Source organism: Pseudorca crassidens, chromosome 2, assembly GCF_039906515.1.
Source record: "Pseudorca crassidens isolate mPseCra1 chromosome 2, mPseCra1.hap1, whole genome shotgun sequence".
Classification (NCBI taxonomy): domain Eukaryota; kingdom Metazoa; phylum Chordata; class Mammalia; order Artiodactyla; family Delphinidae; genus Pseudorca; species Pseudorca crassidens.
The window spans coordinates 126,206,925-126,495,282 of record NC_090297.1 but is presented as its reverse complement, the minus strand read 5'-3'; the positions used below and the strand labels follow the sequence as shown (position 1 = coordinate 126,495,282).

Genomic DNA, 288,358 nt, shown 5'->3' with positions numbered 1-288,358 from the left:
TTCCGTTGATGTATCTTTCTGTTTTTGTGCCAGTACCATACTGTCTTGATTACTGTAGCTTTATAGTATAGTCTGAAGTCAGGGCGCCTGCTTCCTCCAGCTCCGTTTTTCCTTCTCAATATTGCTTTGGCTATTCCTGTTCTTTTGTGTTTCCATACAAATTGTGAAATTTTATGTTCTAGTTCTGTGAAAAATGCCAGTGGTAGTTTGATAGGGATTGCATTGAATCTGTAGATTGCTTTGGGTAGTAGAGTCATTTTCACAATGTTGATTCTTCCAATCCAAGAACATGGGATATCTCTCCATCTATTTGTATCATCTTTAATTTCTTTCATCAGTGTCTTATAATTTTCTGTATACAGGTCCTTTGTCTCCTTAGGTAAGTTTATTCCTAGATATTTTATTCTTTTTGTTGCAATGGTAAATGGGAGTGTTTTCTTGATTTCACTTTCAGATTTTTCATCATTAGTGTATAAGAATGCCAGAGATTTCTGTGCATTAACTTTGTATCCTGCTACTTTACCAAATTCATTGATTAGCTCTAGTAGTTTTCTGGTAGCACCTTTAGGATTCTGTATGTATAGTATCATGTCATCTGCAAACAGTGACAGCTTCTTCTTTTCTGATTTGGATTCCTTTTATTTCCTTTTCTTCTCTGATTGCTGTGGCTAAAACTTCCAAAACTATGTTGAATAAGAGTGGTGAGAGTGGGCAACCTTGTCTTGTTCCTGATCTTAGTGGAAGTGCTTTCAGGTTTTCACGATTGAGGACGATGTTGGCCGTGGGTTTGTCATATATGGCCTTTATTATGTTGAGGAAAGTTCCCTCTATGCCTACTTTCTGCAGGGTTTTTATCATAAATGGGTGTTGAATTTTGTTGAAAGCTTTCTCTGCAACTATTTTGCTGATCATATGGTTTTTCTCCTTCAGTTTGTTAATATGGTGTATCACGTTGATTGATTTGTGTATGTTGAAGAATCCTTGCATTCCTGGAATAAACCCCACTTGATCATGGTGTATGATCCTTTAATGTGCTGTTGGATTCTGTTTGCTAGTATTTTGTTGAGGATTTTTGCATCTATGTTGATCAGTGATATTGGCCTGTAGTTTTCTTTCTTTGTGACATCGTTGTCTGGTTTTGGTATCAGGGTGATGGTGGCCTCGTAGAATGAGTCCCCACTATTATTGTCTCACTCTCAATTTCTCCCTTTATGGCTGTTTGTACTTGCCTTATATATTGAGGTGGTCCATGTTGGGTGCATAAATATTTATAATTGTTATATCTTCTTCTTGGATTGATCTGTTGACCATTATGTAGTGTCCTTTATTTCTTATAACAGTATTTTAAAGTCTGTTTTTTCTGATATGAGTATTGCTACTCCAGCTTTCTTTTGATTTCCATTTACAAGGAGTACCTTCTTCCATCCCCTCACTTTCAGTCTGTACGTGTCCCTATGTCTGAGGTGGGTCTTTGTAGACAGCATATATACAGGTCTTGTTGTTGTATCCACTCAGCCAGTCTATGTCTTTTGGTTCATGCATTTAATCCATTTATATTTAAGGTAATTATTGATATGTATGTTACTATTACCATTTTCTTAATTGTTTTCAGTTTGCTCTTGTAGGCCTTTTTCTTCTCTTGTGTTTCCCACCAGAGAAGTTCCTTTAGTATTTGTTGGAAAGCTGGTCTGGTGATGCTGAATTCTTTTAGCTTTTGCTTGTCTGTAAAGCTTTTGATTTCTACATCAAGTCTGAATGAGACCCTTTCTGGGTATAGTATTCTTGGTTGTAAGTTCTTCCCTTTCATCACTTTAAATATATTGTGCCACCCCCTTCTTGCTTGCAGAGTTTCTGCTGAGAAATCAGCCATTAACCTTATGGGAGTTCCCTTGTATGTTATTTGTCATTTTTCCCTTTTTGCTTTTAATATTTTTTCTTTGTCTTTACTTTTTGTCTCTTTGATTACTCTTGTCTCCATATGTTCCTCCTTGGTTTTATCCTGCCTGGGACTCTCTGCACTTCCTGTACTTGATTGACTGTTTTCATTCCCATGTTAGGGAAATTTTCAGCTATTATCTCTTCAAATATTTTCTCAGGTCCTTTCTCTCTCTCTTATTCTGGGACCCCTATAATGCAAATGTTGGTGCATTTAATCTTGTCTCAGATGTTTCTTAAACTGTCTTCATTTCTTTTCATTCTTTTTTTCTTTATCCTGTTCCACAGTAGCAATTTCCACCGTCTGTTTTCCAGGTCACTTATCTGTTCTTCTGCCTCAGTTATTCTGCTATTGATTCCTTCTAGTGTATTTTTTATTTTAATTATTGTATTGCTCATCTCCGTTTGTTTGTTCTTTAATTAAACCTTTCTTGTATCTTCTCAATCTTTGCCTCAGTTCTTTTTGCTGAGATCCTAGGTCATCTTCACTATCATTATTCTGAATTATTTTTCGGGACGGTTGCCTGTTTCCTCTTCATTTAGCTGTTTTTCTAGGGTTTTATCTTGTTCCTTCATCTGGGACATAATCCTTTGTCTTTTCTTTTTGTCTAGCTTTCTGTGATTGTGGTTTTCATTCTGCAGGTTGCAGGATTGTAGTTCTTCTTGCTTCTGCTCTCTGCCCTCTGGTGGATGAGACTATCCAAGAGGATCATGCAAGCTTCCTGGTGGGAGGGACTGGTGGTCAGTAGAACTGGGTCTTGCTGTGGTTGGCAGGGCTGTGCTCAGGAAAACTTTAATCTGCTTGTCTGCTGATGGGTGGGGTTGTTTTCCCTCCCTGTTTGTTGTTTTGTCTGAGGCTACCCAGCATTGGAGCCTACAGACTATATGGTAGGGCCAGTGTTGGCCTCTGGGAGGGCTCACACAAATAGGTACTTCCCAGAACTGCTGCTGCCAGTGCCCTTGTCGCCATGGAGAGCCACAGCTGGCCCCCACCTCTGTAGGAGACCCTCCAACACTAGCAGGTATGTTTGGTTCAGTCTCCTATCTGGTCACTGCTCCTTTGCTTGGGTCCTGGCGTGCACAAGATTTTGTGTGTGTCCTCTAAGAGTGGAGTCTCTGTTTCCCCCAGTCCTGTGGAAGTCCTGCAATCAAATCCCACTGGCCTTCAAAGTCAGATTCCCTGGGGATTCTTAGTCCCATTGCTGGACCCTCAGACTGGGAAGCCTGACATGGGGCTCAGAACCTGCACTCCAGTGGGAGGAGTTCTGTGGTATAATTTTTCTCGTTTGTGGGCTGCCCACCCAGCAGGTATGGCATTTGATTTTATCATGATCACGCCCCTCCAAACATCTCATTGCAGCTTCTCCTTTGTCTTTGGATGTGGGGTATCTTTTTTGGTGGGTTCCAGCATCTTCCTGTTGATGGTTGTTCAGCTGTTACTTGTGATTTTGGTGCTCTCACAAGAGGTGCTGAGCACAAGTCCCTTCTACTCCACCATCTTGAACCAATCTCTGGATCAGTGTTTCTTATTGATTTTCTGTGTGGATGATATGTTCACTGATGTAAGTGAGGTGTTAAAGTCTACTACTATTAATGTCAGTTTCTTCCTTTTTCAATATTTTCTCCCATGTGGGTGCATATATATTTACAATCGTTATGTCTTCTGGTTGTATTGATCTCTTTATCATTATATAATGCTCTTTGTCTCTTGTTACAGTCTTTGTTTTAAAGTCTATTTTGTCTAATATAAGTATTGCTATCTCAGCTTGCTCTTCACTTCCATTTTCATAAAATACTTTTTTCATCCTCTCACTTTCAGTGTAGATGTGTGTCTTTAGATCTGAAGTGAGTCTTTTGAAGGCAGAATATATATGGGTCTTATTTTTGTATCCATTCAGGTACTCTAATTCTTTTGATTGGAACACTTAGCCCACCTTCTAATCTGAATGATAACCTTTCCGGGTAGAGTATTCTTGGTTTCAGGGTTTTTTCTTTTATCACTTTGAGTATATTGTTTCCTTCTGTTCTGCCTGAAAAGTTTCTGCTGAAGAGTTATCTTATAGTCTTATGGGATTTCCTTGTGTGTAACTAGTTGCTTTTCTCTTACTGCTTTTAAGATTTTCTCTTCCTTTTGAAATTTTGCCTTTTAATTATAATGTTTCTTGGTGTGGACCTCTTTGGGTTGATCTTGTAAGGGACTCTCTGTAATTCCTAGACCTAGGTGTGTGTTTCCTTCCCCAGTTAAGAAAAGTTTTTAGCTATTTTTCTTTAAATAAGTTCTCTGTCACTTTCTCTCTCTCTTCTTTTTATGGAACCCCTATAATGCAAACATTAGTATACTTGATGTTGTCCCAGAGGTCTCTTAAACTATTCTAATTTTTTAAAATTATTTTTTCTGTTCAGCTTGGATGATTTTCACTACTCTCTCTTCCACTTTGCTGATCCATTTGTCTATATCATCTAAGCTACTGTTGATTCCTTCTAGTGTACTTTTTATTTCAGTTATTGTATTCTTCATCTCTGTTTGGTTTGTCTTTATATTTTCTAACTCTCTGTTGAAATTATCACCATGTTCATTCATTCTTCTCCCAGTTCAGTGAGCATCTTTATGTTTATTACTTTGAACGCTTTATCAGGTAGATTGCTTATCTACAGTTCATTTAGCTGTATTCCCACTAGGCTGACTAGAAAATCTCATGATTAAGGGACATTGCATAAGGCATTTGGAAGGGACCAGTCTCAGTACTGATGGATAATTAGCCTTGGATTGAGTACTTCTCTAGTCCAGTCTAACAAATATGAAAAGCAATACCCCAAAAGATCAAAAAAAGTTATGTAACTTAACTGCATTCCAGAATAAACTTCAAGACTAGTTATAGGAAAACAAGTTTTTCCAGCCCCCAACAAGTTAAAAACCACAATATCTGGAATCTCATAATAATAATAAAACTCTCAGGCATGTAGAGAAGCAAGAAATAAGTTTAAAGAGAAATTTAAATCAACCAAAAGTGACATAGAAGAGACACAGATATTGAAATTTCAAAAAAGTCATTAAAACAGTTATTATAGATGCATTTCATATATCCAAACTGTTAAGTAGATATATGGAATATATAATATTAAAAAAAAGTCAAACTTCTGAAATGAAAACTATACTACCTGAGATGAAAAATACACTGAATGGGAATAATGGCAGATTAGACATCACAGAAGAAAAATTAGTCAGTTTGATTACAAAATAATAGAAACTCTCCAAAATGAAACACAAACAGAAAAAAAAAAAAAAGATCATCAGCACATTGTGGGACAACTTTTACATGGCCTTTTATATGTATAATTGGAGCCCTAAGAAGAGAAAGGTCACAGGAAAAGTACTTAAAGATATAATGGCCAAAGTGTTGCCAAATTTGAAAAATACTATAAATCCCCAGATCTTAGAAGCTCAAAAAAACTCTAGCACAATAGTCTTGATTAAAAGTACACCAATGCACGTTATAATCCATTTGCTCATAATTGGTGATCAAAAGGAAAACCTAAAAGCACCTGAAAAACAAAGACACATTACAAATATAGAAACAAAGATAAGGATGGCTACAGATTTATTGTCAGAAACAGTGTATGTGGGAAGGCTTTGGAGCAATTTCTCTAAAGTACTAAGAGAAAAAATATTGTCAATATAGAATTGTATACCTAGTTAAATCATCCTTCAAAAACAAAGAGGATTTCTTTAAAAAAAAGAAAGAGATGGAATACTACTCAGCCATAAAAAAGAATAAAATAATGCCATTTGCAGCAACATGGATGCAACTAGAGATTATCATACTAAGTGAAGTAAGCCAGAAAGAGAAAGACAAATACCATATGATATCACTTACATGTGGAATCTAAAATATGACAGAAATGAGCCTATCTATGAAACAGAAACAGAATCAGGGACATAGAGAATAGACTGGTGGTTGCCAAGGGGAAGGGTGTGGGAGAGGGATGGATTGGGAGTTTGGGAATAGCAGATGCAAGCTGGTATATATAGAATGGATAAACAACAAGGTCATACTATATAGCACAGGGAACTATATTCAATATCCTCTGATAAACTATAATGGAAAACAATATGAAAAAGAATATATATATGTATAACTGAATCACTTTGCTGTACAGCAGTAATTAACACAACATTATAAATCAACTATACTTCAATAAAAAATTTTGAAAAGAAAGATATTCTCAGACATATAAAACCTGAGAGAATGCATCAGCAGAAGACCCACACTAAAGAAATGTTAGAGGAGTTCCATCAGGCAGAAGGGAAATGGTTGACTGTGATAAGTTAAAGATGTATACTCTAAACCTTAAAGCAACTACTAAAATAAGAAAGCAAAGAGTTATAGCTAACAAGTCAGCAAAAGAGATGAAATGGAATCTATAAAAAGTCCAAAAGAAGAGAAAAAAATAGAACACAGAATAGACAAATAGAAAATAAATAGTAAGATAATTCAGTAAAACACTTAGCTTTAAATTCTTTGTGTTTTACCTCTACCACCGAGCTTTCAAAGGAATCTCCAGCTCCCAAAATGTCTCCCTCCCTTCCAAATCCTCTTTCTGCACATTTTTCAAGTTTGTTCCTTTTGACTCCCAATAATCCAGTGCTTTGACTCATGGAATCTTCTGATCTGCCTTCAGTATTTCCAAAGTGGGTCCCTTTCCTTGGGTGGATCTTAGTTGATGTAAACTGTGTTCCATCACTGCAAAGACCCTACTACATTGTATTCTCTTCTGTTTAGTCCCTAACTGACTCTCAGCTCTATTGTGAGTTCTGGAACCAACTTTACTAATCTTGAGTATTCATTTCTCCACTTACATGTTAATTGGACTTTGCATTTTCTCTGTTTCCTTATTATGTGGTTGGCATAGGCCATGGGTGATTTTATTTTCTATCTTTAAAATTTCCATTGTTCTCAGTAGAATGTATGAATAGATTCCACTGTAAGCAGCCACCAATATCTACAGGAATTCTTCCTGTCTTCTTCCTCACTTTATATTCATTCTTCAGAGATATATAAGGTAGCTTTCAACTTCACTGCAGCTTTCTTTCCAAGATCAGCAGGGAGCGCCCTTGTGTAGATGTTAGTGGATATGTCTCAATCTTTACCTTACTTGATATGTTGGTACATTTTGGTTACTCTCCACTTCTTAAAATACTTTCTTTTGTTTATTACATTCTTTGATACAACACTCTCCTGGTTTTTATTCTGTCATCTTGTCTGCTTCTTGGTGTTGTAAATTCTTTTTCTTCTATCTGCCTTTGTTTGACCCAGGGTTCTTTCTTAATTCCTAATCTCGTCTCACTCTAAACATGTTCCCTTCCTTGCATAGCTTCACTTTTCAGCTCTATGCTAATGATTTTCAAATAGTTGCCTAAGCCAAAATCTCTTACCCAAATCTCAAACTACATGTTTAACCACCTGTTGAACATTTCTATTTTATGTTTCGAGGACACCTCAAACTCATCCTGTCCCAAATTAAATGAATTACTATCTAAGCCTTCACCCTTCCCAATCCTACTCATCCTCTTAAGCACTGCTATCAATGATTTATCACCAACCATAAAATTCCCCAAGCTCAAAACTTTGTGATCACTCCTGCCTCTTCCCCTCTCTCTTCTGTAATGTCCTAATGATTCTATCTCTTTGTTATCTGTTGACTGTGTCCATTTATTACAACTACTATTCCCATTACCTTAGTTCAAGTCTTTATCATCTCTCACCTGGATTATATCACAGCCTTCTATCTACCTGCCAACAATAATTTTCCCCTTCCAATCTATTACTTATACAATAGTCAGTAGATTTTCTAAACTGTAACTTAATCATGTCACTCAACTGCTTAAAATTTTAACGGCTCAACATGCCTCAGGATAAGGTCTAAACTTAACAAGCCTTACAAAGTTAGTAGTTTAGCCCGTCTCTAATTCAGCCTCTTATCTCACTACTCTTCTACCTTACACTCTACGTTCTAGTCATACTAAACCTTGTGTAATTTTTATGAACAATTCTAGGACTTTGCTTATGCTTCTCCTCATCTTTCACATAGTTAACTCCCCATGACCTTTTAGGTCTCATCTTAGATATTCTTTCCTATTTGAAGCCCTTCCTGACCCCCTACTGCCTCAAGAATGAATTAGGAACACTTCTCTTTGATTCCATTATACCTGTTACTTATCCCTCTTGTAGATCTTTTCATACTCTAGTTGTAATTTTTTGAATGCAGGTCTGTATCTTCTGTTAGATGATGAGTTATTTGAGAGAAGTGACATTTTCGTCAACTTATCAGTAGTATCTGACCCAGAACCTAGCATATAAAAAACACTCAATGATTAACTGTTAAATACACACATACATACATACATACATATACAAATGAATGACTCACACTTAAATGTTTATTCCCAGTTATTAAGCTAGCTATTGCTACTTCCCTTTGTACATTAAAAAGTATGAACATTATTCTCAGGTGAGTATGACTTATAAATCTCACAGTGTCAATAAATTTAAAGTTATTTTTATTATTTTTCAATGAAAGATTTTCAAGTCCCTTGAAGTAGCAGGTACATATTATTTCCAAATGAAAGTGAAACGTGGCTAAGTTTACTGTGGAGATAATAATAAGTAATACTTTTGAGAACTCACTCTGTGTCAATCAGTGTTCTTAGCACTTTACATGTAATAAGTTATTGACTCCCCACAATAACCCAATGAGATTGCAACTATCCCATTTCATAGATGGTAATCTGATTTAGCAAGTTCCCCAAAGTTGCACAGCTGGTAAGCAGAGCTGGGATTTGAACCCAGGCACTCTAGCTAAAAATACTTTTGGTTTGAGAGCTTTTGTATATGAATGTTCTTGCCACCCTTCGGTTTATCTTCTAAACTTTGCTATGTTTATATATGTAAATATGGAATCTATTCCACTTAGACTCCACAAAACCAACTCAGAATTAACTTTATCTTTTGAAACCAAGCACATAAATGCTAATGTCTCATCTTACTTTGAGGTAGAGTAATTCCTCCACGTGTTCATTCTTTTTCATAAATTTGAGCAAGCATGCATATAGCATTGAATTTCCTTCCTAAGTCTCAGGACTTACTCTGTAATTTGCAGGGACCAGTGCAAAATGAGAATGCGGGGCCCCTGTTAAAAAATTGTTAAGAATTTCAAGGTGTCGACAGCAGAGCATTAAACCAAGCATGAACCCCTTCTAAGCACAGGGCCCTTTGCAACTGCGCAGGAAGAACACCCATGAAGTCAGCCTTGCTAATTCTCCTTCCTCAGAGGCAATAGACAACCAATACCTTGTCTACAGTTGACAATCACTTGACAGGCAGGCTACTTCACTTTTCTGTATATAAGACTAAAAATTCTATTCTTAACTTTAAAACAACACATTTAAGTTGTTTAAAATAGCAATCCTCACTACCATTATCATAGCACAGAACTTGGGGATCTAGCACATATAAGGTATCTATGTGTTTTACTCAACAAAACACCTACTTCACAACTCTGTGCGATAGAAATGTGTTCCTATTTTACAGATGAATAAACAGACCAAGAGAGATAAAGTAACTTGTTTAAGGTCACCTAGGTAGTAAATTTGAGGGGCTACTATTTAAGCCCAGAGCCACCTGCCTCCAAAACCCACAGGTTTTTCATTATACCATGTTACTTCTTTTGTGACAATGAAGTAAAAACACAACTAATCATGGACTAAGAAGTTGAATTGTGACGTACTTAGCTTTTGCCCTAAGCAAATAAAACCTTAATCTTGCTTTCTCTGTGTGTCTCCACTGTTGATCCCAGATTCTTCAATCATAGGCATGTGTGCACAAGACAATATATGATTTTTTAAAAGAACAAGGCTGTCTTCTGAGGCTTGGCGAGATCCCTACTGAGAGTGCTGTCATGGTCACTCTCAAATATCAGAGGTAGATACAGTCTATTAGAAATTACGAGGTCAGCTGTTGTTTTATATCATTAGACTTCTGAAACCAACTGGGAAAAATCTACTTCTGCCAAGAGGGAAGTCTCCAGGCTCTGCAGCAAATATCAATTCCAATTTGGTTGAAATTGTGCAGCGTTATTTTTTTCTGTGTTTCTCAAGGTTCCAGAAATGATTCTCTGCACATTGGTTGGAGCTTAACCTGAAATATGTCATATTCCCCATCTAGATTGAAGAAGATGTGCATGTACTCATTCCTGCCCTCTTAAGTAGAGGTAGGGCACACAGCTCCATCTAGATGGAAGAAGATGTGCATTTATGCATGCCGTCTAAACCAGAACTGAGACATAAAGCTTGGGACTTTGAGCTGAGAACAGTGCATAACTTGCAGACTCAGTCATCTTGCCTTAGATAATGGGGGAAAAAAAGAATTATAATTTGTTATTCTCTCTTGTGAACAGTTATATTGTTCACTAAAGGTTACTAGCCACCTAGAAATTCATAAGTGGCTCTCCTTGGCAAAACTTGATTTTGACAGCAATCTGATGATTTCATAGCATTTTAGAATAATGAAGTGTTAATATTGGAAAGGACCTAGGAGGTCACATAATCTAAATACCTCATTTTCAGATGAGGACATTGATGTTCAGAGATGTTTTAAGGTGGCTGAAGTCATGAAGCTAGCATATGAGCTGGTATTGGAAATCAAAGCTTCTGATCCCAGTTTAGTTCTCTTTCCATTACTGCACAGCTGCCTTGTCTTACTTAGTTGACATGTCAGACTCCATTTAGTCTTACTCTGTCAGCAGTTTCCAGTTCAGCAGGGAAGTTCTTTGAAATTGGAACACTTAAATGAATCAAGTTTTATTGAGCATATACTTATTTTTCCTTTTTTAAATATTCAACACAGCATTCGGCATGGTCCTTTGTAAGTAGGAGGCTTTCAATCATTCTAACATTCATATATTCAGTCAACAAATATTTATTGAGCATAAAAAAACATAATAGGTGCTTATGAGTATGGAATTCATGCTCATTTCTACTGAGATAAATAAGGTATGAGCCCTGCCCTAAAGGAGCTTACAGGACAGTGGGACAGATACATAAGCAATTAATAATTCTTTGATTAATAATTACATGAATATACATATATTCAATAATAAAGATACAAAAAGGAAAGAAAGATTAACTTTGGTAAAAGGCTTTATTTGAGTAGGTGGCATATGGAATCAAAGAGAATCAGATGTGAGGAATAGCATGAAGCGTGAAGAGTCATGTGGTATTCTGAAATCCTGGAGGAGATTAGACTGCAAAAAAGATGAGCAGGCTACGGAGGCAGAAAGGCAAACTTACATCAGATCTTGGAGGCTATTGAATACCAGGCAAAGGAATGTAGATGTTATCATGTAAACAGTGAGAGTATTAAGGTGATATTAAAAAACCGAGATGATCCAATCTGTATGTTCAGGGATAGTATAAAACGTTTACAAGAAAAGTATAAGAAGAGAGATAATTAGTAAATAATTATAAATTTATCCCTATCCAGTGTAAAAGAGATAATCCTACCAGTTGTGTTTGACTATGTTGCTTTCCTACTTAGGATCCTAAAATAGTTCTCTATTATTAATCCTTTAAAATCTAAAATCTTCAGCGCTTCACCAAATTTCTGCCCCATACCATGTAGTCATGAATAAAAACAAATGTAACAAAGTGTTCATGATTGTACATTGGTGCATTATTTACAAAGCACTTCCTGATATATTGTCCCATTTGATCCTCACAATTGTCCTCTAAAGTAGGCAGGAAGAGGTTAAAATCTTCATTTTATAGATGATGAAATAAAGGCTCAGAAAGATTAAGATCAATTTATTGGGGGCCTCTTAAGCATGTTATTCTACTCCTCAACTTCTCTAAGCTCACACATCTAGTAAATGACAATGACCTCTCAGGTCCTTGACTTCTCTTTTCCAATGATTGTATCCTCCATGACCTCAGCCACACCCTCCCATGATCATTCCCTGGACTTTGTCACAACCAATAACTGCAATATCTCCAATTTTTTTCATTCTTATTCTATTTTTCCCACTCACTCCCTTTGTCAATCTAATCCCAAGAATCAATCTTTCAACCTCACCACAATTATTAACCGTACCACTTTCTCACTGGATCTCTCTCCTTTGATGTTCTTTTTCCCTTTCCTTACACAGTTAAATTGATAGCCAATCATTCAAATCACACCATTGTTTATACTCTCAATAACCTTGCCCTTTCTCACTTTGTCAGAACTACAGCCTATAAACCCAACTATCCCATCTATTCCATGCCTCCCTCTATTCCATGCCTGTACTCATGTAGCTGAACATAGCTGCAAAAAATCTTAACTCTATAACCACAGACCTCACATTGGGCTTAATGATGTCAGTAAATCAAGGTATCCACACCTAGTTTATTTACTTTCCTACTGTCCTAGATGAATATTTAACACCTTTTCTTTTCTCCTCAAATATTCAACATCTCCTCCCTCATCCCAACTTTCAGCTGATGACCTTGCTCCCTGCTTTACTGAGAAAACTGAAGCAACAGAAGAGAATTTTTAGATTCCCATCATCACATCAACTTTCCTATAAGCATATGCAGACATATACTCTGCCTTAATGCTTATTATTAAGTATTAATAATAAACCTGTTTTCGCCTCCTACATAAGGCCATGTTATCTACTTACACAGACAGAATCCCTTCTCATCTGTTAAGGACATTGCTCCAGTTCTCCCTCTTACCTCCTACAACATCAATTTTTCCCTTTGTACTGGAAAACTCCAATCAGCATACAAATATCTTCTTATTTTGTCCATCTTAAGGCCAAAAACAAAAATATTGCTTCACCTATCAACACTAGCCCCTTTGCTGCCCTCTGCAGCAAGGAGTTGTCTATAATTGTTGTTTCTGATTCCTCTTGTTTCTTAAAGTCATTTCAGTCAAGCTATTACCTCCACCGTGATCAAAACTACGCTTGACATGGTCACTAATAGCTTCCCCATTGCTAAACCCAAATGGTCAATTCTCAGACTTTATCTTACTTGAACCATTAGCAATATTTGAGACTATTGATAACTTCTCCTTGACATATCTTCTTTTGGCTTTCACAACATCAACTTTCTTATGTGTTCTCCTGTTATTGCTCTTTCTCAGCTGCCTTTTGTTGGTTTCTCCTGGTTTCCTTACCTCTCAGTGTTGTAGTGTTCCCTGTCCCAAACTAAACTCTTGATTTTCTTTGCTGTTCTCCCTAAACCTGTTTCTCCCATAGCCTTACATATCTCTGTTAATGGCAATTCCATCCTTCCATTTGTGCAGGCCAAACTTTTGAGTCATTCTCAAAAATGCCTCTTCTCTCTTTTGACTCTTCTCTTCTTCTCACATCATACATCCAACCTATCAGTAATTCTATTTGTCTTTATCTTCAAAATCTATCCAGAATCTAACCACTACTTAGCACGTCTTCTGCTACCATCCTGCTCGGAGCTACCATGATCTCTAGGCTGGATTATTATAGTAGCCCCATGAGAGATTTTCCTATTTCTATTTTTACCCCTCATTAATCTATTCAAGTGGCTTGCACCTGAGGGCAATTTTGTGCCGCCACAAGGGACATTTGGTAATATCTGAAGACCATTTCTGATGGTCACAACTGGGGAGGTGGTGTCACTGGCATCTAGTGGGTAGAAGTCAAAGATGCTCTAAATACTGTAAATGCACAGGACAGCACCCACAACAAATAAATCATCTGACTTGAAATGTTAGTAGTGCTGAGGTTGAGAAATCCTTGTTTATCTTCATCACAACTGCTAGAGTAATCCTTTTTAAAAACAAAGTTAAATCTGGGCAATCCTCTGTTAAAAACCCTACAAAGTTTCTCCATGTCACTTATACTAAAACCAAACTTTCTACCATGACCTATGGGGCTTGTATGATCTGGCTCCCCATTAGCTCCCTGATATCATCTTCTAACAGCCTATATAATGCTTATTCTGTTCCAGAGGCAAGCACCACATTAGCATTACAACCTGCTTCCTCCCCTGGCATTTCTGACACTCTTTACTCTGATTTCTATTTCCTGTAGCAATTATTACCTTTTAATATATTATGAAATTTATATTATTATATACACTGTTTACTGTCTGTCTCTGGAACATAAGCTCCATCAAGGAACCAAGCATCAGAAGCAAAAAGAACTACAGTCCTGCAACCTGTGGAACAAAAACCACATTCACAGAAAGACAGACAAGATGAAAAGGCAGAGGGCTCTGTACCAGATGAAGGAACAAGATAAAACCACAGAAAAACAACTAAATGAAGTGGAGATAGGCAACCTTCCAGAAAAAGAAATCAGAATAATGATAATGAAGATGACCCAGGAACTCAGAAAGAGGATGGAGGAAAAGATTAAGAAGATGCAAGAAATGTTTTAAAAAGACCTAGAAGAATTAAAGAACAAACAAACAGAGATGAACAATACAATAACTGAAATGAAAAATACACTAGAAGAAAAAAATAGCAGAATAACTGAGGCAGAACAGAGAAGTGACATAGAAGATGGAATGGTGGAATTCAATGCTGCAGAACAGAATAAAGAATGAAAACAAATGAAGACAGCCTAAGAGACCTCTGAGACAACATTTAACACAACAACATTCCCATTATAGGGGTCCCAGAAGGAGAAGAGAGAGAGAAAGGACCAGAGAAAATATTTGAAGAGATTATAGTCGAAAACTTCCCTAACATGTGAAAGGAAATAGCCACCCAAGTCCAGGAAGCACAGAGAGTCCCATACAGGTTAAACCCAAGGATAAACATGCTAAGATACATAGTAATCAAATTGGCAAATATTAAAGACAAAGAAAAATTATTGAAATCAACAAGGGAAAAACAACATATAACATACAAGGTAACTCCCATAAGGTTAACAGCTGATTTCTCAGCAGAAACTCTACAAGCCAGAAAGGAGTGGTATGACATGTTTAAAGTGACGAAAGGGAAGAACCTACAACCATGATTACTCTATCTGGCAAGGATCTCATTCGGATTCGAAGGAGAAATCAAAATCCTTTCAGACAAGCAAAAGTTAAAAGAATTCATCTCCACCAAACCAGCTCTACAGCAAATGCTAAAGGAACTTCTCTAAGTGGGAAACACAAAAAAAGGAAAGGACCTACAAAAACAAACCCAAAACAAGTAAGAATATGATAATAGGAACATACATATCGATAATTACCTTAAACGTGAAAGGATAAAATGCTCCAACCAAAAGACACAGGCTTGCTGAATGGATACAAAAACAAGACCCATCTATATGCTGTCTACAAGAGACCCACTTCAGACCTAGGGACACATACAGACTGAAAGTGAGGGGATGGAAAAAGATATTCCATGCAAATGGAAATCAAAAGAAAGCTGAAGTAGCAATACTCATATCAGATAAAATAGACTTTAAAATAAAGAATGTACAAGAGACAAGGAAGGACACTACATAATGATCAAGGGATCAATCCAAGAAGAAGAAATAACAATTAAAAATATATATGCACCCAACATAAGAGCACATCAATACATAAAGCAACTGCTAACAGCTATAAAAGAGGAAATCAACAGTAACACAATAATAGTGGGGGATTTTAATACCTCACTTACACCAATGGACCAATCATCCAAACAGAAACTTAATAAGGAAACACAAGTTTTAAATGAAACAATAGTCCAGATAGATTTGATATTTATAGGATATTCATCCAAAAACAGCAGATTATACTTTCTTCTCAAGTGCGCACGGAACATTCTCCAGGATAGATCACATCTTGGGTCACAAATCAAGCCTCGGTAAATTTAAGAAAACTGAAATCATATCAAGCATCTTTTCTGACCACAATGATATGAGATCAGAAATAATTACAGGGAAAAAAAACTTAAAAAAAAACCATAAAGGCTAAACAATACATTACTAAATAACCAAGAGATCACTGAAGAAATCAAAGAGGAAATCAAAAAATACCTAGAAACAAATGACAATGAAAACACAATGATCCAAAACCTGTGGGATGCAGCAAAAGCAGTTCTAAGAGGGAAGTTTATAGCAATACAAGCCTACCTCAAGATACAAGAAACATCTGAAATAAACAATCTAACCTTACACCTATAGGGACTAGAGAAAGAACAACAAACAAAACCCAAAGTTAGCAGAAGGAAAGAAATCATGAAGATCAGAACATAAATAAATGAAATAGAAACCAAAAAAGCAATAGCAAAGATCAATAAAGCTAAAAGCTGGTTATTTGAGAAGATAAACAAGATTGATAAACGATTAGCCAGACTCATCAAGAGGGAGAGGACTCAAATCAATAAAATTAGAAATGAAAAAGAAGTTACAACAGACACTGCAGAAATACAAAGCATCCTAAGAGACTACTACAAGCAACTCTATGTCAATAAAATAGACCACCTGGAAGAAATGGTCAAATTGTTAGAAAGGTATAACCTTCCAAGACTGAACCAGGAAGAAATAGAAAATATGAACAGACCAATGACAAGTAATGAAATTGAAACTGTGATTAAAATCTTCCAAAAAACAAAACTCCAGGACCAGATGGCTTCACAGATGAATTCTTTCAAACATTTAGAGAAGAGTTAACAGCCATCCTTCTCAAACTCTTCCAAAAAATTGCAGAAGGACCACTCCCAAATTCATTCTATGAGGCCACCATCACCCTGAATGCAAAACCAGACAATGATACTACAAAAAAAAAAAGAAAATTACAGACCAATATCACTGATGAATATAGATGCAAAAATCATCCACAAAATACTAGCAAACAGAATCCAACAACACATTAAAAGGATCATACACCATGATCAAGTGGGATTTATCCCAGGGATGCAAGGATTCTTCAATATATGCAAATCACTCAATGTGATACACCGTATTAACATATTGAAGAATAAAAACCATATGATCATCTCAGTAGATGCAGAAAAAGCTTTTGACAAAATTCAACACCAATTTTTGATAAAAATTCTCCAGAAAGTGGGCATAGAGGGAAACTACCTCAACAAAATAAGGGTCATATACGACAAAACCACAGCAAACCTCATTCTCAATGGTGAAAAATTGAAAGCATTTGCTCTAAGATCAGGAAAAAGACAAGGATGTCCACTCTCACCACTATTATTCAACAAAGTTTTGGAAGTCCTAGCCACAGCAATCAGAGAAGAAAAACAAATAAAAGGAATACAAATTGGAAAAGAAGAAGTAAAACTGTCACTGTTTTCAGATGACATTATACTATACATAGAGAATCCTAAAGATGCCACCAGAAAACTACTAGAGCTAATCCATGAATTTGGTCAAGTTGCAGGATACAAAATTAATGCACAGAAATCTCTGGCATTCCTATACACTAATGATGAAAAATCTGAAAGAGAATTTAAGGAAACAGTCTCATTTACCATTGCAACAAAAAGAATAAAATACCTAGGAATAAACCTACCTAGGGAGACAAAAGACCTATATGCAGAAAACCATAAGACACTGATGAAAGAAATTAAGGATGATGCAAAGAAATGGAGAGATATACCATGTTCTTTGATTGGAAGAATTAATATTGTGAAAATGACTATACTACCCAAAGCAATCTACAGATTCAATGCAATCCCTATTAATTACCAATGGCATTTTTTACAGAACTAGAACAAAAAATCTTAAAATTGGTATGGAGACACAAAAGACCCTGAATTGCCAAAGCAGTCTTGAGGGAAAAAAACGGAGCTGGAGGAATCAGACACCCTGACTTCAGACTATACTACAAAGCTACAGTAATCAAGACAATATGGTACTGGCATAAAAACAGAAATATAGATCAATGGAACAGGATAGAAAGCCCAGAGATAAACCCTCGCACCTATGGTCCACTAATCTATGACAAAGGAACCAAGGATATACAATGGAGAAAAGGCAGTCTCTTCAATAAGTGGTGCTGGGAAAACTGGACAGCTACATGTAAAAGAATGAAATTAGAACACTCCCTACACAAAAATAAACTCAAAATGGCTGAGAGACCTAAATGTAAGACCAGACACTATAAAACTCTTTGAGGAAAACATAGGAACAACACTCTGACATAAATCACAGCAAGATCTCTTTTGATCTACCTCCTAGAGTAATGGAAATAAGATCAAAAATAAACAAATGGGACCTAATGAAACTTAAAAAGGTTTTGCACAGCAAAGGAAACCATAAACAAGACCAAAAGACAACCCTCAGAATGGGAGAAAATATTTGCAAACGAATCAACGGACAAAGGATTAATCTCCAAAATATATAAACAGCTCATGCATCTCAATATTAGAAAAAAACAAACAATCCAATCCAAAAGTGGGCAGAAGACCTAAACAGACATTTCTCCAAAGAAGACATACAGATGGCCAAGAAGCACATGAAAAACTGCTCAACATCACTAATTGTTAGAGAAATGCAAAACAAAACTACAGTGAGGTAACACCTCACACCAGTTAGAATGGGCTTCATCAGAAAATCTACAAACAGCAAATGCTGGAGAGGGTGTGGAGAAAAGGGAACCCTCTTGCACTGTTGGTGGGAATGTAAATTGATACAGCCACTATGGAGAACAGGATGGAGGTTCCTTAAAAAACTAAAAATAGAATTACCATACATATGACCCAGCAATCCCACTACTTGGCATATACCCAGAGAAAAACCATAATTCAAAAAGACACATACACCGCAATGTTCATTGTAGCACTGTTTACAATAGCAGGTAATGGAAGCAACCTAAATGCCCATCAACAGACGAATGGATAAAGATGTGGTACATATATACAATGGAATATTACTCAGCCATAAAAAGGAACGAAATTGGGTCATTTGTAGAGACGTGGATGAATCTAGAGACTGTCATACAGAGTGAAGTAATTCAGAAAGTGAAAAACAAATATCGTATATTAACGCATATATGTGGAACCTAGAAAAATGGTACAGATGAACCAGTTTGCAGGGCAGAAATTGACACACAGATGTAGAGAACAAACGTATGGACACCAAGGGGGGAAAGTGGAGGGTGGGGGGTTGGGTGGGTGGTGGTGTGATTAATTGGGAGATTGGGGTTGCCATATATACACTAATATGTATAAAATGGATAACTAATAAGAACCTGCTGTATAAAAAATAAATAAAATAAAATTCAAAGAAAAAGAAAAATGGTACCCAAGCATCTAGAAGCATGCTTGCATACAGGAAGCACTGAATAAATATTCTTTGGCTGAAAGAAGAAAGTTGCTTTGAAGAAAAGAAGCTCAATAAGAAAAAGCTGGTTATGCTGGCATAAGTATTCAGATCAAGTCATTCTCACAACAAATTTAAAAGGAAGACATTCTTAACCGTATTCTCCAGGTGGATAAGAAGTTTAAGTGACTTGCCCAACGTCACACAATAAGTAGAAGAGCCAGGATTCAAACCCAGGTCTACCTGACTCCAAAGCCTCTGCTCTTTAAATAGTGTTAAACTGAACCTCAGTAATCAATATGAGATTAACATAACCTGGAGGAGGCGAATCTTATGTGACTTTATTATTCAATAAGCTGAGCAAAATAAAGGTGGCAAAATAAAAGAACAGATAAATAAACAAGGTTGGCAAAATTCTTATCTGAAAGAATAGAAGTAATGAGAGTAGAAGAGAGAATAACAAGAAAAGTCTAGTAATTTCAGAGGATCACAGAGCTGGTGGGAACTTAGGGGTTGTACAGCCTTCATTTAACAGATGAGGATGCTGAAGTCCACGGGGCAGGATGATTTAATCTAGTTCAAAAATAGTTCTGCTATGACAGAGTCAGGATGGAAATTTGGACATCCTATTCTAATCTAGTGCCCCATTTTTTAAAATCATATCTGTCTCATCTTTTTGTAGAAAATAGAGCTACTCTTCAAAAATAAAAATAGCCACTGTGATAAGACACAGTAAAAATTTGAACAATTTGATTTAACTCGAGTGAAGGAAGTGACTACTCAAAACAACAAACATTTTTAACAGATTGTTTTCTAATTCAGATGATAACAAAAATTAAGTCTAAAAAATGTTGTTAAATACTGATGCTTCAGTTGTGTATTTTAAATAGCACACTACTGTTAACGTGCATTGTTAATATGCAAATACATAAACAACATATTTTTAATATATAACTATTCTTTCTAAAGTAACTAAAAACTGTTTTCTCTCTTAAATTCCAATACATTTCCACAGGCTATAATCCACCCCTCTAATCTAGCAGATAGACATTTATGTATGTATGTACATGTATTATGTATGTGTAAGTCCCTTCCCTCTTAGCATGACAGGAATCTGTACTTATTTCCCAGATTATGGCACTATCCTACCCACATGCATTTATAGCTATCAGAGCTGTGTAGAGGATGGGCAGGCTCCCCAAGCCTCAGCACGAAGCAGCTTTCCTGGAACACCAGATTCTCTAGCATTAGGGATTCCATTCTGGCTGAGTGACAGCCATGATAGCTACAAAACAGAAGTAAGGCGGTAAGAACTGGATTCCACAGGACCTTCCCCTGGAGTCAAGGCTGCTGGGTTAAGCTGTAACAAACTACTAAGAAATATTAGTCTTTCTTCAATTAATTTTCTATATAGTAAATCAGAAATTGCTTTCTTCTGCTTAAATTAAAATGCTAATGTACTGTAAAAGGTCACCCTTATTCTACAGCTATAAGGAATGTTTCATGACCCCAAAAGTAATTCTACCAGAATATTTGCTTCCCTGGAATTGGACTTCTGGCCACTTATATACCACATGAATATCTTCAGACTCATTTGGAATTATATAGTGATGTAGTTGTATCACAATTATATAGTGATGTAACTTTCCTGTATTTTGCGCCTACTTGCTCATGGGAGACCTCTGGCTTCCGTTCTCTCCCAATTATGTCTAAGAATCTCCAATCAGTGTTGGATAGGCTCACAAGTCAGTCTCTCCACTACAGCCACTGTCACACAGCTGCTGGGTTTTTCCTGCCTAACTCCTTTCCTTCCCCCTGGCTCCTCCCCTATCAGTGGATGTCTTCTCACAAAGCCATGGATGGGACAGTTCTCCTTAGCTGCTCCCCCGGCTATCCATGGTGCTGTCACCTCATGCTCCTCAATCTGTGCGTCTTCAGGGTTTCAGGGCTGGTGTGTTCTAAGTAAGCATGAGTAGAACATCTTTCTCCTCTGAGTCTAGCTAGCATATGAAAGTCTACTATCCTAAAAGCTGGCACCAGATTTTCTCTTACAGAAAGAATTTTCTTTGTTTAAGAAAGTACTCTAATAAGCAACCTGGAGTCCAAGGTAACACTTTACAGTCATGGGGGTTGATGGGACAGAAGCCTGGAAACAAAGTGGCTAACTTCTGCATGAGACTGTTTCATTCTGGAGAAAAATAATATTGACATGATTGATATTTGGGGTCAGATAATTCTTTGTTGTGTGGGAATGTTCTATACATTGTAAGATGTGTAGCACAATCTCTGACCTCTACACTCTAGATGCCAGTAGCATTCCACCAATTGTGACAACAAACAGTGTCTCCAGACTTCGCCAAATGTCTCCTGGTGGCAAAATCATTCCCAGTTAAGAACAACTGTCCTAGAGGAAGTTAAAAGAAAGATAAATTACTATTAAAATATAATTTGGGAAAGGCTAAGGAAGTACCAACAAACAATTGTCCTTATTGCCATTCTAGAACTTTATTTGTAAGAAATGAGCACATGTAATAACAGTATATGTTCTCTGAAAAATATAGCTCTTGCTTAGTTTTCCAGAATCCTCACCTTCTACTGCACCATATATATCCTACAGGGCTAATTTGCCTGGAACCATCTTCCCACCATTGTTCTTATTCATCTTTAGGATTCTACTCAAAGGTCTATTCTCTGTATCAATATCATTCTTTCATCAACTCCAACAGTAATCAAATGCCTACTCCTTATCCACTCCAACCTAGTCACTCCATTCTAGGTTTTCCAAAAAACTTTTATACTGGCTCTTTTGGCACTCATTTCTCTATTTCTAAATTATCTTGCATAGGTCTTCCTTCACAAGTAGACAGTAGGGTCTTCCAGAGCAGGATATTTTTCTAACTCATCTTGTGTCCCTGATAACAGTAATAAGAGCAATAATTCTTAATATGAGTACAACACTTCACAATTTTCAAAGAACTTTCATAGACCCTGTCTCACTTTATTCTCACCACTTGGTTAAGTATATATATTTAGAAGTTGAGGTCCAAAGGCCTTGAAGGAGACTCACTTTATAGCATAAAACTAATAAACTGTGGCTTTGCATCTAAAACATAGAATTTTTACTCTTAAAAAGGGAATTTGTTAAGAAATTGTTATAATAATAAGATTTTAAAGTCCATAAATTTAATGATTACAAAGTCATTGGAGATGTTCAAGAATATATTTGCTTTCTGTAGCATAGATGGTAATAAGCCAGTTTTGAAAGTTCATAGTATGTCTTCACAGAGAAGCATTAGAAGGAGAAAGTTAACTTGACAATTTTAATAGTAAAGTGGAGAAAGATAAAAGATTAGGTTGATGGAGTTGCAGGTCAAGGGAATATTTTCAAGTCATAAATCTATTAACATATTGATATGTATTAGGAGAGATTAAAGGGACAGGCTGAAAAAATTATATAAGCACAATGCAAGGTGTATCTTCCTGAAGAGGTGATATGACAGAAGATCAAAAGAAAGAATAGGAAGCATATACAAAGAGAAAGTTTTAATACTTTTTTAAAAATTGCATTTATGAAAAAATACTGAAGATACGGGTTTCAAAATGGAAAATACAATAGCAGATGTTTTACAGATGCATCTTATATTCATTCAACAGATATCGATGAAGTATCTGCTATATACTGGGCAGTGTTCACCCATGAACTTATCTTCCTGGCAATGACTCTTTGAAGTAGTTATTTTGATCTTCACTTTTTCAATTAGGAAACTAAGTCTAGTAAGTGTATAATATTCTGAAGGTCACACAGTTAACCCTGGAACAGGCTGGTGTCTCAGAGAAACTCTCTCCACTATACTAGCCTGCCTTTCAGAGATGAAAGACACTGCCCTGTCCTCAAGGGATTTACCATCTCCTGGGTGAGAAAGACAAGTAAAGTAGGTGATTATCACACACCCAGTGCTGTGAGGCTCCTACCCATGTGGGGACTATCAGAGAAGTTTTCATAAAATAAAATAGTTTAAAATACTTCTTTGAAATATTTAGGAAGCAATTTCTGATATTCAGCAAATTTCCTATTTTTAATTGCATCTGTTTTGTGAAATTCTCACAATGCCTTGGAGAAAGAGGCTGCTGGGGGGAAAACTGGTTGTAGCCATTTTGTCTTCTCAGTGCAGTTCTTTCCGGAGCCACCATGTGGTATCGTTGTGCAGTTAAAACAACTGCTGCCTTTAGCAATCTGGCCTTTCCCTGGACTAGTTCTAATCGAAAGAGTATGTTTCCTGAATCTTATCTGTCAGTTCTGTAATAAGCATTTATATTCTCCCCGTGATGTAGGACTTCTCAAATATCTATGTTCTGAAATTCCTCTAGAAGCTGAGGGAAATGGGTGGCCAAATGTGTTTGTTCAGAAAAACCTGCCAGGCACATTTGCTCATGTCATTGCTTCTAGGAGGAGCGGCAATTCTATATTTGTTGGCTGCCACCTTTTATCACAGCACCACACGGAATAGCAGTGCTTGGCCCCCATTGTGAGCGACCCCCATGGCCTGTGCACAGATAGCACCACTTGGACATACTGGATAGAACTAGTTCTTTGACACTCTGCAGCTCTTCCATCATGAGAGCCACATAAAAGCACATGAAAAATTAGGTCTCACTTTATAACTCCCTAAGGGAGAACTATGGCTGGGGGAGGACAGTACAGTAGAAGGAGCACACTGAGCTTTGGAATTTGCATCAGAAGTCATGGAATCTCTTTGGAAACTTCTGGAAAATTCCAAGCCTTGAATTTCCCATCTGTGCTTAAAAGATTATCCGTCCTACCCATCACAATCACTATCATTACTGTTTATTACGCTTCATTTGACTTTTTTTTTTTTGCTGCTGTATCTAGACACCCTCAAGGACCAATGCTCAGACACCATCTAAGCTTGTTTTTGAAGAGACAAAAACCTCAAATCAAATAGAAAGGTGCACTTAAGGCAACGAATAATAACCCTGAATACTTTTATATTACTTGGGAATTTTCAAAGTGCTTTCTCATACATTATTTTATTCACCCTCACAGCAGCTCTCTAAGGCAGGTATTACTAACTACAAATCAGGAAACTGAACTTCTGAGAGGTTCAGTGATTTTCCTCAAATCCCCAAATGACAGAGGCAAGGTAAAAGTCGGGCTTCTGATTCTTAATATGTTGCGTTTCCACTGTACCTCGTCTATCCACGCTAAGAGGCAGAATATAACAAACAAATGCATGCTCAATTATTAGAGTTTGGGATAAAAGACAAGGACAAGGGCATAACAAAGGGCAGGGAATTGGGGAAACAGAGGACTTCCATGACATGAGCGTGATTTTAAAAATCAAAACGTAGTACGTGCTCTGAATCCTTTAGGCAGAATTTTTATAAAATAGCTTGGTAGGCGGCAGGAAAGCTGTTTCTGTGGCTTAAAAAAAACCCTCTCATCAGCTAATGTTTGTCATGATGTCTTTCATTTGAAAATGTGCTCTGCACATGCGACTGCCTAATAAATGCTAGCTGCTAATGACAATGAGGACTGATGAACTGAAATCACTTTGGCACCGAACTTGTCAGCTTTCACGTGAGTAGCACATGATGAAGAATGCTGCATCCCATTAATAGCTTGCTGAGCATTTGTATCTGTAATAGTAACTTTTTGAACCCACTGTGGTGGGAGTACAAGGGCTGATAACACAAGGCCCTATATACACAATGCCAATCATTCCAATGAAAATGGAAAAGTTCAGTCAATCGTCTGGGGATTTATCCGTATGACACCTAACATCTGGATGACTGAATGTTTCCAGTCTTCACCAGGATGGTGCCATGTAGATGCTCAAGTCTACTCTTAGAGACCAGTAATGCTCCAAGATAAACAAACTTTCACATAGCATGGCACATTTGGGGGCCACAAGAGTATATTTCATTCATTCATTCTCTCAGTAAATATGTTTGTAAGAGAGAGTACTGTGTGTCACTAGTTCCTCTTTTGGTACAGAGACCAAACATGGACAAAGCACTCACAGGCCAGTGGAGGAAGATAGTGATTACAATGCAAGATAATAAAGGCCATCATAGAGGCACAAATAAAATGTCAAGGGACCACAAAGCAGAAATGAACTATCCGTGCCTAATGGTGTTTGCAGAGCTTCAAAGATGAGGTGGCATATGAACAAGTTCTTATGATACTCAACAGAGTGGGTGTGGGTATTGTAGGTGAAAAAGAAAGGCAGAGTGGTATGTATAAAGACAAAGAGATACTTAAAAACACTTTTTAGGGAAAAGGAGAAATTAGGCAGTGGGTAGCACATAGGGTATATTGGCTGTACCTTCCTGAGGTTCTGTGTATTGCAGGACCAGGCTTCAGCCCTCCTCAACTACAAACCTTCCATGAAACAAGAAGACCATGAGCAAGAAGATATGCTCACCCAGAGCCCATGCCCACCCCGTATAACCCTCCTTCCCACCCCTGCCCTTTGTAGACCCCACTCTGGTTTCCTGGAATCCAGAATTCCTTGCCCAAATGGCCCCAAACCTGCTTGAGGGCCTGCACAGACTTTTTCCCAAATTCGTCTTCGCAAGGCAGATCATGCTACTGATGTGAACTCACCTACACTGAAGTGAGGACAACAGGCAGGTATCTGGGGGGAGGTGTGGATGAGCCTAGGTGTATGAGCTAGAGGCCACATGGTATGTATGAGGCCCCTCACATTGTGGGCTGGAAATGGGATACAGTAACAGAAGGGGAGTAGGCTGCAAGCCTGAGGCTAGGAGCCAGCTATTCCCACCCCACCAAGCTCAAGAGTGAAACTCCCAGGAGTCCAGGAAACCTAAATTAGAACCTAGCCTTCCAGATTGCCATAAAGATAGGATAATCAGTGCAGGATACTATGACAGGTATTATTTAACAGTTTACTACTTCGGCTTATAAATTTTAAACATCTGAATACATGGTATGTGAGCCTTCATTAATACTTTTGACCTGGGTTTTTTTAAGTTTTAGGGACAGATCTGTATTTGGGGAAACAGGTTAGAGAAGAAGCTGGAAAGAAAGGTTGGGACTAGACTGTAGAGGATTTTACATGACAGTTTAGCATAGACATTTCTAAAACTAGATATTTGAGATGATAAGTGGCTCAAATCTTTCCCTTTCACATCTTCTCCAACTGTTCCTACTTTGAGATATCTTTCTTTTCTAAACTACTATTACAGTTATACACAATATTCAACTTAGCTCTTCATTATGGAGTAGCTAATTGATTAATGAATATCATCTTAACTCCCCAACCTGACTACAAGCTCTACTATAAGGTAACAAATATCTTGCTTCTTTTAAAAATCTTCCATGGATGTCTTGCATAATTTTAGGGTGAATAACTACTTAATGATTGATTGCAAAAAGTTGTTAATGAAAAACATTATGAATGAAATTAATGAAATTTCAATGTCACATTTGAGCTATGTTCTGATGCCAATCCTTTTTTATTCCTCTCTCCCTTTGGGACTGACTATATAAATTGCAGCACGTGGTACAAACTGAAAATGTGGGTCTTCTTGTTTAAATATTATTCAGAGGAGACTTCTCTGGTGGCACAGTAGTTAAGAATCTGCCTGCTAATGCAGGGGGACACGGGTTTCAGCCCTGGTCTGGGAAGATCCCCCTTGCCGCGGAAAAACTAAGCCCGTGCGCCACAACTACCAAGCCTGTGCTCTACAGCCCGCGAGCCACAACTACTGAGCCCACGTGCTGCAACTACTGAGCCTGTGCCTAGGACCCATGCTGTGCAACAAGAGAAGCCACCGCAGTGAGAAGCCCTCACACTGCAATGAAGAGTAGCCCCCGTTAGCCACAACTAGAGAAAGCCCACGTGCAGCAACGAAGGCCCAAAACAGCCAAAAATAAATAAATAAATAAATATTTTTTAAAAAATTATTAAGAATTTTAGGAGGGTGACAGCAGAGTATTAAACCAAACATGAGACCCTTCTGAGCGTGGGGTCCTGTGTGACTTCACAGGCCTGTTTCCATTTACTCATTTAAGACAAAATGCCTTTCCTTAGGCTTTGTTAGTAAACTTAGTGAAAATGGTCTGTAGAACTCTTTCCCAAATTGCGGTCCAGTGGTAGGCAGTATGATTTGAAATGGTACACAGATGGACATTTGTTTACCATAACAGTTATGTACCAATGTGTTATGATATATGTAATAGTTATGCAAATGTGTTTTAGGGAAATAACATTTGCACATCAATCAATAATTTCATGTTTATTATTGTTTGGGACAAGACTAAGTTAAAAATGGACCAAATTAAAGAAAAATATTAAAGAAATGAGTACGGATGGTATGCAGATGTTGTAGAAAGTATAATATAGTACTTAAATGATTGAAGTTGGAAACAGTGGAAAAACTGGTTGATTAAGGTGTCCTAATGACCTTAAATATTTGGGTAGCATTCTTGGGTCACATTTTTTTTCTTTATTTTTAAACGTTATTACAGAATACAGAGTTCCCTGTGCTCTACAGTAGGTCCCTATTGGTTATCTATTTTAAATATAGCAGTGTGTACCTGTCAGTCTCTTGGGTCACATTTGATCTTTGATATTTTTGTTCTGGCTGATTCCTTTTTTTGTGTTTTTCCCATTAGACTTTTTCTAGTATTGAAAAAGGAAGGACACTGAATCTGGAGCCTTGCTGGAGGCAGTCAGCAGAAATCCCCAGTATCTCAAAATCCATCAGCCGTTCACCACACCCATTCCTGATCCTATTTTGCAGGTAGGGAAAATTATTAGGAGCAGAATACTTGGAACTAGCCACAAAGCTCTTTCTACCAATTTCCCAGTCAGTCTTGCAGTCCAGTTTTGGGTCTTCCCAATTTTATAGGGAGCACGCAAATTTTGGCAAGATTATTTGAGATAATTGCCTGAATTTATCTGAAGTGCGTAAAAGGGTACAAAGTGAAATTCTTAATCTTATTTGAGCTCATCAACGACCCAGTAAAGTGTTAGTATTTCCATATTGCCAGTGGCTTGCCCAAGGCTGTCTAGTGGACAAGTCTCTGAAAGACGGTTTTTAATCTAGCTCTTCTAATTCCCAAGTTCAAAACATTCTCACCACTCTTTGCTAAGGCACTGAATACTGGAATTCGGTATTCTATTCACGAATGATGTTTCCTCCTAGGTTCACCAAGGACTAGTGCTTCAAATTCCCGGCTAGTATTAATCTTAGGATTTGGGAACAAGAAATTAGAATTCCTGGGAATTCTTGAGACTTGGCAAAGTCATAAGTTATTCTTAAAACACTTTCAGTACTCTGTACGCTCTTTACTTCTTATTATGGATATCTAAAACACATTTGTTTATAAATACATTAATTATTAATTATGACTTTATTAATCTTCATTATTAATAAATCATAGATATTAAGTTTAACAGTACTAAAATAAACTACAGTCTATAACAAATATGCAAACACTGGAAAACACCAGAAAATATTATCGGGTGGGATTTAAATAATGTAACATTTACATCTTCTAACAAGGTTAATGGCAGTATACAAAATCACATGTCAACGTTATCAATTTAAGGACTTATTTTGTTTCTAAAACCTGTTATTTCCAGAAACACTACTCATAGCAGTTGTATAAAATATTCCATGTGATTAAACTTACTATATTTATTTTATTTACAAGAAAGACTCACTCTTAGCAGCACACAGGGCCACGGTAACAGCTACAAGGGGGACTGATTAGACTGTGATCTCTCCTACGTGTTACTGTCCTGGTACCCAAAATGCTGACCTTCAATTCCACTCTGCATGTCACAATCTCCTGAGATTCCTTTGATTCAGCAACTTCTCTATGTTGTTTATTCAGTGTAATTCTCTCAGGAGATAATATTTTTCTTCCAATTTCCCAGATTGTGCTTGGGATACAGAATTTAGAAAAGAATATAAAGGTAAAAGAGAGGCTGGAAAGAAACATCCACTTGGAAACACTACCTAGGACACAGGGATCGGGATCATGAGCATTAGGGTGGAAGAGTTAGGTCAAATTATTTGTGTTGCGAGAAAGAGAAGGGCAAAAATGAAGTAAGATTTATAACAGAACTTCCTCCTTTTTGAAATAAAGAGCCTTTTAAACCTTAAATTAGGTACTGAGTGTTCTTCATGGATTTAAAATCCACTATCTTCCCAGAAAGAACTATTATTTAGGAGTTAATTGCTAGTTGCTTGTTTAGTCTTTCTGTGGCTGTCAGATTATTGCTGAGTGGGGGCCTCGTAAACAAGAAGCTCCTAGCTTGTCCTCTCCAGACCAAATGGACATGTGTTTCCCATTTAAACATTTCATTGCCCCAACTAAAAACAAATCAGCTGTGCCTTTGGGATGTTAAGGGGAGAAAATTGGGATTTATTCCTGGACAAGCCTGAGAAAAACATTAACCTAATGGATGAAATATGTTTGTACTAAAGACTTCTTAAAAGTGTTGAATTGGACTTTCCCAACTTGATCTCCTCCTCCTTGAAAGGAAAGAAAAGTCCATCAGTATTATCCTAGCTTTGTCATTAAATGAGGAGTAATGGATAAACCTTGCTTTGGCTTAGATAAGCATCAAAAGGAATAGTCACTGCCTCTAGAGATTATTCACACACCTTTGACAATGTGGTCTAGAAGTCCTTCTATCTTGGCCTTATACAGTAATAGAAACCCACTTCCTGTTTTCTAAAGCCAAATTCCTTCTTCAATTCAATTTTTCCCAAGAAGGCACTCACTGATTTCTCAATGCTCAGTGTGGTCAGCAAGAAAATTGGTTCTGGAAAAAATATTTGACTTTCTGCGTTGAAAATAACGGTCTCCTTAAGACTGCAAGCCTACTGTGGAGAAATTTTGGCTTATTCTGTGTTTTGTACCCTGATGGAGCACGGGAAATAGGAAAATAGATTATTTTCCTTGGCAAACCTGGGGCGTGTTTGGTTTAGCAACTGAACAATTTTTAGAGTTCAAGCTAGACAGTGCAACATGAAGCAACTCTCAAAACTGTGTGTTAAGTTCTCAAGCATAACTAGGAAAATTCATCAACACTAATGATCTTATTCTGAATCTATGTGATAGGACTGCCCAGCAAGCAAAATATGTGAGGGTTGTTTTTTCTCCTTTTTGAGTCTAACTTTGCCACAAAAGGTTTGGAAACTCAAACAAACGAGAGCTGGCATACTCCACAGTGTACCCAAAGAACAGCTAGCTAACCAGAAGCTGGCATCTTACTCATATTTGTGCCATGCCACTCAGGCATTGAAAATACATCATAATACTATTAAAAAGTGTATTTTAATATTATCATCATATAGATACCTAATTCAAAATTGGAATGAAATGTAGAAGTCACTTTTCCATTACCCAAATTGGTAAGCCTCCATCTGGAGAGAGTACAATATATAATTCTTGATTTAGGCTTTTGATCCTAGAACCAACCTGACTGTGTCTCAGCAGAGAAAATTTTAGCATTAAGGATCAGTCTGTGGTTTTACCTAAGTTACTGTCAGGGCTTCATATTCATAGTTTGATGTTCATCTTTGAATTTTGATTTTTTAAAGTAACACCTTAAGTTTTCCTTATCGTCCTTCTGTGAGTTACAAAATGATTTACATTCATGTGAAATGGAAGCACACTATCTCATATTGGAAAATCATGTTCAGTTTGTATTTGGTACCAACATTATTATCTTCCAACAGTAGATTGTGTTTAAGTTTCAGGAAAGTTTCATGTGAATGTATAGATATATTATTCACCAAGGGAAGTACAAATATAATCAAAAATAATAATTAAGGGGCTTCCCTGGTGGCGCAGTGGTTGAGAGTCTGCCTGCCGATGCAGGGGATACGGGTTCGTGCCCCGGTCCGGGAAGATCCCACATGCCGCAGAGCGGCTGGGCCCGTGAGCCATGGCCACTGAGCCTGCGCGTCCGGAGCCTGTGCTCCACAATGGGAGAGGCCACAACGGTGAGAGGCCCGTGTACTGCAAATAATAATGATAATAATAATTAAGATCATATGATAGTTGTCATTGCTTGTTTGCAGACCCTAGTTCTTTATGGCTTCAGAGCAATTCTGAATACATAATATTCTCTGAAGTCACAATGGGAATTTTTTTTTTGGTATGGATGCCCAATTAATTGAATTAAGTAACACATACCAAAAGTTTGTTCATTGCTCTGCAGCTCAAGCCATTGATTAACAACTGTTCTTAGATCCCCCTTCCTGCAACTTAAACTTTTCATCACACAGTCATTCAAGGAGCTTCTACTGCTGCATGATTTATTGATATCTCCAACATTTTCTTAGAGTTCTACAATCATACTATTTTTTAATCTTTTTTGAAGCATAATTTACATACAAATACATAGTTTATGACTATGGTTTGATGAGTTTTAACAAATGTGTGCCGTCATGGAGCCATCACCCCAGTCAGGGTAAAGGACTGTTCCATCCCTCAGGAAGATCCCTTGTAACCTTTGCAATCAGTCCTCCCAAACCCAGCCCTAGGCAACCCACTGAATTTCTATTCCTATAGATTAGATTTGTCTTTTCTAGAGTGTCATTTAATGAATTCATACATATATACTTTGTCTCCATCTTCTTTTACTCAACGTAATGTTTTTGGTATTCATCCATGTTGTTGCATGAATCAATAGTTTGTTTCTTGTCATCACTGAGTAGTACTTAATTTTATAAATATACCACACATATGTTTGTTCATCCATTTATTGTGAGCATTTAAGTTATTTCCATTTGGGGCTACTATGAACAAAACAGTTATAAACATTTGTGTATAGGTCTTTACATATATTTCTTTTCTCCTGGATAAATATCTAGGAGTGGAATTTTTTGGTCTTATGGTAATTATATTTTCATCTTGATAAGAAACTGACAAACTGTTCTCTAAAGTGATTATATCATTTTTCACTTCCACCAGCAAAATGTGTAAGATTTCCAGTTGCTCCACATCCTCACGAACAGTTGATATTGACAATCTCTTTAATTTCAGCCATTCTAAGGGGTGTGTAGTGGAAATCAGACTAAAGAAAGACATTGCTTTAGGTAGGGTTTTTTTTCTTGAAATTAGGAGCCTACTAATCCATTATCTAATATTGAAATGAATCCATCTTGAAATTAATCCTGTGACTCAAGTGTATTAGCTATTCTTTCAAGGCTTAGGTCATTTGAAATTTTGATCAGCATAACATTTTTCTTGCCTTTATACTAGCAATTGTTTAATATATTGAGCAAAGGTGAACCCACAACAAATTTCTGAAGTGTGCTAATGAAAAAAACACAATCTTTGGATACAATTATTCAGCCAGTCAAAAATTATATCCAACTGTACTATATCATTATCTATCTCTTATTTCTTTATATTTTTTCTGTTGAAAAATGAGAAACTTACTCAAAAATTCTCTGGGACATTTTCAACTTTCTAGCTACCAGTCTGAGGATAAAGTCATTAGGTGAAAGGTATAGAAGCCCTGCCATAATAAGTTTCCTAATTTTTAAAAGGCTTCCAGAAATGAAGATGAACAAGTACTTTGGAATATCCCAAACTACCAGTCTACAAATCCTGCCTATTTAAAGAAGCATAAAGTACATGATTACATCCTGTCCTCTTGTGGCCATACTCTCTCTTTTTATCTTTTTCTCAAAAAGCATTCACTCAGTAGTTTTCTGGGAAGCAAAGTCAAACAGGACTTAATAAGTCTTATTAGGGGGCTTAAACTGACAAAATATCAAACACAGACATTGCTCTAGGAAATCAAGCTGGATTCATTTTTCTAAAGGATCCTTAAGGAAGTTAGCGATGTCAGGATACACAGCACATTTTCCAGGACAGATGGAAGGGCAAATTTCTACACCCTAGCATCCTGCAGTTATGGATTATAATGTCTAAGTGAATGAGGGTAATATCACTGTTCAGGAAACCCAGCATTCTGTCTTATACAGGCCAGAGGAAGTCTGAGCGTAGGCTAGTCGGAATATATGCCTGAGATCATCAAACTTATTGTTATATAATATATAATATTATTACTGACAGCAGTTCAATATAGTACATTCAAGCATCTCCCTCAACCCCTGTAGGCCAACATGAGTTTAGTCCAGGTATGTCCCTGAACTCAGTACAGTGGGATCAGTACAAGGATCAATTGCTCTGATGTCTCCAGGAGCCCAACTAACAGGACCTTTGACTGGTTGTAGGGCTTATCCCCTATACCCATATAGGTATAATGCCTGTTATCTCCCTTCCTTAAAATGTTGAAATATCTTCCTGAGCCTACTCTTCTGGAATACTGTCTGCTGTCTATGAATTTCAAAAATGGCCTATAATGTTTTCCCCATTATATTTCTTTTGCTAATGATATAGCATTTAATTAATATACAATAAAAAGGTAGTTTAGATGAGTTCTTTGATATTTAAAATCTATCTTATATTATCAATATGTATAAAGATGAAGCTTGTTCTTGTTCAACTCTTCTATAAGCTTTCTAATTTTCAGTCTTTATCATTTACTGAGAGAAGTATGTTAAAATTTCCAATTGGTATCGTGAATTTCTAAATTACTTTTTGTAATTCTGTCAATGTATAGATTATAAATTTTAAGGCTGTGTCATTAAGTGTTGTTAAGTGTTATTTTACATTGTTAAAGTTTCATGTTGTTCTTTTACCATGATGTGATGATTCTCCCTATCCCTAATAGTGCTCTTGGCCTCAAAGTCTGTATTATCTGTCATTAATATGTATACACCAGGTTTCTTTGGCCTAGTATTCAACTGATTTATATTTTCTTCAAAATTCCATCCTTGTGTTTTGTGCATCTCTTGTCAACAGCATATTTGCAGTATATTTTTAATCCCACCTGACCATCAGCAATTTATATTGTGTTGGGGTGAGGGAAGGAGTTTCATTCTTTCCCTAGAAGGGCAGGGGCTGAGTTAGGTACCTAGCGACAGAGACAGCAGGGGCACTTGGGAGAAAGCTCCAGACTTCATTTTTTTGAAGCTTGAAGAAGGACAATTTTGTAATCATTCTTAGGCATCCACGGTGACTGCTGTTTTCCTCACTGACACAAAAATAGTTAACTTCAAGAAAACTCTTTGAAAACTCACCTGGAAACAAGAATGGAAAGTTTGGGGGTCAGGAGGAATAGGGAGTGCTGTCCAGGATGAGACAAGTTGTTCACAGCTAACCGGCATCAAACACTCCAGTCCTGACAAAAAGGGGCATTGCACAGACAAGCAGCAGTAGGGAAAGGGGATGGAAGCAAAATACTTTGGGGACTTTGTCTTCACTCAAAAATTAGCTCTGTGCACTACTACTTTGGAGCTGCACTATTTTGTGTTACAAAAGACAAAAAAGAAATTCATCAGAACTCTCCTCACTCACTGTTCTGTAGAATTTCCAAAGGGGTGGGGAAAAGAGGCTTCTAAACTTTCCTTTTTCTTTTTCTTTTTTTTTTTTTGAGGCTTCTAAACTTTTAGTTTCATTTTTGTATCCAAAGGAGGTGGGGGAAGCCCACTTCAATTTTAAGAGTAGCTAGACAACAGGAGAAACGTCTTGCATATACTTCTGGGAAAAGTAGGGCAGTCACACACATTCTGTACACTCCCTCCTTTCCTCTCCATGTTTTTCCTTCTCTCATTGGTTACCACACTTCTCTCATCTTTGAATTCCTTCTGCTATGTTGCCACACAGAGAGTCTGGGCCTCCTAGCCTACAAATCATGACTCTCTCCATTGAATCTGAGCTGTCCCTTGGAAGTATGGAAGAAAAAGGAAATCTATAATGTGATTCAAGTAGTATGTTAATCCTTCATGTGTGTTGCCTTGTTTAATCCCTCCACCAACCAATGGTGTAGATATCACTTTACAAACAAAGAGAAAAGGCTTATAGGGGATAAATAACTTTCCAAGATTACACTGAAAATAAGTTAGTAGAGACTGGAAACAAGGTTCATGCTTTTCCCATTACATCATGTTATCCCCTAAAATTCCCCTCTGTAGAGTTCCCATCAATGTTTGCTATTCTGCAACAGGATTCCCATACCCCACACACATACTTCTCCACTGCCCCCATCACATACATCAAAACTATGCCCTATGCTTTCAACACCATGCAGGAGTTATAATGGCTAATAATAACTTCAAGGTATGGGTTACTTCATACAGCCCAGATAATGGGAGACTCCTGGAAACCCAAACAATAAAGGCAGAAATTTAGGTTTACAGTAAAAAACCAAGGAAAATATTTTTGATATAAATCTTTAAGGGGCATTGCCTCTTCCATGCTTAGAAGCTTGATTGGGTGAGATAAGTTCTATGTAGGATTTTTTTAAAAGTCTTCTTTAAAATGTATTATAGCATCTTTCCTCCCCTCTTGGCTAGAGCAAAGTCTAGGATTACACAAACACACCCACCACAATCTTGCATGTCCCCCTGCTGAGGTTGTAAGATATACATGCCCATTATTTTTTCCCACATTTAACAAATTTTGAAATATTATAAGCACAGAAAACTACAGAGATCAGTATCTTGAACATACTGTGCTTGCCACCCAGCTTTTGTCAAACTTTAATATTTGTCATATTTGCATCTCATATTTTTTTCAACATCTTTGTTGGAGTATAATTGCTCTACAATGGTGCATTAGCTTCTGCTGTATTACAAAGTGAATCAGCCACACGTATACACATATCCCATATCCCCTCCCTCTTGCGTCTCCCTCTCACCCTCCCTAACCCACCCATCTAGGTGGTCACAAAGCACAGAGCTGAGAGCACACACAGCATGCCTCAGGCTATTGCAACGTCACACCGGCCTCTGCTGCCACAGGCTCGCTCTGCATTCGGTATTCCACCTGGCCCCCCGGCCTGAGTGAGCCAGAGCCCCCAAATCAGCTGCTCCTTTAACCCTGTCATGTCTGGGCGAAGAACAGAAGCCCTCAGGCAACCTACACACAGAGGCAGGGCCAAATCCAAAGCTGAACCCCAGGAGCTGTGCAAACAAGGAAGAGAAAGGGAAATTTCTCCCAGCAGCCTAAGGAGCCGCGGATTGAATCTCCACAATAAACGCTGCATCAGTGGAATACCTGAATAGACAACAAATCATCCCAAAATTGAGGAAGTGGACTTTGAGAGCAATGAAATATACATATTTTTTTCTTTTTTCTTTTTTGTGAGTGTGTATGTGTATGCTTCTTTGTGTGATTTTGTCTGTATAGTTTTGTTTTAACCATTTGTCCTTGGGTTCTGTCTGTCCGTTTCTTTTGTTGTTTTTTGTTTGTTTGTTTGTTTTAGTATAGTTTTTAGCACTTGTTATCATTCATGGATTGGTTTTTTGGTTTGGTTGCTCTCTTCCTTTTTCTTTTTTCTATTTCTAATTTTTTTTCTTTTCAATAATTACATTTTATTATTTTATTTTAATAACTTTATTTTATTTATTTTATTTATTTATTTTTCTCCTTTTCTTCTGAACCATGTGGCTGATAGGGTCTTGGTGCTCCGGCCAGGTGTCAGTCCTGTGTCTTTGAGGTGGGAAAGCTGAGTTCAGGACATTGATTTACCAGAGACCTCAGAGCTCCACGTAGTGTCAAATGGCAAAAGCACTCCTAGAGATCTCCATCTAAACGTCAAGACCCAGCTCCACTCAATGACCAGCAAGCAACAGTGATGGACACCCTATGCCAAACAACTAGCAAGACAGGAACACAACCACACCCATTAGCAGAGAGGCTGCCTGAAATCATATTAAGGTCACAGACACCCCAAAACACACCACCAGACACTGTCCTGCCCACCAGAAAGACAAGTTCCAGCCTCATCCACCAGAACACAGGCACCAGTCCCCTCCACCAGGAAGCCTATGCCACCCACAGAACCAACCTTAGCCACTAGAGGCAGACACAAAAAACAACAGGAACTAAGAACCTGCAGCCTGCTAAAAGGAGACCCCAAACACAGTAAGTTAAGCAAAATGAGACGACAGAGAAACACACAGCAGATGAAGGAGCAAGGTAAAAACCCACCAGACCAAACAAATGAAGAGGAAATAGGCAGTCTACCTGGAAAAGAATTCAGAGTAATGACAGTAAAGATGATCCAAAATCTTGGAAATAGAATGGAGAAAACACAAGAAACGTTTAAAAGGACCTAGAAGAACTAAACTGCAAACAAACAATGATGAACAACACAATAAATGAAATTAAAAATTCTCTAGAAGGAATCAATAGCACAATAACTGAGGCAGAAGAACGGATAAGTGACGTGGAAGATAAAATACTGGAAATAACTACCACAGAGCAGAAAAAAGAATGAAAAGAATTGAGGACAGTCTCAGAGACCTCTGGGACAACATTAAAGGCACCAACATTCGAATTAGAGGGGTCCCAAAAGAAGAATAGAAAAAGAAAGGGACTGAGAAAATATTTGAAGAGATTATACTTGAAAACTTACCTATTACGGAAAAGGAAATAATCAAGTCCAGAAAGCACAGAGAGTCCCATACAGGATAAATCCAAGGAGAAACACGCCAAGACACATATTAATCAAACTATCAAAAATTAAATTCAAAGAAAAATATTAAAAGCAGCAAGGGAAAAGCAACAAAAAACATACAAGGGAATCCCCGTAAGGTTAACAGCTAATCTTTCAGCAGAAACTCTGCAAGACAGAAGGGAATGGCAGGACATATTTAAAGTGATGAAAGGGAAAAACCTAAAACCAAGATTACTATACCCAGCAAGGATCCCATTCATATTAGACGGAGAAATTATTATCTTTACAGACAAGCGAAAGCTAACAGAATTCAGCACCACAAAGCCAGCTTTAGAAAAAATGCTAAAAAATTTCTATAGGTGGGAAACACGAGAAGAAAAAGACTCACAAAACAAACCCATAACAATTAAGAAAACGGTAATAGGAACATACATATTGATAATTACCTTAAATGTAAATGGATTAAATGCTCCAACCAAAAGACATAGACTGGCTGAATGGATACAAAAACAAGTCCCATATATATGTTGTCTACAAGACCCCACTTCAGAGCTAGGGACACATACAGACTGAAAGTGAGGGGATAGAAAAAAATATTCCATGCAAATGGAAATCAAAAGAAAGCTGGAGTAGCAATTCTCATATGAGACAAAATAGACTTTAAAATAAAGAATATTACAAGAGACAAACCAGGACACTACATAATGATCAAGGGATCAATCCCAAAAGAAGATATAACAATTCTAAATATTTATGCACCCAACATAGGAGCACCTCAGTAAATAAAGTACATGCTAACGGCTATAAAAGGGGAAACTGACAGTAACAAAATCATAGTAGGGGACTTTAAAACACCACTTTCACCAATGGACAGATCATCCAAACAGAACATTAATAAGGAAACACAAGGTTAAATGACACATTAAACAAGATGACTTAATTGATAGTTAAAGGACATTCCATCCAAAAACAACAGAATACACTTTCTTCTCAAGTGCTCATGGAACATTCTCCAGGATAGATCATATCGTGGTTAAAAAACCAAGCCTTGGTAAATTTAAGAAAATTGAAATTGTATCAAATATTTTTTTCTGACCACAACGCTAGACTACATATCAATTGCAGGAAAGTAATCTGTAAAAATACAAACACATGGAAGCTAAACAACACACTATTTAATAACCAAACATCACTGAGGAAATCAAAGAGGAAATCAAAAAATACCTAGAAACAAAAGACAATGAAAACACGACGACCCAAAACCTATGGGACACAGCAAAAGCAGTTCTAAGAGGGAAGTTTATAGCAATACAATCCTACCTCAAGAAACAAGAAACACCTCAAATAAATAACAGAATGTTACACCTAAAGCAATTACAGAAAGAAGAACAAAAAAAAAACCCAAAGTAAGAAGAAGGAAAAAAAATGATAAAGATCAGAGCAGAAATAAATGGAAAAAAGAATGAAGGAAACAAGAGCAAAGATCAATAAAAGTAAAAGCTGGTTCTTTGAGAAGATAAACAAAATTGATAAAACATTAGCCAGACTCATGAGAAAAAAAGGGAGAAGACTCAAATCAATAGAATTAGAGGTGAAAAAAGAGAAATAACAACTGACCCTGCAGAAACACAAAGGATCAGAGAACTACTACAAGCAACCATATGCCAATATTATGGAAAGCCTGGAAGAAATGGACAAATTCTTAGAAAAGCACAACTTTCGGAGACTGAATCAGGAAGAAATAGAAAATAATAAACAGACCAAAAACAAGCACTGAAATTGAATCTGTGTTTAAAAATTTTCCAACAAACAAAAGCCCGGGACTATATGGCTTCACAGGCGAATTGTAAAAAACATTAAGAGAAGAGTTAACACCTACCCTTCTCAAACTGTTCCAAAATATAGCAGAGGGAGGAACATTCCCAATCTCATTCTACGAGGACACCATCACCCGATACCAAAACCAGACAAGGATGTCACAAAGAGAGAAAACTAGAGGTCAATATCACTGATGAACATATGCAAAAATCCTCAACAAAATACTAGCAAACAGAATCCAACAGCGCATTAAAAGGATCATACACCATGATCAAATGGGGTTTATCCCAGGAATGCAAGGATTCTTCAATATATATAAATCAATCAATGTGATACACCATATTAACAAATTGAAGAATAAAAAACAAATGATCATCTAAAAAAGATGCAGAAAAAGCCTTCAACAAAATTCAACACCCATTTATGATAAAAACCCTAGAGAAAGTAGGCATAGAGGGAACTTACCTCAACATAATAAAGGCCATATATTACAAACCCATAGCCAACATCGTTCTCAATGGTGAAAAACTGAAATCATTTCCACTAAGTTCAGGAACAAGACAAGGTTGCCTACTCTCACCACTATTATTCAACATAATTTTGGAAGTTTTAAGCACAGCAATCAGAGAAGAAAACGAAATAAAAGGAATCTAAATCAGAAAAGAAGAAGTTAAGCTATCACTGTTTGCAGATGACTTGATACTATACATAGAGAATCCTAAAGACACTACCAGAAAACTACTAGAGTTAATCAGTGAATTTAGTAAAGTGGCTGGATACAAAATTAATGCACAGAAATCTCTGGCATTCCTATACACTAATGATGAAAAATCTGAAAGAGAAATTGAGGAAACACTCCCATTTACCAATGCAACAAAGAGAATAAAACACCTAGGAATAAAACTACATAAGGAAACAAAAGACCTGTATGCAGAAAATTATAAGACACTGATGAAAGAAATTAAAGACGATACAAACAGATGGAGAGATATACTATGTTCTTGGATTGCAAGAATCAACATTATGAAAATGACTATACTACCCAAAGCAATCTACAGATTCAATGCAATCCCTATCAAACTACCAATGGCATTTTCACAGAAGTAGGACAAAAGTTTTCACAATTTGTGTAGAAACACAAAAGACCCCAAATGGCCAAAGCAATCTTGAGAAAGAAAAACGGAGCTGGAGGAATCGGGATCCATGACTTCATACAATGCTACAAAGCTACAGTAATCAAGACAGTATGGTACAGGCACAAAAACAGAAATATAGATCAATGGAACAGAATAGATAAACCCAGGGATAAACCCACACACATATGGTCACCTTATTTTTGACAAAGGAGGCAAGAATATACAATGGAGAAAAGACAGCCTCTTCAATAAGTGGTACGGGGAAAACTGGACAGCTAAACATCAAAGAATGAAATTAGAACACTGTACACAAAAATAAACTCAAAATGGATTAAAGACCTAAATGTAAGGCCAGACACTATAAAACTCTTAAAGGAAAACATAGGCAGAACACTCTATGACATAAATCACAGCAACATCCTTTTTGACCCACCTCCTAGAAAAAGGGAAATAAAAACAAAGATAAACAAATGGGACCTAATGAAACTTAAAAGCTTTTGCACAGCGAAGGAAGCCATAAACAAGAGTAAAAGACAGCCCTCAGAATGGGAGAAAATATTTGCTGATGAAGCAACTGACAAAGGATTAATCTCCAAAATATACAAGCAGCTCATGCAGCTCAATATCAAAAAAACAAACAGCCCAAACCAAAAACAGGCAGAAGACCTAAATAGACATTTCTCCGAAGAAGATATACAGATTGTCAACAAACACATGAAAGGATGATCAACTTCACAAATCATTAGAGAAATGCAAATCAAAACTACAATGAGCTATCACCACACACCAGACACAATGGCCATGATCAAAAAATCTACAAACAATAAATGCTGGAGAGGGTGTGGAGGAAAGGGAACCCTCTTGCACTGTTGGTGGGAATGTAAATTGATACAACCACTATGGAGAACAGTATGGAGGTTACTTAAAAACTAAAAATAGAACTACTATAGGACCCAGCAATCCAACTATTGGGCATATACACTGAGAAAACCATAATTCAAAAAGAGTCATGTACCACAATGTTCATTGCAGCTCTGTTTACAATAGCCAGGACATGGAAGCAACCTAAGTGTCCATCGACAGATGAATGGACAAAGAAGATATGGCACATATATACAATTATATACAAATTACTCAGCCATAAAAAGAAAAGAAATTGAATTATTTGTAGTGAGTTGGGTGGACATAGAGTCTGTCATACAGAGTGAAGTCAGAAAGAGAAAAACAAATACTATATGCTAACATATACATATGGAATTAAAAAAAAAAAAGCTTACGAAGAGCCTAAGGTCAGGACAGGAATAAAGTTGGAGATGTAGAGAATGGACTTGAGGACTGGGGTTAGGGGGGCAAGGGTAAGCTGGGATGAAGTGAGAGAGTGGCCTGGACTTATATATGCTACCAGATGTAAAATATATAGCTAGTGGGAAGCAGCCGCATAGCACAGGGAAATCAGCTTGGTGTTTTGTGACCACCTAGAGAGGCGGGATAGGGAGGGTGGGAGGGAGACACAAGAGGAAGGAGACATGGGGATATACCTTTATTCATAGCTGATTCACTTTGTTATAAAGCAGAAACTAACACACCACTGTAAAGTAATTATACTTCAATAAAGATGTTAAAAAAAAAAATCAGCCAGCTGATCTCCCTGTGCTATGCAGCTGCTTCCCACCTGCGATCCATTCTATATTTGGTAGTGTATATATGTCCATGCGACTCTCTCACCTCATCCCAGCCCAACCCTCTCCCTCCCTGTGTCCTCAAGTCCACTCTCCACCTGTGCATCTTTATTCCTGTCTTGCCCCTAGGTTCTTCAGAACCTTTTTGTTTTTTTTTTTAGATACCATATACATGGGTTAGCACACAATATTTGTTTTTGTTTTTCTCACTTCACTCTGTATGACACATGCTAGGTCCATCCGCCTCACTACAAATAACTCAATTTCGTTTCTTTCTATGGCTGAGTAATATTCCATTGTATATATGTGCCACATCTTCTTTACCCATTCATCTGTTGATGGACACTTAGGTTACTTCCATGTCCTGCCTATTGTAAATAGTGCTGCAATGAGCATTGTGGTATATGTCTTTTTTTTTTTTTTTTTTTTTTTGCTGTACCCGGGCCTCTCACTGTTGTGGCCTCTCCCGTTGCGGAGCACAGGCTCCGGACGCGCAGGCTCAGCGGCCATGGCTCACGGGCACAGCCGCTCTGCGGCATGTGGGCTCTTCCCGGACTGGGGCACAAACCCGTGTCCCCTGCATCGGCAGGCGGACTCTCAACCACTGCGCCACCAGGGAAGCCCCATGTCTCTTTTTGAATTATGGTTTTCTCAGGATATATGCCCAGTTGTGGGATTGCTGGGTCCTATGGTAGTTTTATTTTTAGTTTTTAAGTAACCTCCATACTGTTCTCCATAGTGGCTGTATCAATTTACATTCCCACCAACAGTGCAAGAGTGTTCCCTTTTCTCCACACCCTCTCCAGCATTTATTGTTTGTAGATTTTTTGATGATGGCCATTGTGACTGGTGTGAGTTGATACCTCATTTTAGTTTTGATTTGCATTTCTCTAATGATTAGTTATGTGGAGCATCCTTTCATGTGTTTGTTGGCAATCTGTATGTCTCCTTTGGAGAAATGTCTATTTAGGTCTTCTGCCCATTTTTGGATTGGAATGTTTGTTATTTTTATATTGAGCTCCATGTGTTTGTATATTTTGGAGATGAATCCTTTGTCTTTTTTTTCATTTGCAAATATTTTCTCCCATTTTGAGGGTTGTCTTTTAGTCTCTTTATGGTTTCCTTTGCTGTGCAAAAGCTTTTAAGCTTCATTAGGTACCATTGGTTTATTTTTGTTTTTATTTCCCTTTCTCTAGGAGGTGGGTCAAAGAGTATCTTGCTGTGATTTATGTCATAGAGTGTTCTGCTTATGTTTTCCTCTAAGAGTTTTATAGTGTCTGGCCTTACATTTAGGTCTTTCACCCATTTTGAGTTTATTTTTGGGTATGATGTTAGGGAGTGTTCTAATTTCATTCTTTTACATGTAGCTGTCCAGTTTTCCCAGCACCACTTACTGAAGAGGCTGACTTTTCTCCATTGTATATTCTTGCCTCCTTTTTCAAAAATAAGGTGACCATATGTGTGTGGGTTTATCCCTGTGCTTTCTTCCTTGTTCCATTGATCTATATTTCTGTACCATACTTCTTGATTACTGTAGCTTTGTAGTATAGTCTGAAGTCAGGGAGCCTGATTCCTCCAGCTCTGTTTTTCTTCTCACGATTGCTTTGGCCATTCGAGGTCTGTTGTGTTTCTATATATATTGTTAAATTTTTGCTTCTAGTTCTGTGAAAAATGCCATTGGTAGTTTGATAGGGATTGCATTGAAACTGTAGATTGCTTTGGGTAGTATAGTCATTTTCACAATGTTGATTCTTCCAATCAAGGAACATGGTATATCTCTCCATCTGTTTGTATCATCTTTAATTTCTTTCATCAGTGTCTTATAGTTTTCTGCATGCAGGTGTTTTGTCTCCTTAGGTAGGTTTATTCCTTGGTATTTTATTCTTTTTGTTGCAACGGTACATATGAGTGTGTCCTGAATTTCTCTTTCAGATTTTTCATCATTAGTGTATAGGAATGCCAGAGATTTCTGTGCATTAATTTTGTATCCTGCTACTTTACCAAATTCATTGATTAGCTCTAGTAGTTTTCTGATGGCATCTTTAGGATTCTCTATGTATAGTATCATGTCATCTGCAAACAGTGATAGCTTAACTTCTTCTTTTCTGATTTGGATTCCTTTTATTTCTTTTTCTTCTCTGATTGCTGTGGCTAAAACTTCCAAAACTATGTTGAATAATAGTAATGAGAGTGGGCAACCTTGTCTTGTTCCTGATCTCAGTGGGAATGGTTTCAGTTTTTTGCCATTGAGAATGATGTTGGCTGTGGGTTTTTCATATATGGTCTTTATCATGTTGAGGTAAGTTCCCTCTATGCCTACTTTCTCTAGGGTTTTTATAATAAATGGGTGTTGAATTTTGTCAAAATTTTTTCTGCATCTATTGAGATGATCATATGGTTTTTATCCTTCAATTTGTTAATTTGGTGTATCACATTGATTGAATTGCATATATTCAAGAATCCATGTATTCCTGGGATAAACCCCACTTGATCATGGTGTATGATCCTTTTAATGTGCTGTTGGATTCTGTTTGCTAGTATTTTGTTGAGGATTTTTGTGTCAATGTTCATCGGTGATAGTGACCTCTAGGTTTTTTTTGTGACATCTTTTTCTGGTTTTAGTATCAGGGTGCTGGTGTCCTCGTAGAATGAAATTGGGAGTGTTCCTCCCTCTGCTATATTTTGGAAGAGTTTGAGAAGGATAGGTGTTAATTCTTCTCTAAATGTTTGATAGAATTCACCTGCGAAGGTATCTGGTCCTGGGCTTTCGTTTCTTGGAAGACTTTTAATCACAATTTCCATTTCAGTGCCTGTGATTTGTCTGGTTATATTTTCTATTTCTTCAGTTCAGTCTCGGTAAGTTGTGCTTTTCTAAGAATTTTTCCATTTCCTCCAGGGTGTCCATTTTATTGGCATATAGTTGCTTGTAGTAATCTCTCATGATCCTTTGTATTTCTTCAGTGTCAGTTGTTACTTCTCCTTTTACATTTCTATTTCTATTGATTTGAATCTTCTCCCTTTATTTCTTGATGAGTCTGGCTAAAGGTTTATCAATTTTGTTTATCTTCCCAAAGAACTAGCTTTTAATTTTCTTGATCTTTGCTATCATTTCCTTCTTTTCTTTTTCATTGATTTCTGATCTGATCTTCATGATTTCTTCTGTTCTACTAACTTTGGGGTTTTTTTGTTCTTCCTTCCCTAATTGCTTAGGTGTAAGTTTAGGTTGTTCATTTGAGATTTTTCTTGTTTCTTGAGGTAGGATTTTATTGCTATAAACTTCCGTCTTAGAATGGATTTTGCTGCATCCCATAGGTTTTGGGTCATCATGTTTTCATTGTCATTTGTCTCTAGGTATTTTTTGATTGCCTCTTTGATTTCTTCAGTAATCTCTTTGTTATTAATAGTGTATTGTTTAGCCTCCATGTGTTTGTATTTTTTACAGATTTTTTCCTGTAATTGATATCTAGTCTTATAGCGTTGTGGTCAGAAAAGATACTTGATACTATTTCAACTTTCTTAAATTTACCAAGGCTTGATTTGTGACCCAAGATATGATCTATCCTGGAGAATGTTCCATGAACACTTGAGAAGAAAGTGTATTCTGTTGTTTTGGATGGAATATTCTATAAATATCAATTAAGTCCGTCTTGTTTAATGTGTCAATTAAAGCTTATGTTTCCTTATGTATTTTCATTTTGGATGATCTGTCCATTGCTGAAAGTGGAAAGTCCCCTACTATAATTGTGTTACTGTTGATTTCCCCTTTTTTGGCTGTTAGCATTTGCCTTATATATTGAGGTGCTCCTGTTTTGGGTGCCTATATGTTTACAATTGTTATATCTTCTTCTTGGATTGATCCCTTGATCATTATGTAGTGTCCTTCTTTGTTTCTTGTAATAGTCTTTGTGTTAAGGTCTATTTTGTCCAATATGAGAATTGCTGCTCCAGCTTTCTTTTGATTTCCTTTTGCATGGAATATCTGTTTTCATCCCCTCACTTTCAGTCTGTATATGTCCCTAGGTCTGAAGTTGGTCTCTCGTAGACAGCATATATACGGTCTTGTTTTTGTCGACATTCAGCCAGGCTATGTGTTGTGGTTGGAGCATTTAATCTATTTACATTTAATGTAATTTTCTATATGTACGTTCCTATTACCATTTTCTTAATTTTTGGGTTTGTTATTGTAGGTCTTTTCCTTGTCTTGTGTTTCCTGCCTAGAGAAGTTCCTTTAGCATTTGTTGTAAACCCGGTTTGGTGGTGCTGAATTCTCTTAGCTTTCGCTTGTCTGTGAAAATTGTAATTTCTCCGTCGAATCTGAATGAGATCATTGCTGGGTAGGGTAATCTTGGTTGTAGGTTTTTCCCTTTCATCACTTTAAATATGTCCTACCACTCCCTTCTGGCTTGCAGAGTTTATGCTGAAAGATCAACTGTTAACCTTATGGGAATTCCCTTGTATGTTATTTGTTGTTTTTCCCTTGCTGCTTTTAATGTTTTTTCTTTTTATTTAATTTTTGATAGTTTGATTAATATGTGTCTTGGTGTGTTTCTCCTCAGATATATCCTGTATGGGACTTTCTCTGCTTCCTGAACTTGAATGACTATTTCTTTTCCCATATTAAATAAGTTTTCAAGTATAATCTCTTCAAATATTTTCTCAGTCCCTTTCTTTTTCTCTTCTTCTTCTGGGACCTCTGTAATTTGAATGTTGGTGTGTTTAATGTTGTCCCAGAGGTTTCTGAGGCTGTCCTCAATTCTTTTCATTCTTTTTTCTTTATTCTGGTCTGTGGTAGTGATTTCCATTATTTTATCTTCTAGGTCACTTATCCATTCTTCTGCCTCAGTTATTCTGCTATTGATTCCTTCTAGAGAATTTTTAATTTCATTTATTGTGTTGTTCATCATTGTTTGTTTGCACTTTAGTTCTTCTAGGTCCTTGTTAAACATATCTTTTATTTTCTCTATTCTATTTCCAGGATTTGGGATTATCTTTGCTATCATTACTCTGAATTCTTTTTCAGGTAGACTACCTATTTCCTCTTCATTTGTTTGGTCTGGTGAGTTTTTCCTTGTTCCTTCATCTGCTGTGTATTTCTCTGTCTTCTCATTTTGCTTAACTTACTGTGTTTGGTGTCTCCTTTTTGCAGGCTGCTAGTTCATGGCTCCCATTGTTTTTCGTGTCTGCCCCCAGTGGGTAAGTTTGATTCAGTGGGTTTTGTAGGCTTCCTGGTCAAGGTTACTGGTGCCTGTGTTCTGGTGGATGAGGCTGGATCTTGTCTTTCTGGTGGGCAGGACCACTTCTTGTGGTGTGTTTTGGGGTGTCTATGAACTTAGTATGATTTTAGGCAGCCTCTCTGCTAATGGGTGGGTTTGTGTTCCTGTCGTGCTAGTTATTTGGCATGGGATGTCCAGCACTGGAGCTTGCTGGTCATTGAGTGGAGCTGGGTCTTAGCGTTGAGACAGAGATCTCTGGGAGAGCTCTCTCCCATTGATATTATGTGGGGCTTGGAGGTCTGTGGTGGATAATGTCCTTATTTCAGCTCTCCCACCTCAGAGGCTCAGGCCTGACAGCCAGCCAGAGCACCAAGACCCTGACAGCCACATGGCTGGAGAAGGTGGGCTATGAGTTGGGTGTCAGCCCTTGCCCTGTTGTAGCTCTGTCCCAGATGTCTCCAAACGTCACCCAGATACATTGGGTTATTCTACCATTCCTCAGAACTTGTACATGCCAGTCTAGGATTTGCAGATGTCCTCCTGATACTCTTCATTGAAATACCTTGCATTCTTGGTGGTGAGAGATATGCTAATAGTGTTGGTTCTCTTCAGTTCAGAGACTGGGACAGTCTGAGCCTTCATGTGGCCAAGACAGGAGCAGCAGGCCAACGATCCCAAAGTGATAACATGTCAGATTCCAAGAAGGCTTTCTGCAGTGCCTGAACAGTATTCCCAAGCAGCCGCTCTCCTCAGCTACAACACTCTGACCGGGGAACTCAGTGGGACCCTCAAACGAGATTTTCTGTCGGCCCTAGAGCCTGAATGCCAACCCAGGCAAGAAGGTGAGCAGAGCGTCTCCCGGCCCCATCTCACCAGAAGAGCAGACACCTTCATATTTTTTAAGAAATGAAGTAGTTCTGATTTACTTGAAGCACTCAGTGTGCCCCTTCCAATCCTATGCCTTACCTCCTTACTCAGAAATTGCCTTTTCTGAAATAGTATTCTGAAATTGTTTTTCATTTCATCTTTTTATTTATTTATATGTATGTGTATTTTTACCACATGCATCTGTGTTTATAAACAATATATGATTTTAGTGTGCATTTTTAAACTTTATATAAAGTATCATATATCCTTCTGCAACTTTTATTTTTTCTTCTCACAGTTATGTTTCTGAGAGGTCCCCAAGTAGATATGTGGTAGCCATTTCTCATTTATTCATTTTTTATTTCTGAATAATATTCCATTGTCTGAATATATCACAGTTTTGTTTATTCTCTCTTTGATGGACATTTTATTTGTTTCCAATATTTTATTATTGCAAACCGTGCTATAATGGACATTTCTGTTCACATCTTTCTGTGCACATGTGTGAGTTTCTCTAGCTGTCCAGGATCGCTAGCCTTATTTTACCTCTGAGTAACTGAGTGACACTAAGCAAATAAATATGTGACTCTAAGAAATAGTTTTCAGATGTCTTCAATTTGTAGATGACCTGGCTATCTTACTTTCAAGAATGCTGCCTTTTTATAACTAGAATAACATTTTGAGATATTTTCCAGGAACTCCAGAGTGTCCGGCACTAATTTATTGAAAGTGATATTTAGTGTACTCATTTACTACAATATTCAATTAATTAGGTATTATCCAAAGGGCACAAGATGCTATAAAACTATATATTATAATATTCAAATATGCAGTATGGGAGAATAAGAATGTGTGCTCATGGAAAACAGTAAGTCAGTGAGTTACAAGGATCTTGAAATGCATGTGATATTGAAGGAAGGAAGAATGGAAAGGGAGGAGAAAGGGGGAAGAGGTATTAGGTTGGGCTGAGTTGCAGTTAACAAATAAACCTTGTCATGTAATAGATTGACAGAACAAAACTTTATTTCCCCACCATATAACACTCCAGAATGTTTCCAGGTCAGCGAGAGTTGCAGCGTTGCTTCCTGAAGTCACTTTTCCAAGTTCCAGGTTGACTGTTGCTTTACCATCCTTAAAATGTGGTTCCCCATGTTGATCAGAGGCTGTCATATCAGGCAGCCAGAGGGAGGAAGAGCAAAGGAAAGCATAGATGGGAGCTATGAGCCAGGACTGAAGTTGTCAAATACCACTTCTCTCATTCCATTGTCTGAAAATTAGTCACAAGACCACACCTTACTGCAAGGGATGCTGGGGCATGAGACCTACCCATGTGCACAGAAAGAAGAGTAAATGGCTTTGTTGAAATGCTAGCTGTCTCTTCTACAAGAATGAGGAAAGGAATTGGTATGATTTTAACTGAAGTATTTGCAGCAAACATTTGCCAACATTAGTGAGAAGAAAGAGTTAATACCAATTGAGATGGAAAGCAATTTACAGTCAAAAATGTTTCTCTCTCCTTCCTTGCTCGGGACAACCTGTCTGTGTTATCTTTATCTGCCTACATTTCATTTCCTTCTCTTTCATCTGGTAACAGCAGGTCCCCAATACTCAATCCACATAGTTTTGGGGAGGATGCCCCTAGCAAAAGAGAATAGAGCTTCGTATTAGTCAGAGCCCTCCCCCACCCCACCCCCGAAAAAGCTCAGATGGAGGTAATGGCTGACATGCAGGTATTTTATTTGGAAAATGATCCCAGGTAGCAGGATTGAGGAGCTTAGGGAATAAAAAGGAAAAAAGGGAAACCAACACAAGGATCCATTATCAAGGTGGCCACCACTGCTATGGGGACTGATGTCCAATAATTGTATGCCTGAAAATGAAAGTGGGGAGCATTTGTACATTGGCTTAGTTTATGTTCTGTCTACGAGACTCTGGAAATATGCTGGGGACTGAGTGTTTCAGTAGTGACTAGAGGTAGAAGTGAGGACAAGAGGAGTTGCCCTGATGCTCAAGTGGTGCCTGAAAAAGGCAGACACCCCTGGTCTGGAGGCTCAGTACACCTCCACCCCCAGGGCACAATGATTGGGTCATGAGTGTGCGTAAATCAAGCCAGGACACTAAAGTCCTCTCCCAGGACATTTATAACAGGAGCTGGTTTCTCAGATCTTTCTGCTAAAGCTGAAGGGATGTAAGTCTGCCTCTGCCAGCAGTCAGTTTCCTTACTCCATGGAGAAAATTTGCCTCCAGAGATGAGAGACAGAGGGTTCTGGTGATGTCAAGTCTCTTCTGGTAGCTGAGCTTCTCAGAGCTACCCTGATTCTCATGGCTCCTCTTTTCTTCCTCTGGCCTACCTCCCATCCATCTAATAAACACCCTAATTAAACTGCCTCAACCTCATTTCAGTTGGGTTTCTGCCACTTGCAACAGAAATGTACCTAACAATATAGAAATGGGTAAGTGAAAGAGGAGTGTCATTTATTAGAGGCCCTCAAATCTAGAACTACATGACCTGAGGTATTCTGTACAACCAGGAGGATCTCAACCCATTGCCAGATCTCCAAGACTCCCGAGGGTCAGACCATAGCAAACTCTGTGAACTGTAACAGAAATGTCCCCTTTTTAAGCAAAGTCAGGAAGTTTGAAACACAGTGGAAAGTACATGGGCTTAAGAGGAGCTAAAGCGATAACTGAAATCTCCCTTCTCGGCCCTTTCTCAAAGCTCTCTGCTGTTTTCTCTCCCCATAGACCTGATGTAAGGTATCAAACCCCAACCCATGTAAATCACAATAAATTGGGATGTTGGTTGATAGGGGGCAGATTAGCTCTGTTCAGAACTCTCCTGTGACCCTGTCCCAAGGAAGATTTGAAAGAAGACTTCAAACTGAAGTCCTACAGATGCATAGAACTCTGAGTCCTATTTCTAAGAGAAAAAAAAAAGTGGGGTCAGGATGGGTTCAGATTCAAAATTTATGACGCAAAAAGCTTTCTGGCACTGATTTCTAGTTAATGGAGTCTCCAGAAATTAAATCAAAAGGCAGCCAAGCCAGGTCTCTCATCCATGGGGGTGCTAGAGCCATACCCAGGCAAGAGTACAAATGAAGGTCCGCATAGTTACGTCCACACGCTTATATTATAAATCAGGCTAACAAACCGCTAAACAATTATGCTCCACTCTCCTCCATTAATGAATCCCTCCATAATGACCAGAAAAGCCAGGTTCACATCCAGAATTCTCAGACTGTTTGCTTTGTAATTTCTTTCAGAGCATGGCAGTGTAGGGAAGGGCCAGGACCTAGCCCCCAGCCTGTGGCCTACCCACTTCCCTTCTCACCTCAGCCCCATCCCACAGCAAAAGTAGACATGCGCACACAGGTGGCAACTGCAGCACACATATCCTAGGACAACATACAAACCCCATCTCCCAAAAACAGTGGTCCTAGGAAAAGAGGCCTATGGAAACCCTGAAAGCAGGTTCCAGGTCATTCTGACAGGAAATTCCAAATCCCAAGTGCCCGAAGGATGGTCTACAATGAATGGTGCAGATTCCAGGTGGGCACATCCATCTGGCCCCCTAGACTATTTGCACAGTCAGAGGAGTGCTAGTGAGACCCAACGCAGGGTGTGTGGACTTTGCCAGGTCTAAGGGTATGGGCCTCATTACAGTGTCTGGGATCCCAAGGGCTACTCTGGCTCCAGCTGTGTTTTTCTGGGTTCAGTGGGCAACCCTAGTGTCCTTTAAGTAAAGCTCTTTGTAATTTGAACTAGTGCGATAGGTTTCTGCCACCTGCCACTGAAAGGATCCTTATTAATACACTTTCAATGCCAAAAGTCTCAAGCAAGTGGTCTATAGCCACTGCTTCCATTTTTTAAAGCACTTCTTCTTACCGTAACTTGTCAAAATGTACCTTCTTCTTTCAGCACTCTAGTACACTGTACTCTAGAAAATCACTAATCCAATGGCCTTTTCCCCACCCCCAGTTAGCTGGTCTGCTCTACAGCATTTGAGTATATTAAGCATTCCCTTCTTTTTGAAAACTTCTCTTTCCTTAACTCTGGGATAACAAACAAGCTGACCTCTCTCCTATTTCTCAAAAAGCTCCTTGTAAATTGCTTTCAGTAACTCTCTCCCTAATTGGAGATGTTCTTCAAAGTCCTGTCTTTCTCCCTGGGCTAAACTACTTCCAAAAGCCACTTATTAAAATATTTATTTGAGTCACGACACTTTCTCTTCTCGAAGAACTTATTCACACTTGTACCTCAAGGTGTCACCTCCTTAAAGATGAATCCCAAACGTCTATCATCCTTGACCTTGGTTCCAAGCCTTACTTCTTCACTTACTGGACACTTATATTTCAGTTTTTTGTTTTGTATTTTTGTCCATGCCACTCAGCATGTGGGATCTTAGTTCCCTGAGTAGGGACCAAACCCATGCCCGCTGCAGTGAAAGCGTGGAGTCTTAACCACCGGACTGCCAGGGAAGTCCCTACATTTCAGTTTTCAAATGGTACAATAATATAATACATCTAAAACTGCAATTATCTTCTCCTGTAATTGGGTCTCTCCCATTTTTGTTGCTTTTTGTCAGTTTTGTCAGTGATTCATCCCCCTAGTCCCCAGGTTTCAAATCAGGGTTGTCTTTGATTTGTCCATTCTCTTTCTCCCATCATAAAGTCCTATTGATTCTTTCCTTGCAAGATATTTCCTATCCATCCTTTGTTTTTTGTTCCCCTTCTCTCTGTTCTGCTTCCGGTTTCTGTTCAGCGCTAGTTTACCTTTATTCTTTTACCACAACAATCCTGCTAAAGAAGTACTTTTTGCATGGCATTTTTTTTTCCTGCTTTATAATTTTCAATGAATCTCTATGGCCTGAGGAAAAGTCCACAGTCCTTTGTCTGACACATAATACCTTGCAAGATGAAGACTCAGCTTCAATCTTCAGTGTTTTCTTCTACTCCACTTGAAAATAAACTCTCCATCCCATCTAGGCCCATCTTTTTTTTTTTTTTAACATCTTTATTGGGGTATAATTGCTTTACAATGGTGTGTTAGTTTCTGCTTTATAACAAAGTGAATCAGTTATACATATACATATGTTCCCATAGCTCTTCCCTCTTGCGTCTCCCTCCCACCCTTCCTATCCCACCCCTCCAGGCGGTCACAAGGCCCATCTTGCCGTGCCCTCCTGAAACAAATTCCTCATTCCCGTATCCCTACCTTCATCCTTTCTTACGCATGCCATTCCCCCTACCTGAAAGCCATCACTTTCCCTTCTCCTGACCAAATCCTTGCTGATGAAACTCAAGCCCCAGTTCCTCCGTGAAACCCTCTCCCATTCCAGTTCACAGTGTTTTCTTGCTTCCTCTTCTGAACTCCCATCTGCTCTATTTCTTTGACACATTAATTTATTGTCTTGAACTACTGCATAAATTTGTTCATGCTGTAGTTGCCTTTTAAATCATATTTTAATTTGTATGAAAAAACTCGATTCCTATTTAGTTTTTCTATATCACGCCTCCACCAGTTACCACACACAATGCTATAACAATAGGTGCTTAAGAAATGTTACTTTGTTACTTCTTTTTTCTAAAAGAAAAGGCTGTGCTTTATATAAAATCTGTTTTGTCTAATGATATCTGTTATTGTGGATACTAAAGATGTGGATGAAAAATAGCAAAACTCTCCTAAAAGATCCGCTTGATACTTATCCATTATACTAAAAAAAAGTCCCCTCTTTCTCCCACCATTTGTCTTTGTTTGTGAGAACAATAGATTATTTCCCTTTTTTAGAAAATATTATTACACTCTGATAAAAGTTCTCTTGTTCATAAATCCCTCTTACCTTCACTCTTTTCTGAGTGCAATCTTAGATCTTAGCAGATGTGTTTTTGAAGGTCAAAGAGAAAAGAACCAGCAGACTCAGCAGACATAGTAGTATCCTTCTTTCTTTTTATTGAAAAGGAATCATTTCTATTCTAGCGCAAACAATGTATATTTTACATCATAAAGCAAGATATAATTTACATATTACATTTCTTATGAGATCTTTATACCCTAAATGTCATTCCCTTTTTTATCCGGTCACTTCTTCCTGCTTGATTTAAACTGCCAAGTACCCTACAAATCAGCGCCTTATTTTGGTGGTGGCGGGGACTGGGGACACAGACAGATAGTTTGTATGTATTCATCTGTTATCTGGGTATAGATGATAAGGAACAGGGATATGCCTTTGAATTTTGTGTCCCTGAGGCCCTCTGTTGACACCTGGTTTAGGAGCCAGAAGGCTACTCCTCCAAATCACATATCAAACTTCTATTTTTTTAATCAATAACGAATGAACAAAATTGAGTGCTTGTACCCTGTGTACATGTCTCCATCAGATGCTTACATAATAGGTGTCTGTGGTATTGATTCACTAGCAATAAAAGCTCCTGTGGCAGACAGCATTGGTTACTCTATGATATTCCTGGACAGCACTTGCCCAGGTGTTGGGTAAAATTGCCTAATTTCATCCAGCACTGGGGTTATGGGTTCAGGCTTTTCTCTTCACCACTGGAAATGAATGTCAGGATGCAAGTTTCAAATGACCTTGTTTTACATGATCCTCTATCTCTTTACTCCCTCTTCTAAGATTTCCCCCTTTTTAGCAAAATCTTTTCACCTATGATGTCTCTTCCCTGCACTATATAACCCAAATCCTTTTTTAGCTGTTCTCCCCAAACTCCAAAAGTTCACCAATTTCTTGGACTGCACTCATTTCACAAAGAACGTTTTAATCTGTTAGGATACACTGTTCCTTTGAAACTTGATAATCTGCAGCAACTAGTGGGATAAAAGAATTAGTTGAAGAATACTTTAGGAAGCAAGTAATGTGTGTTGTTCAGCCAGCCTACATAAACCATTCAGTAAGAAATGTTTTAATAGTATGTTAAGAGAGAATCAGCTGATGAAAGCAAAATGCATAAGATGGGCTTCCTTCTTAATAAAAGAAGTTCAAAATCAACATAGGAAATACATTTTCAGATTGGTGGCTGTTTGACTGAAAAAATACCACCATTAGCTTAATCTGATATGCCAGGGAAAATAAAAAATCTGTACTAAAAGTGCATCTTAAATCCCAAATCCTTGCCTGTCACTCAGAGTTGGCATATTTGGCCAAAATCAATCTAAACCTTTTCAAATTACTGATAAAAATTATTAGAAATCCAAGTTGGTCAGGATGAAAACGTAAGTCAAAGATATGTCTGTTCTGTGTGTCTTAAATTATTCTTTGGTCAAATGATGTGATTTTTTGAGAGGTCTGCAAATATAAACCTATTTCTCATTTCCAAATACAAGGTTATAAGTATTTACAGCAAGGTAGCATTTCCTTGCTAGAAAACAAGGCTTCTGGGTACAGCAGCCTTCTATTAACATGGTATACTTTTATATTCCCTTTCCTCCCATGGCTACAAAGCGCTGGACGTACAGAGAATACAGGAAAGAATGAAAAAGCAAATGATTAGAGCCTCACAACACCCCTGTGAGGTAGGTAAGTACTGTTAAACCCATTTTACAAAAAAGGTAAACCAAGGCACAGCATGGTAACATGGTTTGGTCAAGTTTACCTGACAAGTTACAAAAGCACGGGTGGAAACAAAGAGAAAGAAACAAAGAAAAGGTCAGTCCTGGCTCCCAGCCCTAGACACGAAACTTTATTTCAATATATTAGAAGATAAAAATAGCCCACAATTGCCTTTTAAATTTTTAGAATTTAGATAAACCTTTAAGTATTCCACTTAAAGGCGTATCTTTCAGATTTCTGTTGAGTGGAAAAAGGACAGATGACGAAACGGCTTTCCCTCTTCTAAGTGTAATTCGCGTGATAGATCAGAATGTATCAGCATTCCACCAGAGTTCAGGGGCCAAACTCAAGGACATTTTCATAGCCTCAAATAGCTTCTAATTTATTTAAAACCCTAATGTGAAAATTAGACCTGTTTTCAAACAGCGGCCCTATCAATTGCTCTGTGGCCGTAATGAGAATTTTGTGTAGAGAAAGAAAGGAAATGAGATCCCTAATAAAAAGTCTTATCACCGTAGAAATAAAGACACTGGTGATGATGTGAAATTTGCTCTTTGTAGTGTTTGAGAAACTGCAAACTCAAGCTTGCAAGAATATTTTATATATATATAATATATAAATATATACAGTATATATATAAGTGTGCATCTGACTACCCTTAAGGCACCAAAGAGATATAGGCCATGCCTTTCACAACTTAGTCTTTGTTTTCCTAGAGAAATGTCTCTCCCTCTCTCAAGTGAAAAATGTATCTTCTATCAAATAGCCTATGACAGCAAATCATTCAAGAAACAACAAATATCTTTAACTTAGGATGGCTGATTGATTGGATAGGGGTGAGGGGTGGTAGTGATGGTAATATTATCCTCTATAGTTTAGAACTTAAATCTAGAGCTTAGATCTAGAACTTAGAGCTTAGAATTAGCCAGACATAGCCAATCACACTGGATCAGACAGGCCAGTGACCAGATGTTGTATACAATTGCTTTTTCTTTCCAGTAGCTGACGGAACAAGCTTACCATGACCAACAGAGATGGAGACAATGAGAAAGGGAATTATGTCTGGCACAGATTCTTCAGAAAGACTTTGGCTTTTCAGAAGTTCCTAGAGCTTCTGTACAGAGAACTAGGAAGAAGGATAGTGTAAGACACTGAGGTTCAAACAGGTCAATGAGGAGACTATAGGCAATTATTCTGAATATATATACATATATGGTTTCTTTGGCTGCTGTAGATTCTTTTAAAACCCATACAATCATGGGGGTGGGTGGGCTGAACTTAACTGAAGAAGCTCAGAGTATATCAAGCAAAGCATATGAATAGAAGGAAAAACAAAATTAACACACACAGAAACAAGTGGTGGTGGTATCCCAGAGGGAGGAGGAACATTTGTTAACTAATTTTCATTTTGCTCCTCTCCTGCTTTTCTCTGCCATGGTCCCAATAGTTTATTTCTGTGTTTGTTTGTTTGTTTTTATTTTTTTCCAGCAGATGTAGAAATGACAGAGCAGGATAGGTGTCTTATGGTTTTTGATTTCTTCTTAGGCCTGTTTAATTATTTTTTTCCTCAGTTGACTGTTGGCACCTGGTTCCTCTGTAAACTATATTCCTTGGCCTTCAGTCTCAGGTTGGCAATGCTGTTGGCCATGTTGATGCCCTGTGCAGGGCTACTGTTGGCACATGTGGCAGAATAAGTAGCCATGGCGCTGTAGGGACAAAGGAGAGAGCAGGGAGAATAACAGGCATTAGTTTCATAAAGCTGCAAGTCTGTGCCCCAGATGGGTACAAGTCTCAGGATGGGGGCAGGTAGGGGCAGGTGGGTTGGACTACATGACCTCTGAGGTCCCTTACAGCCCCAGATTCCATTAGTCTAAGGCCCTTGGAAAAGGGTGGCAGTGTTTTGAAGGGCAGGGAAAAGCAGTGGAGCGTGGAACAAGACGAGGGGGAAAGTATTTTCTGTGTTGGATACAGTGAGTAATGATTTATTTCTGGGGTGAGAGAAGAAAGCTGCTTATGGTGGATAACAGGTGTTTCATCAGTTGACCAGTTAAAACAGTGTTTAATCTTGTCCTGCCTACATCACCAGCTTGTGGGAGTGAGGAGGAAGAGAAGGAGGCATTTGAAAAGAAACTACGGGGCATTTTTCATTCCTCATTCTAGGTAGCTGACATTAATCCTAACATATTTTAGATAATCACTGAATACCATATTAAATAGTGTACTTGGGGAACCAGTTAAATAATCTAAGATGACTTCTCTGCCTTTGTTGATCCACTGGTTGATAGTACCAAGCACTGCCAAATCAGGAGGTTTCCACTCCAATTGGCCTTGATTTTATAACTTATTCAAAAGTTGAGCAGCTTACACTGTCTTTTGGGTCAGTTATTTTGGAAATGTTTAAATCTCTTAGATAAACTAGCAAATGCTCCAGTTTCAGTATTCCTGACCTCAGAGGTAACTGTTTCTGACTGTTCTTATTGCTGAGAAAAACCCAAAGTTGTTTTTCATTGTCAGAGACTGTAATTAAGACCTAGGAATACCACTGGGCAGAAATTTGTAATTGGTGGTTTTCTGTTAATTGTATCCATGAATTTCTTTTACAGGAAAAATAAAGGTTTCTTAGACTTGGATGCAAATTATCCATTACTTGATACTAAACAGCTATAAGGGAACTCATTTTAATTCAATGAAAATGTTCCTAGTTGTTTCTAAGATTAACAAAATACCTTTCAACTGAGGGCTGAAATGAGATAGACTTATAAATGGAATGACATGTGCTCTTCTGGTGCCTGCATTCCTATGCAATTTTGTCAGCCACACAGGAGTCTGTGGTTCTGGGGATCAAGTGACAGACCAGAAAGAAAGAACTAAAGCTACTCTACAAATAGAGAGACTGTATCATTAATACTTATTTGGGACACCACATAGTCAAGATTTACAGTCAAGACTTAGAGTCAAGACCCACAATAGCCTATATCAGCTCAGTTACTAGCAATTAACCCAGGAAAATTGGGTTAAAAAGTATAATTAGGTCTTTCCAGAAATATAATCCTTAATTTAAGACCCTTATAACACTGGTATGTGTATGAGTGTGAGTGTCTATGGTTGTGTCCTATGGCAGGGGGAAGACTCAGAAGCGTTCCAAAATAACCCTACACTCTTCTGTTTCATTGTTGTGTGTTTCACTCTTACTCATCTCTGGGTGCACGATCTTAACTGTCTACACAAAGTTAGATTTATCTATAGCACCCTGTACTTTTCCTTTTAGGACTTATTTTAATTCCTCATACTATAAGCCCCATAGATGAGATACCACATCTGCCTTGTTCACCACCGTGTCCCCAGATAGAACTACCACCATATCTAGCACATATTTGGCATTCAAGAAAGTATTTAATGAATAGATAAGTAACTGACAAATATCTAGATATTGTATGATTAAACTGATTACTGCTCAATATCAGTGATCTCTGTCATCCTGCTGTGAGTAATGATTTCTAAAAATATTTTACCAACATGCTTTTATTTTAAGGAACCAGTCCTTCCCGTTAATTTTGCTATCTTAATCGAATGTGCCAAATCAAAAGGGACATGACAAAGGCAAGACTGATGATTGCATATTCTTAATCCACCATAAATAGCTTTTAACAGTAAAAAGTGAACAAATATTGGTGCAGGTTAGACTTATAGAATAGACTATTACTTCTACTACTGTCTACCAAAAGACAAAGACAGAAAGAGCCCCAATTCATGTAGGTTTCAATTAGGAGTGAGATAAATAGTCAGAACAACCTGTTAAAATGGGACAAGTTTTTTTCTTTGTTACAATATACCAAGAAGTCTCATTTGTTTTCAAAACCCATATACATATTATCATTTAAGTTCTGTATGAATTACATGCTTCCATTCAAGACCCTACCAGAAATATATGCAAATCCATAAATCCCATACTCAAGAAATTTCTAGGATATACTGAAATCTAAGATTTCAAAGAAATAAAAGATCTAAGTAGCTGAGAAAAAAGATAATTGGATTTGGAAAATGTACCTAAGTTATAGATTATGACATCAACCAAATCAGCCTTTCTCAGCCAGATTTCTGTGAGAGAATTAAGTCCTAAAGATGGTACATAGTATGATTTTAAATGCATAGGAAAGAAGCTGAGATTTTGAGTTATCTGTATTATTTAAGTACTGAGAATAAAATTAAATGGCTTCTGAAAACAGGAGGCTAAAACTTCATGAGAGAGCAGAAAGAAAACAAAAATTCTCTGATGGCAAACTGTAGATTGTCATAGAGTATTGTGCTTTTACGTATTTGGCCCAATTTCTCGGGGGATATGTTTTGCCTCCTTTGAGATCCTGGACAAGCAAAGTCCTATTTAATAGAGATTCTCTCTTTTTGTGATGATCAAAGGTGTGGCCACTTTCCTTAGCAGACAAAGGGAATTAGAACCATGGAGAATTAGTTTACTGAAGATGCTGTTACTGTTTTCTAGAAATGTCTACTGTATTTGCGATTTCAGTTTTATCTATTATATAACCATTTTGCTGCAGTTACTTCATAATTCGCTAGTATCATCTGGTTTTCTAGTCTGAAGACTTAGTATGGTAACACATATCTTGGAAACACTGAGATTTTCTAACGCAGGCCAGATGTTAATATCCCAGATGAGATGAATGTTGATCCACTTCCCATCTCAAAACCAAATTAATGGAATTAGAGTTATATTTTACACAGGAGATTGGATTTTCACTGAGACATTTTTCCTTAAATAGCAACCTGTGTTTGCAGAGTTGAGAACACCACCCTTGTCTAATTGTACTGTGGTGCTGTTAAAGGACACCACTGTGTTAGTGAGACCATGACAATGACTTATATGTAGCTCTCAAGTTAGAGGGATGTGAGAATAAAAAAGCAGTTGATATTAATGAATGAGTTTTGCAATATCCTATACACTTGATAAGTGATAAGCTTTTCACTCTATAAACGTTTAGGAAAGCTATAAACTTTCAAAAATCGGTCTAACTTATTTCAGCATCGCATAGCCATAAGAAATAGGATAAAAGAACAGAGACCATCTTAATTCACAGCCTCTAAACAAACATTTAGAGTACATAACTTCATAGGTAGAGGCTAAAGTGATATTGTGTGCACACACTAAAGAAAACGAGTATGTTTTCCCTCCAGTAGTTTGACATGAATCTAGTTTCTCAACTTAAACTAAAACTACCATTTAGGCAAGTAGGGACCAGTCCTTTGACATACCAGTAATAAGCAAGACGTGTTACAGGTCAGAAAAGACAAAATTAATCCAAGAGCAGCTTAGTCATGCTTTAAAAAGGCATTAGAAGTATGATGGAGAGGACCCACTTCCAAAAGTGACAACAGATGCAAGAGAGCCTTGAGTGGCTGTCAATCTGGAAGATTGTTCATGACCACCTGTTTTCCATGTCACCAAAACTTCTAAAGCTCTGTGTTAGGAAAAGAACGAGAACCCTGAAATGTTTTCTCACAAGACAGAAACCAGTGAGGTTAATAAGCTGTTTTCAACCAAATTAATGGGGCCATTCGCACCATGTAAAATGACCTCTCCTTCCTAAACAGGATTAAGCTTCCTGGGCTAAAAAGATGAGGTTGAAACTAGGTAATTTATTAAGCACATGATAACACCAAGAGCCTGCTTTCCAACACGTAGAGATCCTGCCCATTGGTCTTGCCTTCTGCCTATTCCTCTAACAGGATGCAGACATGAGATGAGTACTAAGACTGGGCTTATAGGGTTTGGCCAAAGCAATATTTCTATTTAGTTTTGAAGAATGTAAAATTCTCTGTGTCTGTGACCAAGAAACAACATTGCCGTGTACAGGGCATTGAGGAATTAGAGATGAAAAAGAAATACTTGTATCCTATCTGTTGATTCAGCAAATCTGCTCTGGGACTTGCTCAGAGCTGACACATTTAAGTAAGCTTGAAATTTTTCCCTCTCCTTATTTGGAGATTCCTAACAGTTGGAGCCCAGCCACAGACAGCAGAATGCTAACCACCAGCAGGGTTAGAGTTCTGTTTTCACTGGGGACAAATCATTTTTGATAATTTCAACCTACCTTGAGAGGTTGTCGTGAGGGATAGTGTGTTAAAATGACTGCCAAACACCAAGGAAGTATGGAAAATACTATACATGGTATGGTTTTAAAGCCAGGAAACTTATGACCGTCTCCCCCTCTGCTTTCTAATCACCTGGAGTGTAAATCCCACAAATCACGAAACAATTGAGGAGAGCTGGGGGAAAAATACTACCTGACTCAGTTTTCAACTCTAACTTTGTTTTCTATTTGGCCCTTTTGGAAAAATGATGACAAGCTATGGAAAATTTCACCCCAAAGACAGATCTGTCAGCCCAAGAAGTCTATGTGTCTTCCTGAGATCCTAAGGCTTCCCAGCTTGGGATTTTTCGAAAGGCTGTAGAGCTTGAGGTTTTCATGACTCTGTCAGTGACGTGTAGAGGTTGGAGATCATCTCTTTGGTTTGTTCTTTTGTCAATGCAAGAACAGCAGAGGTATACTCGCTTCATCTAAGAAAATTCAATATGAGTTTTCCTAGGGAAAATTTACTTTTAAAGAGAGACCCGATAAATCCTTTTGGAAATGATCTTTTCGTGATTTAAATAATCATTTCCAACTTCTGTTTTTAAAACTCAGAAGTTGATTTTTTTAAATGTACATTTAGCTCTTAAAGTGGACACATTTGGGCCATATTTCATTACTAAGCCTTCAGTTTGCACTGCATGTTCAGTGATGCTTCCACCATTTTAAACTTTTCTTTCTAGAAATGTTTTATATATGAAGACTTGCATCTTTCTGTTGTCTCAATGATTTTTGTTTCTCTTTTTGAAATGCACATTGCTTAACGTAGGTTCCAAATGCCCCTGTGTGATATATAAGAGGGAAACTATTACTAGCTCAAGCTTAGATACAAGGTTACGTAGATTCACGACCCAACTGGCCTGAAGAACAACAAGAGCCAGGACAAGAACATAGTTCTTCTGACCTCTGTCCCATCTCCTCTAAAACCTCACTGTTCAAAGTATGTACCAAGTGTCAACAGCATGGGCATCACATGGGAGCAAGTTAGAGGTACATTTCCCAGGTCCTGCCCCAGACTTACTGAATCTCATTCTGCATCGTACCGTGATTCCAGGTGATTCATACGCCCAGTAATCTTTGCAGAGCCGTGCTCTAGGCTATCAGACTACCCTTAACTCTATGGATGTCTTTTCTTGCAGTTTTGGTTTCCAATGGTGTTCCCCACTTGAGGACCTCACTGCTTTCATTTCTAGGACTGGTAAGCCCCACTTTCTTGAATATACTTAATTCCCATTTAAACCCTACCCCCAGCAGCCGCCCTCTTCCCCCTCTGACAAGTTACCTTTTCAGTGTCTTCCGTTAGAATCCGTTATGAAGCCCCTCGTGTAAACAACATCTTGGGAGGGACGAGGATCTATTTTTGAAAGTGTGAAAGGGAGAAATGAGCCAAATGCGTTCAGCAGATGTCAGGCAGCACCGTGACCACGATCAAATGAGGGGAGGAGGAGAAGGTGGGGGGAGGGAAATTGTGGATAAGGATCGCTGGCCTCTCTTTCACTTGTCATTAGTTTTCTTTGAAGCCCAGCCCTCCCTCTGGAAATGGCACTCCAGACCAACACTGCAGAGCTAGGCCATTCTTTATCTATCTTTCATAGGAAGGGACGTCTCGCAGAAAGGTTTCTTAACTACTTCATCTAAAACAACAGTCAAAAGTCCAGGACTTGGTAAATCACTGCCACCCGAAAGGCAAAGCAGTACAAGCTAATGAGTCTTGAATAACTCTAGCGCTTGTGTGTGCTTTCATTTGCATAAGGAAACAGTTCTTAGCTAAGCAGTGAGCACGTGTGCCAAAGACAAGCTTCTTTCAACTGTCTAGGCGTAGATAAAGAAGACACCTCCCAGGACAGTAGTGTCCTGTTAAGGAATGCTTTGTTCCTTCTGGTGACTCAGTTTCCTACCTGATATCATCACCTCTAACACCCTCGAGGGAATGAAGGAGGTCATGACATGCTATAAATAGAGTGAACCATAAGTCTCAGTTTGCCAGGGACAATCCCAGTTTATGCCTGTTGTCCTAGTGTCATTATGAATAGCACTCCCCTTTTACTTGAAAAGTGTCCCAGTTTGGATGATAAATTATACAGCCACCACTCTAGATATAAAAGACACCCAGAAAAAAATATGTTGGCTGTTTCCCATCCCATAATTCTGACCATACGCATGCTCTCTGCTTTGAGTCTTGCTTTCCTCCTGTCTTCCACAGTTTGCTGTGGAAGTGAGCAAACTGTCCTCTTTGGCAAAACTGTCTGCTCCGCTGTCCCTGGGTTGCATGACCAAGCTGCCTCACTCATCCCAGGGGTTACCCACACACCCCAGAAGGTGGACCTCAGTCGCAGGCATGCTTCACAGATCTGAGACAAACCCTGAATCAAACAGGCATGTTTACGTAGTTTCCTAGTCTTATACTATTTACTATTTTCAGTATCGTGTAAGATTTAATTTGAATGAAAATATGGTTATGTGGCCTAATACTTTGGACAGAAACAGGGATCATGAGCCCTCGCTCTAATTCTGCTTGCTGAAGGCTTAAACTTGGGCAGGTGTTGGGTCTGTTCTTTGGAACCAGATCAAGGACAGAGCTGCCACACAGGTGCGTCCAAGGATTAACCAAGAGAAATGCCTTTTAATGAATGTCACATGTGAGATAACTAATTTGACATAATAGTACCAACAGAAATAGCAAGTTAATTTTCCATAACACAAAAGGTCTATCATTTCCTCTGCTTTTCATCACTTGGTTTTCTTTTATATTTCCTTAACAAGACTTATATTTCCTACCAAGCTTCAAAATGTGAAATCATAATGTATTTTGGTTCTAAACATAGCAGAAAAATCTCTAAGAAACAAAATAGCTTTGTGCCACTTTTAGAAACTAATCAAAATATAAACACTTCAGTCAACATTGGGTCAAAAAACATTACTATTGCTTAAATTACTGCTTAAACCATCATTTTTCTACTTAAATCTGGAGATTAATTAATTCTTCATACAGAATATGAACAATCAGATTCTATGAAATTTTTAATTATTTTTTACAAACTCTGTGTCTAAGAGAGAAATGATATAAAAGTATACCATGAATTGAGTAAGAAGTACTAGGTTATATGATTTTTAAGTGAAAGGAGCAGAATACAAAATAGTATTTATACTAAGTCTATACTATATGAAATACTGAACTCTAATTGCAAAAATAAACACTAATTATCTCAAGATGGTGGAATTATGAGTGTTTTTTTAAAGTGTATCTAGTATTTCTACATACTCATTCAAAATAAAATAGAACACTTCCCCAAATAGCACACATAAATTGCATAATAATTTCAATTAGATGCCCATATACATAGTATGTATAATGCAGGCACAGGATTTGAACTTCTGCTGAGGTCCAGGTGATCTAGCCATTAATTCAGGGAAGATTTCATCCCCACTCATGCAGTGTACTGCCCTCCGCCTCTCACTGGTAAGGACCACGTGACAGCCATCTGGGTTATTACAGCTGGTATGAAAACTTCCTCACTAGGATCCAGGAAGAAAAAGGAGCTGAACTCCCTGGTTGTGACCAAATTCAAACCAGAGACCTTGAAACATCAAGCTCTGATCCACATCCATTTCCCAAGCCATTTAATGAGTCTATGAACTATCAATATTTATCTGAAAAACAAAGCAGTCTTCCACTTTTTTAAAATATTAAAGAATATATGATTTCACGATGGTCTTCAAAATATGTTTTTAGTAAATCCTATGGGAGAGGAGTCTAAATTTTAAATAGGACACACAGATAGGACTCATCTTTTGAAATCAGCAAAGCATACTATGTCTGAGAGCAATAGAAATTTCCAGTTTCCTATGCATAGAATCTCCATGTACTAAGACCAAAGCAATTCAGGCTAATTTCACAATGGGGAATTTAAAAGAAATTTTCAAATCCATTTATGCTGTTTCTTTCAAGGAACTGATTTGGAACAGAGAGAATATTTAGTTGAGGTTTTTTGCTTTGATTAGAGTGATCAACTTTTGAAAGTATTTGCATTTCACTAATGTTGCGTTTCACATCAGTAGCTCAGCATCAACTGGGAGATAATCTTATAATTAGTTTAAAACCTCTCTTTAAACTTTTAATTAACCTTAGCAATAAAAAGGTAAACAGAAGCATAATAAATGAATTTGTAAATACTTCCTCCTCCACTGCAATCAGCCAGAGAACACATAGCCTTGATCTGGTTTCTAAGAATACTCAAGTTTAGGTTCAAATAAAGACACTTTAGACTGATGACAATGCATTAGGCACATGTGTCTCAGCTTCCCTCTGGCGTTAATCTGTATCTTCTGGACAGCATAATAAATGGAGGTTAAAAGCCTTTCCAAGCCATTGAAATAATACTCTGTTATTTGCTTTCTTAATATTTTTCACCTTTTAAATATAAAAATTTAGTGTAAATTATACATTGTTTTTATATATTTTTAAAAAACACACACACACAAACTAACCCCTCAAAGAACTTCAGATAAGTAGACAAGAATTAGCAATAGATTAGGAAGGCATCTTGGATCATACGACATCCCCACCTACTAACAAAGAACTATGGCCATGAAAGTTATCTGAATGATCTTGGGTTTTTTCCCCTTCTCTCTCTCTCTGTCTTTCTCTGTCTCTCTCCTTCTTTTTTCCCTTCCTTACTTCTTTTCTTTTCATTCAAAATCAGTTTTATTGTGAAGTTTGCCTTTGGTCCTACACTTAAGAGCCTTACATGTTAAATTCCTACTTGCATATAATCAAACCAATCTATCAGATTTGGAAATGGAGTGAAGTTTTGTTTCAGAATGATTACAAGAGGGACTCTGGGCATAGCTTAATGATCTTTTCTTTGAGATTCTTCCCCATCTTTGAAACCTTTGCAAGAGTTCCTGAGTCCAAGAGGAGATTGCTGATGGCCTGCCCCTCTCTCTTCTGCCCCAAACCCTGCTCCTGGGGCAACTAGTAATCTCCTGTGAAAATCTGGGGATGTCAGCAAGTTGAATGTCTCTGAAGAGGTTAACCCAGTAAGAAATGTCAGCCAGCTGCACAAGCAGCTTTAAACGTGACCAACCGCTGAGAAACGTGTGGAAGCGGAGCAAGGGAGAGTGGGCCAGTCATTCACCTGTACGGAGAGGCCGTCCCCCAGGAGAGATAATCAGTGGGTCTTGGGGCAGGACGAGGTACGATGGGCTGCTCCACAGCAGTCACATCTCCTGAGTAGGATTTGAGGAGGGAAGCGTTTTTATTGGCCAGCATGGCTCTCTCATTCCTGCGGAATTTGGCTCTTCGGTTCTGAAACCACACCTGGAAGATTGTCGGGAGGAGAGAAGAGCATGAGGAGGGAGAGAAAAAAACAAAGAAGAGGTTCCATGAATAAAGTCCTGGTTGATTTTTACCATGCAATACCTTCCCATGGAAGACCTAGGCTAAGTATGGAATTCTTCCCAGAACAACAGAAAACATGCCATAATCCTTCCCTGGTGGGCCATGTTCCAGGGCTCTTAAGCACAAAGACTATTAGAACAGGACCATGAGGTACTTCCAATAATCAAGCCACCGGAGATGCGGTCCATGACTAACCCACGTGACAGCAAAATATGGATTATATTCCTTGTTGTAATTGTAATTAAAAAAGAAAAATCTCATTAGACTTCTGCACAGATACAATGGCATCTTAAAAGTTTTTTCAAAAACAGAAAAATCTCGTTAGATTTCTGCACAGATACAATGGCATTTTAAAAGTTTTTTCAAAGTTCTTCAAAAGGCAAAAACTTCAACTGCTTTCATAATACTTATTGGATATGGAAGGAAAACTCTCCATCTTCCCAAAAGTAGACCCTGCGACAAGGATTTAAGAAGCAAATAGTTTATCTGGGAGGTGCAAGGAATATCAATAAGAGAGGGAGGAAGTAACAGAAGAAAAGCAACCTCTAACTGTGCTACTGAACCAGCTTCCTCTGTGGGAGCTCAGTCCTTAAGGGGCTCTAAGGACTGATGCAGGGCACACACCTCCCACTGGAGGGGTGAGAGAACTGTGGATTTGTACACTGGCTCCTGTCAGTCATTGATCATAAACGTTCCAACACTTCTGGCGTGTCTCCCGAAGTTCTAGAAAGAAACTTGTGAAACAGAAATGCAGATACTGAAAATCGGAAGTTGGCTGGAGTATATTTAATTGTAGGGTTCCAAGGAAATGGGCAGTACTGATATCATCGACTACAGCTAATAATAAACCTACCACTTATTAAGTGCTATTAGGGCCAGGAACTTATATAAGCACATTACCTACATTATTTCTAGTTATCATGACAATTCCACAATTAGGTGTTATTATTTCTATTTCAGAGTTGAGGAAACCGTTTCAATGAGATTAAGTAATCTGTTAAAGTTCTCACAAGTAATAAATGGCTGAGTTTTTGAGCTTAAGAACATCTGACTCATGATACTACAACTCTTCCAGACTGCCGTGGTATTTTATTCATTCATTTACTCATTCAAGAAGTCTTTATGGCGACTGTGTTCTAGACCCTGGCCTAAATACCGGGAATGGAGAGGTGAGACTTATTCTCTGCTCATAAGCAGCTCACAATCTATTAAAAGAAGATAGACATGTAAATTTGAAAAATTACAAGAATTTTAAGTGCAATTATGGAAACGCATGACCAGGTGTGGGAGAAAGAAATCCTATGGTGAGGAGTGGGACAATTTCACAGTTCTAGTTGGTAACATTCACATAAAATACCATGTGATTGGTGCCCCATGGAAGACCAGGGTGCAAATCAGTAGAGGCAGAATCTTTTCTGGCTTCACCTCTTTTGTTTCTAATGTGTCCTTCATATTGCTATTAGAGTTATCGTTTTAAATGCAAATATAATTGTATCAGGGCTTCGCTTTAGCTTTATATCATCCTCTGACTCTCCATCACCCACAGATTAAAATCAAAATGTATTACCATAGAACAAAGACTGTTCAAGAATTAGCACACTGTCCACCAAGTCAGCCACATCCTGTATCACTTGAATCTCATGCACTGGCCCTTCATCATTTCCAATCCTACCTGGGCTTAAGGCTCCCAAATATATTTGGTTATTTTCCCACCTATGTGTATTCACACTGAATGTTCTCTCTGCCTGTGATATTCTTCCCTTTTGTCCACATGCCAAGGACATGTTTTTTAAGATTTAACTTTAATATCACCTTCTTTGTGAAATGTTGTAGTAGAAAGAACATAACTTTAAAGTCTAACAGAGTTGGATAAAAACACTGGCTCCATGACTTTAAAGGTTTGTCCTTGGATAGTTATTTAATTTCTCTGATTCCTTGTCCCCCAATCAAATGAAGATAATTATACCTACTCACAGGTTGTTGTGAGACTTGGCTCAGAATGGCTGCTTAATGTTCATGTATTCTCTTTTTCCCCAGGAAGATTTAATCATTCCCTCCTCTGGTCTATCACTCATTCTTGAACATTCCTGTAGTGTAGGAATCATCTTACTCTATGATAATAGTATGATATGCACATCTGTCTTCTCTGCCCCCAGTCTGTAACAACTTTAAGGAGAGAGGCCAGTGTATTATTTATGCCCTGCAAACCAAAACCAGTTCCAAGCGAATAACAGATGCTCGATAAATATTTGAGGGAAAAAAGTGAATTTTGCAAAGATGATAAGATATGGCTTCCATCCAAGAGGGCTTCACAGTCTAGTTGGGGAAGTTGGCCCACATACAACTCAATATAATACATGTCATGTTGCGATAAAAGCCATAAATATAAAGAAGGCCAGAGTCAGAGGGAGTGGTTCACACTGGCAAAAGGTAAGACTTCACGGAGGAAGAATAAAGTCACGGAGGGAGAATTCTGTCCTGCTCACGTGGGAAATGTTCACAGCTCTAAAAGACATTAGAACGTAGTAGGATGGAAAAGGTGGAAGATAAAATAGTTTCAGCATATAAGAACGTCATTTGCTCATTGTTGTGATGGGGCCAAAATAGCTCTCAACCCAAAATCATTCTTTCACATTTTTTTAAAAATTTCCAGCATTGCCGTGTCCAGGTTTCCTTATTTAAAATTCAGATCGCCATGGCAAAAATGGTACTTTCAGGAATTGTGGGTTATTGGCCTAAAATTATTTATTAGGCCACTGCAGGCCAAGCCTGGGGTATAAAACATATGGGGTTTTTGAAGGAGAGGAAGAGATTTAAGAGTAGAAACAGAGAACGTGTTTGGAGAACTGTGGTGAGCAGCATGGGGGAAGAGGATGTTGGAAGGCAGACCTCCGAGTTCCGCTTTGGACTGCAGGACGGAGAGAGCAGAACTGAGTTTGTGCCCGTGGACCACTCTCATCTGAGCCCTGAGAGACTGCCACGCAGTAACATACGCATCCTCACGTATGCCTTCTCCTCACCTATCCTCGGGGGCACCACAGTGCCCAGGCAACTTTCCCCTTTTGTCAATGACATTTTTTTTTCTCCTGGGGAACACTTCTAGGTGAAGTCCCTGTTTCCCATGGGGAAAACTCTTGCACACTCTCTTCAGGTTGAAGGGACCTCTAGGACCCTCTCCCTCAACTCAACGAATGTCTCTCATAGCATAGGGTACTAGATACAGTTCCTACCCTCCACACTCTTTGAGTCTAGCTCTAGTCCCCATCAAGAGGGTTATTATTTGCAGAAAGAAACCCTTTAAGCCCAGACTGAACACAGATATGCAAACAATAACTCATTCGGGAAGACAAGACAGATTTGGCCCACAACCCCTCTTTATCAAAAGAGCAGCCTACTTGGGCTTCCCTGGTGGCGCAGTGGTTGAGGGTCCACCTGCCGATGCAGGGGACACGGGTTCGTGCCCCGGTCCGGGAAGATCCCACATGCCACGGAGCGGCTGGGCCCATGAGCCATGGCCGCTGAGCCTGCGCGTCCGGAGCCTGTGCTCCGCAATGGGAGAGGCCACAACAGTGAGAGGCCCGCGTACCACCAAAAAAAAAAAAAAAAAGAGCAGCCTACCACTGGCAATATGGAAAATAATAAAATCTTGACTCTCAGCAAAGACAGCAAAGCACTGCTTGAAAAAGCATTTAGCCAGAAGACTCTTACTTATTTAAAATTTACTGTAGTGCTTAAAATCATGAACTCTGAATCTGCATATCTGTCTTCAAATCCTAGTTCAGCCACTTCCTAGCTGTGTGACACTGGGGAAACTACTTTAACCTCTGAGTCTCAGTTTCCTCATCTGCAAGATGAATAATGTTATCCACCTCAGTGAATTGTTGCGAGGATTAGACAGATTAGTTCATGTAACTACAAACACTAGTTGGCATGTAAGGGCTCAACTAGTGTTAGTTATGATTATCATCATTATTATTCCTAATCACAGGTGGTATTATTTCTAGATGTCTGGCTTGTAGGTGATGTCTCATGGCATTCATATTAGAAACACATGTGATTCTCTTTCCCCTGTCTTACATGCCCTTATCCTTCTTTACTTCATAGAAACACAAAATCATCTATTTGAATGTGCTGTTAATGCAGTTCCTATGGGCAAGGTCTTTGGTGTGTTCATTTCTCACTCCCATCCATGTCCATAATTGTGTGTATTTATAATACCTTTCCTGAAGATTTAGATATTCCCAAAGTCTGGGGAGGAAAACTGAGATGGAGGACAGAGAGTTCATCTCTCCGGCCACCCTACAACTCAAGTTGAAATCTGGGATGTGGATGAGGGAGGGTGCAGAGTCAAATCCTCCAATGGACAATGTTTATAACATGGATCTGGAAGGGTGAGAAACGTTGGGAGGAATGAGACCTCCAGCAAGGCATTTTCTGCCCTACTGAAAGGCATTCACTTCAATTTTTAAAAATACTCTGCTGCCAAAAGAAACACAATTAGAAACGGATTCTGTTCTCATGCTGTCCATTTATAATTCTTTTTAGCATCGGCTCTGGTCTGAAACCTACAAGTTGTGTTTTTCAACAGTCTTCAGAGATGTGCCTCTAAGGAGGGGAATACTCCGGTTACCTGCACTCTGGCCTCGGTGAGGTTCACCCGGCGGGCGAGGTCTTCTCGCACAAAAGCATCCGGGTAGTGTGTCCGCTCAAAGACACGCTCCAAAGCCTGCAGCTGGCTGCTGTTGAAGGTTGTCCTGTTCCTCCGCTGCTTTCTCTTTTTCTTTTCCTCTGAGTTCAGTTGATCATCTGGAATAGAAGAAATTGATGATAAGGAGCTAAAAAGTCACGTTGGAGGTCCCGGTTTACACTTCTTTACGGTGTACCTACAGTGAGACTGTTTCCTTGGCTCACACGCTTATCAAAGTGCTATAGCCAAATGCCACTTTCAGTGTGCACATGCAGGCGTTGGTGCAATCAGGTTCATATGCCAAGAGCCCGCAGCAGTCCTCATGCTTGGTTGTTGCTTCTAAATCTGGGACCAGACCTGAACTGTCAGAGGGATATTTTTTGTATGCTGAAAAAAAAAATTTTTTTGAAGCCTGTTTTGTCAAAGAGGGCTAAAGGAAAATTTAACTCCTCTCCATATTCTCTGGAGATGGGGGAAGGAGAGTAGATTGCTTTGTACCTCACTTGTCTTAGGCAATATTAGAAGGATCTCTGTTTTACCATGCATTTTCCTGGAAACGGCAAGTAACTCATAACTGTATTCGCTCAAGGCTCCATGCTGTTGCTGAGGCAGGCTTCAGGGGCCTCAGCCTAGATCAGAGCTAGTGCTATAACACCATCAAAAGCTGACACTGACCTGAGACTCACCCTCTAAGAACTCAAGAACAGTCCTGAAACATCTCTGAAACAGTTTCACTCCAAATTTGAGTTCTAAGGCTTTGAGCTCTTGGGAACCTTTGGAGAATCATTTCCCCATGTTTTCACCTGTCAAGATTCCTCCTTGGTTTTCTCTGAGTGCCCCCAAAGGCACCCTGGCAAGCTGATCATCCAGGTTGCCCATGGCAGTCAGAGAGTAGTGTGCTCCTGTCCTGCCACCCTCCTTCAGCCCAGACAGGAATGATGGATGTGTGAAGCTGCGCGGAATACCAGTTGTGCTAACACCACCATCAAGCCCTCACCCTGACGCCCAAGCCACTGCAGAGCCCGTGTAGCACTCAGAGACTTACAGCTCAAGCTGCTCAGGCCCAAGTCACATGCTCAGCCTGATGAACTGAACTCACACTTCCAATCACTTTCCCCACTCAGCTCAAAGAAAAATATGAGTGAGAGTGAGGATGGAGAGAAAGAGGAGCGTGGCTGCTAGCTCCACATTCAACAGAAAGTAGCTCTCAGCCATTTTTTCCAACATGTAAAGTCTCCTGATCCTCTCTGACTATAAACACACAAAATACTCAAAAAATTACTAACATGAATTCTAATGCCCCGAGGAGAGTGACCCACCCCTGAGCTATAGTAGTAGTATTACAAACTGAGGGCATGTTCCAGATTTGGGCGGGGATTCAAAGTGCAGCTTAAATCTAGGAGTTCCTAGCTCAGATCTCTCAGTGCCTAACTAAGGCCTCCAAGACTTTTTGATGAGAGACCCCTTCTTCATGAGTGCTGCTTCATCAGTGGAGGATGAAGCCCTTGGAGCTCAGAAGAGAGACTGCTCATTCCTTCCTGATAGTTAAAGCACCTAGATATAGTAAGTGCTTGTTGAATTTGTGTCCAGGGAAAATGTGAAACTTTTCCTGTCTTTAGAAAATTGTTTCTGTAGGAAAAAAAAAAAAAAGCCGTATGATCTCAACCACATTCCCCCAGCTAAGAAGCTGCTGACACCCATTCTCTCAGCTTTATGGCTGTGTTCAGAGTTGACCACCTCTCTAGTTTCTTCCACTGTGGTACCTCAACAAGGAGCCCTGCTTTGAAGGCAGTTTTGTGACACTCTCAATAAGAAGGTCAGATCAGTGGCATCTTGAGAATGGAGCCAGTTTAATTATCATGATTTCTGGGATCTATCAACGCCTGGAATATTCCATCCAACAACCCTCATTTTACCACTATTTAGCTATTAGCAAAATTAGTTTATAATAATGTCAACACTAGAGTTCAAACACCTAGGATCATACATCTTTCAGCTGTTGCCTTGCGTTTGTATGCTCCTTCCTATTTGAATATTTGAAGGCATTCCTGTTGCTCCCATTCTCTTTCTAAATCTTTTTACAGTTCTATGTCTTGCACTTCAGGTCTCTCTCAGTCATTCAGGCCTTTTGACAGCACCACACCTGTATTTCATGCTCCTATTAAACAGAAGTCTGCAAAAAATATTTAGCTTCCATACCAACCCTAGACTGAGATCAATTAGACCCTAGGCTATTTTAATCATATAAAGGAAATCCCTTGTTAAGCCAATCCCATGATTTGCTTTCTTTCCTCAAAGAAAATGCTTTCTCAGGTATAACCACAAATTATAAATCCTTTACGCTGTTTGGTAAGCCCATTTCTTCTTGTACTGCCAAACTATGATGGAGAACAAGAATTTTTTATGTTTTGTTGTTAGTACTACAACCTGCTCCATAGCCTTTCAGTAGTTCTTTGAAATCTTCCACTCTTCACTCAAATTCCACTGCCTGTCCACCATAAACCACCAACTCCCCTGACATGGGAGCAAGGGAAATGGAGAATTATAGTTTATGACAGAGAATAAATAGCTATGATGACCTGAAATGATTCCAGCAAAAGTTTCCCAGTGAATGTTCTTGTTGTTTTTAACAAATGAAAACACCAGTCCAGATCACGTTGAAGGTGAGAAAAGACACACAAATAACAGGGGTCCAAGGAGTGTATCTGGCAAACGTCCTTCAGAGCACAAGTATAACAGAAAGAGACAGTGAGGGGGCAACAGAGACAGCTTGAGCGGCAGCCCTTCGGCTCGTCTGTCTTTGCTCACTAATCACCAACTATGAGCTCCCTGTTTTCCCCCAAGAACACAGAACAGGATCAGTACAATCTCATCAGCAGCATGAGAGAAAATGTGAACATCGTACGGGTTTCCAAATGTGGGGTATTTGCAACACCTGGGATAAGGACTGTTGTCAGATTCTGAACTCTGGTTGAATACAGGGTAGAGACAGTAGTGTATTTTTATCATTGCCGGAATATCATCTTTCTTATAAAAACAGCTACTGTAAAGGTTGATTTTGAAAGATGCTGTCCAAGGATGCTGACAGCCAATTGGCCATCAGGAAATAGCTAATTCTTTGGAATTCTGAAATGGGTAGGATTCACCAAACTGCAGGATAACCACAGGGTACACGGATACATTTTTATCAAAATCATGTTTCAAATCCAAGGTGTTTACAGATTTTATGGATGATTATGTATGTTATGAATGATTGAGTAAATTGTAAGTATGCAGTTACTTCCATGCTTTCTAAGAAAAATAAGAAAAATGATCTTATTAGCAGGTTAATTTTCACTTGGATTCATGAGTCATAAAATATTGGCACCACATGAAACCAGAGAAATTATCTAATTCAACCCTTTTATTTTACAGATGAGGTAAATGAGGCTTAGAAGAATGAAGTGATTTGCCTCAAATCACAATACAAGCTGTGACTGAGCCAGAGCTAGAAGCCAGGACTTCTTTTTTTTTTAATTTAAGGTATAGTTGATTTATAATGTGTTAGTTTCAGGTGAACGGTGAAGTGATTCAGATATATATTTTATATATATATATATAAAATATATAAAAGAATATATATTTATTCTTTTTCAGATTCTTTTGCCTTATAGGTTATTACAAAATATTGAGTATAGTTCCCTGTGCTATACAGTAGGTCCTTGTTTGTTACCTATTTTATATATAGTAGTGTGGAAGCCAGGACTTCTAATTCCACTCTACTTTTAAGTGCCAATGACAATATACACCCTGTGCAGGAGAGGGGCAATGACTCACCACAGATATAAATAAAAAACCACTACCCCAGGAAAAAATTTTATGGGAAAGGTAGCTTTAACCAAACTAGCTGTATAAAGAGGGTCTCAGGAAGAGAGTCCACGTGTATCACAAGCTGTTATTCCTGCCAGAAGAGCCATTACAAAAATGCAACCATTCTCATCTAGGACAGCAACTTTGATCCAGACGTCCTTGGATTTCACTTTTCAAAGGCCTCTGTAAGTGCTTGCTTCATCAGTTAAGTGTGTGCAGGGTTACGTTAGCACAGGAGTAAACCCTCACCTTCCATCTTCTCCTCACATTCATATTAGTCCTTCCCTTTCTTTCATTTTAGGACACAGTTCAAAATCTCTGTTTCCTATGACACATCTTAATCCTACTTTCTCTATATAACTTTGCTGATAATGCCAGTCCATATTGATTTCTCCATATCTAAATTCCTAAACATATTTTAGTACATAATCAAATACTTTTTTAAAATTATGGTTCATGTCTTTTTATGTAAATGCTTTGTCACCTCGCTGTGCTCAAGTATTCCTATATAAAAGACATAAGGTCTTTTGATACATTAAATGACAATAAAATTTGAAAGAGTTATAGTAGTATTGTGGTACAGAAGTAGTCCCAGAAAATTAGAACCTTGGTGATTTACATAAGGTTTTGGAGGGCTGAATAACTTCTGATTCCAATTATTATTTTTAACAGTGCATAGTAAATAATTAGATTAACATTATCTTTTGTCCCTGGATAATTTTACCTGTGGAGGAAAAAAATCTTTTTACCATGTTTCTTTTTCAAACAGGTTCACCACCAGATTTAGAGAGATGGGAGAAAGCTGGGTGGGTCTGACTCTTCCGTAAATGAAGGAGCTGGTCCTTCTTTTTTATTCCCTACAAGAAAAGCAGATCTAAGATAAATGAATGATTTCAGCAAACAGGAACACGCAGGGGGAAGAGCTGCTAAAGAGAATGGTGTTTCCTATGGAACAGGATGTTAGAATACTTATCAAGCACTTCTTTAGGAAAGAAAGCCGTAAATTTTAGGGAGGAGACCCCTCACGCTTTCAAGTAGAAGTTAAAGAGAACAATAGCTCTGTCCTTGGCTCTAGCTTGAAATTCACTGTGAACTTCACTCGCGGCTGCTGAAGTTGCACTGAAGGGAGGGTGGAGAAGACAGGGAGGAGCGCCATCCTCAAGCGTGAGGAGAACGCAGCACACCGCGGTTCCTCCTCACTAAGGTTTGCACTCACTGTGCAGGCTCCAGTTAACTCCCAAAGGCCCTTACGCTCTCCTGCTCTGTACCTTGTGGGACACTTGAGATTCCAAAATCAGTCAGCCAAATGTAATTTAAAGGTACAGCAAAAACATATTTTAGGAATAAAATCTGAAGAAAAAAATGTGTTTCGTATGCCTGAGTCACATCAATTTGAGAAGAAATCTGATGCAAGAAGATAAAACGCCAGCTTCAGTAGCAGAAACCAACCATCACATCAAAGCTTGTCATCTGCCTTTTGGCTGAAAACATGGCAGGCAAACGGATCTAAAGAGCAGCCGGCTGATCATTTTATGGGCATTGAAGAATGTTTTCAAAGGAACTTATATTGCACAACTACTTACTTTAATGGGATTTGTGTGGTTCAGGCCCTGTAACCTTTGGAAAATTGAAGGGAAGTATAATTGTAAAAGCCACTAAAAACTGTTTAGCTTTTATTGCAAGGCTTATGAAAAGCAGTGAAATACAGCTATGGCATTCATTTGAGTTTCTTTGGTTACACTAAGCTCCAATTGTAATTAGGACAGCATCTTTTCAATAAGTGCTCCGATCAATGGCACATAGGTCCTCACCGGGATGAGTGTAGACTGAGTTTAGCACATCCCACTGACCAAAGCCAAGTTCAGCAGCACATCCGCATCTTCTCTGCAGCATACCTGGTATCCTCCACTGCTGAATCCCAGCAACTGTCAAGAGTGACCAGGTTTCAGCCAATACAAATGCCCAACTGTACAGCTCCTTCCTCACCTTAGGGTCATGGCTGCCAGAACCTGAACTTTGCGTCATGGTCTTTGATGATTTTTTCCCTTACTGTCAACTTGGCATAGACATGGTTTATTTTTGGTCAAGTATGAGTCTTAAACCTTAGAAAATAGCATTAAAACACCTTAAACATTTGGGGGAATATATGTTCTTTGGAGAATAAAATGCTCTAAAAAGTTTGAAATAATGTTATTTTGAATGGTTTTCACCCAAAAGATGGATCAATGGCTCTGTGTAAAGCTACAGTGGTTTCAAGCAGATACAGCTCAAAGTTGAGCTCTCTGAATATAACCAACTGTCATTTGAAATGGAAAATACTGGAGAATATGAGATATCATAATACAGTTTGTACTGCTTTTCACTTCTTCATCTCACATATTTGCTTTCACCTCTGTAGGACCAATACATTTCCATACAGTCAAAAATATCAACACAATCCATATCATCTTATCTACTTTAACCCTCTTAAGACATTTTTCTGAAAGGATTCCTGACCAGAACCTTGAGGATATCCGAGACAAAGCAAGCCTTCCGATGCAGCCCTATATTGGAACCCTAGCTTTCTTCTGGGACTATATTGACAATTTTCCCCATGCTATCATTTTTCCATGTGACTCTGGGTCTATTTTAGACTATAACTTCAGAATACAAAGTTTACATGTGTATTTAATTGAAGCTCTTATCAATGCTCAGTGAATACAAATTAACAGTCAGACATAAAATATTCATATATTGGAATTATTATCATAGGAGTTCAGTTACTGCACAAAATACCTTCTCTTCGATAAAGACATAAAATTCCAGCTTCAGATATGTAACCTACTCCCAATTCTCTACGGATGAATCACTTATTTACTGATTTTTCAATTCATTTCTGGATGTCGAAAATAGTGGAAAATGAGAATGTTTTACTCAGAGCCAACTACACTATAATCAGGAGGGAGTGCAGTGGAGTAGAGAGGAAAGTTCACTGGCTTGGCAATCAGAATGACCTGTGTTCTCCTATAGGCCCTGCTACTTTAGTAGCTGTGTGGCCTTGAGTAAGACACTTCACTTCTCTGAGCCTCAATTTTCAAAACAATAAAATGGAAGTAGACTACCTACTTCCTAGGGTCACTTGAAAATATAATGAACACAGAGCAGGCAGATAGTCTGGCACATAGCAGTTGTTTTGTAAGTGGTGGATTTTAACAGCTACCACTGCTGCTGCAATTTCTCCTTGGAGGTGGATTGTCAAAACCACTGCTGTTCTTCCTTTTTTCTTCTGCTTACTGTTTGTTGGTATCTAACTATTCACTAAGATCTCTATCACAGCATAACTAGGGAGATAGTGAGAAAAAACATTCAAATATGTTGATCTGGCTTAGTTAGGTTTGATGGAGGGCATAGTTGAGATCTAGGGAGCATGAAAAATGAGTAAAAACTTTATAAATTAAAAAAGAACTGAAACATGACAATAGACCCAAAATTGCACATGGAAATCAGTGCAGTTTGGGTCACTTTTCTACTGCTCGTCAATTCCTAGCTTTCTAACAAGGCAATCAATTTTCCTCTCTCAATTAAAATTTTGAAAAGAAACTTTCAGAAAGCAGGCAGATTCTAAGACTCAAAGACAGCAACCTTCTCCTTTAACAAGTAATCTCACTAGAAACAAGTTTAAAAAAAAAAATACAGGAGAAAGGAAGAAGACAACCAAGGGCTAAACCCAGGCTATGAAAATTCAATGATTTCGCAGCCTGTTTGCCTCGGGTTGACTAATTTGGTTGCCACATGTCTAAAAACACAAGAGTTGGGTCATACTACTCCATATTTATTCAGTGACTTTTTTTTTTCTAAATGTCTGAGCATTTTGGTGAATTCCAAAGGGATAAAAAGAAACCAAGGAAAGCGAATTCTGGGAAAAGAGTGAGTTCTGATGGAGATTTTAAAAGCTTTCTAAACTTGCAGTATTCCAGGTGTGTGGTCCCCTTGGAAGTGCCGTGTATTTCAGTAGGATTACAAACAAAGCTCTAGAGGAGTTATAAGCTCCTGTCTTCTTTGGGTAGCATTTTCCCTTTGTAGTAAGACTTGTTGTTATTTTGTAAAAGACACAACATCAGTCTTAACGTTAGCAGTGGAAATTGGTGTCTCCATGGGAGGCAACCGCTATAAGTCATTTTTTTTTTAATGATTCATTTTTCGGGTAATAAATTTTAATGTCCTCAAGAAAAATACGGTAAAAAATACATTTTTTAAAAAAGCAAACAAACAAACATAGCTGGCAGCAGATAGTAATGAAGGAGATGTACATGATTAATGAGTCAGCTCAGCTCTTGAAAGGACAGTAGTGGTGGAACAAGGCTCTTTTACTTGGATAAAAAGACAATTATGAGGCTTGAACACTTGAGAATAGAAGCATGACTAGTCTTTCCTTATGCTTTTTCATCTCAAGTTAAAAGGACAGATGCCTATAGCAGAGAAAGCCACAGAGAACAGAGAATTAGCTTTTCATCACAATAAAGATGGAGCCAAGGATAACTCTGTTAACACTGTATAGAGTAAATGAAGAGGGCTAAAGAGGAGATTAAAGCCCCTCTCAGGTGTTACTCTGGCCTCTGACATCAAACTAATATAAAGACTAAAATATGCCAAAATGGTCAACATAAGAAGCCTGGTATCTTTAAACAATGTTTAAGTGAAAGGAAATTAAAATTCTCTTTCAAGAATTAGAAAAGCCAAAGTGTAAACAGTGGTTTAAAGCTTGACATATTCTGAGAAATGTATCACACTGTAACATCTCTGGATTTCAACTTTCTTATCTGTGAAATGGGGTTGCTTTAAGACATAAACAATACATGTTTTTTAAAAATTATAACAACTAGGTATATACACATTTCCTTCTATTTTGCTTTAAATTCTGTTACGGAGCAGTTGTGGAAATTGGCAATTAGGGTGTTAGATTGGCAATCAGGAGGTTCAGATCCTAATTCAGCAGGATTGCTGACCAAATATGTGATGTTTGGCCTTAGTGTTCTTACTGGAAAAATTATAGGTTGGACTAGGCAACTAAGATCTCTTTCAAATCCAGCACTGTGGGTTTTTCGGATTGTTTTTATATTTTCGGTATCTAGCCCAATAGAAAACTTTTAATAATTGTTTGTTTAAGGCAATGACTGAATCATGTCCTTTGGTTTTTGTTGTTATGTGTTTGGTTTTGCTTTGTTTCGTTCTTGTCTATGTTTTGGAAAACCTTTGGCTAGATGACATATTGGATGAAGACTATTCTGTAATTACTCATGCCTGGAGGAAGCTGAAGTGATTGACCCATTCCTCTATGTCCAGAGTACTCTGCACATATGTCTCCAAACTGAAATTTATGTGAATCTTTATTCTAAAAGAAATTAGTTCACCCATAATCGCAGTCAAGAAAAAAGAGGCAACCTGAGAGGTTTCTAAGAAACAGTTATTCTAACATTTAAATTTACTTAACAGAAATGAGAATAACTGCTATTTCTATTATTACTTCTACTAGCTTTGACAACCTAACTGTGGGTTGGGTGACAGTACACTTGCTGAAAACACTGTCTGTGTCAACCACTTTAGACTAATCCCAAAACTGGTGCCACTAACAATGGTCACGCTTATTCTTGACCTTCACATCCTGTCTCTATCACCTTATTCATTCATTTGAACAAATATTAAGTGTGCATCTACTACACACCAGGCAAGTAGGTGCTCTGAGAAATAGACAAATATTACATGTAGTCCACCTTCAAGGCACTTTATAATCGATTTGGGAAATGAAGCCATGAGCACTTGAAAAGTAAAGTAAAAACAGAGAAAAGAGATTCCAGTAGATGTGGTGGCCATCAGAGCCAGTAATGGGCGAGGGAGGAGGACAGAGACACCAAAGTGGCTGGCAAGTAAGAAGACACAGTCAGCATGAGCCTCCCTCTGTCACATGTGAAGTTCAGCATCCTTTTTTCAGCTGCATTATGACTTGTCATTCCATTCACCCCATTCTGGTTGTTCAGCTGATGATGGTGACAAATCATGCCTTCCTCATGTGTCATTCATACTCTTCTTTGACCTCGTCTGTCTTTGCCTAACCACACATACTAGGCCTTTCCCCTATCCACTGACTATGCTGATGGTACCTTCTCCTCCTCCAAGTCTCAGTCAACCTCCATAGTTAACCTCCTCCTGTCAGCTCTCCATAGGGACCCTCTTTGATCACCAAGCAGAAGTAGCCTTCCTATAACTATTCCCCTTCCAGAATCGGAATGAACCATCGGCTTTGCAACTTATGACAAACTAATAATTATGACAAATAATTATTGCTGTTGATTGGCTCACACACTAGAATATGAGTTGCGTGGGGGCAGGAACCTTTTCTGACTTGTTAACTGTAGTATCCCAGCCTCTAGCATTAGTGCCTGGCATACTTTAGGCTCTTTTCTTTGAATGACTAATGAATATGTTAACTGTGCTTGGTGAAAACGCCTATTCTGTACACCTGGTTGATTCACACTCAGCCAAAAACCTGACAGCCCTTTCAGGGCTGAGTTTCTATAAAGTCTTGGCACAGAGACTTTCCTGTTATGAAAGGTTACTGCAATCTCTACAAGGCACATAAATTCCAGGAGCATGCGTTACCCAGGTCTCTCATGCACTTTCTTTGCACATGACTTTGCATCAGTAATTATCACCCCAGTTAGAAGAGAGCCTTGAGGCAGGTGAATAAGTGTGTAGAACAGAGCCCTATATATCTCAGTAACACTCATGAAATCTTTGACTTTGGTAATGATGACACATTATGGAATTATTGAACATGTTAGTGGTGACTTGATACAGTTATTTCTGTTCCAAAAATATATATTTTTAGCTTTAGGTTGTATTCTCTTCTAGTTAGTTATTTCTGTGTTTTCTGTTCCTTTTCACTGGTAAAGGAGCTTGGGCAAAAGCATGACTAATTCATTTGCCAACATACAAGAACATTACTGTCAACCACACCTAAACCTTAATTATATGGCGATTTCCTCTCCAGGGATATGTGACTTTTAACCGGTAAGAAAGCTGATGCACTAAGGTCATATGAGAGAAAAAAGGTTTTGGGCAAAGCACTCAAAAATCCATGTGGGATAATCTTATTCCACTGAATCATGTCCCCTGCTGTTGAACAGCCCTAAAGAACTCCTTGTGAGTAGGTGATTCTGTTTGCCTAGAGTGGAAACCTATGAGTAATCTATGTGTCACTGTGAGTCATGTCATGGCCACCACTTCCAACTCCGCATCATCTGAAAGTTGGCAAGAAGACTTTATACTGCTCAGCTCATAACAGGAAGAAGCCAGGATGGAGGAAAGACCTAATAACAAGTTTTACTGATTAAAAAGAAGGTAACTAGAAAAGGAGGATAACCAAGGGTAAGAACAATGGCTCTTTAGTCACCACCTAAATCTTTCTCTTCTTTGACACCTGTTCCCAATGTGCATGCATTGCCAATACAGCCATTCTTCCTTCCACATCCTTGCGTCTTTTTACAGATTTTCCCTACCTTTAGATCTTTTTCCAACCTTTAAGTCATTTTCAAGAAAGGACTCTGATAGCAATATGTTGAACCAAGAGGAAGGATAAACCAGGACAAACTAGTGTTTAATTCCACTACAAAACTAGTGCTTAATTCCACTACAAAACCATTCTTCAACTTTCATTTGCTGGCTTTCTTCTTATTTCTTCTCTATTCCTCTGCAATGTTGATAAAATGGCACAGGGTTTGACGATGTGGTTAGCTTACTGGGAAGGCAGCACCTTTAAAATAAAGCATCTTAGGAATAAACTGGAAGATTTTATGAACTCAGGTGACTCACAAAAAAAACATATATGGATTAGGTGTATAGATGGGAGAAGAGATTTTAGAAAATAAGATTTTAGAAACATAATGTTTGCCATAAATTGGTTGAAGGACGTGTGCATACAGTAACTGATCTGGGAAAGTGAGACCATCCTAAGCTGCAGTTTTATACTTTTTTATCTAGCCAAAGAGGGAGTTACCTACAAGGAAATCAACTTCCTTCTTGCTCTTCAGTTGTGTTTTGCAGACCCCTGCTGGGCTCCTTCACTTTGTTCTGTTTGGTTGTTTTCATACTAAGGTTTTCCAGTAGTGGTCATACCTCCCTTGAGAGCATAATTAAACTTCCTTCTTTACTACAGGTCTGTCAGTTTGGAAGTAAAGCTCCTTGGCTAGAGGATTATCATGATTTTCTTTCCTGGAGACTTCTAGTTTTAGCACCAGTCTCAGATCTTCCCAAAAGCCAAAAGGGCACTAACTTTGTTTGCCACTAAGCCTAGGTGGTCACCGAATGACATCAGTATAATTAACTTCTTGACTTGAGAGAGTCTAGTTTTATATCAAACTTTATCTCTAATTAGTCATAGCCCCAGATCAGATTTTCACAATAGTGATTTTATACCTTTCCCCAGAAATCCAATATTTATGTCTTCATAGAATTTTATTATAAAGACAGTTTTATATAATTGGTGGGGGCAGGGGTGGGGGAGGTACTCCAGTGGATTAAAAGTCAGACAACCTGGGTTCTTGACCTGTCTGGTACTAAAAATCATGTGATTTTTTTCCCAGTCATGTAATCTTAAGCATGTAACTTTGCCAAGCTGGGTTTCCATTTCTATTGTTATCAAATGTGGCATGTTATTAGATTTTTTAATATCTTTTCCTGATTTTAAATTATAAATTCTTCTTCAAATACTTGACCAATGAATAAATCTGTGCCCTCAAAGAGGTATATAGTAAAGAATAATATATTTACTTACTAATTATCTCCAATTTTGGAATCTATGACTAACTAGATATTACATAACTCCGCGGATACACATTTTTGCAGTCAAATCTGCAGTGTTCTTGATGTTTTAAATAACATTACTGATGACCTTTGTGGATATCAGGGTTATTTCAGCATTGCGTAGATGCTTATTTTCTTTTAGATAAACTTTAAAGAAAATGTTCAGATTTAGCAAGTATTCAAACAGTTGAGAAGAGAGCAAAGATGAAAAACCATTTTATAAAGTTCTGGAATTTTAAAATAATCTGACATTTAGAGGTGGGGGACATATTTTTTATAAAAAGTCTGTGTGCATGTGCATGTGCGTGGGTGTGTGTGTCTGCGTGAGTGTGTGTGTGACTCAGCTCAGAGAATCCTGGGTTGAACTGCAACAGTGCTATAAACATGAGAACCAGAAGCAGATCCAACTGCCCACAGTGGAAAGGACCAACCTTTGGCATTGTGAAAGATTTTACTTGTTTGGGCTTTCTGTGTAGCCCACTAAAACTGTTAAGACCTATCATCATTACCTAGTCTCATGTCAGCTATATCTGGTAACTCACTTTGACATATTAGTTTCTAGGTAGGAGCTCCCCGACAATGGCTCATGTGATATCAGTGCCAGCTGGACTCAGCTGTAAACAAAAAAAAATCTTAAATAGATATTTCAGATGTTTAAATTTTAAAATTTAAATAAACCAAGGCAGAGTGTGTAAGGTTCCAAGTAAGTCAATTGCCAAGTTGTGCTGGTTGGTACAACCAAGTGCTATATCAATGGGGTCTTAAATTGTTGCATAATGCAGACATAGAGGAGGGGAAGTGACACAAAAGGAGTAGGAGTGCATTAAAGATGAATCACTAAGGATGCTCTTCCATTAAACTGTGAGTGTTTATACATTAACACCATCCCACTAGGACCCAAGTAATACGCAAGCCTTTGGAACCATTTGCAGTATATGTTTCAAAATCCAGACCAAAGCCACTAGGTAGATTTTATGGGTCCCTCTAGAAAAGCAGTTTCTTGTCAGGGCTGGAAAAATAATGTTGCAAAGGATCCAGTAACAACAGAATTTAGGCCTGTTAGTTAGATTCCAAGTTGATGCCTCTTCCAAAAGGAGAGCATTCAGAAAAACAATTTACTTCCCAGGCTGAGAGAAAAACTCTGACATTTAGGATTAAGAAGAGTTTGGTGTATAGTCTATTATACACAGGGTGCAGATCTGTTGGGGCAAATCTGTCTACCGTTTTATTTGTTTCAACAAAGACTATCATGATGGCGAGTTCCTCCAAGATCACCCCTTGTGGGAGCTCAGGACAGGAGACAGGAAGATGTATGTCACTGGCTTTCCCAAGTCTAGCTTGCTTCTCAAGGTGCCTTTAAGAATATAGTACAGCTAAGAAGGCAAGTTTGCATACAGTCCTATACAATGACTCCAGTGACCAATGGCCAATAAATCAATTACATCTTTGTACCCTACTTAACCTTTGGATATGACAAATATTTGGAGTGTGTTTTTTGTGGTCTCAAGCCAAAAGTTAACCACAGCCTAGAGATTTTTAAACCTCAGGAATAGAACTAGAAATCTATGTTCCCCACTTTATTCTCAGTGCAGTTGGAGAGAACAGAATTCCATTAGAGAGAGACAATGTAATTGTATTCATAACTTCTGAGGGTTGAGAGGTTGCATTTTTATGATGCCTTTCTTCCAAAGATCATAAAACACCTCACATATGCTATTTCATTTATATTCCAAATGTGTTTACAGTATAAGAAAAGAGCACTTAAATACAATTTTAAGGAAAAATATATTAATAATTTAATAAATTTAGCAAAACTAAGTAAAGTAACGTTTACTTAATTTAATGTACAAGAGAAACCAATGTTCAGTAACATTCAGAATTAAAAATGGTTAGTGGGTGAGTTCACTGTTTTTATTTCTAATTAAAAATTTTATTTTACTTTTCCCGACTTCTCAAGATCACATGAGTTATTCTCTTTTCTTAACTCTAATTGCACTAAGTGCTTGATTCACACAATTTAGCACATTGTTATACACTGTTACATTGTCTTCTTTGTTTTCTATGTATTTTAGTCTCAATAGCTACTCAAAGGGAGAGACTGGTGTGTATTGGAAATGACACTAACTCAAGACAAGAGCCTTGAGTGCCCGACCTGTGTCTGCCCCTCACTGTCATTCAACAAACTCGCAGCCTTACTATGCTCCAGTTTCTTTACTAACAAATGAAAAAAAATCTTAAAGGATTGTTGTGAGGTTCAGATAAGATTTTTTTCCTAAAAACTACTATGCATACAAATAAGACATTATTATTGTAAACTCTGTGAAGGCAGACACAATATTTTGTAACTGTCTTACCTACTTTCCAGGATCTAATGTGATGTTGTGTTAATATGATTTCCCAAGTAAGTACTTAATTAATATTTCTTAATAACGAACAATTACTGAGTACTTACTATTTTCCAAGAATCACTGTTAAGTACTTTACATGGAATATTTTATATTTCATTACCTTAATAGGTCATGTTATATGCTCATGTTGCAAATGAAGAAGCCAAGGCTGAGAGGGATTGAGCAGCCTGACCAGGGGCACATAGCTGACACTTGACTCTTAGTAGTTTGGCTACAGAGCCCAAGTTCTGAAACTCTTTACTCTGTTTGTCTTTCATAGAACCAGCATTCTTTCCTGAAAGAATGCAGAGGTTATAAAATGTCCTTCCTAAAACTATCAAAAAATGAAAGAACTTTTAAGAAGTGCATAGGAATTGGTGAGCGTATGTTGGATATAATTTTAACTCAGAATTTGAAATAAATAAATACACCAACTTCTTGATATATATATGATTGGGTTGCAATCATATGATTTGTATAAGAGGTGTTTCTTTCAGAGAAACACTTCTGAGCATTTGACTTGGCAAAATGTTAAACACTGAAGTTACAGCCTACAAGATGTTTCTATTCTTCTCCTGATCAACTCGTTACAAATTCTTCCCAGAATCATGGGAGCATAAATCCGATTATGCACAAGGCCAGTGGGAACAAGATAATTGCACAGACCTAGTACCCATCCGTTACACTCAGCATCATCAATCACTGAAGTGCCGCGACCTCAGCTTTCTGGAATCCCCACGTTGTTTGAAATACTCTACTATTGCCATTTATGGAAGAACCATATTATACTGTCTTTGCCTTAAGTGCTATCAAAATAAAATTAAAAATTTAAGTGTTTATCCTTCAGAGGGTGCTCATGAGATAGAACAACGGAAAACATGAGAAAAACCAGCAAAATTCAATATCGTCTGATGTGAACGTAGATAAGCACCTCAATTTAAGGATCCGGTGAGCCCCACTAAGAAATTAAGTTGGGTAGTTCTCTTTTTAGTTCTTTTGTGATGGAAACTACATTTGTTAGCAGAAATGTGCCTCTGCTTTTCCCTCACACGCACCTCACACACAGACCAACTCCACAGGGGGAGTCTGACAAATGAGCGATTCTTGAACAAAGCAAGCAAAGCATTTGGCCTGAGTAGAGATGGAATGATCAGTAGCCCACAAATTAAACTGAGTTCATGCCCAAGGTGTATACGAGCCTTTAAACCATGGAATTAAAATAAAGTTGCAATGATGAATCAGTTCAGGTTTCCTATCTTGTGTTTTCTTTCTTTTCAATGTGACATATGTTTACTGAACACCTAGGGGCTGGTGAGTATGCAAGGTCAATGGCCTTCACCCCCACAAGGAGCTCACAGGTTAGTGAGAAAAACAGATCTATAAATAGGTAACTTCAAAAAAAATGAGCTAAGTAAAATAACAGAGGCATACACTGCAAAGCTGTGGAACAAAGGAGGGATCAACTGCATCTTAACAGATGAAAAAAAAGAGTCACAGGGCTTCCCTGGTGGCGCAGTGGTCGAGAGTCTGCCTGCAGATGCAGGGGACACGGGTTTGTGCCCCGGTCCGGGAGGATCCCACATGCCGCGGAGCGGCTGGGCCCGTGAGCCATGGCGCTGAGCCTGCGTGTCCGGAGCCTGTGCTCCGCAACGGGAGAGGCCACAGCAGTGAGAGGCCCGCGTACCGCAAAAAAAAAGAGTCACAGAAAAGGAGAAACAAATTGCACTGGATTTTCAAGGAAAAAAATTACACTTTGACCGGGGGGGGGATGACTGCTTGTAATGGATGGAGCAAAGTTATAGAAAGCAGTATTACTCATTCCTAATAGAGGATTTTCACTTCATTTATTCCTCATTCCAGCCCCATGAAGGAGCATGTCATTGTCCTAATTTCAGAGTTTCGGAAAAGTAGACATCTCAAGAAGGCAGGGCTGGCAAGTGATATGATCTTGACCTTCCTGTGTTGCTGAAGCTGAGCATTGGGATCTTTGAGAAGAGGAGAAAGATGGAGCTGTAGGGAAAGCAGGGCCAGATGGTGGAGGGCCTCCTAAAACATGCATTTGGACTTCATCCTTTAGCGCAGGGGAGTCAGTAATGAATTTTTCAGCAGGGGAGTGGGTGACAGGAGCAGTTCTGCCTTTCAGATAGCATCCTGCTAATTGCATAGAGTGTGGTTTTGGCTCGGCGTGAGGCAAACATCGACACTTTATATATTCAAAAAGTCAGTACTAATAATGTGGCCCATCCTGCTGCTTTTAATGCTCAGGATGCTTTAGGCATCTCTGATTCTTAAACTTCCACCATAATATCTCTGTCCATCATCTCTCACTATCTCTCTGATATGTACCTGTTTTTAACTTCCCTGCTGATCTTTCTTTCAATCTATTAAGTATATGTGTATCTGAGTTACAAAAGATTCAAAGTACAAATTCAGGACATGAAGAAGTGAAATTTTTTACTGTATGGCAGAGCTTTGAGGACTTTCCAAATGGTCCAAATGTATATCCAAAAAGTCCACGCACCCCTCCACTAGGAACCTGCAGTAACTCAACCCATCAAAGGCTCTATACTACCTGCTATTGCCTCCACCCTCCAACATTCCACCTGAGACCTACTGAACTTCCCAGGCTCCTGAGGAGTCTCACTTTAAGCAACTTGATTTATTAAAGAAAAGAAAGAAAATTTCTAAAAATATAATATCAGATATGACAAAATATTGACCACAGGGTATTTTAAAATTGCTAACTCTATTGGTATATTTTAAGTATAATTATATATATATGAAACCCCCAGAAGTGCATGCATTTGTACTTTGAGGCAAACTGGCACTTCTCATCGTATTTTTGTGTTGCTTTGTGCAATTCAAATCCAAGCAAGCCTGTCTCCTTCTGAGCCCACGGGAACCCTTATTTCTCTTCTCTTTGCCATTCTCCAGCCCTTTTTACTCTAACTTTTCCTTCAGTCTTGGAATGGGCAGACCCCCTCAAGATCCTCACCCCCAACCCCATTGCTCATAGTTCAGTTTTCTGTGAATTGAGAAAGTTGCCTTCTTGCCATTTATCTGGCGGAGCTATGTGCGCACCACGGCTCCAGAATGGGACAGAGAAAGAAGTGAGACACATTCAGAAACTCAAAGAATCCCTCTCTTTTCAAGGAACTAAACATGTAGCCCTCTGAAAGTGTTTTATACAAGAATAAAAATCAGAAGTAAAAAAAAATAAAAATAAACAAGCCTTATTAATGTTTGCTGGAGAAACAGAAAAAGCTTTTTCCACAAGAAAAGTCCTTTCTGTACTGAAATTGGCAGCCAGACGGCCTGAGCATTTATCTCCTGCATAGAAAGTGCTCTGTCAGGCAAGCTGTGATTAACAATAAGCTGAAAAACACGCCCCAGACTTCCACTATATTTTATTTGGCAGAGAGAAATTATTCCTCAGCACAAAGTATTTGCAACTGGCATCAGTTAAACAAGAAATTATAACCTTTAAAAGCCCTATTTATCATTAGCTGCAAAAGTGCAGACTTCACCATCAATTACTCTGACAAAGGATTACAGACCATCAACACTGAACACAGGATAACACCAGCCTTGGCGGCCAGTGGGCCACTCTGAAGGGAGGATTAGAACATTAAACACCAAGAGCCCCTTCCCCAGAGACCCCCCTCGACCCTTCCTCGCCCACCCTCTTCACTTTTAAAGGCTGACTCTCCCATCTCTTGCACTCTCTCCCTTCACCAGCAAGCTTTCAGCAAAAAGATGCAATGGTTGTGAAAGGCCTTACTTAAGAACCTTTGGCCAAATCAAGTCAGCAGCAACTTTGCTCCAATTCTGCTCTGAATGAGCTCTGTTGATAAAAATGGAAATGACAAGATTGGTTTCTGAAAACTAAAGAAATAATATGGTCTTATTCCTCTCAGCTGCTTCATTTAGAGGCTAACTGGTCAGAAAAATAGTGAATTTTAATAAGCAAAAGGCCTCTACTGTGATTCTAAAACACCCTCCCAAACCCTGAATGGTGCCTATGTATTCTCGGAAGAAGCCTTTTTGCATTTCACTGAGGCATTAAACCATCTTTAAATGATTTCATTCCTTAGGAACAGAAAAACAAAGAGATGCTTTGTTTTCCAGACTTTAAAATTAGAAAAAAATTTAGTCTCAAGTGCATATATGTGGTACGACATCTCTTTTTCAAGAAACATATGTGTATATCTTTATTTAGATTTAACTTTCCAGAGAAGTATGAGGTCATTGTCAGTATTACTATCACCTTGTTGCCAGTTAATTTAATTTCAATGGTCCTGGAGTTTCTCTCAGAGGCTTACAGATTAATATTATTATTCCCTCCAATATTTTGCTTTTATTGACTATATTTGTCTCAGTATACAAACATCGGTATTCTATCAGAAGGAAGTAAAATAACAGAATATATGTAAACCACTTATTTTTTGTTTAGTATATAGTGATCAGTAAACGAAGATAATGATGCTGTTGGCAATAATGCTGATAAAGATGAGGAGGGGAAATATGCAGTATTAAGATTTGCATTTATAAAGCCTTTTTAATGTTACGAAAGAACGCTTGTGAACACATATATCCATATATATACGAATGAAAGTTATACATCTGGTATATTCTTAACTGTGTGAAACACTATTCAGCAAAAAAAGACTGGAAGGAGATAAATCAAAGTGTTAAGAGTATTTACCCCTGAGTGATGCAATAATAGATATTTTTCTCATATTGTTTTTTTCTATACTCTTCTTTAATTTTCTATGATGAGCTTGTCTTACATTTATTATGAGAAAAAAACAGAAAAGGTACAGGCAAGGAAAAAAATCAAAACTAAAATATTAGGCTTGCAAGGTGATTGTGAATGTATATACTTTTCACATCCAATATGATAACCTTTTGACTGTTCCCATTTTTACAATAAAGTAACTGAGTCTTAAAGAGATTAAGTGATTTGCCCAATGGAAACCGGGTAGGTACCACAGCCAAAGCTGAGACACGGTTTATTCTACTTCTAGGCCTATGTGCTTTCCCTTTCTCCTTGCTGCCTCCTGCACTGATATGTGTGTGTGTGTGTGTGTGTGTGCGTGCACACTCAGGCACACTTGCACATTCACATTCCATATCTTTCCCAGTTAATGTGGGTTTAAGAAGCGGGTCTATTCATATATGAGGCTCCTAATCGCTCCAGATTAGAGCATGTTCCTTCACATTTGGTCTGCTATGTTCATAAAAACTATCACAGGGCTATCACTTGTGGGTGACCTCCTCCAAAAATCACAGGAGTTTGGATGGCTTTATTTAGCTCTATTAGGTTCAAAGAATGTACCAGGCAGATTCTCAGTCCAAAAATAATCTCCTTTTATTAGTGCTCTAAATTAACTCATGGAGGAGTGAGCCGAGCTAAATTAAAGCTTTCATACAGCGAGGCCCCAGGATTTTTACTGAGTGGTAAACGTTTTCTCTCCCTGTGAGAACTTTACTATTTCCTTCCTCTAAGAGAGGCTGTGCTTAGATGCAAAGAAAGTTGCTCAAAGCAGATCTCAGAGAATTCATTTTATTTGACAAAGACTCTTAGTTTGAGTCCCTGGTGTGGAATATTTAAGATTTTATAGGTTTTCCTAGTTTTTAAAGTAATTTGCATGTAAATAAAGAGATACTAATCTCTAGCACAAATGGCAAAATGTGTTCTTTGCCCTTTTTTAACTGGAAAATTGAATCATAAGAGCAGCTCAATATCAAAAAAACAAACAACCCAATCCAAAAATGGGCAGAAGACTTAAACAGACATTTCTCCAAAGAAGATATACAGACTGTCAACAAACACATGAAAGAATACTCAACATCATTAATCATTAGAGAAATGCAAATCAAAACTACAATGAGGTATCATCTCACACCAGTCAGAATGGCCATCATCAAAAAATCTAGAAACAATAAATGCTGGAGAGGGTGTGGAGAAAAGGGAACACTCTTGCACTGTTGGTGGGAATGTAAATTGATACAGCCACTATGGAGAACAGTATGGAGGTTCCTTAAAAAACTAAAAATAGAACTATCACATGACCCAGAAATCCCACTACTGGGCATAGACCCTGAGAAAACCAGAATTCAAAAAGAGTCATGTACCAAAATGTTCATTGCAGCTGTATTTACAATAGCCAGGACATGGAAGCAACCTAAGTGTCCATCAACAGATGAATGGATAAAGAAGATGTGGCACATATATACAATGGAATATTACTCAGCCATAAAAAGAAATAAAATTGAGTTATTTGTAGTGAGGTGGATGGACCTAGAGTGTGTCATACAGAGTGAAGTGAGAAAAACAAAAACAAATATTGTGTGCTAATCCATGTATATGGTATCTAAAAAGAAAAAAAAAAGGTTCTGAAGAAACTAGGGGCAAGACAGGAATAAAGACACAGACCTCCTAGAGAATGGACTTGAGGATATGGGGAGGGGGAAGGGTAAGCTGGGACAAAGTGAGAGAGTGGCATGGACATATATACACTACCAAACGTAAAACAGATAGCCAGTGGGAAGCAGCCGCACAGCACAGGGAGATCAGCTCGGTGCTTTGTGACCACCTGGAGGGGTGGGATAGGGAGGGTGGGAGGGAGGGAGACCCAAGAGGGAAGAGATATGGGAACATATGTATATGTATAACTGATTCACTTTGTTATAAAGCAGAAACTAACACACCATTGTAAAGCAATTATACTCCAATAAAGATGTTAAAAAAACAAAAAAAGAGCCATTAAGTGAGGTATTTTTACTTATAAAGAACTTCAAGTGGCTTATATCTTAACCACATCCTTTCCGGACTGCCAGCTGTACTTATGCTATCTTTTCATAACCATTGGAATACTATGGCACATTCCTCTCTGAGAACTGCACACTAGGGAACAGGCAAAGTAAGACAAAAAATATGATATTGAGAGCCAAGTTTGCCTCTTTATCTCTAATACAGACAGGTCACCGCTGGCCATGACTAATAATGCATTTAGCACCCTTCCCGCTGAGTTTCCAAATCGCTCTAGAAAAGCATGCCAGGCTGGTCTTACTGTCATGTGGCCCTGGGACTTTTCATGTGTCACTCTCTCCTTTGCTCCTGCCTAGCTGGCACCTTGCATGAGTGACCCGTGCAGATGTGAGGTGTGGATGCTCTCTGTCTCTCTTTTGTGCTGGATTTTGGACACGTACCACTACAGGGAGAGGAAGCTAAAAGCTCAAGCCTTTTATGTTGAAGTCTAGAGGGAAGCACGTCTATATTTTATTTCTCCACACTGAACATCTGGAAGGTCCCAGAAAAATCATCCTAAATCGCTCTAAGCCTATGCTACATTACATCAACTGGGGTTCCAGATAAGGGCCCAGAGAATAGAGCAAAAAAGAGCATATCCAGGAAAAGAAGTGAAAAGAGAAGACGCAGTTAGGATAGCTGGAGGGAAAGGTGTGATTTCATACCTCTTATAGATTTCTTGTTGACTGGAGGTGTGACTTTCTAACAGGAACTAACAGGAAGTGATTTCTTTTTTACCTTGAATATATATGCATTTTATTTAAAAAAAATAAAAGATCAAGTAAACAAATAAAATAGTTTCAGGACCTTAAATACATCTAGTTTTATGTTTTCTTTTTATTATTTATCAGTATCTATTATTCTTATAATATCTAATGCCAATATGAGGCTATAAGTTCACGCATAAAGACTTTAAAAATGATTCCTCACTGAATAGAGCAAAAAAGCACATCCAAAATTATTAGCCACTATTAATCAAATCACTGATTATGTGTTGCAGATTTAATATTTTAAAATAACGAACCAGCACTACTTTAGTGGCTCTCTTTTTTTAAACACAATCCAAATCTAAAAGCTTTGCAGCAAAATTTCTTTGATGTTTGACTCTTGCCAGCATACAAATCCAAAAATGTTGGTGGCAATAGTCTCTACTTTCCTTTTTGAGTTTTTTATTTTTATTTATTTTTTAATTGAAGTATTACAATATTATGTAGTATTGAATATAAGTATTACAATATTATGATAGGAAATGATTTGAACTAATAGGAAATATAATTGACTGGGAGTTGATATGTCCAAGTGAAAAGAACTCAAGCACAGCTGGCAGTATAAAGGCTTCTGATCCTGACTCTGAAGAAGGAAATATTCTCCTCTATCTAACTGTGGCTGAGAATCTCATGCATGTACACATTCCCAGCATGAAAGAATGACCTTTCCACCCAAAGACAAATATTCCTTCACTAAGCGTATGTGAACAGACACATGACACTAGCGTCAAATATATTCCAGAAAGGTTTCGCTAAAAGGTGGCGGTGGGGGGGGGGGGGACAATTGATTGAATATTTAGGTATGTAGTATTTATATAGCATCTTATTTTGAGTGGTTACAACCAGAAGGCAGCTTTGGAAAAGCCACTGGTGGAACCTAATGGGCATTAAACAGGCGCTCCAGTTGCAGACACAGTTCTGCCACCAGCGACCTGATCTTGTGTAAATCACCTCAGATTCCTCATTTTGCAAATAAGAGGTTTGGAAGGATGCCCTCTCCAGACCCTTGTAGCTCTAACCGTCCATGGGGGTAGAGTTATTGCATTTAGCCATTCTAATATCAGATATCTTGTAAATCAGGCCACCAAAGACATCCCAGTGGGTGAACTAGACTCTTCCATTGCAAGTTCTTGCAACTACATGCAGGTTCAGAGAGCCCCGGCCTCTCTCCCAATGCACTGCATTCTTAGACTCTGCCAGTTCCTAATTTACTTCACGAAGAGGCTGAATGACAAATTAGAAGAACTGATGCCCTTAGTCACCACTTAGTTTCCCGCATCTATTGTTATTCTGACAACAACAAAAAATCCTTAGATGTTATCATACTTAAAATTTTTTATCTATAGAAACACTTCAAGCACAGCTGTTATTCATTAGACTCCAGTGGCTTAAAGCATTTGGTTACTACAGGAAAAGGAAAAAAGAAAATCAGTAACGTTTTATTTACAGTCTGCTTTCATTGTGAAATAGTAGAAGTTCCTGAGTTAATAAAAAGATGTGCTTGGTACTAAAAGCCTAAATATGCTTTCTTAAAAGAGTGGTAAATACTGCGGGCACATTTCCCAGTTCTTAAGCACTATTCCAGTTCTCTTATTTTCCCCATAAATATGCTCACACTTTTTAGCCCACGTGACTAGCTTTTGAATAAGAAAATGAAGTTATATAGGGAATATGCCTCTTCTAAATGGGCATATGTATAATACATGCACACAAGCATGTACATGTACAAAATTTTCATATAAATTTTATAAAGATAATTTCCACCCTACAAAGAAAACAGCTGTTCTGTGAGATAGTGCACTCCTTAGCTGTGAAAACCACTAAACAAGCCCTGGATTTTTTTTAATCCAGGAATACCAGAGGAGGAATTCCAGATCCCAGAATAGGTTTGATTCAGTCACTTATAAACTCTCTTTCAACTGTGAGTTCAGAGATTCTGTAAGTTACCGTTTTCTCCTTAATTCATTTTAGAAATTGACCCAACCTCTTTACTGTGTTTCATTTGTTGGCAGGGACTACAACAAACACAAGTGAGAAACTAAAACCTTGTGGTGCTGAAATCTGGATACATTTGCACCTGGGATTTTGGACACATTTGCACCTAGAAACCAAAGTATGTGGTAGTAACATCCTTTGTGGCGGCAACCTTCTTCCAAAAAAACTGCCAAGTGCTATATAAAACTAAAACTCTATGGTATCTATGTGTGGTGAACAATACTATTCCCGCTTCTCACAGGCAGAAAACATGGAAATTAGGAATCAAATGTTTGAAATAAAATGGAATTATTACTCCCAACCATTTTATTTTGTAGACAAAAACTCACCTGCAATTTATACTACGTAGACTTGTTTCTTTGCTACTACTGATACATCTCACTTTCCTCCAATCAGATCAGATTTCTGATTGTCTCATCTCAAAATTTAGTCCAGTTCAAGGTCTGATCTTCTCGTCTTTTTAATTCAATTTCCAAGAAATTCCAGGTAATAAATGGCCCCATCAACCCCATTACCCATCCTCCATCATACCAACTGTACTATCAAACGTCTCATTCCTAAAAGTCCTCCTTTTAAGAGTCTGGCTGAGCAAGTTCTACCTAGCAACACCAATTTTTAAATTATTTACAATGGTAATTGTTGAATTTAGTGGGGGTTAGGGGTAGGGGAAGAGGGAGATCACAGCCCAGCAAGAAAGTTAACTGTTGTTCTTTCCTGGTCCCCTTCGTAAGTAAGGCACTGCTGTCATATCAAATATCCTGTTTCCTGAAAACACGACTCTGAGATTGGTTATGTGCGGGAAGTTACATCATAGCAGAAATCAGTCTTGTTGACCCTAAGTGCACCCATATTCCAGCTTTTGCCCTCTGGCCCCACCTCCTTAATCACATTTGCATGCTGTCTCCACTCTTTATAGTAATATTTAGAACTTTTCTACAGCATATTTTATTGTGCAAGTCATTTATCAATGCTATTTCATCTTTTCTCACTCTCGTTCCTTTGAGGTAGAGCCCCGTGATTAGTAATAATAACAAAACCATGCTATTCGGCTTTTCTATTGCTTCTGTCTCCTGAGAACTCTACACATATTAACAGCACACACTGTTCTCCCAAATAGCTTAGGTCACAGAAGGAGCAGGGAAGAATGCTATGACTAGCCTAAGTGGAATAAATTGAAGGTTGGGTTGGAAATGAATCAAGATGCTGGTGTTAATATGCCCAACTATTTAGGAAAAGTTCCAGGATCACTTAATGATGAAAAGCAATAAGGCTGTCAAAATTTGCCTGGAATACATATAGGATTAAGCAAGCTCCTAAAGTTTCCCAAGGTACCTCAAGGTCAAGGGCTTTCTGCAGAAGGTAAGTCTTTTTGATGATACACAAATTCCAAAAGCCCCAAATGCAGAAAAATGTAAGAGAGGTAGGGGTGAGTGTGTGTTGGGTGGTGGTGGGGAATTAATTAGTTAAAGATTCCTTTAACTTATTTCCATGAAAGTTCTCTACTGAACCCATTTAAATCCTCAATCCTTGTCACAGACTATCATTTTTTATCTTGAAAAACAATGATTCCACAACTAGGACAAATCTAATTCTTAAATAGTAAGAGAATACTAGCAACCTGAAATAAAATCAGCTTTGATTTTTCACCAGATACATGTAATGCATAACTTAATAATAAGGTTATAATGCTCATTATAATGTAGGGTTATAATAATAATGTAAGGTTATCTTTTAACTACATTCTAGAAAGTTAGCTACATTCTAATATATAATTCAACAATGAATCAAGGAAGAATATTCCAACAGTCTTACTAACACCATTTATTGGGATTTTTAAGGCTCTTCTCTTGAGTTAAACCCTTCAAATTAAGAATTTAATCAGAAATATTGAAACTATGGAAGAATAATTAGATTTTTAACCCATAAAGATTGTCAGTTATTAGGAAGAACTTCCTGATCTTGGACAATCATTAATATAAATGCATATTCTTTCCCAGAAATATAAATCCTACTCCAATTTTGGACTTCCAAGATAAAAATAACTCCTGTATCAAATAATTTGTTCCTCTCTTGTAACATCACTTTCCATTTAATATTATATTTATTTTGTGTTTATCTAATCTAGAGCCTAGATTCTAGACCCATCCATCAACTCAAGTTTCTTGAGGGACAAAGAACTTTGTGTTCTCAGAGTGCTTAACACAGTACCATGTACATATGTTGGCGCATTAAATATTTCTTGAATTAATGTTACAATAAGGTAGGTTTAAGTGCTGTAATAAGGCATTGCTTCCCCCACCCCAACAGAAGGTCGAGTGGTCTGCTGAAACCTGCAGCTAGAACTCTGTCAGCCACCAGAGCACAAGGGTTAAAATATTTCCATTTTACATTAAACCCTTGGGGCTGTGCTCCTTTAGTTTATTTATTTTCAATTCTATGTTTGTCACTCACACAAGAATAGGGGAGGAAAAAGAGGGAGAGGAAGGAGAAGGGGGAAGGAGGAAGGAGAGGAGGAGAAAAGGAAGGGTGGGGGAGGGAATGCAGAAGAAAGGGGGGAGAAAAAGAAAAGGGAGAGAAAAAGAAGGAGAGAGGAAGAAAAGATGGGAACTGGGGAAAACAAAATAATTCAATGTACCTGAAATAATAGCAAAAACATGAGAAAGAAAAAAAAGGAAAGAAGGAAAGAAGGGAGGGAGGGAGGGAAGGAGGGAAGGAAAGAGGGAGGAAGGGAAGAAGAAAGAAGGAAAAAAATGAATGTAATTTCTTCTCGAAGTCAGAATTCATTTGAATGGCAACTCTATAAAAACAAGTTGGTTCTCATTACTTGGGTTAAATTTGACCTGATTAAATCCATTGGCAATGTCTAAGACATTACTTTATATTTCATGCCTAAATTGGCTAATAAACATTTTTTAACCCAATCTGAGTCTGCTTGCTGTCACCCAACCCATCTGCTTTATTTCATTTATTCAACAAATGTTTTCTGAGGAACAATTTCCCAGGTCTGTGATGGGCATTGGAAAAATAGTGGCGAACAAAACATGTCTCTCACTTGAACGGATTATCTGACTCTCTCTACAGCCATCTGAAACCCAAACTAGTGCTATTATCCATCCCCAAATTTTGTCAAGCAGGCATCTTTTTCACCACATTATCCTCTCTAAATTCTTTCTGTCTGCCCAGACAAAATCATTAGTACCTTCTCCCTGCAATCAAACCTTTTCTAATGGACTATGTCTGATCAATCCCTGCAGTCCCTGGTTCTGACCCCAATGGCAGTGCTTGCATCAAGCCAACTTACTATTCTCTCTCCAGGCTCTTACATCTTCTGAAATTTCCGACTCTCTGAATAGTTTCTAAATTTTTTTTATTCAAACTCTTCCAAGAATCACACGTCCAGACCTTTCTGACACAAAATCCAGGTGGCCCATATTTAAACCATCCTGACCCCGTAAAAACATTTGAATGTTTAAACCCAATTTATATTACAATTACTCTTATCACAAAAATTCTCATATATAGGAGGAGGTGGCGGGTTTTGCCAACAGTGTATTCTCTCACATTTTCAAATCCAAAAACTAGGTTACTAATGTTAACGACCAAGTTTGCTTTTGGGTATGACTATGATTAACTGCTAAGACCCAACCAACTTTTCTTGCACATACCACACATACTTGAACTGTCTGTGGTGGCAAAATGGACTGTTATGTATAAAGGGAATTCCCTTCCCCCAATCCGTTCTAAGTGATTAACATCTGTTCATCTTTCATTATTCAGCCCAAAGTTCGCATCTTCCATGTAGTTCTTCCTTAGCCATTTATTTGGTTGACAACTTCATCCTTTGTGACTCTTCTTTATCCTGCCTTGATCCTGACTCCATCCTAGAATCCATGACATGTTGCTGATTTAGGATTCGTATGTCTGCCTCTTCTAAACTATGCGGTCCTAGGGGGCAGGGCCCAGACCTTATTATACAACACAATATTTCTAGTGCTTATAACAGTGCGTGCAACACTGTAGGTACTCTGTAAATGTTGAATGAATGTGAGAGATGGGAGGAGGGCAGGTCTTGTATATTATGAAATACTAATCAAAAATGGCTAGCAGAGGACTTCCCTGGTGGCGCAGTGGTTGAGAGTCCGCCTGCCGATGCAGGGGACACGGGTTCGTGCCCCGGTCTGGGAAGATCCCACATACCACAGAGCGGCTGGGCCCGTGAGCCATGGCCGCTGAGCCTGCGCGTCCGGAGCCTGTGCTCCGCAACAGGAGAGGCCACAGCAGTGAGAGGCCCCCGTATCGAAAGAAAAGACTAGCAGAAGCTACAGACCTTCTGGTAGCTCCTGAATTTTCCAAGTGAAATATTGCCTGAAATCTGGTGAGAAAAGTGTTTCATACAGATGATGAATGCCAACCTAGCCTTTCTCAGCCAAAATACAGCCAAATCGTTAAAACGCCTTCCCTTTTTAAATTTATCTGTCTTGTGACATAATCCAGCCTCAGGGCCCCAAGCTCCCCACATCTCACCTCATATCGCCACCTGGTGTCCGAAAGCAAGAAAAATATCTAAGAAATGAAAAGGATTTTTTTTGAGCTGATAAATATCAGGACATTAGAATCATATACTGAAAGTTTAAAAAAATCACATGCTTCTTGGCATAGACTTCTGGTCACAAACATAAAGATTAAGTGCACAAAACTCCCTCAAAGCACAGCCTCTTTCCACTCACATCTTCACACAAGAAAAGAATGCTGTCAATCTTTTCAGTTCCATGGACTACCTTCCCCCCACCACAGATTCCATGTTTTAAAAACCTTACTGGAAAATAAACTATCATTTGTTATTTTCATTAAGTAAACTCAAAATTGTCAGTCTAAGGTGTCGTTTAGCCTGTGATAGCCAGGAATATCATCATTCATTATGTGTTCAATCAGCTCTTTAATAAGTCCCTACTATATTCTAAGAGCTATACAATGTTCCACAGAGTGACAGTAACTTAATATCAATCCAATCAAGAAATCGTAAAGTTTTTTCTTTGTCTGTAGAGAGTAAACATATATTTTCATTAGGTGTTTTGAAATAACTGAAAATTAGTCAAGTTTTCCTATCACTGTCCCTAAGAAGCTGGGGAATCTGAACTTGGGTACCAGTGGATAAGGAAAAAATAGATCCTGATGCATTGAGTACAGCTTCAAATCAATAATTCCTGAAAAAAAGTCTCAAATGTCTACTTTTTATTCAGATTATCTTTCATCTGGTTTTAAATATGTAATTGGTTGTTAAGGCATATTGATGATAATTTTATTGTCACAGAACTAAGAACTGAAAATGCATAGCTAAAGAATATGAATTTTACTTGAACTAGGGTCATCACGAAATCATCAAATGAGTTTCAATAACAAAATCAGCAATTATATAGTGAAGATATAGGAGGCAAAAAATACCTAGATCAGAGATTCCTAGTCAACAGTCCTCAGAACAAAGCTTTCAAGGTTCCAATATAAAACGGGGAGGAAATAAGTACAAAGCAGCGAGTTTCTTCATAAGTTAAGTGCACTCATAAGTTTTATTCTGAGATTATAGTCATTTTATTATTTTGGTGTTATAGTATCCTTTTCTTTATGAAACGATATAGTCAGAAAAGAGTAGGAAGTTTATATAAATGTCCTTATGTGGCTAAATAAGAATGCCCAGAATTTTTTGAATAAAATTTTACAACTAAATAAATTTCTAAAGTCTAGATTATCCAGAGCATGAATCTGAAATTAATTTTGAAGGGCTAAAAGTTGGGAACCCTCAAAACACACCTGGCTTTGTGTTATCTTTAAGAGCAAAATTTAAAAAGCCAATTGCTTTTTCAAATGGATTGGTTAAAAAAAAAAGGCAACGTCTAAGAAAAGTAGAAAAAAACCCAAATACCTCCATTTTTGCAAGTATAGCCCAATTCCACAGATATCTCTTTACACTGTGTAACATTACATCTTTCTGATCCACGTTGTACTCTGAGTGCTAATGTTTCCCTTGAGTGATTTTACACCGCTTCGAGGTCCAAATTCAGCAGGCAGTTCTAGGCTTTATCTCCCAAGATCTCTAGGTGAATAGATTTAATAATAATAATAACAATAATAATTTTTAGAGAGGTACTCCACTGGATTTAGAGGTCACTCAGCAAATAAATAGATATATAGCCTAGATGCTTTGACTTTTAAATCATAGAATAAGCAACATGTTGCTTCTCAAACAAAATATGCTTGATCCTTAGCTTTAAGCAAAATCTATTTCTCTCCCACCCGTTCTCTTTCTCCCTCCTTCTTTTTCCCTCTCTCTCACCACAAAGCTTTCTGGATTGAGTAGAAGTATTTGGTCACTTGCTCTCTGACCCCAGAGTCTCCTGAGACTATATATTCATTTTAAGAATGAGTCCCTTTAGTTACCTAAAGTGTCCTCGGACTAAATTGTTTCCAGATGTTTACAAATATTTCAAGGAAATATTCACACAGTTTTTATGGCTGAGTGATAAAGGACTCCACAGTGTCTGCTCAATTGTAAAATAAGGATCAAGTGCTTATTATAAAATAACTTCCATTCTGCAAGTATTTGCTACATGCCAGGCACAGCGCTAACCACGCTCAATACATTATCTCACTGGATGCTCACAATAGCCCTATATGGGAGGTTTTGTACTCCTCGTTTTGGAGAAGAGGAAGGTGGGGCTCAGAGAGTAACCACAGAACATGAAGTGAGGGAATGGGCTGCCATACTAAGTCCACATTCTTAGCCGGTGGGCCCTGCCTCTCTCTCAGAGCAAAGCTCTTCTCCTGTTGGCTTAGCACAGGATCATACAGAGGAAAGAATTCACAGAAGTTGTGGAGCATCCCTGAACATCCAAATAAATTTCCTTTAAGAGGTGAGAGAGGAAGGTTTGTAGACCAAGAGTCCTCCTTGTTTAATATCCATGAGTACTTCCCACAGACTTGTTCACCAAATATAGCAACAGACTGTAAATGTATGACGCCAACACTTTCTCACTATTTAAAAACCAGGGCTTCCCTGGTTGCACAGTGGTTAAGAATCTGCCTGCCAATGCAGGGGACACGGGTTCGAACCCTGGTCCGGGAAGATCCCACAAGCCGCGGAGCAGCTAAGCCCGTGAGCCACAACTACTGAGCCCACGTGCCACAATTACTGAAGCCCGTGCCCCTAGAGCCCGCGCTCTGCAACTAGAGAAGACACCACAATGAGAAGCCCGCGCACTGCAACGAAGAGTCGCTCCCCCTTCGCCGCAACAAGAGAAAGCCCACGCGCAGCAACGAAGACCCAACACAGCCAGAAACAATAAATAAGATAAAATAAATAAATTTATTAAAAAATAAAAAAATAAAAACCAGCTTTCACGTATGGAGTTTGAAATTTGCCTGTTTAGTGTTTATATTGTTCTTCACTCACAATATTCTGACCTGTAAAAAAAAGAATCCTAAGTGGTCAAGGTGAGCTTTCTAAAAGAAGCTCTTAATATCATAGAAACTATGCTTTTTGTTTAACTTTATGTTACTCTGGAAAGAGCCTAGTATTAATTAAAAAACGCTTAAATGACTTGTATTTGGGGTGGGGATGAGGAAGTGTCCAATCAATTATTGATTGTTCTAACTAATGGAGAGAAGCAAGCCGTGACCATTTACAAGGTACTCAAAGAATGTTAGTTCCACTCCCCAAAACAAAAAGTAGTCCAGAAGCCTTCTGTATTTACCCCTGAAAAATATTATATAGTTTCTTTGTTTTCGTTTACCTAGGAGGTATACATTTCTAACAAGTTTTGCCTAGGTTTAGTTTCCAGATGATTTTGGGTTCTCAACGTGCAGTCTCTGGGATAATGAAATGAAGTACCTCTGGAGTGTGCAAGTTCGAGACAGCAACCATCGACATTAAAAGAATCCACCAAGTGGGAAATCCATATGCAGGCGATTAAGAGGTGACGCTGTTTGCTCTGGAAATGTCTCTCCTGGAATTGAGCGCACAAGCTGCTGCAGCTGCCTGTCTCTTACCGATGTTAAATGTCATCTATTCATGCCACTTCTTCCCCTGTTCTCATCAAATAGCTACCCTCCTAAGGCTAGAATTTGAATGAGTGTCAGAAATTGCTGACCTTGCCAAGTCACATTTTCCTTAGTCCCACTCCCCAAGGCACCACAGAACTCTCAGACTTTTGACCTTGCTGAAAACCATGGGATTATTTGAATGAGTTCTCTTCCCCACTTCTCTCCTTCCCCCCTTTCCAGGGTCTCCAATAGCTCCTTTTAAAGAAAAGCTGGGTTATAAAATGCAGAGCTGCCTGCTTTTGCCCTCTTAGGTTTTCTGGTCCTCTAAAAGCCAGCATGTTTTCCAAGCTGCCATTCTCCACTCACCAGACCATATTTTTTAAAAAGTATCTGGAACACAAACAGCAACTTGTTTTTTGTACCCTTGACTAAAAATCTACCAGGCTCTTTTTTTTTTTTTAAATGTAATGTTGTTTCAAATCATTTTTAAGTGAGTTTAATGCTGGTGAAAGGTGCCTAGATTGACAGCCTGGAGGCGAGGGTCTATATTTTTAACTATAACAGAGTGAAGCAATGTCAGCTACTGCCAAGGAAATTCACAGGCCTCACCCTTCTGCTTGCAAGCGTCCTTGTGGGATTGAACAGGTCCATGTCCATTTGAACTTTGCTTCCTTAGTGTTTATATTGTTCTTAACTCACAATGTTCCAACTTGTAAAAAAATTCTACTACACCCAAGTCCCGTTCAAATGCTGCTTTTTCCAGGAAGCCTTTCCTCATGTATCCCTGCTAGTTTGAAAAATCCACCGTCTGATTCCCTAGCAGTTTGCTACCCTTCTGTTATACTAGAGTTTTATAGTAGTGTTGATCAGACCTCAAACCACATACATCTTTTTTCTTTTAATTTTTATTAGGGTATAGTTCGTTTACAATGTTGTGTTAGTTTCTTCTCATATACATCTTTCCTTCCATGTTGTGCCCCCTTCAAGACTCCATAAAAAAAAAAAAAAAGAAAAATCAAGCATGCATTATCATTCCATTTTACAGATGGGTAATAGAGGCCAAGAGTGGCACACATAGGCAGGACTGAAATCTAGATGTTCTGATTTCAAATTCCATATTCTTCACCTACCAAAACAAATATTTTTTAAACTTCCTAGTCTGGATGAAAGCACTGTAATTCCCATATCATCTTCCCTCTTAACTGTGTCTTGCAGATTGCCTCCATAAATCCTCTGGCTTGGAATCAGCCTTCTGAGAACTGCTGAGTTGTTCCCTAGTCAGCTACTAGTCAGGACTTGAATTACCCTTTGACCAGCCTTCCCAGGTCTGAGCTGACTATGACCAGCCTTGTCAGGCTGCAGGGCTTCCCCACCTCACACTGTCCTCCGTGTCCCCGTGCATCAGGAGATGTGCAGGGCTAGTTCCAGCCACCACTGGTGTAAAATGATTTATCCTGACCCAATTTCCTCTGCTCCTTTTTTCAGATCATTAATAAAGACATTAGTGGAAGCTCAGAAGAAATGAGAAGCCTAATAAAACCTCAAATAAGCCCTGTTGCAAAGCCAATATTTCAGCCTCAGGAAAAATATTGTCTAAATTCCCTGTGTTAAGAAATTAATAAACTGTCTCTGAATTCTAGTCTCAAAGTTAGGGGACTGTCATCTTGTTCCAAGGTTCAGTTTATATGAAGTCCAGTTTTTCTTTCCAACTACTGAACTTTTCTGTGTGGTCTGTTTAATTGATCGCATACTTGTACATTTATGCTGACTATAACATCATTTGCCAAATAACTTGAAAATCAGGAGAAGTGTTAGAAGGTTTAGAATGCTGAGGAAGATGAGATAATGAGGCATTTCTTAACTCTCGTGGTACTATAAGCTGCACAATGCTTAAGTACCGGAGGTTCAAAATATTCTTTGAAAGCAAGAGGAGATATTGAAAACATATTTGTAGTTACCAGGGGGTAAGGGGGGGGAGGATAAATTGGAAGATTAGGATTGACATATACACCCTGCTATATATAAAATAGATAACTAATAAGGACCTACTGTATAGCACAGGGAACTCTGCTCAACACTCTGTAATGGCCTATATGGGAAAAGAATCTAAAAAAGAGTAGATATATGTATAACTGATTCACTTTGCTGTACATCTGAAACTAACACAACATTGTAAATCAACTATACTCCAATAAAAATTTTAAAAAATAAATAAGAGCAAGATGTATCTATTCAAAGTGTCTTCTTTCCAACTAGTGGTTTCTTACATGTTTGAAATTCTTCCTCCAGTTTAGAATCACTTCCAGGTCATAGAAAATTCCATCTGTAAAGAACTGGAAGGAAAGATCTGATCAAGCCCCTGTGAGACAAGATGTCTGCCCCGAGAAACAGGCATGTAGAACAGAAGACAAGAAGGAGTTGCAGTTGCTGTTGAAAGTTTGAGCTGGCACCACCTGGTAGCCTGAGGTACCCTTGAGTGATGGGGAAAAGAGGAGGAAAGGTATGGAGGACTGGTGATCTCAGGATTGGACGTGTTAAAATTACACTGAAGGTGAGCTATGTGAGGGCCAGTAGTAGATTCATCTCACCAATTAGATGATTGGCTTTTTTTTGGCAAAAGCTTATGTCATATGCATCTTTAGTATCCTCCAAAGTGCTTGACATGGTGCAGAACACAATAAATACTTGTTAGCTGGATGACCAGTGGTAGGTAAAATGTTCTGATTTGAGCTCATCTGAACTCTGCGTACTATTTCATTGTTTGGAGAAAAGACCTCACTGGCTTCTGACCTCTGACTGCATTAATGCACACACACTAAAGGGGAGGAACTCCAACCGAGGAAATACAAAGAACGTCTCAAGGCATTTCAGTTATCACGTATCTGAATTGTGGTTGTTAGTAACACTACCTTCTGATGTTTTGTTAAATTACAAAGAGGCTGCTTTTGAACTTAAACTTAAAACAGAATCCTTCCTTTCTGGGAAAATTACAGGCAGTACCTGAATTACAGGCTCAAACTTTTCAAATCACAAACTCGAGGAAAAAATTGCCCACATTTCACACTGCACTGCACCCAACCACTCCCTCTTCTTTGTCAACCGATTCCAGGGAGCTCCCTGAGAAAAGGCTTGCAAGTTCGAGAGAAAACCTGGTTAAGGAAATACAGAAAAGATGAGGCTAAGAAAAGTAAGCACCTGGGGTCAGTCCTCCAGGCGAGGCCTCTTTTATCTACTAAGCCAGCTGGCTCCCATCAGCCTCCTACGCCCCTATAGTAAGCGCAGTCTGGGTGAATGCCACCGATGCTCAGCTCTTCATCCATACAGCTGGTTCAAAACACCATCGCCCCCGACCTGGCCTGTTGCAATAACCTCCTAATTGCTTCTCCTTTCCCCTCTAATATCTATTTTCCATATAGCAGTCATATTGTTCTTTTAAATTCATCAATCAGATTACAAAACTCCCCAGCTTAAATCTCTCCACGGGCTTCCCACTGCCATCACACGTAGAATATAAGCCCAGCTCCTCACTGTGACCGACAAGGTCACTATCACCCGGCCCCTACTTATGTCTATGATCTCATCTGCCAAACTCCTATCATTTGCTATCTTCCAGTCACACTGACCTTCTTTCTGTTCCTTGGACCCATCAAGTTTGTACCTGTTGGGCTTCCCTGGTGGCGCAGTGGTTGAGAGTCCGCCTGCCGATGCAGGGGACGCGGGTTTGTGCCCCGGTCCGGGAAGATCCCACATGCCGCGGAGCGGTTGGGCCCGTGAGCCATGGCCGCTGAGCCTGCGCGTCCGGAGCCTGTGCTCCGCAGCGGGAGAGGCCACAACAGTGAGAGGCCCACGTACCGCCAAAAGAAAACAAAAAACAAAAAAAAAGGAATGAAGGGCTTCCCTGGTGGCGCAGTGGTTGAGAGTCCGCCTGGCGATGCAGGAGACACGGGTTTGTGCCCCGATCCGGGAAGATCCCACATGCCGCGGAGCGGCTGGGCCCGTGAGCCATGGCCGCTGAGCCTGCGCGTCCGGAGCCTGTGCTCTGCAAGCGGAGAGGCCACAACAGTGAGAGGCCCGCGTACAGCAAAAAAAAAAAAAAAAAAAGTAAAAAAAAAAACAGCCCTGCCTGGGTTTCCCTGGTGGCGCAGTGGTTGAGAGTCCGCCTGCCAATGCAGGGGACGCGGGTTTGTGCCCTGGTCCGGGAAGATCCCACATGCAGCGGAGCGGCTGGGCCCTTGAGCCATGGCCGCTGGGCCTGCGCGTCCGGAGCCTGCGCATCCGGAGCCTGTGCTCCGCAATGGGAGACGCCACAACGGTGAGAGGCCCGCGTACCGCAAAAAAAAAAAAAAAAAAAAAAGTTTGTACCTGTCATAGGGCCTTTGCACTTGCTGTTTACTCCCACTGCCTGAGAGGCTCTTTATTCTCATCTCCTCATGGTTAGCTCCTTCCTTTCATTATATCCTTGCTCGTATAATCCTGTTCATTTCCTTTATAGGACTTAGCATCATGTGTAATTGAATCATTTATCTAGTTGTTCGTTTATGTACAGGTTTATCACCTTTCTTTCCCAGGAGAATGTAAGGTTTATGAGAAGAAACAATTTGTCTTTTTCACTGCTTCATCCCCAAAACCTAGAATAGTGACTGGTACACAGCAGGTACTCAAAACATAGTTGTCAAACATGAGGAAATGAGTGAGAGGAACAGAAAAGACAATGGAATGGGAGTCTGTTCCACAATCATGACAGACTTAAACTTAGGCCTCCAACTTTGTTTCATCAGCAAATCTCAGAAGATGGGGCCTTGGGCTGCCCGGGGTTTATTGAGTGTTGGTCCAGATGATGAAAATTCAGTATATCATTTCCCATTAAACTACTGTCTGTGTGTTTATCACTGGGAACTAAGAAAGAAGAGGGGTGAGCAGGAAGGATGATTGAGGCACCAAAACCTCAGTCGCATTCTTAAAGAAACCGGGCAAAGAGACCACACCATAAATGACATGAGAGCACCAGGAGAGAAGGGCTGAATTCATACATTGGTGGTCAGAGGGTAAGTGCTAAAGAAGGCTGCTAGAGATAAAATTCATCCAGTTCTAAACTTTTCCCAGCACTGGTCTATACCAGTAAAGAGGGAAAGACAGCCCTTTCCTCCTTACTATTGAGCCCCTGAGACAATTCCTTCCAGGACACAGCCCTCTGGATGCCTCCATCATCACTACTGTTCATCTATATCATACTTTTACTCGTCTGTTGGAGGCTTCCTGGGACCCTAATCACCACTTATAACATTGCATCTGGAAAAATGAATTTCCAATTCCAAACAACCAAATCAGACTGACTCTTTCAAATAAAACCCTATTCTTTGCTATAAAAAAAATCATTTCCATAGCAGGAAAGAATATAACCAGAAATTTTGGACCTGTCATTTTGTTTCAATATTTTAATCCAGTATTTAATCCAGTATTAGACCTGACACAATTGAAAAGATGTGTACCCCTCGTGAGATAAGGTAAAGAAGATCCATATATACCCTGATTTAATCTTCAATGGACTTGTAAAAACTATACCGATATGCTTTCTATTTGAGAGAATTATAGCTCAGAGGGGCTGGGTGGCATGTTCAAGGTCAGAGCCATGATCAAAATCAAGTCCTTATCTTGAGGAAAGCTCTCTGGCTCTCCTAATCTCTTCTCTGGTACTATCTTCAGCTCACCCTTTCAGTCAAGTTCACTGAGCCCTGTAATTAACCTCAACTTTGCTGCTTGACTGTCATTGAAGTATCCAGTGACACGAGGGGTTTTCTTTGCAAAACTATAATTTTCTAAAGGACTATTTGCATTTTTTAACTTGTAAGCCCAGTGAACAGTCCAGTACCCCAGTTACAGGAGTCCTGTGTTCCACGGACTAAACGTCACAGAAAAGCCATTCAACTCAATCATCTTCTTCCACTTTTCTAGCCACTGGAGGATAAGTGATAGGATAACAGAATATGGGTTACCAGAGGTGTCAAGACAGGTTCTGGTTTTGTCAGGATTAACTTTGAGGCTTTAGGCAAGTTGCTCTGCCCCTTCTGAGTCTCAAAACCCTATTTGTAAAGTGGGCATGACAATATCTACCACTCAGCATTATTGTGAAAATTTAAACAGTATTAAGTAGTATAAATCACCCAGCACAGTACCTGGTCATGATGAGTGCTCAATAAATCCTAATTTCTTTCCCTTAGCTCCCTTCCTCCATTGAAAGATCCAAAGACATTAGATAAGTGGTAGCATCTCTGAGCCGCAGGGCCAAACACAGAGAAATATAGAGACTAATCCAAATTCCCTTTGCTAACTCAAGAACCTTCTTTGTTATATCATTGATACATTTAACATTCTTTTGGGTTAATAGGAATAGAAACACATTTTACAGTTACATCATAGAAGTTAATATCACATAGAGGATTATCTTTCTATGGAAGCATTATGCTTGCTACTTAGAAAACTGTATTTAAACCAGGAAGCCCAGCTGTCTTTGGTAACTGTTCAGCCCAAAGAAAAACTCATTGAGAAGGTGAGTCAGCAGGGCTAACTTTCAGGACAATCACAACCAAGGCCAGCATCTGCAAGACCTGAAATATGGGATGTTATGACACTGGGTGAATTACTTCTTACGTACTTAATTATGCAACAAGATTTGCAGGAGCACAACCACATAGTTCCCCTGAGTATACTGCCAATATGCTCCACAAATGATTAAATATAAAATAAACAACAGCTAACTGTAAATTATGAAGTTGTAATTCCACTAAGGGGGTGCCAGTGATGTCATAAACCACTAGAGCAAAGTTTAGGTCACCAAAGGATCCCAGATGAGCTTAGAGGCCTGTAACTCAGCAGTGGTCTCTGCTGCAGATATGACTCCAGGAAAGCCTTTCCCCTTGTTTTTTGCCCCTTCTCATCTCTGCAAAGGTCCTCCTTTCTTGTTCTCTTCCTCTGAGCTTTCTAAAATCACACTAACCCTGACTTTCTAAATGCAGTTCCTTTTTAACTGAATGGTCTGTCATTTAAGAGGCTATCCACATCTCCTCCACACTCTTTGAACGGCAAGCTATGAATTAGATATACTTCAGTAGAAAAAAGCTAAGCCTGATATTTAGCAGAAAAATCCATTTAGGGCAAAAGCCCTGGAACACACCTTAAAAGGAGATATTTGAGATGTAACTTTAGTATGTGCCAAGCTAATGTATGTGCCCACTAATGGAATAAATTTGTCTCTAAACATGGCAAACTTGGAAAAGTTATGTTGAAATTTCAAAATACAACCTTCCCACAGTCAATGTCTGAAAAAAGGGTAAATTAAAACTTGGCTTTCTCAGACCATGTAGAAGATAAGTACACAAAATTGCATAAATATTAGAAAAACTGTACTTTATCAACCATCAGAAAGGAAGGACTTTGTAAAAAAAAAAAGATACAAAATACTGAACTATAACTTTCTAAATGTGGCATGCTTTCATCTGAAAACTTACTTAAAACTAAAGTGAAATTGCAAATATTAGTATCTGTGTGATAGATTGCCCCTTCTTTAACTTTTTTCTTCTAGAAGAAGAGCTGAGATAACAATCACTGAAAATTTATCATAGGAATTTTACAACCCCCAATAATTGCCTCAAACTGTTTTTCTTTGTTTTATGTGAAGCGTTTAAAACAGTGCCAGGCACCTAGTGAGTGCTTTATGTGTGCTCTTTTTATCTCCCACTTTGTTCATGCATTCATTTATTTAATAAATGCTTTTTATTAAGCCATCTACAACATGAAAAGCACCATGATAAGCACTCTGAAGTTAGAAAATACTTGCCTCTCTGCCCTTGTCTTCAAAACTTTATACACCTGGTTGAAAAGATAAGATTGACACTTAGGGAGAGTTAAATAACAATGGAACACATAAAACACAGTGGATGTCACAAAGAAACATCATTCAACACCAATTACTATGAGAGAAAGTGGTGTACGTCAGTGTTTTCAAACTTTGCGGTATATAAAAATCATCCAGGATATTTAGAATGCACATGATTGGTAGATTCTGATTCACTGGGTGTGGGTGGGGCCTTGGAATCTGCATTTTAAGGTTCTTCTTTCTGATGCATGCGGGTGAGTTAGGGATCACACTTTAAGATACACAGGATTAGATTGCAAGTGCATTAGAGAAAGAATCCGATTACCTGTTATTTCCCTTTATCCTTTTTCTCTAAATCATTAGAAATGAACTGCACATGGGAGAGACATATATAGGAGAAAGAAAGGAAGAATATAAGGACCAAAGCATAATTTTCCTGGATGAGGAAGGACTCCATGCTCCCTAAAGGAAAGCAGTAACCCAGTTATCTACACCCCCAATTAGAGACTACATAACACTGTAAAGCACACAAAGCATTTTTAACAAACACACAAACACTTTTCCATATGTCGGAACTGATATTCCCAACAAAGCTGTGCTCCTAATCTCTGACTAATACCCACTGAGCGTGTTTAAGAGATGATCTGCCTCTCATCTATCATGTGCAGAAGGTACATGGTACCCTGCTTCTCTAGACGGCTAGCACACGTCTTGCAATAAACCGTCTTCAAAGTGCCTCACCCACAGTGACCCATTTTCTCCACATGCACCACAAGCATTAGCCATGCTGTTCTATTACAGAAAAATGCCAGGAAGATTTCATCGTTAATTGCTTGGCAAAAAATAAATAGAGTCCTGGATGCTTCATGATATAGAAATGCAGTCTGTATGTCTTCCAGGTTCATCAGATTTCAAAGCCATACATATGAAAGCAGGTCACATATCAAACTGAGAACAGAATGTTTATCTTACTCAACTGGTTAGGAAATCTAAGTTGGCAAAAGAATGGCAACTTTATATATAATCACATTTAACTTAGTATTATTCATGTACAAAAAAATTAAGTAAACCCCACAGAAATCTCAGAGGAGTGGTATGACAGTGCTATGTTAGAGATATTATACTACAGAGAAAATTTAACGTGATTGGTCTCCTGGAAACTTACTGGCTGTGTCAGGTCTGGGATGAGAAGTCTTGACAGCTGGTAGCCTAAGCATATGTCATATATTCTCCATTCAATTCAGTGTCTAACTTGGGAATGGGTGTTTGTCTGCTTCAGTCACGATAAAGTCTTCAGTGATGGATGAAGCACGTGGAAATATGAAAGGTTGGTCCCATCTCAAAGTTTAAAAAGATGTGCAATACTGTTTCATGCTAAAGAAGGGGAGGGTGGCCTGAAAGAGGTGACCGTAGTCAGGAACATCTAAGCCAGACTCCTGGCTCTGCCAGGAACTTATGGTGTGGTCTTAGGAGTGTCACTAAAAATCCTAAGGCATCAGCTCTGAACTGTTGATCAAAAACGGATGTCTCCCTAGTCACTCGGTAAGTGACATGCTGTAAGACTGTGACTTTGGAGGATGGGAATATTCCTAATTTCAGTGACATTAAATGACCTCCAGCATGGATTGGGAAACCGTATTGAATACATAACTGAGCCTGAACTTGTCGGAGAGGTCGTAGAATTAGAGAACAGGGAAAGGGCAAGCATTCAGGGTCTTTGTTTACATCATCTCATCATTCCAAACAATAAACCTGTGTGATAGATATTAATGTGTCAGGTTTTTAGATGAGAAAATCAAGACCCAGAGACGTGTCTAAAGTCAACCAGTAAGTAAATTGCAGACCCATCATTTAACATGGATTTGTCTAAAAACAAAGTAAAATGCTTTGAACCTCCTAGTGCCCCTAAATCTAAATTAAGTATTCTTGCTTTTGAGAATTGGATATAAATGTATTGAAATACATTCTTGTTTTTTATCTTTATTTGATAACTTAATTTAGAAAAGCCTTCATTTGATTCCTTATGGTATACTAATGTACATAAATTTAGCCCTTTATTTCTCAAATATTTTCACAAATGCAATGTCTTTTTGGCCTGCTACATTCCCATGAGGAAGATGGGCAGTTTATAATGAAGTTATATGCCCAGTTTATAACGAAGAATAAGAACCAGAGGAATTAAAAGAGATTTGTGCAGCACGGCAGTGTGTCATGAAGTGGCATGCTGGGGTCCCTCTTCCTAACTCAGTGTTGTTTCTCTAGATAATAATGTATCTAAAAGAATCTGATTGACATCAAAGGTGGTGGGATACAATGAAAAAAATTAAAATGGGATCAGGAGAGATTCCTGATCAAGATTCAAGTCACTCAACAGTAGCTCACTAAAATTCTCCAAGCCACAGTTTTCTTATCTGTAAAACAAAAATAATTATGCTACCCCTACCTACTTCTTAGAACTGCCTTTATAAAACATAATAGCACTGGCACATGTTCTTAGAGTTTGTGAAGCAGTTTCATATTTTATCTCACTTTATCATTCCTATTATTAATGTTATTAATCCTTTAAGACAAGTAAGGCATCAATTTATACAAGTAATAAGGGAAAAGAATTAAGCAAACCAGCAGCCTGAGTATATTAATTCAGTTTAAACAATTGTACTTTTAAGGCTTTACCCAAGCACAGCTGGAATTTCCTGGCTGTGCAAGGTAGCCCTGAATCTTCAAACACACACACACACAAAAGAAAAATCGAAAACAGTGCAGACAACAGATATTCTCATCACCCTGAGAAAGGAGAATGTTAGGGTAAAGGAAAAAAAGATATAAATTTAAATAACACTTCATATATTCTGAGTAAAAAATGATCACGCACGGAAAAATCTCTTCTTCCCTGAGGGAAGCTAGAACAGACGCGTAACAGTCAAACGTGCAGTGATATTATTTTCTTCTTCTCTTGTCAAAAGGGATTCAGCCTTTGAAATATATGTAGTGAAACTGCAGATTTCAGTTTCGTGATTAATGAACCAAATTACATTTTATTTCTTAAATGTGTTAAGGATTCATCCTGTGTTCTTCCCTCGAACTTGAGGATTAGAGCAGCTGAACAGCACATCTGGTTATAGGCAAAGAGCTCTCTGGGTGGTTCTCCTTCTTTTCTCCTTTAAAACTAGGCAATGTGGGAAACTGCAGAAACTTTTATTAGGGAAGAGTGATTTTTAATCCTCAAAAACGATGATTACTCTCCCTGTTCCCCCTTTTTCATGAGAAAGAGAAAGATTAATTATTAGCTATATCTAATTTATAATTTTAAAATTTTGTTCTGCATGATGTTATATCATTTGTTAATACTTTCCCTAAAGAAAATATTTGCATTCATCAGGCAAATGTTTCAACATCATTTTGCCTGGGAATGATTTTTACATAGACTTCATAATAACAATTTATATTTTCTCTGCAATTATCACTTGAAATAAGGGCTGGGGGACTGCAGACTTTCATATCTGGATAAATGCATTGTCTTTGATTTTTCTAAGTGCTTCTTCTTCTGCCAAAAAACACTACCGTGTCCTGGAATGTGTTGCTATCCAACCTGATCATCATTCTACAGGGTACAGAGAAATATATATCATTTTCCTCCTCTTTTTTCTACAAAAGCATGTATGAGTCTTAAAATATTTAATAAAAGAAAATTCAAGATCCAGGGATCTACAATAATAGAAAAATTTCAGTCCCTTAAGATATTTTCTTCCCAACTTGCTTTGTGGCACTTTTCTTACTAAATCATGTAAAAATGATTTTTTTTGAGCAGTAGCTCTCCAACTGTGGTCTTGGAATGTCCTTTAGGTATTATGCAGGCTTTTCCAATTTCAAAAGGAGACATGTGCTCATGTCTAGGGAAGGTTCCCAGCTAGAACAAGCAGAAAAGAAAAAGAAACTGTTTACTCTGAAGGTCTTTACTGCTGGAAATGTACCCACTGGAACTTGAGAACGCTGGGAAATAACTGTGATGTCACAGCTCTCATCATTCTTGGAGAACTTTTGTTTGTTGTTTGTGCGTTTGTTTAACTTTTCTGACGAGAGCAAGTGGGTTCAACATGTGTGTGTTTTCTTAATTTGGGGGAAACACAGTCTTTGAAAAATTAAGAAAAATCAGCCATCAAGAATGTTGTACATGGGTTTGCCTGGTGGCACAGTGGTTAAGAATCTGCCTACCAATGCAGGGGACACAGGTACGAACCCTGGTCCGGGAAGATCCCAAATGCCGCAGAGCAACTAAGTCCGTGTGCCACAACTACTGAGTTTGCGCTCTAGAGCCCGCGAGCCACAACTACTGAGCCCATGCGTCGCAACTACTGAAGCCCACGCTCCACAAGAGAAGCCACCTCAATGAGAAGCCTGCACACTGCAACGAAGAGTAGCCCCCGCTCGCCTCAACTAGAGAAAGCCCGTGCACAGCAAAGAAGACCCAACGCAGCCAAAAATAAAAATAAATAAATTTATATTAAAAAAGAATATTAATACAAACATTGTGTAAAAAATAAAAAAGAAATACATTAACATCTAACTGTTACCTGTGTCTACCTCAGGGTGGTGAAATTTAGTTGACTTTCCCATTTAAACTTTTTAATGCAAAATAATACATTCTCTAAAATAAGCATGTATTGCACTTTGGTATTACTCATATTTTAAAAATTACTTGCATTAGAGATTGCATAAACAGAAGAATCATACAATACCTCCCTAAAATTATCTATTTGATTTATTTGCTTACTACAACTGTGGAATAAACCCTGCCCAAAAAAAGTCTCTAATCTTAAGAAAATTCTCAAGGTAAATTAACAATTTAAAATATTTAGAAAAGAATTAAGCAGTACTTGTAGAGGAACTGATTATTTCTACAGTAAGCATTGAGAAAAGGGATTTGCTTGGTCTAAAAGAAGCAGACAAAGAAGATGTCACAAGGAGGTGATGGAAGCAGAACCTTGAAAGGTAGCATGGGTAGGTTTGTAAAAAAGAGGCATGGAGCAAGGACATTTCAGATCAGAATCAAAGAAGCAGAAAAGAGACTAGAGCACACGTACTAGCTTAACTGGCATACTAGGGAAAAGCAGGGGAATGGTTCGAATCAGCATTTGTGTGTGAATGAGCAGGTTGCTGGGGCAGAGATAAAAATACAGATTGTAGGGCTTCCCTGGTGGCGCAGTGGTTGAGAGTCCGCCTGCCAACGCAGGGGACACGGGTTCGTGCCCCGGTCCGGGAAGATCCCACATGCCGCAGAGCGGCTGGGCCTGTGAGCCATGGCCGCTGAGCCTGCGCGTCCGGAGCCTGTGCTCCGCAACGGGAGAGGCCACAACAGTGAGAGGCCCACGTACCGAAAAAAAAAAAAAATATATATATATATATATATAGATATAGATATAGTAAAGAGTGATTTTAAAAAAAGAACAGGACAAAAATTTGGTCTTCAGATAGAAAAGAATGAAAAGCAATTGTGAATTCTAAAGAAGAGGAGAGCCATGATTTTTTAAAAAATATATTTGTAAAAAATGCACTAGCATTCACTCATTCATGCAACCAATATTCTTTGAAGATCTATTATATCCACTCTGCCATCATGTACACATAGAGGAGGACAAGCATGGATGCAGACAGACCCATTTAGTTAGGAGGCTGGCTTAGCAGTGCAGGTGAGGTATTGTAAAGATTTAAAAAGGAGATGAATTCAAGGGATTTTAGAAGGTAAAATTGTTGGGATTTGGAGTTGGATTGGACAGAGGCATAAAGGAAGGAGTCAAGGATGAGTCTGAAGTTTCTGAGTGTTGCACCCACATGTTTTGATACAGGAAAATAGAAAAAGTTATGAGAGGATCAGACTGGGAAAAGGAGCTCATTAGTGCCATGTTTAGGTTGTTTTTGAGGTTGAAGCATTTTGTGCTGTTCAAATGGAAATGTCCAATAGGTAGATGCATATATAGATCTGCAGCTCCAAGGGGGGGAGCCTTGAAGCTATATCCTGGGAGTCATTAGTATACAGATGGTTACTAAAATGGTGAGCCTAGAGGAGATCTCCAAGGCAAAGGGTTTAGAGTGGGAAGAGGAGGGGAGGGGGCCTAGTACTTATGCTAGGTTAGAAAGGGGATCCACTAAACTTAGGGAGCTCATTCTATCACTTAATAAGCATTTACTGAGCACAGACAACAGTCTGGCACCTGTTCCAGTGGTATGTGACTGCTGTAATCCAGACCAGTATTTAGGGAAGTAGCACTGGTAGAAAATGGAAAGAAAAGTCACAATGTACATAATCATTTAGTGTCACCTCCCAGTTTGGATTAATGGTGATGTATGTCAATGTCCAGGTATAAAGATTTAGATTCAATGCCTGTTCCCACTAGAACTTTCAACTTCATATATTTATGAGTTACTTGGAAAAGAAGCAGAATAGTAACCAGTTTCCCAAACCTCAATCCCCAAGAAGTCTCTAACTGGCTATTATAAAATGAATCATCAGAGAGGACAAATACATGAAAATACCTAGTACATTACATATTTTGTTCAAAAGCCCTCTCCTTTTCTGAGGATTCTAGAACAGCATTTAAGAGGCTTCTGTGGCCTCTAGCATCAGTTTTCTCCACAGCAGACAGATCTTGGACAGCCAGTTGGGGCACAGGGAATGAATGCAAAGAAGAAAAGGATGGTGGACAAGCTCAGGAGGCCGGGGCACTGACTCCCTATCACTCAACAGACCCAAGCCAATTCTACCGAGACCTTTGCAGACTACCATGAATTTGTGTGGATAAATACAACGGAAACTTGAGAAAACATGTTCTCTGTATATATCTGAAGTGCTGGCTAGGCCTTTCACTTTGCCCATAGTCAAGCTGATTGAACTTAGCATATCCTGGCTCAAAAATTGATTGAGTTGAGCCCCTTGGCCTTTAAGTTGTATATCTCAATCGTCTTTGAATAGATTTGGCCTCCGCATGTATATTCAGAGTACTGGAAGAGTACCCATCTGTTGTTATGCTTATTTATAACTACACCACCTTCCAGCACTGTGAGGTCCTTTAAAATATAATGACATACTGATGATGAGAAATTAAGTGAATGGGGTGAATGTTCTCTCAGACAAACGTTTGAGGGAAAGCAATTTCCCTTCCAGTTCTGGCCTCATGCTTCTGTTTCTAGTGAACGCCCAAGCTCAAGATTATCTTGGAAGGTGTGTATAAACTACCATCGAAGCTACGAAGACAAAATATTCATTCTGTCAGTTTGTTGTTCCCAGCATTGCCTTATCCTGTTGACCCTCCAATGTCAGGGTGAGAAACAGACCAAGAGAGAAGTAGAAGATCCCAAGTTGTACAAGGGTGTATCCTCATCTGTCCTGTAAGTCTCTTGAAACTCTTGCCCAAAAGGGAGGACCAGTGGAGGCCAGGAGTCAGATTCAGGGGTTGGAAATGGTTGTGAGTGCCCAAGCTGCAGGCACATAAAAGACGGCGGGGGCAGCTACCGTTCTTCCTTTGAGGGGAAGAGGCTTACCCTAACCCTAGGGCCTAACTCTAAGGTGGCCAATGTTCTGCCCTATCCAAGGACTTCAGGTACTGAGGGTTTCTGTGGCAGTTTTGCAGCATCTCACTACTACTGCCAGCTCTCCGTCTCTCAGAACTGCCCCTCTTTCTTTAAATACTTGGAGTTCATCTACAGAAATGTCTCACCCACCTCCACAGGGACAAACATTCTCCTTCCCACTGGAACCGAGGCATCAGCCCTAGCACCCACCTATCCAGGGTCATCTAGTCCCACTCTTCTCCTGTCCCTTCCTGCTAACCCTGGAATACTGACCACCCTCGTTTCAAAATAGAGGAAGGCACAAAGCCTACCAGCTGTTACCATGTTTCCGTTAAAACTTATGTGTAGCATATATTTACGCAGGCCCCGCAGTGACTTCACGCTATTGATATTTCCCATCTTTTGCTACTTGTGTAGAGGGGTCTTCCAGCACATCTCTCTCTCCTGCGGGAGTCCAAGGGTTTTTGAAGGCCGGGGTTAAGTTCCAGCCCCGACCTGGGAGGAATGCGCCCCCTTTCGGCGAGAGAGAGCAAGGAGAGGCGCGTCTGGTAAGGCTCGCGAGTGCGTTCCACCTCGCCGAGCGCTGCGCCCCAGTGCCCCTGGAACTGGGAGGAAAAGGGCGGAGGTGGGGTGGCGGTTTTCGCATCTTCGTCCCGGCCGGCAGAGATGGAGAACATTAAAATCTAAGATACTGTGTCTTTATTTTACAAGTTAAAATTCTTCACTGAATTACTGAATTAATTCTCCCTCGCCCCACGTCTTCCGCCCCTCTTCCCCCAAATAGATGAGCGTCGAAGAGAGCCTGTGGTTCTGGCCGGGTGCGACCGCCATTCCTGCAAGAGAGTTTCGGTGAAGTCTCTCCTCATGCGGCAGTTAAGAGCATTTCCAATCGCTTGCAAATAACTCCTTGAAAGCAGACAAAATAGGAACCAGAGGACCTGTCCTTGTTCTTTCTCATAACTCGGGCCTTGGGGATTCAAATTAATACACATTTTTCAAATGCATTCCTCATTTGGAGCTGAGTCTGGGGAAATCAATAATGGCAAAAATGAGGACCAAAGTTCTTGGGAATTAGAGCTCCCTCATTACGTGGTGCAGCAAAGCGACTAGGCTATCCAGTGCCCGAGAACTGCATTCTGGTCCTAACTCAGACCTATATAAATTCCTGTATTTGAGAACTCCGGGAACAGCAGAATCCTTGATTCTAGTTGTACTCAGACTCCTCTGAGAAGTCACTTGTGTTTGTGATTGATTTGTTCTGACGTGTTTTCTTTATTTTCTTTCATAAAATTTCCCTAACCCTCCACCATTTGTGCCTTTGTTCCCCTCCCCTCCCCTAAAGTGGCTTGCCCCTGTAATCGGCTTCCCAGATATTTTTTTCACCAAGAAAAGTGCTTCCAGGACAAGTGAAATGTAGTGATTTTTCTTTTTTGTCTTAAACCTAAAATTGATAGGCCATAATTCTCTGTACGACTACTTCCCTGAGGCTGCCTCACTAAATTAGACAAATGACAATGCCAAGAATCTACTAATATCCAGACCACGGTGGAGGTTCCTTACTCAAAAACGTACGTGTGTTTGGAAAACAAACCCACTGACCCTGAAACACCGATGACTGTCCCTCCTCAGACGTCTCAGCAATGTTTCTCCGCATTTACTGATTTAATAACAAACAACATTTCGAGAAAAGGAGTTCGTGGCAGTTTGTTGATATTATTATTACTTTTTGAGGTGGTTGGTTTTTAACTGAGTGTTGTTAGCCTGCTCACCAAACTATTGGATTTTACAAGAATCCAAATTCTTGTGGATAAATAATAATGCTGTTGACATATGCATCTTCTTTGAATTGTCGAACAGGGAGTTAAAAGTGTACCAAAACTATGAGTGGCATTCGCCCCGCTTCAAATTAAAACCCAGAATTCGACAAAGAGCTTCCAATCGGATTACAATGGCGCGCAATCACAGGTAGTTCTGTAAATGTTTGGACACGAAGTGGCAACAGGGAGTTGGCCCCTTATCCACCCTCAGGGGGACAAAAGAAAAAAAGAAAAAAGGAAGCCTTATATCCTTTTCTACAAATACACTCCCCCGATTCCTAAAAATTGTACTTCTTATGGCTTTTGCTGACTCCATCTCTCCTAAAGGGTAAAAAATAAATATATATTCTCAGAGCCATTGAAAGTCCGCACCGCCAGGAGCGAGAGGAACGCGGGGTTCGCCGCGCACGCACAGGCGCGCACGGATTTGCAACTTCCTCGTACCCGCGTCCCTGGCGCCCCCGCGAAGGAGAGGGGTTCTCCAGGAGGTGGAGGTCTGATTTGACTGTCGGCCCTGCTGAAGGAGGGAGCAGGTAAACAGGATATGGGAGAGGAACTGTAAAAGAAACACATCTTTTAAAAGAAAATTCAAATGGGTCTAGGGATCCTCATCGTTGAAAATCTATAGATGTTATTTAAAACTGAAAAAGGTTCCCGGAGGTGTCTGCTGACCAGAGCGGCTTCAAAATTCGGATCTGAGCTGATCTGAGCCAGTGGAATAGGAAGATCTCCTTGGCTCTGAAATTGCTGGGGTTTTTTCGCAGGGGGCTGGAGGGGGGTGACATCTTGTTGGTTTGGAGATGATTTATTTACTCGTGTTGTAAAATCTAAAATGACGCCCCTGGGAAGACGAAGGAACTGCAGGGACCCGAGTGACCTACTGCTCCCCGTCTGACGCCCCTACGCTCTGACCTGAGCTTGCCCGGGGAAGGTTAAGGTCGCCGAGCAAAAATGCAGGTTTGCGCGACGCCCAAGGTGCGGGAAAGGCGCTCCGGAGTCTTGGGCAGGGCCTCCTCAGTGAAGTGAACGGTGGAGCCAGTGACTCACTGTCTTCTAGACCTGGGGGATCTGGAGCCCCAGGGAGTATTGGCAGCCGGGGCCTCGGACTTTAGAGGCTCCCCTCCCCGAAGCTTCAAACTCCAAGCGCCCTTCGCTCCAAAGCGGGAGGGAGTCACTAGGCGGTCAATTTCTCCGAAACGGTAAGAGGAGGCCATTAAGCCCCTTGCTTCTGCATGTAAGGTAAACAGGATTCTCAACCTCTTTTCTGGACTTGACATTCAACCTTGGGGACTCAGTGACCTCCCTTGATCCTGGATTTCACTGCCTCCTCTAAAGAGAAAAAAATTCCAGGCTACGCTTAAAGCGGTATATTTCGTTCGCTCACTCCCCTGAATTGAGATAACTGAGGCCCAAATTCAGAGTGGCGGCACCGGCTCCAGGGCCCCAGGGTGGTGCCGCATAGGAAAATTTCTTGGCGCTGTAGGTGTTGCAAATATTGAGACTCCAGTGGAATTGATGTTCCGATGTGAATTCCAAGCAGGGAGCGCCCTGGAGAACGGTCCCGCTCTCCTGGGCGTTTCTCTGGCCTAGAAGAGTCGGCAGAGATGGGCCCCCGGGAATGTGGCAGGCGCATTGGGCGGGTGATTCCTTCGCGCCGCGTTTACACCTCTCCCTTTGTGACAAATCGATTTCCCCGCGCCGCTGTTCTGCATTTGCATCCCGCCGTGGCCCGCGGTCCAGCTGCGCCCGGTGCACACTTAGAACAGCCTTGTGAATGTGTGCTAGTGTGCACGCGTGTCTAATTGACTTTCCGTCTACCTTTTTATGACTACATGTGTTTCCAACGAAAGGTCTTATTAGGACAATCTGGTTTCACTAATTTAGAGGTTGGGAACGTGGAAGGCAGGCGCTTTTTTTTTTTTTTTAAGAGTTTGCAGAAGTTCAGATTAAGAAATGACAGCGGGATGCACCGTCCTCCTAGAAGTAGGTCTGCCTATTTTTATGACCTGTTTCTCTTTCCTCTCCCTGACTACCCCTGTTCTACCACCACCCCCTTCTCACTCCACACTCCCCCATTAGCCACTGGATTTCTAACCGTGTTAAAGAACCGTTTCTTTAAACACTTAAGATATTTGAACCGAGAAGTTTGAGAAATTTACTAGGCTGGGAGTATCAGTAAAAGGAGAAAGAAATCCTTCAACAGAGAGGAAAGTGAAGTGAATAAAAAAGGGGGGGACAGAATTGTGGTGTGGAGTGCAGGAGATCAGCGGGAAGCCTTCACTTTGGACAGTACGTGGCTCCTCTTTGCTAAGATGGGTCCAGTTTGTAATTCAGAAAAATTTGCAGTATTAATCATCTAACATTGCAAGTGTAAGTAGAGTCTGTTTTACTTATTTCAGCTGAACAGAAAATTTAGGAAGGACCTGTTTCTATATAGCTCTAACAGGAAAAGGTGTCTTTTAAATGTTCCTCATCTCTGCAAAGGAGATTATGATTTCTCACTCTGGAGCAGACTCCCAGCAGGCTGCTCAAAGCGCCTGACTCTCCGTGCCCTCCTCTGTGTCTTGCAGCTGGCAGCCTAGCTCTAACACCCTGCCTGGAGACTCCTCTCTTCTCTGATTCACAGTCTGACCCTCACTGTCCACAGTGGACTGGAGGCCCAGCAGGGCTCCACTGGTCCTGACTTCTAGGTAGCTCATGACAGGTTCCTTGGCATCTCCTGGTTGGGGCCCAAGACTAAGGACAAAGGTCCTCCTGGACACTTGCTATCACTCAACTTACCAAACCCTCTTATTCTCATCCCAGAGATGGGGAAGGAGGTTGAGGAAACATTGCTTCTAAAAGCAACTACTATTTGTTAGGATAGGCCCTGGTCATCTCCAGAAAGCAAGGCCTCTGGCGTGTGTGTGGGGGGGGGGGGGGTTGGGTGTGTGTGTTTTCCCGGCTACTTTCTCAGCCCCAGGTGTCTGTCCATCAGCTCATTCCCATCACCTCGCTCTGCATTCTGCGACCTCCCTCTGGAACTGTTTGTCTACCATTCTTCCTCAAACACCCTCTCCCCCAGAATCTGTTTCCTTTCTGGGGTCACTCCCCACTAGGCCTCCTTACTACTAGAAACTCTGTGATGTGCTCAAGTATCAAGCAGGCAGGTTCCCACAGGTGTCATCCCTTTCCCTCAGGACAAACGGTCCCCAACTCTGCCTGCTGCCCTTTGCCTGTCCCCAACCATCCCGCGGTTGTCACGTGCTCAACGCAGCCTTAGCTGCGCCAGGCCTGGGTCTTGAAAGAGCCATCCCTGGGCTGCCTCCCCACCACTGTGGCCTCGCCTCAGCTTGGGGGTGCTTCCCAGCTGGCCTCCTCAGCCCAGTCTTGCTCTGTACCCACTAGAAGGCCACCATGAACTCGAACTCCCCTCTCTTTGTGTCCACTTAAAGTCAAACGACAGGAAACGTCAGCATCTCTCCAGCCCTGGCCTGCGTGGGCCCTGGGCTTGCTGCGGCCACTGACCCTGGGCCTGCTTTACACAGCCCTCCGCTTGCTTTTGGGGCAAAGCAGCCCTGGCTGATCTCCCTTGCCGCACCCTGATTTTCTATACAGCAGTTTCTTCACAACGTTCTTTTCTGTTGTGGCTCCAGCCTTCAGTTCTCCGAATAGTGACAAACGTTGTGATTAATAATTAGCCACGGCAAAACAAAAAAACGGCGGAATTTGCAGAATTAGTGAAGCTGGGTAATAGGCACATGGAAATTCGTAATACTATTCGCCCTACTCTTTGTATGTTTAAATATTCCCTAGTAAAGTGTTTTCAAATAATATTATTTTGCAGTGCATTTTCTTGAGCTACAAGTGCCTACGCCTTCGGTGGTTGAGTCATGCTGCCTGGCTGTGCTGGGCCTGAGCAGCTCCCCAGAAAGCTCCCCAGAAACCAGTAACCTCAACAAGGAGGCCTCTGCACCTAGGCATTATCCGGGACTTGGGGACACGGGGTCTTCACTCCTCAGAGTTGCCCAGTTTTTCCCTAGTGTCAGGCAAGGTCAGACTCCCCATCACCCTCTGCCTCTGCGCGTCGTAGGGTGGATCGGCCCCAGTTTGCTTTTGGCTAAAAAACTATAAGGGAGCCCAGGCCTGGACCAAGGATGCAGGGCGAACAGCAGGCAGCCTGCGGTAGAGATGGGCTCTCCCTGCGGCCTGTTTCAGCTTGGCCCTCCCACCATTTTTCACAGGCCTTGCTTCCAGCTGTTTCTAAGTCCCGTTTGCTTTGCTATCTGTTTTCTGAGAATCTGACCTTGGCACTGTTTTTGGAAAAGCACAGAATTCCAGTGGACCCCCTGGTTCCACAGGCTCCAGGTTCCAAGACGAAACAGCAGTCAGCAAATAATGGCATGGAAAGGGATCAGCCTCATTTAAAACCTTCCAGCCAAGTTCTGACTCTAACAACCTTGTTTAGGAAATATCCAACCCCATGTCACCTGTGATGAGCCAGGTGACAGGTCTGTTATAGACTCCAGGACGTATGGATACACTTGGAGTCACGTTTTTTGAGGTACAGCTAATAACGCGAGGTGAGATTTCCTTGGGGGCACGATACCAATCAGGTAGGTTGCGGAAGGGAGATTATACATGGACTTTTCTGGAAATTTTGGGGCCAGTAGGGAGAGCTCCTTCAATGCGACACAGTGCTCCGCGCTTCCCCAGCGCATCTCTCCCGTGCGGGCTCATGCGGGGCGGCAGCTCGGGTTTCACCCCTAAAGGACACTACCTTTGCTTCGCCTGAGTCTTCCCGTGTCATTCAGGCCTTTCATTCTACCGGGAGTCTCAAACCCTTATGCAGGTGTCCGCAACAGCCGGGGACAGAGAGTGGCTCCGGGGACAGAGAGCGGATCCGGCTTTCTAGCCGGGCGCTCCGGCGCCGCCTCTTCGGCACACTCGGCCTTCGGAGCCCGCGCGCGGTGCCCAGCCAGAGCAGCGCGGGTCTAGCTCGATTTACGCGGTGCCCTCTGCCACCTCTGTCCCGTCTGCCCTCCAACTCGCTTACGCCACCCGGAAGAAGCCCTCCGAACTCGACTCAGCATCTTTAACCCAATGCTTTCCCAAACAGGGCGGGCTCCCCGAATTTGCACCGCTCTGGGACCCTTTTCCAGCCCAGCCCCGTCGCCCCGCAAGCGGGAAGATCTGGCAGCGCACTCGTTCGGGACGGAGAGGCAGCGCAGTCGGCTTCGGCGAGAGTCTGCGGCGGGCAGAGTCCCTGACCCCAATCGCAGGGCCTCCCTCCAGCGTCCGCCCTGGCTCCGTCCTCCGCGGAGCGCTCCTTTTCTCATCCTTTTCCCTCTGTCTGTGACCGGCCATTCCTCCGGCCACTGCCACCAACCCCTCCTGGTTCCTGACTTTCTCCCCCTGGCCCCAGGCGGGCTCCAGCCGCCCAGCCCGGACCCCCGCCCTCGACCCGGGACACACACCCCCGCGGGCATGCGCCCCTCACTCACTGTCCTGTTGCGGGGTGTCGCTGCCGCTGGTGAGTCCCGGCGACTCCAGTAGGCTCCGGCCGGCCTCGCCCACGCTCTCGTCCGCCTGCGCCGCCACCATGTCCCCGGCTTCCTCCAGGTCTAGCAGGTGACTAACGGAGAAGTTCTTTTTCGCCTGCAGGCTGTCGAGGTTGCCCGGGCTGTCCAAGCGGCCGCCCAGCGCCGGTTGCCGCTCCAGAACGTGCCCGTAGCTGGAGGTCATGGTCTCCCCCTCCGATCCCACCCACCCCCCTCTTCCCGCTCGAATCAACACCAAACGCTGTGGGCGCGAGGGGGGAGAGGAGAAGAGTGGGGAAGAGAGGGGGGGAGTGGAGAGAGAGAGAGAGAGAGAGAGAGAAAGAGAGAGAGAGAGAAGGAGGGGAAGAACAAAAAAAAAGTGGAAGGAGGGCGGGGGACCCCCTTGTGTAGAGCAGAGCGTTCTGCACCAGCAGCCTTCGACAGCCTCGGTTGCCTTCCTGAGGCCAAGTCCGGCGGGGTCCAAAGAGATAATCCACACCAAAAAATAAAATTAAAAGTCACCCTATGTTCAAGTCAGGAGAAAAAAATCCCTTCCAGCTCTCCAAAAGCGTCCACGCGCACACACTAAAAATAATAATAAGGGGGAGAGAGGAAAGGGGAGGCCAGCAGGGCGGGGGAGTTAGGCAAACAGAAGAACAGAGAAGAAGGGGTGGGAGAGAAGAATCAAAGTGGTTTTTTTTTTTTAAGGTTAAAAAAGTTATTCCCAGGCAAGAGTTCAAGCACCAACAGAAGAAGGCTTGTTCCAGCTTTAAAACATCTTCAAGAAAACGTGTTCCCCCTCTCTGCACTCCTGTGGATTCTCAGGAGTGACTAAAGTTTCAGGAGGAGAGGGTGATGTCTTGCAGATGTATTGGAGAGCAGGATTCTCACTTTACTTTTCGTAAGGAAAAAAAAAAAAAGGGCTCCAAGAGTCCGAAGGAGGGTGGTAGTGGGTTTCCCCGTTCCCTTCTCCCTCTCCCCCTCTTCTTGCTGAGCTCCTTTTTCCTTCTCAGTTGGATCAAGAAGCTCTCTGGCACTTCAAAAGGCACAAACTGGCATGCAGAGGAGGCTTTGTAGGGAATACAAGAAAATTGGAGACCCCTGGGAGGGCAGATCTCGACTTAATAGGAGCCTGTAATTACGTGGCAAAGCCTTTGTGTGGTGCCTGACGTTTTACAGACCCCTTTTCTCCATCACAATCTCCTTCTTCCTCCTTTCCCTCGGACCAAAAAAACAGTCTGATTAAGAAAACCCCCTTTGCCAACTTCTGAGCAAGAGAGAAGGAGAGAGGGAGGGAGCGAGAGAGGGAGAGAGGGAGGAGGGGGAGAAAAGGGAGGGAAAAGAAAGAGCGAGAGCCCCTTCAGATTTTTTAAGTAAAGGTCTAATTATCATTCCCCTGCAATAGTATCACGGGGAGAAAAGACAAACTGAAACCCATAGTCACTTCAAACGGGCTGATTATTTTGCTTCGGCATTAACTCCTCCAGATTTGTTTAAGATCCTGTTGGAAAATCTCATTTGCATGTTTTGATAACAGCTGCGGGGAAACTTGTTGGAAAAAATCCACAACTATCTCAATCAAATTTTCTTCTCCCTCTGCCTTTTTTTTTTTTTTTTTTTTTTACGTTTCCTGCTGTTCTAACAATTTTTGGGTGGTGGGGCTGGAAGAGCGTCTGAGAACAAGGGAGACAGCAAGCATATTAATGCTGCATTTGGCCCTGTAGAGGCAGCCTATTAAATAATGTAATAAAATGACAGGAGTGATCATAATGGAAGGCTCTCCCACGCTTCCTCCGTGGACTGAAGGCAGGTTGGGGCAGATCTAGAAGGCAATGAATCGATTCGAGTCTTTCCGCGCCGCTAGGAATCCCGGGGCCAGGCAGTAGGAAATTTACATATTTATTTAGCTGGAAGAAAGGACTCTAGGAGTTTGTCATAATTGCTCCCCTTCCCCCCACGCTGGCCAATTTCGTAACCTCTTTGGTGCGGCCAAGGTCGCGTCCCCAGGCTACGACGCTAAGCCGAGAGGGTCGCGCTGCCCAGATGCGGAGGAAGCAGGGGCACTCCTAGAGCCAGCTGCGGGCGGAGGCTCCAGCGGAGGTTCAGGGTACAGTCCGGCTGCCCTGGGGGTGGAGGAGGGAGGAAGGACGGAGAGGGGTGGACGAACCCCCATCTAAGTCTACGGATAATGCTTTGTCGTTCTAATGCTGAGCCCTAACTTGACAGAGGACAGAGAGGTGCTGAGCGATTTTTTCATGACCTGTTGGAATTTGGTACAGCTTTAATAGTCTCATTAGAAATGAGTTACTATATGACTAGTAAGTAAAATATTAAGTGTTTATTTGTGGCGTTTTATGTTCGTTAAACACACACACACATACACACATATTCCCTCACTCCCTTGATTACTAAACTTTTTTTTTTTCTTTTTTTTCCCTTTTTCTCCTATAGCCCAGAGGCTCGACTGGAGAGAAAGAAGGGTCCGAGTGTGTGTAAATGGTTTCTGGGCTCCAAACGGCCACAGTTAGCCCAGAACTTCCAGCCCTGATCTAGGAAAAGAACATTTGATGCCATCAAAGGGCTGCAGATTGAAACCAGATGTGCTCGCCTCGGTTCTTTCCATGCATTTAATTAAGGAGCCGGGATGGAGGAGACTTTTTCATCATTAGCCCACCCACTCCCTCCCTCCTCTTTCCATCCCTTCGCCCTCCCCCGCGGCCCGCTCGCACCCGGACCGCGAGCCCCAGAGCCCAGCCAGCGCCGCGTGGTGCGCAGAGCCCGTCGCTCCGTCTCCCCAGTGGTCGGGGCTCTAAGCAGTAAACATCTGTCCGCGTCTGGGCTGGGGCGAGCTGCGCGGCAGGGCTAGCGGGATGCCGGTGGGAGACGGCCGAGCTCCCAGGTGGGCCCGCCGGAGTGGGAGCGCTGCAGGCGGGTGCCTTGCGCGGAGATTTCCAAAACCGTTGGTTGCGCGCGCCTAAGCCGAGCGCACATGTGTCAGTGCCACCGGCTGGAATGGACGTGACTTAATCGCATAGAGAGGTTTTCAGCCGGCGTCCCGCTGCATGAGCTTAGGTGAAAGGGCTGAGGGGCCGGCCGTTTCTCCCTTCTCTCCACGCCCCGCGAGGCACGGCTGGGAATGTCCCCGCAGCCGAGTCAGCCTCTTCGGATCTTCCCAGAAATGGAGCAGGCCCTAGCCTTTCCCTCCTTCTCCACCCTCATTACACAGTTGTATTTTAATGTTTCTTTTCGTCCTTGATACCAACCGAACTGCCTTTTGTGACAAAGGTCTGGATAAGGGACTAGGGGCTTCTGACACCCCCAGGACTTGCCGCTTCCCCTGAAGACACATTGATCTCAGTCATATGAGGGGAGATCGCCCTTCGGAGGAAGTTGCCTTGTCCAGAGTGTGCCGTCAGCCTGGTTGGTGACCGAGAGGTAGCGACAGGGGAGATACGGGCAGTTGGAAACAATCAGATGTCTCCACTTGTGTTCCGCTGTGTTTTCCAAGGGGATCGGGCGCTCCCTTTACATCATCCACTTGTCATACTCATAATAATATCAACCAATTATACCAATACCAACTAAGATGCTAACGGTTTCAACAAAAACACCGGGCACATTTGCTTAGCATTTGTCGACCAAATTACATATACATGCATATATATGTGTGTATATGTACACATATATACATCTATAAATTTCTATGCACAATATTTTCCCAAAATGTCTTCCGGAGTGAGAGTTCAAACACCAGCAGACTGTGTGGGGTTGGCCCAGCTGCCACAGCGCAGCTCTCGGCGCTGCGCTAGAGTCCTGAGGCCCCGGAGTCCCCCTCCAGGGGTGGCATTTGAGGACTACGTGGCAGGAGAAGGGCTGACAGAGTGTCCTCCAAGCCCAGAAGAAGTTGGAACTAGGGGGCAGACTCCCGGGGTGTCCAAGGGAAGGGAGATGCCAGCTTGAGACAGGATCTGGAGACAGGCGGCAGGGCCCCTCTGGCAGTCCCGGCATGCTTAGTTTGGAATCCTGCGGAAAAGGCTCCGGGGACTCTTCACCGCTCCAGAAGGCCATTCCTTCCCAGGGTATCCGTAGTTCTCACCACAGGGAGCTGGGGCGGCGGGGTGAGTTGGGAGGACGCTCTGGGAGGGTCCCCAAGAAAGCATATCCTGGAGGCATAGACCCTGCAGAATTGATATTTTTTTCTTGTTTAGGTCTTTGTGGAGTTTTTTAGTTTTTATTTTTTTCTATTAACAATTGCTAGTGGATTGGATCCACACCCTTATTATGTTTACACAAAACATTTGTAATGTGTTGAGATTCTGGACTGTAATTAAAAACCAGCCGGATAACCCTACAGGGAGATTCATGAGCAAGGAGCGCATTCACCCGGTAAATGGTGAAAGGCGTCGGTTCGTGCTGCCAGCTGGCCAGGCGGGAGAAGGCTGACGCGGAACCCTCGGAGCCAGCGCAGACGCTGTACCTCGGGCACACAGAGGCGGGCCACGGAGCTCCTTCTCAGAGTGCCAAGGGTCTCCACGCCTGGCCTCTCCCTGCGTCCAGGCGCCAGGCCCTGCTCGCCAGAGGGGTGGAGGGAGGGGGAAATTGGTGGATCAAAGTTCTCTCGGCTCAGGTTGCAGGAACCAGGAGGGCCAAGCACCTCTAGAATTAGAGAATGACCATCTGGCAGAAAGATGTCAGGGGAGGAGAAGCTGTGGCCGGGAGTACATGCTCATCTCCCAGGCAAGCGGCAGGCCTGGCCTGGGAACTTAGAAGTCCTCAGAGAATGCTGTGGCCTGTTTAGTTACCTAATCACTACTTTGTTTTCACCATGTGACTTCCTTTTCGGAAAAGTTAGAAGGAGAGCATTTCTAACTCAAAATCTCTAAACGTGTGTAGATCTTTCCCTGGCTTTTTCTTTGACTTCCATCCATCAATCAATGATTATTAAAATGTGAAGCCCTGGATCATGTAATTAACCAGAACCCTCTTCTTCATGATCCCTCCAGGATCTGCGAGTGGCTTTCCAACCCTTCCTTCTGCCCTATCCTTTTTAAAAATAACTCCTGTGTCTAGATTCCTCCCCAAGTAAGTGGGAGCAAAGCTCGGACTAGCAAGGAAACTTGCCAAGAGATCAGACCAAAGTAGGAAGGAGGTTTGGTTCCCAGTTATGTGCCCTTGTGTGGTCCTATTCATAGTTAGGTTTGGTATTGATTATTGTCCAGGATTTCCCTGGCACTGGAAGCTAGCAGAACTCTGCCTCATCTGGCTAGCAGAATGCCCCCCACACACACCCTAAGCAGTTTCCCCTCTGAGGTGGAAGCCAGGAGTTGTACTCTCTGACATGTTAATAAGCTGACATGATAATCACGTGTGACAGGTCGTAGGTTCCATGACATGTAAACAAGACAATACCACCCTCATGCAAATAACATGCTATAGGGGTGGAAATGCTTTCCTGCTCATGGTTGACATTCTAGTATATATTCATTAGCAATAAAAAAGGGGAAAAGAGTAAAATGCAAGATAGATTCTTCAGGGTTCTCATATTTTAGTGTTTCCAAGGAGATTTTATGCCAGACTTGAGAAAAACTCTCCTTTGCCCTCCCCGTTCTGGTTCTTCTTATCATAAGTGGCATCTCAGGAACATTTCTCCTATGCATGGGTGAATGCTCTCTACCCACGCCCACCTCCATCCAATAGCCCTATTGGATTATTTTGGCATTTTGCAGTAATCAAAGGAAGTAGGACTAAAAACACATTTCCAGGTAGCAAGCTGGTAATAGGTTCATTTTGTTGCAGTTTGGGAGGGCCAACATATTCACGTAGGACCTAGTGCAGTTTCACTTAGAGCTGTCTCCTCCTCAAACCACTGGACACTGACTTTGCACGTGCTACTGAAGACACCGGGGACCTGCACATTGGCAAATGCAATGAGTACTCTCAGACTTTCCTTTGCCAAGTGCCTTCACTCTAATTGACAGTATTGAGCACTCTCTTTTTGAAATTTCTTCTCCTGGTTCTCTGTTTCAATGACCACTTCTTCTTGGCCTTCGTAGAGTGTTCCTTTTCATCAGCTTACTCCTTAAATATTGATATTATCCAGAGTTCTGTCCCTCATCCTCACTGTCCTTTCCAGTAAACAGGTCGTTACTAAAAGATCTCATATACTTTCATGGGTCAACTACCACTTGTTCATCAATGAGTCTAATATCTAAATCTTAAGCTTTACCACCTACTCACTGTCACCTTGGGCAAACTGGGCAAGTTACTTACCTCCCTATGCCTCAGTTTACTCATCTTTCCAATGAGATAAACCATGCTCCTACCACATATATTCATGAGAACTAAATGAGAATGCATGCAAGCCATTAACACAGTGCTTACCGTACAGTAAACCCTGGAAAAAAAATAGCTATTTTCTTGATGGACATGCACTTCATTAAGGAACCTTAAACTCAGCATGTCCAAAACTGAACTCAACCTAATCTTCCCATGCTCCGCCTTTTTCCCCAGTAGGAAACCTAGGAGTTACCCCAAATTCCTCCCTCTTTGACGTGACCTCCAGCTTATCCAGGTAACCACTAAATTCTGCCTGTGTTATCTAACTAGCATCAATCCTGTCACTAAGTCAATAAGTGCTTGTCGAATTGCAACTGAAGATTAATTAACACTGGAGCAAATGAATAGGCAACATTACGTGGGAGTGTGTAGCTATAATATTAGAGTGTGTTCACATTATATTAACATAATAACAATTAGTAGTCAGGATGACTTGCCAAACGCCCTCAGAGGAAATATGAATGTGCAGACGCCATACCTTCTCTGTCCTGAGGAACTCAAGCCTTACTCACCAGGCAGATTCAGACAAACCACAAATGGCTGTTGGGAGGATTAAGAAAGAAAAAAAACAAAAACATAAAAATTGCCTTATCATAATCATCATTTAACAAATGTAAATTCCCTTCCTCTACTCTGTTAATTCCCTTCTTCAGATGGCCCTGGTTACAGATTCCTTTGAGTTCCATGGAAAAATAGGATGTTAAATTCTTGCTGTTTTCCTATTTTAGAAAACTCCTGGGCAAATGCATGTGACTGAGAAGCATAAAACTGGGAGTGGTTCTAGGCAAACAGCAGCACACAGCACTGCCAGGGAAACCATTGCTGACCCTTCAATACTGTGCTGGAAATGCTCAAGCCTGGTGGATTTTTTTTTTTTTTTTTTTTTTTTAACCACACTCTGATAGTTAGAGAACCTGCATGCTCATTGGATTCTTGGCCCTATGTAAGACACCAGAGCTGAGGTCCCAGGCTGGCTTATTGCCTCTGCAAGTTCCTAAACGTTGGGGCCCTAGAGCTCTGTTTCTAAGCCAAGCAAAAGTGGGGTGGAATCTTACAGGATAGATACAATACGCCTTGGGCCTGGGTAAATTTGGCCAATTTAAAACTTATGAGGCTCTTCAGCTGACTTTAGTGCTTACCCAATGGGCATGACACTTAAGATTACCTTTTTGGACTTGCTGCTCTCATAAATCTGGAGCCAAGCACAACCAATTCTCCACCTGCTTTCCTCTCCTGAGTCCTTCCATAAATCTCTAATTTTCTAAACAGGTCTCTCACTTCTTGTCCCCCAGTTCTCCACTTTTCCTATAGTACTAGCTCATAGGTCAAAAACCAAGCTGGTTGCACCTTCTATTGTCTATTTACACTTGTTTGGTTAGGTATATTATTGTTTGGTTAGATAAAAATTTTTTATCTGTCATGTTGAACACATCCAGATATACCTTACTTCAAGTTTTGCTCCACAGTAAATAGTGGTAACAAATTTCAGTGACATTTTTTTCTTGCCTGTCTCAAAAGGATGCTGTGAGATAATGTGTATGTATAATACCAGTTGCAGTGATTATTACCTCCAGTTGTCACATTTTCCTGCCATTCTTTTCTTGCTTTTCATCACTACAGATAAGAAGGAAGTATTTACATAACGGAAGTTAGAAAACTGATTTTTTTAAAGTCTAAAATAATGTAGTGTTTCAACACTTTGCAGATCATGAACCTAATACTTCAACACTTTGTTAAGTCACCATTCACCTCTTTTATACAAATACAGCTTTGCTTTTCATAAACCTGGTGTCCAGCTCTGCATTTAAAACACCAGAACCACTTCTCACCAACATACATGATTTAAAAACAAAACAAAACTTCCTTTTGCCACTCACCTTTTATCTTTTCCTCTTTTTGTAATTTTTCTTTTGAGCATCTTCTGCTCCTTTAAGCCAGAAGTTTGAATTATTTCCTTCAAAATTTGAAGGGTAAGATTTAGTGATCTCTCTAATTTTCATTACTGTTGGGTGTCTTGCTTTCCTTCTGAAAATTATGATACAGGATTTCAGATATCCAATTTTATGTTATTTTGGACCAAATGGCATAAAGCAGGGGTCTACCATTAATCTGTAACCATTACCAGTCTATTATATTCCATGTTGAGTTTAGTATGATGGAAAGAGTAGAAGCTTTAAAAACCTTGGAAGTATATTTCTTGATTCTGCCTCTTAAAAACTTTGAGCAAGTTATGCAGTCCCTTTGAGTCTCAATATCTGAGTCTCAGCATCTAAGGTACTGCTGAAAAAAAAAAGTAGCATAACATAGTAAGGATCTAATAGAGTGCTTGGCAAATAGTAAATACTCAATAAAAGTTCAAAATTTCCACTTTTGTTTATTATATAGTAGCTTGTAGCAGAACAGCAATGCTCCCTCTAAGAGCAACTAGAAAATCTGAAATATTTATATCCTCCTCACCCCAAATATCAAAGAGCTTCCAAGGCAGTCAGGACTTGAAAATCATGTTCCAGAGAAGAATGCTTTTGGAAGTAAATCAAACTTTCTCTATTCCTCCTTAATTGTTGGGTAGTCTGCCACTTTCTGCCACATTTTGGACTGGACCAAGAGACTTAAAAAAGAAAAGAAAAGGAAAAAAATGTACCTGCTAAGAAACAGATAATCCAGCAGAGCTTTATGCATTTGTATGGCCATGGAGAAAGACAAATTAGAGTTTGGGGCAGCTGAGATTTCATAGAAAAGTGAGGCTGAGACAAATAAGAACAGTAATACCATTTTTCCCTCAAGGTGTTTGCTAATTAAGTTGCACAAGGCAAAAGGCTCAGTATAACATAATGTGAATAAAAAGCAGATCAGCAATTTTGGCAACCCAAAAGGGCCAGGAAGACCAAAATTGAAGTTTATGACATATCAAGGAGGAGAATCCACAAGAACACTTTGGGCCCTCTGTTAGGAAACATAGAAAGCTACATCCCTAAGAATGCAAGAAACTTAGATGAAGACTGAACCTTACCAAAGACTGATTTCAGTCCTAGATTAAATTGAGCTGATTTGCCTCTCTCTTGCCTTTTAAAATAGGTTGAATCCTCTCTGGAGGAATATAACACCCAGAGTCACTATAATTTTCATATAAAATGCCCAGCATTTTAGTTAAAAAAAAAAACAGGGCTTCCCTGGTGGCACAGCGGATGAGAGTCCGCCTGCCAATGCAGGGGACACGGGTTCGTGCCCCGGTCCGGGAAGATCCCACATGCCGTGGAGCGGCTGGGCCCGTGAGCCATGGCCGCTGGGCCTGCACGTCCGGAGCCTGTGCTCCGCAACGGGAGAGGCCACAACAGTGAGAGGCCCGCGTACCACAAAAACAAAAAAACAAAAAAAAACCCCAGACATATTAAGAAACAAGACCAAGAGAAAACGTGCACAACAGAAATAGGTGTCCCGGGTATTGGACATAGCAGACATGGACTTAAAATTAACAATAAACAATATAATATTCCACTACTGAAACTATAAGAATCAAGTGGAATTTATAGAACTAAAAAATGCAACAGGTGAACTCAAAAATTCAGTAGATGAGTTTAACTGGATATTTGATACAGCTTAAGAGAGAAATAGCTGAAAAATAGATCAGAAGAAAAGATCCAGACTTAAGTATGGAGGAGAAAAATAATGAGAAGCAGAGAGAATTCTGGGGAAATGGGGGAGTAGAAAGCACCAAGAAACTGTCTCTCCACCTTGACAACAATTTTGCTGGCAGAATCTGTCTAATATAATTAATTTAAAACTCTGGAGTATATTGAAGGCTTGCAAGTTTCAGGGGAAGGTTTGGACAGTAAATTGAGGTTGATTTCAGTCAATTTTAGCTCTTAGCACAGTAGCAACTACTACTCATACCTTAGCCTCAGCCCTGTGGCACGCAGCTGTGCACACATTGCTGGAGCAGCTACACACAACACACAACTTGTGGAAGCCAGAGTAGGCAAAAAGGACCCTACTCTCCAAATATCAGGAATCAGTGCTCTAATTGCTGATCACTGATTCTGATCTCAGAAGTGCAAAAAGGAGGATGGTAATTGTTGTAACATTTCCCCCATTGTTCAAGCTCCTCCCCTCAAGTGAAAGTGATTCTAAGGGAATTAAATGGCCAGTGCCCTTTCTCCCCACTTCATTTTTTCTTTTTTCCCTTTTGGGAGACAAACACTAAAGCCTAAGACATTCAAAAGCAAGTGCACATACAGGGAAAATTAGAAAGTGACCATGCATGGGAAAGGTGAAGGCTCAGAAAAGACCTGAGGAGATTTTAGGTTTACACCTCAGGCTGATCCTTGGAACAGAGATTGCCCCAAATAAATAAATAAACAAACAAGGAAACACATACATACATACAATCATGAAAACCAGCAAACCCTAGGGAAAAGGGAGAATCTGATTTCCAGAGTTTTCACCTTATTAGATTCAAACATCAAGTTTTCAACAAAAAGTCATAAGGCAAACAAAGAAACAAGAAAGTACAGCCTATTCAAAGTAAAAGATAAATAATCAGAAAGTGTTCCTTTAAAATACCTGATGGAAGATTACCTGGGTAAAGAAATTAAAATAACTGTCTTAAATATGCTCAAGAAAATGATGTATAAACAAAATGAAAATACCAATAAAGAGATAGAAAACATAAAAAGAAACCAAAAAGAAATCCTGGAGCTGAAAAGTATAATAACTGAAATGAAAAATTCACTAGAAGGATTCAAAGGCATATTTGAGCAGGCAGAAGAAAGAATCAGCAAACTTGAAGACAGGACAATGGAAATTACCAAATGTGAGGAATAGAAAGGAAAAAGATTGAAGAAAACTGAATAGAGCCTAAGTGACACTACCAAGCAGACCATTTATTCAGTGTTAGAGTTTCAGAAAGAGAAGAGAAAGAAATGGGCAGAGAGGATATTTAAAGAAATAATGGCAAAGAGCTTCCCAAATCTGAGGAAAGACATGAATATAAACATCCAAGAAATTCAACAAACTCCAAGTAAGATAAACTCAAAGAGATCCACACTGAGGCACATTATAATCAAACTTTTGAAAGCCAAAGATAAACAGAGAATATTGAAAACAACAAGAAGAGATTCATTACATAAAAGGGATACTCAATAAGATGATCAGAAGATTTTCTCATAAGAAATTTTGGGGGCCAGAAGACAATATATTCAAAGCACTCTAAGGAAAAATGAACTATCGACCAAGAATCCTATATCCAGCAAAACTGTCCTTCATAGTGAGGGATACATTAAGACATTCCCAGATAAATAAAAATTAAGAAATGTCTTTACCACTGGAACTTCCCTGTGAGAAATGCTCAAAGGAAAAGTGAAATGAAAGGAAATTAGACAATAAATTGAAGCCATGTGAAGAAATAAAGATCTTGATAAAGTTAAATACATGGTGATTATAAAAGGTAGTATTATAACAATGGTTTGTAACTCCACTCTCTATTCCACATGATTTAAGAGACTAATATATTTTTAACTATTGTCTAATAGTTAGTATTATTGTAACTTTGGTTTGTAAATCTACATGTTGCCTTATCCATAATTTAAGAGATGAATGCATTTGAAAGAATTATTAGTTTAGGTTTTGGAGCACACAATACGAAAGATGTAATTTCGTGACATCAGCAACTGGAACAGGTAGTGACAGAGCTGTAAACAGCAGAGTTTTTGTATGTTATCAAATTTAAGCTGGTATAAATTCAAATTAAGGTGTTGTAACTTTAGGATGTTAAATACAATCCCCATGGTCACCACAGAGAAAATAACTATAGAATATATACAAAAGGAAATGAGAAAGAAATTTAAATGTCTCACTACAAAATATCAACTAAACACAAAAGAAAACAGTAATGCAGGAAATGAGGAACAAAAAAGCTGTAAGGAATACAGAAAACAAATAGCAAAGTGACAGAAGTAAACCCCTCCTTATCAGCAACTACTTTAAATGTAAATGTACTAAACACTCTAATAAAAAGACAGAGATTGACAGAAAGGATAAAACTACATGATCCAGCTATATGCCATCTATAAGAGACTCACTTTCCAAAGACACAAATAGGTTGAAAGTGAAAGGAAGGAAAAGGACATTCCATGCAAATAGTAACCAAAAGACAGCAAGGGTAGCTGTACTAATATCAGAAAAAATAGACTTTAAATCAAAATAAGTTAAAAGAGACAAAGAAGAACACTATATATTAATGAAAGTTTCAGTACACCAAGAATATGTAAATATTATAAACATTTGCATACCTAATTACAGACGTGCAAAATATATGAAGCAAAAACTGATGGAATTGAAGGGAGAAACAGACAGCTCTACAATAATAGGAGGAGACTTCAGTACTCCACTCTCAATAATAGAACAACCAGAGAGAAGATAAGAAAGGAAATAGAGGACTTACCACAATAAACCAACAAGATCTGACAGACATACAGAACACTCTACTTAACTATAACAGCATATGCATTCTCCTCAAGTGCACCTGGGGCATTTTTCAGGTTAGTTTCAATCGATTTAAAAAGACAAATATTATTTAAATTATATTCTCTCACTACTACAGGATGAAATCAACAGCAGAAGTAAGACTTGAAAATACACAAATTTGTGGAAATTAAACAACACACTCTTTGAATCACAAACAGTGGATCAAAGACAAAACCACAAGGGAAATTAGAAAATAGAGATGAATGAAAGTGAAAACACAACATACCAAAAGCCAGACAAAGATACTATGAGAAGAGAAAACTACAGACAAATATATCTTATGAATATGAATAAACAATTCTCAATAAAATACTAGCAAATCAAATTCAGCAGCATATCAAAAGGACTGTACATGAGGACCAAGTGGGATTTATTCCTAGAATGCAAGGATGGTTCAACATATGAACATGTACCCAAAGAAATATTTTAAAAAAGTATAACAGTACTATTTATGACAGACTCAAAGAGCAAATAACCCAAATACTCAAAAACAATATCATGGATAAATAAATCGCTATATTTATAGAATTAAATACTTCATGCAACAATATGGATGGGTCCACAAATATAATGTTGATGGAAAAATGCCAGCCACAAAGAGCACATTTAGTTTGTTCCATACATTTTTTAAAAAGTTGGTTCCCTCCATTTCCGTGTCACAAGCTGAAGACATATCATATTATGTTTCTTACAGAAACTATAATTCAAGCAAGGGATTGGAGGCCCATTTCTTGCCACTCATTTACCATTTGTCTTCCACAGAGAATTTCTGTAAGAATAAGTAGCAGCATGAGAAAAAAATGCTTAAAATATCACTTGGTCTAAGAAGCATTAAATATTTTCACAAATTGCCTTCTGATATTTAGCAAAATCTTAACTATGCTTTTACGTGTTCAACTAAATGATATACCAAGTATATAGCACTGAAAACAGATGTCGGAAGTATGTAAAGACATGACAATTTTCTCCTAGCTCTACAGGTGTTCATGATGATCTCAACTTCATAACCTCAGAACTGTAATAATAGTAATAATTGCTACTATTTCATGAATATTTACTATGTGCCAAACACTGTGCAAAGTGTTTTGTACCCATTATCTCATTTAATCTTTACAATAACCCTGGAAGGTAGGTTTTACTCTCTCCTTTTACAGATAAGGAAACCAAAATTAAGTAATTTTCCCAGGAGAGTCACCCAGACATGATTAGTATCTGGTTCTCTCTGACAGTCAGGCATGTGCTCTTAACTGCCTTGCTAAATGGTGTGTTGTGCAGGTGTGCATCAGTGACATAAAGAAATGCCAGTTCAATGGTCTGAAACTGTAAATGTAAGATTTAGTATAAAGTTAGTTCCAAGACTCCCTCTGTTTCCCTACCTTTAGCCTTCAATTTACCCTCCTGAGTCGCCCTACACCACAGTGGCAACTGAAAAACTAGAAATATCATGAGGAAGAAGAGAAAGTCTTTGCCTGTCCCTTTGCCTGTCTCACCAAAGTGTCCATATTCCCAAATAAGATACCACTGAATGTTTAGGGCCCTGTCTTTGCTTTTTTTTTCTGGGGATGGAGTTAAGAGAGAAGTTGTATTGTAGCATTCAGGCTTACTATTTTTCTTGGCAGAACAATGGAAAAGAAAGAATTATGAAATGTATGCTTAGATATCCTATAAATCAAAGGATAGTCATACTTAGATTATTTTTTCTCTACATTCACACCCACCCCATTTTTGAAAGGTGCCATGTTTTTGTTTGCAATGAAAGATTCCTTTGCCATGTCACATCAGGATGCATATTGTCACCAGCATGCTCTTCAGCTGCCAGGAGCCAGATTCCTATTCTTAGACCATAGGGAAGACTTGCTATTATGACTCTGCCCTTGGATTGTGTTGGTGAAATATGTTCTTTCTGGAGATAACAGCTTCAATTGAAAAATGAATCTGTACTTGTACAGGTTGAAGAAGAATTTCAGCTACTGCACCCTGCTGCAGCAAGAAGACTAATAAAAACCTTGAACCCATAACTCATGTATGAGGTAAAGGGAGCCTTATTGAAGATCAAATAAAAAGTATAAATAGTGAGTCAGACAGCGCATGAAGTGAAGATTCCAACATTCTTTTTTTGCTTATGTTGCTTTCAATGGCATTTGGGATTAAAGGTCAAATAGAATTCAACATAGTAACCCTTGTAAGGCTTGATTTTCTATATTTGAAGATTCATCTCTTCATCCAGAACTTCACTTCTCAACAAGATGTCTGTCTTCATTGCACTTTTCATGCCTGTTTACCTCAAATCCTAACCAGGAAAATGGATACTTGTAAAACAATCCCCCAGGCCTTTCTGCACTAGATACTCATTCATTCACTAATTCACTCACTTAACATGTGCTGAGTGCCTACTAACACTGAAGATTTAAAAAGACCAAACAACAAAACAGGTCTTCCCACAATACACTCACTATCTAAGAGGGGAGATAAACAGATATTAAGAAAATGTTTTGTGTGGCAGAGTTAATGATTGAACACTATATTTTTCAAACTGAAAAAAGTAATTTCTTTAATTTCTAAAATTGATCTATTCCCCTAGTCCTTCATCCAGTAGGACCAAAAGAAAAGCTTAAATTCAATAAGTAATGGTATCTCAGACTCTTGGGGATTCAATAGTTTCTCAAAGATAATTCGTTATCCTTGAGGATGTTAATACTCAATCTTTCAGCTTGTTTTCCATTCCCCTGGCTTTCTTCTAGGTTAGCATCTAAGAATGTTAGGAAGGGGTTTCAAGTCTCAAAGAGGCTGGAAAGAGAGAGTCTAAGATCCACAAATAAGATCTACGGCCCTGTGTTGATTTCTAGGTCCTGTATGACAAAGCTTCTGGTTGGAATTTATTCCTGGCCTCCCTTTCACAGGTATTATTGATGAAGGTGTGCTTTTGCTTCTCATAGCTGGTTAGGCCGCAGTGGTCCACCCTGGCTCATTAAGCTCCAGTTTGACTCTAGCATTGCACAACCCTCTCGGTTTTAGCTCACTATGTTCAGCTTCCTAGGATTAGGATCCTTTTGGTTAAGTCCTCTCATCCCTTGTCACAGCAATACCATATAAGCCCAATGGCTCAACTGCTTTCCTTACCTCCCCTCCCCTTGCATGCAAATTTCTGGATCTTTTTCACACACTAAAGGAGTTGATGGAGTATTTAGAGGGCTAGCTCAAGTCTTATAAGCAAACCAAGCCTTTCCACTGTTTTTTGTTTTTGTGTGTGTGGTTTGTTTGTTCTTTATTTTTGTTTTTGTTTTGGTACAAGACAGCACCCTGTGAGATCATCTCTTTCAAGAGTTGCAAATAGGAAGAAGGGGGAAAATCTTTGGAGTTTGTGGGAAATGGAGGGGGGGTACTTTGTGGGGGAGAATGACTGAGGAACTGAACCTCCTCCCATGTCTTTTAAACTTTTCTTCCCATAACCTTTTAGGCTAGAAGAAGTAGAATTTGCTCACTTTCCTGTGTGGAAAGGATATATGTCTTCTGAATTCTCTCTACCCATTGGAATTTGATATTCAGGTCAGCCTGTCCTGCTTCTTGATGTTTTAAAAAGAGTAGAAAAAAATTAGAGATTTATTTTTTCTTTCCACTATGCTTGCTTCTAAGAATACTGTCATAAAAAAATGACTCAAAAATCCCATTTTGGTAGTCAGTAGTTGAATATCCACTACTCTTTTATTTTCCATTTCTATTTGCCATTTCCAGCAGATGGATATTTCCAAATAAATAGAAAGTTAATGGAAATAGGAGGAAAAAGGTTTATATTTTAATGTTTATTATATATTATGTGTATTTATTTTCTTATGACATTTAAAATAGATTATATATTTGTAGTTTTATAACATATTATAAAACTATTACATAATATTTAAAAATTCATTATCCCTATTTTAGATGCATAAGCTACAATGGAAACACCAAGAAGGAACACACAACTGTAGACATGTTAGGGTAAAAGAACGAGAAAGATAATTAAATTGATATAATTGGCTTTCTTTTGGAAAACTGAAGCAAGAGATACAATCAAGTTTCTTGCTATTATTACTTCTCAGGATTTTCACTGATAGAATATAGGTTTTCCAAGGACATGTCTAAAATGTTAAGCCATTCAGACTGAAGGAAAACCAGATGGGGAACTATAATACAATTTATTAATTAAAGAAGAATCTTTAGAGTCTGTAGGACAATGTTGCTTTATCATCCTTAAAATCAGTACAAATTAAATAGTATTACTAACATTGAATACTTTGGAATATATTTGGAAGTGCACACAAATACATGCACACATACACAGGCCTAGAGAAGCATATTTCAGGTAGTGCTTGGTGATCCATTCAGTCATTGATACCCTGTACATTTCACCCTATGCCCAGCTGACACTGTTGTCCCTTTTCCTAAGTGGGAAGAAACTCAACTATATAGTATACTGAAAGAAGTTTGACTAATAAAGTTTAACGGTAGAACATTGTTGAATGAATAGAGTCAGGTTACAATTCTTAATTCTCTTTGATGCTAGTGATAAAACTTCGAGTACCCAAAATATACTTGCTGAAACTTACAGACACTGAAGGCAGACACAATGTTGCCTGATATTATATTTTTTGAATTTAGTTGCCTCTGTATCTCAGGCAGGAGTGAACTAACTTGTTAACGAGTGTACAGGATTCTGTTAACAGAAGACATAAATCTTAGACAGTCAAAGATGGGCCTCTGTGATTGATTAAACAAAGAAGAGTTGAACTGATTGTGGTTATCACAATCAAGTGCCGATTATTACTGTAGTTTATGACAAAAAGAATGCCACAGAAAAGCAGAAATAAAACAAGTCTTTTATGACAATAAGATAATAAAGTTAGAAATTACCTTTTGAAAAGTATAAAAATAAACTACAACTAATAGAAAATTAAAATTTTAAATTTGTTAAAATATATAACCTAGGCACAATTAAAACTATAACTTCAAAATATTTAGAAAATTATATAGACTTCTGGTAAACAAGGCAGGCTGAGTAGGCAAACTCGATACCAAGGAGAAAGAATACTTGGAGTCAGAAAGGAGGCCCTAAAGAAGTCTCATGAAAAGCAACATCCACTGAGTTTTCCTCTGGTTTTTTGATCTTCCCTTTGCCTTAAATTTCCTGAATTTCACTACTATTTGTGTAAATGTGGGCTTGTTTTATATGCACCTTCTATTTTCCTTCCTTAACTTCACTTCCAGCAATCCTTCTTCCGTTGACTGGACTACTGTAGCAATTTCCTAACTGGTTACTTTATGGACAATACCTGTCTACCCTGCCAAGAAAGTAGATTTCTTAAAATGCAAATATGATTGTATTTGTCTCTTTCAACATTATCTAGTGGTTCTGTATTGCCTACAAGAGCGAGATTAAACACCTTAGCATAGTGATGGCATGCACTTCCTTCCATTAACTAGATTAACCTTACCTCCCAGCCTTCTCTTCACATATCAGGACCTATGCCATTTACTTGTCTCTAATGGTCATCACACTTACTTTGCTTAAGATTAGCTTTTGTTCATTCTTCAATGTCATTTTAAAAGTCACCTCTCACAAGAGCACTTCCTAGACTTTAAAGAATATTTCTATTCCTCCTCATGTCTCTTTCTCTATATCTATCTTAGCTCTCACTTTTTTCTTTATAAACACTTAAAATTTGTAATTATATATTTATTTACATCGTACTTTAAAAATCTGCCTCCATCACTATAAAGTAGTCTCCATGCAGGCATAGGCTGAACACATCTCGTTCACTACTCTAAGGAGCTTGTTTAACGAATGAGTATATGAATGAACCCTTATTCCAAATGGAGCAAGCTCCAGCAACCTGAATGTATCAAGCTATTTCAACTTCTGCCTTCACATTTTCAGTTTTCTCTGTCTAGAGCATTTGTCATTCTCTGAAAAGTCTGGGGAGTATATCGCCATATTTCATGACTCAGCTCAAGCATTATAGAAAGCCTGGTAGAGTTAACCACTCTTATCTTTGGACCCTGCTGAACCATCATTCACCTCATCATAAAATTGATCACGTTCTATTACTTTTATTAGTTCACATATCTATTTCCCTCTACTGGAATGTAAGCTCCCACTGGGATTTGTCCTTATCTCTATTCTCCCAAGGTTTAGCACACTTCCTTTCATTAACTGGATTAACTTTACCTCCTACCCCTCTCTTCACCTAGGCCATTTCCTCGTCTCTAATGGTCATCACACCTACTTTGCTTAAGATTAGCTTTTGCTCTTTCTTCAGCTGTCAGTTTCAAAGTCACCTCAGCAATTAATCAGAGCTGGTTGGATGAATGAATGAATGAGTGAGCTTTTCTGAAATGCTTCATAGCACTTGTGATTGATATCTTCATATTATGCCAAATGATTCTTCTTAAAAATTATCACAAGATTATTTACTTTATAGTAGGAAGAAAACGTAAGAGCTTTCCAAAGGGAACTTTGAAGGACATTCCATCTCTCTATAATCAATGGGATTTTAAAAAATAACATCTTTGACCAATACCACCGATAACTACTACAGGAAATAATAGTCAAAAATAAGGGTTAAATTCACTGACATCACAAACCTCAGCCAGGCACCTTACTGTATTGCAACTTCATCGCCCTTTGAAAAGGTTTAAATTGTACACGGTCTGGAATTCACAAATTTTTTGTTTGTGAAATGTAAAAAGTAAAATATATATTTTTAAAAACTGCACTGACTTAATCTCGGGTCACTACCTCTCAACTGGAGTCATTCTTGGCCTTGATGGGACCAAGCTTGGGAAACTGGTTCTGTCTCAGTAGGACTGGTCACTTTCCTCTTTTGATTTGGGATCATCATAGTGCTTTCTACCTCCAGGCCCACAGTAGTGATGTTATTTCCTCAGCTTTAAACTTACACAGTTATGCGTGGACCGACTCTGGTGCACAAATGAGCATAAAACAGCCATCACTGCAGCTGCAGAGTTGCTTTTATAATGAATTACTGTCTCCTTACTGGAACCAGGAGAGACCTGCTGTGTTTGTCACTTTTTAGTTATTAGGCAATGTCTGCAAGCAGTCAAGATTTCTACTCCATACTTATGCTCTTCTGGAGCAGAAAGCAAGTGCTATAACAGCTGTGTGTGTATTTGTTTTCTTTGGGGCAGAGAGAAGACAAAGAAACCACAAAACAGTCTAAATTACAGCTCTTCCTTCCCTTATGTAAGGATTACAGGAGCAGGTGCAAAGTGTATGTTTCTTCTGCGCATATAAGGTTTCTAAGCTTTCGTATTAATACTTTATAAGCTGTCTATCATTACTGTTTTATGTACAGTTTGAGTGCTGTCTTAGCTATGCTATAGAGCTACTTTAAAAGACACACCTGATGGGTATTGTGGCCCTGTAACCTGATTCGTATCAATATCATTATTCTTACTCTGAGGATCTGTGTCTGAGGATCCACAAAGTGAACAGTCACAGCTACATGGTATGGGCAAGATCTATGATGAATTGATATCCTCATTTTAAATGTCCCAAATTCCAAGGATCCAAGAGGGTCAAACAGAAAATATTTGATGTTTTAGGGATATTTCTCAGTCTATTCTACTCTTGATTATTCACTAAGTTGAAGAACAAACTGTCTCAGAAAGATCCACATCTTGAAGCACCTAAAGATTAAGACTGGCCTTTTTCCTGATCTTTAGACAATCCAAGCTTGTATCCACCTTCAGGGCCTTGTGGAATTTCTTAGTCATAGATTATCATTACATTTCTAATTTTCATAGATATTGCCAAATTGTGAAACACTGAATTTCAGAACAAGTTTCTCACACAGGATTCCATGTAAGGATGTGGGTGATGTGGTGAACAATATCTTTAACAACATTGGCTAGTAAATACAACAGTGAATTATGTGTTTTGAAAGAGACTGATAATTATTACTCATATATAGGCATAAAGAAAAATGTTCTTGAAGCTCAAGGTGTGGCTATGTTTACTTCTCCTGATAGGGAGCATAAGGAATATTGTTTTGCTGCTGTGTTTTTTGCGGTGGGACATCCTGCATTTGGTTTCTGTGCCTGGAGCCAAAGAACAATGATCAGAAGCAGCATTCCAAGGTGATGTCAGATGAGGATCAGTGTATCAGTTTGCTAGGGCTGCCATAATAAAGTACCACAAATTGGGTGGCTTAAACAACAGAAATTTGTCATCTCGCAGTTCTAGAGGCTAGAGGTCTGAACTCAAGGTGTCATCATGATTGATTCCTTTCAAGGGCTGTGAGGAAGGATCTGTTCCAGGGCTTTCTCTTTGGCTTAGAGATGGCCATCTTCTCCCTGTGTCTCTTCACATCATCTTTCTGTATGTTTCTGTCTCTGCATCCAAATCTCCCTTTTTTATAGGGACACCAGTCATATTGAACACCAGTCATTTTGACTTGATTACCTCTGTTAAGACTATCTCCAAATAAGGTCATAGTCTGAGGTACTGGGGGATAGGACTCCAACATATCTTTGGTGGGGAGGGGAAGCAGAGAAGTAAAATTAACCCATAACAATCAGGATGGTCTGAGGTTGGGTTATCAACAGATGAGCAATCCCAGATCCAAAGGCAAGGGAGACTGGAGATTTAAGAGAACCAATTTGTGAGGGAGTTCAAAGAGTCCAGGATGATAGAAAAAAGTTAGAATAATTACTAAGCTGAAGTGCCAATGATTGCAGCAAATTTTTATGTGATGCCCATAGCAGCTGTAATGTTTGGGACAAGAGAATTTGAAGGGGCAGGAACATTGGACAGTAAGAGAACTACAGTAGTAATGAGGTGTCACAAGGCTAAGTTGTGACACAATTAATAATTAGGAGCTCATAATACTGGTAAATATTAGCATTTTTGACCCTTCTGAGTTTCTTATTTGTTGTAATTTTGTTGTTCTATCTTGTTCCTGTTTAGTTTCATACTGAGTTATTTAGATTGGGTTTAATCCAAAGTGGTTTTTACAGCAATAAAGTCTAGTTTGCCTAAGTCTTCTGTGTTCCATATTTATTAATTTTCTGGAAGATGAATCCTGTTAAAAGAGAATTGGAGAAACTTTCTGAAATCATTTGAATGTAGGTATGTACCCTCTGTTTTAAAGAAGAGCATAGGAATCTAATAAAAATGTGAATATGTCTACAAATTCAGGTTGGAAAGAAATGTTTTCTCCATTGTTAATTTTTTTTTTTTTTTTTTTTTTGCGGTACGCAGGCCTCTTACTGCTGTGGCCCCTCCCGTTGCGGAGCACAGGCTCCGGACGCGCAGGCTCAGCGGCCATGGCCCACGGGCCCAGCCGCCCCGCGGCATGTGGGATCCTCCCGGACCGGGGCATGAACCCATGTCCCCTGCATCGGCAGGCGGACCCTCAACCACTGCGCCACCAGGGAAGCCCCCCCATTGTAAATTTAAAAAAAAGTTTTTAAATTTAATTTTCATTTCATATTGGAGTATAGTTGATTTACAATGTTGTGTTAGTTTCAGGTGTACAGCAGAGTGATTCAATTTTACATATACATATCTATTCTTTTTCAGATTCTTTTCCCATATAATTATAGAGTATTGAGTAGAGTTCCCTGTGCTATACAGTAGATCCTTATTGATTATCTATTTTATATACAGTAGTATGTATATGTTAATTCCAACCTCCTAATTTATCTCTCCCTCCCACATCTTTCTGCTTTGGTAACCATGTTTGTTTTTTAAGTCTGTGAGTCTGTTTCTTTTTTGTAAATAAGTTCATTTGTATCATTTTTTAGATTCCACATGTAAGTGATATCATATGATATTTGTCTTTGTCTGATTTACATCACTTAGTATGATAATCTCTAGGTCCATCCATTTTGCTGCAACTGGCATTATTTTATTCTTTTTAATGGCTGAGTAATATTCCATTGTATATATGTACCACATCTTCTTTATCCATTCCTTTGTCAATGAACATTTAAGCTGCTTCCATGTCTTGGCTATTGTAAATAGCACTGCAATGAACATGGGGTGCATGTATCTTTTTGAGTTATGGCTTTCTCCACATATGTGCCCAGGAGTGGGATTGCTGGATTATACGGTAGCTCTATTTTTAGTTTTTTTAAGGAAACTCCATACTGTTCTCCATAGTAGCTATGCCAATTTACATTCCTACCAACAATGTAGGAGGGTTCTCTTTTCTCCACACCCTCTATAGCATTTATTGTTTGTAGACTTTTTGATGATAGCCATTCTGACTGGTGTGAGGTGATACCTCATTGTAGTTTTGATTTGCATTTCTCTAATAATTAGTGATGTTGAGCATCTTTTCATGTGCCTCTTGGCCTTCTGTATGTCTTCTTTGGAGAAATGTCTATTTAGATCTGCCCATTGTTTGATTGCGTTGTTTGTTTTTTGATATTGAGCTGCATGAGCTGTTTGTATATTTTGGAGATTAATCCCTTGTTGGTCGCATTGTTCACAAATATTTTCCCCCATTCTGTGGGTTGTCTTTTTGTTGTTTATAGTTTCCTTTGCTGTGCAAAAGCTTTTAAGTGTAATTAGGTCCCATTTGTTTATTTTTGTTTTCATTACTCTAGGAGGTGGATCCAAAAAAGTATTGCTGCAATTTATGTCAAAGAGTGTTCTATGTTTTTCTCTAAGAATTTTATAGTATCTGGTCTTACATTGAGGTCTTTAATCCATTTTGAGTTTATTTTTGTGTATGGTGTTAGAGAATGTTCTAATTTCATTCTTTTACATATGGCTGTCCATTTTTTCCAGCACCATTTATTGAAGAGACTGTCTTTTCTCCACTGTATATTCTTGCCTCCTTTGTCATAGATTAATTGGCCATACGTGTATGGGTTTATTTCTGGGCTTTCTATCCTGTTTCATTGATCTATAAGTCTGTCTTTGTGCCAGTACCATACTGCTTTGATTACTATAGCTTTAAAGTATAATCTGAAGTCAGGGAGCCTTACTCCCCCAGCTTCTTTTTTTTTTTTCCCCCTCAAAATTGCCTTGGCTATTCAGGGTCTTTTGTATTTCCATACAAATTTTAAGATTTTTTTTTGTTCTATATCTGCAAAAAATGCCATTGGTAATTTGATAAGGATTGCATTGAATCCATAGATTACCTTGGGTAGTATAGTCACTTTGACAATATTGATTCTTCCAGTCCATGAACATGGTATATCCTTCCTTCTGTTTGTGTCATCTTCTATTTCTTTCATCAGCATCTTATAGTTTTTGGAGTACAGGTCTTTTGCCTCCCAGGTTTATTTCTAGGTATTTTATTCTTTCTGATGCAATGGTAAATGGGATTGTTTCCTTAATTTCTCTCTCTGATCTTTCATGATTAGTGTATAGAAATGCAACATATTTCTGTGTATTAATTTTGTATCCTGCAACTTTACTGAATTCACTGATGAAGTCTAATTGTTTTCTGGTACCATCTTTAGGATTTTCTATGTATAGTATTATTTCATCTGCAAACAGTGACAGTTTTACTTCTCCTTTTCCAATTTGGATTCCTTTTATTTCTTTTTCTCCTCTGATTGCAATGGCTAGGACTTCCAAAACTATGTTAAATAATAATGGCAAGAGTGCACATCCTTGTCTTTTTCCTGATCTTAGAGGATATGCTTTCAGCTTTTCACCATTGACTATAACGTTAGCTGTGGGTTTGTCATATATGACTCTTATTATGTTGAGGTATGTTCCCTCTCTATCCACTTTCTGGAGAGTTTTTAATCATAAATGGGTTTTCCCAATCATAAATTAATATAATTAATATTTTAAGCCTTCAACCCATAAGGCAGAAAACATAAGCATTAGGCTTTCCTGGACTTCTCCATCCTGGGTTATGTCACAGTTTGTAGATTTTACATAGGGTGAAGATATTGGGTAGGGGGCATGTGGTCTTCAGTCTTTCTGCCACATTGATAGCCACTTAAATGTCTGCTGCCTGCATGACCCTTTCAATACCAGTAGATTCCTGCCATACATATTTGGAGCATGGAACCCTTTCTTGGTGAGATTACCTGTGCTTCTATCTTCCTGAGCACCACTCAGCCATTTCTTCTTGTAAGTATCAGTGTATTCCCTGTAGTTCTACTGAGAAGCAGTAGACATTAAAAAAAAATTGATATCTCTAAGGAAATCCAAAGACAACAGGGAAGGCAACTGTAAGTCCACCATAGGAAATTTTAGCCTCTGACATCTACAGCTACAGCAAACAGTAAACACAGCCTAACTCCTAGTATGATAAACATAAAACCTCACAAAAAGGCCTACTTTCCTCAGTTTCTTTTACCCAGTACACCATTTCTAGCTTTCAGTAAAAAGTTATAAGGCATACTAAAAGACAAAAAGTACAGTTTGAAGAGACAGAGCAAGCATCAGAACCAGAGTCACGTATGACATGAATGTTGGAATTATTAGGCTGAAGCTTTAAAACAACTATGATTAATGTGCTAAGAAAAATGCCCTAAAGAAAAAGGTGGGTGATTGCAAGAACAGATGGGTGATGTAATCAGGGAGGTGGAAATTCTAGGAAAGAATCGAAAGGACATACCAGAAATCAAAAACACTGTAGCAGGAATGAAAGGTGCCTCTGATGGGCTCCTCAATAGACTGGACACAACTGAAGAAAGAATCAGAGAGCTTGAAGAAACATTAATAGAAACTTCTAAACTGAAATGCAAAGAGAAAAAGGAATGAAAAGAATGGAATGATACCAAACAGAATACTCAAGAACTTTGGGACAGTTACAAAAGGTATAATATGCATACAATGAGACTATCAGAAAGAAAATAAAGAGAAAGGAACAGATGAAATATTTGGAGCAATAATGACTGGGAATTGTCTAAAATTAGTGATAGACACCAAACACAGATCCAGAAAGCTCATAAAATACCAAGTAGGATAAAATAAAAAATCTACACATAGGTACACAATATTGAAATGGCAGACAATCAAAGACAAAGAGAAAAATCTTGAAAGAAACCAGAGTTTAAACACCTTACCTACAGAACAGCAAGGATAGAAACTGCATCAGACTTATTTTCAGAAGTCACGTAAGCAAAAGAGTAGAGTGAAATACTTAATGTGTTGAAAGAAAAATCCACCAAAATAGAATTCTTTATTCAGTGAAATTATCCTTCAAAAGTGAAAGACAAATAAAGATTTTCTCAGACAAACAAAAATTGAGGGAATTTGTTGTCAGGACACCTGCACTGCAAGAAATATTAAAGAAATTCTTCAGAAAGAAGGAAAATGATGCAGGCCAGAAACTTGTATCTACATAAAGAAAGGAAGAGTGTTAGAGAAGGAATATATGAAGGTAAAATAGATCACAAGCTATGAGATTCTTCAAAGGATGAGCTTACATACTTAAATCACTAAAAATGCAGAATTGGAGTTTTTCTCAGCAGAGAGTCATGAATAATAATAGTGGGGTTTTCCTTTATTCAAAATGTTATTCCCCTATCAATAATATAGGCCATTCCAGGTAATTCATATATCTGTTCAATAAATAATTGTTGGATATGTACTAAATGCCAGACCCTGGTACTAGGAAAAAGGAAAAAAAGATTAAATGAACTATTTCTGCCCCAAAGAAGTATACAGTTTACCTAAGATTCAGAAATACTACTTAAAATTTAATAATACAGTAAGATAATAGCTGTAAGTGGCATATACACAAAGTTAAGTGGTACTTCCAGGGAAGCACCTGACTTTATCAAGATATGTCTGGCAAGGTTCATCAGAGGACACAGCATTAAAGCTGAGACTTAAAAGGTAAGAGAACTTTGAAAAGGATGACATCAGTGTGTGCAATGTTATAAAGAAGCATGTATAGAGAATGCAAAGTGATTTGGTATTACTAGAATTTAGAGTGAGAAGAGGGGGAAGTGAATAGAGAGCAGTGGGCAGGGTCAAATAGTAAAGGTCTTACATGCCTGGCAAAAATGTTGTTTTGTGCTGTGACATATTTTTGTTTTCCTATAAGCAATGCAAGTTCATTGAAGAATACTAAGTTCTAATAAAATAATACTTAGTAACATATATTGACTGTCACCATATCCCAGGCTCTGTTCTAAATGTTATTATTATTCATTATATTAATTCATTTAAGCCCCACAACAATCCTCTGTAAGGTACAGCATGATTAAGTTACTTGCCCAAGGTCGTGCAGCTCAGTGGCAGAGCTGGGCAGAAGTATAACATAATAGCACTTGTGTTTAGAATTATCCCTCTGATAGACATGTAGAAGATGAAGAGGATGGAGATAAACTAGGGGTATGGCCATGGAGATGGGGAGGAAGGGCAAATATTCAGAAGGTAGAACTGACAAAATTGGGTATGCTAGAGCAAGGAGAAGAGAAAGATTTAGGATGACTCTGAGGTTCTTGGACTAGAAAAATAAAAGGAGATGGCGACTCCATTCTGAAAATAGGGAATATTGGGAGGAAAGCAGTTTTGAAATTACTTCATTCTTCTATTCATTTATTCATCTCTTCAGTTGTATATTATGGTGTGAGAATGGTATAGAACTTTAATTAGAAAGACTTGTGCTAGAATTAGCTTTCCAAAGTTCAGAGGTTGTGCAAAGAACACCTGGATTCATTCATTCATTCTAAAAGTATTGAGAATACTGTGGTGAAAAGATGAAATCCTTGATCTCATGGAGCTTACATAGTGGTAGGAGGGTAGAGAGCATGAAACAGATAATAAAGAAGCAGTGGTATTGCTTTGATTCTGGACATGGACAAGATGATTTAGGACAGTGATATATGCCTGAAGAAAACAAATCAGGTTGATAAAGATTTAGCATTTGTTAGGAAATTTAATGCTAGACCAAAGGATCTACCATCATGAGAACATGGTACATGAGTTATACAAATCCAGAAAATCTGCATCAGGAAGAAACAAGCTGAGATGACCAAGGCTGAGTGCTTGGCAAGAGTTTAAGGGAGCACCGAATATCAAAACCTCTAAGTTTAAATGTCATACGAAAGATCAGATTTGGGGCCAATGAAAGGAAACGGAGTCAAGCGTCAGAGGCCAATTGTATCTGGAATTGAACAAGAATGGGGTTGATAGGCAAGCAAAGTGAAGTTACTGTAAAATTTCTTTGGGGTCATTAACTGTGTATGGTGAATGGAGCTGTCAAAGAATAGAGATGGGGCTTGACATTAAATACAGAAATACTTAAATAGTTGTAGAAAGAGGCATAATATAAATTATTTGCAAGGCATATAATTGTCAAAGAATTAGTATCTAGAACATATTAAGAACTCTTACAAATTAATTTAAAAAGTCAAAGAACCCACTGGGAAAATGAGCAAAGGCTATGAATAGGAATACCACAGAAAATGAGATCAATCTCACTATAACCAAGGAAATGTAAAATAAAACAACAGGGCTTCCCTAGTGGCGCAGTGGTTGAGAGTCCGCCTGCTGATGCAGGGGACACGGGTTTGTGCCCCGGTCCGGGAAGATCCCACATGCCGGGGAGTGGCTGGGCCCGTGAGCAATGGCCGCTGGGCCTGCGCGTCCGGAGCCTGTGCCCCGCAATGGGAGAGGCCACAGCAGTGAGAGGCCCGCATACTGCAAAAAAAAAAAAAGTACAATAAAAATGAAAATCAATGAAGTGAACTGTTATTAAATAGTATTCTCCCCAACTTACACACACAGGTAGACCAACTTTACTGATTATAATGATTAAACTATACACACACACACACACACACACATATATATGCATCAACTTGAATAAATGTTGAAAACAATGTGGAAGGTGAAAACAATGTGGAAGGTGAAAACAAGTAGAAAAGAATGTGAACAACATTATACCATTTGGGTAAAAATTTTAAATGTGCAAAATTATGCTGCATAATGGGTTTTGATATAACCACGTATAATGCAGTATGAAAACAACAACAACAAACACAAATACACACCAGTTTCCAATTACTGGTGCAGACAGAGGAGAGGAAATTAAATGCAGTGGTGAGGGTGGAGAGTGGTGTTCCGTTGTGAGCTTCAAATGTACCTACCATGTCTCCTTGTAAAAAAATTAGATCTGGAGCAAATATGACAAGAGAGTAAGGTTTGAAAAATGTAGCTGGTGATAATATACCATTTCATCTGTGCTGTTTGAAATATTTAATAATCACTTTAAAACATTTGAAACATAAACTATATGGTATATTAACATTTAATTTCTCTGTGGAATAATTGGGGAAAGCCACTTGTTCAGATATGGCTGTGGAATATGTGTCTGTCCTTGTCCAGTTTGGGTCATATTCTCATTTAATAGACTTCTTCTGTATCCAATGAAGTTTTAGTCCTTTACCTTATGATTTAAATGTTTACTTCTATACATCAGAATTTCAATATTAATTACAGAAAATTCTCAATTTCTCCATTTATTTCAAAGTGCACATAGTAAGTGCAGTGTTTTAAAAACAACTACAGAAGGATATTTGCTTACCTGGTAACAGGCAGTTTCTGAAAAATACTGATTACAACACTCCGTCATTTCTCTCATTTGAGTTTTCAGTCTTACTCTCTTCTATGTTGTAATGGGAGATGGAGTTTTTTTTTTTAACTCTGGTGGAAAAAGAACAGTGATCAGTTTGGAAAAGTTCTGAAAGAAGGCTCATTCAGTGTTCAGAAATTATGAACTTCATGATATTTTATTTCTAAAATTATTTAAACACCTAGTTCCTACTGCAAAGCAGCATCCTAGGATAGAAGTGATGGTTTGTCCCATCGCCACGTGGGCTATACAAGACCATCCAAGAACACAAGGACGTAGCCTCCTGGAGCACCTTGTGAAAGAGATACCATCCTTAAAAGAATTAATATGCTTTTGCAAATGATAGGTTGTTAGCTAAGAGCATATTTTGTAGCAATTTAAATGCCAGATCAAATGCTCCAGTATTAAAAGGCAGCTCATTCTTTCCCTATCTTACTCCCAGCGCTCCTAGTAGTAACAGTAATTTTGGAAATTGCTTCCAAAATGATTTTGCTCGATTTATTACTAGTAAAGCTTGATTTCTTCTTCTTAGAGACATCACATCCACATCAAGCACGCATGTCTCTGAATAAGCTCAGGGCTTTGGCTAGGGCAACCTGAGCCTTGTTTTCTGCCAGGCACACTGGAATGCACAGCTCACAATGGTTTCCAGATATATCAGTTCCCTTCCTGTCTAGGACACTGCGTTGCCACATGACCTTTGCCAAGTCACTTCTTTCTGCTCTCCCGTAACATAAGGTTGTAATTATGATGATCTCCCTCATAGAAATGTGATGAGAAGCTATTCATAACAAAGACTGTAAAAATTGCAAACATGATGAGAGAGGCAGATATTAAACGTATGAAAAAGTTCTAAATTGAATACCAATTTCCTCCCTGGCTCAATGTGTTCTTAAAATTTATTTGTAAGGACAACAGTAGCAAGAGTGCCTCATTAGGCCCTTCTATTAATGTTATCCACTAAGTCTATTTTTTTCTGATCCCAAATATGGCCTTGATTTTTAGATAAATGATCTTTGTGTGTGTGAGGTATCTTTTCATTGTTCTCTCATCAGCCACATGGACTTTCTTTTTTCTTTCCCCTCAAAACTGAGATCATTTCTCTAGTTTTAAATTGGCAATGTGATCTTTTTCAGTGCCAGACACATGACGTGTTCTAGTAGCCGTCTGGACTTGGGGCTGGGATCATATTCCTTTCCATCCCCAATATATGTTCCAAACACTTGTGAGTGTGCTGAAGGGCAGAGGCTTAAAGAGGTGAGATGAGGCCAGGCTGGCATCTACTCTGTAGGATTCAGGGACAGAGTCATACTTCAAAGTGGTGTGAGGGAGTGATTGACAATGTACCAGGGCTGCTCATGGTAGGTGGAAGGACAACAGGAAAAAAAATAAGCTGCCTTAGTACATTTTTTTCAAGTTTCTGTTAATCTTCCATCTGTAGACTCTTTAAGCTGCCTTCATATTTGGATGTGGACATTGAAGTATTGCTGACCAATGCCAGAGTCACAGGAATATCCTGCTGTGCTTTTGATCTTCCCATATGACTAGATTTCCTGAATCATCATGTTACTGCATGTGTGCACATATGTGCACACGTGAATCTTCTGGCACATCTCCCAGAAGAGTTAGTCCTGGGACAAAGGGTCCATTGGTGCTTTCAGAATGTAATATTGATCACTTTGGCTTTCCTTGGCTCAGAGCCAGATACTTTGTCTTTCACTGCACAAGATGGCTGCCAACTCCACAGGCTTGTCTCAATGTGACAGGGCTAGGCAGTGTTTTCTAAAGAGCAGAATAATTTTTTAGAAGCTTTGAAAAAAGTTGTTTAAAAACGGAACTTTGTGTGTTGCCAACTATAGGCGGTGCTTGGAGTTTGGCTCTTGTCTTTCAACCCTTATGTTTTGAGGTACATTCTATATTTAGTTGCATTATACTTTCTAATATTCAGTCAAGCAGGAAAGTCAATGAGACAGAATAAATCACTAAGTTTTTTTTTTTTTCTCTATGGTTTTGCACAATTTGCTAACTAGGACTGGTCTTAGTCAAATCCATAATTTGTGGTTCAAACTTAATGATAATCAGAGGTCAAATTCACAAAGATAAGGTAAAGAAATCTCTTCCTAACTTTTTCAAAGTGTACCTTTCATGTATAGGATTATGAAAATTATAAAAGCAAATAGTTCAGAAAAGACCTTGATGCCAGTTCTTGACCTGTAAAATGATACAAATCATCAGGGGTCACTAGAATAGAATAAAAAGTTATGAATATCTTCAGGCAGACTTCCTTCACTTTAAGAACATGGCTACAAATTTCAGGCCCATTGCAAGCTTCTAGATTATGCAAGAAAGATACACCAGAATCTTATTTTCTCCTTTTTTCCCAAGTACTATGTCTAGCATTTGACCTAAGCAGGAGACAAAATAGGGAGCATTCTCTCATTTCCAGATTTCCATTCTTTTTTTCAGCCCTGCTGCCTTCCACACACCAAAAATGTGTTGACTGCCTTTTCTCTCCTCTCATAAGAAGGCATATCCGATTAGTCACAAAATACCTGGATATGAATTTATTTCATGTATAAACCTTTCCTGTATTCCAGAGAAATAGTTTCTTTTTAAAAAAAAAAAAAAGGGCATAAGGAAGAAACACTCATAGTAGACTTTTAGCTATCGTGGCTTCTCTGAGAGGGAATGGCTGAGAAGGCTTTCAGTCTTGCCATGATTTTGTTCCAAGAGTAAGACCCTGTCCCTTGCTTCTGTGGTGTGTTATGCTTTGTTAGGTGAATCAGCTGTTTTCATTAGCCTCTATTATATTTGACTCCTGAGAGATGCCACAGAGCAGATCTTTAATCCAGGCCAAAAATGGAATTTAATCTGAATTCCAAACATTCCAGTTGTAATGGAAAGAGCACATGAAGCGTTGGAATCAGGTAGACATGAGTAAGCTTCCTCATTCTGTCACTTACCAGCTGTTGGGGAAGGTATTTAACCTCTTTGAAATTTGTTGCTGATATACAGAATAAGAAAAATAATAATACTTAGTTGATTGGGGTTATTTTGAAGTTAAATGAGATAATGGATGTGGAAGGCCTAGCACAGCATTTTACACAGCTGATTCTTTAATAAATTTCCTTCACTGAAAACCTTTTTTTTTTTTTTTTTTTTTTTTTTTGCGTTACGCGGGCCTCTCACTGTTGTGGCCTCTCCCGTTGCGGAGCACAGGCTCCAGACGCGCAGGCTCAGCGGCCATGGCTCACGGGCGCAGCTGCTCCGCGGTATGTGGGATCTTCCCGGACCGGGGCACGAACCCGTGTCCCCTGCATCAGCAGGTGGACTCTCAACCACTGCACCACCAGGGAAGCCCTGAGCATCCTTTAATGTCAGTAGTCTCTATCAAACTCCGTGGAGCTTATTTCTTAATGACAACTTAAGTAATCCATAAACTCAGCTGTGATATTTTTTAAAAATTATTTTCCATGGTTTTGATATCACCAGTGTCAAATTTAAACTTGTGGTGACAGCGCAGCTGTGAACTCTTTGGGTGTCATATCTTTGGAAGTAGGGCAATGTGACAGTCCTGGAGAAAATTGCCATATTTGGCATTTTGGGGGTACACTTAGATTCTCAAATTCCCAGACAGAAAGGGCTGATTGAATCTCTTCATTTACTCTGAATAGCCCACCTCAAATCCTTTCTTTGAAAGTAGACAGATTATAAATAAATGTGTAATATTATTATACACAGTATATTTCTATCATGTATAAGTGGACCCAATACTCTTTGAGGTTAATAGTATGTTTTCAAACTGTCAGAGAGAAACAAAGAAATTTTAAATTAGAGAGTAAAATGAGATGAGTTCAATGATAAATCCAGGATGGTCTGTTGACTCAGTAGAATGATGCTTTTTATTTTTTTTCCAGAATAATAATAACAGCCTTGGAAGTCTAGACATTAATATTTTGACCCAGGAAATCACCCTCCATGCTCTTGAGGGAATGTGGTGTTTTGCTGCAATTGTTCCGCAGTGTGCCTGTTACTGTCTATTAATCCCACACATCTTGATGTCATCCAGGAACACCAAAAGCAGGTTGTAATTGGGAATAGGTCTCAGGTTAATAGAAGAAGCACTGTTGTGAGTGGACCATCAGAGCCCAATCAAAGATTAAGTAGATTTGCAATTCAAAACTTGGATTTTGGGCCTTTCTCCCTCCAAGTTTAAAATCATGTTTGAGTTCTCATCTCAGACAACCATTGCTTCAGCATTATATTATTCAGACTCCATGCTTGTATAATAGAGAACAATGATTTTCTTGTTTTCCTTTCCTTACAAAGGTCTCATAGAGAAGCATGGCAAATAGAAAAATAATGAAAATCCGTGTTCCGAATTCATCCTCAGACTGCCTTACTAGACAAAGCTTTGCATTAAGGTGATTGTATGAAATCTTCACATCCACATGGTTGGGACAAAACTTTCTGTCTTCCTCATTCATTAAGCATTGCCCAGCTAACTCTTTGACACGGAAAAGTTGGACAGTTGAAAATATTCTGGTCTTGTATAAAACTTGTCATTGTACATCCAGCTTACCTGCAAAGGAATTTCAGGGAATTTGTTTTTCATGACCCCATGCCTCATCCCTTTTACGTTTTCAGTTGTCACATTAGCAGCTTCCGTAACTGCAGTACTGTTTATTTTTACAAAAGCCAGAGCAATGATCCATTAGTCTCTGACGACGGCATCGAGAGTTGTCTTTCTTCATTCCATAAACATGTATGAAATGTCCTGTGCATACCTTATGCTGTACTTGGAACCTTGGGGGATGCAAAACTAAGTAGAGAATGTGGATCTGCCTCAACGAGCTTGCCTCAAGAGAAGGCATGCCAGTTTCCCTCCATGATGCAGAACTTCAAAGTCAGAGATACCCATCTGTTGTCCAGAGTACCATCTACTCCAGAGATCCTAACCTCGGAGCCTATAGGCTAAATTCAACTTACAGACATACTTGTTTTGGCTCACGAAGTATTTACAAAATAAATTTTAACAAGTCATTGATATTTTGAAATGGGAAGATATTACATAAAATTCTGGATTTATGACTGCTTTTGAAAAAAATGGGGAGATTTGGCAACACAGGGTTTTCTTTCCTAGTTGGCAATAATTGAGTGGAGTGCCCAGTTTTTCACAGTCCTCATCACTCTGTCACTGTGTTCTCTCAATTTCCATAATTTCTATAGAAAATAGTGGGACGTTTCTAGGAAGGTGGTAACCTGAATGTATCTTTTTTTTTTTTTTTCTGGCCATGCCATGCAGCATGAGGGATCTCGTGGCATGCAGGATCTTAGTTCCCAGACCAGAGATTGAACCTGTGTCCCCCTGCATTGGAAGCATGGAGTCTTTTTATTTATTTATTTATTTATGGCTGTGTTGGATCTTCGTTTCTGTGCGAGGGCTTTCTCTAGTTGTGGCAAGCGGGGGCCACTCTTCATCGCGGTGCGTGGGCCTCTCATTATCGCGGCCTCTCTTGTTGCGGAGCTCAGTAGTTGTGGCTCGCGGGCCCAGTTGCTCCGTGGCATGTGGGATCCTCCCAGACCAGGGCTCGAACCCGTGTCCCCTGCATTGGCAGGCAGATTCTCAACCACTGCGCCACCAGGGAAGCCCAGAAGCATGGAGTCTTAACCACTGGACCACCAGGGAAGTCCCCCTGAACGTATCTTTTTTCCCTGTTATTTCAACTTTGTCTGGTCTGCTTTCTGAGCCTCCAGACCACTGAAGCTGATTGGTATATACTCATGTTCCAGTGAAACTCAAACTCTATGGGACACCCAGAGGAGAAATGTTGTATAGGGCTTTTTCTATATGGTCTTGGAAAGCCTGGAGATCTCCAGGATGAAGACTGAGAAACCTGGAAAGCACCTGTTTCTAAGACAGTATGGATCCTTGGAAGAAGTTTGGCATTAGTATCAGTGAATGTGCCTGGTCTTCTGGCCTTGAAGAGCTAAGGAGAAGCAAAGAAAAGGTTGAACTCTCTTTATACCTGGGATTAGAAGAGAGAGAGGATAGCTGGAAGCAGGAAGATTTTTATACAGTCCTTCAATAAGAGTCACCCTCTTGTTTGTAAAGTCTGCTTCACCTTCCACAATGCAAGAACCTATAGACAACTTGAGATAATCCAATAACTAGACAATGAGCTCATATGAGCTCATAATGAAAAGTGATCAGTTGAGGACAGCCCAACAATCTACAAAAAGAAGATAGATCATAATGCACAAAACACCCACACAGCTGCTGAAGGAGACAGATGACAATTCATAAAGATTCAAATGCAGTTCCGAAATACTTCCTGTATGTGAAATCATAATTTCTGAGCTAATCAATTCAGTAAATGAGTTGATGGAATTATTGGCTACCACCTAGACTCAAATTAGTGGCCTGAGATGTCAAATAAAAGTAATATCTTAAAGCACAACATAATATTTCATAAATATGGAAAACACACACACAGAAACTTGGAGGATAGAGCAGGAGCCCCATATATGAAAGAAGTTCTAGAAGAAGGAATCGCAAAAGGAGGTGAAGCAATGAAACAAATATTAGATTTCCCTCAAGTTCAAATAAAGGTCTAATCTTCAATTAAAAGGACTGATGAGAAAAGACATAAACCCGATAGGATTTTTAAAAAGAAAAAAAATAGTAATGTGATTAAAATTTCTCACAAAACTGCAGGAATTTTAAAAGAGACATCACAGGTTCATAAAAGATGAAAAACTTATAAAAGAATATTACATAAAACTTTTAACAACAAATTTGAAGTCAGGAAAAGAAGAATTTCCTAACAAAATTATCAAAGAAGACCCAGGAAAACTGCAATAGATCAATTATCACAGAAGAGATTGTCGAAAGATTAAAGACTTACCATTAAAAACAGTACCAGGAACAGATGGATTCATAACTAACTTTTTTTTTTCTTTTTTTTTTTGCGGTACGCGGGCCTCTCACTGTTGTGGCCTCTCCTGTTGCGGAACACAGGCTCCAGACGCACAGGCTCAGCGGCCATGGCTCACGGGCCTAGCCGCTCCGCGGCATGTGGGATCTTCCCGGACCAGGGCACGAACCCCTGTCCCCTGCATCGGCAGGCGGACTCTCAACCACTGCGCCACCAGGGAAGCCCCATAACTAACTTTTAACTAGCCATTTTTAGAAAGTTTTCCACATTCCTTGATGGAAAGATCTGATATAATAAAAGTGTCAATTTTCCAAAAATTATTGTTTAAATTTAAAATAATCTCAGTTTTAATCCTTGCAGAGGCTTGGGGAAAATGGATAAAAAGACTTTAAAGTTTATAAGGAAGCAAACATTTTTGAGAATAGCCAAGCAAATTTTGATAAAGGTGAATAGTGAATAGGGACTTGCCTTACTATCAGAATATATTAGTAAACAGTTGAAATTGCATTAGTATTGTTATAGGCATAGGAAGAAACAAATATATCAATAGAACAAAATAAAGAGTCCCAGAAAATACATGATTTGATATATGAAAAGAAGAAAAATACTGAATTATTTAATAAATATTGCTGGCACAGAAAGCTACCCATCTAAAAAAAATAAAACTGAAATCTATTTTATGAAAAAATTAATTCCATATGGATTAAAACCTTAAATAAGTAAAAAAAAATAAAATATGGCAAGAAAATCTAGTACACAACAAGTACAATCAAGGAGCAGAAGAGACTCAGCAGTATAAAAGACTTTCTGGTAATACAAAAATTAAACTTTTATTTTTAATTTAAAATTAAAATTTTAATTTAAACTTTAAATATTTGAATGACAAAATATCATATATCATATGGTTTAATATTAAATATTTTATATTATGCAGAAATATACCCAAAATGTTTATAAAATTTTATAAACATTTATAAAATTGATTTGGGAAATATATTTGCAATTCAGAAGATCACCAGATGTTTACTATGACAATGAAAAGTTCTTACTACTTGACAAAAATGTCATGTGAATCTCAATAGCAAAGAATATGAAGAGGCAACCAAATGGCCAATTAATATATGAAGATATTCTTACTTTAATTTGCATTTCCCTAATTCTCTTTAGTCCCCATTAAATTGACAAAACTAAAATGTATTGAAACATCTATTGTCACATTCATGGAGGCATGGGTTCTCTTATATATTGTACATGAAAATGTGAATATTTTCAGCCTTTATGACCACCAATCCGGCAAAGTATTAAAATTAACAAAACGTACACTTCAACCCATTAAATCCCACTATTTAATATCTATCCCATAGAGGGGAAAAGCCATTAATTTCCAGAAATAAATTTCATTTGATTAAATATACTAAAACACAGTTGATACTGACAAAAAATGAGCTAATAAAGTAAATATACCTCAGTATAGAAATAATAAATTACGGTACAAACACACCAGGGAATATTATGGAGTCATTAAAATGAATGAACTACAGGTCTAGAAGTTAATTTGGAAAGATTTCCAGTAGATATTTCTAAACAAAAAGAAAGATAAAATAGCATAAATATGATTCTATTTTTAGAAAACAATGATAAGGTTTTATATCTATGTACACACATACAATGATAAGATTATATGTATATAACTATAGTTATCATATATTATATACACGTAATCCTATCATTGCACATCCTTCTATATATAATACATTTATATTTGGAAGGATGTGACCATAAAGAAAATGTGAATGGTACAATACAAAGTTATTAGCATGCTGTGGAAGAGTTATTTAATCATTATGTCCCCCTTGTTTCTCCCAATTACTTTCTTATGTTTCCTAACATTTCCTATCTTTGGAGTTAGGTTGGGGCCACATGACAATCTTGACCAATGGACCGAGAGGAAAAATGAGGCAGTTCAGAAATGATGTGTTTCCTGCATTTCTCTCTTCCCTTGCCTTGGAAAACTTGGAGGCTACATGTTCCAGATGGCATAGCTACAAGTCTGAGGAAGACTGCCAATCTACATTAAACTTTGCATGAGGAAAATTAAACTTATTTTGTTAAGCCTTAGAGATTTTGGCATTTTTCTCTTATGGTAGCTACATTAATTATCTTAATCCAGTGATTAATATTTTGAGATGAGATGTTGCTGAAATTAAAAATCTAAAATATATGCTTCATATTAGTGTGAAGCCAGCAGTGAGAAAATTGACATCAGAGGAAAGAAAGATAGAAATTGATGTTATCCAGTGTCCCACCCCCACCCCCAAGAAAAAGAAAAAGAAAAGGTAAAATGATCACTCATGGTAACTTGGGCATTAGGCCAGACCTCATGCATAGCAGAAGAGATTGGAAAAGACAACAATTAGTAGTGAATATTGGCTACTGCTAACTGCTTTTGTCAGAATCTTATAAGAAAGTGATGAACTCAGAAAAAAAATTGGCCAATTTTCAAGCAGAAGTTAGAAGGATTACAGAGATGAGAAATTTGGGATCATACAAGGTTGGAAAAACTGATTGCTTATCAACCTCAAAAAGTGTAAGATAGTAACAAAAAAAAATTAAGGTCCTTGTTGGCATAAGTGATCACATTCAGATTTCTCACTTTTAAGCCTGAAAGCCTTTAGGTGGCTATTATTAAGTTGAGAAAGACAAGCGTAGAGATAAGAAAGCAAAGACATAAAGCAGATCTGAAAACTATGCCTCAATAAGATTTACAGTGTGGTTACTGGCACATGAAACTGAGCAAGTGGATGAAAAGCCTACTATATTTTTTAAGTGTTAAGCCAACCAAGATTTTAAGGAACTACATTGCCAAAGAAACCAGTAGCTTAGACCAACTGTGAGATTTTGATCAAGATATGGAGACTTCTACTTACCATCCAAAAAAAATTACCCTCCCACATGAGACAACTAAGAAACCGAGAAAATATATAAAAAATTGATTTTCAAGACATTAGGCATAAGGCAATGAAGAAAACTGATCTTTGAGAAATGGGAGACAGAGTAGGTGAGCCCTACAATTGTTCCAGCTTAAAGCCCAGAAAAAGTTTTCCAATCAGGGCACAGATGAAGGAGTACAGGTGGAGCATGGCAGTCTCCCTGAGTTGCAGAGATGGGAGCCTGGGTAGTGAAAACGTGGCTAGATTTTGTAGGCAGAGTACGAGAGAGAAGAGAGCTGCACAAAGAGAAAATTCTGGACATCTGTAGAGGGTTCTTCTCAAGTATTCAGCTAACTAATGATCAACACATGCATGTAATGAAATACCCAAGACTGAGCAAAAAGGCACCTGAAAGGATTAGAGGGAAAATCCTGTGAGCAAGAGTGAAAAAAACTCATAATGTACAGAGCTTTGATTAGAGTAGTCAGAAGGATTTTGTCTCAAGATAAGGAAAAATTAGTCCCTGACTCAACACCACTATGTCTAACAAAGCTTTAAGCAAGATCCAAAGGATTAAACTGCTCCCAAATAATTTAACAATGTCTCAGAATAAAGCTCAAATATATTTATAGGAAAACAAACAAATGAAAAACTCCCTAGCCATCAACAAAGTGAAATTCACAATGTCTGGCATGCAATCAAATATTATCAAGCATGCAACAAATAATGGCTGATAATATGGAAAAAAGATCAATTAATCAAAATCAAATCATAAATGATACAGATGACAGAATGAATAGGCAAGGATATTGAAACAATTATAGGAAAAGAATCTGAAAATATATATGTATATAAATGAGTCTCTTTGCTCTATAGCAGAAACTAACACAACATTGTAAATCAACTATACTCCAATAAAATTTAATTTAAAAAACACTGTAAATCAACTATACTTCAATAAAAAATAAATTAATTTAAAAAGCAATTATAAGTACATTCTATATGTTCAAGAAGCTAGAGAAAAGCTTGAATATGTAAATCAGAAACATGGAAGATATAAAAGAGAACCAAACTGAACTTCTTAAAATGAAAATTACAGTGTCAAAGATGAAAAATACACTGGACAGGATTAATGGTAGATTAGATATTGCAGAGGAAAGGATTAGCGAATTAGAAGACATAGCAATAGAAACAATTCAAAATGAATCACAGAGAGGAAAAAAAGTTATTGAAAAAAGGATGGACAGAGCTTCATTTAGTTGTGGTATAATTTTAAGCAACCTAATATACACGTGATTCTAGTCCCCAAAAAGAGGAGGGGAGGGACAGAAAATTTTTAAAAGAAATAATGCTAAAAATAATGGTCAAAACAATTACAAATTTGATAAAAATTATGAAAGCAGTGATTATATAAGGCGAATGATAGTTTAAGGCAAGAAATATTATTAGAGATAAAGAAAGACAATTCATAATGTTAAAAGTGCTAGAACAATTGAAAATCCATATGTGTGTGTATGGTGGAGGGATAACTTCCATCCATATACATATTAAAATCACTCAAATCGACCATAAACCTAAGTGTAATACCTAAAACTATAAAACACTCAATAAAAGCAATGCATGGAATCTTTATGACCTTCAATTAGGAAAAGATTTATTAGATATAACATCAAAAGCATGATCTAGGAGCTTCCTTGGCGGTCCAGTGGTTAAGACTCCATGCTCCCAATGTAGGGGGCACGGGTTCCATCCCTGGTCAGGAAACTAAGATCCTGCATGCTGCACAGTGCAGCCAAAATTTAAAAAAAAAAAAAAAATTAAAGAAAACAAAACAAAAGCATGATCCACAAAAGAAAACATTGAAAAATTGGACTTCATCCAAATTAAGAATTTCTGCTCTTTGAAAGATACTACTATGAAAAGACAAGCCTCTGGCTGAGTGAAAATGATTAAAAATCACATATCTGATAAAGGATTTATATCCAGAATATAGAAGGAACTCTCCAAATTCAATAAAAAAAGAAACAGCCCAATCAAAAAATGCCAAAGTGTATAAATGACACTTCACCAAAGGAGAGATGCTGATGGCAAATAAGTACACAGAAAGAAGTTCAAAGTCATTGGCCATTTTTGAAATATAAGTCCAAACCACAAGAAGTTCATGTTACACACCTACCAGAAAGTTTGAAATTAGAAAGACTGATCATACTAAGTGTTGTGGAAGTGGAGAAATTGAAACTCTCATATACTGCTGGTGGAAGTGTAAAATGGTGCAATTACTCTGGATAACAGCTTGGTGGGATTTTGAAACTTAAAAATACAGCAACCAGGGCTTCCCTGGTGGCGCAGTGGTTGAGAGTCCGCCTGCCGATGCAGGGGACACAGGTTCGTGCCCCGGTCCGGGAAGATCCCACATGCCGCGGAGTGGCTTGGCCCGTGAGCCATGGCTGCTGAGCCCGCGCGTCTGGAGCCTGTGCCCCACAACGGGAGAGGTCACAGCAGTGAGAGGCCCGCGTACCGCAAAAAAAAAAAAAAAAAAAAAAAAAAAAAAAAATACAGCAACCATATGACGTAGTTGCTCTACACTTAGGTTTTTAAGCAAGACAAATAAATTTATATTCCCATACAAAGACTTGTTCTTGAGTGTCATAGCAGCTGTATTGGTAATATTCAAAAACTAGAAGCAACCCAAATATCTATTAACAGGGGAATATAACGAAATACTACTCAGTAATAAAAAGGAATGAGATGTTCATGCCTGCTGTACAGCATGCATGAACATCGACATAATCATGCTGAGTAAAAGAAAACAGACCAAAAATAAAAAGTACACGCTATATGTAAAGTCCATGTATATAAAATTTTAGAGAATGAAATGGTCTAGAAAGCAGATCAGTTATTGCCTAAGGATGAGGGGGGCAGAAAGGGGAGGTGGAGAAGAATTCTAAGGGGCTTGAGGAAGTTCTTATATGTGATGGATATGTTTATTGTCTGACTATGATGATTTCTCAATGTAAACATATGCCAAAACCTATCAAATTATATTTTAAGTATGGGCAACTTATATCTCAATTATATCACAATAAATCTGTTTAAAAAAACCAGGCAATTAGGGCCTCAAACTTCTGCAAGCAGAAAGTAGACTGAGAAAGGTATATAGTTCCAAGGACAGTATATTCCCTAAACGACTTTTTCAGGTGTAGACAAGGAGGATGTTCAAAAAAGAACTTTCAGATGGAAAAAGAAAGGTTATTGAGAACAGTGGACAGAGAAGATTCAGAGAGCAGAACTGGGGGCTGACCAAGGTGCTGTCCTACACACACATCCCCATGCCAGCTAGGAGGACTTCATATTGCCTGCCCAGAGGACTTCAGAACTTCTGAGGACCAGTGACTGCGGTGTATGTTCCATTTTTCCCTTTCAAAATGGGGGGTGTTTACTGTTCCATTATTTATTAACATCTTGAGCAGCAGGGTTGGGGTATGAAGATGACTTGGGTATTTAGTTCAAAGTTCTCCAGTCTTGATGGAGATACTAATCTACATCCTGGACTCTGAGATGGAGGCAGCACCTGAATAGGACTTTTGTTGTCTCTTTTGAGAAGATATTGACTGTGGAAAGGAAGGAGAAAATGGGCTATTTGTCACAATGACAGTGCTCACTACATACTCCATGAGCTGCCTTCATTTTGCAGCCTGTTTTACAGTTTAGCTGGGCTTTGTGACTAATTCAGCTAATGGTCTGTCAGTAGAATTTGTGTGTCACCTGCAAGCCAAAATAGTTAAAAACTCTTTTCTTGTATAGTGATCTTGAAGGTCATATGTTCCAGATGATATAGTTACAAATTGGAAGAGGACCACCTTACCTTCATCAGATTTGAAATAAGTGACAAATTTTTATTGTGTTGTCCCTGGGATTTCAATAGTGAATACTTTTTAGATTATTGGGGTGGGGGTGAGATTGGGACAGAGGAAAGTGGAGGGAGACGTCAAGAAAAAGAGGAAAATAATTAAGAATATCACTTTAAAATGTATAAATATAATCAATCTAATAATTTCTATAAATATCCATACATTTACATAAATCAAATGTCCTTTGAAAATAATGGGGCTATAGAAATATTATAGAGAAATATCCCCAATATTTCTACACATATAAGTGCTTGTCACTGTGCACTATAGTAAATATATTATTGTTTATTATATTGTATATAATGTACTGTATAACAATGCTACAGAAACTTTGGACAATTGGGAGAAAAAAATTCCTAAACCAATACTCTTGTTAAAGTAACTTTGAAAGTTTCTATGCATTCTTTTCCAATCTTTATTCATCTGTACATACATTTCACCTAGAGTAAAAACAATGTAATGACACTTGTAATTTATTCACTTTATATTACCACTTTTAGTAGTTGTAATAATATTTCACAGTGTGTATGTCAGCATTTAATTATTTATTTTCCCAATTTTGGATAGCTCTACTGTTTTCAAACTTTTGCTATTGTGAATATCTTCCTGCACATAACTTTTCCCTCATAATTTTTTGTTCTAGGCTAGATTCCAAGAAATGTTTACTAGGTCATTTTATATCTTAACTTCCTAGACTCTGTCACCCCACCACTTTACTCACCATCTTTTTCAATCAAATACATGAAGGCTGACTACCACTTTGACCTATCTACCCTCTCTGTTTCCCAGCTTCAACTTGAACTCCAAACTATTTAGCATTTTGGCACATCTGGCACCCACTTTCCTTTCTTACATCCTCTATCTGAAAGCATGGAACAAGCTTTTTTTTTTTTTTTAACTACTTAAACTATCCACCATTTAAAGAAAAATGTATCACTTCCTTTAAGAAGACATACTATATGTAAGCAACTAAAATATATAGAATTTAAAAGAAATTTAGATTCCACTGAGGAAAGGAGAGGTGAGAAATAGATTTATCAAGTGGAGAGTAAGTTAGTTTACTCAGGAAGTTTTCATGAAGAAAATAACCTTGAGTTGTGGATTCATATATATTCTGGACCTAACATATTGAGAAAAATGAAATAAGCAACCAAGTGTACATTTGTTTGTTTCCCCGATCTTTCCTTTCTATTTACCCTGTTTGGGACCCAGCAAAGTTGATGAAGAGATGTTGGTTAAGGAGTGAATTGGAGCCCAAGTCAGTGCAGAGAGTCAGATTGTCCAGAATCACATTCCTGACTGTAACACTCACTAGTTATGTGAAGCTGGGCAATTACCTCATTTCTCTAAGCCCTAGTTTCCTCATCTACAAACTGGGAATAATTATATTTACTCCATATGGTTGTAGTAAGAAGTAAAGTGTTTACATCTGTAAATTGCCAGGCCTAGTAGATAGGCAAGCAACAGCAGGAACGGTATCAAACTCCTCTCCTGGTGTAATGTGGGCTGCATATAAAAAATAAAAATGGTTGATGAATGTCATTGGTTATCAGATTTATCATTCACTATGAAGACTCTCTGAATGAATTACATTAGATCAATTAAATTAGATAAATAAAGCATATCTCACCAGTTCATTCTAGGTATTAACAAAGTCACCAGCTTCCACTAATAGTATCTTTGGGGAAATGCTTGACTTTTGCTTAGTGACTACATGAAAAGTATAAACAGGTGAAAGGGACCACTTCTGGTCTACAGAAGAGTTGAATTCATGGTTATTTTGTATTTCTTTGAACAAAAGGGAAAATAATGACATTTTGTAAGAGTTTAAAAAAATCACATGAACAAAGAAAATGATGTCAAGAGTAACCATCACAAATCACTTTTTAATCACAAGATGCAATTAAATAGTCATTAATGATTCACTTTGGGCCCTTGATTTTACCTTCTTAAAGATTTCTAGCTAGTATTGAAAAACTGCCCAGCAATCAGGGGGCCTGTCACTTGGACATTAGGAATGTCAACGGCTCCGAGCAGAGTCTGGATCTCATCCAGGTTCAGTGTCACTGAAATGGGAACGTGACCAGTAGGAAAAGTGTGTTCTTCTCCTGCCTCTGTGGATCTCTACCGTGGTTGGTGGGACAGCTGCCAGGAGCTAACTCTGTGTGTCAGATCTTCATCCCGTTGCCTGCAAGGCAACAGGTAGCACCTTACCTGTAGAACTGAACAGACGGACTTCTCTCGGCAGACTTCCAGACTGTAGCCTCCTACTCTGGCTTAAGGCTGAGAACCGACCCTACCGATTTATTTTCAGATTTCGCGAATGAGAATGAAATTCAAAACACTTTTTAAATTGGATTTGATACACACGCATATGTTCAGTTTTAGTCCCAGGGGAAAACCCAGAGCTTGATAGGTTTTGATGCGCAATAACACCATTCTCCTTTCGAACGCTGATTTCTCTGGCCTCCCCTCTAAGCATTGCATGCCTTATCCCTGCCACAGAAATTCCATCCAGGCAGGATTGTGAATCTTATAGATTTTGCCTCCCTTCAGCAGCCCAGGAAAATAAACAGCTAAACTAAACCTCACTGTAAGTTGGCTTCTCCTGAACCATGTAAATATAACAATACATATTTTTACCTAGATGTAGTAAATACATAAACATACAAAGGCTTCTAACCTCCTTGTGTTGCTCCCAGAAGCTGAGTAAATGTTTTCCTGGGATCCGTTTTAGGAGTATGTTGTTTTCAGAGATGTCTTATGCTGACCTGTGTTAGTGATGCTTACCTTTCACCTTGTAAGCTATTTCAGTGTTGTGACATCATTTTAAGGGAAAAGAAAACACCAAACGGTTTTAATTTTTTCTCTCTTTTCTCATGTTTCTACTTCTCCATGTCCCACCTACACTAGTATTAAGTTGATTTCCTCCAGAACCCTTGTGAGTGTCTGTCTTCATTCTAAGTTTTCCCCTCCCCTATGCCGGATGGCTCCTTGGTATTGACAAAGTCTGTGTTCAAGCCTTCTCTGCCCTCCTTGGTTTGCTTGTTTGTATTTTCCTTGCCTGAGGCTGGACTGACTGTAGGGCTTTCCACAGAAGAGGTAGGAGTTTGGATAAGCCAGCAGTTTAAGCAGGTTTTATGACCAGCCAGTGTAATAAAATGCATTCAGGGGTCACCCGAGAAACTTTAATCAGCACCAGGGGTCACTGGATAGCACTTCTAGACGGGGGAGACAGAAATGAGGAACAGAGACTCAAAAGAGAGGACGAAGAGTTGGGGGAGGGGGCTAGGGATCGAAGGTTCTCAAGTTATCAGAAATAACTTTTAAAAAAATCAATGTGTTTTGCAATCAGAAATGGTAAGAAGAGACATAATTGCCCAGCGGAAACTAGGGATCTGCTGCAAATTTAGATGAGAATTTTACCCAAAGACCTAATTTTTTTCCCTTGTGCAGTTTGCATGAAAGTTTGGCCTTATGATTGGTCTCGGGATGGATATCAGATATCTCACCCTGAAGGGAGAAACATTCCCACCAAATCCTTCTCCCCTGAAAGGAAAAAAAAATTTTCTGCATCCAATAATCAGAGCCTGGGCAGACAAATTGGCACCACCTTTTTTTTGCTCTCCAGCCTCCCTTTTATTTTCTGCTAGAAATAAGACTGCAGACTTGAGTCACAATTCACAAATATTTGGTAGTATTATGTTGTAAGGAACTGGGGCAAAAAAAAAACCCGGAAGAAGGTAATTCTTAAAAGCTTTGCTTTCACTCATGCAAACAAACTTTATGCTTCTCAATAAATCTCCTGTTTTGTAAGTGGCCATTAAAATAACAGATCATTTGATTAAAATTCTGTTTTCACAACAGTCCTTTGGAGTTCTGGGGAACCTCCAAATGTGGTCTTGGCCATGATGCCATTAGCATTTTATTAATGCATTCAAAAGGTTAAAAGCTCTTACTTTTTATAGGACTTTTAAAAGCAAACTTTTGATTGTCTCTTGCATAAACTGACTCTGAACCCATTAAAATGTGAAAACTTCAGAACCGACCGGATTTAAGGGTAAAAAATTGATCAAGGGTTTGCCACATTTTTAATTGCTTTGAATGAGGTGGAAACTGAACTGAGGCCAATATGTTGGAATGGAAAGAATTAAATCCAGTCCAACACCTTTTGATATAATAATGATATCTTTTAAATTAGGGTTTTTCCCTTTTAGAGTTGAATGATTCTTTATGGCACAAAAATAGTTCATAGTTTGAAAGGTTTATTTTTTCCTCTTTTAGTCCAGTCACAATGCAGTTTGTCATTAGAAATAAGATGGAAATATTTTTTTTTAAATATGTTTCAGGTGGTTTAGCCTAAAAAAAAAAAAAGCTCGGCGGCAACTGTAAATCTACCTTTGTTGTTCATTTGGATGAAAAAGCACGTGTGTCTGTGCAGATTTGAAATGATGTTACGAAAAGTTTAGGCTCTTACTTGTAAATTAGGCACTTTTGGGAATTAGGTAATAAACCCACAAAAAATAATAAAACCAGTGGTCCTGAAGCCATTTATTGTTATTTTCCATTTTGTCTCATTCTCATCACATATATTTTTAGGTTGGAATACCCCATTTTATTGAATGATATTTCGTATACAAAAAAGAAAATTCCTGCTCCCCCAACTTCTCCTCCAAATGAAAATGTCCATTCTTATTATTTCCTACTTTTACATCACTGATTGTGAAGAGTTTCCAACTTACCTTTATTGTTTTATTCCTTTATGTTTTAGTGACTGATCACATTTCTTACTCTAGTACATTCTGTTTTTCCAGAGTACATTAGGTCTTTATTTTTTCCTCCTTCACAAATGAACTACTGAAAAACCATCTCCCTGGGCCTTTCTTTTTTAATTGCTTCTGTGTTCTGAGGCATTGGGGGAGCTACATAACTAGCAGAAGTAGATCAGTAGATAAGCTTGCATAACATGCACTTAATTATACAAACAAGTCTTTCTGGAGAAAGTCTTCTGACAATTACCTCCCGAAATAAATATACCTCAGTGACTGTCAATAGTAATAAAACCCGCACAATCATTTCTTAAAGCTTTTATTGTTTGCCTGTAATTAGCATGCTGATGTGATTAAAGCTACTTTTGACTTTTGATAAACCCCAGACTCCTATAGATAACATTTCCAGCGGTTCGAAGCTGCTTTCATTAGAAGCGATATTTATCTGATTTGTAACCAATCAATTGGAAATAAAACTTTCCTGTGGCATGCCGTTAAAACGCCTGCAGCAGCCCTGGTTTCCCGAAGCCCCTCTCCTCGTCTATGTCCTTGAGTGAGATGGATTCCATATGGTTTGGCGCAGGAGAACTGGCAGGGATTGAAAAGGTAGGGAATGCGGCTCTAAGGAGAGCCCCTCTAGACGTCCTGCCTTATTTCTACTCGTTGCTATTCGAAGGCACGGGTAACTGCTGTAACCAATTTTCTTGAAAAATACACTTTTGTGTAGCAGCAGAAAAGCCTGCAGAACTGGGGTTTGTTAAGGGCATTTTGCGATGTTTACTCTGCTTCTATATTTTTAAGTTTATGTTGGATTCTTTTATCAGACCCCTTCAATTCTGATCTTAATTTTGTCCTTTTTGCCCTCTCCCCAAATTATTTCTCCCTCTGTTTCCATACTATTATTCTCATTTTATATCTCCTTTCTTTCTTTCTTTCTGATGTTTGTTTTTGTGTTTGTTTTCTATAACATTTGACTTGCAACCAGTTTAAATTTCCTTGTTCAAAATTACAAAGCACTAAATTTTGAAGTTTTGAAAAGTAGACAAATAATGACTTTCAACAGTTTATCTGACCCAGCAAACATGCTGAATACTTTTTAAATGTTCATAAGCGATAGAGGAACACGGAGCTAATAGTATTTATACATTATCACTGCAGTGGTGTTACAGCCACCATCTCAGTTTCTGTACAATTTCTCCTCTGCACTAAACTACTAATCTATTTATTCTTGTTCTCAATAGGAAGAAGAAAAGAAAGAAAAAGAAAGAAAGAGAGAAAGAAAGTGCACCTTCAGAATCTATGTATTTATTTAAAGCATTTCTTCCGTCTTATCCTCCACATTCACCAAACATTTCATACTTTTAGAAATGTAATAGAGAAAGGAAAATATTTTCCAAAATATTTTCTAAAATGGAGCCAGTGTTGACATGCAAACTTTTATGGATTTCCAGTAATGGATCATTAAAATCTGTCTTTAAATATATGGTAAACATGTGCATAAATGCTATATATGCCATGCTTTTCAAGTTGAGTTTTAAAGTGAGTGTACATAAACAAAATATTTTATTGCTATTAAAATGAAAACATGAAATCTATGTCTGTGAAGCCACTTACACCAATCTAGACATGTTCAAAGGTTTTCAATTTTTATTTAATTATGTGGCTTCTCAGTGCCCATTTCAAGTGTTTTCTTGAACAATGTAATTTATAACTTTATAAATAATCCTATACAATTCCAACCTTAATTAAGTACATGTATGTCTTTGCACAGATAATTCAAGTGTATTGTTTTGAAAACACTGATTCTTTCTAATCTTAAGATGACCTCAGTTATGACATTTAATATATTGGAAATGAATGCCATTTCATGTACATATTACCTAGAGGAAGTTGCATTTAAAAATTTAGAAAATAAGACGAGGAATTTTTCCTGTAAAATGAGTAACTAAGAAGATAGCAAGATTGGGTGTGACAAGTATGTCTCTACTGGTGTGGGGTTTATGAACGTGCCTTATAGTTAGGAGAATTTCTGGAGAACGGCAGGCTCAGGGAAAAGGTTAGTAGTATGCTATGTGCCTTTTGAAAGCAGCTTTTATCAAACAGCTTAAACATTTTCTTTTCCATTTATTTTAGAAAATGTTTTAGAAATCATTAAATATCCATTTTAAATAAGTCAACTGTAAAGTGGTTCTTCACTTTAAATACATTCCCTTATTTCCCCATCTCCCAATTAAGAGACATTAAGGTAAGTCTGTTGGCAAATATATTATGCTACCAAAACACAAAATATTTATTCTCATCTTGATTTTGAATCCTTTAACGTAAGAATATTAATCATGTGTTCTTTGGATACAATTTTTATTTCTGTTGAAAAAACAGTAAGCATATTTTAGAAACTGAAGCTGGGATTTTTTTTTTGCACATAAATTGTCTTGTATTTCAGCAACCATATGATCACTAAAATAACAGAGAGGCTCAGAGCATTCTGGATTTGAGCAGTGCCTTTAAAATATACTCTGCCCATAACTGAAACCACAGTGACAATATTTCAAGTGATAGAAAGAAAAATGGTTTGCAGATTTACAAAGAGAAGTCATGTACTTCTGCAAAGTTTTATTCTCATAGGAGTTGTCTGGTGTATGGACAAATAAGATTGAGATAACATCACAACAAATAACTAAAGGTAGAGGGAAAAATCTCACTTAACTGGATTTTTAAAAATTGGTCTTTGAGTGTATGTTTGCACCTGTGCGTGTTATGTGTTTGTCTATAATAAAGACACATAGGTGACCATGGCACGATGATTTAGCTGTTTACTTTATGTATCTTCCCTATAATTTACTTCTCTTGAATTACCTATCATATATATAACTTTCAAACTTTTTTTTCTGGTAAACATACACTTATCTAGCCATTGACTATAGCTACACAATGACAAATATCAGAAGGAAAACTGAAAAATCTGAATTGTTTCCCTTTACAATGCCAAAGAGCTGAGTGTCTGAAAAGCATCAAGGCACTGGTGTAATGGTTTCAGTTTTTACCCAAGTGTTTGGCATCATGTAGACATGGTCACAGGCTCGTTCCCTCCCTGATGAGGGTGCTTTCATCTGTAGATAGAGGATATTTCAAAAGTACTCAGTAGAGCAACTGCAGAAGTGATTGAAATGACATTCTCCAGGCTGCATACTCAAAGAGGGTAAGTTTTGAACACTTTTTCTTGCAAGTAGCCAAGTCATTCCAATTCACATCTCTCATTTTATACCTCAGATGATTTTCTCCCACAACAGTCTTTGCACCTGTGTGTGTTGATTCCTTTATTTTTGTTTCCTGAAATTAACATGATTATTTTTTAAAATCCTATACATGATGGAGATTTAAATTTTGTTCATAAGTCCTATGCACATCATCAACAAATGCCTCTGTGTTTCTATGTCTCTTTGAAAAAACTGCTCCTAGAGAGGGAAAGAATCTTCTTATTTCAAGTTTTACCTGAAGACAGAGTGGGCTTCATGCTTCAGAGTTAATTCTTTCAAAGAAGCTGAATGTCCGTGAACTTGGGAAGGGTAAGACAGGAACAAATAGGCCAATTTCTATTGTCTCATTAGACTACAGTGCTGATTCAAGTTTAAGTAACTCTCAATTTGTTAAAGGCATTGACTTGTCTTTCTTTTTTTAAAAAAATTAATTAATTAATTTTTAATTTTTGGCTGCATTGGGTCTTTGTTGCTACGCCCAGGCTTTCTCTAGTTGTGGTGAGCAGGGGCTACTCTGTTGCAGTGCGCAGGCTTCTCATTGCGGTGGCTTCTCTTGTTGCGGAGCACGGGCTCTAGGCACGCGGGCTTCTGCAGTTGTGGCTTGTGGGCTTCCTAGTTGTGGCTTGCGGGCTCTAGAGTGCAGGCTCAGTAGTTGTGGTGCACGGGCTTAGTTGCTCTGTGGCATGTGGGATCTTCCCAGACCAGGGATCGAACCCATGTCCCTTGCATTGGCAGGTGGATTCTTAACCACTGCACCACCAGGGAAGTCCCTTTTTTTTTTTTTTTTAAACATTCCTGAACCAACGCACACTTATGAGTGTGTTCTGATATTGTGTCCTTTCCAAAGGCTGATCACACATTGCTAGAAACAGTAACACCAGCTGAATCCACTCCAGCTCCCCAGACAAAATGAATGAGAACAAAGACGTGCCCTTACAGTGTGTTTCATTTTATATTCTGTGTGTTCATGATGCTTTTTAAAACTTACTCCATATTCAAACAAAACTTGTTTGCTTAAACTTAGATTTAAAACAACCATCTTCTTTTCAGGTCTCTATGTGGCTGCATGGCTAGTGTGTTTCTGTTTTTCCACAACTTGAAACATGTTGTGACAAAGCCAGTTAAAAATGAGGTCCAATAAAATGTAATGGAGTTCTGTAAATACATGAATATCGCAACCTCTACACTCTGGGTCTCAAAATCCTAGTTCTTAAAAGCAAAAGCAGCTTGGAGAATTCCTCTGCAGGAAGTCCTCGACACAAAATGGTGCCATTGGGCAAGTCCACTCACAAGAGAAGGTGGCGGGGGAGCTGCAGGCTCTTGCAGAGAAGTGAGTCATGGGCAGCGTGCACGCGTATCATTTGCATTCGTGAACATGTCTCTGTGCCCCTCACTGAGCTGCTCTTTATGTGTAGTAGGAAGGCCTGATGGAGGGGGACAGAGTGGGCTCCAGAGACACATACCTCCTGTTTGCTCTGGTCTTAGTAATTATTGCAGAGTCACTGCAGAGCCCAGGAGAAAGAACACAAAAAAAGAAGTTTTAAAAGGAAACAAAAGAAAAAGAAGAGAGGAAGAAAAGAAGAAAGTACAGGCACTCTCTGCTCCAACGGAAGCTATGCCAAGAAGCAACTAACTAAAAACAGACAGAGCAGAGGGGAGAAATGAGGAAAGAATAAAATGGTTTGGAGTCAGGCTGACAAATGCACGAGAGAAAAATTCACATGGTTTCAGAGCAGTACTTGGCATCTATCTCAGAAATTCATGTGTGTGTATAGTTTTTCATGTTTATTTCTGGAAGAATATTTTGCAATTTCTTTTTACTGAAAAAGATGAGTTATTTTCATTCTTCTAGAATAGTGGAGAGAGCACCCTTATCTTCCCCCCAAAAGGCTACCTCCTCTAACTTAACACATTTTTTAAAAATGGTGTGTGTGTGGGTGTGTGTGTGTGTGTGTGTGTGTGCTGACTCACTAGATGACTTCCTACTTTCTATAACCAAATAGAGTGCTAAAACCCAAATGTCTGGGCCTACTGTCTTTCAACTAGTATCCTAACACCCCTTATGAGTAGACAGAGGCTCATTGGCTTGTTTCAAAAGAAGGCAGGGTGTAACTCGGGCCCATTTGACTTTGCATTACTTGAATAGTCTAACCAGCCCCAGGGCTGAGGTCTGCAAGTATTTGGCTTATTCGATCTAATCCACTGATGGCTTGTGTGGTAATGAATGTCTGAAATGCTTGTCTCTGATCAGGAATTTTTAATGCTGTCCTCATGGGCTCTGCTGAGCTTTCCTGCTTGTAAACGGAGGCTTAACACACTCAAATCACCCATGGAACTGTGTGAGCTGGCAACGCCCAGAGAGAAAACTTGCCATTGTGATGCTAATTTCCTTCTCACCTTTGACCAGAAGGGGTAATTACATATAATTTGTGGAAACAGTTCCTCTGGAGTAAGAACACCTAAGGGAAACACGGAAGTTTGTTTAAACTAAATTGAATACATTATAGATAAGAAATACAAATGCAGTTTGAACTGGATTGTTCATCTCTGTCCCAGGATCAAAACTGAGGAATTTTGACTCCTCTGAAAATCACAGCCGTACTATGGACATTCCTATTTGGACCTCTCTCTGCAAAGCTACAAAGACTGAACTTGATGAAGCAAAGAACCTTAGAACAGCTGCCAGGGACTTTTGTTCTTTTGTTTTCTTCTATGGCAGACATGTTCTAAAGGCACTGATAGTGATTAACCATAAATGATTGTCTAAAGGGTGGTGTTTAAACATCTATTTTCTTGCCACTCCACTCCGCCCCGCCCCCCCCCCCCCCCCCCCCGACATCAACCTTAAACTAGTTTTATCAGGATAGACACACCTGGAAAGTCATTCTGGAGAAGTGTGTGCATGGCTCCCACCTCTAGGGTGGTCACCAGTGTTGCCCTGAGAACACTGGTGTAGCATGCTCTAAGAGAAGTCTCTTGAAATACGTTTCAACTTATGTGTCCCAATTTCCAGTATTTTTTCCATCAGAAGTGAGCTCCTCAAAGGGGTGAACGTTTCAGTGGTGCAGTAAGAAGCAGTGCCTAAGCAGACTGTGATGTGGATAACAGCGATGATCCACAGGTGCAGCACTAACCCCCTTTCTGGGTAAATGATGGTAGTTGGGGGACATGTATTTTAACCAGCGTCAATTTAGGAGCCAGAATATTTGTATGTTAGTACTGATTGAAATACTGTTTCTATCTGTTTCTACTGTTGACTGACAGTTGCAGATAAGTGAAAGTCAAATCTGGCCATTCCCATGTAGTGGAAATAGCACGAGCTTTAAAGTCGGACGGGTCTGGATGCACATATTAACGCACTACATGTTAACCTTGCACCCTTGACTTCCCAGATCCTCAGTATACTCACCCTTTAAAAAGAACACCACCTCAAGGGATTTTTAAGATAAGATGCAGAAAGTGCTTTGTACGTTTAAAAAACAAACAGGGAAAAAACCAAAAACAAAACCAACAACGCTCAATGAAAGTTAGTTCTTTCTTTTCTCCTAAAATTATAACAAAACCACAATTTTTGAAGTGAACCATTTTTGGTACAAATCACTCTGAAGTCTAGTTGTCACCCTCTTTAACAGTTGATGACCTTGCTATAACCATGATAGATTAGAGTAGTTGCAAAAGTTAAAGGAGACACGATACACAATGTCTTAAATGCTTAATATTATGTGTCATCTGTCTTTAGTACCAAATATCCGTAGGCAGTTTTCTTATGCTGTAATAATCATAATCATAATATCTTTTTGAACATTGTGAGAGCTATAGATATATTCTTTCATTTATTTCACATAACAATTTCATGAAGTGGTTATTCCTGTTTTACAAATGGGACAATTAAATCTCATTATGTGCTACCACACAAATAGTGGAGGTGAGATTGTAACCCAGTTCTACTTGGCTCTAAATCCCAAGCTCTTAGCCGCTGTGTATACTACCTTATGCTATTCAGCCACATGGTACAGAATTTCACCATAGCATCACTGCAGACAATAATTTAGATTCTGCTCAAATACTCTGATGACATGAAATCTACTTTTCCATCTAGGTAACTCATTCCACTTTTTAATAGTTCTGTTTTTCTATAGTTATTTACTTGGAATCTGATGACCATCACTGTGAAGCTGAGAAGGACATTCAAACAATCGTATGAAAAGAAATGTGTTGTAATACAGGGTAAAAAAGAGAAGAAGCTGGTGAATTCTCTACAGGTCGCTTGGCCATTATCCAGTTTCTAGTAATATTCCCAGGGTCATTAAATGTTATTTTCCATTTGTTGGAACATTTTCATGATCAACATTTTAGAACTGCACTTGCTACATGTGGGTATTAAAAACTTGAAATGTGGCTAATGTGGCTAGTCCAAACAGAGATGTGCTGTGAGTGCAAAATACACATCGAATTTCACATAAAATTTCTCATTAATTGCTTACACATTGATATGATAGTATTTTGGATATTGCTTAAATAAGTACATGATTAAAATTATTTTTACCTGTTTCTCTTTACTTTTGAAAATGTGGCTACTGGAAAATTTCAAATTACATATGCACAGACTTACATTTGTAGCTTGCATTACATTTCCATTGGACAGCAATTGTTCTGTACTCTCAAGAGGAAATGTACCAGATGTTTGAAATGTATCAAATCCATACCTTGCCCCAAAGAGTCTCAGAGAACAATAAAGGCAAATGCTTATTTATCTTTCACTCTACACTGTTTTAAAGCTCTGAGTACAAGGTACTTTGTATGCACAGAGAGATCATTTATCTTTTGGCATTTAGCTAGTGCTACAGTGAATATCCCTTAATCATCCTTGTTTAAGTTTGACGAGAATTATTTCTTTATTTACACCAGAAATATTGCTCTTTGTGTTGTAGAGAAATGCATGGCCTTAGTTCTTAAAAACCGTGGAGTTAGCATTGGAAAAATTCGGGCATCTGTCCTCAGTTTTGCTGGGTGTGGGTAGGTGGGTATGAAGGGAAGGTGTGGAGCAGAGAACAGATGGAGAGCTCTCCTAACTAGACACCACGATGAACATAAAGGTCTTTCCAAATCCTGAGTCCTCCACTTGAACACAACAGAATATTATCCAGAGTAACCAACCATGGATGAAGACCTGAGTTGACGCTGATAACTGTCCCCTGGGAAATCAAATGGTATTTCCACCCTCCCCACCTAGAAATGGTTTGTTCAAGGCACAAGAGGAGGCTACAGCTGATTTCCATCTTGGCGGAAGGAATTGTTCCCGTCAGCCTGCCTGCCTGGGATTGCAGCTGAGCCATATTTAGCCTCTAAAGCTAGATGTTTTAGTGCCTGGCTCTTTTTAACTGGCATATGTTAAGAGCTTGGAATTAACAGGTGCATAAAAACTGTCAAAACACACTTAAATCTCAAGACAGACCGTCAGTTGTATTAAAAAGTATGGTGTTACAGAAACATGCACTCTCAACGCATCCAGCATATAACAGCTTGGAAAGTCCTTTCTCCCTGCAAGCAACCCAGCAATATTAATCCATCCCATGAAACAAAAGGCCATGGTCCTTTAACCTCTTGATGGAGGATGGTGTGTGTGTCTGTGCACACGCACGCGTACGTATTGGGGGGATCAGAATCAAGCACAAAGTCTTTCCTTCTGCAACTGAATCTTCTTTCAGTTTCCAAGATCCCCATTTATAAACTAATCTAATTGAAAGGAAAAAGAACTCCCAGAGCTCTGGAAGGCACACTTGAAGTTGTTCCTTTTAAGGAAAATAAATTGATCATGTAACATGGTGAAATTTAAATTAAAATTATCACAGGGTGGCAGGGAGAGAAAATGCATCACTTAAAGCTGCGTGAATTATGTGTAAAAGACACTACTTGGTTAAAATAGGCAGAATCAAGTAAGATCCAGTACTTGATCAGAGGATAAGCAGAGGATAATGTTTGCTGCCGTGATATTAAGTTCCTTTATTATATTTGTAAAAGCAATAGTTATGTATCACTAACTCTAAAATTGGCATGAAAGAACCTGACATTTCTCAGTTAATTACTTTCTTGCACATAATATGTACCATAAAGCATTTTAATTTAATCAAATTAGAAGTTTAATATGACCTTGGCTCTGTGTTTCATAGTGACATCTTAGATTCAGCACTAGGCCCTCATCTACCAAATAGCTGGGGGACCATAACCAAGTCAGTTACTTTTTCAAAGCCTCATTTATTTTTTTAAATTGTAATATGATGGTGGATAGAAGTGGGATGGGAGAGAAAGTCTCCTTAACATTCATTTTGGTTCTAAAAAGAATAAAATCCTATGATTTACAACATTCTTCCTGCATTAAGAGTGTCACTTCTAGATATTCCTGTGTACAATACTAGGGCCACTATACTGAAATGATGAGGCAGGGTATTATTTGTTTGTTTATCTTTTTGTTTTTTCTATGTCCTAGCATTTAAATTGTTTTTGTTTTTTCATTTTTAATATACATTCCAGAAGGCTGTCAAAGATCAGACTTCTCAGAAAATAGAGTCTGGGATGGAGATGTGTGTGCCAAAGTTTATTGGAGAGTATGTTTGAGGACAAGGTCTGTAAGTGGTCAAGGAAGCAGGACTGGGTAGGGAGAGCCTTTGGGTGTGATACAGACACAACAAAGGCCTCAGCCGAGTTCTGGCCCCAGTTCTTCCCAATTGAGGCATGGGGGCCAGTTCTTTGTACCATCATAACTCTCAGACTTTGGTTCCAGGCTTCCCCCCAGGAAGGGGGCACAAACTTTGGCAAGACCACTCTCTTTAGCCTAGGGCAATTCCTGAAGAAAGAATCTCCAGTGAGCCATTAGCAACCAACACTTTTCACAGCTGGTCCTGAAAGGGTCATCTGGGCAGTGCACCACTGTGACCGTTACAAAGACAAATATAGGATCTGTTCTCGTCGTTCTTTTGGAAGCTTCTCTCCTACTAGATGTATGACCTTAGACAAGATGGTTAATTTTTGTGCTTCTTAACTCATGCTTTGCTCATTCACAAATTGTGGATAATAACAGAACCAGATAAAGTTATAATGAAGACAAAAAGAAATAAAATTTTCAAGCATCTAGCAGAATGCCTGACATGTAATGGGCTCTCTTTCAAAGTGAGTTTCACCTTCCTCTCTTACCAAATAATAATCCTTTTTTCATGTCTAAGGATAGTTTCAAAAAATAAGAGAGATCTAGCAAATAGCAGATCGTCCTTGAGGTTAATCCACAGATGAAAATGTTGTCATGTTGTAAACTGCCTTGTTCCTGGAGGAGTGTTGACATTTTGGAGCAGGGTTGTGCTTTCTGCCCCTGGAGGATGTCACTCTTGTCAGAGGAAAACAATCAAATGACGTAATGCCCTTACCCCACCACCACGTCATCCCATTTCAACACCATCCCTGGTATTAGCATTACTCAGCATTAACTGTTAATACATTAGGGATTGAGATAGGAAGTATCCTTCAGAAAGGCTATTTCTGCCCTACTTATACATTCATTTGAGAAGCTATCACTAAGCATCCTGCCAAATTCCTCTGACATCAGTTTACTAAGCTGCATAGGGTTTGGATAGGATAGAACAGAGGTAGACAGAAGCATCTAATTATTTTGCCAAATCCCCTTTAAAATATGAAACCAAGCCAAGAGCAGATAGCATGCACAGTTCCCAACACTGTTTTCCCATTGGGAAGGTGTTAACACTATTGTTATTGCTTTATCCTTATTGATTGGCAACGACAAGTTCCTTTCTGTAATGAGTATGGAGGAGAAAGCGTTTTTGCCAAAAAGAACTACATTCTAAGAAAGATCAAAGCGTGGGTGTTTCATCTGATACACGTTTCCTCCGTTTGGATACTCAGCCCTGCAGCCTGTTTTGAAATTCCTGTGTGCACGTCAAATAGTCAGGGCTTGTTCCTCTTTCTTGCTCTCTCTCTCCTTCCCTCCTTTGCCCACAGAGGTTTCCTCCTGGCTTTTCCCCGGCTCACCACCAGCCCGTCTGATGAGCTACCCCAGCAGACCGAAGAAGGAGATGCGATGTTGTACAATCAAACCCTGTTGGTAAATATTTTCATTTCAGAAAAGCTAAAAAACAACTGTTATTTCAGAGGTTGAAGGGCCAAGTCCAGGAAGGAAATTCCTGAAAAGGGACCTGGTCCTGGCATTGACAATCACTTTAGCTGGGAGATATTTTTATCTTTGAATATGGAACAGGAAGATCATTTTCTCTAAACGTTAGAATGAAACCGAATCTTGACCAGCCTGCCAGCAACTTATAACAGAAAAGAAGAAAATTACTTGAGTCCTAATCATGGAGAAGTTAAAACCACAACAATAAAACAAACTAAAAAGACGCAAACAAACACAAACCACTTTTCATTCCACTGTGTGAGCTAAACAACCCCATCCCTCAGGGTGTATTGGTTTTTATTTTAGTTTATTTACATTTGGACATCCTTTTTGCTTCTCTTCAAAGGAGGCTGAGGTGTCTTAGGGATGCAGATTAGGTTATCTAGGTTATTTATATTAGCAGTTTTCATTGTGCCATGTTGATGATTATATAAGACGTCAGGTTTTTTTTTTTTTTCTTCATCTTTAAAGAAAGTTTGGAACAAGTCCCTGAGAAATAGTATTCAATGAAAACTCTATTCATATCAACTCTTCAGTTCTGCTAAAAAGAGATGATCAGGGGCCTCATAATCGATTCATACCTGACACCTTGTCGAATTTTAATGGACAGTGTTTATATAGCACTAACCTCAAAGAAAACCAAGTCTTGTGCTGAATTAGGTAGCCCTGCGGGGTGGGGTGAACAAAAAGTCTCAAACCTACTTGACCAGTTTACCATGGTATGAAAAAGGACAAAATGACCCTGGTGTCTTTTCTTTCAGTGTTATTGTTCTATTTCTGATGACACTTGAAGAAGAAAGTCATTTGCTAATAGAAATAAAGCAGTCATTCAAAGGTGAGACCATTATTGATGAGACAGCAATAAAGAATAAAACAATCATGAGAAAATATAGTAAGGTCAAAACCCAAGGTTTAATAAAAAACAAATATGAAGATTTTCCATGTATAAACAAGAGTCAACTGAAAAGATGGGCAGCTAGAATTTCCTGCACCAGAAGATTATAGGTCAAAGAGTAAGAGAAGGAGAAAGATGAGGCACATGGGCGCAGTTGTGGAGGCCCTCCAGGACAGCACTGTGGAATGCCAGCTGCCAGGTGATAGCTGTTGCCAGCTCTTGGACATTAGGCTGAAATCTAGGACTTCCATTCCCTGCTGTCTGACGAAAAGCTCTCCTGTATCCAGATTCTGCCTGGTCCTGACCTCCTTGCTAAGACACGTGCAGTCACCTGTGTCCTTGAGTCATCCTGGACTCTTCTATTCTCTTTTAGGGCTGAGTGCAGCATGGTTTTTTAAAAATCCTCATTTTTTCCCCACTTTTCTGGTTGGAAAAAAATGTGAATAGAAGAGAATTAAGAATGGGTGGAAAATGGGGAAGGGTGTTAGACCTGCTTAATCACGGGTGCCTTGTTAGGACTGATTTATGTTTGTCCAACTTAGAAAATGTATTTACCAAAACAATCCAGTCCTAATTCATAGAGCCATGAAGTTTTTCACCCTCAATCTGACTTAAACTACTAACATGATTTAAATTCTGAAATGCACACATTGCCCAAGACAAGGATTTAAGATGAGAGTCAAGTTTGCAGTCTTTTACAAAGTATACTTTCTCACCCCCTGTCACTTCTCTAGTTACCAGATCTTTCCCAACCTGTCTGGACCTTCTGGGGCTTGGGCATAAATCAGGAGAAATGTGGTTGGAAATGGCTTCCTTTTCTTCAAAGCAACAGGTACCCACCTCAATGGTGCATTAGAAATCCATAATAGTGCACGTGGTTTCCGTTATGCCAAGGGAAATCCTGTCTTAACTGCTCTAAACTGTCTCTCCAGTGTATGACATCGCAGCCCAAGTTGATTTAAAAAATTCTGAAGTCTTTGGGTTAAAATCAAGAAGGGATCTTCTAGGCTCTCAGATCTAGTTTATTATTCTGAGAGACACAGGGAGCGTGTGCTTGTGATGTATGTATGGTGCCTTGGCATGGTCTCTGAAGAAAAGATCGTGCTATGAGATTTCTGGACTCTAAATACCACTGTCCTTTTGGGACTTTAGAACTCCTCTGAGGCTGTTCCCAGCCTGAGCCAGAATGGTCACGAGAGTCCTGGGAACAAACATAAGACACGCAGCCTTGAGGCAATAGCGATATGTTCACGGCATTTTTTCCTTTCTTTTTTCTTTTTTTCCTCTCTTTCTCTATTTTCCTTCCTCTCTCCCTTCCTTCTCCTTCTCTCCTTCCCTTCCTTCCTTCCTCCTTCAATACCTTCATTATTGATTGTTTAACTTTTATTTTTGAGTTTTATGGTATATTTTTCAGAGGGCTGGACAGGTGGAAAAGGTTAGTAAATGATACGTATTTGTCAAACGCCTTCTTATAGCTTTCTTTTTTTTTCCAAGATGGTTATTATTTTTACTGTGTTGCTGCTTCCAGCAGTGGGGAGTAGCATTGAAGTCCATAGACAAATGGGTTACCTGCCACGATGAATAGATCTTTATGTGCCATTGAGAGTCATCTAGTCATCAAACAGGGAGACCAAGGACTCAGAAGAAAACACTCATCAAAGCTCCTTGAAACACTCATCAAAGCGAGTATACCAAGAGATATATGCACAAGCCCTGTCCTCCAAAAATTACAGGCTAGTGTAAAAAGCAAAAACCCGAGAACCAACACTTACTGCACACTGATTATTCATTAATTCATTTAATACACATTAATTGAGAACATGCTCTGTGCTAGGAACTCTTCTAGGTGCCAAAGATAAAGCAGGGAACAAAAGAGACAAAGCTCTGACTTACTTCGTAGTGTAAGGGACCAGGTACTCTGTATATATGACTTTATTTGATGTTCCTAAGAACTCTGTAAGCTGGATATTATTATTTCCAGGTTACACATGAGAAAATGAAACTGCAGAGAGGTTAAATTACCAGTTCATTAGGGAAAGGTCCCAGATCTCCAACTAAGTCTATTTGATTCCAAACCCTATACACTTTCTATTATCTCTCATGGCCTTCAGAGGCTAATGAAATCATATGAGATATCACAGGGCAACGCAGACTAGCCTAAGTACCAGAGGAATCCAGATGAGAGAGACCTGGGAAAGCCTGGAGCAGCCCGTGAGAGTTTCATGGAGGCATCTAGTCCGAAGGATAGAAAGACAAGAGCTTAGACAAGAGAAAAGAGGGGAACCAGAGCACATTGAAGGTGCAGAGGCACATGTGTGCGTAGCCTGGTTAAGGACAAGTAGAAATGGCCTAAATGAAAAGAAAGATTCTCATAGGAAAAAATTTGGAGACAGAGCTAAAGAGACAGAGCCGCAGTATATGTCCTCCAGCTCTATTATTGCTAAAAGGTTTTTTACCTTTTCAAAGTTATGATTTCCTTGTCAGTGAGATAGAGGATAATCATGGACATGTTTTTAGATGACTTCAACAATGACCAGCTAATAGGAACATTGGTTAATTGCTGGACAAAGGGTTAGCTCATGATTAGATTTCTACCCTGGATATATTTTTTAATACCCACTCAGATTCTTCTTTGGGCGGGCTTGGTGTTCATATAACTGGATACATGAGTATTTAGCCAATAAAACTGGTTGAAGAATGTGAGAAATTTATCTAGTACATGAAGTCATTGTTTCATATTTGTCTGAAGCTCCCAGCGGACTCTGAACACCAGATTTTCGTTCCCCTCTGCTTTCCACATTGCTCTTTCCCATGAGGAGATTCTTTTGATATCAGCATGGGGTATATGGAATTCTTTGGGGGTGAAAGGTGTTCTTTCTATTATAGTAACTTTTTATTTAACTAGTTCATTTCCATGTAAAAGCTGCTATTGATGCAATAAAATAAGAAGGGGCATATCAGATTTGTTTTTAATTTTCCTCTGGTGGGGCAGAGTTGCTGAGCAAATTTGTTGAGCAGCTGGAATGGCTAAGGTCACACTAACTTTGAAAAAAAAGGTCCTGACATCAACATAGCCAAAGATCTGAATAATTCTGGGCTGCCTCCAATTCTGAAATCCATTTCTTCAGGCTGTTCATTTCTTCCTTTCTTTCTCCCACATTGGTTTCTGGCTTTTCCCCTTTTTCTAACGAACCCAATACTATGTGGATGTTTTAATTTTGCCTGCTCTAATGCAAACAGTTCCTATGGTATAACCTTTAGGTCAATTTTATCAAGCATTATTTGCTTGGTCGGTTCAGGAAGAAAAAAATCACATTCTTCTGCCCAGATCTCATGTAATTGCATGAATTCTCTGATTTAGTTGGCTCTGTGAATCTATCCCAAGGTGCACTGACTGCAGAAATGGAAGGGAATTCATTATACATTCCCTGTTGAAATAGTGACCTGCAAATAATGACGGGGAAATCAACCTTGATCGCTGTGCTTTCCCTTTAGTCTAATTTCTTCTGAACTTTAGACTGTAACTTGTTTTTTGGCTGGATAGCCCCAGGACATACTGGAGTCTGACCAAGGGGGTGCTGAGACCTGGATTTTCACACCATGAAGCTGGTAACAGTTTTGACTTCAATGCCTTGAAAAGTGGGTGATTTCAATTGCCCTGTTTCCTTTCAGGGGAAAATGCTTTCTTTGCACCTAAACAATCTTCCGGTGCTTTTGACTGACAAGCATATTGTTATGATTATGACTGGACTTCTTGACTCCTGCAGGGATAGCATTTAAAACTGCCTGAGACTGGCACAAATCAAAATATTCATCAACTTAAACTATGTCAGCTAAAATGGAAAAGCCAAAATTGTAGTGTTTTATATCATGTCAGAAGTCCATGAACACGGTGTAAGACTGCTTAACTCTTTCCCTGCCTAAAGAAAATTGTAGCATATAATAGAAGGTATCTGGATACTTTTTCAAAATTATGTCTGTCATTAAATGCCTTATATTTCTCCCCTTATAGTATCCATTGATTTTGGGGGGAGGGCTTATTGGTTCAATTAACTCTTTTTTTTGTTCCCATTCATTGATTTTTTTTTTAAATTTATTTATTTATATTTGGCTGTGTTGGGTCTTCGTTGCTGCGTGTGGGCTTTCTCTAGTTGCAGTGAGTAGGGGCTACTCTTCATTGCTGTAAGTGGGCTTCTCATCACAGTGGCTTCTCTTATTGCGGAGCACGGGCTCCATGTGCACGGGCTTCAGTAGTTGTGGCGCGCGGGCTTAGCTGCTCCATGGCATGTGGGATCTTCCTGCACCAGAGCTCGAACCCGTGTCCCCTGCACTGGCAGGCAGATTCTTAACCACTGCGCCACCAGGGAAGTCCCCATTGATTCTTCAATGGATGCTTTTGAATCCTGTACTCTGCAGGGCACTGTGTTTGCCTTTGTGGGGAGGAGAAACAAAGTTCTTGCCCATGGTTGCTTGTCCCATTAGAAGAGAGACATATCCCTAAATAGCTATGAAGTGAGTAGTCTGGTAGGTAGGTAGAGATAAGCTGCCAAGATAGCTTTGGAAAGGCGAAGTCACTTCCACCCAGAGAACAGTAAACTAGACATCTAAAGCACTATGTGTCTAACCTCTTATTTTTCAAGAATTTTCCTTTCTTCTGTTGGGCATGGGCACTTGGCAGTCTTTGTAAAATGGGATTCTGCCCTTCCCTACAAGTGCTCTCTCAGCTATTGTTGCTTGATCATTGACCACACTGATCGATCCGTTCCATTAGAATTCATATATTAGAACAAGAAGATTTCAGTCTCAGCACAGTAGCAGGAGGAGTTCAAATGCAGGCCCTATCTACAGAGGGGCCAGAGAGCGCCATGGCGTACACAGAGCCAACACGAAAACAGAGAAAGCTTGGTTCTGATAGAAATTTACGTCCCTGGTGGCTTCGTGAAGCATGATTACTTTTCTGTCTCAAATCCTTCCCGCTCCTTCTCTCAGCACCTGCATTTCATTCAGGGAGCGGGTGGGCAAAAATGGGTTGACTTCTATTACTTACGTCCCAAAGACCCCTTTCTAATGCAAAAGACTGTAAGAAAGGAGAAAGACGGGTTTGTCATTGAACAAAGAATGAGAAAGAGAATAGGAATCCTAGTGTAGCAGGATAATATTTTTATATATTAACAAATGTGTTTTTCCCCGTGATTTCCTGTTACCCTTGACCCTCCCCCACCGGGCAGCCAGACCATGAGTCATTCCTTGCCTCAAGGGAGGGTTGTCACAGCAGAACCAGAGAACAAAAGAGACAAATTCTTGGCTTTCAGAGTTTAAAAAGCTGAGCTTCAGGCTTCAGACAAAAAAGATTTGGAAGAATATTTGATCAACTTGAGCCAATATTTTCCTGCCCACGTAAAATAAAAATTCCCCTGGCTGGGAGACAAGAGGCCATTCTAAAGCAAAGCAAGAGGGTTAGATACTGGTGACTCGCTGAAAGGGACTCTTGCACTCTATTCTTGCCCCCCTCCACAGGCTGAACCCTAGCTTAAGTGTGGGTTTTTCAGGTTCTGAGAACAAGGAGACCTATGCCTTATTTCCAGGTTGGAAGCCAAAAGATGGCAAACTTCCCAAAGATCCCCTCTACCCAGCATTGTGCCAGAGACACTGCCTGGCACACCTAGAGCAAAAGGGTATGGGTTGCCTCAGAGAATTTTCCATGGTCCTAGAGTGGCAAAGGAGTTGTGAGCCTAAAATTTTCTTTGGTCCTGAGAGGTATAGAAATGGCCAAGAGGAAGCCAGATGTGGAAGAATCCCACAGTCTGGTCCAAGCGATGTTGAAGATGTAATCCACATGAATGGAATACGAGGGACAAGTGGTACCATATACGACTTAAGAGGATGCCAGCCTGGACAGATAACCAAGAACCAGACCCTAAGACAGGCAAGGGCAATTCTGGGAAAGTAGCTCAGCTTCCCTTTGGGTAGTGATCTGAATTTAACCCACAATTCTTTGCTCTCTGCACCGAATACTACCTCAAATGAAGGCTCTGATCAGGTCGTTTAGGCATCATTTAGATATGGCACACACCTCCTTAGATGGGACAGAGTTTCTGCTAATCACCTTAAGGGAGGCTGACCTCCCTCATGGCCAACTTGTATTTTGTTGCCTCATATAAAAGCAAGAGCTCCTGATTCAATCTACTGCACCATATCAATTATTTATTGCTGTGTAAAAAACCATCCCTAAAACTTAATCCCTTTAAAACAAAAATCATTTTATTTGCTTCTGATGCTGTGTATAGAACATAAAAACTGCCCCTCTGATCCTAGTCCGAATTGCTGACCCACAGAATGGTGAGAAAATAAAATAGTTGTTTTAAGTCACTATTTTTTTCTCAAAGGCTTATTTGTTGAGTGAGGCATGTGTATATAGAGTGAAATTCACCCTTTTTTTTTTTTTTTTTTTTTTTTTTGCAGTACACGGGCCTCTCACGTTGTGGCCTCTCCCGTTGCGGAGCACAGGCTCCGGACGCGCAGGCTCAGCGGCCATGACTCACAGGCCCAGCCGCTCCGCGGCATGTGGGATCTTCCCGGACCGGGGCATGAACCCGTGTCCCCCGCATCGGCAGGCAGACTCTCAACCACAGCGCCACCAGGGAAGCCCGAAATTCACCCTTTTTAAGTGTATAGTTTTATGTAAGCCATACCTGATTTAGATGATATTTAGATGAGACTGGACGTTAGACTTCAGATGCTGGAATAAGTTAAGGGTTTTGGAGCTGCTGGGATGGAATTTAACAGCATCCCAGTTCTTGCTACATATATGTGTATTAGTCAGCTTGGGTTGCCATAACAAAACATGATAGGCTAGATAGCTCAAACATTAGAAATGTATTTCTCATAGTTCTGGAGGCTGCAATACCAAGATCAAGGTTCCAGCTGATTCGATTTCTCGTGAGCATTCTCTTCCTGGCTTGCAGATGGCCATCTACTTGCTGTGTCCTCATATGAGGGAGAGGGAGAGAGAGAGAGAAAGAGAGAAAGAGGCAAAAAGAGAGAGAAAGAGGGAGAGAAAGAGAATATGAGGGCTTTCTGTTGTCTCTTATGAGGACACTAATCCTATCAGATCAGGGGCCCACCCTTACGACCTCATTTAACCTTAGCTACCTCCTTATAAGCCCTATCTCCAAATACAGTTATGCTGGAGGTTAGAGTTTCAACATACATATTTTGGGAGGACATAATTCAATCCACAGTAGAGACATGGGGTCACAGCTCCCTGACATATACAAGAGAATTGAATTGACAAAAGCACCACCAGTTCGAACTAAAAGAGACTAAGTCTTTCCAAAATGAAAAGAGACCTCTGGATCCTCAAGTTTCTATGGACAGGAAGCAGGCTGAGAAAGCTACTCATTTGCAAACATGGGTCATTTCTTCTGGAAAAGAGAAGAGATGTCCGAGTGTGTAGGCTAGAATTGTGAACTAGGGAGCCACTCCCAGAGAGCAGAACTAGGCTCTCATTACATTCCCTGGCCCCAGAAGAGGGAGACCTGACAACATACCTCCGGCTAGATTTCAGAATGCCTTCAGTTTGCCTCATGTTCCTCTTCTTTTTAAAAGGGAATGCCTACTGAAGCTATCCTGTTCTGTCTCACCACTGTATGTTGATATGTGGTCAGGACAGGTAACTTTTCATTTTAGTTCATAGGTCTTTAGATTAAGAGGAGCCACACTGGAGGAGTTACACCTGAGGAGCCTCACTGTGTGGCTGAACCACATTGACTCCATTCTGTCAGCTCCATCTTAGACCCGCAGTCCTACCCTCTCCCCTTTCTGCATCACTGAGCTTTAGCCTCCTCACAAGCAATGCACCCAAGCCAGATAAGTTCCCTATCAACTTTTACTCTTGCCTTCATTTAATACGAAAACTGGAAGAACGCCTTTTGCTGATGCAGATGATTAGTGATCATGAGACCCCCCAGGGGTGGAGGCAAGGAAAACCTCCTGGTTCCTGTCAACGCAGACATACTTCTCCCTAGTAGTCAGATTCTGTTTTTAGCGTTGACCCCCTTAAATTCCCCTGTGCCCTTTTTGATGGTACAGAGGGAAGCTGTGAATGTCTCTGGATCATCATCAGCTTGATCCTGCCTGTATGGAAGTTACCATAATAAACTCCATAATTGCACTTTATGGAGTCACCTACTTCAGTTCTTGGTCTCAAACTTTCTTAGTTTGCAGGATATTGTTCAATATTTCAGCCTTGCAATACTCATCCATATCTGGACTTGATCAAAGGATGAGATCCTGGACTCCATGCCTGAAATCAGACTAGGAAGGGACTTTTAGGGGAGGCGGTGAGTACATTTTGCATGTGAAATGGCTGTGACTTATAGTAGCGAGGGGGAGGGTGCAGACTGTGGCTAAATTGTTTGCAACGATGCCTACAACAGTTCCTCCCTTTTCTGTATGATTAACCCTTTTCTGAGTGCCTTTCTGTTCCTCCCTTCAAGATGTAGAGTACATTTTGCCACCACTCAAATCTGGGCTAATTTAGTGGCTTGCTTTGCAGTGGAATGCAGAAGTAAGGTATGTGACTGCTAAGCCTGGGTCTCAAGAAGCTTTGCAGCTTACACACTTGCCATCTTAGAACCCCGGGACGTCCATAAATAGAAATTCATGCTACCGTCTTGAGGATAAGAGACTAAATGGAGAAAAAAGCCCAGGTGACAGACATCCCCAATTGCCAGAATGTGAGTGGGGCTTTCTTAGGTCATCTAGCCCTGGGAAGTTACCAAATTACTGCAACCACATGAGTGTTCCCCAGCAATCACAGTGAACTTCTCTGCACAGCCTAGACCAAAGTATTGACCCACAGAATCATAAGCAAATAAAAGTGGTTGCTGTTTTAAGACACTAAGTTTTGGGATGGCTTACTATGCAGCTACAAATAACTGGTATATATGGCCCGAATGGCAGACTTGGTTTCTTTTCAGGTTGGAGTAATTTTCCTCAAATGAGGATTATTCCAGCATGAGCAATAAAGGCTTCACGGACTCATTTCTCAGCTCATGCAGTAGGGTATGATTTCAGGATTTCCTCAAGTCCTCTCCAGGCAGTAGCACTATTCTCACACCTGCTCTCTGATGCTTGAAATTCCTTTAGCTGGGGGTTAAGATTTCCACTACACAAATTAAAATACATTACTTTAAAATATTCCACTACATTAAAATGCAGACACCCTTGGGAAAAGTAACCTACTGACTTAAAGTTTCCCCAAAATGTAAGTAACCGTTGTCTTGGTCTGTCTGGGCTGCTATAATAGAAACTGGAAGGACATTTGGTCCAGTCCAAAATGTCCATAAGAGACACTTGGTCCATAAGATATTTGGTCCCATCCAAAACCATTTGGCATGGACCAAATATGCTCATAGAAGTTTTGGACAGGACCAAATGTCTGAAAAATGAACAGAATAGCATAGACTGGGTGACTCATAAACGAGTCACTTGAGATATTTATTTCTCAAGTTCTGGAGGCTGGGAAGTCCAAGATCAAGGTGTTGGCCGATTCTGGGTCTAGTGAGGACCTGCTTCCTGGTTCAGAGATGACTGTCTTCTTGCCGTGCCCACACGTGGTGGAAAGGGTCAGAAAGTTTTCTGGAGTCTCTTATAAGGGCACAAATACCATTCGTGAGGGCTCTGCCCTCATCACCTAATCACTTCCAAAAGGCCTTGCCTCCTGATGCCATCACATTGGGGGTCATGGCTCAACATATGAATTTTGGAGGGACACAAGCATTCAGTCTCTAGCAACTGTATTCAGATCTTTTCTCAAGAACAGATTTTGAGTGAGAACATTGGTTACAAAAGGGCTTAGACTATCTAAGATAAATTGTTTGCATAGCATTTTGTCCAGGGTACAACAGCCTGAGACAAAATTCACTGGTATAGGGAGACATTAAAGTCCACAAAAAATCTTGTCCTCTGACTTTGGTTCAGATTTTTAACTATCTTCCCAAGTGATAAAGAATCATAGAAACAGGGAGAGACATCTGGCAGTAAGATACCTACCTCTGTCTGCTGGGCTTTTCAGGGCATCCGTCAGAGTCTGGAAATTGTTTACCCCACTTGACGGCTACTGGGTATCACACTTCTCATCCTAGTGAAAGGCTCACCTCCACCGTACTGTGGGGTTCAGTTAGTCACTAGCTCTAGAGTTGTCCCCATCTTCCACCAGCAGCATAGCAGTAGGGAAAGGAAAGCTGACTAGAAAGCTGGAAACGTTTCTGGACCTATGGGGCACTGGGGCCATGTCTACTGGTATTTTCTGAGGGAAATGCATATGAGATAAATGAGCCAAGATAACAAAAATAACTCAGTGTGGTTGCTTCAGTTATTTTTCAGTTATAAAAGCCAGGTCTGAGCAACTGTAATTATAGTTCTACCAGACTGTAGTTCCATATATACGGCTATGAACTTTCAAGTCTGTTTGTGTCTTAATTACTTGGTTTTTGCTTGGCTAAGAAAATTTGAAATGGAAGAGTCTGGGTTTTAAATTAGGTGAAGGCTCTGGTGTAAATACACAGCTTCAGGATGCGGGGTACAACTAATGGTTACATGTAATGTACATATGGCAGTGTAACCCTACAACTGAAATAAGAGTTCGTGAAATGACTCTTCTAACTCCCATTATTCATTTGCTTCTTTTCCCTCTAAGAGCGCGATACCATACATTGCAAGGTTATTATTTCACTCCTCATGTGAACCTTTGGCCTAGTGACTTATCCCTTGAGGCATGCTATAATCACTGAGAAATGTGCCCTCTGTCACGTCTTATTGCTTAATTATGGCTCTATTTTAGATGCCTAGAGTCATTTGGCTTGAAAAGACCTCTCTTATGTGTGTGATCTTTGAACATGCATCCACACTGTCATCCTTGAGTTCACACCAGTCTGTTCCATTTCCATCTTGTTCTGGCTTGGGCAATAATTATTGCCCCTTGGTTCAGCAACACCCTGAATTACTGTAATGAGATATTATATTTATGCTCTTCTCCACATAAGATACCATCAACCCTTTGTCAGAAAGGTATGTGCTTAAAGTTCATTTTACCAAGCTTGATTTTTTTTTTTAACTGATAAATCCCAGTGGGCCCCCTGTTTTACATCATGTCATGCAAAAACTTCCTTTCACTCTTGTTCTGGTGACTACAATTTTTTAGCTTAAAATCTGGACATGTTGTCTAGCAGTTTTTTTTTTGTTGTTTTTTTAGTTGTGTATGTGTTGCTCCTCAGTGCTAAAGGCAAACCGAGATATGGCAGGTCCTAAATACATTCAGAGATCGCAGAACAAGTGTACAGACCCTCTAAAATTAGAACTGTTCTAAAAATTTGGGACTTCTGGAGAATGCATCACTGGTCACTTATTTTGCTTCCCATTAATAATACATTACGTTCTTTTATCAGCATTTGTTTTATGCATGTAAATCTTAGTCCTTCAAGCAGACTACAAGCTTCTTAAGGACAAAAGGCAGACTGTATACCTCTTATATAGCTCTGCATGTATGTAGTTACACACAGCTGTTTTTTTGATCAACTGCGTGAAGAGATGATGTTGTATTTTCAAGACAACTGTTTGGGATTAGGAGCTTGCCAAAGTAGCCTGACATTAAGGTAAAGGCAGACTGGAGAATCACGTCCTGCTTCATCCCTCCAGAGAGCAGTTCAAGTCTGGCCTGGGATAGATCTATGTTGAGAAGGGGTATAATTACCCTGGTACAGAGTGGCCCCAGGTCTTCTCTGGCAGACTGAGTTATATCTATCAAGGACTTTTAAAATGCTGACTTAGCTCTTAGAAATACAAAACCCAAAACATCATTTATAAAGGTCACTGGGAATGGCCTGGGTCAGAATAACTTGAGTTCATTTTGTGCCAATGCCTCAGAAGAGGAAGCTGCTGAATACTTAAAGCTCCTTGAGAATACTACGTTGCCAAATCCAAACAAAGAATGAGAGAGGTTTATAGCTGACTTTTTACTCTATAATTCAAATGCCAATCTAGCAATGAAATATGTTCTAGGAATTCCAATCAGAGATTTGTATCAGCTGACTTGGAAACCAGCTGTGCTCTCAGTGAGTACAAAGATTTACCACCTGCAATTGCTATAATTCTGCAGAATTATGCAGAGGTGAAAAACTTGAGAAAAACTTTTTATTTTAAATGTATTGAGAACCATGCTTTAGGAAATTTTGCTTCTCTGAAACCTATAAAAATGGCTCTAATTTAAAGAAAGTAATAGAGTCTCAAGTTATAACTCTTAAATTCTGGAATTCATGTTTACCCTTCAAAGTATGCCTTTTTAAGATAATGAGTGAAAATTACTACAATTTGGTAAACCCTATCTTTTAAATAGAACAAGTGAGATAACAAAGCAGTTAACTCCTAAATTACATATCACATCATTAAGAGCCTTGATAACATTAAGCTCTAACTATCTGAGAAGAGGGAGGAAGAGAAGAGGAGTTAAACACCAGAGAGGAACAGTTCTATGAAGCATCCCAGTAAACTCATGGCAGTAATTTTGAACCAGTAATTTTGTTCATAACATTTCATAAATTGTTCATAAAATAATTATTGGGGCTTCCCTGGTGGTTAAGAATCCGCCTGCCAATGCAGGGAACACGGGTTGGAGCTCTGGTCTGGGAAGATCCCACATGCCGCGGAGCAACTAAGCCCGTGCGCCACAACTACTGAGCCTGCACTCTAGAGCCTGCGAGCCACAACTACTGAGCCTGTGCTCTAGAGCCCGTGCACCACAACTACTGAGCCTGCGCTCTAGAGCCTGCATGCTGCACCTACTGAAGCCCGCGCACCTAGAACCCATGCTCTGCAACAAGAGAAGCCACCGCAATGAGAAGCATGCCCACCACAATGAAGAGCAGCCCCTGCTCACCGCAACTAGAAGAAAGCCTGTGTGCAGCAACGAAGACCCAAAGCAGCCAAAAAGAAATAAATAAAATAAAATATTAAAAAAAGAAAATAATTATTGTGGATTTCTGAATCCATATATCAAAAGTCTTTCAAGTGTATTTTATGATTTTAAAAGACATCAGGGCTATCCTGGAAAAACCAGTGCATATGGTCCTCATACCAATGAGCCTCCATTCTCACTCATTTGCTCTGTTCCTCTCACACATGGGAGACAGCTGCCTTGTACAAAACGGATGCAATATAACTTTGTCACTTATATCATCACCTGAGCACTTGGATACCACCCTGGGAAAGCCAAGTAAGGTAAGTTTTTCAAAATAATGGTTTCAGTGGACCTTTTATAGACATTTGAAATCATTTCACATGTACAAACCCTGAATGAGTTATAAAGCAAAATTTTCAAGTGGAAAAACGCAGTGAACTTCATGGCCTAATATATGTATGAGATATATTGAGTTTAGAACTGCAACTTTACTAGCACTTTAACATGAGCCAGTCGGCCAACCTGCCATAAGTGAAATCTCTGGTTCTCAAATTCCTCAACTGTAAAATAAGATGATTAAATCGAATCATCTCTGAGTTCCCATCCAATTCATTTATTTCATGGTTCTCAATTCTCCTTGTACCTTATAAGTACTTAAAGTATAGACTGAGAATTAGATTGTACCTACCTGCATTTAGCCAATATTATAGAAGCTGAATTGATGGATTTTCCCTAAAAGAGGCTTATAAAAAGGAGGTAAGTGTATCTACCACACGGAGATACAGGATACATTATTGCCACATAGTGCTTAAGAATACATACTAAACTGCTTAAAACTTTGAAAGGCGACATTATAAATGCATTAGAATCATTTATTCCTTAGAAAAACAAGTGTATTAGACAACGAAGCTTTCCGTTTTTATGTATGTAATTCATGAATAAAAAAACAACTATCTGTATAAAAGCCTCTGTTTAGAGAAGGCAGTAATGGAAAGCTATAAATTCAACTCAAATTACGTAATATAAAAATACAAAGTTCATCTGCATTACTAGAAGGTAATACCTTCAAAGAAACTCATTTAAAAATAGTATGTCCCCAACTTTTCAGAAGTTATTATGGATACAATGTTACATTTGTCCTTATCTTCTTTTATAATAGTTCTTTAAGACTTAAAATGTAGTATTTGTACTTTTGGAATTTCTGATAAATAGATCATAATTTAATGTGATATTCATAGATTTTTGTGACGAAACTACAATATTTATTTACACATTCACATATAGCACAATGTAGGGGTCAAGTATTAGTGACAGTAACAAACTATTGAAGTAATAAGAAAACCATCATTTTAATAATTTAAATGTTTTATGACAGGATAATTTATATCCAACATATAAAACACATATCTTAGAGGTAACTTTAAGAAAATATATCAACTTTTTTAGATAATCCAAAGTAGCAATAAGATTTTTTATATTATTTTCAGCCTGCAGAAGGGTAAATTTAATCAATGTGCCGATTAAAGAGACAATATATTAACAGTGAAATTATTTATATACCATGGTATGTGTATATCTATCTGTGTGTGTGTGTGTGCACGTGCGCTCATGTGTATCAACTAACCAAAACTCAGGTTGTAAACTAAAGCCGTTTAAAAGGCAAATTGAAAACAAAAGTGATGCTGGTTTAAGTTTTCTGGTTCTTTTCATAAACTACAACTTCCAAGTTGTGTTTTACAACTCTAGTGAGATCCAAATAGATAATTCAACCTACTACTTTTGTTGGTTGTTCCTCATTCTTTTTCACATGTTAGCTTTTATGTCTCTTTACTGATTACATAAAATAGTACTCTCATTCTCAACATTTCTCCCAGGAGAAGTTAAATGAGTTCAATTAGGTACTGAGTTCACTTTTCACTTTACTTTTCAGTATTCACCTGGTCTAAAAACACTATTAACCATGTAGTTTTTCTTCCATCCTTTTAAATCACTTGTTTGTAAGCGTACAATGAAGGAACTGGATCAAAATCAAGGTGAACTATGCCTCCATATAAAAAATTATCATAATCTCAGATTTTCTAGAATGTTCAAACATTATACTAAAACTAATGGATTTAAAAATTAATACTGCTTTGAAGAGGCATTTATCAGAGGTCATGGTATGATCTACAACAGAAAGTTTAGTTTACTGAATGTTAGTTGTAAAGAACAAACACTGGCACCTCATGTGGTCAGAGCAGCTGAAATGTCTTTTACAGTAGTTTCAACTTCTTGATTTGGCTGGTCTGGATCAAGAAGGGCAATGCTACTGGAGCTTTCACACTGTTCATCTACCTTTGGGGAAGCAGCCTGGTCTTGATGCTTTTTGTTCTCTTTAGCAAACCCTACGGTCATATTCTCCCCAGAAGGCTGAAATGGTCTCTCTGAATGAACCACTTGTTTCCCTACTTCTGCTTCTTGTTCACACAGCAGTCTCTCCACCTCCACCTCGAGCTCCAAAGTCTCCTCATCAGCGTGCACATCTAGTTGTTGCATCAACTCCTCCAACTTCTTGGCCTTGCGGAGCTCGTTTTGCTGTATGATCGTACAAAGGTGTTCAGTGAGTTGCTCTTTAAGCTCAGTCTTGCGCTGTAGATCTAGCTTTGCTGTAACATACTCTGCTTCAGCCCTGTCAAACCGCTTCCTGCAGGGACAGGTACAAAGACTGGTCCATTAGTTTTCCATTGAAGAAGACAGTCAAAGGAGGGCCTAGAAATAATAATTAAACTCCAAAATCGGGAAATATATATATATATATGATGAAAATATGGCTATTAATACTTTACGAACACTTATCTACACGTTAGACAAAGTAGGCTATTGCTGCTGAAACTTCCACAACATGCACATTTGGACTCTCCTAACCTAACAACATTCTTCGACACCCATTTCTTCTTTCCAAGGCTGTGCTTGAATGAAAGCAGGCTGATAGGTTAATTCAGTGGTGTGCTAGCTCCAGTGGGGGAGAGCCCTAATTTGTAGTGTTTATCAATTTCTGTAGTAAAAATACTATTACTATGTCCAATTTCAAGCTATCAGTGAGACATCACTGAATACAGAATTGGGAAGAGATACACAAAATCTCTCTCATGAACCAGGGCGAGCCAGCTCCAGCACTCAACTGGTTAGATTTATGAGACAAAATAATAAGAGATGGAGAAAGTAGAAAATCCATATCTTTTGATTAATGGAGTAGAAAAAGAAGAAAAATTTTGGTGGAGAAGGACATGGACAGTGGTTCAGAAATGACAGAGCGCAGCCAGCCCAATGATACTAGGTGAGAGTAAGAAGTAAACACCAAGTAGAAGAGAAAACTTCAGGATACGTTTAAGCAGGGTTTCTCAACCTCAGCATTACTGACAACTTGGGCCATGTAATTCTTTGTTGTGGGGAGCTGTCCCGTACATTGCAGGATGTGCAGAACATCACTGGCTTTCTCTCCTTGGTTGTCAGTAGCACCCACTGGTTGTGAGAACCAAAAATGTCTCCAGACATTACCAAATGTCTCCTAAGGGGCAAAACTGCCCCCAGTTGAGAATCCCCAGGTTAAGTTGTTTTCACCCTCTCCACTCTGTAACAGACTACTGTTAGACTTCTATTAAGAAAAGTTTATTACTTTTATATATATAGAAACTCCATAGGTAGGTAATGCCAGATTTATTTGAAGTAGGGTAATTCTACTTGGGGAAGTCACTTTGCAATCTTCCTTTTTCTTTTTTTCTTCTTTTTTGCCTTTTCCATATAATGCGTTGCTTTTCTTTTTGCCCAGAAAAGAGGACGACCCCTACCTACCAACTAATTATTCTATTTAGTTACCACTAACAGTTGTGAAGGCCATGACGCCTTACCTGTTATGACTGCCTTACCTTACTCAACATAATAATTTCTAATACTAGAGTTATAGCAAAAAAGAAACAGGTATATCTCCTTATGCAAGATTCTCTGTCTTGGAGGGAAATATAGTGAAAAAATAAAAGGCCTTGCTTTTAGAGAACCCAGGGTTCAAAACCTGCCTTTGCCATTTACTATGTGTGTACCTCCTTTGTTGAAGGCTTTTTCTGGATGTAACGAGCAGATATTCAGTCATACTCACTCAGGTAAAAAATGGGTTTTATTGTAGGATACAAGAGGCAATCTCACAGGCATGTCATTGGAATCAAAGGCTATTGCTCATGCTAATGCTGAGAAACCACAGTTTCTCTCATTTAGGCTTTCCTATCATATTCACAGCCCAATATGGCCACCAGCTGTGCCTTGACATCAAATTCACTCCACTCAATCCCTCAGTGTTCCAATCCCAAAATTCCAGAGGGAGGACCTGGGTTGGCTTGGCTTGACTCGTATCAGTTTAAACAGAACTCTTAGTGCCAGGCCATGCCATGCACCCCAGTTTAGTCTATGGATTAAATGTTCTGGAGTTCCCATCTTTGTTCTTATCAGGTGTGTCCCAGGCTCAATATCATGAATACAAAACACAGCCAGGTTCCTGTGGAAGAGGCTGGAGAAAAGGCATGCAGTGACTGAAAATTCCAGTATGGTGACCAGGGGTGGTTTCTTGAACTAAGTCTTGGTTTATCTGTAGAATGGTGATGATAATAACATCTCATAGGAGTGTTAATTAAGCATTAAATAGAATAAACAGGGCAAGTGTCTAGCCCAGTGCCTGGTAGGCATTCAAGAAACAGAACTACTTCTTCAGAGCACCAGAATAAAAAAGCACTGTTAGTATACCACTAAACATGTATCTAAAATTAAAATTATGTACAATTTAAGGACTTGGTGTTTATATTTGAAAACTTATTTATATTATGTTCATTTCTCATATTTCATTTTTTTACTGTCATCTAGTAAATATAAGAATGAGAACTAGATGTTTTTCAATTACCCCTATGTTAAAAGAATTGTTGTAAAGGAGCTGTGTTGGGTATCTGGATCCCTTATTTCCATACTTTATAACATATCCTGTTTATGAATGTTCTTTCATCCAGCTTAAGAGCTCTGACAACATTCTCTACAGGTATACATATCTTGTCTCTCCCCCCAGCTCAAACCTCCCTTCTCTGCAAGTCTGTGGTCTCCCTCAGCCAAAGTCAGTTAGTAAAGATTTACTGACTGGGCTCATGAATGCTGAATTGAAATTAAAATTTGCAAATAGGTCCCTAGGTTTCCAATGATCTTTCACCCTGGATAAATCACTGAAGATTCTGCATTTTGTTTATTTATTTAAAGCCCTTCTGGCCAGAAACACGCATATATATATTTTTTTTACAGAGTGATTTATGTGCAAAATATTGATTAGTTTCACAAACTGCACTATGAGTCTGGGGGTCAGGGGGATAATACCAAATCAGAGTATGAAGACATACTTTGGAACAGAATAATAAGAGCATTATACATAACACAGTAAGACAAATTGAACTGGAAATGTAATTATAGAATTGTTTTATTATTTTAAAGGAATGCTGAATGATTTAATGAATCTTATTTAAAGGATTCTAGAAACTGTCTCTTGGTTTTGGTTCCCTGAAATTTTTTTAAAACACCATTAACCCTTGGCATGTCATTAGGTTCCAATGAAATACTTAGTTCTTCAGTTTCTTTCCTGAGCAGTTCTATTTGTAAGGATCAACATATCATTATTTTTATCCTTTCTTAGAAGTGTTCCAGAGAACAAAGAGAAAATTTACTTATATTTTGAAAAATAGACTTTAATTATAGTTTGCAATTACTATATGGGTCCACTTTTATAAACCTAAGATATATTATGGGATTGTTGAAATATATTTTTTCCTATATCTTGAAACATTTTGCCATTTCATCACCCTAGGAATTATTTACTCATTACTCATCAATTATTCACATTTATGCTAAAAAAATTAAAATAATAAGAAAACAGAGAATGATGGAATGACCTAAAAGGATGATACTATAATGAAATAAATCATCATCGCTTAGTTTCCTTACTGTTTTGCCAAAGTATTACATCACCTTTAAATAAGGTATAAAAGAAGACTGGAAATAGCACACTTGTAATCTGCTCTTAGCTTTCACTGTTCAGATGAGAATTATTACTTTTCGTTTTCTACCCAGAATGACAAAGAAAATTGACAGATGAAGACATTTTGCAGTTATTAGACAAATCAAAAGATGCATGTTGTGGAGGCTAAAAAATGACCACCCCACCCCGGCCCCGAAAGATAGTCATTTCTTAATCCCAAGAACCTGTGAACATTTCCTTAAATGGTAAAAGATGTGACTAAGTTAAAGATTTTGAGAGGAGTCTATTCTGGACTATCCAGCTGGGCCCTAAATACAATCACATGTATCCTTTTAAGAAAAAGGCAGAGAAACTTTTGAGAGAAAACAGGAGGAATCAATGAGACTATGGAGACCCAGAACTGAGTAGTGTGGCCACAAGCCAAGGAATGTCTCCAGCCACCAGAAGAAGCTGGAATAGGCAAGGAATGTATTCTTCCCTAGAGTCTCTGAAGGAATAACAACCCCATTGACACCTTGATTTCAGACTTCTGGTTTCCAAAAGCATAAGAGAATAAATTTTTGTTGTTTTGAGCTACGCAGTTTTTGGTAATTTGTTATGGTAGCCCTAGCAAATCAATATAAATGCAGAGACAGGCTAGATTCTAGATGTTGAAACTGACCATGTAAGTGAAATCTCAGAGTATGAGTCTTCAGAAAAACACATCTTAGATGAATTTTCTCAAACTCAAGAATCAATGAGTGAAAAATATATTTCTGAGGATAAAAAGGAAATACGTTATTCTCCGAGAGTTAATAATTTCAAGAGGAAGAATTTTATCATACAATATTTTACAAGTACCTGGACCATCCTGTGTGGCTGAAAGGATATAACAATATTCTTTTAGCTTTTTATAATGTTTGCAGTCAAACATTACTTGATACAAAATTTTTTAACAAAGGTGTTTTCCACAATCTTTTATTCTTACTTCTTTAAATTATTCATAAAATGACTTAAAATATTTATGTATATATGTTTACACGTGTATGTGTGCATGTGCGTATGGGAGCGTCTATTAAACATTGATGGCAAATGGTGATCATTGTTTTTCCTGGTATACTGAGGGTTAAAGAAATGTTCTACAGGCAGGCACTCTAGTTTTACAAGCTGCCTGCGCAGCACATGGCAGCACTGTAATCACAGCTGTGAACAGCAGCAGCAGTGACAACTCTCTCCGCTGGGACACTCCAAGTACCATCTCCTCAGAGGTGGATACCCTGACACTGCTCTACAGAAACCAATTTTAGGATGAATTCTGGCCTATTCGTATACAAGAACATTTTGTGGACACAGCACCATGCCAGCCACTACAGAACTACAATGTTTTCATTAAAAAAAAAAAAATCAAGGAAATCTCCCACAGAACCACAGAAACTGCCCTGCAGATTACCTTCTAGTAGAAATCTAGACCATAATACTATATCACCAATCTATACTTTCTTAATAACCACAGATGTAAATTTAGAAAATACTGTCTTAATCTTATGCATGAACAAGATACAACCCTGGTTCTAGTCTAAATTGTCAGTGGCTTCTCTTTGACTTAACTCAAGAGCTTATGTTTTTAAAAATAGCCTCACACATACGATAAGGATACTCACATACATCTATGTCAATACTAGTATCATGATAAACTGTCATCTTTAGCTTAAGAGATGTAAAAATTTACCATATAAAATCTTTTTACTATATAAAAGTGTACTAAAATGTCATTAAAAATATTCATATACTATGGGATGTCTTCTCTTCTAACCAGAATCCCACCTTCTTTGTGGTTCTCAGAAGGCTAAAACTATGACATTTCTTATATAATTTTCAATGTACAAAGGCATCCTCTTCAGCCTCCCCTAGGACTGAATTAAAACACGATCAAATGATTTTTCTGTGGAGATATCCAGAATAATCAGAATTATTCATTTAAGGAGCTACAAAGGCATAAAAATGTTCCTCTGGTAAACTTAAGTTACAGAGAATAAAATGTGCTAAAAATCTACGCTTAGTTTAATCTTAATAAAATCTTGGTTACCTCCTTAATGACCTTATTAACAGAAATGGAACCACCAGTTATCAGCTACTGATGGCATTAATTTACACAGTTAATTAATAAAAGCAACCCATTAGGTCTAAGAGCATATGGTCAAACAACAATTACAAAAATCACAAGGACACCACAAACCTCTTTCTTAAACAATAAACAGTGAATTAAAAACCACAATCAAGCATTTCCGCTTTATTAAATTGTTACATAAACATTCTGATGCTGTGGTTTACCCTGGACTAATGCGGCACTCTGATTGATTTCTAGTGTTACAGAGAAAGATGCAAAACTGAGTCATTAACACAGCATTCCCTTGTGAAAAAAGACAATCCAGGATGATTAAAGCAATGTTGAAAGGACTGATAACCCTGAAATTGGGCTTAATTTTTTGCTTTTATCTGTTTGCAAAGCTCATGTAATTCTTTACATGTGTTAGTTTGTTTTGAGAATATGCAATGATGATTTTTTCTCTTTAAAAAAATGCCAATCATTAAAACCAAGGAAACACATGATAGCAAGCCATTTTATATACAGTATAATTGCAAAAAAAAAAGAAAAAACTTCAAGCTTTCAAGACAGAGTGGTATTTTCTTTCAAATACTCAAAGGTTTTAAAAAATAAACTAGATCTCCTTTCTTTGATGGAAACTGAAATGAGAAATAGGCTAGTCCCTATACCATCTCACATAATCAAAATTTCTAAAAGAAAGAGCACAGACTTGGTGTCAGAATAATATATAGAGTTCTGGGGCAAGTCATTTAGACATTTAAAGAGTCTCAAATATTAAACAGCTGATGGTTTAGCAGGAAAGACTAAAATGTAAATAAATAATGCAAGAAATGCTCTAACAGGGATATAAACAAGGTTAATGGGTAGGGCAGAGTTAAGGAAGACTTCAAAAAGGAGATACTTGATTTAGTATAAAACTGGAATAAATACAGCGCCTAATAGGGTCATTATGAGGCTTAATGATGATATATATAAATGCCCTGGCCTAGCCAGCAATAAACCTTAACTAAATTAAACTCCTTGTTCAGAGTTCCATTTCCCCAACTTACCAAGCATATGAATAGTCAAGGCTGGCCTGATCAATCCGGTTCCTGAGGATTCCAATGTCAGCTGACACCATGTCATCTAAAGCCTGTAACTCCTTCTGGATCCTCTTTAGTTTCATGGTTTCTGCCTGAGTTCTTTTAGATCTATAAAATGAGGAATATGAGTGGAAAAATAAAAACATTTTAAAATCATGTATCCATACACAATATAAGTGAAAAAAGCAAGCTACTGTATATACAATATGATTATAATGTGTAAGTTTTAAGAATTAAAAAAAAAAACTAGAAAAACTGAGATAAAACAAATGCTGGTAACATTTTGGTATATCTCTAAAACTGCATTTGCACTTTTCCTCCTTATTAGGCCAAATTATATATTAGTACATACTTTTTTATACACAAGGAAAAAAAGTAATTAAAAAAAATACCAATAGAGAGTTCACTCATAGGCCTATATTCATTCCATAAGGATGAGAATAAGCACTAAAAGGATGTATCTGTATAGAGAACTGGATATGCTGGAATACTGAACACAGCTTTCCAAATTCCAGCCTTAAACTCTTCTTGCTAAGCCTACTTTCATTTGTCTGATACTTAGTGGACGCCAAGAACAGCTGCCTACATTAAACACCATTCCTTTATAAGTCTGAGAACATCTATTTGGTTTTATTATTTTTTAAAATAATTTTTATTGGGGTATAGTTGATTTACAATGTTGTGTTACTTTCAGATATACAGCAAAGTGAATCAGTTATACATATACATATATTCACTCTTTTTTAGATTCTTTTCCCATATAGGCCATTACAGAGTATTGAGTAGAGTTCCCTGTGCCATACCGTAGGTTCTTATTAGTTATCTATTTTATATATAGTAGCATGTATATGTCAATCGGTTTTAATTTTCTTAAGATTCATTTCCCCAAACTTCTTTGATTCCTCTTCCTTAGGAAAACTACAGGTCCTCAAAATTCTTCTTTCTGGGGCTCAAAACCAAACACTCTTTTTGTTCCTTTGTTTAGAAGCAACCTCAGCCTTCTCTCCAACCCCAAGTACATCATCTACTTAAGAAACAGAATAAACAAATACAAAAGCCAACCTTTAATCACAATTCCACTCATTTTGAAATTTCATACACATTCTCACAGGAGAATAAAACTCCCAATAAAACCACTATACTGCAACTTACATTCTCCTGATTTCTACTCCATTATGCATTTACCCTTATTTTCTGCCTACAAAAGTTAACCACGTGATCTTTTTACTTCAAGTGATTCACTACCCATTTAGTAATAATCTAAGCAGGTTATATTTCCTTACACTTCTGTCTACAGTAATACTTTCTGTCTTAAATCAAAAGCACGTAGAGAAGAGTAAGTGCCGAGCCTGTGAATCTTTTTGTAAAATCCCGAGTAAACAGCCTCCCCAACCTCTTCCAAACTGAAGACTACTAAAATGCTTTTCAATAATCATGTTTCAATAATCACATTGTTTTTCTTCTTAAAACATAAGTTCAGTAAGTTGCTTCACGAAAGATCAAGGTGTACCAGTAAGAAAAAAAAAATCATTATTTTCAAATACATACATCCCTTTGGCAGATAAAATCCTGAATTACTCTTATACCCACGTGCCTTTCTCTCCATCCCTATTCCTTCCTCTCCCCCTGACACACACACCAGCTTTAATGAGTAATAGTTGTGCCAGACTTTTCTGGAGATCTAAAAAGAAAATGCCTCTGAATACTTGCTTGCATTTAGTTCTCACTATTCTCAATCATTGCTTTATTGACTGAGCTTGGTTTCCTAAGGCCACAGCACACTAGAAACTACAAAGAGGGAAGAGTGGGTGAGGGATGGGAAAAGTGGCTCAAATAGGAATGTTGCTGTTCAAGGCTTGTACAGTGCAGTAAAGGAAAAGGGATCGCTGACAAGCTCACTCTGGAAGGTGAGAGAAAAACTGAATTGTATACAGTATGGGACAATGCTCATAATGGTGACCCACAGTCAAGGATAAAAAGTTAAATTATATCATGTACCTTTTATCAGTGGGGGCAGGATACATTATTTAAGAAAAATGGCCATAGGAAATACAATTAGGATTTGTGGGTGTATAAGTCACTTATGTGGAATAATCTTATTCCTCCACATGTCAGATGATTAAGGCCTATTGTGAAAATTAAAACCTGCATTTGTTGCTAATTTACTTATGTTGATAGCTATTTACTGCTCCCTTATGAATGTGTAGATGGTTAAAACTAAAAACACTGATGATGATCCTTAAGTTTTAATTGCCCCTGTATTCATAAATACATTATAATCTATGCTTAAAAAGCCCTCCTTAATAAATTAAGACTGTAATTTCAGTATCATTTGTAAAGCATAATTTGTTTAGTAGGTCTTAAAAGTAATGGTTGTAGAGAAAACGCCATTTATTAGAACAGACATAGGAAAATAAATATAAAACATGACAAAACTAATTACAGATTACAAACAAGCTCTCCTGGTTCAGGTGCCTCACCTTTCTGCAATAGCTTTAGCCAAAAGAGCTTTCTTACGTTTATTTTTCTCTTCCATTAGCCGTTGTTCTTGTTGGAGGACTTCCCAACGAGATTTTTCTTGCCTAGGGAGCAAAAGTATAAAAATGAGTTTCTGAAACCCTGCTCCACCTTACCAGTCTCAGTTCCTAAGTATAAAATTTAATCAACCAGATTATATATATTTTCTTTCAAAAGTCCTCTTAGGGCTTCCCTGGTGGCACAGTGGTTGAGAGTCTGCCTGCCAATGCAGGGGACACAGGTTCGTGCCCAGGTCCGGGAAGATCCCACATGCCGCGGAGCGGCTAGGCCCGTGAGCCATGGCTGCTGAGCCTGCGTGTCCGGAGCCTGTGCTCCGCAATGGGAGAGGCCACAACGGTGAGAGGCCTGCGTACCGCAAAAAAAAAAAAAAAAAGTCCTCTTAAAAGGAACCCGTCTGTAGCTCATTATTTTGTTCTAATAGGAACAAAGACTATGATTTGAAGTAAAGAAGGCTTATATAAATTGGCCCTTTGAAATCCATTATACATATATAACCTAGGAACCCAAACTGGAAGCCAGAGTACTATGGCATTTTTTTGGAGTACAAAGAAACTTGTTTAAGTTAATCATGTGTTATATGCAAAATAGAAAGCAAAATAAGTTGTTCTGTAACTAACTTCATATCTTTTATAGTTTTCTATAATACACATCTTCACCATGTAATAACCCTTAGCACAGTAACCAATGTTTATTTCATACATTCTCTTACAATTTACTCACTTCTTTCTAGCTCTTAAACATTTTAAACAGAGTGAAACACTATGAACTAAGACTTGAATGTTGGGCTAAAGAAAAACTCCAAAGATCTGAAAACATGAATTGTCTTCCCATCTTTCCAATTCTAAAAGAAATATATTAAAATTTCCTGTAAATTCATGAACTTAATATCAACTCAAATTAAACAAGGTAATGACAAAGCTATTTGCTCCTATTACTGTCATTTCTCACAGCCATTATATCAAAAATCTCTATTCCCAGACCTAGTAACCACTTGCAAAATTATCCTTTTCTCTCCATTCCTACAGCCTCCACCTTAGTGCTGGCATTGGTCCTTTCTCATTTTTACTACCTGCAGGTACCTCCTCCCCAGATACCTTAGTTCCAGCTCACCCAGCACCCAAATGGTGTTCAACAGTGACACCTGGATTTTCTCTAACCATTATTTTTATCAGGGCATCTCTCCTTCAGGGGTCTTGGTGGGGTATTACAGCATCAAGGAACTCACTAGGCAAGCATCTTCTGCTTCCAAGTCCTTTTCACTTCCTTAATTCTCTATTTTCTGGCTTATCTTGTGCCTCTTTCAGAAAAGTGAAATGTCATCTCTGACCTTCTCTAGTATATACTTTTCCTTTCCCCCCTTAGAGCCTCAGAATTTCTCCGTTTTAACAACAGTTCCTGAGATTACATGTCTTCTATGAATATTTTCTCAAGTACCTAAAAAGAGAATAATTTTCCTAATGACATTCAGCCTAAATTCTCCAGCTCAATTTACACACCCCCGCAACAACTTGTCTCAGGACTTTGCTGGTAAACTACACTTAAGACATTAAAAGTATGCATCTGTTTAATTTGGGTCTCACACTTCATGTGGCTTTCTGTCTCTTGTCAAAATGATTTCTAGGCTGTAAACCCCTGGTGGGCAGGAAACACTTAAAACGCAGTACAGAATCTGGATTAGCAGAGATTGGAAAAATAGGTGAGATTAGAAAAAACATAAGACACTTTGAAAAAGAAAGACTCAGAAAATGGAAAAAAGAAACAAATACCATTCTTTCTTCCCTGTGAGTGATAAATCAGGAGGAAATAAAGAGTGGATATTCAAACATAAACTATATAATAAAAAAAATTCTGATTATAAGAATTCACAAGTCATAGAATGGTAATTTCCACAAAAATGTGGCTAAACCAAATTCTGCAGGTGGTTTCTAATACAAACACATTAAAAAAAGAAATCTAATGATGCAGCTGAATTATTTAATTAGTCCTCTCAATTTCCAATACTTTTTCCTTTGACCATCCCTTCACGTCTCTTCAGAAGTACCCTTTTCTGGGCCAATGGAGATGCAATCTGGAAGTTGAAAGAATGGGTGCAATTTGGGGAGGAGTACCATGCATATAAGAACTGGTTCTGGTGAGTGTAAAGGGCATAGACTCTGGATCCAGAGAGTCCTGTATGTGAACCCCAACTCTGCTACTTATTAGTGGTGTATTCACTTTGGGAATACAGTATCTTTGAGTCCAAGATATCTCATCTATAAAGTGAAAATAATGAACGTGCATTGTAAGACTATTGTAAAGACTAAATAACATAAAACATAAGTGTGCAACACTGCTACTTATATTTAGGTGGTAGCTATTTTTCAATAGTTTATTCATTACATTTCTACGTTAGAATATAAAACAAACAAAACGCATTTCTTCAAAGCCCAATGGGAAAAAAACGTTAAAATGGAAAAAAGTCTCATGGATATACAGACTTACTAACAATTCCACTTTCTTTTTTTCCAATTTGCAATCTGGTTTTGGAGGTAGAACCTCAGCATTTTTGTGACCTTCATGGGAATTCTTAAGTCCTAGTTCCCCTGGTTGACTTTCAATACCCTGTGGTTTTCCATCACCAATAGGAGAGGTGAGTGTGGGGGGAGTGGGGGGAGAAGAACATGGTCTTTGAGTATTATATCTTTGTTTTGGTGCAGAAAGCAGCTGCTCTGGAGGTAATGAGGTTGATCTATCTTGAAGTCCAAGTTTTTGGCTTTGCTCTTGAAGGGCTTTTTCTCGCTGAAGTTGTTGTCGACTTTTCTTCACAGGGAGAAGACGCCGCTGTGGTTCCAATGGATCTATATAAAAAAGAGAATGGAGAAAAATTCCTTTGTGTGAGCAGCAAATAATTATAATTTCTCTAAGAAAATAAAGCATTAACATTAAACTCTGATAATTTTGCAGGGTTTTTCTCCCCTTCTCTTTCTTAAAATCCCAGAGAAAAACAGCCATCTTCTTGCAGAGTTTTGACAGTTCTCCGATCATACCGTTAATATTTAACAAAAACTTCCTTAGTTCTCAATTATCTTTGAGGAAGTCCATTTGTCTGTGAGTTAGGCCTTAGAATACAAAGCAAGGTTTCAACTTGATTTGCTAACTGCCAAAAGAATCTAATATGACCAAAGTAGGTAGACAAATGAATTCTCTGATATGTCTTAATTTGATTTATGGTTCTGTCTGTTCTTCTGAAATAAAACGGTGGTTGTTTTCAGATAGGCTTCACCTTTCTTAAATTTTAACAGATCTTAGGGTAATTTGATACATAGGTAGACATGATACACAAAGTAGAGCTGAATGAAGTCTCTTAATTTTAGGAATGCTAGTTAACCCTAAATTGTTTTCTTTCATCTTCCAAACAGTCCAGGGCTGTGTTCCCCAGAGTGTAGTTAGCCTTTAATCAATGTATGCAAGTTAATTTTAATAGCAGCCTGAGCAAAGCAATAGAGGAAGATAAAACAATCGGGAGAAATTTTTCTTAAAAGCATTACAAACTAAATGATAACACTTCTATTGTACTTTCTGGATTGTCCATATCAGTGTTAACCTTGTAGGTCAGACAATTGGAGAATCTTGACTCACATTCATACTATACTACATAAGATCTGTAAGAGATATTCTTTACAAAATGCCTGAGAAATGAAACTATGATAAGTTCTAATAAATGAACTAAGTGTGTTTTTTAAATCCTGCATATTGACCTTTGAAACAACATAAGCTTAATATTTAAATTTCCCAAAGGAGAGTTAAAAGCTTTGGAGTCAAAGTTCTGGTGTTGCTTTTCTCCACACCTCAGTAACCTTAGGCCAGTCAATTAATTATTCCATACCTCAGTTTCTTCACCTGTCAAACTGGTTGAAAATTTACTTGCTCTACTTATCTCATGGAGTTGGTGTAAGAATTAAAGAAAATATTTTCAAAGACATACAATCAAAAGTAAAATGTTATTGTTGACTTTAGACAGAAACACAAAGTAGAGTCCTACATCTTGCAACAGAAACTTATTCTTGGCTACTGATCTTTATTCACACCATCAGAAAATGTCACTGAGCCTGCTTACCTTTCAGTTACACTTGTTAGCTGAATTATTAATATCCCTCTGAAAGTCAGTAATACAGCTTCCACTTTATTTTGCATTTTCACAGAACCTACCTATGAGATTAAAAATGCTAACTTTTAAACTCCCAAACAACAAATCAGGTCACTTAAGGATTAAACATATGACAAAAAACCTCTTGGAACTAATAAGTCATTATAGCAAGGTTACAGAATACAAGATTAATATACAAAAATCAATTACTTTCCTAGCAGCAATGAACAAGTGGAATTTGATATAAAAAACACAGTAACGTTTACATTAGCACTCAAAAAAAAAAGAATTACTTAGGTATAAATCTAACAAAATATGTACAAGATCTGTGAGGAAAACTACAAAACTCGAATGAAATCAGGGAACTAAATAAATGGAGAGATATCCCATATTCATTGGTAAGAAGACTTAGCATTGTCAAGATGTCAATGTCAGTTCATCCTAACTTGATCTATAGATTCACCACAATACCAATCAAAATCCCAGCAAGTTATTTTATGGATATTGACAAAATGATTCTCAAGTTTATATAGAGAGGCAAAAGACCCAAAATAACCAACATAATATTGAAGAACAAAGCTGGACTGGCACTACTTGACTTTAATGCTTACTATAAAGCTACAGTGGGTATCAGCAGAAGAACAGAATAGAGATCAATGGAATAGAACAGAGAGCCCAGAGCCCATATTAATACACTCAACTGATCTTTGGCAAGGGTGCAAAGGCAATACAATGGAATAAAAATATTCTTTTCAACAACTGGGCTGGAACAACTGGACATCCTCCAGCAAAAAATAAATAAATCTAGACACAGACCTTATGCCTTTCACTCAAAATGGATTATAGACCTAATGCAAAACTCCAAACTATAAAACTCCTAGAAGACAACACAGGAGAAAATCTAGATGATCTCAGGCAATGACTTTTTAGATATAACACCAAAAGGCACTATTCATAAAAGAGATAACTGATAAACTGAATGTCATTAAAATTAAAAACTTCTGCTCTGTGGAAGACAATGTCAAAGGAATGAGAAGACAAGTCACAAACTGGGAGAAAACATTTGCAACAGACACATCTGATAAAAAAGGACTGTTATCTAAAATACACAAAAAACTCTAAAAACTCAATAGCAAGAAAACAACCTGATTAAAAAATGGGCCAAAGACCTTTAACAGACACCTTGTCACCAAAGAAGATATACATACAGCAAATATGCATATGAAAAGATTCCAAATCACATGCCATCAGGGAAACGCAAATTAAAACAAGATACCACTACACAACTATTAGAATGGCCAAAAATCTGTAACACTGACAACACCAAATGCTGGTGAGGTTGTGGAGCAACCAGAACTCTTTCGTTGTTGGTGGGAATGCAAAATGGTAGTCACTTTGGAAGACAGTTTGGTGGTTTCTCACAAAACTAAACATACTCGGGCTTCCCTGGTGGCGCAGTGGTTGAGAGTCCGCCTGCCAATGCAGGGGACACGGGTTCGTGCCCCGGTCCGGAAAAATCCCACATGCCGCGGAGGGGCTAGACCCGTGAGCCATGGCCACTAAGCCTGCATGTCCGGAGCCTGTGCTCCGCAACGGCAGAGGCCGCAAGAGTGAGAGGCCTGCATACCGCAAAAAAACCCCCAAAAACAACAACAACAACAACAAAAAACTAAACATACTCTTACCATAGGATATAGCAATCGTGCTCACTGGTATTTTATTTTATTTTATTATTTTATTATTATTTTTTTGGCGGTATGCGGGCCTCTCACCGTTGTGGCCTCTCCCGTTGTGGACCACAGGCTCCAGACGCACAGGCTCAGCGGCCATGGCTCACGGGCCCAGCCGCTCCACAGCATGTGGGATCCTCCCGGACCGGGGCACGAACCCGTGTCCCCTGCATCGGCAGGCGGACTCTCAACCACTGTGCCACCAGGGAAGCCCCTCATTGGTATTTTAAAGGCAATAAAAACTCATGTCCACATGAAAACCTGAACATGGATGTTTACAGAAACTTTACTCATAATTGCCAAAACCTGGAAGCAACCAAGATCTCCTTCAGTAGGTGAATGGATAAACTGTGGTACACACAGACAATGGAATATTATTCAATGCTAAAAATAAAAGAAATAAGCTGTCAAGCCACATAGAGCATGGAGGAACCTTAACTGCATACTACTAAGTGAGAGAAAACAATCTGAAAAGGCTATATACTGTATGATTCCAACTATATGACGTTCTGGAAAAGGCAAAACTATGGAAACAGTAAAAAGATCAGTGACTGCTAAGGATTGAGGAGAGAAGGGATGAATAGGCAGAGAAAAGAGGATGTTTAGGTCAGTGAGAATACTCCATATACTATGACAGATACATGACATTATGCATTTGTCCAAACCCATAGCATGTACAACACCAAGAGTGAACCCTAACGTAAACTATAGACTTGGGTGATAATGATGGGTCAATGTAGGTTATAATGAATGTGCCACTCTGGTGGAAGATGTTGATAATGGGGGTGGCTATGTACATGTGGGGGCAGGGAGTAAATGGGAAACCTCTGTATCTTCCTCATAATTTTGCCATGAATCTAAAACTGCTCTTAAAAAAAATTAGGTTTTTAGGAAGAACTGGAAAAAAAAGGAACATACTGTTTTACATACTTATATTGGGGGCTGCAAGTATCCAGAAGACTGTGGTAAACTGGGAGCGCAAGCACAGTTTAAAGGGGGCAACCCATAGCCACCTCTAGCCATTAAAAATGGCAGCTGTCACTAAAAAGTTTAGGTCAGTGTTATCAGACATTTTGATTTTTCACCAGAAAAATTCAGATTTTTATGTAAAATATAGGGAATTGCATCAATCAAGAAAATCTAGGTTATGCTGTAGAGGCAAAGAACCCTGGAATCTTTGTGGTTTTAAACAACAAAGGTTTATTTCTCATTAATGCCACGTGCCAACTGAAGGCCAGCAGCATCTTTCTGCTAATCAGTCTCTTAGGGCACCAGGCCGACTGCACAGCCATTTAGTGTTGCTAGCCCCCATGGCAGGAGAGAAGAGAGCTCAGGAAGGTCCTGGTTCAGCAATTAATTGCTCTGACCCAGGAGTGACATAACACTTCTGCTCACAATTCAATGCTGAACTAGCACTTGGTCTGATCCAAAAACAACGGCAATAGGAATATACTGGGAAGAGAAGTGAACTAGAAGTATTTTCACCACTATTAATTTAAAAAGAAATTTAAAGATTAGATAACGCAAAAAAGGAAAAATAGAAAGACAAACACATTTCTGGGTTAAATCAATCCAAGAGGCTGAGTTTAAGCTCTACTTTCTCCTACCAAGACAACCATCATTTGAATCATGTGTTGATCATTCCCTTCCTTTGCTTTTTATGTCATACTGCATCTACAAATATTTCTTTAAAATTTTATTTTGTTTTAACTTTATATAAAAGGTGTCATGGTGGATGTAATCTTCTTTAACTTAATATGATATTGCCAATATTCATCCATATTGTTCATGTTGCTTTAGCCATTCAATTTTAATGCTAATTTAATTTTAATGTCTCCTCTTGTATAGGCACAAGAATTTACCTTAGATATCATCTAAGAACTGTTGTGTCATAAAGTACAACTTTAGGAGAAACGTCAAGTTGCTTTCCAAAGCGCATTCCCTCTGGCAACGTATAAGATCCTGTGGATGCACTTTCTCTTCAATATATAATAGTATCAAACTTTGATTTTTGTCAATCAAATGGGTATGAAGTAGTATCTCACTGTGGTCCTGATTTGTAATTCTGATTGTTGATGGTGATAAGCATCTCTTCATATTTCCTTTACTAAGAAATATATATTCATATCGTTTGTTGATTTTTCTTTTGGCTTGTTTGTATTCTTCATATGTCAGCAGCAATTGGAAAATATAATTAAAGAGAAGATATTTCAATACCAGAAATTATCAAGTATCTAGGAACAAATCTAGCAAGAGGGTGTTCAAAACCTCTACAGGAAAAATTCTAAAAGTTTATTAGAAGATATTAAAGAAGACCTAAATAAATGAAGACACATACTGTGTTAGTGGTAGTGTTCACAATGTGAAAATGTGAAACCTCCCCAAATTGATCTAAAGACTCAATGCAATTCCAATAAAAATTTCAACTGGGTTTTCCATGAAATTTGGTAAAATCACAAAATTTTTATATGAAGGGGTAAAAGTTCAAGAATAGCAAGGAAACTTCCAAAGAAAAAGAACAAGGGGACTAGACTACTAGCTATCAGGAATATTGCAAAACTTTAAAACACTGTGGTATCAGTGCAGGAATAGATAAGCAACCAATGGATTAGAATAAAGAACAGAGAAACAAGCTCATACATGTTTGAAGCACTGGTATACAACAGAGGTAGCACAGCAGATCAACAACAAAAGGTGGGATCTCTTCAATAAATGAACCCGGGAGAAAACTGGTTATCTATATGGAAAAGATGAAATCAGCTCTATCCTTCATACCATATAAAAACAAACAAAACACTCACCAAATGGATTAAGGACTTAAATGTCAAATCAACACTTTAAAACACATCAGAAACACATTTCTTTATGCAATGTTTTGAATCTGCTACAACTTATAATAAAAACGATTTTTAAAAACTTTTAATTGAAAATAGGGATTAATATCTTTTAGAACTTATAGTAGGGTGCTAATTTCTTAAAATACAGAAAACGTTGGCTATAAAAGAAGAACTAACAAATTTGTCCATATTAAAATTAAATACTTTCTTCATTAAAAGATAAAAGTTAAAAGATAAATTACATACTGTGAGAAGATATTCATAATTTAACTGGCAAAGAACTAGTATCTAGAAAAAAGAACTCAGGACTTCCCTTGGGACACAGTGGTTAAGAATCTGCCTGCCAATGCAGGGGACATAGGTTCGATCCCTGGCCCAGGAAGATCCCACATGCCATGGAACAACTAAGATAGTGCGCCGCAACTATTGAGCCTGCTCTCCACAACTAGAGAGCCGCATGCCACAACTACTGAGCCCATGTGCTGCAACTACTGAATCCTGCGTGCCTAGAGCCCGTGCTCTGCAACAAGAGAAGCCACCACAATGAGAAGCCCGTGCACCACGATGAACAGTAGGCCCTGCTTGCCACAACTAGAGGAAGCCCACACACAGCAACAAAGACCCGATGCAGCCCAAAATAAATAAAATTAAAAAAAAAAAAGAACTCGTGAATATTTTCTTTAATTAGAAATTGACAGCACTGTTTATTTACAATTTTTTTCATTACAAAATAAACTATACATTAAATAATATGTATGTCTCTGTTACATATACACATCCAACTTGTACAAAGTATAAAAACTCATAACACAGTTTTATAAAACATGACTACAGTAGACGTAACTGATGTTCAAGGACTGACACATTACCCCTCTTTTGGAACACACAAGATAATTTTACTTCCTGTCCTCCAAGTCATATGACTTACTTTTGCTAAATGAAACATAAGTAGGAGTGACACATTCCCAATACTCAATTCTCAATCTTCTCCTGCCATGGTGAACTCCTATGACAATAACAAATCATGGTGTGTAGTGACCATGTCAACCCATAGAAGACATGAAACTAGAGTGGAAAAGAGATCTTTATTATTTCAAACAACTGATACTTTAGGGATATGTGTTACTGCAGCTTAAATTGGCTTAACCTGATTTCATAATTTTCAGTACTTCTGAAAGTGTATTTGCCCCTTCTTGTTCATATTCCCTTGCCTTCCCACCACCCTGAATTTTGTGTTTCATTCCTTTGATTTTCTTTATATATCTCCTATATTCCTAAAAGAATATACCTGCTTTGTATGATTTTGAACTTCTATACATGGTATCAGACTGTATATATTCTTTTGCAATTTGTTCTTTTCATATATTAAGTTTATGAAATTTATACATGTTAATACATGTGACTATAGTTCATATATTCCCACTAGCTGTATAGTAGCCCAGTGGATGATTATATCACAATTTATTTATCCACTCCCTTGTTAATGAACACTTGGGTTGTTTCCAGCTTTTTAATATTATAAACAATATAAACAAGATTATTAAGAACTTTTTGACTTTCCCAAATGCCCATATGGGTTTCTCTAGAGTAGTCTTGTCTTTATTTTTGCTGGCAACCAACCCCATCTTCATAGGTTATTTAAATATATATATATATATATACATATATATATATATTTTTTTTTGCGGTACGCGGGCCTGTCACTGTTGTGGCCTCTCCCGTTGCGGAGCACAGGCTCCGGACGCGCAGGCTCAGTGGCCATGGCTTACGGGCCCAGCCACTCCATGGCATGTGTCTTCCCGGACCTGGGCACGAACCCGCGTCACCTGCATCGGCAGGCGGACTCTCAACCACTGCGCCACCAGGGAAGCCCTAAATATATTTTTAAGGCTGGAGAACAGCTGGAAGGAGCCTTAAAAATTAAAGATTCAGCTGTTCTAGTCTTATAAATAAGAACTTCAAGACAAAAAGATTTAGAGGCAGAGCTGGGAGATCTTCTATATACCAATCAGCGTTTGGCTATGAGTATACAAAGATGCTGAGATGTTTTCTTAAGGTGATCAAAGACTACTGAGTTGACGTCTATGCTCTAACCTCTCATTGAAATGATAGGTCTTTAAGTTAAGGTCCTTAACGTACGAAACGTTACTTCCACATAATGAACCCAATGTTTAATTTAGCCTTCTACGTTAAGTCTTCTTTCCCCTGGCAAACTCACCTCTGCTAACACATAATTTCTGTGAAATTTTGCCAAGCTCCACCCAACCACCAGCACAGTAAAGTTCCTGCTAATTCTGTAGCAAGCTCTTGTACAACATCTACTATCACATTATATTATAGTTTGTCTCCTCATTAGACTATAAGCTCTTCGAAGGCAGGGATGAGGCCTTGTTCATATCAGCATCCCTAATTGCAGAAGCTGATACCCGTAACTTCTGGTCAGACCAGAAGCAGGGGTACTAGTACTCCATACATCTGAACATGGGAATGTCAGTTAATTACAAACTGTAGTGTAACTTTTATGATTTAGTTTTAAAAGGTCTCTGAACCAGTCAAAATTTCCTCGATCTACATAATCTACACTGGCCTTACATTACAAATTTACTTCCTTTTCCACTTGTCAGCCCTAGATTATTTTCACAACCATGCTAAAAATGCACAAGCTTACCTGAGAAAACATCCAGTTTTCTCACAAACTCTAATTAAAGGCATGGCAGAGCTTATTTAATTTTCTCCCAGAATGTATAAGTTATGGCACCAAGAATGGTGTAAGCTCACAAAAGAGGTGTGCACTACCAGGATCACTGTACAGAACTTTACGAAATTTCAACCACAATCAAAGCACCGTTTATATTACCAAGAGTTTCTCACAAAGTATCAGCAAACTTAATTTCTTCATTGAAAGATAACAAAATAGTACAAGTCCATTCAATGATTACGTTATAAAGCTGGAGAAGGAAGCACAAAATTTTAGCTTACACTAAAGTCAGTAGATATGGATGGATGGATGGACAGAGGCGTAGATAGGTAGCTAGATATTTCACATCTATCTTCTCAAAGACCCTTTTGGTTTGCTGACTCTCAAGAGTTGGAAAGAACTGCAAAAATCACCTGGCAAGTGAAAGCAAGACTCCAGATGTCTTATGAAAAGCACCAACTTTTTGCATTTATTCAGACCCCTGTGATCCTTTTTCCCAATCATTGCCTGCTTCTATAAATTCATCACAAACCTAATATGGTGTGTGCCCCTTCTCCTTCCTTTACTCAGACCCCAACCCTCCAACCACTGATCTATGCAGCAATCCCCCTAACAGGTCACTTCCTCTCCCAAGTCCCCTTCCTTTCACCGGAAAAAGTCAAATCCCTGAAATAAGTACCTGAAATCTCTTTTCTAAAAGTAGACCCCAGTCCTCTGTGCCTGCCCCCCTCCCCCAGCCGTGGCTCCAAGCACATCCACTTCTGGCGCCCTCTCAAGCCTCTCCTCCCCCTTATAGCTCCTTCCCCTAACACAGATAACCATTTTCCCCGCCCCCTTCCCCTCAAAAACTGCAACCCCGCCCCTTCCCCTTAACAGACCCAAGAATTAAATCTGTGCAGACCCGTCCCTTTACCTTTAGTCTGCTTTAGTCGCCTCAGCTCCTCCTCAGAGAAGCCAGCCCAACCCCGCGCCATCCGCCTCGACTTGCCAGCACGCCCACAACGCCCAAACCTCAGAACCCCAATTGCCAACACAGCTACCCAGGCACATCCGGGTTCTTCCCCGGCTGCGGCTGACCAACCAATCAGCGCATCGAGCTCTGGACGCAAGGCCCCCTCTCCCCTGCAGCAGGACCCGGCTCTCTTCGAGGCTCTCTCCGTCAGTGCCGGACAAACTGCGTGAAGAAATCGTGGCCTCGCAGACATTCATTTCCCCTGACCTGGCTGCTCTTTCTCCCTGTCTCCTATGCTTGTTGGGTTATCGCTTCAAGAGGTAAAGGGGGAAATAGCAATGGAAATAAATGTGGAGATAAACAGGCAGTGAGGAAGTGACTACGAGTCGGTGGCGGAAAAGGGAGGACAGAGCTGCCTCTTGGCGCCCTCCAATTTACTGGGGCGGAGCACTCTACGTGTTGGTGGTGGAGGGTTTCGCTGCGTGGCTTGTAGTGGCTTCTTCCAAAACTGCGCTGAAATCATCCCGCAAGTTGACTCAAGAATGTTCAGATTTAGGCTTTTAATTATAAAGAATCATTTCAGAGGACTGGGGTATAATAGTGGAAAAGGAACAAGACACGTTTAACAGCGTAGCCAGGTCTCCCCCAGGCTGTAGCGACTTCTAGATTTCTGTTGATTGGGAGTTGGTTCTTAGATTTTGTGAAAGATTCTCGCTAATCTGTAACCTTTCTCCTAAGGGATGTCTAAATCCCTCCTCTTAAAAATGATCTGTCCTCTGTTTTTATGTTCCGAGAAGACAATGTAAAAACGTCGGCGCTGGGGGGATGGGAAAACACTTCCTAGGCTTCTCCCGCCTGGAGTCCTGAATTCAATGTTCTGGTACTACCTTGAACACGTTACCACTCTGGGCTTCCATTTTCTCATTTTAAGCAAGATTTTGGAGATTAAAAGATGCAAACGTTGTCAAAGTACATATAGATCAGGATGATTTAAATGAGACCACTTAATTTTTCGTGTTTCTCTTTTCACTGTTTTGCATTTTTAAAACGAGTTATTTTGGCTTATATTTAAAAATCACATGTGTGGCTTTTGGTTTTAGTGTGTCAATATTTTTAAACAAATTGAAATAAAGAAGTAGACTAAAACTAAAATACTACACCAAGAAAAGAGTTGGAATGAATATTTCAAGCTTAAACAGGTGATTAGAAGGTGAAGGGTGTTTGGAATTCTCTTTGTAACCTTTAAGCTTTTAAACTTAAAAGCGATTTCTTACATTTAGGTGTGCACAAACTCTTCATTTTAAATGTGGACTCATTTTTCCTAACATTTAAAAAAATGCTATCCAAAAGGATTGGAGGAGCCAGATTCATCCAGTTTTTGAAGCTACACTAAATACGTTAAAGTATACAGATAATCTAGCTTCAAAATAGTAGGTGGGGCTCGGTACATTCTGGTAGTTAATTCAGTTTGCCATTTACAGGCATCAGCTATCTAGTTCCATCTAATAAAAATGAACCACCTTGTATGCCCCATGTTAAATTTTATACATAAACTTTCTTTAGCTCACTTTGAGTAGATTTCAAGAAGTGTCGTAATCATAATAGAGATGAAAATTAAGGTATTTTAAAAAGTTTTGCATTAACCCTGAATGAGAACCAAAGCACGAGCAAGATTATGGTAAAAGACAACATCTGTATAAAGTTGTAATTTCCAATTTGCAAGCTTCTGAATCTACTGTTGTTGTTTCTGTTAGCTCTCCCTCATGGTGACTGGTTTCTTAAAATAATGTGTATTTTATTGGGAGTTTATCTTCAAAAAAGTTCTGTGAGAGCCCTTTATATCTTGGATTGAGAGACTACAGATTGGTTTTGCTGGTCCCTAGAAGTTTCATTTGCTTTAAACGAGATTTAAGGTAATTTTTTAAACTTGTAATATAAATTTAGATCTAACCCCCACTGTATGATACAGGCCTCAAGTATCTGTAGATGCCCTTTAAAAAAAAAAAAAATATATATATATATGTACACACATATATATATATAAAACTCAGAGATAACAGTCTTCCTTACTGCTTTTACAAAGCAGTAGGCTGAGTTTTCTCTAATCCTCTGTTACCATGTGGACCATGATAATTAATTTAGGAGTTGTAAATTAATTTAGGAGTTTCCACACTCTGAACTTTATTTCGGTGATCTTGTCTCCATATGTGTTTAGGAATCAAATCCCCAGCACACATTCAGGTAGAGTACCCCTTGGATTTGCTTTCTACATCTCTTTTTGCTTTCTTTTAAGTTCTGTGATGTATTTTTTCTTTTAAATAAAAACATGTTGTGTAGTGTACAGCGTTTTTGTGTTTGTAGCAAAAGGGGACCATCTGTGACAACTTAGACTATTATATTGGCTCCAGTTGATTCTCCAACAGAGAAGCTAGAGTAATTTTTTAGAAAAGAAAAATCTAATGTCTATAGCCTGCCTAAAACTGTAAAACAGCTTCCCATTGCCCTTTGAATAAAATCCCAGTTCCTACATGAGCCTGCATGATCCGATCCCTGCCTACCTCTTACATGACCATTGTGCTGTCTTTCCCTTTATTCCACATTCCCTACATCCAGCCAAGTTGGCTTTCTTTGGAGTTTTAGAACATGCCAGTCTCTCCTGGCATCCCCTACTGCCCTACCCAAGGCTTTCCCAACTCCTGTTCCATTTGGCTGTAATGATCTTTACTTTATCTGGCTGGCTCTTTCTGCTTCAGGTTTTGACCTGAATGTCCACTTAGACTTCAATGACTACCCTATTCTATCCAAGTAGCACCCCAGTTTTTTACATTTCTGTGTTCTTTATTATTTTCACTTAGCACTAATTACAACTCCTAAATTATTTGCATTTGTTTATTTTCTGTTTCCCTTTACTAGTTAATATCTCCACAAGTTCAGGTGGTGCATCTTTTATTTACTCAGTGTATAAGTGTTTGACACTGAGCACTCACATAAATATTGAAAGAAGAAACCTTTCAAAGTTAAGTACTGAAACATTTCCACATCTTATATATTCTGAGATTCCTTTCCAGTATGAGTTTCTATGAACCCCATTTGTTACTTATTGCTAGTTGCAGCCATGACCTCATGGTTTAGTAAATAAAAAACATTAAAAATAGGCTGAAAAAGGACTTCCCTGGTGGTACAGTGGTTAAGAATCTGCCTGCCAATGCAGGGGACATGGGTTTGATCCCTGATCTGGGAAGATCCCACATGCTGTGGAGCAACTAAGCCCGTGCGCCACAACTACTGAGTCTGCGTTCTAGAGACCGTGAGCCACAACTACTGAAGCCAACGTACCTAGAGCCCATGCTCCATCACCACAATGAGAAGCCTGTGCACTACAACGAAGAGTAGCCTCTGCTCACAACAACTAGAGAAAGACTGCATGCAGCAACCAAGACCCAACGCAGCCAAAAATAAATAAATAAAATATAAATTAATTTATTAAAACAATAGGCTGAAAAGAAGATGCCATTTTATAAAGCCTTTAAAATAGCATTTCAGCAGTATCCCATAATTTTCAATATATGTCTTGCACATCTATCAGATTTATCCGTAAGTAATTAATAACACGATGCTATGGTAAATAGCAATTTTATTCAATTTTTAATATTTTGTGTCTACTATATAGAAATAAAATCAATTTTTGTTGATCAACCATGATAAACACACTTTATTTTTTTTTAAATTTTGTATTTATTTGTTTTTATTTTTGGCTGTGTTGTGTCTTCGTTTCTGCACATGGACTTTCTCTAGTTGCGGTGAGTGGGGGCTCCTCTTTGTTGCAGTGCGTGGGCTTCTCATTGTCATGGATTCTCTTGTTATGGAGCACGGGCTCTATGCACACGGGCTTCAGTAGTTGTGCATGGGCTTAGTTGCTCTGCAGCGTGTGGGATCTTCCCGGACCAGGGCTCGAACCTGTGTCCCCTGCATTGGCAGGCAGAATCTTAACCATTGTGCCATCATGGAAGCCCAACACACTTAATAGTTGTAGCAGCATTTTTAAAAGTAGATTTCATTGGATTTTCTACCTGTATGATCATGTTGCCTGCAAACGACAGTTTTACTTCTTTCTTTCTTCTAATCTACATGCCTTTTCTTCTTTTCTTGCCTTATTGCACTGGCTAGACCCACCAGTATAATGTTGAATAGAAAAATGAGATTGGGTATCTTTTCTTGTTTCTGATCTTAGGGGAAAAGCATAAAGTCTTTCACCATTAAGTGTGGTGCTAGCTTTAGGTTTTTTTGGTAGATGTCCTTTATTAGGTTGATGTCCTTTCTATTCCTAGTTTTCTAAGAGTTTTTATCAGAAATGGATAATGGATTTTCTTGCATGTGTTTTCTGGGCCTATTGACATGATAATATGATTTTTCTTTATCAGATTCTTAATATGGTGAATTGCATTGATCAGCTGGCCAATGTTACACCAATCTTGCATCCTGGGATAAACTCTACTTAGATGTAGTATAGTACATTATGCTTTTTGTATATTGGATTTGATTGGCTAAAATTTTTGCATATATTCATGAGAGCTATTGGTCTAAAGTTTAATTTTGTGTAATGTTTCCCTTGTTTTGGGGTCAGGGTAATACTGGTTTCACCAAATGAGAAATGTTTTCTTCTCTTTGATTTTCTGAAAGACTTGTGTAGCATTGGTATTAATTCTTCCTTCTATACTTGGTAGAATTTACCAGTGAAGCCATCTGAATTTTCCTTTTTGGGAAACTTTTTAACTACAAATTGAATTTTTTTAATAGATAAAGGCCTACTTAGATTATTTATTCTTGAGTGATTTTGGTAGTTTTTCCTTCAAGATATTTATTTGTTTCATCTAAGTTGTTGAATGTATTGGCATAAAATTGTTCATAATGTGCTTATTGTTCAGGAAAGGGTTAGCTCAGAGGGTTTGTGTTGTTCAAACTCTGCACATTCCAAAGAAATAACTGGCTCTTGACTGGCTCCTGGGAGAAAACCTCTAAGCATCCTTCACGATAAGATTGTCTTTATATGCCTAGGGTCTTTGTGCTTGTCAGATAGTTTATGCTAACAATGTGATTTATGGTGAATGCCTATTTTTGTTTACCTGGATTTCTGGGCAATACTTTATCAGTTTGATCTCTGGAGGGGCTGGAGACTGGATAGCTAAAGTCAGTGATGTTGGTGTTCCATGCCTGCATGACTTGACTCCCAATAAGAACCCTAGACAACAAGGTTTACATGAGCTTCCCTGGTGGCAATACTTCATATGTGTTGTCACACATCATTGATGGGAGAATTAAGACCTGTCCATACAACTACATTGGGAGAGGACAACTCGAAGTTTATATCTGATTTCTTCTGGGCTCCTCTCTGTGTGTTTTGCCTTTTCTGATATTAATATGTATCTGTTCACTGTAATAAACTGCAATTGTAAGTATAACAGTTTTTCTGAGTTCTTTGAGCCTTTCTAGTGCTAATCATCAAAACTTAGGGTGGTATGGGGATCGCCAACACTTATTATCCTTTTAATATCTGTAGATTTTGCAGTGTTATCACTTCTCTAATTCCTGATATTGGTAATTTGTATCTTGTCTCTTTTTATCTGATCACTCTCCTTAGAGGTTTATCAATTCAGTTTTCTCAGACAATCAGCTTTTGGTGTTACTAAATTTCTCTATTGTTTAGTAGTTTTCCACTTTGTTGATTTCTGCTCTAATCTTTAGAATTTTATTTCTTCTGCTTACTTCATGTTTTATTTACTCTTCTTTTCCTAGTTTCTTAAGATAGAAATTGAGGTTGTTGATTTAAAATGTTTCTCTTTTCAAAATAGGTGTTTAGTGCAATAAGTTTTCTCCTAAGTACTACTTTGGCAGAATCCCATGAATTTTGATGTGCTGTGTTTTTTCATTCAATTCTAATTTCGCTTTTGATTTTATCTTTGAGTCATTGATTAAAGTTCTGTTGTTTAGTTTTAAATATCAATATTTGGAGATTTCTAGAGTCCTCTCTTACTACTGATTCCTAGTTTAATTTCATTGTGATCAGGTAAGTAGTATATATAATTTGAGTCCTTTTATATTTATTGAGATATGTTTTATGCCCCACAATGTAGTCTCTCTTGGAAAATATTCTTTGTGCAAATGAAAGGAACATGTATTCTGTTGTTGTTGGATAGAGTGTTCTATTAGTGCCAATCAGGTCAATTTTGTTTGATTGTGGTTTTTAAGTCCCCCATATTATTACTGGCTTTCTGTCTACTTATTCTATTTATTGAGAGATGAGAAATGAAATATCCTATTATAACTCTGGATTTGTCCATTTCTTCTTGCTGTTCTCTCAGTATTGCGTTAATGTCTTGAAGCCTATTATTAGGTGCATGAACACTTAGGATTGTATGTCTTCTTGATTATTAGACCCACTTATAAAATTTGTCCTCCTTTTGCCTGATAATATTTGTCTTAAATCTATTTAGTCTGATATTAATATGCAACTCTAGTTTTCTTTTGAATAATGTTAGGATGGTATATCTTTTTTTTTTTTCTTTTAACATACTTGTACCTTTCTTTTAGGCAGCATTGGTCTTGCTTTTCTATCCAATATAGCAACCTCTGCCTTTTAATTAGTGTGTTTATACCATTTATATTTAATGTGATTATTATGTTTGGGTCTTAAACCTCTAAGCTAAACCTTAAACCTTAAACCAAAATATTCCAGTCTTTGATTTCTCTTTGTCTTTGTTGTTTGTTCCCCTTCCCCATCTTCTTTTTCATTAAAATTTTTAAATGATTCTGTTTCCTTTGGTAACTTATTATCTATAACTGTTTTATTATTTCAGTGGTTGCTTTAGAAAGATAGTATACAGCTTTAACTTTTCACAGTTGACATTCACATAATATTATAACACTTCACATATAATATAAGAAACTTACAAATACATATTCTACTTCTCTTCTGCCCTTTATGTTATTATTTTCATGCATTTAACTTATACATGTTATAAACCTCACAATATATTGTTATTATTTTTGTTTAAACAATTATTTATTTAAAAGATTTAAATAAAAAAGTCTTATATATTTACTCATATAGATACAGATTTCTGTGCTCTTCATTCCTGTGTGCAGATCCATATTTTCATCAGGTATAATTTTCCTTCTGCCTAAAAGACTTAACATTTCTTCTAGTACTGTTAAGGTCTACTGTTGATGAATTCTTTCAGCTTTTATATATGTAAAAAAGTCTTTATTTTGCCTTTGGTTTTCTTTGTTTTTGTTTTTTATACTTGAATATACAAAAAAGTTTTATTCATATCAGGCAAAATACTGGGAACAAAAAAAAAAGAACAAAAAAAAATACTGGGAACAATCCCAATGTCTATTGCTTAATAACTGGACAAATTGTGTTTTACTCATGTGATGGAATACTATTCAGTAATAAAAAGGAATAGACTGCTATTATTTCTTCAAATATATTTTCTGTCCTCCCTGCTGTCTTCTTCTGGGGCTTCCATTACACATTTGTTAGCCACTTGAAGTTTTCCTGCAGTTCACTGATGCTCTTTTTATTTTTTAACATGTTTTGTTTTTCCTCTTTTTGCTTCATTTTGTATACTTTCTATTGTTGTGTCTTCAGATTCACAAATATTTTATCCAATGTCTAACCTTCTACTAATCCCATCAAGTGTATTTTTTCAACACAGACATTGTAGTTTCTTCCTATAGATGTTCTGTTTGGATCTTTTTATATCTTTGGTATCTCTCCTTAAGTTTCTGAACATATGGAATACAGTAGTGATAAATATTAATGTCATTGTCTGATGATTTTAACATCTGTGTTAGTTCTGGGTCAGTTTTAATTGATTAATTATTTTCTTCAATATGATTTATATTTTCTGGCTTCTTTGCATGCCTGGTAACCTTTAATTTGATTCAAGATGTGAATTTTATCATGTTGGGTGTTAGCTATTTTTGTTTTCCTATAAATATTTTTGAGCTTTTTTCTGAGATGCAGTTAAGTTACTTGGAGATAGTTTTATCTTTTTGAGAATTGTAACTTTTAAAATTTGTTAGACGTGACCAGAGAAATGTTTACTCAAGACTAATTATTTCCTACTACTGAGGCAAGAATCTGTTGAATACTCTACCAAACGCTCTGTAAATTACGAGGTTTTCCAGTCTGACTGGTGGCAATAGCCCCTATTCCTGGTCCTGTGTGGGTGCTGTGTACTGTATTCTCTGGTGCTTTGGGATAGTTCTTTCCCTGTCCTCACACAGTTTCCTCACATGCATGTGCTGATCACTATTCTGCTGCATATTTGAGGGGACCCTCTGCTGATCTCCATCATTCCTTTCCTGTGCAGCTCTTTCCTTTCTGGTACTCTGTCTTGCAAATCCTGACCCCCTTGTTTTCCTGGTACTCTGAACTTCATCTCCTCAACCTAGGGAGTCCAGCAGGCTTTGCATGGATTCTCCCCTCTCCCCCACCCCATTTGGCGGCCTAGGAACTGTCTCAAGGCATTAAATTGGGGCAATCATAGGGCTTCTTTCGTTTTTTCCCCATGTCTCAGGGATAACTATTTTACATTGCCTATGTCTTGAAAATCATTGTTTTATATATTCTATTTGCTTTTTTGTTTGTGGTTGTTTTAGGAGGGAACATAAATTCAATCCCTCTTACTCCATTTTGGTCAACAGTGCAAGTCCCAGCACTGTTTTAAGTGCTTTACATATATTAACTAAGCCTTTCAACACTGTGGAATACTTTCAACTGATATTCCTGTTGTGTAGATGAGGAAACTGAGGCACCAAGAGACTGTGAGTTGCCCAAACTTGCATAGCTTGTTAGTAATAGAGCTAAGACTCAAACTCAGACAGTATGACTCCAGAAGCTATTATCTTACCTACCTGCCATTCTGATTTTGTAGTATTCCTCAGTTTATAAAGAACTGTGGCATACATTTCATTAACTTCTTATGTAGCTGAGTTCTTAATCCCATGTTACTTGCATTTTCAAAACAGTATGCTTATTCATCCAGAAGAATCTTTAGTAAGTGAAATACCATGTGTCCTGACAAAGAGAAAGGAGAAATATTTGTGAAGTGTAGCAGAAACACTTTTTAGTCATTAACTCTCCCAATTTCACTCAACCTTGGAATTTTCTGACTTGGTTTCCCTTAGCTGGTCTTGATTTTTGCCAACTTCTCTTACTTCATTCTTTAGACTGTTACAGATTGCCCAAAAGTTTCCCTTGTTTTAACCTTTGTATTCATGGCATCAGGTACTAGGAAAGATGGTGGTTATTTGTAAGCAAGAGGCTTTTAAAAATGAAGTACTACAAGTAATTTAATAGTTTGCATTTTCCTTTGGGAAGCATTCAAAGCTCTTTCCATTTTTGAATTCTAATTTATTACTTTGTGTTTGAACTGTTGTCTGTCTCCAAGTGTATAACCATTAGGCAGCTAGGAGAGGTATGTGGGAAAGTATTTCTGTTTATGGCTACATTACAAGTAACATTACAAGTCACTTGAGATGGTGACTCAATGAATGAATGGATGGATGGGTGAATCAGAATATGCTGGTGGCCAATTGGAGGGGCCAAAGGGAGACCGGAGGGCAATATGCTGCAGACAGCATATTCCCTATGAAGTGAATATCTAGCACAGAGACAATTGAGTCTTGACCACGTGATGTCCTGGCTTTGGGATGTCTATTCTATTTGCATTTGAATCCAGTTGTTTTTTGATTTCAGAATTCCTCACACTTAAAATAAGAAATCATACTGAGTTTCTCTTTCCTTTTCCATATGCTGTCTTCACTGGAATATTTTAAATATATTTCTCAATGGAGAGGCAATGCCTTTTCATTACACTGGTATTTCAAGCATATTTAAGAAATGAAAATGCATTAAAAGCATTAACTAGAACTTAAAACAGGGCAAAACAGGTCTCCTGTTTAGTCTTCAGTTTAATTACTGTGTTATTCTGCCAGCTTTCGCCAGAAATAGTTGACTGAATGAAGTAATTTCCTTGGATATTTACAAACACTATGACTTGTAAAGGTCTGTGAAGTCCCATTTGGCTTGGAACTGGGACTGAGGATGACCTGGCAGTGCACAACTGTTATTTTGGGCTTAGCATATTTTCATAGTCACCAACTCAGGAAGATAATAGGAAGCAAAGAGAGGAAGGTAAAATGTTTGGCCTTTATACACAGTCCTAGTTTTGTAATTTTAGCTGTAAGGTTACTTAAAAAATGAGAGAGTGAAGCATTGATTTAGTCTAAGACACAAGTGGTTGGATAGTGATTTCTGTGTGTGTGGTTGTTAGAATATCGTGTTAAATTATGAATAGTCTAGAAGAAATTTACAAAGCTTTGACTATCAATAGTCAAAGCTTAAACATTGGCTTATCAGTCATAGTATAAATGAATCACCAAGGTCAGTCTGTTAATGTTATTGATTTACTATTCTGTAATAAAATATTTTTGTTTTGTGTTAAATAATAAGATCTGATTTTGAAGGCATAATGTCAAACGAGAGAGCAGACAAGAGGAAGATTAGACTGGAAATTATTTTATCTGAGGCAGCCTACAGGAAATTCCAAAAGACAAGATAAGTATAAATGAAACTTTTAAAGAATTGAAGTGGAATGCCAGATTGCAGTACTGTGGGTTCAAGTTTAAAGATGTCAGTTCCTACTCAAGGAAAAAAAATGATACAGAAACTTCAGATGGTCTTCAGAAGGAATTTCAACTGTGGTAATATTTACAATGTGATGATTTCAAAGTAGCTATTCATGGTCTTAAAATATTGAGAAGTAGGGAGAGTAGAAGTAATACTATTGGGTAAGGTGTTTTAAAAAACAAAAACAAAAACAGAATAATAGAGGTGATGAATGTTCTAAGAGGAATTCTAAAAAGTGAGACGGTTGAAGCTAATGTTCTTATGGAGCATATAGAGGGAATGAATCTACTCTTAGTTCTTATTTGGATCTACATTTTACCTGCACAGAAGGATGAATACCTCTCTCTCAAAGGTGACCTGAGAGTAATCTAAAGTGAATTTTAGTCTGTCACATCATGAGTAATTTAAGTTCAGCTGTCTCAATCATAACTTACAAATTTGGTGACAAGCTATTGAGTCATTTTCATCTTATATGGTAACAGCAGGTTTTGTAGGACATGAAGATTATACAGTTTCGTAGGGCCTCCTTAAGAGATAAAGATTACAATATTATAAGTGCACACTTACTTTCAGGGACTTGGAAGCCTCAAGCAAGTGGAAGGCCCTCAAGCTTGAGCTGTAGTAGCCTCAGGTGGCCAATCTGCTTCTAGTAAACAAATTTTATTTAATTTATACAGGATAAAAAGATTCATGTAAGTGAAGGGTAACTAGAATATCAGTATGGTCGAAAGAGGAGTGGATTGGGATTTAAGATTTGTTTTCTAGCTTAGGCTGATTCATACGTTTCATTGTTTATTTACTGAGTGCAGCATCGTATTGGGTTGGCCAAAAAGTTTGTTCTGGTTTTTCCGAACGATACTACCAAAAACCCGAATGAACTTTTTGGCTAACCCAATAAATGGCATTATGGAAGTGGCTGTGAATTCAAAGAACCTGTACTTAAGGAATAAAGCCTTCCATGCTCAATTTGAATTTGGGAAAGAGTGTACACACTACCCCTTTTAGTGAGACACAACGGACTTTAGCATATTAATGGCTCTGAGAGGTGTTACTGTTAACAGACACATCATGTACATACACACAAGGTGAAGCTTCGTTTATTCCAGTTTTTAGCTCTTTTCTTTTTTAGTATGTGTAACACATAGTAACATCACCTGGAAGACATTTTGGGAAATACTGCTATGAGGAATTATCTCTTTCAGCCTCCTTAACTGTTACAGGTGTTCTTAGATTTTCCTCTTTGGCCAAGTGGGAACTGTCATTCTTGAAGGACTCAACATTCCCAGCAGTGTATTTTAGGCAGACTTGCACACTTGGACTCAGTCAGCAGCTCTTATTAAATGGTACCACCCATCGAGCAGAGATTGGCAATGGGGTGTGAATAGGTGCTTAACAGGGGTGGAGGGACTGGCCCGTCACAGCCCAGCCTTGTTCTTCATGATTCCCAAGACTTTCCTTTAAGCATCCTTCAGCCTTCTTAAGTGAGCTCTCTGCTTTGGTAGTTTTCCTTCTGTGCTTGTTTGTAGAAGTCATTACACTTAAGTGGGAATATCACCCAAGCAGCCTGTGCAGTGGTTCGGGGGCCCAAATAAGAGGGAGGTTCTGCCCCCTCTTCAGAGCATTTCTGAATGTAGAGGCCTGAAAGGAGGTCTTTTTGCCAAGAATGGTTTGGAATTCAAACTTAATGCCAGAACCACCACACCTTTTTTAGGGTAATTACCACTTAACCAAACATTTCTGAGTTCCTTATAAACTGGTCCCCTCAGTCACTTAATCATTTTAGTAGCTCTTCTCTGAACTTAGTACAAGTTTTCCATAATTTTGGTAACAAGGTGCTCTGTAGGGAATGCAGAGTCCAGGTGCAGCAACCTTGCCAGGGCACTTGGTGTGGTGGGAGTCAGCAAGAGAAAGATGACAACCACCCAGTATCCCTGAGGCTCTTATAAGTGTATGGCAGCTTTCCACCAAATGGAGTTGAGCTCACAGTAAATGCATAGGTGAGTAGACAAGAAATTGCCCTTTCCTCAATTCAGTGGGAAGAAAAGCCCGTGGCCTGCCAGCAAGTAATGTGTGTGTGAAGTCAAAGGAGTCCTTCACCTGAAATAACATTATAGCCAGCCTTTACCATAAGAAATCTTTCTAAAGCAGAGGCTGAGAAATTCTTAAATGGAATATTTTGAGGAAGGGCAGTGGCCTAACCTGAAAGTTATCATTGTTTTATAGTTTTTCAGAATGTATACCGTATTTGTATAAATAAGATAATTAAAATAATGTTCACTATTTTTTTCTCATATTTTGATGGATCTGAAAGGAAATCTAATGAAATGTAGAAATCACTTGAAGTTGAGTGATTTCCTTAGGGTCAGGCAAATGAGTAAATGGGAGAGTCAGAATGATGCCCCAAATATGTATGTCTTCAAGCCCTGTACTTTTCACTTAAGTCTAAACAAACAAGCCAACCAAACAAAAACACTCCTATCCCCATAGCCTATTTCTAACACTGGATCAGAGATAAAGACTTATTGGCAAGTCTTCTGGCCTTTTAATTTAGTTACTCTATCTTTTGTGTCCATGTTTTTTAATCTTATGTCATTAGTTCACTTTTTTTTTTTGGATAACTCTCTTTTCTACCAAAAATGAAATTCCAAAGACATCAGCATCTGGTACTAAAGTAAAAGTAAGTTATTTCAAAGTTTGTTGGGGTTCTGGGAGAGACCCTAACAAGGATTGTTAAGGTTTAAGTAAAAAGTCAATAATAAATTCCTGAAAAATATAGGGTACTCGTTTCCTGATATTTGAGACATTTAAACAAGTATTTAACAATCTGATTCTAGGGCTAATTAAACATACGAATAATGGGCCACCCTAAGAACTACATTAATGAGTGATTCATGCATGAAACTACATATCTTTGTGGCAACTAATGTTTGAACCATATTTAAAATGCAGAAGTATCGCTATAAAACAAAACAAGGCAAGGAGAACCATACCAGAAAGAGTATAATATTTAAAGACAAATATGCATATTATTGTAGCATTTTAAAAAATACTTTTTATAATCATGAGAGCATAAGATTTCAACTGAAATATTATTTCCCACAACCTTGGAAGATTGCTTGCCATTAAGACTCTCAATTCACCATTGCTGACGTGAGGTCACATGCTATCAATATTGGAATTGGGCTTTTGTTCCAAGCTCCTTGCTCTACTGTGGATTTCTTTTTTTTTAAAATAAATTTATTTATTAATTTATTAATTTTTTGGCTGCGTTGGGTCTTCGTTGCTGTGTGCGGGCTTCCTCTAGCTGCGGCAAGCGGGGGCTTGTGGAGCATGGGCTTTAGGCGCACGGGCTTCAGTAGTTGCAGCATGCGGGCTCAGTAGTTGTGGCTCACAGGCTCTAGAGCACAGGCTCAGTAGTTGTGGCACACGGGCTTAGTTGCTCTGCGGCGTATGGGATCTTCCCGGACCAGGGCTCGAACCCGTGTCTCCTGCATTGGCAGGCGGATTCTTAACCACTGCACTGCCAGGGAAGTCTCTATTGTGGATTTCTCCCTGATCATTGCAGGATGACTGTTTCATTAAGAAACCTATAATTAAGTGAGGAATTGGAGGGAATAGGATACTAATGTTGCACCCCAAATTATTCTTCCCTTCTCTGGTCAGCCCTATCCATCTCTGGAGGCTAAGTTCTAGAGATCTTTGAGCACAGCTGGACTATCAGGTAGTTTGGTCTTTGGAGACTGATATACCTAAAATAACTTTGAATAGTTAAATCTGACCATGTGTGAAATGGCAGTTGCCTTTTAATTTTAATGGAATATTTTAGAGCATTTTTATGGAAAAGCTCTTAAAGTTCTGTTTTTCACTACCTTAATGAAAGGGGAAAATGTGTTGCTGTTGCTGTTACTTTTTATAATAAATTTAAAGCAGTTCCTGCAAATCTTAACAAATATTTAGTGCTTTTGGCAAAACATCTTTATAAAATTTCCAGAGCAAAATACAATATTCTGCATTTAAACTTCTTTGAATAAAACAGACTGAATTTCTAAGAGGACTTACATCATGTATCAATATTTCCAAGTTAATTGAGTATGTGGAATCATCAAACCACATTACCGCTATTTCATCTAGAAAGATTTATGCTCAAAATTTTAGAAAGCTAAATAGAATAGAAAGCTAGATTCACAAGTAGGAGTATTATAGATAAAAACACACTTTTTTTTTGCGCTGTATTTCTTTTGTATATTCAAATCAGGATGTCTTCTGATACCTGCTTTTAAAATACACTGCATTGTAAAATATAACGTGGACATTCTAACTCTGGGATTTCACAAAGACTGGTTCTTTTGAGCTAGAGGCTATGATTTGCTGTTAATGTTTAACAAAAGGCTCTCCAGAAAGAAAAGAAAAAAGCCAGCAACCACCTTGATTTCTCGATTCCCATAGTGTAAATATGAAATGTGGAGTTAAGAAGAGATGCATACAGTCACCTCTTATCAGTTGATGCCAGCCTGCTCCAGCAGACCACTGAAGAGGAATTCTTTTATATTTACTAAACGTACATTTTGGAAGCCATCAGTTATAAGGGGCTAAGTTTAAAGGGAAAATTTGATTTAACTGGGTAAGATGGACTAGTACCATTTCTTTGGGGATATACCACCTGGGAAAGTTTTGACAGAATTTAGTCACCTTATCAAATGGAGAATTTTGAGCAAATGCCTAGTTATAAACTTTAGGTAGCTATTGAATAAGTGGCTTGGCAAAATGAATGGAAATAGAAAAAGTCAAAGTGGTCATTTTTTATTTATATTACTTGTTTTTCACAAAGAATCTGAATGAGCTTTGATCTGGGTCCCTTGAAACAATCATTTGTATGATAGAATGCTAATATGTTTCTGGGAAAGATGTCTTTCAGGAAAATATTTTATTAAAATAATTGTAGCTAACGTTTATTTTGGCATTCTCTGTTCTAAGAGGTTCTCATGTTTATCTTTTTAAATCTTCACAACAACCTTATTATCCCTCCCATTTTGCAGGTAAGGAAACTGAGGAACAAGGAGTTTAAGTAACTTTTCCATGTTGCCACACCTACTAATTGGGATTAATCCAGGAAGTCTGACTCAAGAGTTCATGCTCTTAATGCACTCTTTTGCTTCAAAAGCAAAAGGGTATTGTATTTGTATTGTTTTTGTTTGTTTTTTTAAAGATTACAGCAGTTAGCCAATCACTTTGAATATTAAAAAATGTTTCTTTTTGGTCATTGAATTTACATGAGATTCAATAAGTGGATAAGAGATATAGTGAAGCTGTCATTGATATTCAGAAGGGTAGACAGTTTGGAAACCATTTTTTAAGGTTAAGACATTTCTACGCCAGATAATCTTTGGATTACATTAATAAAATGGAGATTAAATAATAATGTGGCTAAGGTGTACCCTTGCCTTTAGTTAATGGAAATCATATATCAAGAAATGATAAATTTGTACTCTTTATATCCCTACCTAGGCCCGAAAGAATTTAAGGTGATGCTTACGTATACACACACATATATATTGAATAGGTACGTATGTACACACATTTGCCAATGTATTTTACTTTAAAGGAAATGAGGAATCCAAGTTAAGGGAAAGTAAGGGCAGAAAAAATAAAATGGAGCCAGGAATGAAGGTAGTTTACCAAAACCATGTTTCAAGGTTTCATATACTTTCTAGAGCTACATCACAATTTTGGCTCTGAAACTTTTTAGGGCCAAAGCAGAAGGGAGAAATAATATGCAGTGTCCATGTTATGCTAATTTAAAAATAAACACCTTTACTTATGCATTTATAATTACATACTGATACTGACTTTTCTATCAACATCAAGAATTAATCGGAATCTGAATCTCCTCTATCTCCCAGAGCAGACAAATCCTTTACCATACTTTCTCTTTAAAAATGCACTGCATCATCAATTTACATTTGAAGATTTTTTGGAATCCTTTTGGATTGATCTGGATGTATTTGCATCCTCTTCTATCATTGTCTTTCTGATTGCTGATGAATCACTTCTTGGCAATTGAATTAACTTTAGAGTCAATTGTCAATTTCTACTTGAACTTAACTGCAGGCTTCATCTTTCATTTGCTCACAGTTTTTTCTTATATTAGCCTCTTTCTTAAATTCTGTTTTTAGTTATAGTACATTATCTTGTATTTTTTCAGAAAGATTATTGGTGTTCAACTCTTAGACTTTTCATATTATTATTTGCCCTGGCTTTTAAATGATAGTTTACTTTGTATGTAAATTCTAATTGTCCCTTATTAAAGTATTGTACTGTATCTTCTAGGTATTTGTTGCAGATGAGAGGTCCGATGCTGTTTTAATTTTCATTTCTATTTAGTTATACTCTTTGTTTCTTTCATAGTTTATTACTTATTGTTGGAGTACATATAGTTTAATAAAATGTGTCTGGATGTTATTCTTTCCCTGCTATCAGTGGGTTCTTTCACTATGAAAGGACTTTCTTTATCTAGGGGAAATTTTGTTGCTGTTCTTCAGTGTTTTTATTATTTATTTGATTTTTTTCCTTCTATTTTTTAAATTTCTCTTCTTGAACTCCTACTAAATGCATGGCAGAACTTTTAGATATATTCTACATATCTCATCTTTTCTCTCATGCTTTTAATCTCTTTGTCTTTTTCAACTGAATTCTGATAGAATCTTTCGGTTTACCCTTCTGGCTCACTGATTTCATCTTGAGTCTCATTCATTCTACAATTCAGCCCATATTTCATTAATCATGATAATTTCTGGAAACTTCTTTTTCATGGCATCCTGTTTTGGTTGATGTAATTTTTTTTTGTTAACACCTTTTTAAAAATTTGTTTATTTACGCTTTCTCTGATTTTTAGGAGGTGAAACAGATGAATAATTATGTTTAGCTTACCTTCTTAAACCAGAAGTCTTATCTTCTTTATATTGGTTTAAGTAAGGATTTAGAGTGTTTTAACAGTGGTCCTCAAACTTGCAGAACCCTTTTAAAGAAAAGCCAAAATTTTTGCAGGCTCCTACTGACTTAGCCTGAGAAACACTGTTGTATATAAAATCTTCATTGGATTTCTTCTTCTCTTCTTCTGTTTCTGCTTCTGCTTCTTTTTTAAACTAAGGCATTTGTAAATAGAGCAGTGTTTATCTTACAGTGCTTTCCTTTGACTCAGCACACCTCTGCAGAGTTTTTAGTGGTCTGTGTAATTATCATCATATTCTTTGGTGAGACACCTGTCTTATATCAGACATCTATTATTGTGCCTTGTTTGTTTGCTGTTTAAAAATAAATTTAGTGAAGTTCCATGTGTGCTTTATTTGTCTGGTTACACTCTTTTGCCTGATATCAAGGTAGTTCCTATGTTGGAACCTTATCAATATGGACCCAGGATGAGTCATGCTTACAGGGACTGCCAACAATAGAATTCTGTATGCTGAGTTTTCCCACATCTAAAAAGTCCCAATGATTTGACATTGACATAAATATTACAGATATTTTGGTTTGCACCAAATTAATTTGTGATCACTAAAAATTGGAGATTAAAGACATGGCTTCTGCTTATATTTTTAATTTATTAAATAAAGCTTTGCTTCTTAACATTATTTAAATTTCATTTTAGAATTAACTCATAATGGAACTTCTTCTTAATTTCAGTTTTTTAATTATCTCAGAACTTTTCAAATAATAGAGAAGAAGAATTTTGAGGGAAAGAAGATAGAGAATTGAAAAAAACTGTCCTACTTCCCCCAGTTTTTAGCATGAAATTCAATCTAAAACTTTTAGTTCCATCTCAGGTTATAGTTAAACAAAAGGATATCAACAGTTGGCTCCCTAAATATCACCAACACAATCTGTGGGTAAGATAGAGCTGAATTTATTGCTAAGGTAAGGTAATAAGTACCACCTCACAAAGCTTTGGCAGTATATGGGAGGGGAAAGGGGGAACGGTAAGATCAGAATTTATTAAGGATTGCAAGTCTGGTTTAAATCTGCTCTCTTAATGTGGGGACTAGATTAGGATTGGGTAAGATGTCCAGGATTGGTAGAAAGTGCAAGGGGAAGGTTTTGAACCAAGGGATTCCAAAAAATTTGAGCATTTGTCTGTTGATGTTTTCTGTTGAAGAGTTGGTAGGTCTTTGGGGAAATTCCTGTATTGAACAATCAAACAGTAGGACAGTCCTGGAAGAGTTAAATAAATAAATAAATATTTAAAATGCTAATGAAGACAGTGGAATAGCAAAGTCACATGAATCTAGGCAATAAGTTGTTATTTCCTTTCTCAGTGCCCAGGCTGAGTGTGTGGGTAGTTGGTTTTACTTCTCAAGATTCTCGAGTTATCCAGGTTATGTACTCTTCTATTTGCTCTGCAGTCAAATCTCCTAATTTTCCAACTACTCCTCTCTAAAAAGTGGTAGAATAAAATTTTGCCTGGAAGCAGGAATACTGATGGTCTAACTGGCATATTCTGAAGTCTTTGAAGCATGGTGTGATTATCTGAAGCTCAAATCTAGGAGGCCCGAGACCTGAGGGCCAAGTTCTCCACTCCCAAGCGTGGGCAGGAACAAAGCATATGGGCTAGCTGGCCCAAGCATTGTGACTTCAATGAATATCAAGGGAGCCTTAGCCATGGAGAACAAGGGCCTAGAGGTGATGACATTGAAGCAATTTGTTTCCAGAGTGACTTGTGAGATTGTGAGGACAGGATTAGAAACAAAGAATCTTCAAAGGTAGCTTTCAATTATCTTTTGAAACTGGGCATTTTAGAGGCCTCAAACTGGGCCTTAAAACAGCTGTCACACTGTCTCAATGCAAAGGAAGATGAATAAGTCTTTCTTGTACCATCGATTCTTCTTTCTGCAAATACGTATCACTTTCCTGCCTCCATATGAAAGATCCAAATTTTTATTTTATTAAAATTTGCACAAAGGCTTCTGTTAATATACCATTTTCTATTGTATATTTAAAGTACTTCAAAATGGACATGATACCCAAAGGCTCAGAACACACATCACATTGTTCTGTGCCTATGTATTGAATTGGAAAAAAATTTTAACCAAAAAAAAAGAAAAAGAGAGAGGATGAGTAAGAGGCAAAATAAACACTTCAAAATCTTATTTCCATGATGCTCAAAGGATCTCTCTTGCTCTCAGAAACTTCAGAGCAAGATAGGGGCCTTTCTTTTTTGTAGCTTGAAGCAACTTTCCTGTCAACCATCCATCTAACCTCTGTCACTAGAAAGCTATGCGCTGGCAAACTGGCCTCAACAATTCAAGGTTGGAGAACCACAGCCAATGCCCGAGGGTGGGACAGAACCCAGGCGCCAAGCAGTATCCTTGGGCTGCTAATTTGCTGGACACACAGAGCCCTGTTCTGTAACCTCCCCCTAGGTTGTGGGTGAGTGGAACCCATTAACATTTAAAAATATTTGCAGAAATCAGAGGGGTGGAAAAGGTATTTCTGGAGGGCCAGTACTCAGTGCACTTTCATGTGTGCCAAAGTTGGCTGCCATGGCTTCGGCTTTGATAGAGAACATCTGGGCAACTGCTGCTGCAGCATATAGATGGGGCGGAGGGCAGGGAACAAAGGGGGCTTGTGAGAGAACGCTCAAGTGGGGGAAATGGTCTCGGAGAAGGAGGCCTTACTTAATGCCTATCCCATGCTTCGCTGGGGGAAGGGATTGAGGACAGGAATGGAAGGTTTTGCCTTCACGTTGCCTCATTAATGAATGCTGAAGACAGAAGCAGCACAGCACCAGCTAGTGGGGCTGCAGAGACCTTTGTTTCCACTGCTAGACAGACATGTGCCTAAGTTCAAAGATGCAGCCAACAGCAATCACCACTGGTAGCAATCTAATGCTACTCCTCTCTTGAAGCCACTTGTTTGGGGCGGGGTGCCGGGGTGGGGGGGAGGCAGGCAGGGAACAGGAGATGGATTGGAGAGGAGGGAGGATTGGTAGAACACTTTCAGTCAAGACAGATTTGTCATTGTTTCCCCCATTGCCAGCCCCATCCATATGGAAACAAGATAAAGTGAATTGCATATCGTGAATGGGTATATTTCAAACACAAAAAATGCTTTTATTTACTGAAGGTTAAGGTCAGACTGTTGAAAATCTGTCATTTATGAGTAGAATTTTGTATTGAATTCTGATTTATGCATGCCGCACCTTACCCAGCATGCACATATATGTAAGAAAAATCCATGTTTAGGCATTTATTAAATCACAGAAAGCTTGACTTGCTGATATATGATAGGAACCACTATAGTTCTTTATAAGAATGAATAAACTACTACCCCCTTTACCAATCAGATACTGGTTATAGATATAAGCTGGTCTAGGTATTCCAATAAATGTGATGTATATACTTCATTTTCAAAGTCCTCCCTCCCCTCTTCCCTTTGCTCCCCAGGTTATTGGCACCTTCTGACTCAGCTTTGAAGAACTAGTCCCATGTTTTGTTTTGGTTTTTTTGCGGTACGCGGGCCTCTCACTGTTGTGGCCTCTCCCATTGCGGAGCACAGGCTCCGGACACACAGGCTCAGCGGCCATGGCTCACGGGCCCAGCCGCTCCGCGGCATGTGGGATCTTCCCGGACCGGGGCACGAACCCGTGTCCCCTGCATCGGCAGGAGGACTCTCAACCACTGCGCCACCAGGGACGCCCCTACTGGGTTTCTTTTTTTTTTCATGTTTTTAATATTACTAAGAGCTCTCTTCCCAGTGGATTCATCTCAGAGTCCAGACATTAGTATTTGAAAGGGCTACAGGTTTTTTGATGGTAGGGGAGTTTCTGCAATATCAAACTCCATTCATTTAACAAATATTTATCAAGTGTCTATTGTGTAACAGGCTCTCAGGTTATGCTATTCAACAAGATAGTCCCTTCATTCTAAAGCTGAGAGCCCCAAAGGATGATATATCAAATAGCGTATTCTGGTTTGCTTGAAAATAGGTGGGCAAACTTTACTTCATTTAATTCCATTTATTGTTCTGATGAGTTTTAGTCTATATTGGCTCTTACTACTTCATATTGTTCACAGTATTTTAAAACTTATATAAGATTGCCTGCTCTGTTGTTCAAAAAATGCTAATAAAATAAGGCTACTCCATGGCTTTGAATTTTAGGTGATCTGGTATCCACGGTTGATCTATTTACATCTATCTCCATTATCCATCTAGCTATATCTATCTTTAGCCTAAAAATAGGCCAAGTAGTTTCAAAAGTTTGGCTTTGGCAAAAAGTAATTTTAAAACTACTGTTATTCCTAAGTTTGTTTAAAATTTGAGTTTACTTCAATTGCTTGTTAAGAATTGTATGTTGCTGCTCATGTTTTCACATTTCTAATTGTTTTTTTTAATATCTTGACTTTTTTTTTTTTTTTACTTTTAATCATTTCTAAGACTTTCACCTTAGAAAGTCTTCCTTCCCCTCCCTTTCCAAAGCAATAAACCAGGTCCATCTGAATGGCAGATTTATGGCCAGTTACACCAAGAAAAACAGTTTTTAAAATTAAAATCTGTAGAGGTTACTTCAGATCCTATCAAGTATTCTCTCTTGATAATAAATTATCAGCACCCTTATCTCAGAAATAATAGACATCTGGTGCTATGTGGAAACAGAATCTACAACTCAAACTACAAAACAATAATCTTGACCAATTTTTAGTCTGATGAAAGCTATGGTTCCCTTTTACAGAGAAAAAAATGTATATTAACACCAAATTTTGCCCCCATCCTTTCACAACTATGTATCTGTTAGTAAGAAACTGTACCCCAGGTAACTAACTCCATTTCCTTTTGAGGTTAACTTACATTTTTATGCAATTACTGCCTCTTGGACAAAAAACATTTCATATTTATCTGAGTATCAGTGTTTTGGGTGTATTAGATATTCAAATATTAAGTGGAACTTACATTCTTAAACTTAGGACATTATAAGGATTGAGAAAATGGGATATTAGTCTTAGTCATGTTAGTGATCTAAACGTTGACATCAAAATCGTGAACATACTCTCAAATTTATCCAGCTCGTATTGATTGAGAGCTAACCAATATGTAGAATGTTTGTGTCTCTCATCTCCAAATTGTTGGGTCCCTTTTATATTATGTGGAGGCTGAAATGCCAGAAATGATTCATTAGCTTCCAAAGAAAATCTAGAACCTATCATTAAGTCCAAGAGTAATGCTTTGATTTCACCATCCTGAGCAAATAATTAAGTCTGAACTAAAGCCTTAGGAGAGTCTACTCTTATTTTATTTTCTTCACCAAGCTATATACAGTGAGTCCTTTGAAACTGATCCTCCATTTAAGAGTAGTCCTAATGGTATAGGTCCATGTCATAATTTCTTCCTTAATATGTATGGCATCTTATATTCGATGTCTATTTCATTTTTTCATCAACTAGAATATTGATTCATGTGAATGTGTCTTGGCTTGCAAGACAGTGAAATCACAAAAATATCCAGTGGTCAGTCTTACAAATGCAATGGATGATTCAAATTACCCACAATTAAATAGTTTTCAAAGAAATCTTCTGAGTTTGATATCAGGGACCCACTGCCAATGAAGCATCTCAGGAGTTAAATCCACCTCATGCCATTGTTACCTAGTCCCAAGATGTCCACTAAGATAAATCATCTGCATACAGCAAAAGAATTTGGAGTTGCCCATCTGGGCATGAGGGGAAGATTGACTCAGCTGCTACATATGATCTCAAAGCTGTCTGTTTTCCATGACTGATTTTATTACCTTATTTGAGTCCGTCTCTGGATGAGCTCAACTGTCTTGTCCAGCACTTTGCATAGCGGCCCTGCTCTGCCGTTTCAGCTAGTCCCAGCCTTGCCACATATACAGTGAGGCTTTATCAATGGTAGTAAACAGTGTTTCTAAGTATCCTTCACGCAAGGAGATGTAACTTGTTTACTGAGCTGCATAGGCTTTTCTTTTATACAACTCTAGAAGCAGCCTCTACTGTTGTCTGAGATTCTCAGCTCTTAACATCCGTTTGTCCTTGAGCCCATCCTTATTCTAACTGCAGTATCAACCAAGTCCTAGCAAGACTCAAAGTGTCACAACCCCCTTAACCATCACCCACAGCCCAGCACTGATGCAACTCAATTGTCTCTAGCATGTTTATTCCCTTTATAATGTAAATATTGCAGTGATTCTATCAATGTAAGCCTAAGTGTCAGCTGATAATTTTGACATATAAGTATGTACTTACAACCATGAACTGTCATTAATAACACAAACTTTCCTGAAACATTCAGAAATTCAGCAGCAGATGAGATATCAGAACTTGCCATATCTATGGTTCTTTAGCACTGTGCTAATCATCTTGAATTGGTCATTATTGCCCAAAGAGAGCAATTTTTTTTCTTTTTTGTGAAATATTATTTCAACTCAAAAATCTAATCTTAATGAGAAACCCCATTGAAAAAAATGGGGTTGAAAACACACTGAGCTCAATGATGCAAAGAGATAAAAATCCAATGGAAGGTACTGAAGTCATATACTTCATAGCAGAAAGCAAGCAGACTCTTAGTATAAGCAAGAAATACTTGGCTTTTATAGAAAATTTGTGTATATCAGTGCAAGTCTCATTTAAGTGAAAGGTCATTTTTAAAAGAGTAACCTATATTAAACGCATATAAAACTGGCATTTATAAGAGTAATATTTATTTTTTCATTTTTCTTTTTAAATGAGTATAGGACTAGCAGTGTGTAAAGATCCTTATTCAGGGATCTTGTTCATTTGACTATTCCTAAGAGAACTGATAAGAGCAAAGGTCTGACATAGTCACTGCAATAAAGTCTTTGGTGGAACCACTCGAGCTAGTATTCCAATGTTTATAATCTGATTTTGGGGGGCTCCTTTTACCACAGAAGAGATTAAAGGCTTCAATTCCTCTCCTTCCTGTAGCGTGCCTCATGGGGGGAGTATGTTGTCCCTAGTGATGTTTAAATAGTTCTCCAGCTGGTGGGTTTCTAAAGGTGTTTCTCGACCTTTTTATAACCTCTGCCCCTCTTTGATAAAGAAAAATTTCATGTTTCTCTGGAAATTATATTACGGCCCGCCTGAAAAAGGGGAAAGACCAAGATGAGTGAGGAGTGGAGGAGGGATGATTGCTTCATTTGCTTTCTGTTTTCTGAGTTTCTTCACCAGCCAAGAAGTTTATATCAAGCTTTTGTTTCTTTTTCTGTAGCTTTCGAAAAATCTTATTGATTTACATGATTTTAGATATTAAAAATTATAATACTGAACATGTTTTATTCAAACTATGTATCTTCCACTCTTTGCTTCTATTACCCCCTCTAGATATGGAAGACAAGAGCAACTTGCTCTGACAAATGGAAATAACACTGTTTTTCTCAAATGTTAAAAACAAACTAAATTTTTGGAGCACAGGATATGTTTTGAGCCTCTTTGGGTATAAAAATACGTATTTGGCTTATGTAAACCTCAAAATTAAATCTAGTTTTTAAACTATGGAACAAATGGTTTGGGGACAAGATGGGCAACAACTGACTTTAGTGGACAATGAAAACACTACTGTATAATTTTCCACTTATCCAGCCAAGTGAAGGAATTCTTAAGGGGTATCTTGAAACTATTAGTGATCATCAGCAAGTAATACTCTGAAGACCGTAGTGCTTTCAACTCTTTTTGTCTTCTTTAGTTGGTACACTTTTCTACTGCCTGATGATACTACATCTAGATATCCTTTACTCTTATAGTTCTTCAAATTATCTCTAATTATTAGTGAAATCTACTTTTCATTCTAGTTGTGCATTTGTTTTATATGGTTACTAATAAACAAGCATTTCACTTAGAAAATCAGAAGATTTAAATGGGGTGTCTGGATTTGTCATGCCCTCTCCCTTGCAATGGTAGGACACTACTCCTGTTTAGTCCACATAACCTTTTGGTTACATCTTTTCCCCTGGAGTAGCCATTTTTTTTAAATCTCTTGCTGTGTGCCAGGCACTGTGTTAAGCATTCACACTCAGGTGCCCACCTGACCCCATAGCAGCCCATGGAGGCAGTCAGCATTATCTCCACTTTCCAGATGAAGAGACTGAGGTTCAAAGAGATTAAGCAGCTGTTGCAAGGTCAGTCAGCTAGTAAGTGGTGGAACTAGAGTTCAAACCCAGATCTGTCTGACTCCAAAGCCTATGGTCTGCAGTGTGACCCCATATAGCTTTTAGAAGTAATACTTGACCCTTCTTACAGCATTTTGTGGGACCCTCACTGAACTCCTTCTGGAACCAATCAGTTTACTTGATAAATCTTGTCTGGATTTTTGATAAAGAAAGTCCACCCCCTTGGACAATACCGCCTCATACAACCTTGGTATATGGAGGTCACATGTTGATGCTCCCTTTCTTCTGATTTCCTCATCACCCTGATCCAGAGATTATTTCTAAGTAAGTCCTGGTTGTTTTAGTTTGCTTAGGCCAAACTATATGGATGTCTTCTTTTATCCTATAGAGTCATTTTTTATTTTCCTTGTTGAACTTGTCCTGTAAGTGAAATAGGAATAAGTTTTTCCTAAACTTAAAAATTCAGGAAGTTTTTAAGGGACATTAAAATATTCCTGTCTGTTGTGAGTTAGCAAAGTTCACCCAAGAGTATGTTTTGACAAACCAAAATGTGTGGGAATTTTCCATGGCACCTCTGTCACAAGATATGAGGAGGATGACCATGTCTCTGGGAGCACTTTTCCATCTCTGCAAATTGAAAGTGTTAGTTGACAAAAATTTAAGAGCCCAAGAGGGTCTTGATGGCAATGAAAGCTCTATATATTAAAATACACCGTCTGGAATTTCTTTGGTGAGGGAAACCAGATCTGAGGATCAACTTCATTCCTCTTAGGTATCTTATTTCCTTAGCAACAATACTGTTTCACCTGGTAGAATTTGGTCCTAGAACTTTCTGATGATGACGATAACTAACGTTGCTATTCTCTAGAGCTGAGATGTAAAATCAAGTGTGGCAGTTTGAACCATTTTTTTCCCTGACAGTGCTGACAAAAAGCTAGTTTAGGGCTTCCTTGGTGGTGCAGTGGTTGAGAGTCTGCCTGCCGATACAGGGGACACGGGTTCGTGCCCCGATCCGGGAGGATCCCACATGCTGCGGAGAGGCTGGGCCCGTGAGCCATGGCCACTGAGCCTGCGTGTCCGTAGCCTGTGCTCCGCAACGGGAGAGGCCACAACAGTGAGAGGCCCGCGTACCGCAAAAAAAAAAAAAAAAAAAAAGCTAGTTTAATTTCACAGAATAAACCCACTGAAATTCAGCCACTTCTGAAATGAGAGAGAGGATGTCATTTTTATGTGCTCTATGAATGTCCTCTGGAGAAGATGCAAAAGAATAAATGTTGGCATAAGGCATTTGACATCTTAGTTAACAGTAAAGATATTTAAGAAAACACAGGGACAAATAGAAACAATAAATTTTTAACAATAATAAAAATTTAAGCAAATAAATTTAAACAATAGATTTTTATGAATTCAAATATCTGGTATATGTCCTTCTGCTTCAAAATGAGTAACAAGTGAAATAGTGTCAGGTTGTATCAGTGGAGTAATTCTATTTTTAGAAAGTTCAAATGCTAAGCTTAAAATGAATTATAACTTGACTGAAATATTTCATGAATGAGTTGGTTCATAAATGCTGATAATATTTTTAGTAAATGCCAATTGCCTTGAATTCATTAACCAACTATCTGAGTGGTCCTGTACATATTTTTAAATTAAATTTATTTAGTTTGCTAAAATAGGAAAGATTATTTTCAGTGGGGTTTTCCCTAATGAAATAGAGTAATAAGGAAAATAAGTTGCATAGCAATTAGAAATTATTTGTTGAATTCCGAAGTTTGGAAGTATAATCATTTTTTTTTTTTATCAACAAGTTCTGTATCCTTAAACTCTTACTAGATCTCAGAGTATTTTGCAGAGGGGTGTTGCTTTTTCCCAAGGAGTATATTTATTATTTCGAAAACATAATATAGCTTTCTTGGAAGTAGCCCTACTAGATGGCTTCCCTGTTATACACAATCTCAGGTTATTTTGAGTTTATTAAAATGGAAGTTCATTTCATTGTTATTCATGTAATGTCTGTGCTAGACCCTGAGAAAGATACAAAGTTAATTCTCATCCCTTACTTCCAAAGAGATACCATCTGGTAGGAATCCTTTTTTTTTTTTAATAGATCTTTATTGGAGTATAATTGCTTCACAATACTGTGTTAGTTTCTGTTGTACACCAGAGTGAATCAGCCATATGCATGCACATGTCCCCATATCCTCTCCCTCTTGAGCCTCCCTCCCACCCTCCCATCCCACCCCTCTAGGTCATCGCAAAGCACCAAGCTGATCTCCCTGTGCTATGCTGCTGCTTCCCACTAGCTAACTATTTTACAGTTGGTAGTGTATATATGTCGATGCTACTCTCACTTCGCCCCAGCTTCCCCCTCCCACCCTGTGTCCTCAAGTCCATTCTCTATGTCTACATCTTTATTCCTGCCCTGCAACTAGGTTCATCAGTACCATTTTTTTTATAAGATTCCACATATATGTGTTAGAATACGGTGTTTGTTTTTCTCTTTCTGACTTACTTCACTCTGTATGACAGAATCTAGGTCCATCCACCTCACTACAAATAACTCAATTTCATTTCTTTTTTATGGCTGAGTGATATTCCATTGTGTATATGTGCCACATCTTTATCCATTCACCTCTCGATGGACATTTAGGTTTGGTTCCACGTACTGACTACTGTAAATAGTGCTGCAATGAACATTGTGGTACATGTCTCTTTTTGAATTATTTTTGAATAGTACTATTTGCCTTTTACAATGAATGTTACATGCCAAATCTTCGTTTTATTCTAATAATTGTATGAAACAGGGTAGATGAAAAAGCTGGGCATAGAGAGCTTGCAGAATCTTTTCAATATACGATAGCTAGTTGGTAGGAGAACAAGTACTAGATCCAGAGTCTTCTGATCCCGAAATCAGAGAACATCAGAAGTCTGAAAGATAAGCTCTAGTCCTGGTTGACCAGTTACTAGCTGTGCAACCCTGGGCCAATCACTACCTCTGGGCCCTCAGTTTTCCCAGCTGTGTAGTAATGGAGTTGAAGTAGTTGGTCTCTAATGGTCCTTCTAGTTCTAAAGTTCCAAGATTATTTTCCCTGAAAAAGGTAATGTGACAATGTGGAAGAAAGACTATGCTGTTTAGAGGTATAGTTTCCTCAACTTTCTCTTCCTAGGTTGATATTCCTTTGCTTCTTTCTGTGAATCCAGATAGAACTGAGTATTTCTAAAGATGTGTCTTTTCTCCTTTCTTCCTATTCACTTCATTATAGGTCAGTGCTTTTGGCATCTTTAACAGCTCACTGCTGTGGTTCCCATTTCTGAAAATGGGAACCTCTTCCCATTTCTGAAAAAGAGAGGTCCTCTCTTTTTCAGAAGTCTGTTTGGCTCCTTTGAATATATTTAAGCTCTTTGCACTGGAAAACTCTGAATTCTCAGCAGCAGCAGCAGCACTTGCTCTCTAAGGACTCATTGTAAGGAGTTAATGTCACTTCCACATCATCTTCCATGACCTCATTAAGACTGTCCAGTTGTACAAACCATGCAGTGTTGGGAATTTGAGACATATCAAGTTCAAGACTAAGGAAATCAGGTCCACTCTCAAATTAGACTTCTTTCCACACACTGTTCATATCACTTCCCACCATCACTTTTCAATATTTTTCTTAACCTGTTAGTAGAACTGTGCCAAAATCCCTGACACATGCCACCCTCAGCCTCAGTATCATTGATGAGCTCTGAAATCGGTGTTATATTCAGTACATCTTGGACACACACTTACTTCTTGCTTCATTGGATGCTGTATGGATATGTATTGGGTAGAAGAAACTTAAAATTTGCTGCCAAAGACTCAAAGTTTATTGAGTGACAAGGGGCATTGTTCAGGAATAGCAATGCTTTCGTTGAAAGATCATTATTCTCACAATACCTTATTAACAACTAAGCAATAATCACAAATCAACCACTTACTGAATGTCTCAAATAACCCCTGTTGGTATATTTGAATACCATAATACCAGCAAGTTTGATTTGCAGTTAGCCGATTAGTATTGGATAGTTTTCTGTGTGATGAACAAGCTGGAGTTTTAATTTTAAATTCCCTGTTGAGTCCCCTCTAAGCAAGAGAGCGAGGTGGTCTATGCGGCTGCCTTAAAGCCAGACAGTCTTTTTTTTTTTTTTTTTTAATGCGCAATAAACACAGAGGAAGGTATCTGTTTCCATGGTAGACTGATTCCATCCACATTAAAAGAAATTGCAGAGGGCATTCACCAATTTCTACTATGAAATTGAGAAGTTCAGGGAATTTCTCTACTGCTGCCTAGTCTGTATTTATTCTCTATGCTAAATTTTGGTGTTAGACAATTGTTTGTAACATTCAAGTTAGTTAAATTAACTGTGTCTGGCATTTAAAATTCCTTTGATTGTACTCTTATTATCACATAAACTGAGTGCCTTGTTTATTAATGCTCAGAGGCAGTGAGTGTAGTAGAAAGGGCACTGAGACAATCTGTCCAAGCATGACGATGGGGTGTATGTGATGGTGACGGTGGTGGCGAGTGGCGTGTATATGTGTGTGTGTATGCATGTACACACATAGGTAGAGAGATTTAAGGGGGTACTTATGTATCAAGCAAACAAGATCTTATAAGAATCCCACTGAAAACATCACATATTGACTTGGCTGTGCTCCCAGCCTGGCTGGAATGTATTATATGCCCCAACGAGAAAGTCTTCTGGCTGCACTGAGTTCTTGGACTCCTTCTTCTGGAACACTCTTTGTGATGAGTCAGGTTGATTCCACTTGACAGTCATCTTCATGAACCACGTCAGAAACCATTGCTTTGGTGAAGCATTCCCTGACATTTCCAAACTCCAGGCCAAACGAATAGCTTTCTCTGTGCTTAGTGCATTTTACATACTTGCAATAAACATGATAGTGGGTGTTTACAAGTCTGTCTCTCCAGCTACATTGTGACTTATTTTAGGGTAGCAATTTTGTTTTATACTTTTTAATACAAACAGTGTAGCAAGTGAGGAAGAATCTGAACTTCCAAGCCAGACTTGGTTTCAAATCAATTTCACTACTACGTCTGGTCTTGAATCAAGTACTCAAAGCTTAGCCTGAGTTATTTTATATGAAAAATAAGTATGGTGATGTCTAATTCCATAAGGCTTTTTGAGAAGTGCAGAAAGGCCCTTATATATTTCATTTCTTTGTATCTTACCTAAAGCCTAGTGCCTACCAGAAACGTAAGGATCATTCAGTATTCTCATGTCCTTTGACCTAGAATATCCCAGTAACCTAAAGTCCATCCTTCTTCCTCCAGAGGTAGTGGGCTCCTTCTCAATAATGGCAGCCTGACAAAGACATGGGATACCTTGGTGGTGGCGAGGCTTTATCATTGAGGATATTTATGGAGACCATGGTTAGGGAGTCAACTATTCAGGAAACTATATAAAAAGATGTCATCTCTATGTAGAAGGTTAATTCAGATGACCTCCTTCATTCAAGAGATAGTTCTTCTATACTTACTATATGCCTGCCAGCTGGGCCGGATACTATGAAGATTACAATCTAGTGGATGGCAAAGATTTTTAAATTAAATAAATAAAAAATTGCAACTAAATAAAGTAACTGTAATGAAGGCAAGAAATAAAAGCTGAGATCCTGAGTTTCTTTCCAAATGTAAACTACCTGATTTAGTGTTTAAATTTCCAGGAAAGTAGAAAATTGATCCACAAATTGCAGATGGAAATTTCAAGGTCCTTTGTAAATTTTTTCAACCCTACTTATTAAATCTTGTGTTCTCTTCTTCCTGATTGGCCCATTTAGTCAGGTTCTTCTCCTGGTAGCCCAGTCAGCATTCCTGTGTCCATGGAGATGGAGTTTTCTTTACCTAGAAGCTTTTCCATCCCACTACTTAAAATACTGTTAATAATCCTGCCCAGTTTCCAGTATTATAAAATAATCTGGTGAGACTAAATAATCTTTAAGATTTCTTAGCTCTAAAATATTTTGATTCCTTTAACCCTGCTAGTGAAGGAGGAGGGCAGAATGTGCCCCTGTATTTTTACTTCTAAATTTTATTTTCTGTGCTTGGTTACCATGATGAACTGTTTTTAGCTATACCTGGTACCAGAGCTCCAAACAGAAGAAGTTGGAATGTAGGGCATGCATTACATGAAAAGTAAAATGTTTTGAAAGGGCTTTGAAGTGTTGAATAGGAATATTGTATTAAGAACATTCCACCAAATGGAAGAAGCCTGGAAACTGGACAAACTGTGAATGTGCAGATGGTTATTACCAACCATCAGTCAAGTAGAGAACACAGCCTATGCGTACGGATCAATATGTCACGTGTCTTTATACATTGGGATGTACCAAGAATTTGTCAGCAGTTTTTATCTCTGTATGTATTGCCTCCAAGGAGAAGAGTCAAATTGCCCATGTTATGCAGCCTAGAACTTTTAGTTTTGTCTGCACCAATGTGAATGAATCCATTTAAGATGTCTCATAGGAAAGAGGAAGCTTCCATAAATGCAAATTGACATAAAATGGTGGGTTTGTTTGTTTGTAGATGAGTTGGGGGGCAGGGGGGCACAGAAGGAAAGATCCTCTATCTTTTTTTTTTTTTTTTTTTTTTGCGGTACGCGGGCCTCTCACTGCTGTGGCCTCTCCCGTTGCGGAGCACAGGCTCCGGACGCGCAGGCCCAGCGGCCATGGCTCACGGGCCCAGCCGCTCCGCGGCATGTGGGATCTTCCCGGACCGGGGCACGAACTCGTGTCCCCTGCATCGGCAGGTGGACTCTCAACCACTGCGCCACCAGGGAAGCCCCAAGATCCTCTACCTTTATAGTTCTTTTAAAAATCTTCTTTATCCTAATAGACAATCCACAAACTATAATAATCCAACACGCTCCATATCATCCAACTACATTTTACAATTAGAATGTGGGCAAATCGCTCTGCCTTAGTTAACACTGATGTTAAAGAACAGCAGAGAGACCTTAGGTAGGTATGACCACTAGTCAGTCAGCCATCTGAAGTATTACAGAGAGGTGTTATTTCTCAGAGATAAGGAACAAAGAGGTCTTAATATCCGGCTCAGTCAGGGCAGGAAATTGCCTACTTCCTGAGCCAGAGTGGTAGAGGCTGTGGATGGGAGCCAGATATTGGAGGGAGGAGGCATGTAAGCACTGGAGACCTCAGGATTTTATCGTCAGGCGCATGGACTTTGTATCAGAATGTCAAGAACTCATTTTGTCTTTAGCCCAGAAAGATGCTTGGCAAAGAATTAATTACACTAAAGCATTCTTATAAATGTCATGGCTGGACATTTTCACAGAAGGTTATTCATTCTCAGATGTTTATGCTTTTCATTCCTGAACCTCCCCAGACTGTGGTATGTGACAACATTTTAATTTTAAAGACTATCAATTATCCTGCTAATTCTAAATTCTACTATAAAAGTGTGAAGTACCAGATTGACCTTGCATCCCTTGCCCTAATTACGTACATGTGTTTTTATAGACGTTCTATCCAACCTCAACACCAACAAACTAGTTTACAAAGCACTTAACCTCTCCAGCGTTTTTTGTCCTCATTTGTAAATCAAGAGTGTTGAACTAGATGATCTCACATTTGTTTGGGTTCTAAAGAAAAGTGGCAGAAATTCCATGGGTATAAGTCTGTATGGTGGAAAAAGGAAATTTGGGGGATCCTGGGTACTTGAGTCTAAACCTCTGCATGTCCAATTATTAGATGTGTGACACTGGGAACATTCTTTAATCTCCTCAATCTAGTTTCAACATTTGTAACTGGAACAATACCTGAGTTATATGGTTGTTATACAATTAAGTGACATGGTGCATTAAAGTGTCTGGCAGACACATATTTAGTAGCTGTCTCTTTTCCTTTCCTTCCCTTCTTTCAGCATTATGTAGACAATAGATTTTACTAACTTTTATTAGAAAAAAAATCCAGGTTCAGATGGTAATGTTGAAAGAAAAGAAGATAAAGACTAATTTACAGGAGGATCTAAAGATGGATTGAATTTTGTCAAGCAAAATAAGGATGTAGGACATGCTACCCAGGGAAGAATGTAATCAAATGTATGATGGCTTTAATTAAAAGGTGTATGTGGAGAATAAGTCTCCTGATGCTATTGAAATGTAGACTCTATTGGCCAGGGTTAAGATATATATTTTATGTTTCTATCTCTTGACCTATAAATTAATTTTTACTCAATTGTTTGTATATTGCACACAATATTCTCTGTTTTTTTCTTTTAAAAACATACTTTGGAGATCATCCTATCTGTACATAAAGCTCCTTCTTTTTCTTTATTTACTATTTATAATATACCATTATGTGTATATACTACAATTTATATAAACAGTACTCTAGTGGTGCATATTTAGGTGGTTACCATATTTTGCTTTTATAAACAAGGTTGCGGTGAATAATCTTGTATACACATCACTTTACCACATGTGTAAGTAAATCTGTAGGATAGAGTCCTAAATGTGGATCTGCTGTATTTGTAATTTTGATAAGTCTGGTCAAATGCCCTGCAAACATGTTTTATTGATTTCAATGTACATAGTCTATGTGTGAGACTGTTTCCCTGAACTCTAGTCGATACAGAGTTAATCATAGTTTCTGAATTTGGCCAAAATCTTCTAGATTAAAGAAAATGCTATTTTAATGTACTTTGAAGAGGCATTTCTTGAACGTCTTTTTATGTATTTAAGATTTGTCTGTATCTCCTTTCTGTGATCTATCTGTTCATAGTCTCTAATCATTAGGCTGCTGGATTATTGGGATTTTCCTTATTGATTAGTAGAAATTCTTTATATATTAGAGAAATTAGCTTCTTGTTTCTTATGCAGACATTTCCTCTCAATTTTTTGTTTGATTTTGATTATTGTGATTCTTACCACACAAACTGTTTAAAAATTTTTTTATATAGTGAAGTTTATCAGTTTTTTATGGCTTTTGGATTTTGTTTATACTTAGAAAAACTTTTCTCACTTGAGAGAATTTTTTTTTTCATGGTTTCATCTATTTTATTGTTTCATTTCCTACACTCAAATCTTTGATCAATTTCAAATTTACTGTGGGGAGAGATATGAATCCAAGTTTATTTTTTTAAGGTGGCTACCCAGCTTTCCCATCACAGACTACTATATAATCCATATTTTCAATGCCATTTTGAAATGTTTCCTGTTTTTTACTATATAACTATATGCATTTGGATCGATTTCTAGATTTTATTGTATGTTTCATAGGCTTTTCTGTCTATTTATGTGCAAGTAGCAAATTTTAAATTTATATTAGTTTTATAATATGTATCAAAACCTAGTAAAAATGGCTTCTTGCTTTAGTTTTTCAGAAAATGTATGACTATTTTTACTTGCTTATTTTTCTGGATGAATTTTAGAGTCAATGAGGTGTCCCACACCTACCCTTTAAAACAAATACATCAAATTTATAAATTAATTTAGGTGACATTGACTTTTAAAGTATTTTTTGATATTCCTTTCCAAGCACATTCTATACTTTTCCTTATGTTCAAGTGTGTATGTGTGCAAGTGTGTATATCTCTATGTATGTGTATGTATATTTTGTGATTCTCAAGAGAAGTTTAAATTTTTCTTCATATTGATCTGATTTCTCATTAAGTTAATTCCTAGATTTTGTTGTTGTTATTGCTTTTGTAAATCTTTTTCTTCTGTAGATCATCCAACTGGGTATTGTTTATAGTATAAGGACTGTGATTATTCATTAATCTTTTACCAAACCACCTTATAAAGTTCTCTTATTGATGTAATACTTCTTAAAATTGATTTCTTTGTTTTCTCCAGGTATACAATCATATCATCTGCATGATGGTAATTTTGCCTCCTTTTTTTTAGACCCTAGTTTATTTTTCTTTTTGAATTGTGTTGGCTAATACCTCCGGGATAATGTTAAATGAGGGTAATGGTAATAAACATTTATGTTTTATCCTTGACTTTAGTAGAAATTTTTTCTCTGGAACAATTTTAATATCATTGGAATGATCAATTTTTTGAAGATTTGGCAGAAGTAGCCCGTTAAGTCAGATGATGATTGAGATGTACACTTCTTTGCATTATAAAGTATGATTATCATTCCCTTATTAAGAGTTTTAAAAATCAAGAACATGTAAATAGAGAACAAAGGGAAGAAAATAGATCATGTAGTGTAAAGTTTTTTAATAGAGGCAGTAAAAACAGAAAGCATGACAAAAATGACAGAATTAAGACCCGACAAGACTGGCCTCCATAAATGTAAGTGGGTAACTCACCTATTAAAAAAAATCATTTTTGATCATAGTAAAAAACTCAGCTCTATGTTTTATATAAAAATTATGCCTAAAATAGATGCCTTGGAAGAGTTGAAATGAAAAAAACCCTCAGATCTCTTTTAAACTGTTAAAAAAATGCTTAACCTGACCCACACAAGAGAAACCTACAAATCACTATATTAAGCTACACTTTTTCACCTACCAGATTGGCAAAAATCATAAAGTTTAACGTCATAGTGTGTTGGCGAGGATGAGTGAAACAGGCACTCTTATATGTAATTAGTAAGTGTGTACATTGTTAAACCTCTCTGGAGGCCAACACGGTGATAGGTATCAAAATTATAAATTCATATAGCCTTTGTTTTCACATGTTAACTTGTAGAAATTTACCCTATGAGCACACTGAAATGTGTGTCTTCATAAGGATTTTTGTTTCAGTATTTTTTATAATAGCAAGAGTTTTGAAACAGCCTGAATGTTTAATGATATGGGTTTGATTAAATAAGTTATGCATGATTACATTATGGAATAATATGAATTCCTTAAAAAGAATAAGGTATAGGTAAAGCATTATCTCTGAAATATGTTTTTAAGTTTAAAAAGCAAGGACAGCACATTATATTGGGTTGGCCAAAAGGTTTGTTCAGTTTTTTCTGTAAGATGTCTCTAGTAGCACTTAGTTGTCTTTAACTTCATTCGAAACAATTTTGTTAGATTGTATTGCAACAGCTGTCATATCAGCATGCATTTTTAAAAAAACTTATCAAAATTGGTGAATTTTTGTGTAGCCATTTTTAATATTGAAGATGGAAGAAAAAGCACAAAATTTTCAGCATACTATGCTTTATTATTTCAAGAAAGGTAAAAATGCAACTGAAATGCAAAAAAAGGATAGTGCATTGTATGGAGAAGGTGCTGTGACTGATGGAATGTGTCAAAAATGGTTTGTGAAGTTTCATGCAGGAAATTTCTCACTGGGCAATGCTCCATGGTTGGGTAGACCAGTTGAAGTTGATGGCGATCAAACTGAGACTTCACTTGAGAACAATCAACGTTATACCACGCGGGAGATGGCCGACATACTCAAAATATCCAAATCAAGTGTTGAAAATCATTTGCACCAGCTTGGTTATGTGAATTGCTTTGATGTTTGGGTTTCACATAAGTTAAGCGAAAAAACCCTTCTTGACCATATTTCTGCAGGAGATTCTCTATTTAAACGTAGTGAAAATGTTCCGTTTTTAAAACAAATTGTGACGGGGGATGAAAAGTGGATACTGCACAATAATGTGGAAAGGAAGAGATCGTAGGGTAAGTGAAATGAACCACCACCAACCACACCAAAGGCCGGTCTTCATCCAAAGAAAGTGACGTTGTGTATATGGTGGGATTGGAAGGGAGTCCTCTATTATGAGCTCCTTCTGGAAAACAAATGATTAATTCCAAAAAGTACTGCTCCCAATTAGACCAACTGAAAGCAGCACTTGACAAAAAGTGTCCAGAATTAGTCAACAGAAAACGCATAATTTTCCATCAGGATAACACAAGACCGCATGTTTCTTTGATGACCAGGCAAAAACTGTTACAGCTTGTCTGGGAAGTTCTGATTCATCTGCTGTATTCACCACACATTGCACCTTCGGATTTCCATTTATTTAGGTCTTTACAAAATTCTCTTAATGAAAAAAATTTAAATTCCCTGGAAGACTGTAAAAGGCACCTGGAACAGTTCTTTGCTCAAAAAGATAAAGAGTTTTGGGAAGACTGAATTATGAAGTTGCCTGGAAAATGGCAGAAGGTAGTGGAACAAAACGGTTGTTCAATAAAGTTCTTGGTGAAAATGAAAAATGTGTCTTTTATTTTTATTTAAAAACTGAAGGAACAATTTGGCCAACCCAATAATTTAGTGTTAAAAATATATGAAAATATTATGTATGTCTGCACATACACATACACACACAGAGACTCGCACATGTACATACATCTATATCTATCTATCTGTCTATATATATATCTGTTTGTAGATACATAGATTATTTCTATAAGGACAAAGAAGAACTGTTCAGAGTGATTGCTTTTGTGGAGGAGAACTGGATGTCTGGGTAGAGAAGCAGAAGTAGAATGGAATGCAAGGAGCAACTGTAAGCATATAAATCAGTAAAACGTATTGATCATTCTAAATGAACATTTTCTGTTATAATAATTATTGGCTTTTTAAAGTAGATCTAAATGTAGATAACACTAACTTCTTATTCTGGTTTGTTTTGTTTTGTTTTGTTTTTTGGCTGCACTGCATGGCATGTAGCATCTTAGTTCCCCAACCAGGGATCAAACCTGCGCCCCCTGCATTGGAAGCGCAGAGTCTTAACCACTGGACCACCAGGGAAGTCCCTAACTTCTTACTCTGGTAAGAGGATTTTGGAAGAAATTAAAGAATACTAATCTCATTGTCTTCAGGGGAACAAATACAAATACTAATTCTTCATCCCTCTTTTAAAAGCAAAATATAAGTATTTTGGATAAAATTTAAAGGGTAATGGCTAAAATAATAAAATATATAGTAAAAGTAAAGGAAACAAATATGATGTAGCTCATGGAAGTTAGGAGAGGAGAAAAAAAACTCATGATAAATAGATAAAACAATGACGTAAAAAGTTCACCATAGCTATAATATATAACTACAAAAAATGAGTTCATCTGACAATAAAAAATAAAATCTGAAAATAAAAAATCTGAAAATAAAAGTGATAAAGGTACACCAGGAAAAAATTAACTGATTAACAGAGAACACAACTTTAACTGTACTTGTCTCAGACCAAAGAAAACTTAAGGTGGCACCTATTCCATATTTTCCAGACTTCTTTTTTTCTTTTTTTAATAAATTTATTTATTTTATTTTTATGTATTCTGGCTGCATTGGGTCTTTGTTGCTGCATGCCGGCTTTCTCTAGTTGCGGTGAGCAGGGGCTACTCTTTGTTGCGGAGCACAGGCTCTGGAGTGCAGGCTCAGTAGTTGTGACACACGGGCTTTGTTGCTCCGTGGCATGTGGGATCTTCCCGGACCAGGGCTCAAACCTGTGTCTCCTGCATTGGCAGGTGGATTCTTAACCACTGCGCCACCAGGGAAGCCCTCCAGACTTCTTTTAATAAATCATTCAATCTATTATCTCCAAGTTTATCCAAAGGCTCCTTAAATACCTTTTTACTTTTTAACCAGAAATGTATACTTGGAGAAGAATTTTATGTCTTTTTGATCTTTTATTAAAAAAACCTTCAAAATATTGATATACAAGCCAATTTTCTCAAGTTAGTAGGGCATCCTATATACATTTATTTCTTTATTTTTTGTAAACTTAAGCCACTTACCAGTTTTCTTCCCTTTTTTGGAATAAAGAGAATACTTGTTATGTTTTAAGAGCCCCTGTTCATATGCAAGCCTCCCCTCCTGCACCTTTCCCAGGCAGCCACTCCTCTTTCCTGGTGCCTCTTACTGCTTTGTTTTTACTGGAAAATGTTCACCCACAATAAGAGGTGCAATGGGATGGAGGTTTTTCCTTTCAAGGTTAAGACAGTGTTTTCTGCTTAATTTATGAGGTTTTTTTTTTGGTAATTTCCAGAATTAAATTGCCCTATAGTTTAAGGAAATAGTTTTCAGTGACACCTAGCTTCTTCCTCTGGCGGATGACAACTTAAATCTCTGGAACCCCAAGCAGTTAGGAAGTCCTGACTTATTTAGATAACTTCAAGTCAATTCTAATTTTGAGTGCTTATACTGTATAGAATTAGGCATTTGCAGCAACATGGATGGACCTAGAGATTCACTTACTAAGGGAAGTAAGCCAGACAGAGAAAGACAAATATCATATGATAACGCTTATATGTGGAATCTAAACAAAAAAAGAGATACAAATGAAATTATATACAAAACAGAAAAAGACTAACAGACATAGAAAACCAATGTATGGTTACCAAAGGGGAAATGGGAGGAGCGATAAATTAGGAGTTTGGGATTAACCGATACACACTACTATATATATAAAATAGATAAACAACAAGGACCTACTGTACAGCACAGGGAACTATGTTCAACATTTTGTAATAACCTATAAGGGAAAAGAATCTGAGAAAATATACATATGTATAACTGAATCATTTTGCTATACACCCGAAACTAACACAACATTGTAAATCAACTGTACTTCAATTTTAAAAAAAATAGGGGAAACTGAAATGCAAATAGTCAGTTGTGGGGTTGTTGCTTTTTTCCTTCATTTAAAAAACCTGCAGCAAAGTGGGAATATGGGGCTTTCACATTGTCTTATCTTAGCTGATTAAATGAAGGAAAGGTCAGATGCTACATAGGATTACGGCTGTTTGTGCTTACATTTAAGGAAGATAGTGTCTAGGCTGGAGGAGGACTTAGGAAAGGTAGAGGGTGTAAGCCAGGGTAGCTTTAGGTAACCAAATATGAACACAAAATTCCATTTAGAAAATACATTTATGCATGGATGAAGGATAAGATGTTGATGATATTTTGAATAAGTACTGAGGATATCATTATTACTGACCAATAAGGAACAAAAATTAAGCCATTTTACTAGGTGAGTTGGGTGAGACATCTTTTAAAGATGTCATCACATCTGAGCTTCCCCAAAAGCTGCGCCTCAAGATATGGGTGTGTTCTGAGATACTGAGATACTGATCCCCTCAGCCCTTGAGGATGCCAGGAGAGACATGGACTGCTCGGTACTGGTCCCCTCCACCGTGGAAGATTTTTGGAGGGCACTGGATAATGAAATCCTCTTGGTTTGTTTGGGACTTTCCTTGTTTTAGCACTGAACGTCTTGTATCTTGGGAAATTCCTCAGTCTCAGGCAAACAGGTAGTCACCCTACCTCGGAGCAGTCTGTGCGCGCTGGAGGGTCTGCAGCAGATCCTGTGGTCCCCGTGGGCATTCAGCTCTTGCAGCTCTGTTGTGATGGGCATGACCAGGAAGGTACTCTTCCACCTTATCATAAGCGTTACTAAGCAGTGGTATTAAAGGCACTTGCCCATTTAACCTAAGTTGTTAAATTATTGGTGTAAAGTTGTTTCTAATATTTCTCATCCTTTTAATGCTTGTAATGATTTCTCCCATTTTATCTTGATATTGGTCACTTGTTCTCTCTCTTGTCCCCCTCCCCTCTCCTCCTACCCTTTTCCCTCCCCGTCCAACCTTCTCGCTCTGCTCCTCCTCTCTCTCCCGTTTTGTTTTTTAAATTAAACTTGCTAGGGATTATTCAGGGTTCTGTGTTCTCAAGATGAATTGACCCATTTAATATTTTGAAATATCCCTCTTTATCTCTCTTAATTCTTCTCACCTTAAAATCTACTTTGATATCAATATAGTCATACCAACTCTCTTTTGATTAATGCTTGCTTGGTATATCTTTTTTCTTCTTTTACTTTTAAACATTGTGTATTTTTATATTTCTTGTGTATTTCTTATAAGCAGTCATAATTGTATTCTTTTAAAACTCCAGTCTAAAAATCTTGTTAACCGAAGTCTTTCATTCATTTATATATAATGCAATTACTGATATAGCTGGGTTTAAGTCTACCATACTTGCTATTTGTTTTCTATTTTTCCGTTCTCTTTCTGTTTTTTAAAATTCCTTTCCTGCCTTTCTTTGTAATAGTCAAATTTTTAAAATATACTACTTTATCTCCTCTGTTAGTCTTTTGTTATACTTTTCAATGTCCTTGTTTCAGTGGTTACCCTGAAAGTTACAAGACACATCCTAACTTATAGTCTATCTTAAATTAATACATTTACTGCTTTTTCAACAATTCATGAAGTTTAGAACAATATAACTCCGTTATTCTCTACCTCACTCTTGCCATTTTTGCTTTTGTCATATGCTTCTACATGTTGTAAACCCCACAGACATTACACTATTGTTATTTTAAACAGTCAATATTCTTTTATATTTATCAACATATTTACCCTTTTCAGAAGTGTCCATTGCTTCTTGTACTTCTACCTGCTATTATTTTCTTGTAGCTTAAAATACATTCTTTAGTATTTCTTATAGTAAATGTCTCTTGGTTGTGAATTCTCTCAGCATTTGTGTGTGTGTATGTGTATGTTTTCTTTCAGCACATCAATGGCCTTATCTTCTATTAGTTATTTATCCATCAAACCTGAATTGAATATGTCTTATTCAATCAAAGTTGCTTTCCTCAATAAACCTTTATAAGTTAACTTACTGAACAACTGATGAATCCTGCCTGGCTACTTTTAGATTGTTATAGCCATTCTTTAGTTTTCCTGCTTCCCTAGTGCTTTACTTCACAGATGGACAGAGATGGCAAATACATGAAATGAATGAAACAAGTACTGGGGAAAACATAAGTGCTATCCAAGCAAATTCAAGTTAGGATCTTATCACTGCTAGAGATCTGTCGCTTTAAGACATCAATACCATTGTCAATCTTACTTTTTTAGTTCACATTTTTTCTTCTAATGAGATGATAAACATTTATCAGTGTTCATGTCTTATCTCTTTTATTCTATATGATTCATTTTGTGGTGTGGCGGTTTTCAAGTCTAAATTGGAAAGTAACTTCTTCTGGCATTCTAGTTATAGTTACAAATACCAAATTCAAAACATAAGAGATTAATGGAGTCACGTCATATGCACATTTAACTCATATAATTCAACCATACATGCTGCACAAAATTAAAATAAAGAAGAACACTTTGAATAGGGTGGACGATTTCACCCACAATTTCCCTCAATGAGCACAAGAGCCCAGCAGAGCGTGAATGGGAAGATGTGAATCTGATCTTTCTTTAGATGATCTTGTGGTGTGAACGTCTTACTCCCCTGACCTCAAAGCCCGACCCTCAACAGAACACAATGCCATCATAAAAACACATAGTTAACTAGATGTTCTTTAAAACCCTAATATAAACCCTCCAATTACCCAGCAGCATTTGCATGTTCTATCACTTGACTATAACAAATAGTTTTCTCCTAGAAGTATGATTTACTTGGAGGCCATCTGCAACAACATGAAATGTATCCCTCAGACTTTATTAAATGCTTCCAATAGATACCACCTCTTCTCTCATAGATTCTCATGAAATAGGATCAAAGTCTAGCCAAGAAGATAGGCACAAAAAACAATGGGAAATATATAATGCTTCATGAGAAGTGCTTCACGAATAGAGACTTGTACAAGTGCATTATGGAGACTTAGAGCTAAGTGGGAAATAACAGGTCAGCAAATGAACCAAAGCAAAGCATTAAAACCAGTAAGAATAGCACGGAAAAAGACTCCAAAGCGCAAAAGTACGCAACAGTTTTTTTTTTTTGAATGTTAATTGATGTAACTGTATTATTTTATTTATTTATTTTTTAAATAAATTTATTTATTTTTGGCTGCGTTGGGTCTTTGTTGCTGCGCGCAAATTTTCTCTAGTTGCGGCGAGCAGGGACTATTATTGTGCTGCGCGGGCTTCTCATTACCGTGGCTTTTCTTGTTGCAGCGTACCAGCTCTAGGTGCGCAGGCTTCAGTGGTTGTGGCTCGCGGGCTCTAGAGTGCAGGCTCAGTAGTTGTGGCACATGGGGTTAGTTGCTCTGCGGCATGTGGGATCTTCCCAGGCCAGGGCTCAAACCCGTGTCCCCTGCATTGGCAGGCAGATTCTTAACCACTGCACCACCACGGAAGCCATACACAACGGGTCTTTAAAAAGCAAGATATTTGTGGTAGTTTAAAACCCAGGTATATGTTGAAGACAAAGGCATTTGGAAAGGAAAGCTATATGATGAAGTGAATTAAGATGCTCTTCTAAGAAATTTGGATTTAATTCTTTTGTTACAAAAAACCATCATCAAATTTTTATTTGGTTCTTAAATATCCTTGTGAGAAAACTGTGACCCAGGTAATTCTGGACTTCTGCACACACACTAGAGGTGGGAGGTAAGCTCAGATGTCACAATTCAAATTCATTGCTCTCTCAACTCCACCAGACTGCCTTTCACTGCAGATTCCAAGCTACTTCTCATACCTACAGTTAGTTCAGTCTTGTTTTTCCCTCACTACCAATCTGGTCATGATCTGCCCTTTCCATCTTTTGGGGTAGCCCAACCCTGACAATGACTCTGGACTTGTACTTTATTTGGAGTTTCAAGATGGTGGCAAATCTAAAGAGTTGTCAAAAGCAGACAGAATGTAAAATTACTTGGCTGTGAAATTTCTGTGGAAAATTCAAAACACCCTGCACTTAACACAATGCCAGAGCTGATTAGTGCAGTTTATTGCTAAGCCCCAAGGGACACCTGCAGGCTTTTACCTTCAGTCTAGAACCCCTGGCCCGAGGAAAGGTGTAATGCCATGTTAGTTCTGCACTCTTTCTATTAGAGTTTACTCAAAGCTGCCGACACCAGATGTGTTACAAACGAACGTTAATTCTCCTCCAGCATCTGGATCGCATGTACTATGAGGGGCAAGATTTATGCCCTGCTGAAGCATTCCCCGGTTTTTAGCACAGAAGTGATTGAACTCCAGATGTTAACAAGATGCAGAGACCTTTTAGTATGATTAAAAACATGATTTCTTGTTTTGCTCATGACAAAACCCATTGGATTAACTTATTAGAAGTGGAGCTGCCGTCCTGCTCATTGGAAGCCATGTCTACTTTAGCTATTGGAGCTTGTCGTCGAAGATTTTATGAAGAAAGAATGACTCACCGACTCCTTAAATCGTCAACTTCAAGGGCCTTCTCAAAATCAGAGGTTACAAAGGTCGATATTCTCTAAGCACTTAGATAAAGATTTAGATGAGAATGAAAATCAACACAAGTGTTTGCATGAATTAACTAAATCAGGATCTCCTCCCTTTCAATAATTGTATTATCAAAAAACATGGAACCACAGCCTTAGAGCCTTAGAGCTAGAATGATTCCTCAAAGATCATCTGACCTGCTTTTCCCTTCCTCAGTCCTTCTCTTCCTCCACCTTACAGGGAGGAAGAGAATGGTCTCCTTGTAGTGTCAGATGACTGAGAACCAAAAGGATCCAGTGTTTTGATACAGGTCTCAAAACCAGTAAACAATGAACTTGCTGAATTCACATCATCTATTTTCAAAGTATAGTATTTTCTCAATGATAAAATGCGCTTGCCCATAATTTACTTTTTCCATGGTTGGAATGCATCTCATACTTAGTGTGAACATTTAGTAAGTTTGTTTATTTTTGTGCCCACAGTTGTTATTAAATTAATGGTGCATGTGACAGTCAATGGCATCTTAGAATCTAGAAAATATGGTAACTACTGATTTCAGTAGACAGAAACCTTGAACTAATAAGCAATCGTCTGGGTTTTTTACTACTACCATAATCTAAGAATCTGTAAAATGTGTTATTATGCTGGTGAGAAAATGCCTTCCTGTGGAGATACTCTTTTTATGGTGTTCTCATCTTACCTAGTCAAAATAAAGGAGGAACTAAATTGATTTTAATATAAAACTTTGAAATAGAACATATGATCATGTTGAATAGTCTTCATTAATCATGAGTTTGGTCTACTATTTCCAGTACACCTTTCGAGAGTTTGTGGACTTACTATCTAAATGGTTTATGAATTTTAAGACCTTAAGTCATCATTTACCTCCAATGTCTTTGTTTATTCTGTTCTAATGTCTTCCATGATAAAATTCATTTTCTTCATAAATCACTTATGTGACCCTGAAGAGATATAACGTGTGTAAGTTAAAAATAGTGTACTCCTAATCATGAGTGGTGAGTCATTCTTTTTTTTTTTTTTTTTTTGGCTGCGTTGGGTCTTTGTTGCTACGCACAGGCTTTTCTCTAGTTGCGGTGAGCGGGGGCTACTCTTTGTTGTGGTGGGTGTGCAGGCTTCTCATTGCAGTGGCTTCTCTTGTTGCAGAGCGTGGGCTATAGGCACGCAGGTTTCAGTAGTTGTGGCACGCGAGCTCAGTAGTTGTGGCACACGGGCTTAGTTGCTCCACAGCATGTGGGATCTTCCCGGATCAGGGATGGAACCCGTGTCACCTGCATCGGCAGGCGGATTCTTAACCACTGAGTCACCAGGGAAGCCCGGTGATTCATTCTTTACAACATTATCTATGGCCAAGAAAGGAAGAATCTGGAAGCACCTTTTCTTACATTTGTTTACAAGTGCTTTACTGATTGACTCTGAATTTCTCTTGTCAAATTTACTATAGAACTCAACCCATTCCACATTTCCCACCAAAATCACTCATATATTGTAGATTTAACTAAAGATTTTGTAGCAGAATGGGAGGTAGGTGTTGAGCTTTCCTCATAAACTTATAGCAAACAATTTAAATACAACTCTCAGCTAACTATTTAAACAATCACAGTAGACATTTTAATTATTCCCCAGGGGTTGTTTGCTTTGTTTTGGTTTAGTTTCCTCTTCCGCAATACCCAGCCTTGCATTAATTTTTCTTTACTCCAGGATTTTCTGTCAGCAATTTAAAGCTCCTCGTCCCTATTCATTCAAGCTTTCATTCAACAAATAATTAAGGGCTTATTGAGAAGCAGTCACTCACCTACTATGAGACAGATACATCCCAGGTAATAGGGATATGACAATGAACAACAACAAAAAAATCCCAGCTGTCATGGAACTTACTTTCTTCCAGGGAAAGGGAATGGTGCGTGTGGCAGATGTCAGATGAGGAAAAGTGCCATGAAGAAAAAATATGTATCAGACTAAGGGGAAAGAAGGAGTGACTAGAGTGTTTGTGCACATGTGTGTGCACTCAAGCATGAGAGTCATTGAATTACAAGGGGAAGCTAGGGAAGACCTCTCTGAGAGGAGACATCGAGAGAGACCTGAGGAATAAGGAGAACGAACCATGAGGAGTCAGTGGAACAGTTCACCTCCACTCCAGCTTCTACCACCAAAGTTCATAGATGACTCCTTATAGGACTCAACAAAGCAAAGGATCTACCAGCAACAGAACCAAACTTCCACGGGCATTTTGCCATTATGTTTTGTTAACAGTTCCTTATGGTCTTTGCCCTAATTCCTAAGAGGAAATTAATCAAAATGTGTCTTCCAAACAAATCACTAACCTGAAATAAGAATCACAGGCCAGGTTGTCAATGTGTCTAAGCTTTTAAGTAGAATTCTTATAAAGTAAGTCCAGAAAAATAAGAGCCACATAAGAATATTGTCTTCCTTTATCCTTTAACCTAACCCAATATTTCTTTTCTAGAAATCTTTCCTAAAGAAATGATACATATGTGGACGAAGCTTTATGTGCAGAGATGATCACTGGACTATTATTTATAAAACTGAAAACTTGACAGTCTAAACTATAAGATAATTTTTATTAAAATAATAAAGTAGGGATCATTAAGCTGTTTAATGTCTACAAATAATTATTGATGATATGGTAAATTGACTATAAGTGGTAGAGGTAGAGAAAATGGTACCAAATAGTGCACAGAAAAAAAGTTTGGAAAAATTAGAATTAACTCTTACAAAATTGAGATATTAGTTTTGCCTACTCTAGATTTCACATAATGGAATATACAACAGTGTAATGGAAAATACATATAAGTGCACGTACTCGTTTCTGGCTTTCTTCTGTCCGTGGAATGTTATTGAAACTTCATGTTGTTGAATGCGGCAGTAGTTTGTTCCTCTTTTATTTTTTTAATATTTTTTGGCTGAGTAGTATTCATAATTTGTTTCTCCATTGACCTGTTTATAGACCTTTAGGCTGTTTCCAGTTTGGGGTCATTAAAAATAAAGCTGTTATGAACATTTGTATATAAGACATTTTGTGGACATATGTTTTCAGCTTTTATTGTAAATACCTAGAAATGAAATCACTGGTCAAATAGTAAGTGTACTTTAATACAAATTGTCAAACTGCATTCTAAAGAGGTGTACTATTTTATACTTCTACCGTCAATGTATGAGCGTTTCTGTTGCTTTTCATCCATAAAACCAGTGAATATTGACAGGTTTTTTTTTTTAACACCATTCTAAATGCAAGTATAGTAAAGCTTCATTGTGGGTTTGATTTGTGTTCCCTGATTACTGATTATGTGTAACAGATTTTCTGCTACTTGTTGGTCATATATATTTTTTCTTTTGCAAAAGTTCTATTCAAATTTTTTAACCATTTTTGAAAATTTGAGGGTTTTTTAATACTGTATAAGGCATATATACATATATATATATGCTACAAGCCAGATACATGTATTACATATTATCTGATATTGTATTATCATAATGTATTATAGACATTCTCCCCCCAGTCTATGGCTTGCATTTTAATTTCCTAAGGATGTCATTTAAAGACCAGAGTTTGATTTTTTTTAAAGTTTTTAATTAAGTTAATTGAATATTTTTTTCATTATGGTTAGTGAAAATCTTTGTCTTTTTAATCAACCTAGCTAGATGTTTATAAATTTTATGGATACTTTTAAAGAAGTAGCTCTTAGATTTTTAATTTTTCTCTATTGATTTTCTCTTCTCTATTTCACTGATTTTTGCTCTTGTCTTTATAATTTTCTTCTTTACACTTCTTTTATGTTTAATAGTCATCTTTTTCTAGCTCCCTTTTTTAAAATTTTTAAATTTAATTTTATTTACTTTTTATACAGCAGGTTCTAGCTCCTTAAAATGAAAGCTTAGATCATTGATGGCAGACATTCTTTTTTTTTTTTTCTCTTTCTAATATAAGCACTAAAGCTATAAATTTAACTCCAGGCACTGCTTTAGCTGCATCCAAGCTAAATGATATGCTGTTTTCATTTTCATACAGTTGAATATTATCTTATTTGACTTGCAATTTTCTTCTTTAATTCACTGCTTGAGAGGTATCTTGTTAAATTTCCAAATACATGGGAATTTTTTATATATCTTGTGTTATTAATTTCTTATTTAATTTTGTTGAAGTTAGAGGGGATATTCTGTATGACTTCAATTCTTTTTAGTTTATCTAAACGTGTTTTATAGTTCAGCATATGGTTTCTCTAGGTAAATGTTCCATTTGTACTTGAAAGGAATGTCTATCCTGTCATTGTTTGTGTATGTCAAATAGATTTCAAATTGTTTGGTAGTGTTGTTCAAACCTTCCTGACTGATTTTCTATCAACTTGTTTTATTACTAGGACAGAAGTGTTTTTGCACCCAACTATAATCATGGACTTTTCTGTCTCTCATTTCATTCTTATTTTTCTGTTTTATGTATTTTTGAAGCTCTGTTTTTTTTTAACATCTTTATTGGAGTATAATTGTTTTACAATGGTGTGTTAGTTTCTGCTGTATAACAAAGTGAATCAGCTATACATACACATATATCCCCATATCCCCTCCCTCTTGCATCTCCCTCCCACCCTCCCTATCCCACCCATCTAGGTGGTCACAAAGCACTGAGCTGATCTCCCTGTGCTATGTGGTTACTTCCCACTACCTATCTATTTTACATTTAGTAGTGTATATATGTCCATGCCACTCTCTCATTTCATCCCAGCTTACCCTTCCCTCTTCCCGTGTTCTCAAGTCCATTCTCTATGTCTGCATCTTTATTCCTGTCCTGCCCCTAGGTTCTTCAGAACCATTTTTTGTTTGTTTGTTTAGATTCCATATATATGTGTTAGCATATGGTATTTGTTTTACTCTTTCTGACTTACTTCACTCTGTATGACAGACTCTAGGTCCATCCACCTCAGTACAAATAACTCAGTTTCGTTTCTTTTTATGGCTGAGTAATATTCCATTGTATATATGTGCAACATCTTCTTTATCCATTCATCTGTCGATGGACACTTACGTTGCTTCCATGTCCTGGCTATTGTAAATAATGTGAAGCCCTGTTACTAACTCTATACATATTAAGATCCCTAGAAGTTCAATTTGATTCTTCTTTACTGTTTCCACTTCTCTTGTTCTTATGTTCCTCTTTTACTTTAAATTCATGATCATATTTGTAATAGCTGTTTTAATATTCTTTATCTGCTAATTCTACCATCTATCATTTCTGCATCTGTTTCTATTGATTCATTTTTCTTTTGGTTATGGGTCGAATTTCCAAGCTTTTTTGTTTATCTAGTCCTTTTTGATTGTGACTATTACACTGATGAGTTTGGGTATTTTGCTTTCTTTCTTTTTTCTTTTCTTTTTTTTAGGGACCAGCAGGGAGTTCCTTTGGTCCACCCAACCTTTGGTAGTGCTGTACTAAAACCTTTGTTTTAACCCCATCAATATCTGTTTTGTTCATCCCACAGTTTAATAGCTGTCTAATGATTTCCACCCTGCTGGATGAACCCTGTGACTCTCCTGTTTCTTCTTTGATTTTTCCCTATCAGTATTTGCTTTATTCATCTTACTCCTTAATAAGGTTTTAAAAATTTCCACCCTAAAACTAGCCTTTTGATTCTGTCCTCTTCCTCTCCCCTTTCTCCTATTAACCTAATATTATTAGGATCTGTGAGACCCATGAGGGGAAGCTGAAACAGCAAATTCAACAAGGCTTCCTGAATGTTTTCTTTCTTTAAGGAGTGTTGAATTTTGTTTGGAGTGCTGGTTAAATTAATTGAGAGTCCACTTAGTTCTTTCAGGCTTTTTTTTAAAAAAAGCTTTCTTAGTGGAAGTGTGAGTTGTCTCTCCTCTAGAGCCAATTTTGTCCTACAACTAAGGTGTAAACTTCTTGAGTCTCTACTTTATGCTATGCATGTTCATAAAAGTCCCTCAATTTTGGGTGATTGGAATACAAATGTGGTCTCAAAAGTGTTTTCAGGGGCAAAGCTGGGGGATTATAGAGCTCACTTCATTTTCTTTACTTCCTATAGAGAGTAAAGTTCTGTGTCTGAAAACAGTCTTTTATTTTTAATATTTCTTATATTTTGTCCAGTTTTCTAGATTTTTTTATGACAGGAAGGCAAGTCAGGTACCAGTTATTCTGTCACGGTCAGAAAAGTAATTTTGATCTTTATATTATTAAAAATATCTGTTTATAGTTTCTAAATTTTCTACAATGAGCATGTATTACTCAGAAAATATATGTAATATTATTGCATGAGTTTTCTATTGTTTCTGTGACAAGTTACCACAAACATAGTGGCTTTAAAAACACAAAATTTTTACCTTGCAGTTCTGTAGGTCAGAAGTTCAGTAAGAGTCTCACTGGGCAATATCAAGGTGTTGACAGGGCTGCATTCCTTTTAGAGGCTCTAGGGGAGAATCTGCTTCTTTGCCCTTTCCAGCTTTTAGATGTTGCCTGCATTCCTTGGCTCATGGCCACTTTCTCCATCTAAGAGTTAGAAGCATAACATCTTCAAATCAATCTCTTTCTGACTCTGATTCTCCTGCCCTACTTTATCACTGAAATAATTTCTTCTGATTACATTGGAACCACCTGGATAATCCAGGATAATCTCCCAACCTCAAGATTCTTAACTTTATCACCTCTGCAAAGTCCCTTTTGCAATGTAAGGTGACATATTCATAGGTTGCAAGGATTAGAATGTAGATAGCTATGGGGGACCATCATTCTGCCTACCACAGTTATTATGGTATTTTTCACCAATTATTAGGATAATAAATCATCATTCTTAGAATGTACTATAACAAAAGTTATTCTGTTGACATATTCCACATACACTCTGAAAGACATGAGGGCACCTGGATTTTGGTAACATTTAAGCAGATTTTGCTATTGATTTTCCTGAGGCCGTGTGAAGTTGATATACTGCTTATGTCATAATGGATGATGCTTTGTCTCCAAGGTAGATAACATATTTACAGATAATTGGGATTTGCCAAATATGGCCCTAAATTCTTTGGTTCCCAGTCTCTGATTTTCCTCTAACCTACCCCTGATTTCTTGTGACATCTCTGAGCATACCTGCCAGATGAATTTTTACAGCTATTACCACTCCCTAAGCACTGTACTGAAAATTTTATTCTCAGAAGTTACCAAAACTTTTGGTAACTCCTTTTGATATGCTAGGTCTATAAATGGTACCATATTTTTCTAGACTTAGGCTTAAAACCACACTCACACTTGCCTAATTTTTATCCTGATCTTTACTTTTTCCACCTAATCTATTGTCAGACTTTGTAGGTTTTTTGTTTTTTTTTTTTAAGAAATCTCTCAGACGAGCTCTCACATACTTCATTTCATTTTAATTCCCACAACCATCACTGTATTTCAGGTTCTTGTTATTATAGTTGAATTTTCACAAATACCTTCTAAAGAGTCTTCTTACTTATAATCTTCATCCAAACCACTTTTGCTAGATGAGTCTTCCAAAAGATTCATTTCTACACAAAAATCTTTGGATTTTATTTTAGTATTCATAAAATAAATGTCTAATTCTTCAGTATAACATAAACCCCTCCACACTTTCATTTTAACAATTTAAATCCTTCATGTTGTATCTCAAATTCAACTTCCTTTTATTTTGTTTTCCTTGACATTCCAGATTTTAGCAGTCTCTCATCATCTTGAATGCATTTCTACAACAGTCTTCTATCTTTCAGTAATTTTCAAAATATGTCTTGATTTATCTTTATATAATTACATCCTTTTATGTTTTACCCTTTAACTGAAACTTTCAAGTATAGAATTCATGTTTTATAAATTTTTGAACCCTTTGTAATATCTAATACCTAGTGGTTAATAAACATTTATTTGTGGGTAAAGGAGAGTGGGATTTAGGGCTACATTTTTCCCAGGGTTTGTTGTTGTTTGTTTGTTTGCTTTGAGTGGATAAGGTTTTTTTTGTTTTTTTGTTTTTTTGTTTTTTTGTTTTTTTTTGCTGTACGCGGGCCTCTCACTGTTGTGGCCTCTCCCGTTGTGGAGCACTGGCTCCGGATGCGCAGGCCCAGCGGCCACGGCTCACAGGCCCAGCCGCTCCGCGGCATGTGGGATCTTCCCAGACCGGGGCACGGACCCACAATCCCTGCATCGGCAGGAGGACTCTCAACCACTGCGCTACCAGGGAAGCCTGATAAGGTTTTTATTTTTTTAAATTAATTTAATTTTTTTTGGGCCGTGCCCCACGGCATGCAAGATTTCCCCAATCAGGGATCTTCCATGCAGTGGAAGCGTGGAGTCCTAACCACTGGATCACCAGGGAGTTCCCTGGATAAAGTTTTGAAAACATTTTTAAAAATGCACTTTTATTGTGTCCTTAAAACAATTCTGTAGGGTTAGGTTAGATATCTCTATTTGAACAACTATGTGATTTCCATAAAGCAGTTCAATTACTGATAGACAGAGTCAGGTCACCTTATTCCTACTTCTATGTTCTTTCTGTTCCATTCTCTCGCCTCTCAGAATTTGACTCAATATTTCTTATTTTATTAAAATTTTTTTTAGGTCTCCGTGTAACCACCTTAGTAACAACATAGACTATGTTAATAATTTTTCTCTGAAACTGACCTCACTCTTGGTTCTCTGTTGGCAGAATAATCTTCCTATAGCTCATGAATCAAATGTACTTTGTTTTTACAACAGAACTGAAAAGATTTTTTTGCTTCCTTTCCACTGCCTTGTATTCTTGATTCCTCTGTTTTAGTTCACTCTGTTATTCAAATCGGAAATACAAAGTATACTTGGATTGTTTTAAAACTGTCCCAAATATCTCTAGGGTTGACACCACTGTTAAACCTCATGGAAATGCTAGTTTGTTTGGCTGAACCTGGGACTGGGATTTGGGGAATTAAGATAATTATGGCTCATCTTATGATCCCAGGCCAAGTATTTATTTTTCTTTGCTTTCATTGCTCCATCAGCAAAAGGTAAAATTTATTCTGTGTAACCAGAAGGTCGATTGCAAAGAATAGTAAAAGTTGCATGCAGTTTGTGAGCTTAAGACTATATATAAAAGCTAAATATAGCCATCCCAACTGCTGCAGGGGATTAGAGCTTTCAGATCCTTCTCCCATGAGGCCCAGCAATGAGTTTATTTCCCAGCTCCATTTTCAAGACCAAATGACATAACACATTTTTAAATGATAAATCTGAAGTATTTTAGAATCTCAATAATAGTAACAATGATGATGATGAGAATGATATATAGCCTTTGTTGAGCCTTAAGAGTATACCAGATTCTGGATCAAACTTTACAAAACTCCTGAGAAGTATGTATTACTATCTCTTTTTTGAAGAAAAACAAAAATAAGTGAGGCTTAGTCCAGATAAGTGGCTTGTTTGAATTCACAGAATTAGTGAGATGCAAAACTCTCACCTCTCTGACATCAAACTTGAGTTCATAACCAGCATACCATATCGCTTTCACTGACCAAGGCACTGGGCTCGCAGCAGACAGCTGTGAAGTGGGAACTCTTGTTCTTTGTGACAATTTGACTCATATTCTTAGCATAACAAGTATTGTTATGCTAAGAATATTTTAACAGAAAATAAATTAGAAAATAACTACAGTTTTCTGCTTACTTACAATTTGGTTTAAGTATATGGTCCTATGCTGTCTTTGTTGGTTTTCTTTCCTTCCTTCCTTCCTTCCTTCCTTCTTTCATCTTCCTCTTTTTCCACCTTCTTCCTCCTTCCTCCCTCCCTCCCTCTCTCCCTCCTTCCTTCTTTTCTTTCTAAAAGTTAATGGCTTTGAACTTCAATTCTATACAAAAAGGATTTGTTAAATTGCCGTCTGTTTCCAACACCTATCCACCAAGTCTTCATTAAATTGTAGCAATATTTTGGAGACATTTAGAGCAAAGTTTTTATTATTATTATTATTAGTGTAATTACTTTACGATGTTGTGTTAGTTTCTGCTGTACAGTGAAGTGAATCAGCTTTATGTATACATATATCCTCTCCCTCTTGGACCTCCCTTCTGCCCCCCGTCCCACCCGTCTAGGTCGTCGCAGAGCACCGAGCTGAGCTTCCTGTGCTTTACAGCATGTTCTCACTAGCTATTTTACACATGGTAGTGTATATATGTCAATCCTAATCTCCCAGTTAGTCCCACCTTCCCCTTCCTCTGCTGTGTCTACATGTCCGTTCTCTACATCTACGTCTCTATTCCTGCCCTGCATATGTGGAATCTAGAGGAAACTTTTGACTTTTGTGACATGTCATCTAATTTAAGATAGTAACAGTAATACCTTCTATTTATTGGGCAGTTTATTACTAATATCAGAACCTCTCTCTAGGCAATTATTCCTCAATTTCATTGGTATCAATGTAGCATTCAAGGTGTTTTGGCAACAGAGCAACTTTCTTCATCCCTTTGTTGTTATGGCTAACAGAAATGGCACAGCTGCATACAGGATAGACCATCATCCAGAAGTACACTCATTACATATTCATTGATCTCCTCCCTTGTGGAGGTATTGAGGCTTTTGGACCTTGTTAGATTCCACTAACCCATTCATTCATTCCACAACAAAACACTGGGCACAAGAGTGAACAAAACAGGTAAAATTCTTAATTTCATGGAGCAGATCCAATGCATATATTATAGTCATGTTCAACAATCTTTACATACTCCTTAGGCTGGGGACAGTTTGTCTATGGGCATAGGACTCTGGAGATTTGATGAAAAAACTCAGCTTAAATTTTTAGATTAATTATCATACAAATATTTTTAGGTTGTTACTCTTTGGGCCTTATTAGTCTAGATGTATTTCTCCTTGGATAATCTTGGTTCACCTGCATTTTTCCTTTTGCCTTTTGTTTTCTTCAGTAACCTCAGCCCCCGACCCCTTCACCAATTACTCCCCCCACACTCCACCATTCTTTAATATTTTTAAGAGCCCTGTCAGGCTTCATTTTATAGATGAGGAAATTAGACTGAAGGAAGTTAAATAAATTCCTCAAGGCCACACAGCTAGTCAGTGGTAGATCTGGGATTTTGACTCATATGTATCTCACTCCAAAAATTGTATAACCAACCACAATTTTTATTTTTGTACTCTTTAAAAAATTTCTTCCATGCTCTTACTATTAAGTACTTAATCACATGGGATTATGACTTCTCTGAGATAGTCTGTGACTCCTGGCACAATCTAAACTCTGGTCTGTAACTGTGTGAATGATAAAAGCATATATTATTTTTGGTACAATTTTCAGCTTACAATGGTTCTGATCCGTTGCAAATTGTAATGTTTCTAATACCATTCATTTTCAAGAGGAAAATCATCCATTTTCTTTGGGAAATTCTTCAGTCTTCTGTTCAATCCTTCCTGATCTCTACCAATCCCCCAAATCACCCAGCAGAAACCTTGTTCTATGGCTAACCCTGACATTTTTGAATGACTGTATATAATTATCAGTCTGAGGAATTCCTTTTTTGTGAGTGAGCTATCACGAACTTCCAGTGTCTCAGGTTTCTTTATATAAATCTCCTCACCCAAAACAGATGAACAAAAGTATTACCTTTTCTGATAGCTGTTTTGAACTTACACATTTTTCTAATATGACCTGAGCTGAGGATAGTGGAATTAAAAAGGGGCCCTATGTAAGCAGAATGAGTTCTTTTTGGAGAGGTACATGGGGTCAAATCACACAAGGACACTCCATGGTTAGGAGCATCGTTAGAACCTGTTTTACCTTAGCAAAGTTACTCAACCTTCCTGGGTCTGAGTTTCCTAATTTATAAAATTGGGTATATCATACTAGACAGTGACTATATATCAGCATGGTGAAAGAGATTCTTAAGAACACAGATTCCCAGTCTCCACTTAGAGATTCTGGTTTAGAAGGTCTGAGATTGGATTGGGAATCTCTGTATTTTGACTACTTCCCCAGGTGCTTCTATTTTTGCAGAATGTCTCTGAAAAGAGATTGTGTGAGAACTACATAATATTCCATGCTTCAATACTTCAGTGGATTTTTGGTGTGACCCCATTAAACCTATTTTTTCCCACTTAGGATCCCTGTCACAAGTAGGAGAGAGCTATCATCCCAGCTGTAAGCCTCTCATTCAGGGTTCTTGCCGCAGCCAGCAGTGTGCTTGGAGTCTAGTTCAAAATTGGAGAAAGTGAACCATGGAGCTGGGAGCCATTGGTGGAGGGGCTGGCCTGAAGGAAGTGAAGTGTTTCAGCCAGAATGTACTGACGCACAACCAGGAAACCACAGACTGGTGAAAACCTTTCCAAGCCTGAGCCCTGTGATCAAAAGAGGTGCAGGAAGTAGCTCTGCCAAGAGTCCTTCCTGCTGCTGGCTGGAACCCTGAGCTTCTGAGGCTCTCTGAGTCAACTCCCTGAGCAGATGCTGTCACCTACAGAGCCATTACTAAAGCATTTTCTTGCTTTGCCCTGAGGTGGCCCCACTGGGGGGTGGGGGTGAGTCGCTCTCTCTTTTTTTCTCTTTCTCGCTTCTTCCTTTTGGCAGAGTTTGTCATCTGATTGCTCACTTTGAGTTTTTCAGAAGCCATAGATTACTGGATTCTTATGCTTTGCTAACTGGCCATTGTTTGATGCTCATGGCATGTATACGAAAACCAAATCCTCAAACTCTTAGCAATACCTAGATCACCTGATCAGCAAATATCAATACAGAAATGAACTTCCTTTATTTATCACATCATAACCATTATCCCTTCTCCCAGGCTAGTCTTCCTTTGTTCCTTATAAAAATAGATTCAAACAGAAATTACATTCAGATCCCTGTCACATAGATCATGTCTGGATACAAGGTCAAAATAATTGTGTCTCTGTGAATTTTCTCTTTCCTTGGCCAGAGTAACTGCCAGTTGCCATGCAATAAATCACATCATCATATAGCAGATCCAGTTAATAGCTGAGACTAGCAGGATAACTGAACCATGTCCTGAGAGCTAAGTGATGGAGAAATTGAACATGGAGCACTTCAAATTGATGACTTAGTCACGGGGTATTTTTCCTGGAAAGAACAGGATAATTCTGAACTATTGATTTTGTCAAGGGTACAAGCTCCCATGTAAAGGAAAATAAAGCAAGTGTGATGAACTTTTCATTTGGCCTTCTGCCTGGATTTCTTGCTTTTTGCCGTGTATTTCATGCCTCTACTTTTATTCTTTAAGCCCTGACTAGATGGCCCAGCTATATTGGCCATGTGGCTTAAAATCCACACTCTTAATCTGCTTGTTTCCAAAATCTCAGCAAGAAGGAGGTGGCCAATAGCCTTTATGAGACGATGCTCTGAGTCTTAGCTTAGGTTTCAATAAGTTTAGGAGACATGAAAAGTTCAGTGGGGAGAGGCCCTACACCCTCTTTAAAGATTTCAGAGGTCAAGATTCAGGAGACGATACATACAAACTGAGCAACAACAATCAAGTGTTTTCTGAATTATTCCTCGCCTGGGACTATTATGTAAAGTAGAGACTTTGCAAACACATTGTGCTGCAGTGCATTTTGAGACATGCCTTTTTTGGAAAGTGCTAACTTTGTACACTGCTGACACTAAATATTTGAAAATAAAACTTTTTCTCTCTCTCTCTCTCCTCTACTTTTGGCTCAGTTTATCCTACCAAAACACACTTCAAAAGACATCTTTATAGAAAGAATGTTTCAAAAATATAATATTTCCATCTGTTATTTTAATAATACATGCTCTGGGACTCTCTTTATGAACCATTTTCTTTTCTTTCCTCCCATTTAGATGTATAAATATTTGATTCAAAAGCCCTGAGGAATAGTCAGCCAATCAGGTTGCTGAATTGTGAACATTCCTAACCCTATAATTTTGTCTGTAGCAGGCATCTCCTGCTGTGGAACTAACTGCTAAGGGATATAGCAATGTAATCCTCAGACTGTTCCATCTCAAGGTTGCTCTGAAGTGGAGAGAAGGAAACAGTTTTAATTTTGATAAAATAAACTTTATTTTGTAACTTTATTATTTGTTTTTCTTTCTCCTTTCAACACTTCATAATAGACCTGTCTGGTAATTTGAAGTCAGCCTCCCTCACTGAGGTGCCCTAGGCCACCCCATATTCTTGTAACTTTTTAAAGAGGTAGTCACACAATGTTTGGTCCTATCATTCCAAAGTTCAGAACCCTATTTTCTTCTATGTCTTGTGAACCGAACCAAGCCATATACTAACTCTTATTAAACATACTCAAATGGTGCTTTCCCAATGGATGGCAACAGAAGATGTGTAAGCATTGTCATGCCACCCAGATATGTTGGAAATCTTAAACCATGTGCAAAACTTTAGTACCTTTCTACTTGTTAGACTTCACTTACCAGACCTCTACTTCAGTAATTATTGAAGCATTTAATGTTACAACATGAATTTAATGGGAACACCCTCTTTGATATAAACTCACACATGTTGCTAGGAATAAAAGATCTTTATGGATAAAATTTAATATATTTTGAATCAAGCTCAAAGAGATCTTTTGTTGTGTGTGAAGAATAAAATAAAAATTCCCTTTATAAAATTTTATGGCTAGATGGGTAGGGAAAAATATTTTCCAGGATCAAAATATTTTCTTATTTCTTCTTGAATTAACAAAAGTACAAAGTTATAGATATGTACATAAAATTAAGCTTAAGTATTAGAATGTAAATAGCCAAACCCTTCTGGAGACAAAAGGGCAAAAATGTAGCAGAACTTTAAAAATGTTTATAACTTTGATCAAGAAATTATGCCTTTAGAAGCCTACTCAGGAAATAATCAGGAAATTATGACACAAAAGTATATATCCAATGATGTTTATCACTGCATTATTTAAAACAGTGAACAATGTAAAGAGTTTAAATTTAAACGAAAAAACCCTTTAGCATTCTGAAAAGGAAATCTCATATATTTAGTGTCACTTTTAAAAGATTGTTCTTAAATATTAGTCCTAAGTATTAATTTGAATATTGTCATCCTTTAGTGTTAATGAGCTAAACACTATATTAAAAAATGCTCACTTCAATTTAGATATGATAAACATTAAGATGATAATTTCTAGAGCAGTGGTTAACTTTCACTTCTAGTGATGACAGAATAGTTTGTATCTGACCAACACTCCAACAATAACAACTTGAAAAGCTGGATAAATTCAAAAAACATTTTTGATAACACTGGAAAACTATAAAACAGCTAGAAATAGAGGGTTCAAGATCTTCAAAATAATAGAAAAACAAAGAGATGAGCCTAACATTTGGTGCTGCTTTTCCCATCAAGGATTTCCCAGTTTAAAAGCAGCCAAGAAATTAATATACTGAGGGAAACTTTTAGCAGTTTTATGGGATCGAAGGGACAAAAATTAGATATTGCAGTCTGTGAAGGTGTTGTATCTGGTAAATAATCAGGCTTTCCTGTGGGACCCCTCAAGGACTACAAACTGAGAGTAAGAATGAACAGAATTAGCTCTAACAGAGACTGGAACAAGCTCTAAAATCAGTTTAATCCCAGTTTAAAATAAAGTGACCTGTGCAGGCCAATGGTCCACCAAAAGCAAAGTAAGTGCTCTGTGCAGGAAGATAACATCATCAAAATCTCCAACGATCTTTAAAATATTCCATACACAATGCTGGCATTGAATAAAATGCCAGACATTCCAGTAAGTGAGATCAAATGATCAAAAGTAGAGAGAAAAAACACTCAGGGAAAAGAAAAATTAAAAAGACCTATAAGGAAAAACATTTATTAGAGTTATGAGACATGAGCTTTTAAATAAATATGACTAATATTTTCAAGAAAATATAAGACAAGGTGAAAAGTTTTAGCAGAGAACCAGAATCTATACAAATAATTGAATTGGAATTCTAAAATTAAAATGTACAATAACTGAATTTTTAAAACAATAGATGGTTTTAAGAACAGATTAGATATAACCAAGACAGAATTAGTGAATTCTAAGGTAATCAGTTTAAAAAAATCCAGAATAAAATATAGAAAGACAAAAAAAGTTCAGAGGATAAGAGACATATAGAAATGGAAAGAATGATAAATGTTTAATTGCAATTCTAGAAGAAGAAAGAGATAGAGAATGGGGTAGAAGTGATATTTGAAGACATAATGGCTGACAATTTTCCAAAACTGCTGGAAAACATCAAGGCATAGATTTGAGGAATGCTATGAATGCCCAATAAGAAAATATGAAGAAAATGACACCAAGGAAAACCATAATAAATCTACTGAAAACCAAAGAGGAGGAGAAAAATCTTAAAAGCAGCTAGATAAAAAATATTTTGATTTCAAAGAAGAAACAATGAGAATAATAACTGACTTTTCAATCAAAATAATGGAAGCCAGTAAATAATGGAAATCATATTCAAATAGCTGGAAGAAAAGAATTTCTTACCCCAAATTCTGTATCTGGTAAAATTATCTTTCAATATTAAGGTAAAATAAAGAAATTTCCAAGCAATCAAATACTAAGATCCTTCATCAGAAGAACATCACTGAAGGTGATTGTAATGGGAGTTCTTCATGCAGAAGAAAAATGATCCTAGATGGAAGCATGGGAATACAGGAAGAACTAAAGAGAAGTTAAAGTGAAATACAGAGAAATGAAAAGGGTAGCTATTTAAATAAATAAATAATAATAACAATGATGATGATGGTGATGATATCTTGTGGCGTTAAGAGATACATATAAATCAAAGCACATGACTTGAGAAGCACAAAAATATGGATAGGAGTAAAGGAGTTAATGTCCTAAGGTAATTGCATGTGTAGAAAATGTTGAAAGTATCAATTTACATAAGCCTTTTATAAGTCAAGGGTGCATGTCATAATATCTAGAGTAGCCACTAAAAATAGTGGAAACATTTACAACCAACAACAACAACAAAAGAAAACAAATAGTAAAATGATAGGTTTAAATTCAAGTGTATTAGTAATTATATTAAAAATAAATGGACTAAATACTCCATCTTGAAGACTAAAATCATCAGACTTGTATTAAAAACACACACATACAACTGTATGCTACTTATAATAGATACACTTTAAATACATAAAAGATTGAAAGTAAAAACGTCCAAAGATATATATCATGTAAGTCGCTTTACATGTGTCTTTGACTTCTTTCTCTACTTAAAGAAATCAGAAGTGAAAATCATAGACAAGATTTTGTGTGATTTGTGAGTGTGGTTAATATCAATACGAGAGAGAAAATTTGAAATTTCAGTCAGTGCATTCAAAATAAAGGTCTTGGCCTTCTATCAAAAGATTGTAAAATGAATGAAATTTAATGCTTTGACCTAAAATGAATGTATTAGTTTGTTAGGGCTGTCATAACGAACGTAGTTTATGGAGGTGATAGGTATGTGATTTCTGCACGTATCTGTTTGTATGAATTAACATGAGCAAAAGGCTTTTGCTTAGGAGGCAGAGGAAGGAGTTATGTGAAAGAGTAAAAGTAAGGATGGACAAGAATGGCCAAGAGAATGGCATTATGTCTGCCTTTTCATCTGGCCTCATGAACAGATTTTTAACCTTTTTGTAGAGAGATCTTATAGACCAAAGCTTCAGGGTCTCTTTTGCAGAAAGATGTGAAGGAACTCTGGGCACAAGCACAGCTGCTGTTGGGACAAGTAACAAAATGCAACCCAGAATAGGAAAGAAGAATCTTTCTGTCTCTTGCCTTACACTGTAGGTCTAGTACTCTGAGGCTCAAAATGTCCATCAGCTTAGAGTGCTTTGCCTAGTAGGGCAGGGCACTGGCGAGACAGGCCACTGCCGAATCCCTTGATACCGAGGCTGTCAGAGAGATATAAGAGCCCACTTGTTCCTTCCACTTGTAAAAGCCTCCCTTGGAGGCTTGCAGAGATAACTTGGAGAAATTGTGGGGCTTAAGGTACCCTGGAGCTGAAAGACACAGGTTCTTGAAAATTTGAGTTTTTAAATGTTGGTTATTTTATTTCTACCTAGGATCATTGGGTTACAATAAGACATTTGTTTCTGTGAGGTTCTTAGTTGTCCCCTTGACAATTTGTTTTCCCCATTGCATGATGGGAAAATATGACCTCATAATTTGGGATATTGACTTAAGAATTATGTTGGAAAACATTTTGCATGTGTATGGAAAGGATTTGTAGTGGATGCTGTGCTGTGTGCTCCAGCCTTCACCTCTTCATCTCCCCTTTTAGGTGGGGAAGACTCATTTCCATAGCTGACGAGAGTGCTGCTAGCTGAACGCCTTTATATGGCTGCTCTCCCTTGGAATCCCCTCACCAATGATC

The 288,358-nt window shown here is 38.3% G+C and overlaps 2 protein-coding genes and 3 long non-coding RNA genes across 9 annotated transcripts; 2 read left to right on the top strand and 3 right to left on the bottom strand.

Moving 5' to 3' along the window:
• Nucleotides 1–54,408: 54,408 nt before the first annotated feature.
• Nucleotides 54,409–129,301, bottom strand: PRRX1 (paired related homeobox 1). Of its 2 annotated transcripts, XM_067728617.1 has the most exons (5): nt 127,698–129,266; nt 72,218–72,393; nt 67,325–67,506; nt 63,469–63,540; nt 57,596–57,746 (listed from the first exon to the last, which is right to left on the bottom strand). In XM_067728617.1, the coding sequence occupies exons 1-4, from the start codon at nt 127,936–127,938 to the stop codon at nt 63,486–63,488; spliced, it is 654 nt and encodes a 217-aa protein (XP_067584718.1). In that variant the 5' UTR covers nt 127,939–129,266; the 3' UTR covers nt 57,596–57,746; nt 63,469–63,485. The 2 variants fall into 2 exon arrangements, with proteins under 2 accessions (XP_067584717.1, XP_067584718.1); XM_067728616.1 differs by lacking the exon at nt 63,469–63,540 and having other exon boundaries at nt 54,409–57,746; nt 127,698–129,301.
• On the top strand, nt 129,223–130,327 carry LOC137219684 (uncharacterized). The gene is made up of 3 exons (XR_010941205.1): nt 129,223–129,840; nt 129,960–130,051; nt 130,185–130,327. It is a non-coding gene; the product is annotated as an uncharacterized lncRNA (long non-coding RNA).
• A 1,892-nt stretch (nt 130,328–132,219) lies between these two features.
• On the bottom strand, nt 132,220–157,540 carry LOC137219685 (uncharacterized). Its single transcript, XR_010941206.1, has 3 exons — nt 157,106–157,540; nt 135,638–144,154; nt 132,220–134,609 (listed from the first exon to the last, which is right to left on the bottom strand). It is a non-coding gene; the product is annotated as an uncharacterized lncRNA (long non-coding RNA).
• Nucleotides 157,541–172,332: 14,792 nt separating this feature from the next.
• On the bottom strand, nt 172,333–225,454 carry GORAB (golgin, RAB6 interacting). Of its 4 annotated transcripts, none has more exons than XM_067728613.1 (5): nt 225,038–225,452; nt 215,219–215,570; nt 212,676–212,777; nt 210,163–210,303; nt 172,333–172,438 (listed from the first exon to the last, which is right to left on the bottom strand). In XM_067728613.1, exons 1-5 carry the CDS (start codon nt 225,327–225,329, stop codon nt 172,411–172,413), a joined length of 915 nt encoding a protein of 304 aa, XP_067584714.1. In that variant the 5' UTR covers nt 225,330–225,452; the 3' UTR covers nt 172,333–172,410. The 4 variants fall into 4 exon arrangements, with proteins under 4 accessions (XP_067584714.1, XP_067584712.1, XP_067584715.1 ...); XM_067728611.1 differs by lacking the exon at nt 172,333–172,438 and adding an exon at nt 201,849–203,673 and having other exon boundaries at nt 225,038–225,449; XM_067728612.1 differs by lacking the exon at nt 172,333–172,438 and adding an exon at nt 203,494–203,738 and having other exon boundaries at nt 225,038–225,454.
• Nucleotides 225,455–235,286: 9,832 nt separating this feature from the next.
• Nucleotides 235,287–268,651, top strand: LOC137219681 (uncharacterized). Its single transcript, XR_010941204.1, has 2 exons — nt 235,287–245,195; nt 260,764–268,651. It is a non-coding gene; the product is annotated as an uncharacterized lncRNA (long non-coding RNA).
• Nucleotides 268,652–288,358: the final 19,707 nt, after the last annotated feature.

Coding starts and splice junctions, on each gene's coding strand:
- PRRX1 (XM_067728616.1), bottom strand. CDS start 127,938: ATGACCTCCAGCTACGGGCACGTTCTGGAGCGGCAACCGGCGCTGGGC. Junction 72,394..127,697: donor CGACACCCCGCAACAGGACA/GTGAGTGAGGGG, acceptor CTTCTATTCCAG/ATGATCAACTGAACTCAGAG. Junction 57,747..67,324: donor GGGACGGCCTCTCCGTACAG/GTGAATGACTGG, acceptor TTGTCCCTACAG/CGCCATGGCTACTTATTCTG.
- GORAB (XM_067728611.1), bottom strand. CDS start 225,329: ATGTCTGCGAGGCCACGATTTCTTCACGCAGTTTGTCCGGCACTGACG. Junction 215,571..225,037: donor GCGACTAAAGCAGACTAAAG/GTAAAGGGACGG, acceptor TTTTTTATATAG/ATCCATTGGAACCACAGCGG. Junction 212,778..215,218: donor GAAAAAAAGAAAGTGGAATT/GTTAGTAAGTCT, acceptor TTTGCTCCCTAG/GCAAGAAAAATCTCGTTGGG.